This window comes from Vanessa atalanta, chromosome 15 (genome assembly GCF_905147765.1).
Source record: "Vanessa atalanta chromosome 15, ilVanAtal1.2, whole genome shotgun sequence".
Classification (NCBI taxonomy): Eukaryota; Metazoa; Arthropoda; class Insecta; order Lepidoptera; family Nymphalidae; genus Vanessa; species Vanessa atalanta.
In genome coordinates, this window is record NC_061885.1 from 1,889,678 (window position 1) to 2,176,328 (window position 286,651).

The window sequence follows — 286,651 nt, forward strand, 5'->3', positions numbered from 1 at the left end:
AAAAGCCTACTTGAATAAAGATATCATATTTTAATCAAAGATTGCGTTTAACCATCTTCGAGTTTTTTTATGCAAAATTTCTCTTTATAATATTAATCTCGTTCGGTGAACATCCCGAGGAAACCTGCACGCGTTGGTATTAAATTCTATAAGTATGTACTAACCCGCTTTCATGCGGCTTGTAGAATCAGCATCTATCCTTCCCGAACAATCAAGCCTTTGTCACAGCAATTCGATTTCATACCTTTACAGTCTTTCATTAAAATAACTCTGTAAATCCTTATATTTTTTCATCCGAAAGAGTTTTTGTCCTATAATTTGAGAGGTTATTCTATGCAATTACAATGTTTTCACTGCGAAACGATTGTAAACGGATTATAATTAAAGATATTACAATTAGCTATCAGGACATGACTACTACACATCGATTACGTAATTAGAGTTACTTAATCAAATCCTTAAGTGCGTATGCATCGTATAATTACATATTTATATTAATATCAAATAGTTGTAATCACTTAAATTTATAATACTAAATTAAATAATTTTCTTACTTAATATAATTTATTAAAGAATATATTATCGAATTTATATTATTACGATCGAATTATTTTTACATTTTTATTTTGTATCTGTGGTGGTTTTATAAATTCTTAATTTTTATTAGGTTATATAATTTCAATGAAAGATCAAACTGTTTTTACATCATCCGACACGATATCGTGTCGATATTGAACAAATATGGTAACTGTATTCAATATGCTTGAAAGAGTAGTTCTTTTAAATCATCAAGACACTACTTACGATATCGAAAGATTTCATTGTTGTTATTTATTATAATTCTTTATTTATATTGGACGATTTAAAGGGGAAATGGTTTTTTTTAAAGATAAGTGTACAAGGTAACATTCTTTAATCTCATTAATAACTTTTTAAGAAATAAGTTAAAGTTGCTTTGAAGTTATACACTTTTGGTTTCTTATTAATTATAGATTATAATCTTAAATAAATACATATTAATGGTCCAATAATATTGTATATTTACTGATTTATGATATTTTTACATGAATTTTGTAAAATATATACCACTATATAGTTACTTAAATGATTAATGTATGTTACATAGTATTGCTGATTGTTGTAAAACGACGTCAAACATATATATTTTATTACAGATAGTTGGGGAAAATACTATTTTCACTTACATATATATCTTATATAATACGAATACGATTAAATTTCCTCCAAAAACTTGGCACATACATCTAATATTACAAAGTATTATTTGGCATTAAAATACGATATAAATCGGGCGCCATGTCGTTTTTATTTACGTAATAACTGTTGTTTTTTGTAAACTCGCTGTGGGTAACAGATTATGAATTGTATTTTGTTTTGGATCTAATAAAACATTTTCTCTGCTATCTGATCTTATACATATTAAACAACACAGCACCAAAACTAACCTAAGATTACATAATAATCAATTAGATGTAAAAGCCCGCGGTCAATTGTCCGTTACACAAACACGGGCCCTTCACTTTCCACTCACAGGACGTGTAAATTCTCACAGTTTTTGAATTTCGAATCTTCTTTACCGAAAATCCATGTTAACATCTGCCTGGCTTTCATACTCGCTCGTACGACACCCCTCGATTTGTACCAATGTGCAGGAGATGACTCCCTGCCTCCGTCAGCCGAGTATTGCTGCCTCTTCAGTCGTATTTGATTAAGAATACCCACGAGTAACTCGTCGACGTTGTGGTTAATCCCGACAGACACTTCTATAAACTTCGCTTTATACGTGCACGCGAGACACTTGCCGTCTGTGAACAAATAAATCAAATGAACAAAAATCCCATCGAAAAAACTTCGAACCACTGGGAATAAATGTTGTCAACGTTAAATGGTAACTTTCTGCATGTAATACGACCATTATTAACTTTTAGAAGTTATTTTCATAGAAAACGAGTTTGTATTAAATTAAATTCTATAAATTTCCAGTGCATATATTTTAAGAAGTTTTAATTAAATTCATTTTTAATTTGACAAATATTACTCTATGACAATGATGAAATCTTATTTTAAAAGTAAAGAATAACGTATTATCTAAAACTTTAATTGCTGAACCTTAAAAATCAGTGAAATCGGAATGTGAGCTTGGTCATTAAGGTGCACAAGATTTTCTAAAAATAAACTAGATTTTTTTTTTGTGGAATCATTATAAGTAAGTAATATAAATGTAATATTTAAAAAGGTAAAAATAACGTGACGTAATTATCCATGGCAAGATTTTAAAACATTTAAATATAGAAAAAATATTATAAAGAATAAGCGTATACTTTAAGTGACTTTTTTCCGTAAGTATAAAAAGAGCACAAACTATTCTGCCAATGAAACAATTTATGGAGGAGTTGAAGATTTGTCTGTTGGAGATTTCTCGGTTCTAAACTTTGAAGTTTTTATTGATTACTCTTTACTTATTATTTTACTCTTACTGAATTAGATTACTCTTACTGAAGTAATGTACCCTTTTAATAATGACCATGTACAATGGTACATGGTCATTATTAAAAGGGTCATTATACCATTTTCAGTAGAATTTTTAAAATTAGATCCTTAGTAGCGGAGACTACCTATGTAGGTAATTTCCTTAACTAAAGATCTAAAATGTATGTACAACAATCAAACTAATTTTACAAAAACCTTCTGAAAACAGCCTTATATAACAGCCGTACTGTATGTATTACGCCAAATTTAATTTTTAATTTTTTTTCACTTATGTTACGTAGAATGGAAAACTTTTACAGGGCCCATTATAAACTTTTTCACAATAATTGGCGAACTGTCAAATAAGACGTTAACGCTAGTGATGTTCTGTATTATATCACTGTTTACTGATGTTCGAATTTTAGCATGAATTACGTGAAAATTATCGATAAAGTTAGTGAGATATAAAATATAAAAGGAATAAATACTATAAATAGATTTTTTTGATACCGAAAATAATAAATGATTGATTTGTTTTTTTAATTTTTCGTTCTTTCTCTGAGACTTCAATCCACACATATTTCATTACATAATTTTGTATGGGCAAAACTAACGCTGATTGTACTCTGAAGAGTCCAAGATGCTTATCCCGTCATAGTGGAGTGTATCTGTAATGGAAGTCGCTGGTGAAATTTGAAAAAGGAATCGATTTAGATGAGATAGAAAAATATAACGGCATTTTGTCTTTTCCGCAATTGGTGGAGGACATAGAATTATATAAACTTATTTTAGCTATAAAGTGTAGATAAGTCTGTAGATGTTCCTAAAGGTCAAACCCTCTTTCATCTATTATATTAAAAAATAAAACATATTAAGTAAACATTAGACACGTTACGACGTCAACTAAAAAAGGCAGTTTCCTAAAGTAACTTTGTTAGGAGATTGGGAACGATTTCGAGGTCAAGATGTCGTCAAATCAATTGACATAATAATAGGGATAACAAAGTTACGATTCGATCTAGAGAATTCCCTAAGGGCTTTTTTTTAGATAGAATATGTTATATAAAGTTGGAAATATTTTTGGGCAAGATTGTCAATTACAGTTTTCGTAGAGAGTGGATTTGTAATGTTATTTTAAGAAACATTACGCCCATTGTCGGTTTCCTTATTAATTTTACTTTATATTATATTGAAGGGTTTTTTTTGCAAGCATTTAAAATATATTTTTTAAGATTTTTATCGTTTCTTATAAGAAGATACATACAATTTCATTTAGCGTAAAATTAAAAAGTTTGCTCAACTCTTCGGCGCAAGGTGCGCCAAAGAAATTCTTCCTTCTAGTAAGACATTTTAATGTCTCAATCACTCTATTCCTTATCGTCTTGGTGGTTTAATAAATGAGTGAACTTATAAGGCTGCGGAACTCTGGAGTATTGGGTTTTAATCCCAAGTCAGGCTAGTAAAAGTTTTCTACTAAGAAGTTCTAGGTGGTAGTCTAGACTGCCGTCTCTTCGGATTATGAAAGTGAGAGATGCACTCTAGTGTAGCACATACTTGTGCTTGTGTATCTCCTGTGAAGCTATAGTTTACTTTATTCATACTAATACTCTTTTTGTAATATAATATAATCATTCAACATTAAATATGCACACATCAATAAAAACAAAAAGAAGATAATTGTTCTGAATAATACCTTGAGTGGAAACAGCTCTACTCCTCGCCAGGTCAATTTTGTTGCCAACGAGAAGCGCCGGTCGGGCCCTCAGCATGTCAAAATCAATAAGTCTCGCCAGTTCCTGTTCTGCTTTCTGGAACGATGCCTTGTCCACCACTGAGTAGATAACCACGAATGCATCTGGTGGCTCCGAACGATCGATTTCTTCCTACGAAAAAAAGGAAAAACATTTAAACCTTAAGAAAAATTTTCGCCATCCAAGATTAAATTAGAAACTCATTTAAGAACACGATCGTCAAATGTCATTTGATACGCAATATCGACGCAACGATTATAGCGTATTACCGTAAGTCGATTTACAGCATATCACGAGTGAGATATGACCTGAGTTCTTACAGAATGCGACTGCTGTGGAAATTTACTCTGACATGCTGTAAAAGCAATGACTCATATGACCAGTAATTGAGTGCGTGGGTTTAAATTGGAAAATGATTTAGACTTTTACAAATAACAAAAAGTGACGTACCAACCGTATGTTGATGTGTAAAATGATGTTTATTAAGGTCATAAAAATATTTATTCAGGGAATATTGATAATTTGTATGATACGTTCGTGTGTTTACTTTTGGGCCTGACTAAACATTGTTAAATTTACTACATAATAATTAAGGCTCGTAACATATTAAAACACTTACTAATAAATGAGGCATGTTATTTGATAAAATGATAAGGATGAGTTGATTTTCACGTTTAATGTCTCCATCTACAATTATAGATCATTAAAATATAATTATTCTTAGCTAAATACATGAAATTCAATGAAATGACAGTTCAACGGGCGGCCATGTTTAATGTTTACGGGTACGTTCAGAGAGCTGTGTAATGAATGATTATTGTTAGTTTTCACTACTGAAATAGAAAAAATAGAAGTTATATAATAATAAAGTTTTTAAAAATTGATAAGTAAAGCAAATGATAAGCCGTAGTTTTTTAGATTTATTCATTTCACCCGAGCAAAGCTGGGTTTTTATCTAGTATTGTAAATAATTTAGTTCGAAAAGAGACTCATCTCTCTCCGATTTTTCTAGTGATATTGCTCTTGATATGTTGCAAGGATTTTAAACGAATAACTCATTTTTATTGGGATAATATTTCTTTTATACACTTTTATCTAATATAATAGAGTCCGATCTTATGTTTATAAAACTAATTGGTTTTCTGTCCGCTTCGCTCGTCCAGCTCGTAGTTCGCTTTGAAAATAAATTAATCTTCTGAATTCAGTGTAGTGTAACGAACTTCTCTAAAGTCGTGCGCCGAATTTAACATAATGTAAAGAAATATTTATACCGAAAATCCCATAGAATATAACTGTTCTGTAAAGATTTAAATGCCGAGATGGCCCAGTGGTTAGAACGCGTGCATCTTAACCGATGATATCCGGTTCAAACCCAGGCAGGCACCACTGAATTTTCATGTGCTTAATTTGTGTTTATAATTCATCTCATGCTCGGCGGTGAAGGAAAACATCGTGAGGAAACCTGCATGTGTCTAATTTCAACGAAATTCTGCCACATGTGTATTCCACCAAACCGCATTGGAGCAGCCTGGTGGAATATGCTCCAAACCTTCTCCTCAAGGGAGATGAGGCCTTTATCTCAGCAGTGGAAAATTTACAGGCTGCTAATGCTAAATGCTAAAAAGATTTAAATTGTATTGGAAACTAAATACGATAGAGGACTATGTATGAAACTTTTGTATAAATAAAAAGAAGACGAAACGACCTCAAAGACAAAGATTTATTTCCTAAGTTTATTTAATTAGGAAACCTTACCGTTTAAAAGAAATTAAAAACAGTAACGGTTCGTTTTGATTTTTTTTACTCTAATGTTCTTTTAATTTTCTTTATTCACTTAGAGTTCTCATTTTCACTCGAGTGAAAATTTGCTTCGTTAATTACTATCCTTCGCTCGCGTATCCGCATGAAATACTGTGCTAATGAAAACCAATTTACCTTGACCCTTCTGGAAAATGCAGTCTTTAGATATTTAAAGGTTTCTCTGCTGTGGAAATTGACACAAACAATTATGCACTTTTTAACACAAGGCTTTAGGTTTAATTTACATGAAAGAGATTTTTTATACAATATTTTGTTAAATAAACTATTAATAAAAAAGGGATTTTATACTGTAAGATTGATTATATACAATGTCGATAATATTATAGTATTTGTTGAATTTCATACAAGTTATATAAATTTAAATGTATATGAATTATTTCGTGTATATGACGAAAACGTACAACTATATAATAACAATTAAGTTTTACAGGTTCTCCTGGAACCAGCGGCTGCTTTAGATGAAATTGAATCTAGTAAAAAAATAAATAAATTTAACAAAAAAGAGTTTTCACTAATAGATGGACTGATTCCCGAGGAAGATTTAGGTATGAGATTTATGAATATTATATTACAATTATTTGATAATGCAGTACCAGAAATTCCACGATTACTTTTATAGTGTCCCGTTAATATTAAAAAAAGTTTCTTAGTCTTATCACATACTTGTGTCAAAAGTTAAGTCTTTTCCAAATGGAAAAGAAATTTAAATAAATACAATTAAAAAGTAAGTTCTACGAAAACCCAACTCTATTAAATATAAATATAGTATAAATGAATTGACATTTGTCTGTGGGTAAACCAATTGATCGAACAAACATTCCGTGGATGTCTTCATTCTGTTCTAGCTTCTGCGTGAGCTAGTTTATTTAATAAGCAGGTATAAACTGCTTAAAAAAAGCGATATAATATTTAATAATATTTTAATACTAGCTTCTGATATTATGACATAGATATATAGTGGTCAAATAACAAGGCTCTGATATCTGCCAACAGATCTTCCGATCTGTTTGTATTGGTAGTTTGCAAACTACCAATACTCCGAACTATTTATTTGATAACTTACACGCAGGTACACTTACAAATACCAATTTCTAAGAGATTGTATTCGATTACCTCAACCTTGCCTTTATAAACTAATATGTATATAATAAAATTTGAAAATGATCCGAGGAAAGATAAATCTCATAATTGAGGTAACTTAGTACAAGAGTCCAAGCTCTCTTGAATATTTTAATAATGTATACCAATTTTTGGTGGCAGGGCTCTGTGCAAGCCCATCTGAGAAGGTACCACCCACTCATCAGATATTCTACCGCCAAACAGCAATACTTAGTATTGTTGTGTTCTGGTTTGAAGGGTGAGTGAGCCAGTGAACTACAGGCACAGGGGACATAACATCTTAGCTACCAAGGTTGGTGGTGCATTGGTGTAATGTAAGGAATGGTTATTATTTCTTACAGCGCCAATGTCTAAAAACAGTCTTCTCTTATATCCGGCCATTTTGGAAATTTGACCATGTGGTTTATTAACTGTCATGGTGAAGCATACTTTAAGCGCGAACTGTACTCTCTTGAAATTAAAGGGTATCAAAGATATTCGTGGAATATACACTATTTATCCTTTAGTATAGTAATAACTGTAACCTATGGACATTACGATAGAGAACTTTTAATATTAGTTTGGTGCCGTTGCATAATTTTTGAGGTCTTAAATTCTTCAGTAACATTATTGGCGTGCCAATCTCCTAAAATAAAATATGACGGGACCTCAAGACTAATCTTTATAAGAAATTTCAACCCCTATTTCAACCCTTAGGGGTAGAATATCCAGAAACGCTATAATACATATCTATCTATACTCAGTATCCCAAAAATAAAGATTAATGCTTATAATTTCAAAAATGACGGATTCCCAGACTAACCTAACCCATAAGAAATGTCCACCGCTAGGGGTAGAATATCCAGAAACGCTTAAATACGTATCTACACATTTTCAACCATTATCCTAAAAATCAAGTTTCGTGTTTCTAACTTATATATAACATATATTATATATCGGACTTGCATACAAATTGTCAACCCTTATTTCACCCCCTTAGGGGTAGAATATCCAGAAGCGCTTAATTACTATTTCATTTGATATGAGCCGAGATGGCCCAGTGGCTAGAACGCGTGCATCTTAACCGATGATTTCGGGTTCAAACCCAGGCAGGCACCACTGAAATTTCATGTGCTTAATTTGTGTTTATAATTCATCTCGTGCTCGGCGGTGAAGGAAAACATCGTGAGGAAACCTGCATGTGTCTAATTTCAACGAAATTCTGCCACATGTGTATTCCGTCAACCCGCATTGGAGCAGCGTGGTGGAATATGCTCCAAATCTTCTCCTCAAAGGGAGAGGAGGCCTTTATCCCAGCAGTGGGACATTTACGGGCTGCTAATGCTAATGCTAAACTATTTCATTAGGAAATAAAACTAGTGACAAATTTGTTACAACGCTTATTGGTACATAAATATATATTATATAAAATATTCTAATTTAGATACATAATTTTATATCGATTTAATTGTAATTAATTGCTATTATTTTAAAAAACAACTATATTTTTAATTAGAAATTGGATTCACTATTTACGTTATCACATATATAATTTATAACTTCACATAATGGCCTTCAGGAGCATTAACCATAAACGTATACCGATATCGCAAACCGTATGAAAAAGACTATTCGTATAATCCAGATATTAACGCGGATGAAATTGCGAGGTACAAATACTATTATAATAAAATACTCTATACAATTTTAACAAACGCATAATTCGACTATATGAAACGACCGATTGGACAATTGTAATTATAATTCGTATTTGTCCTTGTACCAATATTTTTTAACTAGACGCTTGTCATGAATACTGTATTTATCATTCAAAAAAATATTGAAAAATAATAGTTTATTGCATACTCTAGGGGTTGATTCTACTAAAAAGACGTCACTTTGTCCTTTAATCGACTCTCGAAACATAAATCGGTGCTGTTTATCTGTTATCCAATTCTACTAACACAAGGATCCAGTTGCGGTTCGATCGAAATTAGTACGGAATAGAATTAGGAATGTACCGTTATCATTTAGTAGGATTGCCTTCCGGGTCATAAACGGCGTGTATGGTTGAATGTATTACAATCAGCTCCGCACAAAATCAAAATCAAAATAGCTTTATCAAGTAGGCTTTTACAAGCACTTTTCAATCATTTAACAAACTATATTATGTGAAGCCACCACCAGTTCGGAATACAGAATTCACCGCGAAGAACCGGCAAGAAACTCAGTAGTTACTCTTTTTCAACATTTAAAAATACAAAGTCGTCATAGTATATACAATTATTTATGTAGTAATATATCCTGCCTGGAAGTCAAGTATTAGCTCCACGCTTTTATATATTATTATAATATTGATTAACAAACATCGAAATATACACGTTAGGTCTTATAATGTTATTAAGATAATCCTGTTTTACATATTTATCTTGGACACTTTATGTTATAAATATTTACTAGACGGTAGGTTTGTGTGCAAGCCCGCATCAAGCTCGCACACATACACAAGTATTCTAATACCAAACAGCAATACCTAGACAGTGTAACTACAGGCACAAGGAAGATAACATATTAGTTCATTACGTGTTAGGAATGGTCAAAGTTTCTTACATTGCCAATGTCTACGGGCGATGGTCACCACATCTTACCACCAAGTGGCCCATTTGTTGGTCCGCCTAACTATTTTATTATTATTTTGAGTATAATTTAAATTAGTTTTTTATACTATTTAACATTTCACTTTAAATAAGTTGCTATTATTGTGCTTACAATAAGTACATCGCTAATTTAGTGGATTCATTTACTTTGTTTTGTACTATAAGCGTCAGAGTTGTGAGGATTGATGTTTAAGATTTACATTATAATTACACACGACCGTCGACGTCCAGAGACGCGCTCCGAGTAAGTCAATCTAAATCCAGTATTTCGAGTATATCGCGTGAGAACAGGCAAGCGTATATAGCTCTCACCCGCTCACACAAAATAAAACGATATTACGATTACTTAAATAATGTTTTTACTGTTGATATAATAAATAAATCTTCATCCTATTGTCATTTTAACCCAAACAACTGGATATTAATTCAATATAGACGTTTCAATATCATTTTCAAATAGCTTTGTTTTTATTGGTCATTCCTCAGCTGTTTTGATTGAATCGACGATGCTTTGTATTGCTTTGATTATTTTCCACAGTTTTGAAGTGCAAGTACATTAGGAAAGGAAACGTAGAATAATACAAAATAATTCTATGATGCACTGAAGTGAGTGTATGGTCGTTTGTGTGTTAATGTACTTATTTAAACTGATAGTCTGAAGTCTCACAGCGTTTGCTAATGCGAATATACGGACTTCTTTATAAAAGGTGTTTAGCAGGTGCTTAGTTAACTCTGATTTCTCTTTCCGACGTATATGATTTGACATTCGAAAGAAGAGGATAGTTTTGCTTAACGATTCTATCACTTATATATATTCTATCACTTATAGGTTATAAATCTGTTCACTAATGAAGGCGCACCCCTCTTCGTTAAATTATTGGCGTGCAGTAACAAATATAATCTAATTTGTATTTTTTTTTGCTGTCTTTGTTCTCACGTGTTGTTAAGTAAAGTCATTTCTATTTAATTCAATATTGTAACATGAGGAATATCTAAAGTGTATTTATGAACATAATTTCGAAAAAAATTGTTTTGTTACTAACAGTATTTAAAACGGGATATTTACCATGTTTTTTATTACTATTTGGTGGAGCTCGAGCTCGATTCACGAGAACGTGAAATAACGTTTTAAAATAACCATCTTAATTTAAAATCTTATATAAAATTGTTTTGTTTTGATTATGTAGCACATAAACTTCTATACCATTGAAATCACCATGACAATTGGGACAGGTACGTCAATCGCGTCTTGCATTTGAAATAAATTTGATAAGTAAGTTTTAAGGTCATTTGGATGTTATAATGAGACAAAACATGACCTATCGCAATCGTTAACAATGGGAAATGGTCTGGACTATTGGAAGTTACCCAAGATTTAAACGACCAAATTCAAGAGGCGTGACGATACCATTGCATAGAAGGAAAATAATCGTAAATTTTATTAACCACTATGTTTTTTGTCGAATATAATGATCACTTTAAATAGTGGTAAAAAAGTTCTTCAAGTTTGGAACAGTCAAAATTGATTTTGATGATGACTAAAAATCGTATCGACTTTGTTTTTTTACCACATAGTTTTTTTAATGATATATCTCATAGTGATAGGTACCCCCTTTTCTCATACGCGGGCGGAAGTTTGCGGAAGTAAATCTAGTCACATAATAAAAAGCTCAATTTAAAATATTAATATTTCAACATCACGGAACATGCGTACGTGACTCGTAATCAATATCCTCATTTTCTTTTCCCGCTTGCCAAAAAAATTAGACCTGAATAAAAATTCAATATTAAAACAAATAAATTTAAAATTCATCAAACGATCGAGACCAGACGAACAATTTTATTGGTTCTTGTACTGTGTTCCAGCATCGTCGGCGTGGTCTTCATTGTTGAGGAATTTCATCTTATACCTGATGTCAGTATAGAGTCTATACCAAATACCAATGGTACTTAATAATATGTAAGTCAATATACGTTGACAGGATAAAGTATATTCGCTTGCCAATGTTGTCACCAGTATCATTTTTATTTAGCATTAGCAGCCTGTAAAAATTGCCACTACTGGGCTAAAGGCCTCCTCTCCCTTTGAGGAGAAGGTTTGGAGCATATTCCACCACGCTGCTCCAATGCGGGTTGGCTGAATACACATGTGGCAGAATTCCGTTGAAATTAGATACATGCAGGTTTCCTCACGATGTTTTCCTTCACCGCCGAGCACGAGATGAATTATAAACATAAATTAAGCACATGAAAATTCAGTGGTCCGAAATCATCGGTTAAGATGCACGCGTTCTAACCACTGGGCCATCTCGGCTCAGTATCATAGATAATCATTATATCAAGATACATCTTAATCAAGTAGACTGTACAAGGATTTATACATCGTCATTTTACAAGGTTTTCATTGTTAAGCTTCCACTAATTCCAAATGTAGTTTCTTTCGAGAAGAATATGTTATAGACCTGTTCACTATTTAGGCGGCCCCTTCACGTTAAAATTTAACGATTTAGTTTTGATTAACAAATATAATCTATATCCTGTACAAGATAGCTTGATCTTTTTGACAGATGTAATCTTTTCTAAAAAAATATTTAAAAAAATACATATAATACAAAAGTTCCTAAAGATTCACGCGTTATCCGAAAATTTTAAGACTTTTTCTATTATCGGTTCTTTTGGTTAGGTCTCTTTGGCTAGTGGTGGGGCTCTTTAGCTGGTATAACTCTTAGTAGAAAAATAAGTTAAAAAAAATTGAGGTATATTTTGCTCGTCGTTTCGCCGTCGTGGATGAATGGATCTGTATCCGATATTTAATTAGAGTACACAGTACCAATTCGATAAACATTTTTAAAATTTAGTACTGCAAAATATTATTTTATTAACATTAAGGCGACCCAATATTTCTTTACTTGCTGATCAAATGTCGCTTACTAGAAACACCTCAACTTATTTTGTTTGATTACAAAATACACTTCGGATCCGACCAAAATAAACTTTTTAAATAATAACGAAATAAATAAAATAAAGATAATAGCTATGTGTGTTGAAAGTAAGTAACAAGATATGTTGAAAGTTGTAGTATGTGAGTTTCAAAGAAGTATCTCATACAAGACAAAGGAGTGTGGCTTAACAAATCTCGGCGTTACTGGAGTTTGTTAATATAACAAGCATATTTGTTGAACTTTATGGTATAAAATATGTATATAAAGTAAACATAAAAAATACTATATATTTAAAAATGTAGATGTACTGATTTGTATATTCATTTAAATGACTTCGATATATGACTTAAAATAGCTATAAATGATATAGGAATATTTTTTTTAAATTATATTGACAACTAGCGACCTGCCCCGGCTTTGCACGGGTGCAATAATGATACTAATACTACAGAATGTTTTCAATTACAACGATACTATGTCCTTGCATTTTTAATCTGTAATATCTTCGAAAGTGTTTCTCTACTATATTGTACATGTATTATACATATAAACTTTCATCTTTTCTCTATTAGAAAAAATCGTAACAAAATCCGTTGCGTAGTTTTAAAGATCTAAGCATAGGGACAGACAGACAGCGGGAAGCGACTTTGTTTTATACTTTGTAGTGAAAAAAAAGTATTGCTATCAGTTACGTTGCTGGTTATAATTAATTATCAATCTTAATTTTAAATTTCAGTTCAAACTGGGGCAAGTAACACTGTGTTTTCATCTTATTTTATTTTTGATTATAATTCAACTTGAGCTCGGCGGTGAAGAGAACAACTTGATGAAATTAACATGTCCAGGGTGAAATTTTACGACATTTATAACAACTTTGAAGTAGCGTGGTGGTTTATATAAAATACATATCTAGTGGCCGGTATAATTCCAGCTAATTTAAAAAAAACCGCAATGTATTGTACACCTAAATCTTACTCGTGAATTACTCCGTCCATTTGTGAGTATTCAATTTCAGTTTGGTAGTTTCTGACATGTATATACAGACGCGGCGGAGGATTTTTTTTTTTTAAATATTGTATAAATTTTGGTTACCTTAGTGCTCGTGCAATTCACGAAGTAGAGTTCTGATTCTTCACCATTCAGCATTATCGATACTTTCTGTTCTGAACTGTCGATATCTGTAAAAAAATAAGTTGTATTAATATAAGTCACAAAAGTCTGAATTCTTGGAGGAAATCATGTAAACTATTTAATTTTGTTTGATGTTCATATATTAAAACGAACAAATTATTTAATTAAGGAATGTATTACATAAATATTAGCAAATCATAAACAAGCGACTTATCGTAGGTAATCGTTATAAATAACTTCAAGTGTTTGATGATGCTTGTCATCGATAGATGGCGTTAGTGGAGTTTCTTAGATTGGAAAAGGCGGCAAGAAGTTTGACGGCATCAAATTGGACTTTTGGCTACCCGTGGTAGCCCGTAGATGTAATAATTGATTTTGTCGGCCTTTAAATAAGAATGGATAAATAACAACCTTATTTATTGCTTAGACTTATGAAGTATACTTATTGGTTGGTTATAGTTAGTCTACCTATACAGCATTTAATATGGCTTCAGTTTGATATAGTGAGCATAACTTATTCCAATGGAAGTGGGAAAGAAGATAAACAAGCCTTAGATTTATATATTTCATGCGATATGGTAATAACTCAGCTATGTTGTGCATTACTAATTATAATTGATATATCGTTATTTATAAAACAACATTATTAGGCTTAACTACTTGTTTTCAGTTTAATTTTAATCCCGATAACAGTTTCGTCGAAGTTCAAAACGCTATTTTATCGCAAATCCATAGTAAATGTCATAGATTAATCAAGCTCTCGACCAATGATAGCGTGTCGATTTGCTGTCAAATGTTGTTTATTTAGATTTTTTCCTGTTATGGTTGTTAAAAGTGTAAAAAAACAGTATTTAGAAGAATAATAAGATTTATTAATAATTTAGAAGTTGTATTTTTCAAAAATTTGTCTGGAAAACCCATGCTGGGTTTCCATTGCATTCCATTTCATTAGCTCGTGAAATATGTATTTTTAATAACCTTCGACTGATCAAGCTTTTTTGTTTTCACGAAGTAATTTCTATTTTAGTAATAAGGCGACCTTTGAAGCATTTTTTCCTTATTTATAATATTATTTTTTCGTATTTGGGGTAATTTGGGGGTGGTTCTTATTACTTAGAGTATAATATACATATATTACACTGTTAGTAATAGGAAGCAGCCTAGAAAGATGTCAAGCTAAAATTCACGCGTCAAAATGAATTTTGAGGTGGGAGGCTGGGAGGTTCTGGAATTTCGTATGTCAGCACGTCGCTCGACTCTACTCATTTTGGTAGTCGGCACTAGGCGTGTTTTGATGATTATATTGTTATAAAACTTTTTGATCGTTTAATATTTCGGTAAAGGAATCCTTCTTATTTATTTTTATATTATGCATTACAAGACAACGATCTAAATTATAAAAGCAAGAAAATTTACAAAAGTTGTATAAGATGAAACAGGCAATTTTCTTTTGATTTATAAAAGTATGATAATGTAAAATACTGTTCTGTATGTGTGGCGCGGTGTTTTTTATTTCCGCTTGGAAGAAGATACCGAGCGGACGTGCGGACATTTGCGGTTGTTATGAATTATTAAAACATTGCCTTAAGAAATTAAATTAAAAAAATATATTTATAATAATAATATATATCTAAAAATATACTAGGAATTCATTAGCATAAATATTTTTTTTTTATATAGGCAGGCGGATGAGCAAATGGGCCACCTGGTGGTAAGTGGTAACCACCTCCCTGGCGCTGTAAGAAATATTAAACATTCTTTATATTGCTAATGTGTCATTAACCTTGGGATCTAAGATCTTATACCAGTAGTTGAATAAAATCATTAATTTACATACCTATACGGAAATGTGATATAATTCTAAATATTATTTCGAACCAACCAAGAGTCTTTACAAAAATAAGTTATTTCAGTATTATATAAATAGTACCAGTTATTAAAGTCCTCCGCTCGGCTCCTTTGCCGTCGTCCAATATTGTTAGGACGAAGTTCTAGAGTTCATTCGACCATATTACTTGTATTTTACGAGATGAGTTAAAAACAAAAAATGCTCCCTAGTACCTGGATTTGAACATTTCAAGCTACAGTCTTGGTTTGTACTTAGTCGAGTTCAAAATCAAAGAAAGTTAAACGTGGACGTTTAAATAGTTCCCATGTAGAACAAACAAAGTGCACTTGACTGGTAAATGTCTGGAGAGCCGAAACTAACACAACTCCGATTGAAACTTCTTGTCGTATCCATTGATGGGCGAAGGATATGTAAGTTTAAAAAAATGTATATTTATGTATATTTATTAATGTTATTTTTTGTGTGACTGCGTCGTTAGTCTAGTGACTGGGTTCAAACCCTAGGTCGGGTCGTGTGACAAAGTTCCACGTGACTAGGAAAGCACGGATATCCGTCGGTCCTTTGCACTTTTTCGCTACTGCTTTTATTTAAAAAAAAAAAACATCCTTCTGCAGCGGGTCTCCAAAACAAAACTCCTTGAGAATATTTTGCTAATGATTCCCCATAAGGGTTTATGATGCGCTTATCAAAAATAAATAATCTGTTTTTATGACACCCACAGGGTGAGATAAAGTGAGTATTTTGCTGCAAGATACATACCTAATTATATTATACTTTTTGTCGTTGATAACGTCATTCAAGCTCACGGACAACCGAGTGGTCCAAATCGGTTGTTAATGCTTTAAATAGTTCCATATAGAACAAACCGAACCGCAATGATTTTCTCAATTGTTTCACAGTTGGTCTATACTAAAATTACACCTACAAATACGATTACGATTAACTTATAAAACCCATATATGACAAAATGTAAATTAACCATTAAATATCGATAGTATTTGATGAAAAAAAACCGTCCGTTAATCTTCGTACCTAATAACAGGTTTTCCCTCAATTAGTCACTCCCTTATCGATCAGCGATTAATCAAAATGTTAGCGTGACTTCTAATTTATCAACACTAAGGTTTAAAGTAAATGCAATTATGTCCACTAGTGCTATAATTTTGCTAATTATTTTAAAACTCTTTGATGAAGTTCCATTATATAACTTTTTTAATACAAATCACTGGGTATTTAATTTGCTGGTGTGGTTACGCAACCAGGACATGAAGTTTGAGGTTGTTAGGTAGATGTTACACTATATTATATACTATATTAAAAATAAACATTTGATTATGACTTGGATTATTAATATAGAAAACGAATATGTATAAAATATTAACAATTATTTACACAGTGACCACTTATTATCCGTGAAATAACTCTTGGACGAATTTTATCAAGAGCTATTGAGATTTGTAACAAATAAAAGTCGGTATGACCCATGCAAAATTATTTATTATCTTAACTCTTAAACATTCATATACAACGAAAAGCAATTTACCTCTTACGCCTTTTTAAATTATTTAATGATATTGTTCTTACCAAAAGAAGTAATACTGTCAAGTTCGACTTAAAAAAAAAAACTAAATTGTCTTCCAAATTTAAAAACAAGTTTAGTATTATCAATTACGTTTGAAATTATGCTGTTGACAGTTAAAACTTGGACATTGTAATAGGCCTTTTTTTAAAACAGACCTGCTGTGTTTTATTCATCCACTGATATCATATTCCGACTAGACATCGGAATTCCGATTCAACGAGGAAACGCTATTACCATTTTTGTCAAAATTCCACTCGATCATAATTTGTATGTATGCAGGACTTTTTTACTTTGATTTCTTTGTACATATTTGGTAACAAACTTATAAATTTAATAATAATCCAATACATTTGTATGGAAATAAGACGATATAAAACAAACAACAATATAATATGTACGCAATGTAACAATAAGGCTGCCTACAAAGGCAATCTACCAACTTCTTAATTTAAAATATGATTTAGTCATTTCCTTATGTACAAGGAAAAGATAAAAGGAATGTTTCTAAATAAAAAACGTGATCTTAGTGACTTCGTGACCTCTCAGTAAAATACCCAGTAAAGACTGTAAATGTATAGCTGGGCTAAGGCCTGCTTTAGAGGAGTTTTGGGGCTAATTCCACCACGCTGCTCCAATATGGGTTGTTAGATAAACCTGTGGCAGATTTATATCCAACATATATACTAATTTTTCAACATATCGTGTTGCTTTTTTTTTTGATTGAGCACACGTTCTAATAACTACTGCGCCATCATAGCTTCAACATATATGAGTATGTATATATAATGATATTTGAAATTAAATCAGTTTATCACAACATAATCTAGTAGTACTTCTTTAGTTAGTGTTATGTTCCAGTTTAAAGCCGAGTGAGAGGGACATAACATTTTAGCACCTAAAGTTAGCGGCGCATTTGCGAAGTAGGGAATGTTAATATTTCTTACAGCACGAATGTATATGTGCTGTGGTGACCCCATTAAATAAATCTATAAATGTTAATTGTTAGTTACTAAGTGCTGATTATCACCAGAAGCAAATACGATACAATTATGAAGTATAACGATAAGAAAAAAAGATAAAAAAATGGCTAAAAATAAAACGAATACACTTAGTATCCACATTCCAAACCGGTGGCAGTTCTACAGGTAATTCTTATTTTATGACGATTCAAAAATGCTTGAGAAAAGAGCCAACTTGATTAACATTTGATTTCACTTGATTTGACATCTACGAAATTCTAAGAAACTTTTTCGTTCGGATAATCTTATAGGAATATTAAAAAAAAAATGTTAATAAAACTCTTTGTATATTCGTATTTGACTTTATTCAAAAGTCGAAAGATATTCACAGAAGTTTAACTTACGAATTATAATGTTGCCCTTATTAAATTCTATTTGAATACGACGTAATGAGCACGTGTGTTGGGTAACGAATACTCATGTAATTTCCCCAACCTCTTCTGATTGGGTTAATTCAATTTGTCCCTTTGAATATTAATTTTAATCTCTATGACATAAGTATCTATATGTACATACGTCTGTGTATATATGTCATCGTAAAATTGTTGACATACTCCTTTAAATTTAACGCTTAATTTTTAGTTAGTTAATTTCAGTTAAATTACAAGCACTAATCTAACGTAACAGATTACCAATTATCGAAATTTTGTATGTTTTATTGTTAGTTGAATTACTGTTCTCAGTCTTATGACAACTAAAAATCTTGCGAGATAGATTTGACGGTTTATACAATTTCACGGCTATAATACATATATTCAGATTTTTATAGACATTTTGTCTTTTGAAACAAAGAGTTTGTTGAACTATTAATTGTTGTATTTTGGAAAGAAGAAAGATTCAATTAAAGAATATTGTATTGATCAATCTTCATGTTTTCATTGTTGAGATACGCAATGGGAATTACAGACTAAATAAAATAAACACTAAGTACACTAAGTACTTGATATACTAATGAAAAGAAATGAAAAAAAATATATCCCGCTGAGTTTCTTTCGCCGGTTCTTCTCAGGTCCGAGGTGCTAAATTCCGAACCGGTGGTAGATTTTTGACAATCAATAAGCAAGTGTAAACACTTCTATATTGAATAAAGATTTTTGACTTTTTGACTTTGACTTTGACTTTACTATTACTAGACTTTGTAATAGTTAAGTAGTAAGCATTCCTTTTGCGGACGAGCATGTGGGCCACTTGATGGTAAGTGGTTACCACCGCTCATAGACAATGGCGCTATAAGAAATATAACCCACTTCTCACATCGCCAATGCGCCACCGACATTGGAAACTAAGATGTTATGTCCCTTGTCTCTGTAGTTACACTGGCTCAAACCGGAACAGAACAATACTGAGTTCTGTTGTTTAGCAATAAAATATTTGATGAGTGGGTGGTACCCAGACGGGCTTGCACGAAGCCCACAAGTCCTCCTACGATTTATCGATTATGGTGATACTTTTTTATCGTGTTTTTAAAGAGTTTTAACATAAACTTGTGCTTTGAAATCTTTGTATCGACTATTTGGTTCAAGATATTTAGGAACCGATATTTTAGAGTCATTGACCCGATATTAATAATCAAGAATGTCAAATGTGTCCATTTCGTATGTGTGCGTAAAGGCATTTGTGTTTGTTATACTTTTAAAAAAGTTTTATATGATCAATACTTTTAGACTGATTTTTTAAACAATATGTTTTTATACTGTGAAAGTAATTTACAATTACGTAATACACTACAGTAATTAACAAAATAGTATAGCAATATCAGTTGCAAATAAGTAAGAATTGTGTAACAAAATAAAAAAAAAAAAGATTTTCCAATCATGGGACAGAATACCGCGCCTAAAAATTGCTTGGCCGAATATTCCGTATTCCTTTTTTAAATACGAATATTTGGTTCGTGTCAAGTCTTGAATGAATATTGTGATTGCGTTTTTATATTTCAGCTGCCCGTTCCGACTTCTTACGAGTACAATTATAAAGATTTTATCTCCATGCCAGCCATGAATAAATAAAATAATTTTTAAATATCGAATGGTGCCGGAAAGATGACTAAGGATTAATTGAATATTAAAAAAAAAAGACAGTCGATGTCGCCGTATAGTAAAATAATTTCTTATTCACAAACCACACTCACACACGTCGGAATTTAATGTGTAAAAATAAGTGTATATCATCGATGTTTTATTACCTTTTATGTATTATAGTGATGAGACGTCCATTTAAAAGGCATTCAAACTGATAAATGAGTGTCAGTTGATTGTTTGGATGAAGAAATATTAAATAAATGGGCTATTATCGATATTGTTTGCAGAGGAATGCTACAAAAAAAATTGTATGACATTAAGAAGTTAATAAATATACAGTAAAGAAACACACACACACTGACACATTGACTGTTACACTGGCTATGTATGCCTTACCTATACAATTGACTTAATATATACTAAAACATATATTATAAAGTTTTGTTTGTTGTTTAGTCGGATTTCACGCAAAAAATATTTTTCCTATTGATGTGCAACTTTGATATGATTCGTTTGTAGTTTCTGGTTGGACATAGTACTTAGTAGGAAAGAAAACTGGTGATCTAAGTGCTTTAGAATCTGATATGATTCGTTTGCAGTTTCTGGTTGGACATAGTACTTAGTAGTAAAGAACTGGCAATCCAAGTTCATTAGAAGCGATCGCACTGAAAACTACAGAGAAACAGATATTTTTTTATGTGACAGATTTGTAAGTCTTCAAAATTTATAAAATATACATCTGCATGTATTGTTAAAGATAATAACAGTAAACGCTTTAACGTTTTAAACAGAAAGTCAAACAAATAACCTCAAAAGAAGTTTAGTTTAAATGGCGTAGAGTTGAGCCTGTTTTATGTATAGATTACGTTTTTTTTCTAACTGGCAACTTTATTCTTCAATCACAAAATAATCAATATATACAATTGATATTGTTTCTATAGTATTTTCTACAGTACTTAATGATATTATGGTGATATTGTTAGGAAGTAATAAATAAAATGGATGGATTTAATGAATGACATGTAAGTACGCTCAGTTTTCGTTACAAATTTAATAGAATAATAAAAATATAGAGAAAATCTTGCCCTAATTAATAAGTCGGTTCCGTCCCTTGGGAACTGTCCTGTCTGGTAAATTGCCTTGGACGACTTTAGTAAAATAGATTAATGATTTAGCTTTTCTTGCTTCAAATCATTTCTAGTAAAGAAAGACATTGACTTTCATGTTTTTTTTTATTCTCAATGGAAATTCTATGTTCTTTTTTTGAAATATTTAATAATAATTCAGATGTTGCTATTTTTTTATATCATTGTCAAATTCTCCTTGTAAAGGTCTCCGGAAGCGTTCCTATTTTAAACATTAATTTGAGTGATGATAAATTTCCCGTGAAAAGTGAAAACTTTTCAGTATTGTTGTATGATTCTGAAATGTTCCTCAAAGAGATATTGCGTTGGAAATATTAGTTTAGTCGTGTCGTACTTACGATACGTACGATATTGCTATCTTTTTTTTTAAATAAAACTGGGATTGCTTTTTCCTGTACACCTAACGAAGTTGCCTTCGAAGTTTTATACGGATAAAAAAGTTGGAGTTGAAGCAAATTCGAAATGCTTCATGTCCCAGATTTTCTAAATGTTTTTGATACTGCAATTCAAGTCTACAATTATGCCAATATTAGTTGTGCCTCTACACTGGCTCGCTCACTCTTCAAACTTGCTATTTGGCGGTCGAATATTTGATAAGAAAATCTTGGTTTAAAGAGTACTACTAGTATACAATTGAACAGATAGCCGTAATTCGGTCCATATATTGTTCACGATTTTGCCAAACCTACGACAGACATTTGAAGTGGGTTAAAGATCCATCACACCTTCCACAGCAAGCTTATTAATCGGCCTATTCATTACCCAATATCTCTCTTTAGTTTCGAATTAATTGGAATTACTTCCCTTTTCGAAAAATATTTGTAAGCAACTATTAGAATAATTTAAAATGTGTATAAGAATTCGGCTAATGGTACTTATAATTGGAATTTGTAAATGATATTTATGTAAAGGAATTTGTACAGTATAACTATTGTATAAGGTATTTGAGTGAGCCAGTGTAATCACAGGCACAAGGGACATAACATCTTAGTTCCCAAGTTTGGTGGCGCATAGGTGATGTAAGGAATGGTTAATATTTCTTAGAGCGCCTTTGTCTATGGGCGGTGGTGACCACTTAACATCAGGTGGCCCATATGCTCGTCCACCAACCAAGGCCATAAAAAAAAAAAAGAGATTGCCTTGTATCTGTATGAATGGAGACAAATATTTTCCAAAATTCCGATAATGTTTGTTTTACCTAGGGTTACTAACATTTTATAAAAATTACCAAGGTAAGTATAAAATGTAGAAAATAAACCAGGGATTTGATTCAAAAAAAAGGACAAGGGAAATTATCAAAATGTGTTTTTTAAAAATTAATATAGTTCATAAACACTGCCACACTGTATTTATCGCGGTGTTGTTTTTGATGCTTTTAGTATTTAAATATATGACGTACTGACCTTTGCCAAACTGGGTCTTTTGATGTATATCATAATCAAAATTACAGGCTTCGTGTTAGTAAAATAAAGTATAAATAAATAAAGCTCATGACCATCCCCGCAGCAACGGAAATATTGAAATTTATCGCTTAGAATATTTATACCAAAATTAATCCCCGAAGTGGAATTTATTTTTAAGTACCTAATATATCAAATTCTAAATTCTCTTCGAAATTTTAATTCCTTTTTCATAAATTAAGCAAGATTTAAAACCCATAGACAATTCGTAGCAGCTAAAAAAAAAAAGAATTTTCAGAATTTCAATGAAATGCGAAGCCACAGAATTATCTATATAATTCAAGCCTTAAACTACAGAAATGAATAGACAAAATTGACTCTTTTCTATAAAACTAAATACAACCTATTATAAACCTTAACGGTAACACAATAAGGATTGATACGCGTTTATAGAGGTTGCCAAAATTCAATCAACTTCTTTTACGTTCAGTGACATTTTACCGACGATCTAAATCTCCCGAGACAGCCTTATGATGAGGTCTAATCGAGTTTATTATACTTGTATCGTGGTCTTTTATACTCCGTCATTGATAAAACTTTTTGAATTGTTAGTGATACAAGCAAGTATATTATTTGTGTCATTTGTAAGTCAGTCGCTATTATCGACGACCTCCGTGGTCGAGTTGTGTGTACACCGGTTTTAATGTGCACGTCACTCCGAGGTCCCGGGTTCGATCCCGGCCGAGTCGAAGTAGAAAAAGTTCATTAATTTTCTATGTTGTCTTGGGTCTGGGTGTATGTGGTACTGTCGTTATTTCTGATTTTCCATAACACAAGCGTTTTAGCTACTTACATTGGTATTAGAGTAATGTATGTGATGTTGTCCAATATTTATTTATTATTTATTATAACTATATGATTTTGACAAAAAATTATCAGTATACTTAAATTAATTTATAAGACTTGTGACATTTGTGTTATGCTTAAAAATCCTACTCATGATATTGACGACCTCACGGCTGATTTTGGGTTAGATAGCCGTTTTCAAACTAAGCCTAGTCAATAATGCAGCCTTTTCAATCAAAGGGCTAAAGATAAACAAACCTTAGAAACTTATATATTTTTATTCTAATAAAACTTCAAAAGTATCCATAAAACATCGCCGATATTCAAAACACCATATTTTCACAAATAATGACTAAAAAATATTATTCAAGATCTTGACAGATATCTCAACAATTCAATGTCAAAGTCTATTTGTCGTAACGCCTGTGTTTGGAATAGACTAGTAATGTCTTAGTATGTCAAATATGTTTCATGCAGAATATCTTGACACATTTACACCCTAAACTAATATTATGAATGCAAAAGTAACTCTGTCTGTCTGTCTATCTGGTACTTCTTCACGGCCAAACTACTGAACCGAATTTGATGAAATTTGGTATGAACCAAGATTGAACTCCAAGATAGGACAGAGGTTGATCCAGACTGTTTATCCCTAATACCTGATGACTAAATAAAAGGCAAACGAATCCCCGGCTGACAATAAGTTGTACATAATTGTATCTTTTAATAAATCAAGATGTAAGTTTCTTATTATTATACTATGTAAGGTTTTAATAGATGTATTGTAATGTAATGTTTCGATTTTGCATTAACAATCTGTAAATTTCCCACTGCTGGGCTAAAGGCCTCCTCTCCCTTTGTGGAGAAGGTTTGGAGCATATTCCACCACGCTGCTCCAATGCGGGTTGGCGGAATACACATGTGGCAGAATTTCGTTGAAATTAGACACAGGCAGGTATCCTCACGATGTTTTCCTTCACCGCCGGGCACGAGATGAATTATAAACACAAATTAAGCACATGAAAATTCAGTGGTGCCTGCCTGGGTTTGAACCCGAAATCATCGGTTAAGATGCACGCGTTCTAACCACTGGGTCATCTCGACTCATGTCTGCCTGTGTATGCTTAGATCTTTAAAACTATGCAACGGATTTAATTGCAGTTTTTTTTAAGATTTATAAATATAATTACATGGATATGATATAGTAGAGAAACACTGATAATTTTAAATAAACACATTTTTTTCGATTACATCGGAAACGCTGCCTGAACCCTACGAGATAGATCAAAATAATATACTACAGTATTGTACGCCTTAAAAAGGTCTACAAAAAAGTCATTGATGTTATATTTCTATCTCTTAGGATTAGGTCTATCTTCTAGGATAACCCACAATAACCATTTTTATCATTTACTTTTTACGAGAAATAATGGCTTATTGACGAAGCGATTATAAGCAATAAAGGATTAATCCTTATTCAATAAAGTCCCTTAAATAGATTGTGCTTTTAATATAGATCAATATGGCCCTTTACAGCTTGTAATTTAAATGAATATTTTTGAAGATATTACAGATTTAAAACGCAAGGACATAGCGGTTTGTTGTCTAATGACGAAAACATCTGTGATATAAAGACATTCTGTACTATATTTAGTATTAGCATTGCATCCGTGCGAAGCCGGGGCGGGTCGCTAGTTAATCATAAAAAATATTATAAATACGAACATGAATTTGATTATTAGTTAGTTTATTTCGTTTTTCTGTCTTAACGCTTTTCAGAGGAACACAACGACCATACAAGCGAGCGTAGCCGTAGGCAGTAAGTAGTTTACTAAATGCCCGTGAGTCTGCCCGTGACCACGAACACTGCAAAGTGCTCGAAACGTCGGGATGTTAAAATAATTAATATACGCGATTAAATCCGTTAAAAACTAGTTTTATTTCAATAGTTTACTAAATGTTTAAAATTTAAGGATTTAAACCCATTTTTTTTTGTATTCTTTAAATTAATTAGCAATAAATTTAAAGGTGTGTTTCAAAGAAGCGTAGTCGAGTCGGAGAGCTTTCGAAGAATTCGAGAACTCAATCTGCGATTTTAATTAGTTGCCCTTTGTTATCAAGAGTAATTAAAAGTGGATGAGCCGCATCTCAGGCGATTCAATGGCCACTTATCCTGTATGATTGATTGGTTGATCGATCTAATATCGAAGGTTGATTTTAGCGCTTGTTAATATGAATCTTTTTAGTATATATTTTTTATGATATATAACCTTTTTTGACCTTACTGAAATTTTACAGTTATATGACAATTTTTTATTATACATTAAGATTTTGTATTATTGGTGGTTGTGGGTACCCTCTAATTTATTTACGTCATAGCCGACAGGGTAGATTTGTTTTATTGCAGCCTGAGTGAACTCACAACTATAGCCACTTGGACTATATTATATATAACGTAGACTTATTTTAAATATTGTTAAACCTGCTGTTATATCAAATTATGACAACCATGTCCTATAATGATATGTATACAGTTTTGTATTATAAATAAATTTGTCGTAAATCTTTATTTCCTTCTTGTTCGCGTTGAAGAACTATCTTCAAAGGATAAGTATACTTTTTATTATAGTTATCGTTAGTTCTCCTTTAGCGTTTAATTGTAAGTACAAGGTAAGTATTTACTTAATGAAGTTTTAACTTAAACTAAAGAAGAAATAAATAATTCTCCGCGATGACATAATTAAGATTATACGATTATCTATTATATAGTGCGATTATTTTTTATTAACAAGTATTAACCCTTAAACATGGATTTTATTTGGATTAAAAAAGAAACGTCAAACTTGACAGATAGGTTTAGAAGCTTTTATACAGAAAGTAATCTCTAATCTAAGAGCCGACGTCTAAACATATTTTTGTTTAAAAATGTTGCGTAAATCCATCGATTGATTTTGGCCCTAATTGCTTATCCGGATTAAATTTTCGATCTTTGATCTTAAATATAATTCACTCAGATTGATTGCGAATTTCATCCGTATTTATTGTTTATTTAATTATTGTATTTTTATCTTATTTTGATTGTTGGTTTAGATGATATAATTCACTTAAAGTTCTATTTAAAAAAAAATTAACATACACATATTTGTATATCTAGTTCAGACATAGAAGTCTTATTTGATTTTTTTAGATAATGATTTATATATTAATTGTTCAAAATATATATATACTATTTTCAAGTCAAAACGAAAGTCAAGTTACACATGTAATTAAAAACAATTCAATTATTATTTATCCTTCATGAATTTTAATAAATATTAACTTCTACATTTTTTTTTATTATCTTTATAATGTTTTATCGAGTAGGTAATGCGGCTTTTTAATCAAAGTTTACTTAACATGTGATTTTAATTTATGATTTGTTTGTTTGTTATTTGTGATACATAAAAAACTATTTTATTAATTTAATCCACGATCGTCTGAATTAAATGATTTCAAGTAAATTTCCAAATAACATTTTCATTGTAAAGATTTATTTAAACACTGATTTATGTATAGTGTCCAATTCGACATTGATTACGCTTTGCAATGTTCGGTTGCGTTACATACGTTCTTTTCCTGGTAATCTCTGTTATTCGCAATGACGTATTGATTTTTAAAAGTTCTGTTATGACGTTTGTTTTTTTTATTTTATTTTATTCTTTGACAGTTACAAAATGCATTGGTCGTATCGTATAGTGCCAGAAAATATATCAAAGTTCTTTTATAAACGTATCTATTTATATGTGTTTATACAAACATTTTCATTATATATATATGTAATTTATAAAATGAAAAGTATCGTAAACAATCGTTATGAGACTATGGTCAATCGATTTGGAATCGTCCGTAGATGGTTATAGATCTATTTTCACAATAATTTAACGTGAAGAGGCGCGACTTTGTGAGTAAATTGGCTGTTAATTTTTTGAATTCCGTTGATCATTACCCCTTTGTATTTAATGACCAGCGAAGCAGACGGGAATATAATTAATGAAAAAGAATAATTTTGTAGAGTTTATCTGAGTTTGTAGCTCATTTTCAGTGGAATTTACATTTCAACGATTACATTAGATTTACAATATTTTTTTTTTTTTTAAATTTAATGCGTATGTACTTTGAAGAACTTAACATACCTATATTGGTTTGATTTGTTCATATTCCATGACTTTGTAAGTACTCTTACTCCCACACAATAGTACAACACTCTCAGAATAAAGCGTTTTATGATAGAAATAATCTAAAAATATTTTGACCCCTACAGTAGTCGCACATGATCAGACATTTGAAATCTCTCTAATAAGCAACGTCAACTAACTCTAGAATCGCGCGCGCTCATTGGTCAAATCAAACAGCGCGCGCTTTCACGGCTTCCTGTTACACATTTCTGTCTCTTTTCACGAAATCACCGATGGATTGCAAAAAAGCGAGATAGAAGATGTTACCCAGTATATACTTTTAATTTATATTCAGATATATCCTTTATTCAAAAGTAAGAAATATTTGAATGTTCGCTTTGGATGCCCATGTATAGTACGTACGTTTCAATATAAAAGTTATCTAATAAGGTGATACAAAATGCCAACTATCTGACTTCGTTTATCTCGGCTAGATCCAGCGTTAATTTTATTGTGGCGGAGGAACGGAATAAAAGAAATATTCTTTTGTATTTTTCAAACGAACTGGAACAATTAACCGCTTTGTCTTGCTCTTTTTCCTCTGTGATTATTGTAATTAGAGAATATTTATATTGTATGTTACGTTATTTTTGCTTTACCTTTAAGTTTTTTAATTAAGAAAATATCTTGTAACGTACATATAAATTATTATTGAGCTAATTTATTTCACTTTGTTCAAGTGACTACTTTGTATTCGATCTCGTGGCGCCTACCGATGAGACGGAGAGGGTACCGCTGGTTTTTTAGTGGGTATTCCGGTGTGCCGCTAACATCTTGGGCACCGGCGAGTTCCACACGCGTTTTTAACGCGTTTTTCCAGCGAAAAAAAAAAGTGACTACTTTGTAATGGCCGTTAAAAAAAGGATTATATGTATGTAAAATATATAAATGTTATATTAGATATAAAAAATATGTATATGTTTCTTTCGTTGGTTTTTCTCGGTCAGAGATTTTTGACTGTCGATAATCAATCCAAACTGGAAACGACAAGATTAACTCTGAATACGAATATTATTATCATTCTTTAATTAAAAAAAAGTAACTACTTATAATTCGATCGTCATTATCTTGTATATTTTGTTTTCTTTTCATACGTGATTCTGCTCTAAGTTCGTTATGTTATATCTAAATTCATACATACATACATCAACAACCTGTAAATTTCCCACTGCTGGGCTAAGGCCTCCTCTCCCTTCGAGGAGAAGATATGGAGCATATTCCACCACGCTGCTGCAATGCGGGTTGGTATATCTAAATTCGTGTGCGGATTTTTCATTCTGTAATACAGGTCTATGTCTATAATAGACAGCAGCTCCACAGTTTCTCTTGACTGTCTGTTCCTAATCTTATATTTTAACATTATTTGTGGTCACCACCGCCCATAGACAAAGGCGCTGTAAGAAATATTAACCATTCCTTACATCACCTATGCGCCACCAACTTTGGGAACTAAGATGTTATGTCCCTTGTGCCTGTGATTACACTGGCTCACTCACCCTTCTAACCGGAACACAACAATACAGTGTACTGTTATTTGGTGGTAGAATATCTGATGAGTGGGTGGTACCTACCCAGACGGTCTTGCACAAAGTTCTTTTGACAGACGAAATAAATAAGGATAAATTTATTTATAAACGTCGATAGGAATGTTAAAAATCATAAGAAATAGTACTTTTTCTGACGTCACTAACTCACTTCCATTTTATAACGTGATCACACACCATTACGGTAGATTATAATTTCTTAAGTGATGGAATACGAGACCTAATGCATCACTCGGAAACAAGGCGCTTACGCTTTGTGGATTAATATCCAGAAACGTTAATTACTAACTAAACACATGTCAGTGTTATAAGTTAACTGCCGTTTGGACTAGTAGCTAGAGGCTGCGAATACGAAGACCCTGAGTAAAATTAGTTGATAAGTAATTTTAAGTAGCAGTCCGCTTTGGAAAGTGACAGTTTTAGCGAAAGCACGTCCATCCATTCTGAATAAATCTTTTTTTTTTTTTTAATTAAATATATTTATTCAACATAATAAACATATACAGGAATAACCGTGATGGTCCCGGATTAGAATAGGACCTCCCCAACTCTACCCGTGGGTGTCGTAAGAGGCGACTAAGGGTATTCAAGGCCCACTGCATATCACCTGCACTTAGGGCTACCCGCACGGTGGCGGGTAAACCACCACGACAGCATTCCCAAGGAAGGTGTCAGGAAGGAAGGAAGGTGTCAGGCAGGCGGCCGACCATAAAATCTTAAGCCAAAACCCTTAGCAGCATGGATACTAAAAACCATTCGAGTGATAGGGCTAGGGCGTACCCCACAGGCGACGCGCAGGGGCAGCACCCGGCTCCTGTGGGAAATGGACAAGGGTTGTCGCACCGGAACGGGCGGGTGCGACGTAAGAAGCGAGCTCGAAGTGTGAGAGAGTTAAAATTGAGGTGTGCAAGTTGGAATGTAGGAACGATGTCTGGAAGAGGAAGAGAGCTAGCAGATGTTTTAAAAAGGCGACGGATAAATGCAGCGTGCCTGCAAGAGACAAAGTGGAAGGGTGCAAGGGCTAGGGAAATCGGAGAAGGATATAAATTATTTTATTGTGGAAGTGATGGCAAGAGAAATGGTGTGGGTATAGTTTTAGATAGTAGGTTAAAAGAATGTGTGGTGGATATAAAAAGAGCGAATGATAGACTGATAGCGATTAAACTGATTGTGGACGGCATGACACTGAATCTAGTAAGTGTGTATGCGCCGCAGTCAGGCTGTGAGGAGAGCGTGAAAGAAAAGTTTTGGGAGGACTTTGATTGCCTGCTGATGAATATACAGGATAGCGAGGAAGTCTACGTGGGTGGTGATTTTAATGGCCATGTAGGAAGAGAGAATGATGGATATGAGAGAGTGCATGGTGGGTGGGGATTGGGAAACCGGAACGCTGACGGTGAGACACTTTTACAAGCTGCCTGTGCCTTCGACCTGGCTATAACAAACACGTGGTTTAAGAAAAAAGAGGAACACCTAATAACCTACAAGAGTGGCCACCACGCGACACAGATAGACTACTTCCTAGTGAGGCGGAGGAGTCTATGCTGTGTCAAAAACTGTAAAGTGCTGCCAGGCGAAGCATTAGTCGCCCAACATAGGCTTGTGGTGATGGATGTTAAATTAAGTGTCTCCCCCAGAAACAGCCAAATACGGCCCCCTCCAAAGACAAGATGGCGTATGTTAGAGAATGATGAATGTGCTAGTAGATTTAGGAACCATATAGTGGAGAAAATTATAGAAATGAATGAGATGGAAGAGAAATTGGTAGATGATTGTTGGAATGAGATGGCCAGGCACATAAGGAAGGTCGCAAAGGATGTGTTTGGAGAGTCGAAAGGAAAAGGTCTGATAGATAGGGATACATGGTGGTGGAATTTGGAAGTGCAAAATGTACTGAGAGAGAAGAAAGTGGCATTTAAAGAATGGCAGGTTGTAAAAAATGTGAATACAAGTTTAAAAGATGAAAAAAAGGAAGTTTACAAGGAATTTAAGAGGAGAGCAAAGAAGGCGGTAGCAGTGGCCAGAGCTAAGGCACAAGAAAAGTTGTACAACTCACTGGACAGCCCTAGAGGCCAGAAGGAACTCTACCGAATTACGAGAGAGAGAGAAAGACGATCGAGAGATATAACACATATCAAATGCATGAAAGATGAGGCTGGTAAGGTGTTATGTAGAGATGAGGAAATAAAAGAGCGATGGAAGATTTATTTTGAAAAGCTTATGAATGAAGAGAATGACTGGAATGGTATTCTCCAAGAGGCACAAGTAAATAAGGGATTAGTAAGAGAAATAAGCATGGATGAGATAATGACAGCAGTCAAAAGTATGAAAAATGGGAAGGCTTTGGGTCCAGATGACATACCAGTTGAAGTATGGAAGGTGTTAAAGACTGACGGATGTATGTGGTTGACTTTATTCTTCAATAAGTTGTTGCATGAAGAAACCATCCCTCAAGAATGGTGCAGTAGTTCGCTAGTGCCCATCTTCAAAAATAAAGGGGATATACAGGATTGCAACAACTATAGAGGGATAAAGCTCATGTCACATACTATGAAAATATGGGAGAAGGTAATAGAGAGAAGATTGCGAGAAGAGAGTGAAATTGCCCAAAATCAGTTTGGGTTTATGTCAGGTCGAGGGACAATGGACGCTATTTTTGCACTCCGCCAATTGTGCGAGAAGTACAGACGTGCTCACAAGAACCTGCACATGGTATTCATTGATCTCGAGAAAGCCTATGATAGGGTGCCTCGTGAAGTGTTATGGTGGGCATTGAAAGAGAAAGGTTTGCCTGGGAAGTATGTGGAGTTAGTCCGTGCTATGTACAGGGGATCCTGTACCTACGTCCGATCGTCTGCCGGCAACACTGACCAGTTCAGTGTGGCTGTAGGGTTGCACCAAGGGTCGGCTCTAAGTCCTTACCTCTTCCTGCTGATTATGGACGCTCTAACGGCGAACATACAGGAGGAGGCACCCTGGTGCATGCTTTTTGCCGACGACATTGTACTGGTTGGTGAAGATGGACCTGAGATCCAGAATAGATTGGAAGATTGGCAACAGAAACTGGAGAATGTTGGCTTGAAAATCAGTAGAACGAAGACTGAATACATGTTCTGCGATTTCGGCGGTCTCTCCGGTCCTGAAGCCATAGCGCTTGATGGCGTAGCCCTTCCAGTCGGCTCCGACTTCCGGTATCTCGGTTCACTCATTCAAGGCGATGGCGAAATAGATCGAACGGTAAAGCACAGGATTAACACAGGGTGGATGAAATGGCGGCAGGTTACGGGAACAATTTGTGACCCCCGTATTCCCCTTAGACTTAAGGGGAAGATCTATAAGACCATGATCAGACCTGCTATTCTATATGGATCAGAGTGTTGGGCTATAAAAGGGATGACTGAAAGACAATTGCATGTGGCGGAGATGAGAATGCTGAGAGCAATGTGTGGTGTTACGCGAATGGATAGAGTAAGGAATGAGTACATAAGAGGAAGTTTGAAAGTGGCACCGGTAACCGAGAAGCTATCTGGAAACCGGCTGTCTTGGTATGGGCATGTTATGCGGAGGAATGAGGACCATGTTGTGAGAAAGGTTTTGAGTATGGATGTGGATGGATATAGAGGTAGGGGACGACCCAAGAAACGATGGATGGATTGTGTGAAAGACGATATGGTTAGAAAGAATGTTACTTGTGAGATGACGTCTGACAGAGAAGTATGGAAGAAGAGGACATGCTGCGCCGACCCCAAGTAAAATTGGGATAAGGGCAGGAGGATGATGATGATGAAACATATACAGGAAAACTAATTAATAACCATTATATGTTTTGTCTAGTATGTCTTTCCCGTAAATTATTACGTATTATCAAAAGTAGATATGTTTCTATACAAATAAACTTTTTTTCTTATATTAAGCGGAATAATTTAAGTGATATATTACCTCTTTGCCTGTCGTAAGCGTTTATACATTCGCTCGTCTGAAACTGGCTGATGAGCGCAGTCTTGCCAACTCCAGGAGCGCCGACCATCGCAACACGATGGCATGCCACTGGACGGCGTTCTTGGGACTCTGGTGCGGATTGTGCGGGTGATGATGGTGCAAGGCTGCCGGAGCGTGATCGGCGTCGTCGGAACGAGTCACCTCGGTTCACTATGCCTGATGGAAAAACGAAACAAGGTTTAACATTTTATATTCAGTTAAGTAAATAAATATACCAGTGTCATGCCATACCAGTAAATTCTGGTATGGCAATTATTAATTTTTTAGATATTATGTTCACTTAACACGGGCGACCTCCGTGGTCAAGTAGTGTGTACACTGGTTTTCATGGGTACGCTACTCTGAGGTCCCGGGTTCGATTCCCGGCTGAGTCGATGTAAAAAAGGTTCATTAATTTTCTATGTTGTCTTGGGCCTGGGTATTTGTGGTACCGTCATTACTTCTGATTTTCCATAACACTTTAGCTATTTACATTGGGATCAGAGTAATGTATGTGATGTTGTCCAATATTTATTATTTAAATATTTATTTATTACTTAATCTATAGGTTTTATTAAAAAAAAACAGTATTAAGTTATTAAAATGTCCATAATGTATACATATTACGTATACCTACGTATGAATATAAAGTTTGTATGATGTAATAAAGCGCAGCTACTGATATTCTTGTAGAATTTTCTCGCTTAAATCTACATACCAAAACCGGTGGTAACTTAACATTAATTATATCTTGTTAATTGACTAAAATATGCTTGTAAAGGGATCATTAAATTTATTCAAATATAATTACTCAACTTTATTGATTTAAGTTAAACATAGCCTTGATAAAACTCATAGTTAGATTAACTGATTTGGATTTTATCTGAACACTCACGGATGGCCTATCAAAATCAAAATATACTTTATTCAAGTAGGGTTGTACAAGCACTTTTCAATCATTTAACAAATTTTATTAAGTGAAGCTACCACCGGTTCGGAATACAGATTCTAACGAAAAGAACCGGCAAGAAACTCAGTAGTTACTTTTTTTAACATTTAAAATACAAAGTTATGTTAGTTAAATACAAACATATATGTATATAATATACCCTGCCTGGAAGTCAACAAGTATAAACTCCACGCTTTATATCATCTTTATAATCTTGTATCGAATAATATGCTTTATTTACCAATATATTTTTTTAAAAGATTTTATATTATGAACCGGCAAAGTTAAAAAAATCTGCGGACTGCAATCAATTAGCGTCCATATTGAAGCCGTATTAGCGAATTTTCTGTTGATCAGCGTTTCAGAAACTGAAGCTTAACTCTTTAACCTAGTCGCTTATATTTTTCAAGTAATATACTATTTCTATTCCAGTCCAAGAGTCTTACGACGGAGATTATATCGCTAATTACGCTATTCATGTGATGCAAGTGTCCAAGGCTCCACTCGTGTAAAAAGTGAAACGAGTAATCAGGCAGATTACTTATATAACATATAAATATTCAGCGTCAGATATTTATATGTAAGTTGATTTAACACATTGATATTTAACACATGTCATAAAATAAAATAATAATTGTATATATACATATATATTGTATATTTATGTAATATGTATGCGGACCGGCAAGATGACCACCTGATATTAAGTGGTCACTTCCGCTCATAGACAGCGCTGTCAGAAATATTAACCATTCCTTGCATCGACAATGCACCACTAACCTTGATACTAAGATCTTGTGAAACCCTTGCCCTTGTGTCTTAAGCCAATAACACACAATAATTATTATTATTATTGGCGGCAGAATACCTGATGACAGGGTGGTACCTACCTAGACAAGCTTATAAAAATAGAGCCCTAAGATATGAAAACTTCAGAGATTATGAAATGTAATATGACTGTTATGCCGCATAACTTAAGACCCAAATAACAGAAATAATGCGTTTATGTCCTTATACACTTTGGTTTGTGCCGTTTGGATAGGTACCGATTAATTATGTTCTATCTGAATTTCTACAAACAGCAATACGTGTATTCCTATGTACTTTGAAGAGTGAGTCAGCCAGTGTAACTCCAGGCACTACGGGCATAGCGTTGTAGTTCCCAAGGTTGGAGGCAAATTAACGATCACGATTTTTGCAAATATTTTCTACAGTGTAAATCGTAACCATCGAGCATTTGCCAATCTATGTTAAATAAAAAAAAAAAAACAATTTTAGAGTAAATTGTAATATTTATTAGTTTAAAAATTCAAATAGAAGTCACAAATCTATATTTTAATGTAACCATCAGCACAGTATCGGAAACGAACAGTTTCGACATGTGATGTCAGATTCATTGTTGTGAAATGTTGATGACGTCAATCCCAAACGATTGCGCTCGCGCAGCTTGAGTATACAAACTTTCACGCGTCCGTTACTCATGTTTATATTCGTTGCATTCGAATTTTAAACATAAAATATTTTAATTATAATTAGTTTTAATGTACAGTATACCTACTACGTAATAGCAAGATTTTAATGTGAGCTCCGTTTCAAGATAATGTTCAAAGAAAATGCCGATGGTAAATATTATATTCGTAATTTAATACTAGCCAAGTGAGTTGAATTAAATATATGCGATGATTTTGGAGAACGATTCATAATTTCAATCCGGCAACACACCACGAATGAAGTCAGGTACATTTACGTACGTTCCGAGGCCCGGGAATGTATACGATTGTCTATCGGTGTCAAAGTGACATCTTCGATCATTATGGGATAATGTTGCCCTAATACAAGCTTACGCTTAAATCCAGGGGCTTTGTTTTACGAAAATTTCAAATAAAAATTGACTAAAACAAGTCACAAATAACTCGCATTTTAAGATTTATATTCGTAAGAGATTTTCTGTGATTTGCGCACATTATAAATTTGTCTCGAAGAGTAAATAATAGTTTCCGCATACTGAGTTACATATGACGTCATACATGAGACGCCATACTATGAGTCTGTATTAAAAATAAATGTATATAAGTATGTAATAATGGATAAGTGCTATTGGTAGATATTTGTTTTGATAATGACTCAATTAATGTACTAAAACTACTAATACTCAATCAAAATATACTTTTTACTTGCGTATCACACCATCGTTTCGGAGTGTAGATTCTACCGGTTGGTAAGAAAATCAGTAGTGTGTACTATGTTATTGTGAATATACATGCATAACATTGTTGTAAATATATTGTGACGCAACTCTAAGTGTTCCTACTTTGATCAAAACATCCCGAAAGGAGTCTAGTTCCAAGATTATAAAGAGATCTTTTGCATTTTGGATTATAAAGTAAAGCAACCTGTTAATGTTCTACTGAAATTTCCTACTTTTATTAAAGTGTTGGGAGAAAAAAATCGTATGAAAACCTACACGTGTCGAATGAAAATCTGAAATAAATGCTTAGTTAGTCGTAGGATATTTACGGACTGACTTAACTTACTTAAAGTTTACTTAAAATTACTTTTACTGGACAGTATTTTGATTATTTTATCAATATTCAATATACGAGTATATCGTTTATTGATTGACGATAGTCTACCACCCGCATATAAAAAAAAACATCAGACAGTACTTGGTGGTGGCTTTGTACAAGCCCACCTGGGTACCGACCACTCATCATATATCCTACCGCAAAACAGCATTACTTTGTATCGTTGTGGTTGGTTAACCAGTGTTTTGGTACCGTTGCAGTTCCCAGACACACCTAACAAATCCTCTAAACAAAAAAAAAATATAACACCCATACATATCAAAGCAATCTATTTACACAGAGAGCAATACGAATACGAACTTTCCAGACACTCCATCATTTAACTATTTAAAGAAACAGACGCGAGAGGATATCATGAGAATCGAATGACGTAACGCACGAATGGATTCCGTATTGAGATATTTACCGAAATTGCATTTATAAATATATAAATACATGTATCAAAAATACAAAGCTAGGCGTTATGAAACATAATAACAGTGTGATTATGTTTAACAAAGACATCTCCAGAATTGTATTTTATGAATGAAATATTTAAAATGTGCCTATATTTTTAGATTAAGTCAGATTGGAGTGAAGGTTACAAGATTGAGTTATAATTAAACTAATTTCAATCATATCAGTATACCAGAAGCAATAATTTTGAGAGAACATCGATTTACATAACGAACGCCATAAATGCTCTCAGGAATCACGTTATTTTTTCGACTTAATCTATAAATCATACCATTAGTTAATTTGCTCAAAGCATTCATGAACTATGTACCTTTAATGCTCATGAATCAGTCTATCTATTCGCGAAAATGGAACGATAATCCACATAGATATTGCTGAGATTAGCGGAAATATACAAACGATTAGTATCATTTTTTTGGAACGAGGTTCTTTTACGCGGTTTGCATTAGAGTGACGTGGCAGAAATAGTCACGTAAGTAAATGTATGTATGTATTATATTATACAGCAAAAACAACTTCCACTCAAACGTGAAGCCAACGAATCCTATCTTTTCTAAAATTTATCCGAATATTGAAGATGAATGTTTAATATAAAGTATTATTTAGAAGATTGTTAGAGATGGTCATTATTACAAATCCTTGAACCGAAAATTCTACATCAACAAAACTATAGAGGTTCACAATAATTTTATTGCAAATAAATTTCATTCCAAACAATACATGTATGATGAATTATTCTTCAAGTTCAAGAGGAAATAATTATTTATAATATTCCATTGCTATTCCTCGAAAATAGGTTACGAATGAATTAACTACAAAATTACTTACAACCTAATTGTGTTTCTTACAATGTAGGCTTAACAAAACACTGAACAATAATGTAACAATTATAATTGCAAACCGTTTGCTTACACACAAATGTGTAGCAGACTGTTTGCCCTGATGGGATCGAATATAGCACAAACACAAACCAAAGGCTAAAACAAGCGGTCCGAGGAATTGACGTCATACTTTTAATGCAGATTCACAAGTGTTTCACGAGCAAGTGCGATTTCAGAGGTGTGTCTGATGCCTTTGGATTTAAATATACTTCTCTCTGCTTTGTTGATCTAGTGGTTAACCGAAAACACTGTAGATACCGAGGTTCTCGGTTTAAGTCCGGGGTCGAACGTATAAAACGTTTATGGAATATATTGTTCAAAAATTCTCCATATTGACTTGAACTGTGCAAGCAGCATTAACATCTGAAAACACGTCAAATAGTTGGTCATATAACAGAACTCTCCACGGTGGTGTCGGATTCTAGTCACATGATGGTAAATGGTCAACACTGGCCATGGACACAAGCGCTGTAAGAGAAATTAACCATACCTTGCATCGACACTAAAATGTTATGTTCTTTGTGCCTGAACTTATACTGGCTCACTCACCATTTAAACTGGAATACATAAATACTGAGTATTGCTCTTGGTGGTAGAATATGCGATGAGTTGGAGGTACCTAGAGGAGATTGCACAAACCTACCACCGAGTAAAACCTGTACCTGTACTTGCACACGCATTTGAGAACAATATATCCTATGCAGTAGCCGTGACCAAAATCGTTAATAGTAATGTTCTTATGACGTCACACTTTTATTGTTGTTGACATTTTTTTCCTTTTTTAATGATTATTAAATTAAATTAGAATTGCTTTGTAAGCGTTTTACTATCACTCTATCGCAAGCTTTCGGGTAAATTAAAAGGGGACAATAGACAAATATTTATTCAATTAAGTTTACTGTGGCTGTGAACGTTGGATTAAACTTTCCGCCTTAATTAATCGAGTTAATTGGCTAGATCGACTAATTCCTGTAAGAAAATTTAAATCTTGTTTTTCAATTTCGTATTTGCAATTTTTAACGAGATAATTACCTAATAGAATAGACAGTGTAGATCCGAAGGTTTTAGAAGGTCACCACGTCAAAATCAGGCAACCATCACTGAATTTTTAACGGAACCATTGGAAGAAAACCTGCCAAGGCAAACCCGCAGTGTTAAAATTAACCAAAGCATACTTGTAATTGATCACTGGATCAGTGGATTGTCGTAGTAAAATAAATTCGAAATCATTATCCAAGAAGAAGAATTTGGTCCACCAACAAAGGAAATTTATTTTGGCATTAATGGCACTTCACTAATTCTTTTACTGCCGGGCAGTAATATATTTCATACAGCTCTGGGACATAAGATATTAGATCCTGTGGTTAGTGGCACATTGGCAGTGGAAGAGCAAGTTTATCCTTATATTTCCACTGAATAAGAACAGAGATGACCACATACTTTAGGAAGCCAATTCTTCATACGCATTTCCAAAAAGAAATATATATAAAATAAGGTATTATATAAATAAAATCTATCCTTCGTTCTCTAATCAATTAAAACATACAGCTTATAAGTATTTTAACGGAAAGACCGGACGATAAGCTCAGCAAAAGGTAGAGAGCATTATTTTTACTTTAAGTAATCCGTACGAATTAAAGTATTTTTTTTTATTTTTTCATTTCATCCACATGTAGGTAATATTATATTCAAATATATATTATGTTATAATACATATGCTATGTTAATTTTATATCTGTAAATATTCCAAGATCCTTATGAATTATTATTTACGTTAAAATATGTACATGTAGACAAAATACTGACAGTTTGGTTGAAACAAAACCGTCACCGTTTCAGGTACCGTCGCAAAGTGGCGGGAGAAGTTTCTTGGCAAATTTAAACTTTTTCTGATATATAATGTAAAATGAACTTGATGTGTTGGCATATTCTAGGCACGTACCAAACACCTGCAATGCGGGTGAACATTGAAAGATTTTTAAGCGGCGATTCAATTTTTAATGGAAGTAATAACATACCAAGAAAATTCAAGACTTTCTCTGAAAGCACGACTTATTGGATAAAATGAGAAAAAAAAACAAAGAGATGTTTGTTTGCAAATGTTTAATTAGATTATAAATGAAGATATGTTTCCTTGGATATTTCCAAGGACTCATATTTGTAACACAAATTTTTATATTAAAAGTTGTAAAAAGTCATCAAAGTTGACAAAATCCAGAATTTTGTTCGATGTCTCTTTTCAGATCTTAGAGTTTGCTTATTCGAAAGATTCATTTGGATGAACAAGATCTTCCTTGACTATTTATAAGTATATGTCTATGCCCCTCTATGAATACTCACTTAATGCTGGGTTTAGGCATCCTCTGATCTGCAGAAAAGGTATGGAGTTTCTTCAACTAACATCTGTACATTTCCTTCATGATGTTTTCCTTTGCTACTGCATGAAATGGATATTATATACAAATTATGCACAAAATAACTCCAGGTTTGGACGTGCAATGAGTTAAGAATCACGTGTCCCAACCTTAAATAAAATAATAAATATTTGGACATTTTGTTTCACCCAGTGCCATCATTGTATTCATATTCTTGATTAACAGATTTTTTCAACCTTTTAATTTGAGCAATATGTACAGTGAATAAACAAGAGCCTAATGTGCAATCAGGTTTGTTTGTCTGCTGTGCGTTTGGTTGCCGTTACACGTACAACATTGCGTGTTTGTGTCTCCATTTGTGTAGCAGAGAATATTAGATTGTTGAAACAATATTAGCTCTGCGGCAGTGAAATGGACAGGCAATCAAAATAGGTTCAAAACCAAAATGAAACATTTTATACTCTATTCAAGTAAGTAAGTGAAGCACTTTTAAATCATCATAATAAATTCAAGATAAATTAAATTCAAGTCGGTCCCTATCATAGATTCTGATTAGAAGAACCGACAAGAAAACTTCGCACTTACACTTTTTTATAAATCATATAATATAATATAATGTTATAATCATAAACTTTTTTATTAATTATATTTTTTACGAAAATAAACGGATATATACCAAAATTTTTATCGTTTAATTAATCTTGAACAAATATGTATTTTTAAGTATATGTAAAATTATCTTGAATTGCTTCTCAATTATTTCGAATGCAAAATTTTCTTATTCCCAAGGAATTAAACGTGTTGTCCTTGTCTTCGTGGTGGTCTTCACACTTTTCGTGTTTGGTGTATTTTTTGGCCCCGATGGTCTTGTGGCTAGAAGATATGTATTGGATTTTTTCCAGAGTTTTTTTTTTACATTTTTACATTTTTTTACATTTCACTTTAATTAGACCTGCATTGGTTGATCTTCTTTAAGATTGGCCTACGAAATCGGTTAGGACGACGGTTTTTGTTACATATTTTATTTCTTGGCAGCAGATCATTTAGATAACTTCACAAATTTTGAGATAACTTCATAGAAACCCTTTTTAAGATCAGCTTAAAAAAATACCAGTGATAAAGCGAAGCGAAGCGATTAGTTGTGATAGAAATTATTATAGTAAAAATTTTCCTAGATAACGTCACGACTTCGCACAGGTAATGTATAAATAAATTTAAAACGTATACGTTACGCGAGTGTTTTATTACTCTGACGTAGCGGCCATGAGCGATATATCTGATGGTTAAGACGCAGAATAATATAAATCACATAAAAATATTACTAATAAATCAAGCTGGCTACTGTATTTTCGTCTAAATAATCGGTTACAGAACACATTCGTATTTCAATGCGAGTAAAATGTTATCGCTTCAGTAATTTCAGTATCACGTTTGATTTAGTTTAAATGTTTAATTACTTCAAACAACAAATAACTCTCTGAATTTGTGGTATTATTTACTGGTCGTTTTGTGGTTGTGAAAATGTCCACATTAATGCTTATAATTAATTACATCAAATTTTCTTAAAAATTATTTGACTTAACTTTGACTTTATCTAATACGTATGTATATAAAAATGGATATTTTGTATGTGTTCTCTATTGGGTATATGTATATGATTACGACACGGAATTAGGTACGACATAATTTGACAGATAATTATGAAAATTGGAACATATTGTGTATATTTTATGGAGACGGTTTTTTTATACTTACCACTAAACAATTGTGTGTCAAGTGCCGCAGTAGCCAATCAACTTCTGTTCTGTTCAACTGATCACCGTGATAGCTTTTTTTTCAACGTCCACCGAGTTTAGTTAGTATTATATAATTTTCATATTTGTGTTTCAGTTTAAAGGATAAGTGGGGCAATTTAATGACAGCTATGAGATATATATAATTTCTGCCACGTGTGTATCTACTGACTCTTATTGGTGTAGCTTGGTGGAAAAAGCTCGAATTTTTTTAATTAGAGGAGAGAAGATCTTAGCCCAACTGCTACAGATATGCTGACATTCGATATAATCGTATTATATGAATATGATATGAATTATATATGACGATGAATATAAAAAGAAGAAACTACTGATCATGGATTTATTCATTCACTAAAGTTCTCTCTCCATTCCAAATTATTGACATGCATTGGTATGAGTGACGCGCGTGCTTACAGGAAGTCTTAGGATGCGTCAGATAACTAATGTAAAAAAAGACAGCAGAAAAGTAATTAGATTATATTTGTTAATCAACGCCAGTAATTTGACGTGATTTATTATTGAAAGGTAAATTAAAAATTATATATTTCAATTAAAAAGGACGTACATTCAACACACAGGTTCATAAGTGGACAGATCAATAACTTCTTCTCCTCAGAAGAAACTATATTTAGAATTGATTGTAGTCTTATATTAAAAGCAACTAATTGTACATGTTACTTGATTAAGGTGTATCTTGATATTACGATTATCTACGATACTGGTGACAATACAGGCAAGCCAATATATTTCAATTAAAAATTAATCATATAACCTATCAATGTGTGCTTACGTATTATAAGTACCATTAGTATTTGGTATAGACTCTATACTGACATCAGGTATAAGATAAAATTCCTCAATAATGAAGACTACGTTAACGATGCTGGAACATTGTACAAGTACCAATAAAATTGTTCGTCTGGTCTCGATCGTTTGATGAATTTTAAATTTATCCCTCTTAAAATTAAATTTAAATTCAGGTATAATGTTTTGGCAAGCGACGGGTAAAGAAAATGAGGAAATTGATTACGAGTCACGTACACATATTACGTGATGTTCAAATATTTTAAATGGAGTTTTTATAATCTGACTAGACTTACTTTGATTCCACAAAGTTCCACCCACTTATACCTACTACCACTCTGGATAAGATGCAAAATTTAAACAAATATTAAAAAAATATATTTTTCATTATTGTTACTTTAAAGCCAGCAAGCGGATTTAGTCTATGACCTGGGGCCACGATAAAGCTCTTCTCATAATTGTTACTCATTTTTTGTTAGATACTTTTAGATTTTGTTTTTCCAAAGGCACTTGAAGAACCTTTTCAACTTCTTACAAGTACTCCGAAACTCATTACTAGTTAACTACCTACTCTTAATTAACTATAAATAATTAACCATATAATAAATCTTTTTACTTTTAAGGTCTGTTTTTTTGTGCCTGGTCCACTAAGTTTTAATATACACCACAATTTAAAGTGATCATTATATTCGACAAAGAACATAGTCGTTAATAAAATGTACGATTATTTTCCCTCTATGCAATGGTATCGTCACGCCTTTTGAATTTGGTCGTTTAAATCTTGGGTAACTTCCAATAGTCCAGACCATTTCCCATTGTTAACGATTGCGATAGCTCATGTATTGTCTCATATTAATATCCAAATGACCTTAAAACTTGCTTATTTATTTCTATTGCAAGACACGACAGACGTACCTATCCCAATTGTCATGTTGATTTCAATGGTATAGAAGTTTATGTGCTACATCATCAAAATCAAACAATCTTAATTTAAATCATGCTCAAACAATGCACTTCAGATATTCATCACAGCATGAGATTAATTTTACAGCTTCTACCGATTTGGTATCTAGATTCTACCGAGAACTATCAGCAAGAAACTCCGTATTTTCTCTTTTCCACCTATTAAAATAGGTAAGTTCAGTAAAATTATTTTTTATCCTGCACGAAAGCCAGTGAAGAGTTACAAATAAGGGGATGTTATATAAAAACCTTCTCCTTGAAAAAAAAATATATCTTTGTATCAAAGTTGTAGGTAATGCAAACATATGAAGTTGAAGTTTAATAATTTCACTGTGATATATCGAGTAACAAGGTTCATATTTGTTTGTGTAAATAGGTGTTTTTTATCTTGATAAAATATTTGGCAATTAGTTCGAATCAGTTTCTACAATGTAATATTTTAATTTATAGTTATTATTTGTATATATGTCTCTATGTGTGTAGTCCTGTCTTAAGAAGCACAACATATTGTGCTTCTTAAGACATGGGCATCCAGTGTTCAGGTGATATTTCCTCTCTCTTCCAAAAAAGATTTCAATGTTCCAATTCCGATCGCTAGACCATCGGAACAACATCGTAGTTTTTTGCAATGCTTGCACCCTGGATCATGACGGGCCTATTTATATATATATGTTAATTTTTTATTTTGTGTTTTTTTTATTTTACAACCTTTTGTGTAAGTTTTCATTACCAGGTTAGCTAGTAGAAAATGAATTCACCTTTCTGCAGTTTTGCTTTAATTAATAAAATATATAGGTACATAAAAACCCTGTATGTGTTAGTACCGTCTACTCATCAGTCATTTCATTTCTAAACAAAAAAAATCAATCATTTGGTAAACAGTATTTCAAATTAATAGCAATGGACTTCCAGATTCTGAAACTTTAGTTTCATAAACCGATTTGGCTTAAATCTTAATGCTCATTGGTCATCTATACCGTCATTGGCGGCGTTCGACGAATGATCACTCAGGTTTAAACCGAATTAGTTTGACTTTGATCAGTGGTTCGGACTAGAGGTGAGACTGGTAATTACGAGCACAGCGGGAATGATATCTTAGTACTAATAATTAATTGGCGGCACTTAGATGTTTAAGTTGATATTTTACTAGATGAGGTTAGTATTATTTTGCACTTGCAAAATATTGTAATACATTGCAAAGCATAAAATATCATTTTTTTAAATATAATACTTATTCCTTTATGTTATGGTGCACATAAAAAATAATAAAAAAAAATCTTTTTATAATTTTTTTTTGTAAATATGCAACTCAGGACTGCATAACTCGACTCGACGACTAAATAAATTGTGAATAATTAAATAACAATAAATAAATAAAACTCTTATTAAAACGCCTTGTGGATTGACACAATATCAAAAAAATAAGTCTTAATATAATGTATTTTTTAAGTCTCACCTGTCACCCGGAAGCATAACGCTTTTTCTTACGCGACAATTTCTGTCAGTTCACTCTACTGTAAACCGCGTAAAAGTACATCGTTCGAAAAATAAAAAAGATTAAATTGTTAACGTTGCTTGGGAACAAAAATTTCAAAGACTACACTCGAAATTTCCGCTCATTTATCTAAATACTTGACGCTTAGAACTAGTCAACATCCCTCAGGGAAATGTACCTCGTGCTCGTAAGTTACATCTTAAGCTAGCAAGAATGTATAGTTGTTAACATGCTTTAGTGAAACGTTTAAGGCAATATTGTAACCTGCGTTAGTGATCCCTAGAGTGCTTGAATGAATAACGTAAACGCTCAAGTTAGCGTTAAGCGATGTAGGAGAAATTACAGAGGGCAAAGGTAACGTAAAAATTCGTTAACGTATCCCGTATGAGGATTATTAAATTCTAAGGATACGAGTGACCTATTTAACCCTTATTCTGACCATTTACGACATTTTTATTGTCATATTGTCGGGAATATTTTTGTAGGTATTTGTTGTTTTTTTTTCATTATATTATATTTTTAACCGACTCAAAAAGGCGGAGGTTATCAATCTAACAATAATTGTAACTACATTATATTATCGTAAATCGACTTTTAAGTATTCTAATACTTTTCATTTCATTTTACTTTTAGAGTTCTCCTAAGTAAAATCAAATAAAAAAATTAGATTAACGATAATATAATGTAGTTACAATTGTTGTTAGTTTTGGAGTCGGTGCCAGCCACAGGCACGCGTCGCGCCGGTGTGAGAAAGAAGAAGCGATACAAGTTACTCGAAATCGGTTAAAAATACTGCTATATTGAAAATAAAAAGTTGAGAGGAAGAAAGGAACCCGGATGGAACGAAGTTGTTATTATTATAAGAAATTATTATTATATTTTTTTATTATTTATTATGTACAAAAAACCTGTATACAGTCAACAAAAATAATCGTCAGGACACCACACTGTTCAATGCGAAATAGAAATGAAAATATCTGGCTTGCTTTCTATAAGAGAGAGAGAGACAGACAGAGAAACATGCGCACGCCGCACAGCTTACAATAGTTTACTATAGCAAAAAGTGCCGTTACAACTTTTCGTGAGAATTTTTTCCTTCTTACTTTCTTAGTTCCTTGTCACAACGCGCGATAAGGAACTTCGTTCCAATTGCTTGATATGTATAGTAGTTTTAAACGACCTTGTTCAAATCCATTTCACAATATTAATATTTTTAAGCTCTTGTCGACATACCGATAATTCCACTAAATTCTAAAACGAATGATATATTAATAACAATAGCAGTATAACGAATTTTCTTACTGCCATTTCGATTTCTAGATAATGTCAGTTCCCGATCAAAACAAAAGCCTACAGTCCTACGCTCAACACCTTTGATCTACTTCCGATAGCGGTTGACGTTTTCCGCCTCGTTCCATTTACTAAGCGTCCTTATCTCGGATGTAAAGTAACTCGACGCGAGTAATTTTAAAGTTTTTTGTATAGAAAATACTAAAAACAAAAGAGAAACTGTGATAAGAAAGTTTCGATGGGTGGATAAATATTTGTCACTCAGTGACATCAGAACGAATGACTGAATGAATCTGAATGAAATTTGGCACAGAGACACATTGTCTGGAATACGAGTAGCAAACAGGTTACTTATAAACTCGCAAAAATGTGTCTAACCCCTGCAACCGATAAGGTATTTATTGGTCTTTGTTGAGTAGAAGAATTACCATTTACCACACTACTCTACACTCCACAACAAGTTGGCATGTATCTACCTAACTTAAAGAAAACTATAAGATTAATATAAATAGATAAAAAAAAAACTTTGAAGAAAAGTTTCAAATGTAATAGTTCTAATCAAAATATGTATTGTTAATTCTGTTATTTTTCATACCATAAAACTAATTTAAATATAAATACGTTTATGTATGTTAATATGAAGACACTCGACTATGTTCTTTTCGCACTCTGTTCATTAAACTCTTTAATTTGATATCCTTATCATAGGCGATACTATGGAAATAATTAATCGCCATTTCGTGGCGTCCGGAACTACTTCAAATTTAACTTACAATTATTGATTACATACACTAGGACAGGTGAAACTAGCTAATAATTAGAATGAGCTCGTAAAATATACGTACCTAAAATATATCAATGTATTCTATTCACAAATAATATAAAAAGAACATTTTTTTTTATGGCATTGCTTGGCGGACGAGCATATGAACCACCTGATACTAAGTTGACGCTGCAAGAAATATTAACCATTCCTTTACATCACCTATGCGCCATCAATCTGGGGAACTAAGATGTTACGTCCCTTGTGCCTGTAGTTACACTGGCTCACTCACCCTTCAAATTGGAACACAACAATACTGAGTACTGCTGTTTGGCTGTAGAATATCTGATGAGTGGGTGGTACCTAATTATGATTTAATGTATTCCATGATATTCATAATTCGCTAAACCGATCACATCCGAATTAAGTGGCTTCAAAATCATCAATCTTTATTTATCTCTAATGCGAAAATTATCTTTACGCAAACGTAATAATTTGTAATGTCATTATAACTAAATACATTCGCAAAATTGACGACTGTTTTTTTTTAATTTGTCGATGCTCCATTGAATATTTTCTTATATCAGATGGTCCGTTAAAACCTTATCATACTAATATAATAAAGAAATAAGTACTGTTCGTTTGTTTTTAACTAAATATAAACACGTATAAATACTAGAAAACTAAAATTCAAGTGCGATAAAATTAAGAGAAATTTCATATAAGTCTTGTCATATTAAAACATTGAATAAACAAAACAAGTTTCATCAAAGTGCTCGTATCTAAGGAAATTTCAAACATATCTCAACAAAGGCGGTTGTTTCGCTGTAGCGCGTGACAGGTGGGAGGCTCCACTTAACTAGCTATCCTACGAGTTGACTGGAAATTTCGTAAAAGTTCATGAAAAATAAAACGGACTTGAAGATATAAAATTGGCGAAGTTCAGCAGCAGGCAGTGAAATAATTCAGTTATATAATCTGAATAATAATTTTATGGTACATAAAATTTATAAAAGGTAACAGCCGTTTTCTTCCTTCGCGGGGAAGAGTTGGAGCTGATCTCAACATATGTGTCAAGTAAAGTAACATTTTTTTACATTAGCAGCCTGTAAATTTCCCACTGCTGGGCTAAGGCCTCCTCTCCCTTTTAAGGACAATGTCTGCTTAAATGCGGGCTGTCAAGTAAAGTAATAGCCTGCAATAGCCCCACTTCTGGGCAAAAGCCTCCTCTCCTTTTTGAGGAGAAGATTTCGGACATACTCCACCAGGTTGCAAATACAAATCAAGCATATGAAAATTCAGTGATGTTTGCCCGGGTTTGAACTTTGATTACGATTCACATCCACCATTATGCCACTCCAATAAATATTTCCTTACGATGATTTTCTTTATCACCGAGCCCGAGAATTTCAATTACGAATTTATAAACAGTAATTAAGCACTTGAAAACTCAGTGGTTTCTCGGGCTCCCACAAGCCGTCCTTTCCGTCGGTTAAATTTCATTGTAATCTATCCGATAAACTTGTAATACACTGGCTCACTTACACTCCAATTCGGAACATTAAACTAAATATACTTGGCAGTAGAATAGTTGAATGAATTAAAGTGAATGACATACCTAAAAAAAAAACACCAAGCCAGTTGGATAATTTATAATAGCCTCCTTTTTTACGTTAAAAAATATAATATATGATATTAGTCCTATAACAAAATAGTCTCCCAAAATAACGCTAATAAAACATCAGCCTTCTGTCGGAAGGACTACGAAGGGTGTGATAAATGTACTAACTTAATAAGAGCTCGGGTCAGAGTTCGTTCGGTAAACGTTGACAAGTTACGTATTGTAAAAGATTTATTTTTCCATTTCGCGAATGAAATATACCTTACTCAGAATCAAGTACATTTTATTACAATTTTGATTGTTCTTTTTAAGAACAATTTACAAAACAATTTGTATAGATATTCTCACGAAGGCGCGCCTCCTTTACGTTATATTATTATTGGTGTGCATTTATATGTGTGAGTGCTTTTGTTTACTAGATATCTTAGTGTGCCTGAGTCTGCAGAGATATAGAAAATAATAGCAAAATTTTATGCTATTCAAATTTGATAATTAATCATTCGTAAACATTATTACACTATTGAAAATTACTTTAAATAAAGGTAACAAAAATATTTAGTCGTACTGTGGTATCCTTACTCACTAGCGCTCAATCTAAGATTCGATTTTCCTTCCCCTCAGACCGCGGATGCGTTTAGACGAGCATCCGTACACAGTTTATGTTTTTATTTAGAATATATACCTACATGTTATTGTAGAACGAAAACCTAATGACGTCAAGGAAGTGACGTCACCTTTGAGACGTACTAAAAGAAAGGGGCATCCATCTTGGGTTGTCATGGTGGTAACAAGTTTTTAACTGTCGGTTGCATTCTAGATGAATTTCATAATATTTTGTTGATATATAACTGAAACTTAGATAATCAGTGTCCGTCGATATTTATTTTAAATGTTTTAGTGAATGGTCGATTATAATTTAAATATTTTTTATAGCATATAAAAAGCGGAACAGGACTGTTACTCCTTAATACAGATTTTATGAACTAGATAGGATTACTTAAATAGATCAACAGTTCACCCAATTATACAAAACTACTTTTGTAACCTTATAAAATTTCAATCGCTCTGACATGAATAAAGTATTATTATTATTGTGTATCATTACAGGTTTCATCCGTAATGCGGACAAACTTATGTAATGCTCGAAGCAGACCTGTCGTATACAAATTCTCCCGGTGAGGGACCGCCCTTAAGCCAGAACCCGAATTTTATTGAGTCGCAACATTGAATATCACTTCATAAGAAATTATTATTGACGTTTTACATAAACCTCTTCTCAATCCTAATACCCTAGTGGATAAACTCGTGGTCTGAACCGATTTAATCTGCGAAATGTGAGTTTTTTTTTTGTATTTATTCTGTGGTTATAATTCGTGTTGAGCTGTGAAGGAAAACATTGTGAGCAGTTTGCACGTGATAAGATATAGTGCCACTGTTTTAGAATTACATTTATATATGTTGCTATAACATTAAAAAGTTTCTTTGTAATATCTATGTAAATATATAGGCAAAGGTTAACCAGTTCAGAGCCTTTTTCTCTTCAAAAAGTTTCTTAGTTTGTCCAACTATTTTCTTTTTTGTTTGGTAGTTATTGAAGGGTTTTAGTGTTATCTATCCAATTTTGAAAACAGAACGTTATTTTTTAATGTTAACGCTTAGAGGAGTTGATAGAATTAAAAATAATTTCTATTAAAACGCTAAAGATTTTGTATATTACACGGAGACCCTACGCTAAGCGACTATGTTGATTTGAATATTTTTTTTATATTAGATCGTCCATATGAAGCTCATTATACTCATATAATAAAGAAGTAAGTATTGTTTATTAGTTTTTTGCCTAAAAATATATTATAATTATAATTTTTTATAATACTAGCAATATTGTATACGGATGTAGTTGAAAAGGAAGTACTCAGTTCAAATTGTTTCGAAGAGCAGTGTTCGCTTAAAACGCCAAAACTGTAACCGATACACAAAAACATTCTAACAGAGGTTTGTGTCTATTTCAGAAATTTCCGCAAGAGTATATCATATAAAATGGGGCATAAGAACTATCCTTATGCCCCATTTATTATTGAACTATTTTAATCATGTTGATTATTAAATCTCATCAATGATAATATTTAATTTACTTAATCTTAAGCATAAAATTAGTAGCGATGAATTACATAAAAAATTTACTGTTTGCAATAATTTTATAAAAAAATCGAGATATTTGAATGAACGCGTTAAACAAAACATATTGTACGTCGTATTCTTGGCAATTAGACGGATTGACGGAAGCATATACTCGTAAGATAGTTTATAAAAAAAAATGCACGGGTTAAAATATTGAAGGGAATACTAGCTAGTATGTTACAAAGCTTCACGCTACGACCCTACGCAGTGAATGAATAACCATATCAGCGTATTTAATCAAAGCTATATCGGTCTGTTATATATATAAATACTCCAAACTTAATAAGGATGAAAACACTAGAATAAATATACACTATGGATAATGGATTTATATGTGATTTAATATATTGTGTACGTAATTATCAACACTCACCAAATGAAACCTACCTTTTTTTTCATTACTGATAAAAGCCTTATTAACAGAAAGTATTATATTAATTTATTGTAGACTAGTAATCGGACCCGATTTTACCACCAATTAAGTTTTTTAGTAATTTAATTGCGTTGTAGAAAGCACTTCGTGGTAGAGTTTTATGTAAGCTGGTTTGGGTAGAGACTTCCCGAGTCTTTAGATATTCGATAACCAAACAGTAATACTTAGTCTTGTTGTGGGTTTGAAGGGTGAGTGCACCTGTGTGTATAAACACTAAGACTCAAGTCTTAGGATGGTCGCAAGTTTAAACAACGATATTCTTCCAGATTCATTTATTAACACTATTTTCACCTTTATTTTACTCATTAATCCGTGTTTCACAATACATTCCGTGTTCCCCGAAATCTCCCTATAATTCTAATTATTTAAAAAGAATTAGCATTATAACAAAACACTGCCGCCGCGTTCGATTTCTTGACATTATTTTTCTTACCGGCCACTATCAGACATTCGGCCAGTATTAATCGTAAAAAATTAAAATATTACATTACAACATATTCTAAAAACAGTCAATCGACATATTATTAATAAAATTATAGTTATACAATGTGTAAAAAAATAACTCTAACACAAGGGACCCATTTCAGTCAAGGGTTATCCTGGTCTGTGATTGAAACTTTATTATTTTTTATGGAAGTCGGTAATTTGATAAAATCAAATATTGTTATGTTAATTTATAGGTAAAAAAGGTAAATTAAAAAAAAAAAAAAACGATATTACATTAAAGAAAATAAAAAATATGAATATCCAAGAAATGACATTAATAATGATATAGCAATGTAATTATATATATATATATAATAGAAATTTTATAATATTCACAATATCATACTATTTAAGATTTTATATTAACATGGTTATTTTTATTACTAACAGTATTTAAAACGAGATATTTACCATGTTTTTTATTTTTATTTGGTGGAGCTCGATATTTAGTAATCATACTATTGCTTACAAAACTGCCATTGATTTTTCTGACATCAAAACCTAGATAGTTCAACATCGATTCAACACGTCAAAGTATTAGTTATCATGTTGTCGCTAAGGAATATAAAGTATAAACACAATACGTATGACAGGCAGACATCTTGACGAATCAATGTCAATTGTGATACGAGCAGTAATGGTGTTAGAATATCAATACTGTAATATAATTCATAAGTCAGAAGTAAAACTTGTTTTTGTGCGACGATAGCAAAATATTTAGTTCCAATTTCAATGAAATATTTCTGAGACTTATATCTGCCACGTGTTCGTGTTTGAAATGATTCATTTTTAACTACTTTTGCATCCATCTCCAGCCAACATCATCTGATGGTAAGTGGTCACCACAGTCTATCATAGACTATAGACAGTGGCACAGTAAGAAATATTACCTAACCATCCCTTAAATCGCTAATGTGTCAACAACCTTGGGTACAAAGACGTTTTGTTCCATATGCCTGAAGTTACACTGGTGTTCACCTTACTCTTTAAACTGGAACACAATAATACGAAGTATTGCTATTTGGCGGTAGAATATACGATATGGGTGTGTGGGTAGGTAACCCAGATAGTCTTGCACAAAACCCTACCATCATAACTTGGTAAAATCAGATTTCAGAAGTGTTTCAAATTTTTTATTTCATCACGCGTTCTAAATTGTAAGATCTCATTTTTGAAGGAAAACGTTTTTGTGCGTGATGAGGCTAAAATTTCAAAGTCAGATTTGAGTGCAACTTTTCTACACATAACATTTTAAAATGAAATAATTCTGAAGCAAAGAGATTTCTGCCACGTGTACTGTGTTGCATGCGCTCTTTTTTATTTAAAAAACTTTTGTGTTACGGAATATCCTTAAAATTGCATTCGCGCGGTTTCCATATTTTTCAAAATACAACGAATGTTTACAAAACTGGGTAACTAATAAAAAATGCGCGTCCTTAAAGTTTTACTTTGAATTCTCATCCACTTCTCAATTATTGAATTATCCCTAACAAATTATTCGGTTTAATTTCTTCATTCCGGATACTAATCAAAGAAATCTTTGTAGATACATATATATACAGACATAATACATGTGACGAAAGAGAGCGTAAACGTTATAGCAAGACGGCATAAGAATTCGTTAAAGCGCTTTTGGCACGATATTCACGGATTGTTTGAGCCATATTCTGTCATCACTCGATATGATTGGCAATTTAAAATACGGTGTAACACTTCGCTTTATATAATACTGGCTTCTTTAAACATTTGACAATACTATTTATATGTGACTCATTGTACGTTGATGTAACTATACCATAAATTTGCACGCCAACAACAACTGTTCAAAGTTTTAACTTAATCGGATGAACGATGCGATAAAGCATAGAAAAGGAGCAAAACAAAGCCAAACCAATATTTTCCAAACCCGTGGCTTTGCTTCCCGCTGCTTCAAATTCAGTTTGTGATGAAAATGCTTCAAGAACTTGTATACAACTCTTTATACTCAGTACAAACCCCCTCAGAGGGTGAAAAAGTTACCTATGTCCTTTCTTGGGGTAAAATCGGCTTAGTTGGTTAGCTATAAACGCATTATTGACAGACGGACAGACAGAGTTACTTTCGCATAAAAAATATTAGTATAGATGTGAAAGTGAGTTCGTTTTTTTTTTACTTAACACACAACTTAAAATCACCATTCCCTTTTTGTCGTAAGAGAAAAGTAGCAGGTATCAAAATAATTATGTTTTTAGCTTTTGCAATTAATGTACCATTTGATATTAAAGTCATTGATTTAATGTATTCTTACTGTATTCATTCAATACCATATACGACATCGTCTTAAGTATATATCAAGTAGGTTTTAAATAATGTTCTTGAAATGAAGCTTAGACACAAATTCATAGCTTTGGCCGAACTCCAACTCCAACTCTAAATTTCATGCAAAACTGCAAGTATTATCTAAAATAAACTTACGTAATGTTCACACCGAATAATAATAATAAAAATAATATGTGATCCATTTATTACCTGAGTGTCTAGAGTTCTAATATACAGTACGTCATTATAAATGGCCGTCACAGAGCACATATAAACATCTCAACGGATTACGACAGCTAATATATTACTTATATGACATTAACAGAAATTTTATATGCTGAACAATTAACATTTAAACTCCTTAACTGTTTGTGTTAAATATGTTCGTATATATGGTAAATGATTTATGGAATATAATAAATGTCCCGGGTATCATAAAATATATGACAGCGTCTAAATTTGAAATGGGGTTTATTTTGAAAAACGTAAACATTAACCAATTACTATAAATGCCAGAGATTAGGTACGATAACGGTAGTAGAAATTTCCTAATATTATGTGCTATATGACGTCAAGAGAAATCTGATATGCTGTATAAATTTAACTCCTGACTAATTAATGTAAAATGAGTAGACACTAGATGACGTTATATTTTTTTACATCTTTTATTTCCTGCCTATTTTTACAACTTTTATAAATTAATATTATAAATTAGAACATATCGCGGCGTGTCCTTCTAACTTATTGTACAAGTGACATTAATAATATCTTAGTTCTTAAGTATGTTGGCGTATTGGAAATAGAAGGAATGGTTGATACTTCTCATAGCGTCTAAAGGCGGTAATGTTTACTGATCATTCGGTGTCACTATTTGGCAGTCTGCTAATTTTAAAATAAAAAAGAAACAAGTGAGGTACGTCCTCAGCTTAATTTCGACAATGAGTTGATGATTATCCTTAAAATATTGTCTTTATTATAAGCTTGAAAAGATTATGTCTATCAACCTTATGTTTAGTAGACGTCGAGAAGAAAGCCTGGCTGTAAAACACATTTATTATTAACATGGCGGCGACGACAAAGCCACTACTTATTCTGATTATGTATTAAATATTCAGATAAAAAAGTGTGTCCTAAACACGCGTATAAGTAATTTTGTTTGTTCATCAAACTTTTGTTTTAACAGTGAATTTTTTTCTCTGCTTTTACGAGTTTATTAATTTAATCTGCATGATTTACATTTTCACTTAAAAGAATATAAGAATATTTTAAATTAATCAATTTCCCGATGAACCGCATCCATCACGTATCACGTCGAGTTTAAATTTACAATATTCATTACACTATAAGATTTTTTGACAACAATTTTAGTAGCAAATTAAAGATTTATGTAATAATAAATCTTGATTTAATTTAGATGTTGATTTAATATTATTGAGCCAATGAGAAAACGATTAAACCAATTTAAATAAAAAAAATATATATATACTAGAAGATTAAGCGTTTCGGTGAAGGTTAACTACCTTCTAAATTAAGAGCTCTTTAAATATAGATTTAACATTTATTAGGCAACAGAGGAGTAGCATTACGATTAGCGCGTATCGATTACATTAAAACAAGTAATTAAAATATATATACTCAAAAAATAAGCCGAAGGTTCCCCAGTAACGATTACTGAGAAAAAAAGAATCATAGTCACTCAAATTAAGCCATTTCACTTGTATTCACACCTTAAGAAAAAGTTTCGAGGTAAGCGCTTTTATATTCCGCTCTGGTTATTTTAATGACCACACAAATAAAGTCGTTATTGAAACGATTTTCTTTCTATCTATTTTTCCTGGTACGAATAATATATCTTTATAGAATAGGGGGCGGACGATCAGGAGGCTCACCTGATGAAAAGTGACTACTGACCAAGGACAATGTAACACCAGGGCTTGCAGGTGCTTTTCCTCTTTTTGAGGAATTAGTACGGTCTTAAAGATTATTTAAATTATAATTTATTTATATTAATCAGTAATTATATAAACGAATAATATGGTTTTCATTGATTATTGATTTGCTTTTATGTAGAATACTAATTTAATTTATTTATTTTTAAGATAGATTTGAATTTCGAACAAATGGCTATCGTAAACATAGTTTGATCAAAAGATCTATATTTTTTTATTTACATACGGATTACAAATCATGACTGTGGAATCGCAGTTCCGTTCCTCGGGGCAAAAAATGAACCAGTCCTTCCATCTATTGTTTCATAGTACTCGAGAAATTTCATACTTGTATGCAAGTTTAATAATGAATTCTGATTCCAAGGTAAATTTCTCAAAGTGGAAATATATAACATGAGAAAATGTGTAATGTCTCTTATGACTCATTCTTCACACGGAAACTCGACGAAATTAGACTGGCTTTCATCGTGTATGACAATATAAAATGTCGTCGCTTCGCAGTCAAAAGACGGAGGTTTTTTTTTTTCATTTCATATTTAAGGCAAAAATTTTACATGACAAATAAGGAATCTTCGTGAAAAATGTAACCGTCTCGTTTAAAATAGACAATCGTAACAATATATTTTGAAATAGGTTATTTTGTAATAAAATAATTCGAAATCGCTACAGAATTTTTAAAATCAAATTAAAATATTTAAGTATTTTAAAATTTTAATTCCAATTTTTGATAAATGTTTTCGTAGTTGGTTTTTGTGTTTTTATTTTGTATTCAATTTAATTAGTCAGTACAATATTTCTGCTGAAACTTACTTGGTGGTAGGGGTTTGGGCGTGGGTAGGTACCACCCACTCATCATATGTTCTACTGCCAAGCAGCAATACTTTTTATTGTTGTGTTCCAATTTAAAGGGTAAGTAAGCCAGTGTATAAGGCACAAGGGACATAATAACTAACAAGGGAAATAACTTAGTTGCCAAGGTTGGTGGCGCGTTAGATATGTAAGTAATGATTGGCAGTGGTGACCTCTTACAGCCAGGCGGTCAATTTACTGCCCCTACCTAAATTATATATAAAAAAATTATAATAAAAAGAAAGTTTTGGTTAATGTAATTGTTACTTGTATATCATTATGATATATATGATGACTGATTATTCTAATAAAAAACATTAGAAGGCTGTTTTAATCAAATTAACATTGATAAATATACTTAAATAGTTATTAAAATATAAATAGTACTTGAGCTGGCTGTATTGTAATTACCTACCTAAATTATAATACAGCTCTAGTACATACATCGTAGGTCTATGGTTTAAATTAACCAGCACAATTAATCACAAATAAAATTAAACAAAGTTATATTTGTGTTAATATATCTCGCAGTTTATAAGATAAATTCTGTTTTTCTGTTTTGTTATTGGAATAACAGTAGGACTAAGAAATTCCCTGTCCGAAATGACACAAAAGTTAAATAACAATTGTGATTGAATATATACAGGGGAATAAATTCATAGTTCCCAAAGTTGGACGCGCAATCGGGTTTTTTAAGGAATGGTTAAATGGTTTACGCAGACAATGGTAGACGGCAGATGGCAGACGTGGTGGTAGTGTTTAATTTGACCATCAATAAGTAAGTGTAATGCTTGTATGTTGAATAAAGGAATTTTGAGTTTGAGTTTGAGTTTGAATGTCTGTTAGTGGTAGCAGTAAGTGGTGGCTAATAAAAGATGGACCATTTGCTCGTCCGCCTGTACACGTTATCAAGATATTCGTTTTTAATCTTAATTTATTGTTTACACAAGTCAGGTTTTTGTTTGTACCATAATTGTTACAAAAATTATTAACGATGCTAATTTTATGATATAAATAACTATTTTACTAACGACGCTGTTTGCCTTCGGGGAGTTATGTTATCAATTTTTATATTGTTTACTCAAAAGACGATTAATAATAATTAATTGTAAGAAAACCTTTGTCATATGATGCAGAATAAATTAGGATATCATTATTACACAACACTGTATTAAAATGAACAAAATATAATAAAATACTGGGTGCGTGGGATTTCGGGTGCAAGGTTCTGTATCCCTTACAATGCGTTTGCAAAATTTTAAAATGATTAGTTTAGTATCTAATACGTGAAAGCGTAATAAACACACAAATAAACAAAAACATATTCGAATTTAAAATCTAAGTTCAAATTAGTTTGTATCGACAGTGACACCAAATACGTGTACATATTTTTTAGTTTATATTATTTTATAGTAAGTCAGCATTCTTGCCACCATTCCACGTAGTCATTCATGATTTGTACAGTAACTATTTTTAATTCATATTTATATAGACTAGTTGCTGCCCGTAGGTCGTAATTCAAATATACTTAGGAAAAATGAGGCTCAACTGTACGATACCTTATCATTACTAAAGTAAAAAAAAATCAAATGTAATTGATTTTCATCTTTATGGTCATTTGCAGTATATACATAAACTATGAATGTTTCATATTAAATAACATGTAGTTAAACGTGTATGTGTTAAATGTCTCGTAGTGTGTGTAATTTATTTTAATACCTATATTTTATGTATTTCTAATGCATATTTTATAAAAAAAATATTAGATTTCCGCACTCCTTGTCTACACTTTAATAGTGTCAATTTTCATATACCTCATAATAAAGGGTACAAAGTTATAACTTAATGTTAATAATTATTATGTAAATAAAAATAAGAGTCATTATAAGTTCGAATACTTAAAACTGATTGGTTAAAATTATGTAAATTGTATAATATATTCTGTATTTTCTTTCTTTTTTTAATTTAATTTTCAACATCCACGGGCTCACAGTTGCCCGTGCCTTTTTTTACATTTTATTTTTAACATTTTATTCAGATCTTCGCTGGACTCCGAGCTTGTCGTCTTCTTGGAAGACGTGGCCCACACTGACCTTTTTTTTTCAATTTAAAATAACATTAGCATTAGCAACCTGTAAATTTTGGGCTAAAAGCCTCCCCTCCCTTTAAGGAGAAGGTTTGGAGCATATTCCACCAAGCTGCTCCAATGCGGGTTGGTGGAATACACATGTGGCAGAATTTCGTTGAAATTAGATACATGCAGGTTTCCTCACGATGTTTTCCTTCATGAATGATGAATTATAAACACAAATGAAGCACATGAAAATTCAGTGGTGCCTTCCTGGGTTTGAACCCGATATAATCGGTTAAGATGCACGCGTTTTAACCACTGGGCCATCTCATCTCACTGGCTCATCTGGGAAATTTACAGGCTGCTAATGCTAAATAATATATGATAATATATAAAAATACTGTATATAGTAGTTTTTTTTATCCTAATTACTGCAATCCAGCGGGCCCTGCTCCGTGCTCGATCAGAGAGAGAATATATTCTGTATTATCATTTTAATAACGCGTGTCCATCACTACTATGTCCTTTATAACTGTCATCGTATTATATAACTTCTTATCTCAGTAATACAAGACTATTGAGCACTGTAGTATGGCTCATTCTATAGCCAACCGTATACGAGTTTAACCAACCCAGATGTGTCTGCACGGGACACCGAGATAAATCGAATTGTTCAGAATTTAATCATTGGAAATAAATGAGAGACATAAATTAAATCACATATGTTACATTTACTGTGTTAATGGAATTGGAACGTTCGGATGTTTGTTGTGAGTCTTGTAGCGTCAGACGTTAGTTTGATTGATTTATAATATGTTATTGTACATTTTGGCGGTTAGTAAGGATAGAAGTAAGGACCATTAATTTATATTTCTTTGTAAATGGGCCACCTGATGGTAAGCGACCATGGCCCATCGTCATTTATTTCCATGAAATAAAGTTTTTTCCAGAGGTGTCCATAATATGTTTATTTAAGAAAATTTATTTTTTTGTAACAATATTGCATTTTAACTTATTGAAAGTAACACAACTATTAATTTAATTTTAATAAAATACATTAACCAATTTATAGTTAATAAAGTTAAAATTAAAAATTATATATATTTACTTAATACAAATTTTTAATAGTATTCATTGTATGATAATAATTAAAATATGTATATAAAACAAAATCAGACATGCTATTTGAATTTCGAAATTCGAATGCGGAATCTACACGCCTAGAAGCTCGTCTCTAGCTCGACGAAGCATTTAAATAGATCTAGATGAGGTCGCACTTAGACATCAAAAAAACTCTCAAACTATACCGAACGCTTGGCGGAAGAAGATAAATGTAATCCTTGAATTTAAAATAAAATTCATAACGTTTTTACAGTTATTTAATCTATTTCAATATAAATTAAACTTACTTCGAGAGAAACTCGATTATCCTCGCTCGTCGTGTTAATGTATGCGAAAGAAAACACAGACGGAGGGAACAATTTGCATTTTAATTAGAAAAATAGCTCGTTTTGAACAGATTTAGACGTAGATGTTTATTAAATATTTTATGTATTTTTAATATTTCTGTCATACAGCGTATGCCAGTGACTTTACGAGTAACTTTGCTTCGTTGCAATTTATTTTTAATCCAAATATACAAACTCTTTGGTAATCTCTGTAGTGGTTTTGGTAAGCAGTGTAATGTATGCAAACATATATACAAATATATGTATATATATAGATACGATTGACTTGAGCATAGTTAATACTTTCGAGACGTAGTCGCTCATTAAGAAAGTCTTTCGAGTGGGGAGGTAACATTGTATGAATTTTACCCGTACGAATCGATTTTAATCATGATACATTAACTTTATTGATACAAATAAATAATTATAGAGAACGCGATGTGAGTTCCCGTTTCAGTATATGTTAACACCTAATAAATCACTAAATGTATTGTCAACTATCGTTCCTTTAAAATTATACTTTAATAATAAGTTAAAATGATAAGTTAAAATGGAACATTTATGTAGACGAAGTTTTATTGAAATCTATACTAAACCGAATTAAATTAAGTACACTATGAATTTCGGAAACAAAAGTGTGTGCAAAATTTCAGCTTAGACGAGGTTGTTAAAAAAAACTGCAAGAGTTGGCACACATACTGTTTACATACATTTCAAAAAGAAAAGTCTATAACAAACTTTATTTGTAAGCAAAGTTATTTCATCTCAAGCCAGGCGAATCGATATAACGATGTGTTCATTCATCGCGGATAATGATAAATTTTTAATACGAATAAAATTTTAAAATAAACTATTACAAGAACCAAACGGAAACGACTGTTGATTGTGTTAAAATAAAAAGTGTAAAGTTTTAAAGATTTATTTAATAGTTTGAGACAAAATGGTCATTACAATCATTACATGTAAACAGCAGTAAATTAGAACAATTTATTTTGATAAGACGTGTGTTTACACGGTGTTACTTTGAAATATTTGTGCGTTTTCGCGGCGCACGCGCACGCACGCGTCACTCTTACCAATAGTGTAGGATAACAATTATTTCTTTTATATTTAGGATTTTAATAAATATCTTATTTTTATTTATTTATTTTTAATTTTAGTAAGGGACATAAGATCTGCACACGACTGGTCGTTGTAGCGATCTTTGGCGGAGGCCTATGTCCAGCAGTGGTCTAGGCCTTCGGCTGAGAGATGAGATGAAGTGACATCATTTAAGTATTTATTTACATAAGTATTTTTAACGTGAATTGTATAGTTAGAGGCCTTAATTGTATACAAGAAATAAATTACTGCAAAAAATCATTTCGCCTTTGAATCGTAATTCCAATTCTGTGAGCAGCAATTGAACCAGCCCTTCTATCGTCAATGGGAGCAATAGGACGAGTTTATACTTTTAATAAAAGTTTTTGAACTATTCCTTCAAGGTCCAAGTTTTTCTACTGCAAATGAAATAAGATATTAATAATTATTTCCCATATTTTAATAAGTAGTTACTTTCGTCCATAAAAATTAGCTCTTTTAGATAAAGAAACCATTCCTGACACCGTATGCTATAAAAATCCAGTGCTCAAATTATAATAAGTTTTATAATCTGAGTCCCACTGAAGCAGCGTGGCTGAACAAGCCGCTACTTTTTTTAAAAGGAGCGAGACTTTTGCTTTGCTTTGTTAAGGGGCTGCTACGTCTTCGAAAAACCTTAAAATTTTACTTTTTTTATACCGGAAATCATTTTAAAATAAAAGCCAACATTTTTGAATAATTAACAAGCAATTATGTTCCATTTTGTATAACATATAGTTATTGCCTCTGAAAACCTCTCTCGTTACGACACCGAATCATTAATATTAATGAGAGACTAACAGGGAGTACGAATGGCAGACTTCGTTTTCTCAAGAACAAACGGCAAATATTGGATGGAAATTAAATTAGCGTTGGTTTCCGTTATACACATTTAAACATATACGTCAACTCAAGTTTGTATTACATGACACATTTGTCAAATGTTAAGACGAGATGTAGGTATATTTTTAAACACTTCTAATTTGAATCTGATTAATCTCGGATCTCATCTCTTTTATAAGTCACACTGGCAGGATATATTGCGCTCAACTAGCATAGATGTACGTGCGAAACGGAAAAAAAAAATTGTGCATTTTTTCCTTCTTTTTGAAAATGGAACAGTTATTGTGCCCCACAACATTTTGTATTTTTTTTTTCTGAAATTCAACGCATTTGTAGGGCAAAGTATTCCCAGTAAATATATAATAAAATTTTATAAATATATATTAATAGCTTAATAATGTGAATAATTAATTTATTTTTGAATTTTCACAAATAATGGATGAACAGTCAATAAATAGTAAGTAGGTAATTGATGAATACTATTCGATATTAGATTTATTAAACTGTAATTAATAAAATATGTTTTGATCTGTAATATAATTAATTCGTGGTCACCACTTTCTAACTATAGATATTAAGACATTTTTGAAATAGGGTCAAGAATTACGTCGGCGGTGCGGTAGCGTGCGTTCGTTTATTTTCGGAAGCTTTCGGTTCAGTTCGGCTATTTTCGGACGCGTCTCCAGTTCGGGTTGGTCGGTTTAAAATTGGAAAACACTTAGTTTCGCCTTTGATGTGAAACAAATGTTGTACGTAATGACGTTACATCTCATAATAGAGTCAGAAATGGCATCGCCTTTATGTGTGATGAAATCTAAAATTTAGAAAATATTATATATGCTATATAAATTCTTATATATACTAGTAAAGGTGTGAAGGTGTTTCTTTGTGGTTGAACTTTGTTCCAGTCCGTTTGGGTAGGTACAACCCACTCATCAGATATTCTACTGCCAAACAGCAGAACTCAGTATTGTTGTGTTTTGAAGGGTGAGTGAGCAGTGTAACTACAGGCACAGGGGACATAACATCTTAGTTTCCAAGGTTGGTGGCGCATTGATGATGAAAGGAATGGTTAATATTTCATACAGCGCCTATATAATATTTCATAATTGTATATGGGCGATGGTGACCAGACCAATTTATATCATAAAAAAAAAACTGTAAATAAAACTAATTTAAGAGACCTAAAATATTGCTATCTCTTTTTTATTTATTGTATTAAATAGAATAGGAAGTACTTGAATCATATTGAATTGGTTTATTTCAAAATTATGAACTGGTAAATCACTGCCAATGTAAACTATACAGTATTTAAATTTAGTCAAATTCGCTATAAGCTTCTGAATAACATTTAATCAATTTAATAATTCCTATTAAAATATTACTAAAATGCAACATTTTAGTACAAGAGTTATGTAGGCTATGGGATACTTAAATATTATTATATAATAACATTTTCGTGTTCGACATTTCAAGCCTATTTTGATAATTTTATTAAATTTATTATTACGTATTTAAGAGTATAACGGTATTTTTTTTATTAGGGACAACTTACAAAACATACACCATTTTTAGGTTATACAATAAATTTAATTACATTTTTAACTGAGTGTTGTTTCAATTAAAACTTATCATGGCATGGAAAAGGACAGTTTTATCTATCAACCTAACACAACTTTTTTTCTGCTATGTTATACAAAAGGGGAAATAAACTATGAAAATAAACAATATTTAAAAATGAAAATTACAAAAGACAAGACAATTAAAAATTACCAACTAATTACTAAACAATTTAAAAATAAAAAAATAAGTGTAACTTTGATAATTTATATATGTAATAAATTGTATATAGCGAAATGAAACGAACAGTTTTTCCACAAAATTGATGTTAGACTTGCTATTAAGGCTGTATTAACTAGTAACATATAAACTTATTTATCAATAAACGTACCTAAACTTTTAAATCGTTAAGACTATTTATATATCGACGAATTTAAGCTGATTTGAAATCAATAATATTTTAGATCGATTTGTAGAAAAGGGTTAAAGCTTAGGCCAAACCTTTGGACTCTTTATGAACTTCCCAACCATGTCACGTGATCAGTCAAGTGTGATCCACGATTGGGTTCACACTTCATTTGGCTACGATCTGACCAACGAACTATGAAACTTGCAAATATTTGAACTATTCCGATATTTGTTAGAACGTTCATGTTTTGAATATGTTTTTACGTATGTATGTTCTATATTTATATTTTATTTTTATTTCACATTTTGGGCAATCAGTGTCGACTACTAAACATACATTCGATCTGTAAGAAATATTAAGTAATCCTTATAAAGCCAGAGCGACACCAACCTTGGTAACTTGGTAAGACGTTATGTCCCATGAATGTGGCTCTTTGAGGGTGGCTTAAAGCTTCTGGCTCTCCACTGTCCCTATATAATTGGGTTCCGCAACCGTATTTAGATTATCGGTTCACTTGTGGTCTCTATCTTCCAGCTTATTACCGGTTGTGTTGTGTTATTTATTTAATTTTGAATAATATTCGACAGATGAAAGAGATGTGATATATCGGGGGTCACTCGAATCGATTATCGAAATATCCGTATTGTAGTGCTAAACTGTAAGAACAATCTTGATACTTATCGCAGACACAGACAACGACATTTATATATATTTTAAGAAAGAATACTAGCAATGCCCAAAATAAATTATGGAATTACTAATATTCCTATTTATCCCTCCTTTTAAGTTTATCACTTGTGTTAGGAGTGGGAACGACAACAGCCCAAGGAGTCAGGATCGATCCTTCGACTTTTTACATCGCTAACCATCGCGTTATTGACGCTTAATATTGACGCTTGACGTATAATTATATATAATTAGTAAAAGATATGAAGCATTATTAGCATTAGCAGCCTGTAAATTTCCCACTGCTGGGCTAAAGGCCTCCTCTCCCTTTGAGGAGAAGGTTTGGAGCATATTCCACCACACTGCTCCAATGCGGGTTGGCGGAATACACGTGTGGTAGATTTTGTGTCATGGAGGTCACCTCACCTCATAATGTTTTCTTTCACCGCCGAGCACGAAATCGAAATTAATTACAAACATAAATCAAGCTCATATTCAGAGGTGTTTGCCCGATTTTGAATTTATGCTCCAAGCCACGTCCTCAAAAAGAGAGCGGCAATGCAATTGCTATTTGTATTTTCAATAGTAATTTCATTTAATTTTACAATTGTACTTATCTTTACGAACGAACACCACAAGCATTAGGTCGCGCAAGTTTGTTGAACCTTAAAATTGATGGGTTTCATTGGCTTCGTAGGGTTGGACTGTCACGCGAACGTTATTAACAGATATATTGCATAGATAGATACAACTCTTAGAGCGCTTGTAAAACAAACTTCCGGTTCCTTTCAACGGGATTCGTTCCTATCCTGTTTTATTCTGTCCTTATTTTTCCAAAGTAAACAATGATTTTTATTGAACATACTTACATTCATTTACTTTTCCTGATTTGTGATATAGATTAAATATTACTCTCGATATATGATCGACTAGCATTTGCCCGCGGCTTTGCTTGCGTGGAAGTTGAATTTATTAATAGATTAACTTAAAATATTACGTTAATTCCTCCTTGTTACACACCAATGTGGTTTACATTGGTGTGTATTTTACCCGTTCGGGTAGAATATCCGGAAACGCTTAAATAAGTATCTACTCATTTTATTACTATAACCCAAAAATATAGTTTCATGTTTCTAACTTAAAAAATGATGGTCTTCCATACAAACTTTCAAAAATTTTACCCCCTTAGGGATAGAATTTACAAAATCTGTTCCTTAGTGGATGTCTCTCAATAAAACGAAAACTCACCAAATTTCATGGCCCTAACATTAATAGTTAACGCTCGGCGAAGATGAATCAGTCAGTCAGGACATGTTAATTTATAAGTAAAGATAGATAGATAATAGATTAGGATTGTAGGGGATTGGAAGTGCTTTAATTAAGATTTATTTATCTATACATTTTATTTTTGTAAATTAATACAGTAACACCTGTTAATCTCTCCTTTCGAGGTTTGGAACTTCCACTACGCTCTTCCAATGCTAGTTGTTGGTTACACATGATGTAGATTTTTAATCCTTCATATGCTTTTTTCGCAACGTTTTTCCATATCGCTGAGGTCGAGACGAGTTATAAGCACTGATCAGGCAGGAAATTCATTGGTGTTTGTCCGAGCTTGAACTCGCAATCATTCGTAAGATTCACGTGTTCGAACCACTAAGCCATCTCGGTTGCTTATGAAATGACAAACGACTGAGCATTTTTTTTTTGGCGGAATACACATGTGGCAGAATTTCGTTGAAATTAGACACATGCAGGTTTCCTCACGATGTTTTCCTTCACCGCCGAGCACGAGATGAATTATTAACACGACTGAGATTCTTCACAATTTTTCCTGACGTAATCTACATTCCGCAACAGTAGTAAATTTAAGTTTAATCTTGTGAAATAATATTTTTATGATAGATGTAAGGGTGCCACCTGATGGTAAGGTGGCATCAATATTATAGAGATTGGAGCTGTAAGAAATATTAACAATTACTCACATCGCTAAAATACTAAGTACTTCTGTTTTTGGTATAATATTTTACAGAGATGGTACGCTTTCCCAAAACCTTACCACCGAGTTTCAAAAATGCTTATACTACACCTAGTACTTGTAATTGTAAGTTGTAGTGTAGTAAAAGTACATTTTCCCTAAAACCTTTTCATTATGCCTGTCAACATGTATGCTAAACTTCATGAAAAACGGTTGAGTAGTTAAGATGTGAAATCGTAATAAATAAACAAACTTACGTTCGTATTTAAACACTAGTTAGATTTGGATTTTGAACCAATTACAGTGTCTGTCCATTTCACCGCCGCAAAGCTGTTTAAACAATCTAATAGTTGCTACTGTACAAATGGAGACACAAACAAATTAACCGGTTCGTACAATACATATTGAGTCACTGTACATATTACTCAAGAGAAAATAAAATATTTATTTTACGGAACACGTGAATCTAAATCAATCGAAGTTCAAACCCGAGTTCAATAAGGTTTCTTGCGTTTACAATTTCTTCGTGTTTCGCGGTGGGTTGTTGTCAAATGTGCTTGGACATTAAATTCAAGCTTGTTACTTCAATAGTCAAAATGTTGGCTTAGCAGATGCAGTTAGATTAATATGGATATTGGATGCTATACGAGTAAGAGTAGTTTTTTTTATGATATGGGTGGATGGGCAAATATGCCACGTGATGGTATGTGGTCACTACTGCCTATAGACAATGTCAAATATTAATCATTCTTTACATCGCCAATGCGCGACCAATCTTGGGAACTAAGATGTAATGTCCTTGTGCTTTTAGTTACGCTGGCTCACTCACCCTTCGAGTTGGAACACAAAAATGCTGAAGACTGCTGTTGGTAGGTGGTAGTCGGTAGAATATCTGATGAGTGGTTGATTCCTACCCAGACGGGAGAAAAGACCACAAAGAAATGTTTATAACTTTGTAATCAGAATATTGGTCACATTTAACTTTTTATAGTACTTTTAAACTAAAGTCGAGAACACGAACTAATAAAAAATTTAATGCCACTGTGGAGCAGAGTATGTTGAGAAGAAAGAATCCAAGCTTTATATCACCACTCTGGTCTACAGCAAGATGTTGGGCATATATCAAGTTTTTTTTCATCCCCATGATTGCATGTGTTTATTTGAAACATTTAGTACAAGAGTAGTGCACTTTAATTTTAGTGAATAAATTTTATTCATAACACTACATATTAAATAATCTTCTGTTACCTTCGATCTTTGAACCATTCAGTTCAGCTTACCTGAAACAAACAATTATATAATTAGTAGAATTAGAGAATTTCACACTAACGCACCCATTACTGTGAAACACAAACTCTCGTAGAATAAAACATTTCCTGCACAATTGCAAGTGTCCATCGAGAATGGACATCCGATAAATGTGGAATCAGACGTTCTTTTATCATTCATTTTCCGCTTTCAGTCTGTAAGAAAATACGATGTGCTCACATTTTTACAGTTAAAATAAAGTGCCCTAAAAAGGTCCATGAACGAAATTTGAGGCTAGCTCGTTAAGCTGCTCGAAGCAAATATTAGCCTCTAACTTAATTTTCATGTAGTACCGATATCGTCAGTGATTTTTTGTGTAAATGTATTAATATTTTATTCAATAAAAAAAGTGTTTCGATTGTGTAATTTCTGTTACAGTGACAGTATAGTGTTTATATTATGATCGCAACCCTCGCAAGACGTAATTTACAAGTTTAAGTAACATATGTAAACATAAACAAAACCGGGCAAGTTTGAGTTAGACTAGAACAATGAGGGTACCGTACCGTACATACTATACTGAAAGATTTACTAGGTATTTTGAGACTTTAATTAATTAGTTGAAAAAAGTTATACTTTAAATTATATATTATATTTCCACTCAGACAAAGTCTTTTGTGATGTAACTAAAAATTTACTTATGCTATGAGACATTGCTTTTTGTCAAGTTCCACGATTTTAGGTCACCCCCCCGGAATCTATACGGGAGTTCCCTATAGGTTTTGATTCCCTTGCGTTTATTGCGTTGACTTCAAGATTTATATATTATATCTTTCACTTACTCCAAGGAAGATTTGAATATTTGATATCAATGTAAATTTAATACCATCACACCTTCTCGAGAAAAAAGTTTTGATGGACGGACAGATAGACAACGAAGTGATCTTATAAGGGTTCCTTTATCTTTTATATGTACGTTCCGTACATGTTCCGTTCCTTAAAATGAGACTAAATTGATACATGAATTCATTACGGAACCGATCCACGGTTATAAGCATTTGGCAAGGAAATTAATAATCACTCTAGTGAACGTTTTTTAAAGTAAGTGTGTGAGTGTTTGATATACCGACATATCATATTTGTTGTCATTATAGTTGGAATTTATTCATATATTTATAACATGAAAACACAAGCAAATAGGCCATATGATAGTTTTCACCTCCGCATATAGACACTGTCAACCACAGAAGCTAAACAATCTGTTGCGTTTATATGTCTATCTCATTCACACACATTCAACTCCTATCACACTAATAGAATGTATTATACTGATGAACTGGGCATACACGGGCGACAGTTAAGGGCGTTATCAGTAATAGGCGGTCTGGTGCGATATATGACTTCTTAAATTGGTGAGGGTTATAAATATAAAGCATCGAAAATAAGTATGTAGTACTTTATGTGTGTTAATATAAATAACGAGTGAAATTAAAAAGAAACAATATTGTTGTAATTAAGTTATTTTACGCGGCTTACAGTAAAATGTACTGGCAGAAATCGTCACGTTATATTTGACGACCTCCGTGGTCGAGTAGTGTGTACACCGGTTTTCATGGGTACGCCACTCCGAGGTCCCGCGAGAAAATGTTCACTAATTTTCTATGTTGTTTTGGTATTTGTGGTACCGTCGTTACTTCTGATTTTCCATAACACAAGTGCTTTAGCTACTTACATCAGAGTAATGTATGAGATGTTGTCAAATATTTATTTATTATTTCATACATATTGTATAACGAAAGCAACTTTGTTCCAACCGGGTATTCCATAACTAACTCTTTTTTTTATCAACTCGAATGATTAAAACCACAGCATGATTCAGTAACAATGGATGGGAAAAATAACGCGATTACAGCGGTTTTCATACACGTGAGCTCTGAGGTGCGAAGTGAATCGAATTAATGTGCTTATCTTTTCGAACAGTGAACGTTTATATCGCGTCGATGAATTAATCAGCCACGCCATCGATTTTAAATATATACACGAGAACGATGTTAAAAGCTGATCCAATTAAAGCACTTAAGTAATAATATTTCATATAATTATTAGAAGATCTTATATCCTTTTGTTGCTAATTATTCTTTTTTAAATAGATTAGTCATAGAATTACCTCAGGTCAATCATATTTTATCTATGATTTTATAATGTATATTATCTGTGAAGCGTAAATCTATTTGTGTAGAACGAAAAATGTGTTATATCTGCATAGCATGTTCGATCATGCATATGAAATTTAATATTTCGACACCGATAACAATTTATAGCTTATGTAGACTTATTATTTGTGGGTGTTCTCAGAATATTTTTAATAAATAAATGTGCGAATACACAGAAGGCATTATTTATGACCACGACGGTCCAGTGCTTAGTAAGCGGGCTGCATATACTCGATATATTGTACCATTTGTGTATTCCACTACACAATATTCATACGCGTTGGAAGAAGATCTGGCACATACGTGTCTGCTTTACCGTATTAGACATCGCAAGTAGACTGTACTCTTTGTATAATATGTATTTGTAACAAATTATTGATGAAATCAAAAAGATAAAACTGTCAAAATAAAGTCGAGGTCTTCTTAATTCAAGTTGGTTCATAAAATCACTTTTGAATCGTCGTTGTTATAATGTATATACGGTACAATTAGATTTGAATGTAGTTGATTCTACCGAGAAAAAGCGACAAAGATTTATATTACATAAATAAAATTATATAATATTTTATAGGCAGTAAGTATTCGTTGATTAATACAGGTTGTATTGAGATCAACGAATACTTACTCCATATAAATTTATCTATTACAAATAATTTTAAATGCGAAAGTGACTCTGTCTGTCTTTTGTTCTTTCACGACCAAACTACTCATCCGAATTCGATGAAATTTGTTATGAAGCAAGTTTGAACTCCCAGGAAGGATATATGCGACCAATCCCTAAATCGCTAGCGAAACCGCGATTGACAAGTGATCTATATAGTATTTTAATGAGTAATAAGTTGTTCATGTATTTCTGACATAATATTTAAATGTATTATTATATTATAGGGAAAGTTAAAAATAGCTGTAATATTTTATTATAGACTAATGCTATGGAGAATACACCCTAGTTTGTATTGGGAAACTAGGTTTATACTCGTATATAGTTGAACCTGCGGCTTTATCCGCGCGAAATGTATGAAACTTTACATATAACACGCTAACCGTCTTCCCCATTTTACCTTTAGAATTTAAAAAAATATGTAAACTATGTCCTTTCCTTGAACGCAATCTATCTCCACACGAAATTTCATTTAAATCGGTTCAGTGTTTTAAGCGTTTTGCATTAATAATTTTACATTACATTAGCAGCCTCTAAATTTCCCACTGCTGGGCTAAGGCCTCCTCTCCCTTTAAGGAGAAGGTTAGGGGCATAGCCGAGATGGCCCAGTGGTTAGAACGCGTGCATATTAACCGATGATTTCGGGTTCAAACCCAGACAGGCAAAACTGAATTTTCATGTGCTTAATTTGTGTTTATAATTCATCCACGCTGCTCCAATGCGGGTTGGTGGAATACACATGTGGCAGAATTTCGTTGAAATTAGACACATGCAGGTTTCCTCACGATGTTTTCCTTCACCGCCGAGCACGAGATGAATTATAAACACAAATTAAGCACATGAAAATTCAGTTTTGCCTGTCTGGGTTTGAACCCGAAATCATCGGTTAATATGCACGCGTTCTAACCACTGGGCCATCTCGGCTCTTATTTATAATATTAGTATAGATTTCCACTGTTTCTTTCAAAGAAATCTATATTATTGTAAACAAAAGAGAGTGTTTACTTTGTAAGACAATGTAATGTACAAAAAAAATTTGTTGATTTCTCATCATGAATAAAAACCTTTTACATATTCATCTCATATTTGGGTACGTCACATCTTTAACAGCCTTTTATCTCAATCGCCGGAAGATCGGTGTATTTATTCCGTAAGAACAAACTCGAAACTCACCGCAGAACACGATTGTCAAATGTCATAAATGATACAGAAACCAAAGTAGCGTTTCACCGTAAGTCGTGTTTCAACATTTCACGATTAATAAATTAAGTGAGTTCTCACAGAATAGTACTGCTGCTTATATAATTAAAAGATAAATCCGAATATGCGTCAATGTTAAGTAATTCTGAAATACAGAGAAAATTCTGTTAACATCAAACAAGAAGGATGGCTTATTATTTCGAAGTATAATAATGATCTTTTACAGCGATGATATTTTTGTTTAGTTATTCAAATAAGTGTATTCGTGGTTAGTTTATATTAAACTAGCTATCTGTATCTGCATCACACGGGCATAATAATGGTGTATACGACTTTTAAATTGAATCTTGATTTTTTTTTCTACTATAAATGGCTATAATAAAATCCTTCGACATTAAAAACGTATTTTTTTTACGTTATTTTTTTTCTGTTACGCTAGAGCTTCGAGTAAATTAACTCTTGTGTTAATTAACCGTCCGCCTCTCGATCATGTGGCTTCAACTGTCGAATCAAGATTTTTTCATTACGATATTTCAAGAAGATTGACCTGAATTATACATATACAGTACAGTCTACGGTTGAAGATTAATATCAAATTTAAAATGTCGTCAAATTTAATCCAATTAAATTTGACGACATTTTAAACAATTTTAACTGTCAAATAAAATTAGCAATATTTTTAAAGATATACACCTATTTATATATTTTCCTTTTAATTGAGCGTAAAGTTTCAAAGAGTGTATGCTATATTATTCCTATTGGTGAGGATTGAACCTGTGATCGTGTCCTCTCATCTGCCCCGATATGTAAAAAGTATGTATGTTAAACTAGTATTTTTTAAAGGAAATGACCCAATTTATGGAGTTAGTAATATTCCTATTTACCCTTAAGCTTTGTCTTTGTCAGGATCGAACCTGCAACTTTTTAAATCGCTAAGCGGCCCTTAAACCACTGCACTATTGACGCTTATATAAGAACAAATAGCGATCTGACCTTTGACCTAACATTTTGTTACAAAATTAAATATAAATACATTCTAATTACACAGAATTTTAAATTTAACTTTTGAATTATTTATTAATATTATGGCTCCGTTATATTCCTATCAATTATTAAATATACTATTCAAAAATCATCTTGATAAGAATTTTCGAAAAAATGGCATTTGTAACATCAAAGGCGTTGTTATCGGAACTTTGAAAGTGAAATTAAACTCTAGTGTTGTATTTTTAAGATACAGCAGAGCTATTGTATGAAATATCTAAGTCTATAGTTTGTTTATATCTACCAGACTTCGATTGGAATAGGCTATAGAACTATAATTTATGTGTAGATACATCCCTATAAAACTTTTATAATTTAACACGGTTCTAATAGATCAGTACGATGAAACTATTCAGTTTTGATTAACCTTTGAAATAGGTCATTATAACTATAAAGCTCTACAAGTGATAGTAATACAGATCGGTCGTTGAGCGGCGAGATGAAAGTAGACAGATGTCAGTTCCCGACAGAATCGAGCGAGGCTCATTAGGCCGAATAATTAACGAGCAAGGTGCCGCTTACGTGTTCGGAACATTCATATTCAACGACCGTAGTGTATAGAGAAAAGGGTTTTATGTTTAATGATGAATTTTATAGAAAGTTTAGGTTTTGTCAAATGCTTATAAAGATACAGTGGCACTGGAGGGTTAGATTTGATGTTTAGTAGTATTTTTAGTTAAGTATTATTTTGATTTATTAAGTAGTCGTTACCTGCGGCTTCGCTTGCGTTTTATGGGTTGTTCGTTAGGAATAGCTTGTGTCCTTGTTTGGAGTTGACTCTTGTTGACCAAATTTTGGTTTTTGTGTCTTAGCTATGAAAAAGCAATAGACAGACAGACAGAGTTACTTTCGCATTTATAATATTAGTATAGCCTGCTCTCCTTTTGGATAGTTTGTAGCATATTCCACCATCCTCACCCAATGTGGGTGGATACAGATACAATCTTAATTACGAATTTATTGTAGTTTGAAGTTCAATTAATATCTAATATTAAACTTGTTTTTTTTTTTTAAATAAATTTTTGTTGGTTTATCGTGGATATGATAACCCAACTGATTTTGAGAGAGGGAAAAGGTAGCACAATTTTGTTTGCGCACACATTTTACCAACAAAATGAATGCTGCGTGTATGGATAGTCTCTCCTGAGCCATTGTCGTTTAACTAGAGATAAAATCAAAGCCAAATCTTCTGTTTTTAAATATTGCCAGTGCCCTTGGTGTATTTCTATGTTTATGTGCCTTCATTTTTGTATTTCCCGTATATCTTCTACTTATCAGTACACGAGACATTATAAAAACTTAGCCATATTGCGTCGTGATACTCACACACGGCTCTGTCACATTTTTAGTATTTTTTTTTGCACTGCGTAACATAATTGAGAATAGTTGATATAAAAAACATACTACGTAAAACCATTATTAAATTTGAGTCCAAGCTAAAAGATGTTACATAGAATTTATCACTTTAAGAGGTTTTACTAATTTAAAGAGTTCGTGACATTAAGCCCGCACTTTGTGTTCGGTTCAATGAATCGATTTTAAGTAACGTGAGGCCTGTCACCAACGTATTCAGTGAAGAGCAGCGAGGGTTGCCATTCAACCAAATTTTCTTTGAATTGCAGACTTTTATGTTTTAATTTTCGAAAAGATATCAAAGAATAAATAAAGCACATTGCACTAGAACGCAGTACCATTCTAATATTCATTATTGGTATAAAATTAAATTAAAAATTATTTATTCCAATGAAAACAATTTTGATTAACTTAATGATTTAATTAATTAACGTGCTTAATTCGTAAGTTTATTTTATTTATTTATTTCATTCTCGAGTCTCCAACAAAAGATACACACTAAATACATATTCGTAATATTAAACAATATAAGGGTTACAAGTTGTGTGCTCCTTCAATTATAGGAGACCACAGCATGCACTAAATAATAATTTAAATACAATTAAGATAAAAAGTAAAAAAAAAAAAAAAACTTAGGAAAACGTACGTAGTAAAAAAAGTACGAAGAGTATTAGGTAAGGGAATTTAAAGGCTTATTTCTGCTAAAGCCGGTGTACTTTTTATGTATTTCGTTTTTAATAGAAAGCAGCCCTAAGTGAAATGAACGAACACTTGTTGATCAGTCAAGTTATACTTCCTTAAGATATTCTCATATTATTATATGAGAGTTTGTCGTGAGATTATTATCAGGAAAATTTAGCTAAGGAGGCATAATCGCGACGGATTAGCGTGATAGAAATTCGATGCCATGATTAAGATACTAACACCTATCAATATTGAAATCAAAATTATTATACTAGGAATAAGGGATTCCACACAATCCGGTTTCGGTCAAACAAAAAATTCCGCAGACATTTTTAACTTTGCCGTTTCATAGATTGAAGTCAATTGTAAAAAAAATACATTGGTAAAGAAGGCATATCATTCGATACAAGATTATATTGATGATAAAAAAGCGTGGAGTTAATGCTTGTTGACTTTCAGGCAGCATGTATTGTATATATGTATTTTTAGATGTTGAAAAAGAGTAACTACTGAGTTTCTAGCCGGTTCTTCTCGGTAGAATCTACATTCCGAACCGGTGAAAGTTTTACTTTAAATAGTTTGTTAAATGACGATTCGAAAGTGCTTGTAAAAGCCTACTTGAATTAAGTATATTTTGATTTTGAATAATACTAAGTATTGTTGTGTTTGGGTTTGAAGTGTGAGTGAGTGTAATTACACGCACAAGGAACTTACTATCTTAGTTCCCAATAGAATCAAGAATTACTGTAAAATAATTATTAAGCGTTTATTAACAATGTGAATATTCCGGTCTTAATAGTCGAAATGCCTTTATTAAAACTATAACACCTTGCCTCATTGTCTCCACTGGTGACAGTTTTGCCGACAGAATACGAATAGCATCAACAGGAAAATGCTAGTGGAATTCTTGCCATCAATCCACGCGGTCGTGATTTCAATAGTAACAATTTTTTAATTGTTATTTGTATATAATTAAGGCCTTAAAGTAAATAGTTTGGTTTAATAATTCGATAAAATTACATTCATCTATTTTTTCGACCTGGTGGTTATTTAAACTTTGACTATCAATAAGCAGATTTGATTATTCTATATTTGATAAAATATTTGAACTTAAATAAATAAATAAAAAGGTCTAGATTTATGTACATACATAGATAAAATGATGAGAAAAGAACTACGTTGAGCCAAAATAGAATACTGAAAACCGTTGACGAACTGTCGACTTTTTAGGCTATGTTTATTTAACATGTAGACGTTCGAGGCAAAACTTTCTGTGTTAAGAGTGAGTTTGGCGAATTTAATTTTAAAAATATAATAGATAGAGATAATATTTAACAAGAATAAGATTACGCAAAGTTTTGTTGTGTGTAATGTTTAATTATGGATAAATATTGTAAGATACTAAGTTCAATAAGATACTCACATAAAAAGTTTTTCTTTACAAAGTTATCGAAGTAAATAAAACTTTAATGGCCTCCGCATTAAGACATTCAATAAATTAATTAAGGGACTATAAAATTTACGTCGGCGGTTAAAAGCTTAGAGATTGTTTAAGTTGATTATGAAGATCTGTTCTCGGAATTTTAATGAAATATTAACGCCTACAGTTAAAGGACCATGTTATTATTTTCTCATATTTTGTCAATGTGAAGTATTATTAAATTATATATATGTTATTAATAAAATAACAAATAATAATTAATCATATTAAACTAATGTAATAAACTGCATTATAAAATGTATACATTAATAAAAATAAGTTTTATCTAATATTTAATTATATATATAAAAAAATTAGTATGTGTAAAACTTTTTAATACACTAAAAAAGTGTTGTTGCTAATTTTATCATTTAAAAGCGACTGTCTGACGCTCAACATGACGTAGCTTACGAAGTTATCGCCTACGAGAGACGTAGCAACTACGCCAGCGCTACGATGCTACGAACTATCACGCTGAATAACCTTTAAAGGCTTAATGTCATTGGACATGACACGTTATTGTGCCGCTGTGGAATATTGTTCCTTTAACGTAATATCATGCATGTTGGCTATTTTGTGACGTCAATTTATCTCTACATTCAACACTAGCACCTAGTTACCGTTCGCGAGAATTCTGATCATGATTTCTTGTAACATTTTCGTGAACGCAAAACATATAAAGTAAATTGTCATTTATATTTAAACTAAATATGTTGAACACATACGATATTAATAATATAATAAATAATTCATAACAATCTAGTTATTTTTTTAATTTGGTACAAGTCCGTTTCATTAATACAACCGCATATTTGTTTTTTTTTTATTTATTATATGTATTATAAATACGCAGAGCGTGAATACTTTTGACATATTTTAATACTTGCTTGTTTGATCGATTTCATAGTTAAAATGTAACAACCAAACGCCAATTTAATTGTACTCTACTCTACGATTATATGCGAATACTTTGGTATTTGGAAGTTGGTGTCTTTTAATAAAATTTGATATTAACGTATTGTTTTTTAAATGTTATAATAACAATAAAAATGAAACACATCGTCACAAGTAGTGATCGAGAGAATACTCACTGTTTTAATTATAAAAAAGGCATCGAACATAGACCTGTGATATAAGTAAAATGCTAATATCTTCTAGGTCATCTAGAGTTGGTTGACCTTTCGAACCTCACTTCCGCTAGCCTTTTAACTTCCTACATTGTAATGTAACTTGAAAGGAATTCCCTTTCGATTGATGCACATTTTATTGCCAAAATTCGGACTATTACTAAAAGCATTTGATATTAATTAATCCAATTTGGGACACTAATGGATAATAATTAATTTCAAAGTGCGTACGAAATGAGTACTCTTATCGCAGGCCATTTTAGTTTGTTAGTTATTATAGAGAAGCGGTTTATGGTTTTAACTATAATTTAAGAGGGTATAATTATAATGTATAGTCTAATATTAAAATGGTTAGTGTTTGATGTTTGCAGGTATCTAAAGGTAGGCAGTAATTTAAGCAGAAATGAAAACTAGCCTTAATTTATTGTCATCGTTTTGTAATTGCTTCATACAATATAAAGAGTGTTACACACGGTACATATTGTATAACACTTTACTTTTCGATAACCTCTATTTATATTGTTATCTATCTATCTATCTATACTAATATTATAAATTCGAAAATAACTATATGTTACCTCTTCACGCTTAAACCGTTTAACCTATTTAGATTAATATATATATATATATTATAAGCGTGCGTGCGTGTATGCGTGTGTATGTGTGTGCGTGTGTGTGTGTGTGTGTCATGCAAATAATGTAATAATATTGCAATAATTATATAATGCAATAAATTATATATACATTTATATATTATTAAGTGTGTAAATTATAATATGCGTTTTAATAGTGATTCTACCTCATCATAATTGAGGGTTAGTAAATATTTTTTTTAAGATTATAATAATAAAATAAATATTTTTATTATATTTTTATGATACTATTTTTAATTCTGTAAAACGGGGTTTAACTGTTTGTGTGCTATAGGAAGTTTTATAAATTTCGTGCGGGTAAAGCCGCAGCTTCAACTGGTGTTACATACTTTTGTGTATCTTGTTATGCATGTATTCATTTATTTTTTACATGTATTTATCGAGTAGGTTAAACATATAATTTGTTTATTTAATTAATTAGTTAATTAAATAAACAAAACGGTCGCTGTTTTATCCGTGATAAAACCGCCTGTTACACCTTACGAAACTGCTATAAATATTCATGTATATTAAAGCTTAAGTATACGCCATACAGAATATATCATAAAAATATACTATATGTAACTTTTTCATCCCTTTTAATCCCTTGAAAGACTTGTCATAATCGATAGGATGTTGGCGAACATTTCGGTACATGATTTAGTCATGTTTTATGTCGATAGCATAAAATTCGGATTAAAACGAATCGATTTAGTCAAGTGAATTCGTATTCAGGAAGTCATAAATATTCATGTCGAATTCCCGTATAACGACATTTTTTTGGTATATTTGCTTACTGATTTACAACTGTATTTTGTTCACTCCTTAAATTGAGCTAACTCAAACTATTATATTTTCATTTTAAAAATAACTAGAAAGGATCAAGAATATACCAGACAAACAGATTAAATATGTTTCAAGCGCTGGCAATGATCAAGGCAGTACTGCCATTGTGCCAGACATGAGCTTTAATATTAGCGATGGCAAAATTATCCCACACATGTACACACTACTCGACCACGGATGTGTACATCGGTTTTCATGGGTACGCCACTCCGACGTCCCGGGTTCGATTCCCAGATTCGATGTAGAAAGAGTTCATTAGTTTTCTATGTTGCCTCGTGACTTCTGATTTTCCATAACACAAGTGCTTTAGCTACTTACAATGGGATCAGAGTAATGTATGTGATGTTGTCCAATATTTATTTATTATTTATTACATCAAATCAAACCGAAATATTGATCGCCAGCTCCCTAACTATAATTGAACACTCATCGATATTGATTCTTATACAAACATACACAATACTTCAATGCAAAACGATAGATAATTACAAAATTTAGATTTCTTTGCGCTGACTTTCTTCACCGATTAGCACGAGATGAATTTAGTGGTGCTGGTCTAGATTCGCACTCGCTCTCCGGTCTTAGAACGATGTCGTTAAAGTTTAAATCAATAATATTAATTCGGGTCATGGATAAAGTGGGTTAAACTAATGTTTAAATTAATAAATCAATCTTTATTGAAGATGGTAAGTATATATTTGTAAGTATGCTACAAATACAGCAGATGGTAATATTTCTTGGTGTTCTGTTTGTTATATGGTTTTATTCTACCACTAAACAGCAATACTTAGTATTATTGTATTCCGATATGAAGAGTGATTGAGCCAGTGTTACTATAGACACAAGGAATACCTCATTTTCCAAGGTTGGTCACGCAATAGCGATCTATAGCACATTTCGTACAGGGCCAATATTTATTGGCGGTGGTGACCACTTACCATAATACCATCCATACTACCATCTATCTATATTACAAAAAAAATGATATGATGTAAATATAATTTATTTTATACCCTATATAACTCAGAAATGATGTTGCTTTCCATTAGTGAAAAAAACTTTGGATTGGATTCTTAGTTCCGGATATTATTCTCTATGTACGAACAAACAAAATTTACCTGTTTATGTAATTAATTTAGATGTAGGCAACATCCAGGTATTTTCTAAAACTGAAGTAACGTTGGTTCATTTATTAAAGAAAAAGTAGTGGAATTTGGTACACGTTTTTTATACTACTTATGTACTTACCTAAGAACTCGGGGCATTCCGAGAATCGCTTTGAGAAGGGCTCTACGTACTATAAAACAGCTCCGGTTAAACGTCAATATTAATAAAGTTTGCATAAATCAGAATATAATGGTTCTGTTGTACAAAATTACCAAACTGAAATACTAAAATGAAATTTAATAGTTTCTAAATTTAGTAATTGCAAGTTCGTAACGAGTTTTAACTAAATACGTTGTTAATTAATGTTATTTGATGGAAGCGACGTTTAAAGTTCGCATGGACGGTCTAAGGTCATATTATACGCTTGTTAATTTTGTTGAGAAATAATAGGAACACGCAATCCATAAATATATACATATATTTATGTACATATCACACAAGAAAATTAAATTCACGCTTGTGACGTTAATATTCATAATTTAAAGCGAGAGAAAGCGTTACAACTTATAATAATATGATATATTAGAACATTTTTGGAAACGAGTTACATCTACTGGTATAACATTTATGTACATATATATATATATTTTTTTTTTGGTTTGCCAGTGTCACTTGGGTTAACTTCAGACCCAAGTGACATAGCATCTAAGTTTGACCTTGTAAGGAATGGTTAATATTCATTACAGCGCCAATGTGTATGGACGGTGGTAACTACTTACCTAAGATGGCAGGTGGTGCAATTTGCCTTTCGCCTACCTATATTAAAAATATATGAAAAAAAAATACAAAACTCTTCATAGACCAAAAATACCTAGGAAATTTTCAGGCTGTTGTTGGCTATTATCTTTAATAACACTAGTAAACGACGGGCCACCATTTTAGATATGGGCTAACTTTCTCTAATAGATATCACACAGTGCTGATATTCGACGGGAGAATTGGTGAGTGAGTGCTACTTAACCAACAAACGGGACATGGTTTGGTTTAACGGTAAGCTGTTAAATGCTTATAACATAACAATATAGTAGAGTTTTATTTATAACCTCAAATTGAATTAGACTCTTATTCAATTATGAATACATTAAATTCATTAAAGATGAAATAACGCAAATTAGATCATTAATCAATGTATAATGAAACACTCACAAAACATTTATGAAATTAATCATTTATTAGTTCATTGTGTGTTAAAATAAAATAATTAGTTAAGGTCTAAATTTTTGAGATAGCCATACAAGATGAATACAGGCTTCGATACACGACTAAAAGTTTATTTGTTTATTTTTCTAATGTAGGCTGTTTTTTACTATATTTTATGGAAAACACATATAATAATTCTATGACAAATTCGAACTACAACTGCAACACGGTACATTCGAAACGTTTTTGTTGTTTACGATCAAACGCCACGTCACTCGACACGAAACGAGAGATTTGCACTGTAGATGACGGCTTTCAAGGGATGCACTTTGAATAGCTTTATTATTAATGAAGCAAAGGTAAGCAATTTCACAGAAATCTATACAGAAAATAAAATTGGAGCGTCTGTTCGTAATATTAAAATAACCGCTTTTGTAAAAATGTATGTAAAATAACATAAGTCTACCGAAAATAATACCATAAGTATTTAGAATTAACCATTATCGAAAGTTAAATGAACATACAATGACCTAATAACGTCATCGTACACGTCAAATTTAACAGTTATAAGTTACCATGCGGTCATAACTTGATTGGAGAATAATTGAAAGGGAGCCGAGATGGCCCAGTGGTTAGAACGCGTGCATCTTAACCGATGATTTCGGGTTCAAACCCAGGCAGGCACCACTGAAATTTCATGTGCTTAATTTGTGTTTATAATTCATCTCGTGCTCGGCGGTGAAGGAAAACATCGTGAGGAAACCTGCATGTGTCTAATTTCAACGAAATTCAGCCACATGTGTATTCCGCCAACCCGCATTGGAGCAGCGTGGTGGAATATGCTCCAAACCTTCTCCTCAAAGGGAGAGGAGGCCTTTATCCCAGCAGTGGGACATTTACGGGCTGCTTATGTTATGTTTTTTTTACCTATTAGACCAGATACTATTTGAACAAAGAACGCTGTATATAAAACTGTTTCGTACTACGTAAAATACATTTTTCAGTCCACTCAGATCAGAGCATTGTCGGTCCATTGAACAATGAAACTCGCTATTGTACAGAGAATCTGATTTGTATACGAATCATAGTCACTATAGGAGAATATTATTTACTTCTATATACATAAAGCATAATTTAGTGTGCGTCAAATCATCCATTAGATCGGTGTAATGGCTTTTAGAGGAATGGGAATGAGAAGTAAACTGAAATGGGTAATAAACCAGGCGGCATAGAGAACACCTGTGACTAAAATGAAATTCGTCTTCATTTCTAAAGATAACTTCAGTGAACATTATTAATAAGTTCTTATTAAATATAATTATTTCCATCGAACACTTCACTTCGATTTAAAAAAAATAATGAGGCCATCACAGGAAGCATTTATCAGATGCAGTTCAAATAAATTAATAAATGATTGAAAACCAATAAATAGATTACCCTTTTACCTTCTTCTCAAAAGGAGAGGAGGTTTTAGCCCAGCAGTGGGAAATTTACAGGCTGTTAAGGTATTGTAAAAAAATAAATAAATAACGTGTAAAATATATAATAAATGGTTGGTTTAATAAGAAATCCGGTTTAAATTGCGTCTCATTCGTAATTATGACGATTCGATATACATAAATGTATAGTTCGTTGGTAGAAAGTAGAAGGTTAAGTAAATGGAACGCTATACAATACAACAACGAATTCTTTGACTGGAATTTTGGTCAGCTATATACTAAATAACATCTAGCAATTTAAATAGCACACTCGCACTGTAGCGATTGGGAAAAAGAATACGTCTTTTTGAATTGCTCATATAATAAGAAAATATATAAACTATATAGTATCACTACGTACGTACTAGGAGTTAATAAAATAAAGGCAACAATATAAACAAAATTACCAATAATATTTTTTGTGCGCTTGTAGTAGAATTATGTAGCCCCCAGGCATACGAACTGCGTAATTTAAACCAGAGGGCACGCGCTTTGTATTTTTAATAAAATTTTATATAAATATTTAAAAATGAACGTAGATATTTGCTTTTGCTTGACTATTTTTCAGTGACGGGTTTATCCACGTGGAGCAGTGTAGGTTTTAGGTTAATACCTTTTCCGTAGGTAATTATGATATGTATGCAAAATTTCACGATCGGTTGAGAAGTTGCGAGGTTAAAGCGTAACAAACAAACTCACTTAAGCTTTTATAATATGAAGTTAGGATTGCAAAATACTTTGTTATTTAAAAGGAAGAAACGCTAAAACGCCTAAGTGATACTCTGGGGAAATGATGTTTATTAACTTGACGTTAAGCCTCATTTTACAATATCGAGTTTCGTTTCTTTCGACGTCGAGTTTCTGACTTCTTGTATGTGTTATCGAAAAATTGTGAATGTCGTTAAATTATTTATCATCTATCCCGCGAGATTGTAAATTGTTGAAAGGTGAACCGTGAGAACCGCTTACGCGCATCGCGTAATTTTTCGGCAGATAATAATTTATCGAAGTGAAGTTTTTTTTATGGCATTGGTTGGCGGACGAGTTGGCCCATATGGGCCACCTGATGGTAAGTGGTCACCATCGCCCATATAAACCATTGCTTACATCACCAATGCGCCACCAACCTTGGGAACTAAGATGTTATGTCCCTTGTGCGTATGATTACACTGGCTCACTCACCCTTCTAACCAGAACACAACAATACAGAGTACTGTTATTTGTCAGTAGAATATCTGATGAGTGGGTGGTACCTACCCAGACGGGCTTGCACAAAGCCCTACCACCAAGTTAAATTATATACCTCTAAACCTAACCGAAAATGTTATAAACTATCAACATTTATATACGTTTTATTGTAGTTGAATCGCCGTTCATAATCTTTCGACTGCTGACAATCGAGTGAGATTAACTAACGGTATTAACAATTTTAAGGTGACATATGCAATGAAATCGTTCACTTCCATTTTTTATGACATCTAAGGTCTGAATTGGCATATTTAAAAAAAAAACTGGAGCCGATACAAATGAGTTATAGCACGTGTATCTTAATCGAAGATTATATTTCAATCGGTAAAACATCACTGACTTATATACATCACGCGGAGACTTGCATGTGTTTAATTAAATGCTCCCACATGTATATCTACCAACCCGCATTGGATCATGGTGAATTATGCTACCAACCTTCTATTATACAGGAGAGACAGGTCCAACTCTAGGACATTTACAGGTTGTAACAATTTAGATTTATATTTTTTGACGTTTCAATTTTCTACTTCTAGTTATATAGCCCTTACTTACAATTTCTAACGCGCTATATCTCAGAAACAGTTGCTCTAAGAAAAAAAGTTTAAATAAATTTTTATATAAAATTTTATAAGCTTAAATTTTAGTCTGAGGTAATTTTGCGATAAAACTTACAGTTTTCCTGAAAATCGCGTTAAAAAAATTTTTCGGGATTTTCGACCTTTGACCTCAAATTAAAAAAATCCCGGTACCGGAATGATTCGGATCTTCTAAGTATTATATTTAATTATGTTTTTAACAAGTGAAAGCATTTTCAGCTTTTTGTAAATTTTGGTTTATTTGACCGGATTATAAGTCAATAAATTTTAATCAATTAGTCAAAACAATTTTGTATCTTCTAATTGCCTTAAACAAAATATAAACTGTTTGAAACAGTTTAACCGACGTCAGACCCGAATTGATTAGTGTCACCGAAACAAGTTGAATTACTGAATAATTCATTACAAGAATTGTTGAACTTGTTGAACGTTTACAAAGATTATACAATATTTTTACTAGTTAATCGTTCCGGCTTCGCACGGGTAGAATAAAGGTTTATGTAGAATTTTTATATGAAGGACAAACATTTTGAAAAGGTAACCACTGAGTGTTCTTTCCGAACCGGTGGTAGCTTTAAATTTCATTGAACAGCGTAACACGACGATTCAAAGGTGCTTTTATGAGCCTAGCGATCAGTGTTCTCTTCCTCCCAAAAAGATTTTAAAGAGACCTTCGCTTCACTGATTGTCTCAGACTTTACCAATAAAGTTTCATCACAATACAATTAATGGTTTAAAAACATATAGAGGGCAAACATACAAACATTAATTTTAGATATAAACTTAAAACCAGGGTTATATGATAAACGATTTGCGCATCTCTATATATAAAAATACATGTTCGTACAATTGCAAATAATTGTCTACTATTCTAACTATTCGGTTGCAATTTAAGTTAGCACACAGGTACATGTTTTGTACTATACACTTCGTTAGAACCCGCTATTCAATTCCATAATTCAATAGTAAAAATTATAATTTGGAGTTTATAAACTTATAATATTATTATTGCAAATTAAAAAATAAATCTTATGAAACCTTATTTCATACATAAAATATTTTTATCATACATAGTCATATTTTCAATAGTTACAGTAACTTTGTTTTTTACAATAAATCATCTTCAATTTAGTTCAGTAATTCTTGTCTGAAATCAAGCGAAAATATTTAACCGACGAAAATGTAAACAGACATAAATCCCGATATTTCGAAAGGTTCTTTTGAAAAGTTTTTGTTTTCTATTAAAAATGTGTACAAACTTTTTGTTAGACCTCCTTTGTAAGGGTTTCCTTTTATCGAAGAAATTTGTAATGTATAGCCGACGGCGAAGTGACTACGTGACGACTAAAACTTAATAAAGTTCAAATGGTGCATAGCCAAAAGCATTTAAAGATTTGTCAGTTTATGAATTAATGAAAATATCTACGTGAAGAGAATGTATTTATTTTCTTTTTAAAGTTGGTATATGAGTATAAAAACTTCTCCATAAAAAATACATATTGTTAGTAATTTTCGTGTAAAGTGGTATGTATGCCATACCTTTGCCAATTATATGTAAATAGATATTTATTAATAACATACTATAATCATTTTGTATATCCATACTGATTTTTACATAAGTGAAAACTACTTTTTAAAAATATTAGACAAATAACTATTTATAATAATTACATTTATTACTTTAAATGAATAATAACTAAAAACAAAAACCAATTAAAACGAAAAAAAATCCATGACTCCGAAATTGTGTGTCCAAAGCATCCAAACTTCGCGCCAAAAAGTAAACCCAAGCCGTTCTGACAGGCGATCGCGCGCTCTTTTTTTTTAATGTATTCCGCTACAAGGTATTAATGAATTAGGCGATAAAAATATATTTGTTTATAAAAGTCTACCTACACTCGAACTGAACCTATAATAAGTTAAATAAACAATTTTTATCAGATATATGGCGGTCGTTTTATCTTTTTATTTTCATCTCAGTAATGTGATATTCGAAAGAACGTAAGTTTTCTGTTAAGCTGTCTTTACAAGCGTTATACGACAATAATAATTAGTAAGGCATTTTGTATGTAAATGTGTTCAATATTTCATTAGTCAGTTAATTGAAAATGTCGATCGAAGATTACATAGTAATATTGTATATTATCCCCGAGGACGCAAAACGGTATTGGAGAAGTGTCATGGCGGCATAAAAGAGCGTCATGCCGATGCCACTTGCCACCCATTACCCCCTAAGACGCGCCAATAGAACGCTATCATTAAAAAAAAAACATTTTATGGAAATATATTAAAAATTGCGTTTTTAATCTAACATTTTCCTCAATCAAAGACGATATTAAAATATAAAAGTGGATTTAACGAATCGATTATCTCGATTTGTATACTAATTAGTGTCTAGCCTTAATTATGATATGTTATTAGCTCAGCTCGAATCTATGGTGTGTTTAGGTACTGTGTAATTACGCGGGTAGCCTATGTTAATTACGAGGTTCAACGTATAACATGCCAAAGGTTAGGAGATTAAACTTTTTAAAATATATTTTAATTTATCATAGGAATATAAACAGATCTATATTTGAGGAATATGATAAAATGACATTTATATACTTGGTGGTACCACATATTTTACCGTCAAACATCAATATTTTTTTTATTTTTTATTTATTTATTTATTATATATAAAAGTTTTTACAAAAACATAAGTTCTCGCCAAGCTGGTATGCTTAATGGTTGTGTTTCCGTTTGAAAAGTAATACTACAGACACACACAGCATATATACCAGCTTATTTTTTGGCATAAATATAATTTCATACATAGCCAATAATTGAGGGTAGTGGTGACTGTATTGACCATCAGCAGACATATCCCTGGGTTTTGTCAAAAAAAATGAATACCGTAAGATATTTTAATTATTCATCAATTAATGGCAAATCGGATATTACGAATTCGAAGCGTTGCGGTCAACATTCTCTCATTCTATTTTTGAAAATCTATTTTTTTTTTAAATTCTTATTTTGGTTTCTTAAAATGCTTATACTGATTATAAATTTTGATTATAAGCTAACATCATATTCTAAATAAACCCACTTCACATTAACATAAAACGTTAAAAGGGTGATATATGTACCTCATATTTTTCTAACACACTGAAACTGACGGTTACACGAAAAAAAGTCCGAACTGTTGAACTGTTTTTTATTTTGATAAAGGTTTAAGTACACCCGGTGCTTAAACCTTTATCATAATAAAAAGTTTTCCCGGGCTTGACAGGTGGAAATATGTTGATATTTGAAATTGTTAAAACGTATCGACATTATTTTGTTGTACAATTATTATTTTTTTTATGTCAAAAGGTGGAAAACGAGCAGGAGGCTCACCTGATGGAAAGTGACTACCACCGCCCATGGACATCTGCAACACCGGGGGGCTTGCAGGTGCTTTGCCGGCCTTTAAGAAATATGTACGCTCTTTTCTTGAAGGTTCCCAAGTATTTCGTGCATAATTTATTAAGACTGAGTCGAAAATCAATATAATATTGTTTGTAATACTGAACAAGCTCGAACTATTTTTAATTACATTTAATAAAGTTTAATGACTATTGCCTTCAATATATATTTACGTAAGGAAATGTACTTCAAGAACTTCAATGAGTGTATAAAATACGATAAGTAGAAGCTGCCGAATAAATCATTACCACAAGAAATCGTTGCTAAGACGTCAGCATTACATTTATCAACTTGTGATTTAATTAAACAATCAACGTTATATTATTACAATGATTTTAGATGAATTTGCTAGTTTACACTGATGCTATAATTATTTTGCCAGTATACACTGGCCAACTTAATCAAAAAAAGAGCGTAGTCCTTCCTTAAAGGCCGACAACGCATCTGCAAGCCCCCCGGTGTTGCAGATGTTCATAGGCGGTGGTAGTCACTTTACATCAGGTGAGCCTCCTGCTCATTTACCACCTATCATATAAAAAAATACCCCAATACCAGAATACAACAATATTGGTATCCACCAGAATATTAATACTTCTCGTGTTTATTCAATGATATTCACTATTTCTATCAAAACATAATTAACATTATTGTGGACATACATAATATTATGACGTCACCGCAAGTATTCCTGCTTTGTTAAAATAATATTGTCTACTAAATTAAACACAATGGAATGTTCTATCTACATATATATAAGATAAGCCACTGACTCGTCACGAGATCTCTAAACTGATGGTTTGAAATTTAGCTTATTTACTCCTTCTGTGACGTAGACGATCACTAAGAAAGGGTTTTTTGAACCTTTATTGTGTAAATATTTCAACTTTAAGGGAGAAAATAGGAGTAATACAGTTTTATAGGTTAGCTAATTTAAGTTCACAAGTTGTGATTATAAGTAATATGTTCTATATAGGCAGTTAGACTGTACATTTCACTCAATTCACACATTGCTCGACCTTAATAGACTTGGAACTGGTCCCACCACGTGCTCTAATGCGGGTCGGTGGGTACGCGTGCGGCAGATTGATGGTAGAGCTTTGTTCAGACCCGTTTGATTAGGCGCCATACACTCACATATTCACATATAGACACACAAATATATTATGGTTAATATTTCTTACAGTACCGATATCTGTGGCTTGTGGTGACCATTTACCACCAGGTGGACAAATTGAGAGTCTGCCTTTCTATTTAAAATAAGTTCATCTGACACATATACATAACCTAAAACCTAAATTTTTAACATAAATTAAATATATGATAATTCAGTATTGCATGCCCTGGCTTCAACCCTCAATTTAAGGTTAAGTTAATCATCTTCACCACGGGGCCATCTAGACTCGACATGCTCTATATACATGTTCGAGCATACGTCTATAGCTATTTAGAATTCCATTAGCCACATGAATGAGGTCGATTACAAAGTCCCGTGGACAGGGCAAGTTTTTTAAGTACCTACTACGCTATGGCTGTGCTATTAAGCTTAAAAAATTATCTTAAAACTCATGAAGCATTTTAATATATCATTTGTATCAAATTGAACCATAGGTAAACCCAATTAAAATAAGATTACAACGTATGATACTATTTAATTTTTATATAAGCATTATATACATATATATACGTATAATCAGTGTTTGAGGTGTTTAAGGACCAAAAGCTTTGAGTTCTTTCACGGCAAATTTTAAAGTGTACTTGATATTTATAACTGTAATTAAACTTTTTAACAAGCATTACTTTGTCTTAAATATATTAAAATGCTACGTTCAGTTTGCTCAAAATTACCCTCACTGGGATCAAGTCCCTCCCAAACTAAAATCCAGGATTTACTATTCTAGATCATGAATACTATATGTAATAGTCATTACCTTCCTCTTTTTTTCGTACCTCAAGGTTACGTTTTAGTAAGGTTATCTTTGAGTGTAATTTTGCATACAATCAAATATAGTTATATTATTATTAAATACAGTATTCAATAATTTCTCAATGTTTCACCTGGAATTTCCTGACGTACTTCACAATATTATCATGGCTATTTAATATACGTTATAAACATTCAGACACAATCAAATGTTAAGTCAAAGGGAGTATCATGCCTGTCATGTCTGTATAAATAATGAAGCGTAGCAGAATGTCTGTGTTTTGAACACACATTAAAAATATATTTAAATTGTTTAATATATTCTTATTTTCTAGATAAATAATTTACATATTTTTGTAGGTATAAGATTCACACTTCTCAGTTATGACCGTCATATAGACCTAGGATTGGTTGGAGAAGAAAATGTTTCTTATAATAAAACGTTTTACGACGATGACAAGAAATCGTGGTAGGAATAATTTCCTACGTGAAGTATGAGTTTATTTAATACACAACAGAACATGTACCTAGAAAGTGTTTTTTTTTTTATTATAAATAACGCAATAATTGGTTATTTAAATGACGACCTCCGTGGTCGAGTAGTGTGTACATCGGCTTTCATGGGTACGACCGAGTCAATGTAGAAAAAGTTCATCAATTTTCCATGTTGTCTTGGGTCTGGGTGTTTGTGGTACCGTTACTTCTGTATTTCCATAACACAAGTGCTTTAGCTACTTATACTGGAATCACAGAGAGATCAGAGAGAGATCAAATATTTATTAAAAAAAACCATACCTTATTTCACAACAAATATAAGCTTAACGGTATAAAAATTCTTTGTCCGCTTTGAGAATTGCTGGAAAGAACGTTTGAAATAATAATTTTACAAAACTAATACATTACCCACACACAAACAAAAGAAGTATGTGTGTATATGTGTATACAGACGCAGCAGACGTTGTCCTGTCTGTGTATAATAGTCAATAGTCTTGGCGAGTGCTTGATCGGCATTGAGCGAGTTACAACAAATGAATGGTGTAACGTGTGTATAATATCACGCACACATAAGAGTGCACATGGCTGTGTCGGCGAGACACGACGGCATAAGAGTGACACGCCGTCTGCCGTCACGTCATACGAGTCGGTCAGTCCCGTACCGATTCGCGTATAGTAAAATCTCATTTCGTAAATTTTATTTCCACCTCGCAATGTATAATAATCAGTTCGGGAGGCGTGTCCGTTTATAAATAGAACGATATTTCCGATGCGTTTGCGCTTGGTTTGAAGCCAAATTGCGCTAAAATGAAGTTTACACAACGCCATTATTTCAAGGTCGATATTTTTCATGTTTTAGTAAAAGTCGACGCTTTTATTTAATATATGTTACATATATTTTATATGCGTTGTTTTTTTGAAGAATCATATATATATATATAAAGTAACCGTATGTGCTAAAAATAATAATAAATGCGTCGTTTGAATGAAGTTGAAGATTGAAATAATGAAGCGTCCCAAAAAATTCAAATGTTCGCTAAATTCATCCTTTCCGCATAACATGGAAACAGACGATCTCCTTAAAATTTATATGTCTTTAGAATTCTAATCATTCAATGAAGCTTTTACAATTATACTGAGATATATATATACATATATTTATATGGTATTTAAATAATTATATATTTATCTCAAAAAATATTATTGTTTCTATTTGAGTTTCTTGCCGGTGCTTCTCGCTAGAATCTACATTCCGAACCGGTGGTAGAATTGGTGGTAAGAATTCAAAAATGCTTGTGAAAGCCTTCTTTTTGATTGGATATTGTAAATATTTATTGACAAACTTCAAATAAAACATGTGAATTTATTGTTGTATTTATAATAAATATATATATCATACAATACATAATCATACAAATCTTAAAATAATTCTTGCGATAAATTGCACTTCACGCCTGCAATCTGCGAAACTACAAAGCTACCTTTTCAAGAGAGATAATTTCTAGAGTCACTGTCAAAGTTTTCAATATGCGTTTGATTCATTTGTCAATTAATGTATGGTAATGATTTCTTATAAAAAATATTTGGAGAATGCTGAATTGTGTCGTGGAAATTCTTTTACAATTATATTGTGTGGCATAAAAATATAGCATTAGCATTAGCAGCCTGTAAATTTTCCCACTGTTGGGCTAAAGGCCTCCCTCTCCCTTTGAGGAGAAGGTTTGGAGCATATTCCACCACGCTGCTCCAATGCGGGTTGGCGGAATACACATGTGGCAGAATTTCGTTTAAATTAGACACATGCAGGTTTCCTCACGATGTTTTCCTTCACCGCCGAGCACGAGATGAATTATAAACACAAATTAAGCACATGAAAATTCAGTGGTGCCTGCCTGGGTTTGAACCCGAAATCATTGGTTAAGATGCACGCGTTCTAACCACTGGGCCATCTCGGCTCTACATCTACATTACATCTACATTAATATTGTAAAGAAGAAATATTAGATTTGAAATTTTCCAAATTTGAATAATTTTTAATGTATTTTTCGGAAAAAATGTCATAATTTTATTGTGTGAATAATTATAATATTATTTTACTGTCCAAACAATTTTTATGTTGTTTTCTTTAATTTTCTTACTAAGCGGATTTCGTATGTTTTTAATTTAGAATTTGTACCCGTTCGAATCCCGCGCTAAGAACTATAACTAATTAAATAAATTGTATACATACTTTAATTCTCAGTAAATAATGTTTTAAAAACAATAATAAAAGTCCTAGGTATACAGATATAAATATCAATTCGAATCATACCGGTATAAATTCCTTAAAAGAACTTGAAGCTTTTATTAAAAAGTCCAAGGCTAAGTATGAAAAGACGTTTTTTGGTCGTACAATTACAATTTAAGAAGCGTATTGTTTAAAGGCAAATGGAAATTGCTATATTTCTCGGGAAAAATTCATTCCCCTTCGTCGTGAATACTTACTTTATGAGGACGAAAGATTATTTCATGAAACATAAAATGCGTTAAGGTTTAGGCTATCTCTAAATTGTCTTTGAGGTGCTGAGATATTTTTGACAAATAAATTATTGTTTTGTGTCAAATACAACGTCTTTATTTATTCAAACAATACATTGATAATGACAAATATGAGAATTTAAAATTAATACATATATTTGTCATATAATACCGATAGATAGATAGATACAGAAATTAATTATAGACAATTTTATAAACTTACATATAGATTGATAGGGAGAGAGAGAGAAAGAGAGAGAGCGAGAGCGAGAGAGAGAGATAGATAACGTTAGATAAAATTTGTCAAATTTAATTTTATACATTAATAGATACTGTGTTTTAATTTTGTTGACATACTGCAAAATTATATTTTGTTAAAATTTAATGGATGATCGTCTATGTATTTGTATTTCGTGTATGTATTTATTTATGTTACTCTACGCTTATTTATTGGTTTTCTTTGATTATTAATTCCTTCAATAACCGTCAATTTATTAATATTATTCATAATACATAGCTATTTAAAGTTAAAGCTCTAAAATCACCAACCTCAGTCAATATACTAAATGTGTGCACAATCATTTAAAAAAAAACACAAATTGAAATTTTAAAAATCGAAAAAGTTATGCCGATGCTTAACTTGGAAGATAAAATATTCAAATTGAGGATTTGTGTAGATACTAGCACAAAGGAATCGATTTGCCAACCATTTATTTGTGATCCGGGTCAACCTGACACTGACGTGACTTAATGTATGAAGATGGCTCTTGAATGGAATATCGATCAAACATTCCTATTAAGTTATGCTAAAATAGTCTTTATAATATAAGTTGAAGGGTTAAATTAGTGTGATTGCGGCCAAGAAGCTTGCATCACTTAGTGAGTTCAACGTACACTTTCCGTAAATATTTCAATTTGTGTGTCATTTTATAATGTTGAACGAAGAAATTAATAAATTCATGTCTTTTTTTATATTAGTTGTTCGTGATAAAGTAAAGATTTAATTAGAACGTTGTTATGTTTTTCTTTTTTTCACAAATAAATATCTTAATAAAGAAAAAAAATATATTATCGTATCCGTCGAAATATACGAATGCCCTGAATAAACGAATGATTTAATTTATAACCCGGAATGATATAAGGATTCTACCGATACCGTACATTTAAATTTGTGCATTTAAAAGGTACGGTGAAATAAAAAAACTCGCATACATATACGAACCTTGAAAACATTACACCGTTTTAGGCAGTAGTGTAAAAAATAAATTATTTACTATAATATCAAAAAGATTAAGAGACTTCTATCTGTTCAAGTTGGATCGATAACCATATAACTTACCTAGCAACAAGTTTGGATAAACTTCCGAAACCGAGAACCGAATTATGTCATAATATTTGGTACAGATATTAAATAGTTTTATCTATATACGTAACCCAAAATTAATTTCAGCCACAAATTTATTTTAATTATTTGAATATTAATACCTCGCTGAACTTCATTTAATATCTTTGTGCATGTTAAAGTGAATCAAGTATTTATTGATTTGGTTTTCATAGAATCAATCGTTCATTGATACCTATACATTAATGAAAGATGATCACCATTTTTAATTTTGACAGTTACAAATACCCTTCGAAAGGCGATTTCGTATGGCGTTCGAGTTACATGAAACAATTAGCTGCGTGCGACAAATTAATTACTGCAAGTAAAGCGTTATATAGGTATTCGACGAGAGTGCTAGTGACCGGACATTTACCGCAATAAAGAGATTTATAACACGTCCAAACTTATTATACTGCACTAAAGAACAATAACATAAAATAATGGTCCATGGACAATCCGATGCAAGAAATATTAATATTTTCTTACATCAAACTAATGCAGATGACCACCGTGGTCGTGTATTGTGTACACCGGTTTTCATGGGTACGCCACTCCGAGGTCTCGGGTTCGATTCCCGGCCGAGTCGATGTAGAAAAGGTTCATTAGTTTTCTATGTTGTCTTGGGTCTGGGTGTATGTGGTATCGTCGTTACTTCTGATTTTCCATAACATAAGTGCTTTAGCTACTTACATTGGGACCAGAGTAATGTATGTGATGTTGTCCAATATTTATTTATTATTATTATTAATGCCACCAATCTTGGGTGTTAAGATGTTATGTCCCTTGTGCCTGCAGTTACCCTGGGTCACTCTTTTTTTCTTACAGATTTATTTTATTATATATATGGATAGATTTATGTTATATTAGGCAATAAACCGAGCAAATCGGCTACATCATCTTAAATGTCACTTCTGTTCCTTAATACACCGCTCTATACCGTCGGTGAGTCGCGTAGGTACCATATTATCTAAAATATGATATAGCTACTGACTTTCTCGTGCCTGTGATTACACTAGTTCACTGACCCTTCAAACTCCATCAAATCAATACAAAATATAACAGAGGCGTGCGGAGATATCATTTTCTAAATTGTCTATTTAATCAATGTAACGATTATTATTAATATATTAAAACTGATTATAAAAATTTCAATTTCGATGGCTGCATCCCAATTTTATTTTAATTTTATTTATATTTTATGGCCGAGAAGGCTCAGTGGTTAGAACGCGTGCATTTTAACCGATGATTTCGGGTTCAAACCCAGGCACCACTGAATTTTCATGTGCTTCATTTGTGCTTATAATTCATCTCGTGCTTGGCGGTGAAGCAAAACATCGTGACGAAACCTGCATGTGTCTAATTTCAACGAAATGCCACATGTGTATTCCACCAACCCGCACTGGAGCAGCGTGGTGGAATGCTCCAAATCCTTCTCCTCAAAGGGACAGGAGGCCTTAGACCGGCAGTGGGAAATTTACAGTTTGTTAATGTAATGTACACGTTATTATAGACGTATGAAGTGAATAGTGTGATATATACTACTAGTTACCGCCCGCAACTACGCTCGCCTTTAGGACAACTCCTAAGGTCTTCCGTTGTCAGGCACGAAAAAGCCTATGTCCTTTTTTGGAGTGCAAGCTTTTTTCATACGAAATTTCATGGTTTGGTCTTGAAAGAGCCACAAACAGACAGATATAATATTAGTGTAGTTTTTTATTAGTCTATTCATAATGAAGGCGCTTGTTATAAAATAGATGTGTTATGTGTGTGTCTGTTGGTTTGTTATACATATAAAACACACATATGCATTTTGTTCATGTTATCACTTATTTTCTTTGAATAAAATCTTATTCTATAGTTTTCATACATACATTCATTCATACATTCATGGTGAAAAACTTATAATTGCTCATTAGCGATATGAAAAGATTTCTTTGATCGTCATAAAATTAAAATCAACGAAGAAAATGGATGTTTTTAAAATTAACTCCGTATTGAGGTTAATGACCTCGTTTGAAATGAAATCAAACAAATGCGACCAAGTATAGAAACAAAATATTGAATCGGATACAGGTAACAAAAACCGAATCTGTTAAAACCCTTCAAATAAATCCTTATTACTCCTTCAAAATCCAGATACGTTAGAGTTGCCGATAACATTAATCGATAAATTGAATTTGACGAGAAGATGTTTTCAAAGAGGTTTTAATTATTCCAAATAATGAAAACCTTTTTCGATAACATCAGGAAATATAAAAGCTCAGGTATTTTAAATTGCGAATACAATTTTCCTTGTGGATTTAAAAAAGGATATAATTAAAATTATAGCTGATTTTAATTCTTCACTAACATAGCGTTTATTTAATATATAATACACTTTTACATAATTTACATAATAAAATCTTGATTGATTTTAAAATATTAAGTTGTCGTGATACCCCATGTGCCTTTCACAAATCGTTTAACGTCATAATATTATTTAAAAAAATAAACTTATGTACTGTCATTATTTTTATACGTCATAGCTGAGAACGCGCCGAAAAATAGTGGCCAGCTGTAAACCTTGATCACACTGGGCCTATAGGGCCCTGACCCACTGGGTCAAAATACATTGACGCGGTAACTGCGCGCTACCGTTGAGGACATGTCCGGGCAAGGAGGTATGCCTCGATGCCCGTATCCCGCTTGGCCTAGGACAAGCAGGAAGAACCAACACACAAAGCCTTGTTTAAGTACACGCAAATTAGTAAGGTAATATGACGTTTGACGCATGTATGTCAAGTGTAGCTTGTTTCTTTCGATATGTAAATAATCCAAGGTATTTTCTGATTTTGATAATTTTGTACAAAAAAACGAACGAACGAAGCTAATTTCGGTCATATTCGAGTGAATACAGTAAACGTGTATTATAAATAAATTGTCAAGTATTCTTAAACAATATTTCCTTACCCTGATGAGAGACTCAAGCTACATAATCTTTACCCCAGTCTTTTAATTAAACGGTCGCTTAAAAACAAATTAATAGTCGCTTATGCATATCGTCTTTTATTTAAAGATAATGTCTAATGGCTTTATTTGAACAATATTTTCTATTGACGAGTTCACATTCAGATGAGTGATACAATAAACTAATATAATATAATGTGAAAGTGAGTTTGTTTTTACGCTTAACTACTCAACCTATTATCATGAAATTGTACATGCTCGTTTTTAAGGGTACAGAAAAAGTTATACGGAACCTTTCCCTCCCAATCGCGATCGAAAACTAGTACTTGAAAAATACGTGTTACATTTAACGATTTTCACTGGTACACTATCCTCACACTCACGCTACAAATACCGAGATATATAATAGAAATGCAAATACCGCAACCCTCCGTGTGGTCTAAACAAATATTTGTCCCGGTTCAAGCTGACTATACAAATATTTGTAATAAATACGTGCCAAACTTAACGGCTCCCAGTGCGATGTTGTGGTTCCGGAAACAAAGAGCACGAGCGACGGGCAATGTTTATAAAAAAAGGTTAAGGTTTTATATGCACTAAAAAAACTGTATAAAGTTTTTCAAGCCTAATTAATGTTTGACGCTTCACATAGCATAAATAGGCGTTAGGCATATTTCACATGATATAAATATGTTCATTTACTAATAATGAATATAATTATAGCAGCATGGAATTAAAGCTTGTCACATCAACAATATTCTCAAAACTTCCTCTAATTTACGCTGCATCTTCTGTTATATGTCTTATGTATATTGGTTTAGTGCATTTATTTTTTTGTTAATTATTATACAAAATACATAGTTTATTAAAAGCCCTTACAAATTATGTTTTTTATTATTATACTCGTAGTCAGTTAATAAAGATAAAATAAATACCGATTTTTGGAAAAAATAGGGGAAAGCTGGAGTCTTGGGTGAACCTTCCTTTTATGGTTCTAAACAAAATCCCAAAACTACCCATTGATCCATGTGCCGCAAAGAAAGTTATCCAGGTCAAAGGTCGTAACAAACAGTTTTTCGCAATTATATCGTAAACGATCATAATTATGAAAAAAAATGTAGGTATTAAATTTGAAGCTCATAAAATTTCCAATAAAAAAGATTATATCACATTTTCTCGGGAAGCCAACCGTTTTCAAGAAAATTTAATTTCCCTAATTTTTCCGTAGTGCAATGTCTTTATTCGCTGGACTATTGGTGGTAGGGTTTTGTGCAAGCCTGTCGTGGTAGGTACCATCCACTCATCATATATTATCGCCAAATTAGCAATAGGATTGTGTTGTTTCGTTTTGAAGGATGTGTGAGCCTGTGCGACTACAGGCACAACGGACATAACATCTCAGGTCCCAAGGTTGGTGGCGCATTGGCGATGTAATGAATCGCTAATATTTCTGAGAACGCTCAGGTCTATTGGCACTGATGACTTTTTACTATCAGATAAACCGTTTGCCTACCTATGCTATTAAAACTGTCGCAAAGGAGTTTGAAATTCGGTACCGAATACAATCAATTGTATATTACATTTGAAAACATTAATTAAAAAAACGATCGAGTAATTTTTTTATTTCTTAAAACAGAAAGCAGAGAGCAGATTTTCCCAATTTTCTGAATATAATAATGTTATGTTATAAGCCAAAAAATATCTATGTTTCGATACAATAAGAAGCCTATATGATCTAAATTGTTCGAACCGTTCTCTTGTAAAGTGTCCTATTATAATATCAAGGGCGAGCAATATTTAAAGATCTTATATTTTCAAGTAAACGACGTTGGTCAACTTTATTTTATTGCCGTTCCGCAATAAAATTGACCATTACGTACCTGAGAGGAAAACGACATGACCGGAGTACATTATTCGAAACTAGTGGGTCTCCCGCGAAACTTCGCGTTTATTTAGGAATTTCGAAACATATGACAGGTTTTTTTTTTTTTCATTTCATTGTAAGCTGCAAGACACTCATCTACATTGGCACCAAAATGATGAAACCAAAATCAAATAGTATACATTTAGAATTGGGGTTTGTCGATAATTATTTACTTTAATATTGTATATACATACATATATATATATATATATATATATATCATAATCAGACTACGCGTAGAGGAAAACTTACTCGATTCAGAAACTGAGATGGATAAAATGATTATATCTTATCTGAAGATTGGGAGTTCAAACTTACAGTAAGTCAAGAACAAGTATGTTTGATGTATCTGAGATTTCATGTACATAATCTGTGTTTAAAATTCATCTTGCATACATTGATTAAGTAATTACAAGAAAACCAGCGTGAGTTGGATGAAATTCTGCCAAACCACCTTGTAGCAATGTGGTGGATTGATTCCCACTTTCTCATCGATAAGCCTTCTCTTTTAATTCCTTAAAAATTTTGAAAAAAAAAAGTCTAAAATATTAGCAGTGTTTTATTGTTTCTAAGAAGGCAGACAAGCAAACGGCTTTTCTGATGACAAGTGGTTAGAAATATCGAAATAATATTTTTTAAAGAGTATTATTATTTTTAAGCACAATTTTAAGATTATCCGATCCTAAATACAACAAGAACATGAAATTTCAGTGGTGGCTGGTTTTGAATCCGTAATCGGTTAAGTACGCGTTCTAATCACTAAGCCATCTCGGCTCTTTACCTGTATATAACATCTGATTCCAATGTCATGATATTAATTACATAGCTACTCTAAGGTTTTCAGGTAACTTAATATTATGAAATTTATATAAATAATTTATTCTGTAAAACTTGGAATTACTAAGATCGTATTACATTTTTTTATAGTTTATATTTATTATTTTTTAAATATCAGGCACCGTCGCTTGATTAATTAGTTAACTATATTTAAAAAAAACTTAAGTATGTCTGGTACAAGTCAGCACATTTAATGGTAATATAAATAACTATATTTAAACGGTAAAACTGTACGAAGCCAAGCTCGCTTATATACCTGATATAATATATACTTAATTTAAGACATAGGTAGGCGGACGGTAAAAAAGAACCACCTCATTATGGTAAGGTAAGGTAAGAGGTAAGTTGACATTGGCGCTTTAAAAGTTTAACCATTCCTTACATCGACAATACGCCACAAACTTAGGGAGCTAAAATATTATGTACTTGTAGTTACACAGGCTCACAAGCCCTTTAAATTTAAACACTGCAGTACTAAGTATTGCTGGTCGGCGAAAGAATAAATGATTAGTGGTACCTACCAAGGCGGGCTTGCACAAAGCCCTACCACCAAGTGAATACATATGAAGATACATAATATATAAATATATGGTAATTTATACTAATTGATTAACTTCTATGAAGTCTAAAGTTGGCTTATTTTCCAGTCGCTGGGTAGGTTCTGAATTACAAAAGGACGAGAAAAGTTTAAATTCGGTAGATTTGTACAGTTTAGTGTCATTAATATTCTGAGATTGGACTCTTTTTTGCGAGAAAATTTGTTTTTATCTATATAAGAGTAGACTAGGTTCTCCCGAGGGGAACCCGTGACGCTCACTGAGGAGACGGAGTTTGTATCGCTGGCTTTTTAATGCGTATTGCTAGCGCTAGGGTATACTAGACCTTCTAGGCACTGGCGTGTACTACACCTCCTCCGCTTTTTATGGGGGAAATGAGACCACTTTTCGAACAAGACAAAAGCAATTTTGCGTTCGAGATGTGCTCACTATACTTAAAACTCGAAAAACAATAAAAAGTTTATGTTTTTTTTAATTTTAATCAGTCTAATTAATAAATAGTCTTCTGAATCAGAAACCATGAACCAACGGAATTAACAAATATGACAATATTCTTCGAACGATAACATGAAACGTGTTCACATATTCTCGACCTTAATTAAAATAATTAGGCACCGGTGACGTACCTTCTACAATTTCCATAATAATTTTCGCAGTATTTTCGTACATCAAAAGCTACTAACTACTCATTATAAATTAATATATTTCCCTCATAAAATGACAAATATACTAAAATAATGTATTTTGCTACGAAATTTGACCAAAATAATTTTTAAACTCATTTTTATTTTATTGTTTCCTCTTCTTCGTCTTATTTTTCACTGACCATTCAAAAATAAATAGTAGCCAGTGTAAATAAACATTACGTATTCTCATATTAAATGCACTGTAACTCTAAACCCAACTACCGGCACAGAGGACATAACATCTTAGTTCCAAAAGTTGGTGGTGCGTTATCGATGTGAGGAATGATTAAGAATTACGGCACTAATGCCTTGAAGTAGTGACCACTTCCCATCAGGTAGTTCATTTTCCCATCCGTCTATGGATGCTATAAAATTTGATAAATTTAAATACAGTTTTACCTAGTCAAGTACTAGTAATTTTGAATTGGGAAGTGTTACCACGAACAGTGTATTAATCCAGCAAATGAGCAAACAATTTTTTTTCATACATATATAAGACGTGAATAAATGTGTTTGTATTTGATGTGTTCATGGATCGTTTGTCCGATTGAGTCAAAACTTTGTACAGTTGTTGGCACGTAAGTGAAGGTTTCGGTCATAATATAATCAAAGTGAAATAGATATCCCGTCATTCACACAGAATATCTTCTAAAAACTAGTTTAAAGAACTAGTTATCAGGTGTAATAATAGACTTCTACGTCGTTTTGTTTATCAATATTATCTTTTCTTGTGAAAATGATATGTAGTTGTGACAGTTCTTTGAATTCGAAGCGTATTTCGTTTATAATGTTGAGCGTGTTTAGATAAAATTCCCTTTGAACTTTTATTCAATAGATCCCTTTGTGATATTTTTTTTTTTTTAATTAATTTAAAACATTATGATAGCTTGTTTAAAAGAACATACATCTTGTTCTTTTTGCTTTTTAAAAGTAGCATGTTTCAATTATAACCAGTTATAATGTAGAATGACTGACACTGAATGACATCGTATAGTGTGACTTGTTTAACATATTAACCCCTTCTTAACTATTCTGATAAAAACTTCATCGAAAACTAGCTAACAATAAAACTGCTTTTTTAATTTTGGTTTGTATTCTAATTATAAATTATTCTCATGTCAAAATTAATGTAGACTGTAATTAAATAAATGTTACGTATAACATTTATTTTAGCACATTACATATCAAGATATTAAAAATTATATAAAAAATCAAGACAACAATAAAGCTATTCTGAAAGAATAAACTCGAAACTTGTCACCGAACACGATCGTGAAATGTCAGAAAATGATATTATATGACATTTACTATAATAATAGTTATAACATTCGACGGAACCGCGCATCAAAATAGAGCATCACAATGAGTTGGTTTTCAATATTTCACGACGTTTTACAGAATATAAAGGCAGAAATTTGACTCCAATACGATGTGTAAGAGTGTATACTATACTATGTATTTTTCAGCTTCATTGGATTGGATGGAAATAAAGATGTATTGGAGATTTCCACAAGTCGGACCGACATATTTTTTTTTGGGGTTTTCTATCTAAGAATTCTTAGTAACCGCCATAGTCTCAGTAGACTGGAATATGGAATTATACACACTCCCGTGACGTAAAGTACGTTGGTCCTGTAATTCCAAAACTCCATTCGGTCGTGTAATTATTTCTCTATAATTAATTCACACTTACTTAATAAAATTAAAATGGCTGACTGGTATACACACGTAATGTTGTCTTAGATTTTCGCGATTATTACACATTGAAATAAAACTAGTTTTTTAATCCCGTAAATCCCGTAAAACACCGTTTAGACCGTGTGTATACCATTGAAATAAAACTAGTTTTCTAACGGATTTAATCGCGTATATTAATTATTTTATTTTATTTTAACATCCCGACGTTTCGAGCACTTTGCAGTCTGCCCGTGACCACGAACACTATAGTTTTATTTCAATGGTATACACACGGTCTAAACGGTGTTTTACGGGATACAATATCACACAGGTATGCGTAAGGGAACGTAGATGAACACTCAGAAATGACTTTTTCATAATTAATATCCTAAGGGGGTTAAATGGGAGATGTAAGCTTATATTTCCATTGAAGCTTCTGACATTGGAAATATCGGTAAATAAAAAAGACAAATAGTGCATTGTGTAAGTTGAAAAATTCATCACCTAAAAGCGCGTGAGTTTGCTCGAAACTTTGTATGGAAGTTCGTCATTTTTTAAACTTAAAATTATGGTGATTGCTCTGTTTATGCATAAGAGACAGCTGCTACAGCAATTTTGAAAATTTTACAATATGGATTGGGGATCACAATATTTGTATTATGTAAATCAGTTCTTAAGCTATTTTTAAGTAAAATACAGTCGTTCCAACGCTTCTGAAAATACATATCACACGGTTATTAATATATTAATACTACTGGTATTTGCTTATTGAGAAAATTTTAATAATTACTCAACATAAGGTTGCTTTAAACGTTTGAATATCGTGGAGTTAGTATTTGTTGATATTCAGGCAGAATATAAATAAAGAAAAATTTATTGTCATATGTATTTAAATTTTCCACTCGGGTCTTATCGGTAGACTGTAGTGTGACTGACAATAAGGTACGTAAATAAGCGAACTACTGGGCTAAGGTCTCCTTTTGAGGAGAAAGTTTGGAGCTAATTTCAACATGCAGCTTCATAGCGGTTTGGTGGATAAACGTGTTCTATGAGTTTTATTGAAATTAGACTAAGTTTCATCACAATATTTTCCTTCAACGCCGAGGATATTAAAATCTTGCGTTCTAACCACTGGGTTATCTCGACTCATAATTTTGAATAAAGTATACTTTTATATTGATGCTTATATCAAATTCATCCTAAATCTGTTCATCGGTTCAGCTGATAAATCGCAAAGGACAGACAAAGTTCACATTTATGACATTTAAATATGAATTGTGTCTGATTTTATATTATATTAGCTTGAAGTAAGCTATGAAATATCTTCGCAACTTGAATTCAGTTTTGATAAAGACCGTTTGTAATATCAATGTTCAGAAAAGATGAGATTCGATTCGTCGGTGGTATTTGCGTGAAGGGAATCACACAATTGAATTCAACTCGTATGATACGAATACATCAAATATCAGACGCAGATTGTTCACAAAATACGTTGCAGGCGAAATTAAGGCAGTCAATGTCAATTCAAACTGTGTGACTTGAATGTTACGTTGGTAAATTAAATTGGCACACAAAATTTCGTCTCAAAGAAGCTGTAAGTGGGTAGCGGTAGAATAAGGGAGCGAGGATCTACCACCAAGTATTTCATTTAAATAGATGCTCCACGCGATCATAAAATCTTGAAACTTTGTTCGTGGTTAGACATTTTAATTTGGATCGTTTTAATATTAATCTCATTATTGTGTTTAACGAGTGCTTAATACAATTAAATAATGTCAATGGTTTTGCATAAAAAAAACAATTCTTATTATTATTATCTTTCATAATTATTAACTATTCAATTGTATATATTCGCTTTTTAAGCCCAGCTGGGTAACAACCACACAGACATCAGATATTCTACTGCAAAACAGCACACATTAACAGCCTGTAATAAAAAGAAGGTTATGGAGCATATTCCACCACGCTGCTCCAATGCAGGTCGGTGGATACACATGCGGCAGAATTTCGTTGAAATCAGACTTTTGATTTTTCAAAAATGATAAGTTATATTGTAGATAAGTTTATCTAAACTTATATCTCAAGATTCCCTTTCCACAGAGAACAAGTTTATTTATTGCTCAAACAAACTTTGAAGTGCTTGTCAAACTTCAGATCCAAAGTCATAAATATTTTATTTTTAATTATTGTAACATTTGAGTTACAAAAACGTAAAATAATGTTGTATACAAAAAGTACTTGGCTGAAGTTGGAAGTAATTTATATCACGGAACCGTTTGACGATGTTTTTAAATATCATAAACATTTTATCACTAACTTTTAGTAGTGTTTAAGAAGAGAGTAAATATTTTAAGGCATTTACCTTTCGTTGTCGTCGGGATCTTTTTATTAGAGTGTGTATACTTACAGTTGTATTACAATATGTTTTCAACAATATTTTGTATATTCATGATAATATACACCATTGTATAGACACGAGGAGGAAAGGTAAACTAATAACACCTCGTTTTCGGCTTTGCGAAGTTAATATATCCTTCCTGGGGCACGGTATTCGTTTCTATAATAAGATTCCACGATTATTTTTAACTGAAATGAAATAATTTAAAGCTCTTGTCAAAAAGACATTGATTAATGAGGCATTTTACTCAATACAAGATTTTATCAAAGATAGAAAAGCGTGGACTTATTATTTATTTATTTCTATACATATTTATTTAATTGTACTTTAATTGTATTATATATGACGGGCCACTGTGTTTTGAGAGTGTCAAGAAACGAAAAAAAAGTGATAATGACATTTTTGACAGTAACATTGGATATAGTGCGGTTTGACGTTTCTTCACTCTGACGCAACTTCAGGCTCTTTTGTGTAATGCATTTCGCGTAAACAAGACGTGTCTGGTGGAGCGTCGTCACTTTATTATAATATCGAAAGTACTGATTGTATTACTGTTATATTGTAAAACCTTCCAACACGTAGTTTTAATTCTCCTCGCCCGCCTACCCACGATCGCTTGGCAGCCACAGATGGATACAGAAAACAATGATAATGACAATGTGTCGTTATATATATTTAATTGTACACTTTACGGACATACTCCGTAATTAAAATGGTGGAGGAGTAACTACTGAATTTCTTGCTGGATTTATTCGAACCAGCTTTAAATTTAATTCAATACTGTAACATAGCGATTCAAAAGTGATTTTATGAACCTACTTGAATTAACAACATTTTAATTTTGCTTGTTTTATCGTATTTTATATCAAAGGTTGTATAATAATTTGGTTTTTATATTTAATTTATATTTTATAGAAATATTGTTATTTTCTTAAGATAAAAGATGATTCAAAATGATTAGTTTTTGAACACACATAATATTTGGCTACGTTGGCTTTATAAATATAATAATAGTATTCCTACTTTTAAATAAAAAAAATCTCTCAAATCGGTTATCACTGAGAATTGAAACGATACATTCGAATACAGTAGATCTATTCTAAAAGGAACTCGGAACTCACCGAAGAAGACGAGCGTGAAATTTCAGGACGTGATATACACAATGAATATTATAATAAATCAAATGATAGAATACACGTATCTGAAAAATCTAAATGGCGTATCATCGTACGTCACTTTACATAATTTCACGAGTGAGATACGAAGTGAATTGTCAAGATTAAAAATAATCCCTAGGGTTGTACGTCTATGCTAAGTATCAACGAAACAAAAGCTATGAAACTAATATATCATACGAAAAGTTATATGGCCATACTACAATTATATTTAGTTTTTATCATTAAATTATATTATTAACATATCACATATCAACATATCAACTATACTACTTGAGCTGTCAAATATTTATATTTATATTATGTAAGATACATTTTATGTTCTATGTATGTCTATGTTTTATGTGCGATTTTAAAAAAGACTTCATTCGTACCACCGAGACGGCTCAAATTTCAAGGTGGAGTCCTGCACTCGCCCCTCGGTGACGCTGTAAAGGCCAGTGAGGTAAAACAATTAGACGGACAGAAATAAATCTCTCTTTCATTCAATGAAATTCGATCCTTAAACCGTTTTTCACGTAATTCAATAGATCAAAGGATCCAAAATATTTCATGTTTGTATAAAATAGTATTTTACTGTAATTTTTTTTTTAAATAAATATTATAGTTGAATTTAATATATTTAATATTATTATTCATAATGTTTTGTTTTCAGGAACGTTTAAAGATAATTATTTTAACATGGCTTTACATTAACATCTCTTTGATGTCAAAAACAGATTATATTTTAATAAATATTTGAAATGAATGTCAGATTTGAAATATGTAAGAACATAAGATGTCTAAGGATTAAACCGAAAAGTCAAAATGACTTAAATTTGACGTTTATCGTATAAATCTGTGCTACTCGTACTAAAATAAAGTTGAAGGCTAATCCTGTTTTTTTTTTTGTTTGAACGCGCTAATCTAATGATTTGAAAAATTCTTAAGGAAAGTTAGAATGTTCATTCATTCAACGCACCTGCAACCCCCTTGTTGTTGCAGATGTCCATGGGCGGTGGTAATCACTTTCTATCAGGTGAGCCTCCTGCTCGTTTGCCCCCTATAATATATATTAAAAAAAAAACTTTGCTCACAGGACCTGAGCAATAACGTTTAACACGAGGGAAACTGCACGAAGCAGCTAGTTCAACAGTATTGAAAATAGAATAAGCGTGGGTTTACGATACAAATGTAGGTAGGTAAAATATTAGCTTGCTATTATAGAAATGTTTAAAAATAAACTCGTAGTTCACGATATATTAAAAAAAAAACCTTTATAGTATTTTATATTAAAAGTGTCGTAGATTTTATTTCTAATCGCCTTATGGATTATGCTACATTTAACTAAAACATTCTCACTTAACTTGAGATACATTTAATTTAATTATGGTTCATGACGATTCAAAAACTATTGTATAAAATACTGAAATAAAGGATATTTTGATTTGGTCTGATTTGAATAATGTAAATTAAAATAACAAAAAACATTTAATAAATGCATTTAATACACAAAGCAACGTAACAAAATGGCGGCGTTCATTCGCAGTAATAGCCTTTATTGGCGGTAACGCAGCAATCCGATATCTGTCACAGACACAAAATGTCGATCGCGTTACAGATAAAATATTTAATCATATATTACACATCGCTTTATTTGGAAGAATGATGATTACACGAGCTGGGGAGGTGATTGATTACTTTGCAATATAATCAATATATTTGTATTGTAGTATTTTTACGATCGATTATATGACAGACACGTATTTCTTTTTTCATACTATCTATAGTTTATATAATAATAAAAAAAAATGTTCGTAATCGATAAACTCTGACAACTAAATCAATTTTAACAATTTTAATTTAAAATTTTACTAACAAGGAATAACATGGGCTTTATCAGTAATAATAAGATTTCAATGTGAAATTACGTTATTTAAAATAAGAAAAAGTACTACCGAACTGATAAATCTAAGCACACATACGAGCACATACGAGCACATACATACGTATGTGGCTTTACAGTCAGAAACTGAATTCCATGCAGGCGAAGTGAGGATATTTTATAATATAAAAAAATTTATTTAACATATCAAATTACGCAAACACATTCAACAAGAACATAGTTCCATTTTTAAATAGTCTATCTACGATAAATAAATAAGAATGCAATCAATAATGTGTGAATAAAATGAACTGTCAGTTGAGAACAAATTTTTCTAAAGAATAATAGGGTGTTGCTAGAACATCGTAAAGGGTTATTACTTTCATAACCGTTTGTGTGTACGTGCCCTTATCTCAGTATATTGAGTAAACGTGACAAAGCAAAATGAATTATGCATTAAAGAAAACAAACGAAAAATATTACAGAATAGTAATTTCGCAAAAATACATTTTTATTTTATTCAAAGGTATTGTTGACTTGCAAATCAGCTGATGGTAATTGGTATTGCATTTGGAATTGATACTGTATTGCTCATAGATATTGGCACTGTAGGCGAATTATTACATTTATTTAGTTTATTTTATTTATTACACTTTACATAAACATAATATAATATTTTATTTAATATTTATTTATGTATTAATATTATAAACATCTTACACATTTCACCAATACATACATACACATTATAATTTATATTAAATAATAAAATATATATAAATAATTAATTCACAAGCATACTCGGGCGAAACCCGTAGTATACGGCGTTCGGATATCATTCTCCGACTACCGACTACTGCGGAACAAGTAGTCACATACTTAGTCGGCTTTAACGTTCGATGCGATTTGCTTTGTTTTCTCATTACTTTATATTTCCTGAGTTCCTAAGTTTTGTGTTGTGCTATATTTCTATGTGTGACTGTCTATATTCTATTCTGTCTATCTTCTATTGACCTTTTGAACTTTCTTGTGTGTTTTGTGAACTGTGACTAATATACGTGTACTGGACTGTTAGCGTGAGTACTTTTATTTCTTCTGTATACGTGTTTACACACATCTACCACAAACTGGTGACCCCGCCGTTCACGCTTATTTAGAAGATGAGTAGCGACAGTGATTCACACGCTTCGCAAGTGAATACGCGTCCACGCCGCGTTAAGAAGATGGAGCGCGTTGAGTTGGAAAGCACGGATGCTCCTACCCTCACACTTGCTTCTGCACAATTCAGGACACCACCTTTCTGGCCAGAGAAGCCTGCAATATGGTTTGCACAGGTGGAAAGTCAATTTAAATTATTATCGATCACGGATGACGCAACAAAATTTTACCACATTTTGGCGAACTTAGATAGAAGTTACGCTGCCGAAGTCGAAGATATAATAATTGGTCCCCCGGATTATAAGCGTCTTAAAACCGAACTAATTAAACGGTTATCGGTGTCTCGAGAAAATAATGTTAAACAGCTGCTGACACACGAGCAGCTCGGCAATCGCAAACCTTCGCAATTTCTTCGGCACCTTCAACATTTGGCTGGACCCAATATCCCCGAAGATTTCATTCGAACAATTTGGACAAGTCGTTTGCCAACGGAGATGCAACCAATTATCGCATCTCAACCAACGCTAACACTCGATGCTATAGCAGAGCTTGCGGACAGAATACATGACATCGCGGCACCCACCCGCCAAGTAGCGGCAACATCTTCTTCAACGCCTATTGAACTGTTGACGAAACAAGTTGCTGAGTTGACCAGACAGGTCAGCGCTCTCACAGCTAAGGTCAATCAGCGATCACGATCCAGAGAACGCGGCCGTGGTAACGGAAGACGACGTAGTCGATCCCAATCACGTAGGTCTGACTCGTGTCATCGTCGGTACCCTCTTTGCTGGTACCACAGTAAATACGGCGTCAAAGCTAGTAACTGCATCAAGCCCTGCGACTTCACATCGGGAAACGCTTCAAGCAATCGGTAATGGCGACTAACGATTGCGGGAGTTCGACGGGTCGCCTCTTCATCACAGATCACGGTACCAAAAAACAATTTTTAGTAGATACTGGTAGTGATATTTGTGTATATCCAGTTAGTGCAATTAGTGAACGTCGTTATAAGACATCATTCCAACTGAGCGCCGCTAACGGCTCAGCTATAGATACTTATGGTTATATAAATTTAACTTTAAATATTGGTTTACGTCGTAATCTTCCATGGCGATTTATTGTAGCTGACGTAACCAAAGCCATAATCGGAGTCGATTTTCTGTCTCATTACCGACTCGTTGTTGATATTAGTAATCGCAAATTAATAGATAGTTTGACTAATATTAGCACTGTAGCTTCTATAGATAAATCGCATAATCTTGTAACGAGCGTTAAAGTAACGACTGGCGGTGATAGTCTTTATCATAATATTTTATCGGAATTTCCAGATATAATCCGTCCCGCCGGTACTCCGGGTGTAGTCAAACACCACACTAAACACCACATTCGCACTACACCAGGTCCACCAGTGTCCTGTTCTCCTAGGAGGCTAGCCCCCGAGAAATCAAAAATCGCTAAACACGAGTTTGAAGCGATGTTGGCGAACGGCACCGCTCGTCCTTCCGACAGTCCTTGGGCGTCGCCACTCCACTTCGTATCCAAGAAGGACAACGGTTGGCGTCCCTGTGGCGATTACAGGCTACTGAATGCCAGGACCATACCTGATAAGTACCCCATACGCCACATACACGATTTTTCTCACAACTTGTCTGGTTGTAAGTATTTTTCAGTCATCGATTTAGTGAAAGCTTATAACCAGATCCCAGTTGCCGAGGAAGATATACCCAAGACCGCAATTACAACTCCATTCGGTCTATACGAATTTCCCTTCATGACGTTTGGGTTAAGGAATGCCGGTCAGACCTTTCAAAGGTTCGTAGACGAACTGACGCGTGGACTTGACTTTTGCTATCCTTACCTTGATGACTTTCTAGTCTTTTCCAGGACCCAGGAAGAGCACAAGGACCACTTGCGTCAACTTTTTACCCGTATGCAAGATTACGGCGTACTGGTGAATACCGCCAAATGTGTCTTCGGTGCCTCTGAGGTAACATTTCTTGGTTATCATATTTCAGAAAATGGTACCAAGCCCCTGGATAGCAAGGTCAAGGCCATTTCGGAATTTCCTGTCCCGAAAACCGTCAGGGAGCTTCGTCGTTTCTTGGGCATGATTAATTATTATAGACGTTTTGTGCCTAATGCCGCCAAAATTCAAGCTCCTCTGAACGCCTTACTGACCGGATCCGTTAAAGCTTCCCACCCGGTCGTCATAGAGGGAGATTCTCTCAAAGCTTTTGAGAGCTGCAAAGACAGCCTTTGCCAAGCAGCGCTCTTGGCACATCCAAACCCTGATGCAAAGTTAGGACTGGTCACTGACGCCTCTGATACGGCGATAGGTGGCGTCCTCCAGCAATTTCAGGACGGTGCTTGGCAGCCTCTAGCATTTTTCTCACGCAAGTTGAGCCCATCACAGACCAAATACTCTCCCTATGATCGCGAGCTCCTTGCAATATACCAGAGTATTAGGTACTTCCGACACATGCTAGAGGCTAACCACTTTACTGTCTATACTGACCACAAGCCTCTCTGCTACGCTTTCCATGAAAGGAAAAGTAGCTGCAGTCCCCGTCAGTATAGACACTTGGACTTCATCTCGCAGTTCACGACCGACATACGACACATCGCGGGCAAATATAACGTCGTGGCCGACACTCTTTCTCGAGTCGACGAATTGCAGATGCCGGTCGATTTAGAAGTCCTTGCCAAGTACCAAGCCACAGACCCCGATCTGGCTGACACCCTTAAAGGCGACACATCACTTCGTCTTATAAAAATGTCAATACCCGGTAGTCGTACTGAATTGTACTGCGACGTCAGTACACCGACTCCTAGGCCTTTTGTCCCCATTAACCTCCGTCGGCAAATTTTTGATAGTCTGCACTCCCTTAGCCATCCCGGTTCTACAGCTTCAACTAAGCTCGTTGCACAACGCTTCGTATGGCCACTCATGCGCAAGAACTGCCGTCAATGGTCTAAGGCATGTTTGACCTGCCAGCGTACGAAGGTAAGCCGTCACGTGACCTCACCGTTGGGTACACATGCTTTACCTTCAGCGCGATTCAAACATGTCCATATAGACCTGATCGGACCATTACCTCCAGCCAGTGGTTATCGGTACTGTTTGACAGCCGTCGATCGCTTCACGCGATGGCCGGAAGCTGTACCCATAGCCGATATCACTGCTGAAACCGTGGCTAAAGCTTTAGTGTCCTGCTGGTTCTCCCGATTTGGTTGCCCTACTGACATAGTCACCGATCGCGGAAGACAGTTCGAATCAGCCCTGTTCGAACAATTGGCTAAATCCATTGGATTTCAGCATCGCAGGACAACCGCTTACCACCCTCAGTGCAACGGCTTAGTTGAACGCTTTCACCGGCAGCTAAAAGCAGCTATCATTTGTCACGGAGATAGCAATTGGGTTGAGTCACTTCCCCTAGTTCTTCTCGGCATAAGAAGTTCCTTCAAAGAAGACCTCCAGGCTTCATCGGCGGAACTGGTATATGGCGAGCCACTGCGCTTACCTGGCGAATTTTTCGGCCATAATGTCGCAGGCTACACTACCGACATTACCGATTTTTCCGCTCGTATGAAGTCCTTTGCCGAGAAGCTACGTCCAGTCCCAGCACAGCATCACTCCACACGTAAGACCTTCATTTTTAAAGACCTTACCACATGCAGCCACGTATTCCTTAGGGAAGACGCGCTGCGTGGTTCACTGCAACCCGCATACACAGGTCCACATAAGGTTATAAGCAGAGGTGCTAAAACTTTTAAAATAGATTTTAAAGGTAAAGTCGTGACGGTATCGATTGACCGCCTTAAGCCGGCCTATATACTGTCCGACGATTTGTCACAGGACATACCACCGCCCGACCTCGAACTACCAATTCAGCCACGACACCATAGTCCCCCCATAAAAACTACTCGCTCTGGGAGGAAAGTTCACTTTCCAGATTATTATCGTCCGTAGACACGGCCTCTGGAGGGGAGTAATGTAGGCGAATTATTACATTTATTTAGTTTATTTTATTTATTACACTTTACATAAACATAATATAATATTTTATTTAATATTTATTTATGTATTAATATTATAAACATCTTACACATTTCACCAATACATACATACACATTATAATTTATATTAAATAATAAAATATATATAAATAATTAATTCACAAGCATACTCGGGCGAAACCCGTAGTATACGGCGTTCGGATATCATTCTCCGACTACCGACTACTGCGGAACAAGTAGTCACATACTTAGTCGGCTTTAACGTTCGATGCGATTTGCTTTGTTTTCTCATTACTTTATATTTCCTGAGTTCCTAAGTTTTGTGTTGTGCTATATTTCTATGTGTGACTGTCTATATTCTATTCTGTCTATCTTCTATTGACCTTTTGAACTTTCTTGTGTGTTTTGTGAACTGTGACTAATATACGTGTACTGGACTGTTAGCGTGAGTACTTTTATTTCTTCTGTATACGTGTTTACACACATCTACCACAGCACTATGAGAAATTTTAACGATCGCTTATATCACCAACGTGCAACCAATGTTGGGAACTAAAAGCTATATCCCTTGTGCCTGTTACATTGGCTCACTTACCTTTCAAACCAGAACATAGCGATACTCAGGTATTGCGTTTTGGAATATTTTGTGATCTAAAGAGACGTGCACAAAATCCTACTACCAAAAAAAAATGGCACGCTTATAATATTGATTCAAAATAGTTAACCGCCATCTTATATATTTGTTGGTTTTTATTATAATATTAAAATCTAGTCACACATTTATCGAAAAAGGAATTATTAAATATTCAAATATAAATTAAGTACATCTTAATTATGAACGTATTTTAAAAAGGAATAATCCTCATTATAATACTTCCGATTTTAAGCCACTTTTCTTAACTCAAGTGCAAAATAATAATCTACTTAGTACCCTTACATTTGTAAGTCAGAAATAAAACAGATGACGTTCGTATGCAGCGTGTACACGGGTAGCTGCGGATGATAGCTCATACATCTTGTTATGATCGCATACCCTGCAACGAATAGGTGATTTTATGCTTCAGTTATTTGTCATCTTCATAAATGCTGAAAATACGTTTTTTTCCGGATATTGGTCTGATTGGAATATTCAATTAGAAAAACATTTGGTTGTTACAATGTACGAACGAATAATAAAGGGATATTTTTTATGTACACGAACGCTTAAATATCTATACATAAGATGCATGACCATACCAAGGAGCCCACTTGGTTTTGGGCACTATATGTCCTATTCATTCTTGCCTTAAATGTTCTATGATATAGAAAATCATATGGCTTAATTAAATGTAATTCAAGTATTAATATTTTTAATTGATTTTCATTTTAGGACAATGTCTATACGAAAAAGTCATTTTAATCAGGGGCTCATTCCCCAGTCTGCCTTTCAGTTTGTATCCTAAATTAATAAAAACCCAAGAAAAGTATTTCAAATCATATAATATATATATCAATGTATGCTAAGAACTTGAGGATACACGTCTTGATCGCAGAAGATACTTGACCCTATTCCAAAATAAATTCTCCGATTTATATTTAGGAACAACGAATTCAAGATTGAATCAGGAAGTGCCGATTGTGGTGGCAATAACATTAGCACAGCGGTCAATCGCTTTTTGAGATATTTACGAAAATCTTATTCGAGTGATACTAAAAATTGAAAGAGTGTCTAATTTAAAACTGCTGTCTCTTTTTAGCGTGTTAATTTATCGTGTGTAATAAAGCGACAGGTGACTTGCAATTTTACATACAATTTTCGTGTCGATTTTGTTCATTTTATTTGATTTATTTTAATTATAAACGTCAAGAACAGCGATTGAACTTTTATCAACCTTTTATACCGTGAAATTTTAATATCTAAATAAATTACATTTATGAGTTTAGTTTATATTTAAAAATGTACAAAAATATAGTCTTGAGTATACATACATATTACTATATCTATTGTGGAGATGGGCCATGTTTTTGTTTTGTGCTGTGTGCTTATGTAATATATTGTGAACCCTTAAAAATTAGAGTAAATTATGTTTAATGACTCATCTCACACTAGTGGTGTGTAGGAATAAACTTCATAATTACTCGTTAATGGGATTGAAGGCTTTTGCGTAAGAATCGAACTTTTGGAGTATGTTACTTAACACTATATTGGATTAATTGCCTCGTTCGTTTAATGGCAAGAATAAAAATTTACAGGCTTGCGATCGAACCTATAAGGTTATTGGGTTTCTCTGTTAAGGATTCTCTAAAGTAGCTCGGGGTTTCGAACTTGGAAGTTAACACTCTCGCTTACCGAAGTTCAAGCAAAACTGGAGTTCCCGCGCTTGAACTCATTCCGGTCATCGGATTATAAGTGATCAACTATTTGCGAACATTCGTGCTTTCAAATATCTCTTGCGTAGTATCTGTTGATCTAGATCAATAATGACCAGACGTTATTTTTTTTTAATATTTATCTGAACACTACTAAACCGTGTTGTATACTAAGTAATTCCATATCGTAGTTTCACCCGCTCTACGTCTTGTCTATTGACGTGACAAGTGAAATATAAAATTACATAGGTCATTAGTATAATTACATAAAATAAACTTCTGAAACTTAATAAGAATACTTAATGCTATTACCAAATAATATTTTTCAACCTTTAAAGTGTTCAGATTTACATAAACATATGTGATTAATTAATGTTAATTGTTTCGTTTATATTTATCGCCAAGTGTCAGTGCATGCTGAGACTACCTGTAATAATTAGAGCATCATCATCCTCCTGCCCTTATCTCAATTTACTTGGGGTCGACGCAGCATGTCTTCTTTTCCATACTTCCCTATCTGACGTTATCTCACAAGTAACATTCTTTCCAGCCATATCATCTTCCACACAATCCATCCATCTTTTCATTGGTCGTCCCCCTTCCTCTATATCCGTGTAATCTCTGTTTCAATTTGCATTCCAACGTTTGGAACTGACGCGTATTCGGTTATTGAGATGCGAATATCGACAACACAACTAGTCGGCTGTCTGTTTGTTTGTATTGAATGTTTCCTATGTAATATGGATCGTTGTTTATTTCTCTTTGATGGACAAGTTTATTGTTTCAAATGTAAGTGAAGTTTGACAATGTTGACGTCACTCAGTGAAATGAAACAATTTGAAGACTTTTTACTTGGTGGAAGGGATTTAAAGTCCGCCTGGGTAAGTAATATTCAACAAATATTCTATCGTCAAACAGCGATCATTATTATTGTTGTGTTCTATTTTGAACGGTTAGAGAAACAGTGGAACTAAGATGTTCCAAGCACAAGGGACATAACATCTGAGTTCCTAAGGTTGATGTCGCATTGGCGATGGAAGGAATGTTTATTTTTTCTTACAACACTAATGTCTATGTTCGGTATTGATCATTTACTAATAGTAAATGATCAATACCATGCTTAGTGGCAGGACTTTGTCCAATAATTTGGACAAAGTCCTGCCACTAAGCAAAAGCGTGATGGAATAAGCTACAATCCTTTTCCTTAACAGAAAATAACAAATACTTTAACCTCCAGGGAGGATTTCATAGAATGTGGTTTTACTGTAAGCAAACACAAGCAAAACTATCTGGATATGATTTTAGATTTCAGAATTCAATTAGGTATGAAATCTTAAAACTAATTAAAAGCAGACTAACAAGAGTTAATAGACACGGCGATAGTAATTACAGCTTCGTTAGATGTAATTACAAGAGCCTGTCTCTATTAGTCTTCACTTAGCTGCGAATGACAACGTTTACAGCCAGGTATTTTTTTTTTAAACAATAAAATATGCCTTATCTGTGGAGATGGAGCTCAAGTATAGTCACATTTACCTTATCTATCTAGTAACGTAACTATGATAAGCTAGACTTGGCTAGGCAGTCCAATGCTCCATTGCTTCCAAGCTCCTAAGGTAAGGTAGCCAAAAAGTAAAAGCTGTGTATATCAATACTAAAATTATAAACAAGTAAAATATGTTTGTTTGTGTGTAGGGGCTTATCTCCGAAAATATAGATCCAAATAAAAAATATCATGGGAGTGTGGTGCAACAAGGCTCCTGAGGTGAGGGGCCAAAGGGCTATGACTTATGTTTATCTATACTAATATTATAAGCAAGTAAAATTTGTTTGTTTGTATGTAAGGGATAATTTCGGGAACTAATGATCGTATTAAAAAAATATTTTTACAGGAAGAAAGCTATATTATTCCTAAAACTATTTAAAAGTAAAATAAGTTCATGTCTAATAGCTATTCGTCAGTTATTTCGATGCGTTTTCGCGCACTGACGCGTAAAGATACATTTTTTTTATGCGCATTAAAACAGCGGTCCAATTTTTTTCCGAATGCAATGCCGCACTGGGGCCTTTGTCCGTCTGGCACCACTTTCTGTATCTGTTAGTTTTGTTCGCAATATAAAGTGTTCCTTATTTACTTATTTATCTAGTAGCTTGATTTTCAATTAAAACTATTGTTACGAGACTAGCCCTAGCCTCCAATACGGTGCTACGTCATAGGATATCATAATTAATAATATCATTAATAATGTCACATTATTATTATTACATATTATTACAATTATTATTGTAATTAATTGATCAATAATTTGTACAACTTTAGTTGATATTATTTTATAACATTTAAAACTGGCATGTAAAACTATTTCTTATTTTAAAAGTGATTGAGCTGTCATAAGGAAAACAATTGGATGATTGGGGCATTGTAAAAATATAGAGAGCGATTGAAACATCATGGTACAACATAATTTTATTTTGCCATCCCGAACTACTGAAATTACACTATATACTATACCCGATAAAACAACATATAAATAAATATAAATAAAATGGAGATTATGTAATGAATACGTATAATTTGAACATATTTTTAATTTGGAATATATATAGTATAATAATTTTGAATACATTTATCAATCCTATAGTAAAATTTACGTTTTACGAAAACGTAAACCGGAATAAATTTAAATAATTTAGATTTTATGTCATTTTCGATCAATTAGCAGAAGCAAAAGCTACTTTTCAGTGATTATCATAAAATATAATATTTATTTAAATTGTATATTTCAACCTTATATTCAAACAATAATAGAAAAATATTTTGACAGTCGGAAATAGGTATGAAATGTTTGGCATGTGAGTTCCAATCGCACTTGCCTCAAGTTTTATGATCTGAACTCGCAAATTTGGCAGACTTGACAATTCCAGAGACGTGCCAAATACCCACCATTCGTATGATCTATTACAAAAGGTGACTACTTACTATTACTAAGAAAATCATATTATTCATTACATGATTTTTCATGTCTTGATTGCATATGTGTTGTATGTGCGTTGTATTGTATATTTGAATCATTAAAATGTATATTATACTTATATACTAATATAATAAATACAAAAATCTTCACACTTAAACCTCTGAACCGATATATCTGAAATTTGATTTGGCTATAGTCCCGGGGACGTATATGGGCTACTTTTTTTTTTTAAATAACGCCTCGAGGGGGAAAATAGAAAAAAGTATGTTCGCGTGGATAAGGCCACAGGCTTTCTTTTTCTTCAGGCAGCAGTTATAATTATGTAGCAATATTTCGGCAATTTGCAATTTCGCGAGATAAATTACAATCTAAAAGTATTTTCAATTCTACGGTGATGTATATAAGATTGTTTACCTAATTTACAAAATGAATAATCAACTTGACAATGAATATGTCATGTTCAATGTCATGTATTGTGCAATAATCTTTATTTAATAACTAGTTTACGACAATAATTACGATTATATATTAAAGATAATAATGATCACCGAAGAAAAAAAAATAGGAAATGATGACGTATTTTTTTTTTTTTTAATTTATTCTAGAAAGACAAATGATAAAATTGATGTATTTAGTTACCATCTTAATAAAATCACCATTTTTTAAAGACTATAACTGAGTTTAAACCTCAGGTCAAGCCAATAAAAGGGTCAGGATTAAGGGGTTTTCCGTAGAAAAATTCTCATTTGCAGACGAATTTGGTATGTACATCCATCATAAATCCTGCGTAAGAACTCTTTCGGGCCGTGTAGCATTTGTCATTTCATCGGATTATGAGAATAAGGTGATACGCCTGTGTCCGCGCACTAGTGCATTGAAGTATATCCTGCGTAGTGGGATGGTCTTCCTTAAGATACGACTTCCGGCGGCTACGCCATGACCAAAATCGGTCAGGACAAGATCATAGCTGGCTGACATAAACTAAAAATATGTAACCATCACAGGATGGTCGTAGATGTAAACACTAAGTTTATGGATATTGAAAAATAACAGCCAGACAGCCCTGCAGTATACGCTGTTATAAACTTAGACAACTGTTCAATATATTTTGGTTAATTTAATAGTATTTATTATTATACTTTGAGGTAATAAATAAATTTAACCGTTTTCATTCTACAAAAAAAAGTTTTTTATCAAAGGCGCGCTCCTCCACGTCAAATTATCGGCGTGCGTTAAATTCTCATTTCTATTTCTTTCGATCCCATAAAAAAAATATTTTTTTTTTTTAATTTTCACCATTTGCGTTGGATTTTTTCTTTAAATTGAAATGAAATCAAACGGAAATTAGGGTAATTTTCCAAATAAAAAGGAATTTTTCAAATCGGTCCATAAATTACGAAGTTCTCAGATAACACAAATAAAAAATTACAACCGAGAGAAAACAAAAACCTTCTCTTTTTGAAGTCGTTAAAAATGGATATTTTGATTGCAGAAATATATATTCACGACGTTTCTTGTCTTTCGTAGTTGGTATAAACGAGATAGCTTTATCGGTCTGTTAATTATTCATCGATTGAACAAACGATAGTGAGAAATGGAAATAATGTCGTTAGCAAAATGGTTAGCCCGTAAATGTGGTTTTTTACTGTTTCAATCTAAAATCGCTGTCAATGAATTAAATAAATCAATAGGTAATTGGTGAAATAATGACGTCAGCGACGATTCTGATGACAGACAGAATGTTGGTGATTAGAATGAAATACTAGCTGCTCGTTCGGACTTAATACGAGTGAATTATATACATTTGGAAGTGATAACTTTTTATGGGAGGGTAAACCGTTTCGTTACGTAACGCGTTACGGCGCCAGTCTGTCTGGCTTCCCTTTCTGTTACGCTTACGACCGCGACTAGTTTAAGTCATCACTTCTGTCGGGCGTCCCAAGCCTCACACGTATTCTTTAAATTCTTGAACTTTATCTCTTATTCAAGTACACCCGAAAAATTTGTCAACATTGATTCAGCCATTAAGGAAGCGTTCGGTTACATGTATGTACAAGAATTATATTAATAAAGGTATTAATATTTGTTTAAATGCAAGCTAATGAGTGGTTTTTGTAACGATTATTTAATAAACGATTAATTTGATTGTTATCTTAAATTGGATCTGAGGTTTAACCCAAATTATAATTTAGTAAATAATATGTACATACATAATACACAAGCATCGTTGTAAATAAAATAGTGAACTGACGATATTGATCTTTTCCGATACAAATAAGCAGTAAATTATCATCTGAGCGCCATAACTACCTAGCCAGGGGAGTGATTGGGCGTTCATCGTACAGGCAGGTGGCCATAATGTCTACTTTATTATTTCTAAGCAATTTCATACTGAGCTGATCACACTAAATAGGATAAGCGCAAGCAAATGATGGTGATGGCTGGTGGTTTAGTCATTGCTTGATCATGATTACCTGATGATTACATGATTACCTGATGAAGATATTCCAATTTATTTTGATTTCAGTTTAGTACGTAATTTCAAATATTGAGCGCAAGGTGTTTGGCTTTCTAAATGTAAACATTCTCAGCGTTAAGCTGGTTCTGCCAGACGTGTATTTTGGTTAATTTTGGTACGTTTACTATTTAGCTTTGGAAGTCATCGCGTGAATTCGAATTAAGGTTTTTTGAAGTCATCCTAATAACTAATAATATTTAATAAAAATAAACTTTATCCTAATAAATAAAGGTTTTTTTTTAAGCTTATCTTAAAATATAAACAAAAACTATAAATAAATTACATAAAACGTATACCAAAATACGCTACGTGTTTGAGATATTTAAGTGTATAATATAATTTTACAAGTCACCAGTTTTGTCCAACTTACACTATTGACTCGACAAGCGTGAATTTCACATTCTCGTATAGTAATATATCTCATTCAAGAATTCATTGTTTGTTTGTTATTTTCATTAGAAACTCTGTCAAGAGTTATGTCAGAGATATGTGTTAATCGCTTCATGAGAACTTTTGATGCAAAGTAACACTATTTATTTTTGTGTAATACGCGGACGGGCCAATGGTCCACCTTAAAGTAAGTGGTCACCACCGCCCCTAGACATTACACCAAGGCGCCACCAACCTTGGGAGCTAAGATGTTATGTCCCTTGTGCGTGTTGATACACTTAATTTAGGTGGTGTGAGCACAAGACTAATTAAACGTATGAAGACTATCTAAAATGGCCAACCTATAAATACCTATAAATTACAGGTAGCCAAATAAACAACAATCAATCAGTCAATATAATTTATTAGGTACTTACATCATACAGGTGATTACAAGTTGGCTTAAAAATTATACACAATGTGTACCAACATTGGTAAACAAATGTACTTTTCAGTTATATTAAAACGTTATCTTACGTAATTAAAAAGAGCCTAATACTTAAAGCTACAACTACAAACGAAGATATCGAAATATGAATATTAATTTTAGTCGGATTATAATTTTGCGGATTCCGAATAACTAAGTAATAAGAGTATTCAAGTAAATTGTATTAGGTAGGCAAGTTCATTAGGGTTGTCGAACAACATTTTATTCGTCTATAGCCGAAAGCTACAACAGTTTAAGAGAAAAGGCTTGTGGTATATTCTAAGCACGTATTGGACACGTAGAGGGTAGGCTGTACGAGGGTCCGAAACGTGCCTATCAATCTATAGTTTTGTTTGACAGTCCCAGTATTACCTAAATAATAATTTTATATGGTAATATTGTCTGAAGTTTGCGACAATCTTTGAATGTAAGATGTAGGTCTAACAAAACTTATGTTTCCGATTTTAGTTCGTCTTATTTACAGTAGTAACAGTTGTTGTCTGATAATTATTTCAAATAACTTGATAAAACATTTTCTGATGGCATAATTTTTTTTTTAATTTATTAAATACTATCAATTAGGCAAAGGTAAGAGCTGAAACGGCCTAGAAGTTAGAACACGTTAAACTTGACCGAACATTGTAGGCTTAATTCAAATCCAGACAAACATTAGTGATTAATATGTATTCATAATTAAATTTATAATATAATATATTCTTCCTGGAAGTTAATAAGCATATATAGTATAATAGCCTCTACGTATATAATCATGGTGGTCGGGCTTTGTGCAAGCCCGTCTGGGTAGGTACCACCCACTCATCAGATATTCTACCGCCAAATAACAGTACTCACAGTATTGTTGTGTTCCGGTTAGAATGGTGAGTGAGCCTACAGTGTAATCACAGGCACAAGGACATAACATCTTAGTTCCCGAGGTTGGTGGCGCATAGGTGATGTAAGGAATGGTTAATATTTCTTACAGCGCCTTTGTCTAAGGGCGGTGGTGACCACTTACCATCAGGTGGCCCATATGCTCGTTCGCCAAGTAATGCCATAAAAAAAAAAACTTGTGTCAGCTAAAAATATCTGTGTAATCCCTAAGTCTCCAGGCAGGCCGTATTGACTTGAGAGAGTAGAAAAGTAGGAATTACGAATTTAGTTCCTTTGTTGATACAATGTTTCTGTATGCAGTAATAACAACAAATTAAAACAATTCAATGATTTAACGTGCAAGAATTAACCGATACCTAAGCCGCAAATTTATACAATTGAGAAACAATAGGTATAAAAGCTTGGTCAGAATGTAGCCTACAGTCGTTACGAAAACTTGGTGCCCGGCCAATATTGAAATAGGTTAACTTATTGCGAGAATATTTGAAATTAAACTATTTTAATTTAATTAAGAAACGTTTAAAAAACCTGCAATGCACAACGGTAATATAATATTACAATTTGAGGTTAAAATAATTATTTTTGAAAGACACTTTTTTTAATATTAATTTAATATAGTGATGTCATTCATTACTGTAATTCTGTACCCCATTACTATTTATAATATGTGTTACAAATACAGTTAAACATTTATTGTTTATGTTTATGTTGTTAGTAATAACATAACATCAACGAAAAAAAAAGTTGAGAGGTGTCAAGGGATGGAACGAAGTTCTTATTATTATAAGAAATTATTATTATTATTTTTTATTATTCATTATGTACAAAAAACCTGTATACAGTCAACAAAAATAATCGTTGCGACACCACACTGTTCAATGCGAAATAAAAATAAAAATATCTGGCTTGCTTTCTATAAGAGAGAGAGAGAGAGAGAGAGACAGACAGAGAAACATGCGCACGCCGCACAGCTTACTATAGCAAAAAGTGTCGTTGCAACTTTTCGTGAGATTTTTTTCCGTCTAGCCCCCTTTCACAACGCGCGATAAGGAACTTCGTTCCAAAAATAATAGATATTTTTAAAATGTTTTATGTAGGTATACCACAGGCATTTGCTTTGCCTTTGTATGATATGATAGGGTCGCATGCGGCTTCGCTCGCATTTTAGGGGTTAGTCATCAGGTGTTAGTCATAAAAAGCCGATATCCTTTTTCGGAGCTAAGTTTGTTTCAATACAAATTTCGTCAAATTCAGTTCTGTGATTTGGCCGTGAAAGATCAACGGATAGACAGAATTAATTGTACATTTATAATAATAGTATAGAATTACTATTCTTTATATCGTCAATCTAACACCAATCTTGCGACATAAGATGATATATCCCTTATTACTGGGTAACTCATTACTTATATATTACTTCATATCGGAACTCAAGAATCCTTAGTATTGGTGTTATATAATGGATGGTAATCTACCATTAAGGAACTTTGACATATCTTGGGTTTGCTTTATTGCAATTAATTTTTTTTTATTAAAATTGTTATTGTGTTTATGTGTGTACTGTTACAAATAATATTTTAAAGGCGGTGTTGTAAACTTTTCTAAAGAATTTTTTGAGACAACAATAAATTACATACAAAGTTTCGTCACACGTATGTCTGTTGCATTGTCTCCAGAGTTCAAGTTTTATCTTGTACACTTTAAACTTTTACGATGTATTCTATGCAGTTCATACTTCTTTAAGTTTGAGTCCCGATTATACATTTTTAATTAGTTTTTGATAGACTTAACGTGGTGCAATTGCAATGATCGACTAAAGTAATGAAAAAACAAGTTTTTTATATACATTTACGTTTAACAGACCTTACATAACCACCATATGATATATAACCTTTATGCCTATCAAATAAAAAAAAAGTTAAAGACTAAAAATACGAATATAGTTTTTTTTCTTTTTTCCTTATTGGGAATAAGTGGGTTAAGGTATGGTTAAGAATTAATTCTATAGTTTTACAATATTGCGATTACAGTTACGCACTTCGTATTAATTTTGGCCAATTCATTCCATTTATTCGATGTTAATATTAGAATCGATTAACTTCTGTTCAATGGTTAACTCCCTCGATATTCACTTCCAATTACTTTCAACTAAAAGCATTTCGGATTAAAGTTGTCGATAATGTTCAGACGCAATATCGTTTTGTTTTGTCAAGCGTAATAAATCAGTAATCAATGAGCCATGCTTCGACCTTCTCACTCACTTCCCTATCTGATAAGCTTGAAAGTATACGTTCGATAGTGTAATATTAACAATTTAGAACTGTCAATAGATATGAGCTACGACAACGGACTATAATTTAAAACTTTAATCGTAATCATTATTAATCAACTATCGATAAACGCTACGTCATTCGATTTTTATTCGATACGAAAAACGAACGACAGGATGCTGCAATAAATTCGAATTTCGAATTGGAATTTGTGGACGTGACATATGAAGTGACCGTTACAGGTAAAGAATGCTGGTTAAATGTATTGTCATTTTATGACATTTCGACTTTGAATTCGTAGACGAGTTACGATTTTGTTCTAAAGGTAAGTTTTATACTAAGTTATAGTGAGTCGAGTGGTTTATAATATGTCCATTTATAGCTCATTAGTGTAGATATTTTTGTTTATTTTAAAGTAGATATTTTTGTTTTAAATATTTAAGGCGTAGAAATTATAAATCTGAAAAAGCCTAAACAAACTCAACCTTATGATTTACTGGTTTCACAGCTGGTAAAATTTCATCCATCGTCGAGATAATTACAATGTTTTCATCAACAGACCTAATTATAACCACAGGTTATCCACATGAAAAGTCAGCGATACTTATCCCGTTTTAACACATAAGATTCACGTAAAACCATAACTATTACCTATATCAAAGAAAAAAGGTCTTAACTCCCAAGGTTGGTGGCTCATTGGCGATGTAAAGAATAGTTAATATTTTTTAAAAGACCAATGTCTATGCCCCTTTGCCCGTGCTGCCTGCCAATGTTATAAAAATATATATTAACGGATACATACATCACCAACACTTGATATCTAGTTCGATCTACAAACAGCATTTTAATGTAGAACTGCCACGTTACTCAACATCCGTACACTCGGTCACTTCCCGGAATCGTCAAGAAATCGAAAACGTCGGTAAAGTTTCCGCTATGGCAACACTTGATATTCGAACAAAATAAAGAATTCGAAATACAAAATAAATTCGAACTCAAAATAAGTGAACATAACAATTAGTGTAGGAGATTTTCAATTACTTTGAAGAATAGTTTATAAAATTATTGCTTGCATATTTAATTGGACATTTGTTTTTTTTTTTTAATTTTATTTTATATTTTAGTGGCAAAGAAGAATAAAAGTATGCATAGTATTTAGAACCGTTATTTTGTTCTGTACCTCTAGTATTCCACTGTGACTCCATCTTAGAATTTAGTCTTGAAATTTAAAAGGAATTACAGTAACATAGGTAAGTACTCTGCCGTTACGCAAACAAGTCAGTCTTACCCCTACGCGCTAATAGAACCTTCACATTAAAAAAAACTAACATTATATACGTATATAACTACTAGTACTAGTTTAGTAAGAAATATAATATTGAAAATATATACATATAAATTTTCATTAGATTTTCGTGATGATTACGCAAACCATAAAATTCCACGAATTGGATGAAAATCTGCCAAATGTGTATCTAATTGCATTGGCGCAGCGTGGTGGAATATGTTTTAATTAATCTTCTCCTTTTCAGAAACAGCTTCGCCTACCAGTGAGATATTTTCGGGATGTTACATTTAATTACATAATATAATATGAACTGTTATTTTTCCCGATCTTTATTCGGAACATAATCGGAAGCATCACAATTTATGGCACAGATGTTTCGAATACTAGCGGACTTGTGGTGATTACTGGAAACTAATTTTGAAGCTTTTGTTATAACACAATAAGTGTTGTGCGCTCGTATACTTATTAGTTTAGGAACCTCAGAAATATAATAGCGACTATCTATAAAACAGTTTAACAATTACGTTTAACTAGAGAATATTGTGCGTTCAAACTCAGGCACCACAATTTATATGTGCTTAATATGTGATTTTATTTCATCTTATGCTTGGCGATGAAAGACAACATCGTGAGGAAACTTTCATGTGTCTTATTTCGATGAATTACGGCCTCAGTTCCAAGCCTTCTCTTAAATGGGAGAGGACGTTTTAGTCCAGAAATGGTACATTTATAGGCTGTCATTATACTTTACTAAATGTCAGATGAACTATTTTGTCAAGAAATGTCAAAAAGTTTTAAAGTGTGTCTTCTTATATTAATAACAAACACAAACTTTTTATTTACACACACAATATAGCGTTAATAAAATCCGAAAACAAAACAAAAGAGTAACACTGCTTGAATCCAAAAAAATCCAACTCAGTATTGTTGTGTTCTGGTTTGAAGGGTGAGTGAGCCAGTGTAACTGCAGGCACAAGGGACGTTACACCTTAGTTCCCAAGGTTGGTGGCGCATTAGTGATATAAAGAATGGTTAATATTTCTTACAACGCCAATGGGCGGTGGTGACCACTTACCATCAGGTAAGTTTAGCTCGCCCGCCTACCGATATCATATATTTAAAAAAATCCTTTAAAATTACCAAACCAATCTAAAACTCAACTATTTGAATAAAAGTGTTAGTAAATACTAACAGATATTCACGGCTCACTTAGTTGTGAAAATGCACTTAAAGCTATAAATTCCGTTAATAAAAAGATTTCTATGTACGGCAACGACTCAATAAGTTTCAGCTCTGTGAATATTTATACGAAGTTGAAGTCGAGCGTTTGTTTATAAAAATAAGGATCAATTCAGTTGTGTTATAGTGTAGTTCGTGTGTACACCGGATTTCATGGGTACGCCACTCCGAGGTCCCAGGTTCGATTCGTGGCCGAGTCGATGAAGAAAAAGTTCATTAGTTTTCTATGTTGTCTTGGGTCTGGGTGTTCGTGGTACCGTCGTTACTTCTGATTTTCCATAACAAAAGTGCTTTAGCTACTTACATTGGGATCAGAGTAATGTATGTGATGTTGTCCAATATATTTATATAAAGATATGTATAGATATGTTATAAAATAAATTGAATATCCTGACAAACAAGACAGGAAATATCATCCTCATGATCATAGTTGCTAATTAATTTATTCATAAACATATATTTATATATATAGCTCGCAACCTGACCCGGCTTCGCACGCATAAAATAATGGTCTACAATCTACATTCAACACTTTGTATCGTAATTCATATTGGTTTCCGAGGAGCACGCCAATAAAGCTTCCAGTCAACACGAACTTTCCCGATATCTTCAACAATTCTCGTCATATTTCAGACAATCTATATAAGCATTATATATATAGGCATCTATTATATATATATAGCTAACCTTATTATGTATTTATTTTATAATTGTGAATATTTGTTAGTATAAACATGTTTTAATCTTCTTATTTTCTGTTTTAAATTGCAACGGCTGAACAACAGTATTCCTGTAGCATATAGGACATTAACTTTTTATATGATTTCGAGTTCCACACGAATACAGTCGCGGGCATAAGTTAGTACTTTAAATTAAAGCTTACTGACTGATTTTTCGGCTCTAAGTATGATATGACATTTCGTATTTAGACTTTTGGGGTTTTTTAGAATTGATGTTGTTATACAGATTATAGTCTTTTACAAGAAACTTGAAACAATAAATAATATTATAAATGTTAATATTTTTGTATACCATATAAAGACAAGAATGCGTTATCAATTTTATTACATGCATAAATTTAAGCAAGTTTCGAACTATTAAAACAAGTACGTGAGCAAACATAGACAGTCACAGAGAACTAATATACAAACTTAGCTTCATCTCTCGTCATTAAAATTATTCGCTTTGGCTGGACACAGACAGCCTGCATAGGAATGTAATTCCAGCAAGACTCGTTAAGACGTCGCGTCATTTCTTATAACTATGGATTCAATGGGTTCAACCATTCTTGTTAATAATTATACTTCTATTTGTTTTTTTTTAATATTAGTTACAGCCTGTAAATACCCACTGCGGGGCTAATGCCTTTTCTCCCTTTGAGGAGAAGGTTTGGAGCTTATTCCACTACGCGGCTCCAATTCAGGTTACGGATACACAGATATCGGTAGAATTTCATTGGAATTAAACACATGTCGATTCCCTCGTGATGTTTACCTTCTTCGCCGACTACGGGATGAATTATAGACATGAATTAGGCGTATCAAAACTCTGTGATACCTGCCTGAATTTGAACCCGCAATCATCGGTTAGAACGCGTGCATCTTACGCGTTTTAACCGCTGGGTCATATCGGCTCCGAAGTGAATTAATCTAATATTATGTTGGCCGAAATTCGAACCCAAGTCTCAGTAAAATAATTTCCGGCAATTATTATGACATTAACAGTGAAACTTTTCCATTCTCCATTTCCGTGTGCTACTTGAGAAAATATTTCCTCGTTCAATTTTATGATGTTTCATTTTCAATTCGGCTTTTTTGTTTCTTTCAGCATTTTCAGGTAAAGGAATGCTGTTTGTTAATTTTAATTTCATAAAACACAATTAACGCATCCAGTCTAAATATAAATCTTTAGACCAATTCTGAATGCCATTCAATTTTATGACACGTATATGAATCTATACTAATATTATTAATGCAAAAGTAACTCTGTCTGTCTGTCCGTCTGTTCCTCTTTCAGGGCCAAACCACTGAGCCGAATGATGAAATTTGGTATGACGCAAGTTTGAACTCCAAGGAAGGTATAGGCTATTTTTCATACCTTAAACCTGACGACCAACCCCTAAATCGCAAGCAAAGGTCGAGCGACTAGTACTACACGAGAATATGAAATTCAAGCTTGTCACGACAATAGTCTAAATTTATAGGGAGTGATACTGCGAAGCGCATCTAATTATTTAATAGTATTATATACTAAAACCTTCACCAAAACTCAAATATCTTTTGATGAAAGTTTTATGTATAGTTTAGGTTTAGTAGTTTTTTAAATTAGGCATTATAAAATCAAAATCAAAATATACTTTATTCAAGTAGGCTTTTACAAGCACTTTTGAATCGTCATTTAACAAACTATATTAAATAAAGCTATCACCGGTTTGGAATGTAGATTCTACCGAGAAGAACCGGCAAGAAACTCAGTAGCTTTTTCAACATCTAAAAATACAGTAATGTTAGTTAAATACAATGATATATGTCTATTGTATATCCTGCCTGGAAGTCAACAAGCATTAACTCCACGCTTTTTATCATCTATATAATCTTGATCCGAATAATATGACTTCTTTACCAATGTATTTTTGACAATTGATTTGAATTTATGAAACGGCAAAGAAACATATCCTCGTTTTATAGTATAGATTGTACACTAAAACTATCGCTTTGTAAAAACATATTCGTATTCGGATTTCAGCTGCGATTCGCGTGTCGTGTTTTCGTGATAATGACAGAAGCAACTTTGTCGAAACGTCGGGTTAAATAAAAAAGGTATGGTCGTGGTTATAGCCCCATATAATATTACGGCGTATGAAATGTTTTAATTTTCTACATTAAAGTTAGTAGATATGTATGTATAACAGTTAATGTCATAAGTGTACTGAATTTATGGACATTATTTTTTTTTTCTCATCATCATCAATCATATACAATTTTATAGATTAAGTTTTGTGAAATTATTAAATAAAGCATAACCAAGTGAAAAAATAATTGAGAACTTCCTTTATTTCGAAGGCGGTTAAGAATAATAAAATGTTATTATATTGACGTATTTTGATTGTGTTCTGTCAAAAACATATTTAACTAACATATCGCAGACTTCGTCTCGAGTGCGTTTGATCCCCATATGTCGTTATTAAATACAAAAGAGATGGAAGAAGCAAATTGCTTTATAAATGAGAAACATCAGGTGTTCTTTATCAGAAATATATTCGCGAATTTACAAATGGCTTTTACACGTTTTACGTTTTCGTATAAATAACACAACCGTGTTTTCAATCAACGACTCCGTAATACCCTTTGATTCTGTTCTCTGAAATGCTTCAAAATTTATAATTGCTTGAGCTGTTTCGGGACTCGGTCTCATTGATTGAGACTAGACGACATTCATTTGTTTACACTTGGAGATATTATAATGTCCGGTGATGATACCTTTCATACTTTATTAAATCTAAAGCTATGTTGTTAAAAAATATATATTTCGATTCTTTAATTTCTATAAGTCAAAACTTTGTATTCTATTTTTTTTTTTTAACCCTCATCTATGCTACTATATTTTTTTTCTCGCTCAAGAAATAGTCTTACGCGTTTTTCCCCATTCAGTAAGCGGATGGGGGTATGGTACTCGCCGGTGCCTAGAACACATGGAGTGCCCGAGCACACCGGAACCCATTACAAAAACATTGGTACACATTGTCTTATCACGCGTCACGGGATCGCTTGAGCATGCTACCGTGATACCTCACCTGGCCACAGGCCTTGTTGATCTAGTGGCTAACATATAAGGCAAATTCTGGATTTAAATCCCGAGTTGGATAAATAGCAAAAGCTTGTCTATTAACAAATTCTCAGCAGCAGCCCGAAGTCTGAAAGTTAGTTATGATTACCTTCCTATGCCTCTGCAGCACGTAAAACCATTAGTTATTGGTGATTATGAGAGAATAAAGAGTGAGAACGTATTTGAAAGGACGAATTATAGTGCACAGTTCATTTAGTGGAACTGGGCAGTGGCTGGGCTTCTCCCACGAGTGGCTACTGTGACCTAGATCGTTCAGACAGAGATTTACCATCACGGGTACGAATTTAAAACTACATATACAATACATAGATCTTTGAAAATAAGTAAAAAGCAATTGATCATTGTAAATTATTTATACTTACGTATGTACGCATTATCCTCTTTCGCTTTTATATCCAAGTGCAGTTTCTTTAGTACGATTAGTAGAAACAAAATACGAAAACAAAATTAATGCTAAAAGGCAAATGTATCTCAGTGGAAGATATTAAATAGTTAGTAAAATACTTAGCGCGAGACAAATTAGATTTATACGAAGTCTGAATTAATTGACGTATCTGACTGAACAATGTAAATTAGACTTGATCCCGTTGATTCCCTTTCTCACCCCCTTTTATACGTCACAAACTCATCAAATCGCATCAGCTCACATCGGTCTCCATAAATTTCGCAAGACCTTTAACAAATTTCGTTTCCCTTCAATCTTAGAAATTAGATTCTGATCCGAACCCGGATGAACGGTATTCCGCTCCACCGCCCCACCATATTTAGCGATCACGCTTCGGTATAAGTAAACGATTTTTATAAAGATCTATGAATCATGTTATCATTAACGAGCGTTTAGCAGAACATTTCGCTTATAACATTCTTTTGATCTTATTTTTAGGTTTTTATCTAAACAATTAGTATATTGAAATTTATAAGGTTAACTAAATTTACGTAAAATAGGTTGAAGGTAATCGCTGAGAAACGGTCTTGAATCTGCAATACCTATTTATTTCCTTTATTATTGACCATATATAATTGTATTTAACTAACATTACTGTATTTTTAGACGTTGAAAAAGAGTAACTACTGAGTTTCTTGCCGGTTCTTCTCGGTAGAATCTACATTCCGAACCAGTGGTAGCTTTACTTTAAATAGTTTGTTAAATGACGATTCGAAAGTGCTTGTAAAAGCCTACTTGAATAAAGTATATTTTTATTTTGATTTTAATTATTTAATACTTTTATAAAAAAAGGAACAGATATATTTAGAATGATCGAACGTTTTGTTGTAGGCCCGTAAACAACACTAAGTGTCCTCAAATATGTTTCATTGTTTAAAGCTTGTTAAGACCCGAGCAACGGCGCTGCATCGACACAGGTAATCTTCGAACAACATACGTTGTTTATACTTTTTATTACAGTTAATGATTAAAGGAGCCGAGATGGCCGAGTGGTTATAGCGTGAATCTTAACAGGTGATTACGGGTTCAATTTCGGGAAATCATCACTGATTGTTTATGTGATTAATGTATTTATTAATTCATCTCGTGCTCGACGGTGAAGGAAAACATCTTAAGGAAACCCGCAATTGACAGCAGTTTGTCTTCGATGATTGTCACTTTATTTTTTTTTCATCATTATCAAGAAATATCTATAGCAATTAAATTAAACAAAGGCACGGTCGCTTAGTCTGAGATTAAAGATTGCGCATAGACATAGTACTCCCAAAAAGTACAAACCACTCCGTATAACAAGCGATCTTAAAATATAAAAGGGATGATCTCTTTCAACAAAGAATAAGGTAAAAAGATTTGAGACAAATAAATCAGATACACAATCATATAAAAATATAAGGACGTACAATGATACACAATCAAAACGTTTATCTTACTGTGTAAGAAGACGATGACGATTTATTCCATAAAACTGTTCCATTGCGGATTTATAGATAATATAAAAAAATGCAGGAACACGAGACCGATCATTGAATATTCAAATAAATAAGCTGTGAGATGTCAAAAGAATATGTAAGTATTTTACTACAGCGAATGCGGGTTTATGCTACGTTTAATTAATCCTATCCAGTGGTGGCTTAGGTATGGGCTTTGAGAAGCCGTCCAAGCCGCTCACTTTTAGAATTTCTGCAAAAGCAGCTGTAATTCTAAATCCTAGTCCGCAGAACATAGTGGCTCTTGAAATCCAAGTTCAAGGGAGTATGAATTTATTGAGACGATGATTAAACTCTTTGTATTTCATCGAAGTTTATTTTATACGAAATTTCCACGAAAATCCTATAATCGTAGTTTTCAAAAGAATTTGTCCCTTTAAATCTCAAGTTTTCGGGGCGAAGTTTCTATTAAAAGTAGGTCATTAAATTTACGGCTTTGATCAACGAAAACCGCAGCAATTCTATTGTCACTCGTCGATAAACACTTGAAATGACGAAACAAACAATTAACAGAATTTGTTTTCTCATTAAGGAGTTTTAAGTTTAATCCCGTTCGCTGGTTATTTCCTTAATATTAGTGTAATCAGAGTGATTAAATTATTTAACCGGGACATTAATTGTAATAGATAAATTAGGAAAAATATTTAAATTACTTACGAAAATCTAAATAAAACTTTTTATGAACTTTTTTTTTATTTAGATATCGACACAGCTGAACGGAATTTAAGAAAATTTATAAAGCTAGTGAATAAAATTTAAGAAACAAACAAATTATGACAATTTCATAAATAATAATGTAAAATTTTATAACACTCATTACGGTTTTTGTACAAAATTTTATATCATTAGAACTTTCATAGCTTTTTGGCCTACTTAGGCTGATTAAGATATTATCATTATCATAAAAAAACTGCCCACATCTGTTCCTTGCCTCGCCTCTTAAAAAAGGTTGTAATTTAAAGAACAATTTCCATAAAATCATAAATTATATCATGATTAAAAATAGATCAATCTATTTCATTAGATGATGGAAGAAAAATACTTTATCAACGAGTATATATTTTTTTTATAATCTACATTAATTAATGAAAGAACTTTTTTGTCTTGTGAAATAAACAGCCAAACCAATACATTAAATTAATACCAGAAGATGCATCGTATGTATATCTAGATGTAGAAATTGATTAACTCTGCGATGAACATCTAATAGTCGTAAAAATATGCTCTCAATTGAACATAAGATACTAAACACATCAGAACTAAAAATAATCGTCATAGGTACTTATCTACGGCAATTTATGTTAACCAAGTGACTGCTAGTGATGACAACTATAACAAAGATATTACATAAGATATTTCACAGTCACTAAGTAGCACAGGTGAGGCTGTAACTTTACAGAGCATCCCGCATCTCGGCCGTTTCCGTTTCACTTGGTGAAGGTGTGGTTGATGTTTTCCTTTATGTCTACCATTAAACTTGCTAACTAATCTAATAATAAAACGTTGCAATCGCGGGATCAATAGAAGATGAGAAACACCTAAACTAATAAATAAAGAAAGGGTAAGAGAAAAGAGAAGAGAGCAAACGGCATGAAGCTCTCATCGCCCGTGTGCTTATGCGTATGTACACACACGCTAACACTAGCGTGTGTGAGTGTGTGTGTGCTGTTATTTGCTATTGTTATAAGATAAGAGAATAAATTTAATATATTTATTTCATTAACAAAGTACGTTTTTATTCATTTATACTAATAATAATAAGTCTGTCTGTCCGTTGCTCTTTCAGGGAAAAATCTAGGAGTAAATATAGGGTACTTTTTATGCCCTAATACTAGAAGAATAGCTTCTAAAACGCGAACGAAGCCGCGGACGATATTTCTTTTTATTTGACCGAAGTTAAATGATTCAAAATTACATATTATATCCCCGATTTGTCTGTTTGTAATTTGAAGCTACTGTTGTAACACAATTTTAAAATTTTTCTTTCTAGTCTCTCAATAAAACCCGACAAGGTTGATAAATCGGCTTATACAAAGAGGTTCAAAGGTTTAATAAACAGTCTCTCGAAATTAAATACTCGAACACAAATTTTGTTGTTCATTGAAAATCAAGTGGTAGTTTGAACCGGTAGTTTTGTTTTCATTGTACTTTTATAACTATGAATATGGAATTTTTTTAACAGATATAACAATAAAACCTTTTTCATATCAATGTAGGCTTTTATCGTTCATCTGTAGAGTCACTATAGTTTAATTAAATTGGTGGGTCGCCCGCGAAACATCGCATTTATTCGTAGTTGTTTTAGGAATTTTTGGATCACAGGTTTTGTTTTGATTTAATTTCACTGTAAACTGTCAATCATCTCCATTTGGCGCCAAAATGTTGGAACCTTGTTTAAATTAAATTTTTAATTGACAAATAATATACATTACTTCAGTTAAAATTGGTTATTGGAGTTTGTCGATAAAAAAATATTTTAATTTTGTTTACGTTTTTAATTTTTTTTACACAGCCGTAGCATCGCTCTCTAACCGGCCAGTTACTTATTTCCGCTCTCTAAAATTAATTACTCGTTTATTGTAACAATTTAGTAAACTGCAATCAAGAACCCTCTTTAATTTTCACATCTACGGCTGGAGCTCTTCAAAAAAGACAATACCCGGTTCTTTATGTGCAGCTATCGTTCCATAATCACTGGGACAAAAATCGGCTTACGCTATTAATATATAAGAAGGTAAATTGTGGCTAAAACTACATTTATTTCGGAGGTGCGTAATAAAACAATAACGCTTTGGAGCTTATCTTGACACGCAGGTCCAATGCGGATTGATAAACCTGAAAAAATCTTCATCTGACGCATGCAGGTTTCGTCACGATTTTTGTCTTAATTAATACAAATTAGGCACTTTAAAACTAATCGATACTTAACCGTGCTTGAATCTGCAATCTTCGCTTAAGTCTCACATGGTGATAGGGCTTTGTGCAACATCTAGGTACACCTTACACAATAACGTATTCTACTTCTAAGTGGGAATAATTCATATTGTTGAGTTCTGTGTTCAAGGTTGGAGGCGCATTTGTGATATGAGTAATTAATATTTTTTCTTACATTACCAATGTTAATGCGCAATGGTGACCACGTACTATAAGGTGAGCTATTTCCTAAGCCGTCTACTCTTTTGATATAAATACTCTTTCTTACAAAAGTAAGGCTGACTCAACTTTTGGAAAAAAAATGAGAAAATGCTTATCTTGTTTTTTTCTCTGGTCTAGTTCTTAATTTTATTTTTGAGTAAATTATTGTAAATATTTCAATTTAAAAACACAAAGAGTAAGATTTGCTCAGTTATTAGTTATAGCTTACGATAACTTCAAAGTTAAGGTCTTAGAAGTCGTAAAAGATTAACTCTAGCTAAGTTTTTCTTAAGATTTATGATAATATTGAGCACTAACCGTCGCGGCTTCGACCTGAAGTTTGAACTTTTTTTATGCATTTATATACCGGGTTCGTTAATCTATTTGATAATCTCATTATTCATTAAGGCCTCTTTTTATTATATTTCGTTATTTTTATTTGTAATTTTGGATATTGAACCATCTTCGGTTTTGTACTATTTTATAAACCTACTGAATATTTTTTTTTTCTTTTAGTATTTTTCATAATCGTTTCGGAATATAAATTTTAATGCAGAATCGTCGAGATGTATGGATTTGACTAGAATAAATAGTTTTTAATTAAAATTTGATTACTCTACATGAGCAACAAATACTAATTGGACGATTTTAATTATTAAATTGACTAAGCCCTCACCTCCTTTTCGTACATTTATCGTGGTGGACGCTGCTCTGGCGGTCTGGTGATTTTTATCCGACCCATGCAAGTTCTCTGATTTTTCTTACTCCAAGAACATCATAATCAGTTGTTCTATCCTGAGTTTGAACTTGCAATCATCGGTCAAGTATCACGTGACATTGGCAATATTTTTTTATTTTTTTTTAATATAACCTTAATATGCTTATCAATGGACAAATGAAAGAGTATCGTCAGCCTATATATCGAATATGGCTCACTAAGTAGTGTGTAATGTTTTTTTAAATTGTCAATATATTTTCTAGTCTTAAATACGTATTTTATCTTTATTTATCTACTTAACCATTTATAAAGCAAACGATTCAAATATTTAAATATCCGCAGGGATGCCTTATCGTTCTTTTTCATTACTCTGAAAGATAAAATGGCTTTTCATTCCACGAGCGCCGATTCTTTTTTTAACAAAACGCTATTACCGGTTCTAGGCAAACGTTTTGGCTATTGTGAATTTATTTATAACTGTTTTTTTTTTATGGCAACTATTTTTCCCTCGTGATTTCGTTCATTGGATGTTTGATTACTGCTTTGGATAAATGTTTGGATCAAAGACAAGTTGAAATGAATACCATTTTTTTTGTGAGGCAATATTTTTGAATATCAATATTTGTGGTATTATACACGACAAATTTATACAGATATTAATTTTAAATACCGGTGACTTTAAATCCTTATTTAATTATGCTGTGATTATAGTCCAAGCTGATCTGGTTAAGTATCATATCAAATGAAAATATACTTTTATTTAAGTGGGATTTTACCAGTTCGAAATGTAGACTCGGAAGAACCGGCAAAAAAATCAGTATTTACTCTTTACCAACATATAAAATACAATTATATACTTATGTATATAATATAAGATACCTATATTAAAAAAAGCCTAAAAGTATAAGCTCCGCGCTTTTTTATCATTTATTTAATTTTGTATTGAATAATATCCTTTATTTATTAGCCTTCTGGAAGTCTGTTTGTGCTAAACGATGTCTATTAATAATAATAATAACATAATATTTAATAACTAGATAAAGTATGGTGTGTTATACGATATTTAATAAAAAAAAGCATATCATTATTCATTATTAAGATGTTCGGTTAAGGTAGAGTAGATAAGACTTACCTCATCTACAAGAGCCTACAATTTTTTTTTTATGAAGCGTATTAATTAGTACACACAATAATGGTTGCCATTAGACAAGTTGTATAATTCTTTCTGATATTTTTAATGATGTTTACAAACTCTGCCGACTCTCAAGGAAGAGACAAGCGTTTGATGATATTTATAAAATGACTACATAATAATTTGTATACGCCTTAAGTCTTTATGAACTAAGACACTGATAAAGTATGAAAAATCGTATTTGATATTTCTAAAGCCCTGATAGAACAATAATCTTAAACAAAAACGATTCATAAATACTCGTAAGCGCCGCGTTGAATAAAGTATATTTAGATTCGATTCATTGAAAAGTTAATTAGCAACAGTTATAAATCAAAATATATCGCGATTTAATTGAATATGTTTATCTATTGTATGTACTGCTTTTGTTTGAACAAACAGAATGTTCTTTATAATTTCGACGAAATCGTAGAATAGGCGAATGTCTATCAGATATTGACGATTGAAATCTTATTGCGATAAATTTCAATATCCAATTAATATTTATTGTATCATAATTTCCCGAAGATTTGTCTTAATTTATTTTCGCTTCTTTAAAACTTATTTGTATACGAAACAGCGGCTTAATGTTAATTGTTATTTTAATAAGTACTTTCCTCTACCTACCCTCATTATCGTACATTAAGCATTGCATTTTATACATTGAGCATTAATAATTTGAACAAAAAATCCTATATCAATAATCAGTAACTCTTCGGAAGATTTCTTGTTTTCGTGGTATTTATTTACTTGATTGTGCATTTCGAAAGACATACACTCTGTATTTAAAGTGGTAGAAAAGTACTACTAAGTTTGTTGCCGGTTTTTCTTAGTAGAAACTACTTTTTGAACCAGTAGCGTTACATTTAATCCAATATTATGAAATGTTGATTCAAAATCTTTAACTGCTTTTGTGAGTCTACTTGAATAAAAAATAAATATTTTGATTTGATTTCAATTCAATCTGAACAGAATTTCTTCTTTAAATATTATCTTATTAAAAAAAGTTTTACACACGTCAAACAACTTTTAAACGTTTTGTTTAGTTTCTAAATGTATTACATACCTTTGTATGTATGTATATACTATAAACGAGTTGTTACCCTTAAATCGAAAAGTATTTATAGAGATTGGATGTTTAATGAAACGATGTGCGCCAATTACATATAAAAGTTAATTTAATTACAGATAAAACATTTATATAATTGCTTTTAGAATCTGGCATTAAAGGCATCATCATAAACTTTTACGTTTCCAATATACCAGTTATTTTTACCTCAAAAGTAAACACGTGTGTTCATGTATTGCTTGATTTATAGTGGCCTCGTAAACGCTGCTCCAGCGTGATTCACGACAGCAAGACTTTTAATGATCATTTTTAGCACGAATGGTAATACAGACGTCTGCTTTATTCTCTTTCATAACAGAATATTCTTTCATGAAAACAAGAAGGGAGCACTGAATATATAAAATCAGAGGCGGACGACTGCCAAGTTTTGTATTTCGAATTGAAAAACTCTCACGTTTAAATATAGGAGAGGTTAATGAACGTCGTAGCACTGACCTCCTTTCTGTGTGATGTTGAAGGTACGTAGTCTATAAGAGTCTTCGTCGGGCTCCTCTTCGGGCTGCTGATGTGTGGTCCGTGGCACGTCGAGGAAGGCATTCGAGCGTCGAGGCTGGCTGTGCTGCCCAGCGGGAGGACGTCGACGAGCGGACGCCTGTCTTCTGACTTGAGGAGGAGTTTCCGCTTCGGCTAAACGCGGCTCGGAACTATATCTAGCTCGCGTTTCCCGATCCAACTGTTGCTGTTGTTGTTGCCGCCTGTGTCTCACAGATCGACCACCCGTAATCCTGGCAGATTGGGAACGCGTGGCCGGCCTGCGCCGAGGCGCCGGAGTCGTCTCCATCGGCGCGGCGAGGGCTTCCATACTCGCGGAGGCGGGCGCGCATATCGATTGCGAGCGCTTCGTACGTCCGTCCGTAGCCATGGTCGCGACGATACTGACTGCTCACGGCCCCCTCCCGCTTGGGCGGTACTTGTTGCATCGGGATTATAAGATTAGAGCACTTTTAAATGTCACTAATTCCAACTAGCTTTTGTTTTGGGCGGGCGGAAGTTTAACTCATACAATTGCTTACATTATATCGTCGGTTTATTTGCATGAAATAATTTATTATATTTACACAATTTAAAGTGTTTTCAGTTATTTTTTATTAAGAGTTTCATAAGATTACATACATAGTTTAAAAATTATAATACGTGTAATTTGAGATGAGTATATTTTTGTATCAGTTCCTTTAATATACTATATTAAACTGAATACGTACGTCCTATTTCGTTTAGGTGAAATATTATATCCTGACCATGATTATTATTTAAGATATATATGAAGTTTTTGTTCATATTGCGAAATCTTTTGAGGTGTTTATTTATTAGTAAAAGATTTTTATTACTTTATTTGCTTTTGTTTGTAACATAATTAGTACCTTCTTCTATTGAAACTTATTGAAACTTCTGCTATACCCGTAGGATTAATTGATAGTTTTAATAAATCTTTGTAAGTTCCTAAAGACGGAACTTTGTATTCGTATCAGAATGAATCAGAGAATTTCGTTCTGATTAATATTCCAGGGTTGGTGATTCGAGAGTGTACTTTGAACTATTTCAAAGTTCGAAAATCACCATTTCTTCAGAGCTATTTGTGAAATAACCATTTAATGCCATTCCTAAAACAAACATACTTTGAATTTCAAGACTTATAGTCTATTTGACGACAAAATACAATATATTAAATGAAAAAGTTTGTGGGTAAGATATATATTATACGATTTGAAATACTTTCGGCGTACATAGTTGGTACATCGGTACATAATTTTTTTTGTACGATCGTACATATATACGACATTGTTATTGAAATAGCTTATACAATACAAATTTCTAAATGAACCTTTGTAGAATATGTATTATTAGTAAGATTGATATTTGTACGATAGTGAGTTTCAATTAGATTGTAACTTTTATGTCCGACAGTGACAAATGCGATAAGTTTTTTTTTTTTTAATAAAATGTAAGTATTTTAACTATGCAAAGACGTACTTACATTTATTAGAAAGTAAAAATATCGATAGTTGACACAGTTAAAATTTTTATTTATTTATAAATCTTCAAAATATTTAAGATTAAATTTTCTAAAAGGTTTAAAAAGCAAAGTGTTCTGAGAAAATTCATATGATCATACTCGACATTCTTCGTAGATACTGGATCGTATATTGCGCGTGGAGTTTATAATAAAACTGAATGATATACCAATTCAGCATAGAGTGCTGAATTACAGGTATTTCTCACAGAAATAAACCGAATTACCAAGCGTTAAAGTTAAACAAGCTGATGAACGCGTGAGCGTCGCTCGTCGTCATTTTGTGGGTTGATAAAGTAGCCTATGTTAAAGCCTATGCTCTCATTGGGATTCAAGTCTGCTTCATACAAATTTTTTTATCACATTCGTAAAAGTTTTTTTTTATGTCATTGGTTGGCGGACGAGCATATGGGCCACCTGATGGTAAGTGGTCACCGCCGCCCATAGACAAAGGCGCTGTAAGAAATATTAATCATTCTTTACATCACCTATGCGCCACCAACCTTGGGAACTAAGATGTTATGTCCCTTGTGCCTATGATTACACTGGCTCACTCACCCTTCTAACCGGAAAACAACAATACAGTGTACTGTTATTTGGCGGTAGAATATCTGATGAGTGGGTGATACCTACCCAGACGGGCATGCATAAAGCCCTACCACCAAGTAAAGTGCAGTACAGTGGTTTTTCCCTGAAATAGTAACTAACCTAGAGTAAGACTAGTATTTATTATCGCATTTATAATATTCGTATAGACTAGCTGCCCGTTCCGACTATGTTGAAATAAAGGATATTATATTTTTTAACCAATGAGATATAAACATTCGCCAACGACAATATTTTGTATCCTGTAATATAGAAAAATAAGAGGTTTATTTTGTTCGTTTTCTTTGCGTCTTCATTTATTCGATGAAGTTAAAACTTTGAACAGTTGTGCTGATGTTCAATTCTTTAAAGAAGCTAATATTATGTAAAGCGAAGTTTTACAACGTCATTTAAATTGCCAATCATATCGAGTGATGACAGAATATGGCTCAAACAATCCGTGAATATCGTGCCAAAAGAGTTTTAACGATTTCTTATGCCGTCTTACTTTATGGTACCTTTCGACACATGCATTGATTATGTATGTACATATATCTACATAGATTTATTTTACTCCTATCCGGAATGAAAAAAAGAAACCAAATACTTTTCAAATATGCGATGAATTTTTTTTAAATAGTTGCCTTCATCATGGAGTCCGAGAAAAACCAATTTCAAGGAAATTTCGTAACATACAACTTTTCAAATAAAAAGAGAGCGTGCAACTCAGTACACGTGACAGAAATCTCCTTGTTTCAGAATCGTTTCATTTTAAATCGTTATATCTTGGAAAGCTGCACACAAATCTGGCCTCGAAATCACGTTCTTAGCTTGAGACACATGATGAAATACTAAATAAACTTTCCACAGTTACTTATAGAAAAGTTGTAATCAGATTTGAATTTCAACTACTATCAATAAATTAAAGCAGTTTCCCATAAAAATGAGAAAATAGGTTTCAGAAACGTGATAAACGAACGTTGCACTCACGTGACCTTGAAGTCTCATTAAGTCTCTCAGAGAGATGATTGCGCCCACAAGGTAATTTCTCTTCAAAAATGAACATTTGCAATTTAAAAAACGCCGATGATATAATTCCGCATAAACTCAAAACAAGTCCCGTGTTTGTGTTAATGGATATATGTATCTCGTAATATTTTTAGTATAAAATGCATGTTATTTAATTGAAATTTATATTATATTTATAAAACCTTTAAAATTAACATGTTATTTTTTTGGTATGTATTAATACATTAGATAACATTACAGTTGTTTTTTTTATATTATATAATATAAATATTCTTTGGAAATTACCCATTTTTGTAAAGACAATTTCATTTTTTTTGAGAATAAAAAATTAAATATTAATAACTATTATATTATTTTACATTAAACATATTATGTCGTTAGGTTTATTTCTAATCGTAGCACAGGATGTGTCATATATTTCATTCAAAATATTCTCATGTAATTTTAGATTCATTTTTATAATTCTAATGGATCACCAGGATGTCCTCAGCCATAAATAATTTCACCCGAAGCTGTCATTATAATTACCGACTCTGATGACTTGAAAAATTTGACCCATTAAACATATTCATGTTTTTTGAATACAAGTGGTACTTATGGTGTAGTCGTTTTACTCGTAGATGCATGAAATTATCGTTCAGTTTTAGCCAATTTGTCCTAGTGACTAGAACAAGTGATTTTAGGCAAAATCATGCCAAAAAACATGCAGACATATTAAAATAACATAGATAAGATATTACAAAAACATGGATTGGATTATAAAAAAAAAAATGAATAGATCAAACCTGATGTTTTCATGTATCAGCCATATCATATCTCATGATTACAAACAAAAATTTGGTAGAGTTAACTGTCAGATCGATTCCATGCTCATAAAAAAAAATAACTTTAATACGAGGGTCAATAGTTATAGAGTTACCCAACGAATTTACAATTCGTACCACAACATCGAGAACACGTGAACGTTCGCGAAACTATCAGTACAAACTAATAAACTTAAACTTTTAAATAAAATTTTATTACGTTGATATTTAATTTAACTAAAATGAAATAACAATGTAATGAAATTGAATACATTTTAAATTAGGCCAATGTTTATTTTTCGACGTAAATACAATGTATTGTATATAAAATTGTACATGTAGGCGTACAAGAGTGAATTATTTGCACTTCATTCACACAGGGATTCCTGGGGAAGTACCCGTTACAAAGACGGAGATTCCCCCAGCGTATTGGACGTGTTCAGCGAAGTTACAAGAATATTGGAACGACGTAAAAAGTCTAGATGGCTGTAGAGTGTAGTGTTTTGATCTTGATGAAATTATGTAGGTACTAAGCACATTTTTAAAGTCTTATGTAGGATTTGATCAGGGGAATGCGGATGCATTTGGGAGCCCCCCAAGACTGGAGGACCGGGGCGAGCCTTCCCTTCCGGCCCCCTGTTAGTCCGCCTCTGCTCTAACGACTTGATTTAGGCAGAATATGCATTAAATTTTATACTATAATTAATTATTTTTAAAATTATGATGTTAATATAAACAATTATTCTTTTGGAAGTAAAGTTTTATTACAATTTTGTGTAAATACACTCAAAAATATATGAAGCAATTTGACAATAAAACGCTATTGAATAGCTTTCTATATCTAAAGCTATTCAATAGCGTTTTATTGTCAAAACGCAATTGTCTGACCCATGGAATGATCTGTCACCTGGTAACATTTCAACATAGTTTTCAAATGTCTACTAAATCGCACGTGACATTGGCGAAATAATCTGTACCCTCTCGGCACAAATAAAAGCCACAGAAAATAGTTTTCAAAATTTCCGAGTTTCAAAAGTTGTTACTTTATTACTAGCTTTTTCATTCATTTAGGTTACGCTAGGTTCGAAATGTGACCACACACGAAATCAAATATAATTATTATTTTTTTTATATATTATTTTGATATGTTCCTCCCCATTTTTTAGTGGTTTCCTTTAGCTACCTCCTCCAATTCCGTTTTTTTTTATTCGAAAGTATTAGGTAGATAATATACATGCATTATCAAATTTGTTTATATAATATGCATCAGTTCGACAAAAAAAAAATATTTGACGCCCTACCATGCGTTTGATTCACAAAACTCATACATGTAAGTATACATCTTTAGTATAAAACATTAATAATTTACGTTCACACTGCTAATGACGACATACGTCATTTCAAAGATAAAAATTAATGAAGATTCTTTTGACATTTGGGGCTTATTGTTATAACAACAAGGTATCGACCTTTGAAGCCTACATTTTGTATTCATGTATCTTTTACTTTTGTTACTAACGAATGTCGGTCAAATTTCGGCCAATGAGCGACTATTGGTATAGACAATGTTTTGCATAATTTCCGAGGTCCAGTTGAGGTCTGATCTAGAGTCTAGTTGAAAACCAAAATACAAATTTTCATTTAATGTTGTCTTAGATTTTCGCGATTATTACACATTTTTGCAGCACTTTGCACAGCACTGGCAGACTGCCCGTGACCACGAACACTGCAAAGTGCTCGAAACGTCGGGATGTTAAAATAATTAATATACGCGATTAAATCCGTTAAAAACTAGTTTTATTTTAAATTTTCATTTTCTATTTTATTCTTTACTGAGGCAGTAAACAAACTTACCTTTGTTTCTTCGGGAAAATAACATAGGTGTACATACATATAACAATCGAAATACGATGTATCCTAGCAGTCAATCGTTTTTTCAATTGCTATTTGAGATACGTAGGCGCTTAGTAATATATTCATCGAATAAAAAATCCTTCGTGTTAAGAAACAAACAGTTCATCCTATTAATCTTATTATATACAAAAATGAGTGTCTTTATGTCGGCCTATATGTTCCTAAGCCATCGTGTAAGCTTGGAATCAATACTTGTTAACTTCCAGGCAGGATATTTAACTAACATGACTGTATTTTTAGAAGTTGAAAAAGAGTAACTACTGAGTATCTTGTCGGTTCTTCTGGGTAGAATCTACATTCCGAACCGATTTTTTTTTAATAATTGTCTTCCATCTTACCTGATGAGACGTTTAGATGAAGACGAAGGTGGTACACGCCCATCCAAAAGAAACCTGTTCACTTTACTCTTAGAGGCTCCAGAGTTCAACTTATCATGAAAGATAGACCCAAAGTCGTTCCAAATCTTGGCGACTCTCATCAAAAACGAACTGTCAAACTTTTGCCTGCACCTAGTAGTCCGATAAAGGAATGGAGATGGCTCGATCAGTTCTAAAAGAGCCTTAGAGCACTCTCTGAAGTATATCCTATAAAAAACCGATAAGCTGGCAACTCGACGACGGTGCTCAAGGGCGTGTAATCTGCTATTTGAGAGCTTTTCGTTGTTAATTAACCTACGGGCTCTTCGGTCAACTGAGTCCAAAGCTTCGAGATGATATTTGGCTGCACCGTTTAAGAGATGACTGCAGTACTCCGTGCGGGATCGAACTTGGGCAGTGTAAAGATTAAGCAACTGTTCAGAGCTGAAGTACCGACATTTGAAAGAATTGATAACTTCTTGGACGCCGCTTATGCCATAGACTCAATTTGTTGGCGAAAGTTGAGGTTAGAGGTGATGGTAATACCTAGATGGTTAGCAATCGGTAAGGATACACTTTCGAAAGTGGGTGTTAAATCGAATGATAGCATTAGCATTAGCAGCCTGTAAATTTTCCCACTGCTGGGTTAAACGGCTGGGTTAAAGGCCTCCTCTCCCTTTGAGGAGAAGGCTTGGAGCATATTCCACCACGCTGCTCCAATGCGGGTTGGCGGAATACACATGTGGCAGAATTTCGTTGAAATTAGACACATGCAGGTTTCCTCACGATGTTTTCCTTCACCGCCGAGCACGAGATGAATTATAAACACAAAATTAAGCACATGAAAATTCAGTGGTACCTGCCTGGGTTTGAGCTCGAAATCATCGGTTAAGATGCACGCGTTCTAACCACTGGGCCATCTCGGCTCGAATGGTAATATGATGAATAAAGTATATTTTGATTTAATTTAATTTTATTTAATCATTCTTTCTCAATTCAGATGTTGCTTGATGTCTCAGAACCCTTTAGTTTCAGATGCTTTCGGAGATTTTGACAGAGAATTCGTGACAATGACATGTCAAAACGACCATAACGATGCACTATCGATCATTTTGTGTTACAAGCGTAAAAAAATTACTATATTATATAAAAACATTTTATTTATTTTATTTATTCTTTATTGTACATCATAAATACAAAATACTAAATACAAAATTTAAAATTTTATATTTAATGTGTACAATGGGCGGCCTTATGGCTAATTAGCCATCTCTTCCAGACAACGCAAACGAAGAGAGATTAAATACAAATGTTTACATACTAATACTTATACTTAATACAAATATAAAAAATGATAAATATTACTATTATATACTAAAAAATACCTATATATATAATATGCTAGAGAAAAACAGTACATGGAAATTAAGTGAAGTCGTCTAAATTATTATTTAGATAGTAATTTTTTAAATATATTGATAGATTCTGATTTTTTCTTTTTTCATAGAGAAACGGTTATTTGATATTAGTTAGCCTGCTATGTTTATTTTATAAATTTGAGTAGCCTTTTATGATACGTTTGACGTATTTACGTTTTAAGCGCTTCAAAGAATTTCCTGCGACATTTTTTTTTTAGTTAGATCGAATGACGGTAACTGGTTGTCGTTAGGAGGACTCATAAGGAGTTTGTCATTATTCCATTCACTATTGAATTCAAAGCCTACAGGTATCAATATAAAAGTTTGGGGCTTATTATTAAATATAAAAAAATACTAATTCCTTTTCAATCTCTAAATTAAAAAAAATCAACTTAACATAAATATATCAAATAGGCTTACTTCCTGAAAAAAAAAATCAAGTATTATATATATATATATACATAGATAACATATATAATATAATAATACTACATTTTCAATAATAGAAATAATAGTTTTAGTGTGAACCGATAAAAAGTAATGAAAAACTTTAAACTATTAACCTTTAATAATTATATATTAGAATGATCTAATTTTTTTTAATAATTAATTATTATTAATTTATCTGCGGAATCATAAAAACAAATATGTCCCGATCCTCAACATAAAGGATGTATTGAGTAATCGCAGTCGAACTCGGGGTTTATATTTACAATTTACACTGTTTCTATAAATATAATCAACGACATTGTGGATTAACATAACATTAATATGAATTTATTGACACGCTGTCTTCAATTACTATTTTGTTAAAAATACCTGACTATCTGGAACTTCAAGATAACTAATCACGTGAAGTCCGTTCTTTACTAAAGCAATCGAACAATTCGATTGCAATTGCAGTATTTCGATATATCGGATCCGATCGAATCGAGTTATCGGATCAATCGTTAGTATTCGATACTCATTTGATTTGACTTTATACTTCGATTGGCAAACGATTTCGGAGCCCGCGCAAAGACAGATTTATTCCACAATATCTACAGTATGTAAATATTCGACTCAAAAATCACATCGATACTGCAGACCTCATTATAATTATATGAATAAAGTTTTGGAACGAATGGCTCAACAATAGATAGCGGACGAACTTAACCCGTATTTCAATAAGAATAGTGATGCTTATTTTAAGGCCAGATATCAAATCAAATCAAAATATACTTTATTCGATTAGGTGTCATTTAACAAACTATATTAAGTGAAGCTACCACTGGTTCAGAATGTAGATTCTACCGACAAGAACCGGCAAGAATCTCAGTAGTTACTCTTTTTCAACATTAAATTAGATATAAGCTTAGAGCCGAGATGGCCCAGAGCTTAGAACGCGTGCATCTTAACCGATGATTGCAGGTTCAAACCCAGGCAAGCACCACTGAATTTTCAAGTGCTTAATTTGTGTTTATAATTCATCTCGTGCTCGGCGGTGAAGGAAAATATCGTGAGGAAACCTGCATGTTTTAATCAACGTAATTCTAAACAGCGTGGTGGAATAAGCTCCAAACTTTACAGGCTGTTACCGTACTGTAAAATATCGGATGATTGGGTGCTATCCAGACGGGCTTGCACCAAACACAACGCAGACACGACCATATAAAAGTATCGTCGGTCAAGTGTCTAGTGTTTTTCGACAACCCGAGTGAATAAGGATGATAGTTTGATAAATTCGTTTCACCACTTTATCAGTGATATCGGGTGAATTTTAATGTCACAAGAATGCAAAATAATGATATTCACTTAATGTAAATATGTTGCTTATACTGTTTTCTTACAAAATTCACAAACAAACATCAAATGTCAGTTCTAAAACCAGCGATTTCATAAGTAAGGAACTTATAATATATTCATTAGTAATACTCGGTCTATGCACTAAAACGCCAATTATGATTCCACCAATCAGTAATTTGTATTGCAACAAACAATTTTGACGTTTCAAATCGTTCAATCTCAGTAATCCAGCTGTAAAGCCTATTGCTAAAATCTATTCCAAATTCAAATTAACTATCCCTCTATGATCTTTAGGAAAATTAAGCGTTTTTTTAATCATACAATATACTTATGTATTATTATTGGTTCTTTATAATTAATAAATTAGTAGGTAGACGGGCAAAAGACACCGGACGGTAAGTGGTCACCACCGCTCATAGATTCTTGCGCTGATAGAAATTAAAACCATTCCTTACATCGCCGTGGCAAATAAGATGTTCTGTAGTTCAAGATCTGTAGTTACACAGGCTAACTCACCCTTCAAATCGAAACAAAACAATACTAAGCACAAAGACCTGCCACCGACTATTAAATCGTTTTTATCAAATATCTTTTAGGTATGTAACATTTATAGTTTTCACGGTCGATCTAGACTTTATACTCTTTTTAAAACGATTCGGTCGTTTAAAAATAACACGCAAAATCATTTCTAAAATCAAAACCCGTCTTTGGACCAGAAATTAATAAATCAACTATTAATTAAACGAATAATACTTAAGGTTTCGTGGTAGATTTTTTGGAATTTTCTAAATATATCATTATTATTTGTTGGGATTACTCAGTGGATATAAATAACTTTCAACGTTGCAAAATCGATAATTTCAGTTCACTTTATGTGTTAAATATTAATCTTGTTCTCGTTGGTGATGGAAAACATCGTGAAGAAATTAATGTCGGAATCTACCACAGGTATATCAACTGGAATAGTGTACGTCAGAGGAAGAAATACCCAACAGTGGAATAAGCTAAGAAATTTAATTTTACTAGTTACTTAAAGAAATGTAAAGTTACGCTCTGTAATACCCTACTACTTCCTATCTTTTTCTCTATTGAGCAGTAGGTTTGGAGATTATTCCATCACACTACTCCAATGTGGGTTTGGGATACATGTGACTTCGGATAAGATAGTATATCCATTTGAGTATTCATATTTAATATATAAATCAATAGAAATAGTTTGTGAGCAATGAACTTTACATTTAAAAAAAATAAAAATCAATTAATATCTTAAATGTATTTTATTTGAAAAAAACACATATAAAGTTGAGGAAAATATTTGTCATTCTATCAACTTTGTGTGTGTGAAAATAATATCATAAACAGCAACCGGTAAAACCAGCGGACATCATTCTGAAGTTTCCATAGACTTAAGAGTCTCATTAAAAAAACAATTCAAATAATAGTAATTAGCCGTGCAATGATTAATCAAACGACTCACCAGAATTGAAAAAAATACATAAATATATTCTCATTATAATGTTAAGTGAATATGTTTTATATAAAAAAAATAATTAGTTAATTATATCGTATGGATTAATAATCTAATGTGAAAACTAATATAAAACCTGTTGAAATATAAGTGCGATTACAGATTAATTGAAGTACATAAAAAAAAGAGAAATACAATGTCAGTTCTAAATCTATCAACAGCCTTGTTTTTCCTCAGATGCCCACGCGCCGGCCAAGCGTCTCGAGTCAATCCCATTGTGTACAGTCTGCGACGAACTGTGTTGACGACTGGACGTCGCGATGGCGAAGATAACTTTATTCGTTGTTTTGTCAGCGTTATACATCATAAAGGCTCGCGCATATACAGTACCACCTGCTAAACTAGAGGCAATTTATCCTAAAGGACTCAAAGTTTCAGTCCCAGGTATGTATTTAATAATTTTATTTTAAATTTAAAAACAATAACATTGCTAGAGTACCTACGTAATTGTTTTTATGAATATTTTCAAGATGTTATTCATACATATTACTCAGTTATAGTAAAATAAAATCACATTATTAAAATATTTTATTAACCACTTCTTGTTAAACTTGTTTTGACGGTATTTGTCTTGATAAATATAATTTTTTGTTAGTTTCTTTTCGACGTGTTTGTATTATAAAATTAGATATTAAAAAGGAACGAATTTGATACATATATATTTCCTGGAATTTTAATTGCCTCTATAATGTTATTACTGCGTCACTAATATTTATATTAAAAAAATATATATTCAAAAAAAGAATTCGAAACACGTCGCAGAACACGACGTGATACAAGTGAATAGCTGACATTTACATTCATAATAACAGTCAATGGAACACGCACCAAAATGATTTTGACGTTTTCAACATTTCACGTTTGTGTTTGTGAAAGAAGTTGATATATTTGGTTTTCTTTACGGTTGTTTTGAATAAATTAGAACAAAAATGCATCTGGATCCTATAACGTAATTCCGTAGCTATACCGGTTAGAACTATTTCTCTTCAGAATTATTTCTATTAAGTATAGTCAAATAAAAATATATTATATTTAATAAAATTAGCATATCATAGTACGTGCTAATATGTTTCTTAAGCTTTTATTATTTTTTTTTATCTTACTTATTCCCAGAAGCATAAATGACCATTATACTTCATTACTGTAAACAATTTAATATCTTATAATAAATAAAAACCAATTTCAACAATAATTATTAAAGTTTTTAAATGTTATATTATGCGCATACAATGATATAATATATATATATGACGTCGACTGCGATAGAATAGCGGCACGACCCTCATCGGTAGGGGCTTCTGGTACAGGGTTCATGGCGTAGGTCTCATGCAATTAACTACAACGATACAGTATGACAATTCTTGTATTTTATGTAGATAATAAGCAACCACAAATTATAAAGTACCTACTTTATATATTATAATTATCAGAGTTGCGTGAACCAACGGTCCCGCTTGGAAGGTCCGAAATGTATCGCACTTTAAAATAAAATATAGCTTCCGACTCGCCGCTTTCAAAAGCTTTCAAAAAAGTGACTCTTTTGTCCATTCAAACAATTCCGAACACGTGACTCATTACGTCACGGCGTTCACACCCTACAGATACAACGAACTCAACTGAATTACTAATTATTCGTAATCGATGACATATATATCATATTACATATGTTTATCCAGGATAACATATTTCATTTTTTTTTTCTTAAAAAAACAACTAAGAAATATACATCATTTATATTCATTATGATGATGATGAGTTCCAAACACGACAGCCAAAGGAAACTAATCAACCACACAGGAAATTTCTAAATACACAAGTGCGTGTGCAAAAGCAAATTTGAGCTTAGGCGCAGAAACAACTACCTAAAGTGCTCTTAGAGGAGAGGCCCTTTTTTACAAAATTAGGAAGGCAGGACAAATGTGTCACCTGATGTCAAGTCGCCTATATAATGTTGGCATTCTAAGTGGGTGCCATTATTAAATATATATCTTACATATGCTACTCGGTGGATAATATTATTATAATAATATTTTACCTATATTCAGTATGTTCAAATACATTAACACTTGCTTAATATTTTGTCAATTCATTATCAATGACATTTGATGACTCGATCAAATTTTATACCGGAACAAATAATATTGTACGTTGGTTTTTTTGGTTTGGTGTACGGAGGAAAACCTATATATCAACAACTATTCAAAAGAATTCACAACTTTGCGCAATCATTTATGCTATTCCATTAATTGGTCATCTTGGTTTGAACAGAATATCTTTAAAAAAATATTCTCATTTTCCACACCTCAACGGTCAAAATCAAACTTGCAGCTTTTATACCACATCGTTAACTCATTGAGGTTTTAATGAAGCCTACTAAATAGATTCATAATAATACAGTCTCAGTTAAGGCAGAAACGGGTATAAAAAAACTATTTTATGCTAGAGCAAAATTACGAGAACTTTAACCGCGCTACCGGTTAAAAGTAGTTTTAACCGGTATAGAGTTTGGTGTTTTTTTTTAAATTAAAAATGGTTGTGTAAACGTCCAAATGGGTCTGTTGTTGTTAGCACCATCGTCACCATACATAATGCACTGCCAGCTTCATGATAAAATATGTATATTTGTTTTACGTGAACCCCAAAAATGTTCTTATTATTTCTATGATTTTTTTTGTTTCACTTATTCGAGGTTAAAATAATTTGTGAGCTATTACGATGCTAAATTGTTAATTTATAAGTGTTTAATTCACGTGATATGGTAATTAGTAAGAAAATAATTTTATGAGTATTTTAGATTATATTTGACCATCTATACATAGTGAATTAAATCACGTGATTATTGCCATATTTAAAAATTAGATTTTTATAAAACATTTGGTTGCTCAAAAAACAAAACTTTGCCATTACAGTTTGCATCATTACAATCTAACAAATATCACTCGAATTATAAGAAAATATACATAAATTTATATAATAGGTTTTTAATATCATATAAATATTTAAAAAATATAAAGTCAAAAATACATTTGTTTGTTTTAGGATGGACAAAGGCTGTATATACATAAGAGTATAATGCTTAGATTTATAACCGTGCAAAGTCTGGGCTACTTTAAAACGTAATCACATCAAACAATAGAATATCACAAATACTTTTAACATAAAACGTAATTCATAAATATATATAAAAATTAGAATAGGCCTTAGAGTTGATCCCTGTAGTACTCTCATTTTTTCACAGCAGAGTACATTTTTGTGTTCAACGAATACTCGTTGAGTTCCTTGACAATTTAAACCATCAAGATCAACAATCTATTTTTAATATCAGGATGGCAGTTTATTAAATCCTCTTTTGTTTTGTTTAAAAATTGTGCAAATTCTAGTTGGTTTTGGTAACATTGTTTTAACAATATAATTGGGGTTTCATTCTATAAGCAGTCATATCCAGGAAATATTGCATTCTTGCCAATTTGTTTCATACAATTATTTAAACGGATTTAACAATGTCAAACTGCTAACTTTGTTCCATCGTTCGTTGATATTAAAATTAACCTTGTCAAATAAGAATTCAATAGTGCTTGTAAGAGTCTACTTCAATAAAATATATTTTAATTATTTCATACACTCGGTATAAGCTTAGGTTAAATTAAAGGGAAAACGTTTTTTTTTTTTTTTACAATAAATATTTAACTTGAAATCACTATGACGTTTTTTGTTTTAGTTTTTACAAGAATTGACCTACAAATCAGTGAATTTTATCCATATTATTCCAATTTGTATATAAATTTAGATATAAGGATATAAATAGTCTTTAGTACTTAAGTTGGCAACCTAAAATACCTTCGTTTAATAAACGTATTTATTAACAAAACTTGTATTTAAAAAAAAAAACAAAACTGGCGCATTGTTTAATAAAAAAGAACGTCAATTTACCCGTGTGTGTGTTAATATAAAAAAAAACACGCGAACTGGAAAGCTTCAATAAAATCCATGTCACGAACCGTTGGGACCATATTATCTAATCTAGTATTGTTCATTGAAATTAATTTGCCTGAAATAACCTACTTAAATTGATCGTTTTTTTTTTAATTATATAATCATAATGTTTTAGGTTTATGAGCTCTAGCTTCCTCCTAGCACCACAATACGATCCTCTAGAATTTTGATGTTAGTCATGACATCATTGTTGAACACTGAGGTGCAAAGGGCGTAACATAACATATAAAATAATAATTGCGGAAGGAATTAAAAAAGTAATATTTTAAGCTACATCAATATCAATAATCGTAAGCCATTGGTGAAAAAAAAAATAAGATTTTGACATAATTAGGATCTAAGTACAGCAGTAAATTTAACAGTAAAAAAGAGTATCAGTGTCTAAATGGGTACACTAAATGGAAATTACTGAACACCTTTTGATAGAATCACAAAAAAAAAATCTTTCAATAGGTAAATGTTCCATAAAATTAACGTGGAATACAATTTTAATTAGTTTATATTAGGTAGAAAAGGACTGTAAGACATATCAACAATTCTTTCAATACACCACCAACTTTGAGAACCAAGGTGTTATGTCCTTCGTGCCTGTACACTATAGCTCACTCACAAATTAATTATATTCATCATTACCCAAAACTAACAAATATTAATTGTGAAATATGCGATGAGTAACCTACCAAGACAAGCTTACACAAAGACTTACCAACAAGTACAGATGACAAGATTTCTGTTGTTCTAATAAAATGATTCATGTCACATGACTTGATAAAATCATACATTTAAAACGATTCAAGAAAAATCTGTATTAATTTTTTTAATATATATTTTAAATAAAATATTACCTTTGGAAATAATAGACTTAGGATGGTCGCAAGTTTAAACAACGATATTCTTCCAGATTCATTTATTAACACTATTTTCACATTTATTTTACCCACTAATCCGTGTTTCACAATACATTCCGTATTCTCCGAATCTCACTATAATTCTAATTATTTTAAAAATAATTGTAATTATAACAAAACACTGCCGCCGCGTTCGATTTCTTGACATTATTTTTCTTACCGGCCAGTATCAGACATTCGGCCATTATTAATCGTGAAAAATTAAAATATTACATTAAAACATATTTTAAAAATAGTCAATCGACATATTATTAATTAAATTATAGTTATACAATGTGTAAAAAAATAACTCTAACAATAGTGACCAAACAAAAAAATCATATAAGAGTTTTTATATGCTATAGAAAGGAACTCCGAAAAGGTTTATAATTTGACAGATTATAAAAGAAATAGCTGTAACTTAGCAACCATAGGTTGATGACATAGCTTTTTTATCATCTGTAACGTTCGTTAACCCGCGAGTTAATGTTCTTATGCTCATAAACTGGTTCTTATATAAAAACATGGATATGATTATTATATGTAATTGCTGGATACAAAACTAAATATACATAGTTATATAGAGAAAAAATCTTCACGATACTTAATTTAATTTATTCAAAACCTATTAAGTCATATATACAATGAACTGTAGTTATTATTGTAAGGAAATGATAATTTTATCTAAATTTATCGTCGGATTATATGATATCATTTAGAATAATTCCCGGTTTGAAAATTGTCTTTAATATATTGCAATTTTGAACACTATTGGCGATGAACTGGCTGGCTTAATTGCTGACGTGGTATGAGGATGCTGCTTTGAGTTTTATAGTTCTTATTTGTTACTATTTTTGTTTTTAAATATTTTAAATAATAGCAGGATCTAAGTATCTGAATATTTTTTTTTATGGTATAGGTATGCGGACGGGCACATGGACCACCTGATGGTAAGTTGGTCACCACTGTCATCATAGACCTTACGCCACCAACCTTTAGAGCTAAGATGTGAGTTGAGCTCACTCACCCTACTATCGAGAACATAGTATTGCTAAGTATTACTGCTTGGCGGTATAATATATGATGATTGGGTGGTATCAACTAAGTCGGGCTTGCACAAAGCCCTAACACAAAGTAAATAATAAGTTCTTCCAAGTATATTTCAATATAAGTCCAGAATCTAGTGTATTTTTCCATCACGCAGTGTACATGTACATATACACATGTACATGTGTACATTCTGGTCACGATATAAACAGGTTTCTGATTAATTATATTTGAAAATAAAATATGCAAAGTTCGGTTATTCTTACCCTGATTTGAACCCACAATTTTATTAGTTTTATTGTAATTTATTTCACAAATTTGAATAACAAGTGACGTCACGACTATTTTTGTTAAATCTCAACTAAAAAAATTTACAGATGATGGCTTTTCACTGTTCGCCTTCCACGGGAACCTGAACCAAGAAATGGAAGGGTTAGAAGCAGGTCAATGGGCACGTGATATCACTAAGCCCAAGAATGGAACATGGATCTTCAGAGATCGTAATGCAGAACTAAAAATTGGAGACAAGATTTACTTCTGGACTTATGTGATCAAAAACGGCCTGGGTTACAGACAGGATAACGGAGAATGGACAGTGACTGGTAAGTGAATAGTAACAGCTTGTAAAAATCCCACAACTGCGGTTCGTTCTTCTTTGAAGAAGTTTTGGGATTTATTCCCACATGTTACACATGTCGCTGGTGGTACATATCTAGCAAATTTTTAATATTGGCTCTTGAATATTACGTGTGCCAGCTTAAGTACAATTTTAATAATAATTTAGGTTAAAGAATTTTCTTACTTATAAAGAACCTTACAGCTCACTTGTACAATGGGCAATACATATAACTTATATATAAAGTTGGTTTCAATGGCAGAATCTGTGGCAGAGCACGCCCATAATGACCCCAAAAACAGGGTACATAAATATGTCTCCTTAATTAATATTTTGGCAACAATAATTTAATTCAAGTAAACATTCATAATTTAAATAATCTGAGGGATTTTTTTCTTTCCTTATGTTACTTAACTAAATTCTTATAAAGATCTAATGTTACCTCTATATCCATCACGAGCATTTGCGTTAGTGCTTTTGTCGTCTTGAGGTGACAAATAAACGGACTGAGCCACTTTTGTATTTGTTACATTCGCTTTTTTTTTTAATGATACAGAGACAATTGTAGAATTAAAACTATATTTCCTTATAATAAATAAAATGGAATATGCTTTTATTTAAAATCTGTTATATTTGTTGATAAAAAAATATTTTGTGGTTTCTTAATTTCTTTGAAACCACAATAGAATTAATCTACGTATGTCGATTTATCGCGCCCAAAAAGTCCCGTTTACATAATGAGGAACGTTTTAAAGATAAGATAATGTAATTTGAAACTTATATAATTACTCAAATATGACTCAGTGTTTTAATAAGAGTAACAAAATAGTAAACAAAATAAAAATTCACGATACGATATATACAAGATTCATAGTCAAACAAAACAAAACAAATCATTACACATAATTCGAATTTATGTGATATGTTGGTAATAATTTACTACCATAAAAATAATTAACATAGAGGTCATAACATATGCGTACAGATTAGAATAGGTAGGTTAGAATAGATACTACAGAAAATTTAATTATAATAAAATATGATAAGAAATAATGACGGAGTAAAATAGTAGAAATGCTTTGGAAATGCTTTGGAGCAACAGAGATAATAGAAATAATCGTATCTGGACGAATACTGAACTACCCCTCTTGAGTAATTGAAGGTATTATCTCCGAATAGGTATTCAATTATGGACACGAGTAACTTTTATGATTCATTCACACTCAAGTGTTATGACAATATATGTGGTATATACACTTGGTACCTTGGTTGGTATTTAAAATGTAGTATATATATATAAATATATATATATATATTAACCAAATTAACCAAATATTTCCAGAATTTGTCACTGATGATGGGAGTCCGTCGCCAGCACCACCTCCCAGACCTGGACCTGGACCTGGTCCTGGACCCACTCCTGCTCCTAGCCCTGGGCCAAGTCGTCCAAAATGTGACCTTTCTGAAACTGTTGTGCAAGGCCTTAGCGAAGTCTGTCAAGGAGCACTTCTCTTTTCCGAAGATTTTAACCAACAAAATATTAAAGAATTAAGCAATTGGGATCCAGAGGTCTTGTTCCCTCAAGAACCGGTTAGTAAAAACATGTTTTGCAATGCTTAAACTTGCTTAAGAGACCACTTAAACAAGTTTAACATTTTTAGTGTTATTATTCTATAATATTGGTGGTGACTATCGTGTATGAGTAACCTTTTACCATCTGTAATAACCTATAATAAATCAGCAATTGTGTCGTACTCATAAAAACGGAATCAAATACATAATTTCTTATTTCCATGTTAGAAAGAATTTCAGAATTGTTTTTTATTGCCAAATTATAAAGGTAAAACATATTTATACATAAATTCCTTTTGAGATTCTCGATATATATATATATATATATCGTCTACGTTTAAAAATGACAAGTAACTAAGCAAATGCATCATTAACTAAATTCATCATTTAATTTGCCAGATTGGCTGATTTGCTCATTAGGGTCGTAACGCAGTCTTACTATACCTCAATAAACAGGATATCTGAAGTGATATCTGAGGTATGAGCTTCAGACCTTCTATTATAGAGAGACATAAAATATAGCATCGATAGATGACAGGCTTTTTAAAATTAAATACTAAAATTCTTGGCACAAGCACAATTTCAGATCGTTTTAGTTTTTTGTACATCAGTTGCCTTTCTTGCGTTGTTCTTAATTTATCCTAGGTGGATTTCTGGATTCCTAGGCTACTCTGGATTGTATTAGGCCCGACTCTCCGTATTGGAGATCATGTCTGTTATGAATCACCATTATAAGAAGTCCAAAATCGATTTGCTATGTATGCTTTTTCATCAGTTTCCCTAACTTTGCCGCATCACTATCTTCAATGTTACATTAAAGACTTAGTTTGTATCTTCATCCTAGAAGATCTCTTGAAGTCCTCTGTACTATATATGGAAATTGTAAACATGTTGAGAAATACGTAGAGGATATCGCAATGTTCTAAGCAGCTTGTAGAAATTGCGGCTTAATATTCATCATTAGTCCTTCAGTAACAAATACCTATAACAGAAAGCCAATGATGATTTCGACACCAAGATTCTTGGTTAATATTACTCCGCTGCATAATTGTATTAATCGCTATTGAAATTCATATTCATTAATCAATTTAAATTGAAATATTTACGATCAAGTGATCGCAACTTACTTTCTCTAAATATTTATCTTAGAGAAAAAATACATTTTCTATACAATCAAATAACTTTAAGCGGGATCTCTCGTGATACTATTTAATTCAAACAAATGTTCTATCATGTCTTTATAGATATGTGTCCGGTTAATGATTCTATTATAATACATTTGACTCTAAACTAACTTCCAATAAACATATATCTCATACTTTGATAATTATTTAGATAGTTAGGTATTCGTGCAACGCTCGTGATTTTAAAAATCGCAAAAAACAAACTTTAACTTTATTTCATTCGCTATTCGTAGCAAATATGAAATTGACGCATGTTTGCAATCCGAACGAAAATACCATTCTCTGCTACTGAAGGTATAAAAAATCTCCGATACTTACACTAACGTATCTGGGGTTGTTGTCCCTATTTCTGCCCCAGTAAATTCTTGGTAGATTGCTCGGGTTTTCATTGGATTCAATAAGTAAAATATTATCTGGCATAATAGTATTCCTGTCGTGACCTTCATGAAAATGTGCGTCGACTACGCCACTATTTTTGGTCTCCCATCTTTTATCGTATCTTGTGCAGGATCTTCCATACCATGCATATACGTACTTCTACATTTAAGAAAATATTTATGAAATCGCCTCACTGTTTCGTATTTGCAAACAAATGGAACAGAGTCTGAAGTCAGTGCTAATAATTCAGCAAAAATATTTTTTGCACAATAGGTAGGTAATGGTCACCAACGCCCTTAGGTACATTGGTATTTTAAGAAATATCACCCATTTCCTACAACTCCAATTTGCCAACAATTTTAGGAACTAGCTTTTACGTCCCTTTTGCCTAGTTACACTGAGTCAGTCACCCTTAAAAACGGAACATAACAGCACTATGTATAATCAGTGAAATGCTTGAACCGTTTATTTACTTAAACATATTCCAACAATTTATTCTATTTTTAAACATCTAAAACATAATTGCTATTTTATAATATCAATAGCAATTAAACATTAGAGTTGTTTATTTTCCTTATGTTATCAAGAAAGTACGCTTGCAAATGGTTTCCTGATCGACTTATCACTTTTGCCTTATCTTAATAAGTAAAGGGTCGACACATAGGATCATACAAGTTATTTAGTTTAGATTATTCCACCAACCTGCTCCAATGCCGGTTGGCGTATTCATATGTAGCAGGATTTCATTGACATTAGACACATGTAGGTTTCCTCACGATGTTTTCCTTCACCGCCGAGTACGAGATGAATCATAAACACAAATTAGGCACTTTAATTCAGTAGTGCTTGCCAGAGTTTGATCCTACACTTATGTGTACGCGTTCTAACCACTGGGTTACCTTGGCTCTTAAAGTTTACATACAGAAAATTTTGTAAATAATATTTATTTATTTTTATTTCAGGACTATCCGTTTAACGCTTATGTAAGTGACAATACTTTAAGTTTAGAGCACGGAAGCTTAAAAATTAAACCCGTACTTACCGAATCGCAGTTTCATGAAGGATTCTTGAACGAAAACTGGGATTTGACTAACACGTAAGCACTTACATATACTAATTGTAAAAGCTTTCAAATATATAACGCACGTAAGAGTTTATAGCTTTGGCATCAAGAAAGATCTTGAGGAACAGTGTATACTCTCTTAACTATCCATTTAAAATAGGTCTTAAATTTGTAAATTCAAATTCTGGAATCTCATATATATTTGTGCCGTGTGTTTATATGTGTGCGTTTGTATACATGTTACCCAAATTTAATTGACTGAATTCTACAAAAATATTTTTCTTACTGTTATGATTTAGCGGCTTTACTACGTGTGTTAATAAAATTCCATATTCTACCAAAATTCCTAACCATAAACCTTAGTATCAACATTTTCTGTATCTTGTCATGGCATATTCGTAATACGCAAAGTAAAAAATTTCAGGTGCACGGGAAAAGTAAGCACAAAGGAATGCTATCAAACAGCTTCAGGGGCTCAAATTCTACCTCCAGTTATAACTGGAAAGATCAACACTCGAAACCACTTCAACTTCAAATTTGGTAAAATCGAAATCCGCGCCAAATTACCCGCCGGTAGCTGGTTAATACCAGGTAATTAGCTAAAAATAATATTCTATTCTATATATCGCGAATCAGGTGGAACGATGACCTGAAGATGCCGGGACCCGGCTGTATCTGAAAGGTGCACAACCGGAACCTTTCACCTTGTTTTGAACCTTGGCAGAAGTCTATGTCCGGCTCTTGATAGATAGTTTAACTTTTTGATGACATGAATTAAAATTATAAGTTATTACCGAGATGGCCCTGTGGTTAGAACGTGTGCATCTTAACCGATGATTTTGGATTCAAACCCAGGCAGGCACCACTGAATTTTCATGTGCTTAATTTGTGTTTATAATTCATCTCGTGCTCGGCGGTGAAGGAAAACATCGTGAGGAAACCTGCATGTGTCTAAATTCAACGAAATTCTGCCACATGTGTATTCCGCCAACCCGCATTGGAGCAGCGTGGTGGAATATGCTCCAAACCTTCTCCTCAAAGGGAGAGGAGGCCTTAGCCCAGCAGTGAGAAATTAACAGGCTGCTAATGTAATGTAAAAAGTCAATTATAATTTTGTCGGGAAAAAAGGAGAGTCGCTTAGTGTTCAAAACCCTCTTTATAGTACATATGTTTGGACGTGTGATAAGTAAAATAAAATACTATAGGGTCAGAAAAACAATTACATAATAAAACAGACAAACTAATTGTTTTTCTAATTACATACATTTTATTGCTCTTGGCGTGATGTTTGGAATGCAGGTCACTTATCTATCTTTTAATTAACATGTACTGTTTGTACTCTGTCAGAGCGCTTCAATTACACAAGCGTCGAATTTCGTCTCTATTAACTTTCTAATTTACAAATCATCTTCCAATTTTTTAATTCGTTTTTGATAATTGGTTTTTGTTTTAGATTGAAAGATAAATAGTACGAAACGCTTTAGGTTCAAATATATCATCAAATTTAAAACTACAAATGTAGCGATTATCTTTTCAGAACTGAACCTGGAGCCACGTGATAATGTGTATGGGAATCAACGCTATGAATCTGGTCTTATTAGAGTCGCATATGCCAAGGGTAATCCAGCATTTGCCAAGAAGTTAAGCGCTGGACCAATTTTATCTGACACTGATCCTTACAGAACGTTTCTTTTAAAGGAAGCCCTTGGTATTAACAGCTGGAACAAAGACTTTCATACTTACACTTTAATTTGGAAACCAAGTAAGTAATAGATACCTAATTTTACATTAATAGGTTAGAGATAAGACTGCAGATTCCGAGGTCTTGGGATCAAGCCCATTGACGGACTGATCAAAAAACTATTCGTTTGATTTGTCTAGAAAAAAACTACTACTTCCAAACAATTTCGAACAATTCTACTATTTTATTTAAAAAAAAAATACTTTCTATTCATTTTTTTTTACAATTAAGTCAGAGTTGCATTAAAAAACCGCTCGATATATATTTTAACGCACATACAATATATTAATTCGAAATTTCAATTTCTTCGACCCTGACGAAACAAAATCTTATCTATTTTATCTATACATATAATAAAATCGTAATTGATCGAAATTGACACATTTAAGATCATCAAAAATATGATTTTTAAAATTTTTGTCAGTTTTTCTCAGAAAAAGCTAAACCGATTTAGATGTGATATTTGAGAAAAAATAATACTGGAGGTATCTATTAACATAATAGATTTTTAGAATTTTTGTCTTTTTATCTGTTCGTTTTTACTGCTAATCTCGGAATGGGCTTAACCGATTTGTATGCGGTTTACACCGATTTACTGTAGTAACATTGCGGTAACATAAGCGTTGTTTTATTGTTTTATTAAAATCGGGATATTATGGAACCAGGACTGATGCGGTTGAAAGTAGATTTAAAAAACCGATAAGCAAATATTACTCAAAATAAAAATAGTAATATCAATCAGTAATCACTAATCGTATCTTAATTTTCCAGACGGTATCGAACTTTTTGTGGATGGTAAAAAATATGGCGAAGTGAATCCAGGGGAAGGTTTCTACTCTAGTGGTAGAGACTATGCTGTACCACATGCATCTATTTGGCTAAAAGGAACCGTAATGGCACCTCTCGATCAATTGGTAAATTTTATATACTTCTAAATCAATATTATTTTGGCTTATGGTTAAATGTAAAATTAATTTTTGACTGCAGGCCGTGAGGCATAGGATTCAAATACCAGATCGAGCCAGTAAAAAGTTGCGGAGTTTTTCTCAAACAAAGTTCGCAAATTTCGTTAAGTAGTCGTAAATTTGGTAATATTTGCATTCTCAATCCTCGAAAAGTACGTGAAATCGTTGTTCCTACCCATTGGCTCTGATTTTGAGAGTGAAGTAAATAAGAAAAGAGTGCACGTCTTTTGCAACATTATATACTCTACTGCTAGTCTAGTTTTAGTTTACATTGAGAATCAATGGCCTTTTTTTTCTCGCTGGGAAAACGCGTTACGCGCTTCCCCTACGTGATGGAAAGTGGGGGGGGGTGTGGTATGGTGTGTGGATCACGGAGCGGGGAAGAATCAATGGCCTAAATCTATCACATTAATAATTTTATTCGATTAATCAGTCTATTTTTCTGCAAAAATATTGTTATAAAAAATAGAAAGCGTTATAATTTACAATTCCAAATGACTTAACTCTAGATAATATCGTATCCGTTAAGATAATTATAAAGCAAGTGGATTATGTTGAATACGAATCTTTTACTCTACATTCATTGTCCTAGAGATTAGAATACGTGATCGTGAATTAAAAGCTCATCAAGTGATTGCTTAAATTATCTTTATAATAATTATTAATTTCCTGTATAGAGGGGGTGAAGTTAAATGTCAGATGGAATCCTTTATGTATCACTAATCCTGTATAATTCATCGTGTATATATTTCCACAAACGGGAGGGGAGGATTTTTCAATGGAATTTTACTCGCCTTACTGTTTATTTATACCATGTATTATTTTCAGTTCTACATATCCCTTGGCGTGCGTGTTGGAGGTATACACGACTTCCCCGACAGTCCTGACAAACCCTGGAAGAATCGTAACAGCAAAGCCCTCTTTAAGTTCTGGGAGAGTAAAGATTCCTGGTTCCCAACTTGGTTCGCGCCTGAAATGATGGTGGACTCCGTCAAAGTTTTTGCTTTGTAATTTGTAAATATAATAGACATTAATTGTAATACACTGTTTAATTATTTATGTTTCTCTATATCGAATTCAAGTTGATATCGGCGTTTCAATAAGGGAGATAATATAAGTATCTCGGTTGACATAAGATGTTTAAGGAACCTGGACCAATCGTCTAAACGAAACTGACACAATAAATAACAATGGCTAATATCTGCGCTTTTCGCTAACAATGATTTTAAATAAATACTTTCTTGAGTAAAACCTTAGTTCCTCAGATACGTTTACATTCTGGTCACTGGCTTCAAATTGAACGTTTCGCTGATTTAGTCGTCGATAATTGTAGGTTTCATATCCAGCGTATTCTGGACAGTGTCCGTCTACACACTAATGTGATGGCACATCTGGGTCACAGTTATTGTTATATCAAGGGAACCTAACATCTCGTACACTCCAACTTGGTAAATTGAATAGTAAATGTAAATTATCATGATTTCATTGTGAACTAATGATCACAGAATCAGAAGTATTAAAAAAAAAAAACAAACGATAATTACCAGAGCTGCCTTTTATCCTATAATAACCCAAACTTCAAAATTCATTAATAAGATAAAAAAATGCAATAAATAAGAAATTTATATATAAATATATATCTATTTTTATAACATGTTTGCAGATTAAAAAAAAAAACTGGAAACCCTAAAACCAGAATATTTATTTAGTTGATCTCAGAATGTTTCATTTCATTAAATGAAACACTGCCGGTTCGTTATGTATGATAACTACTATCAGTATGAAACAATAGGGCGGTCATCCTATCCTCAAGTCAATCCTAACCTCAGTCCTCCTAAACGGGTCTTTTGAGATAGACGTAACGCATCATGGGATGGCAAATGTTTTCGTTAATTATTTTCACGTCTCTGTGCTTCGGGTTTGTGATGAGTAATCTACCACCTTTAACAATTGAAGCAATCAGTCCAAGAGGGATAAAAATTAAAATGCCAGGTAGGCAACATTTTTGTCAAACTTGTCTTCATTTTCCTTTTTACTCTTCTTGACATGAAAAACTACGTAATAATTATGTGGCTTCATTAACAATTTTCTTAAATAAATACAGAATATTATATTCGGCTTATCAACAAAATATGTCGTGTAAAATTGCGAAGTTAGGTACATATATTTAGTATTATTATTAGGTATAATTATTGAGATATTTTTTTTTAAATAAAGCTCTTACTATAAAAATATCAATTGTAAGATATTTGAAAATAAACAACCTAAATTTTTTTTGAATAATATTCAATAAAATTATTCATAAATTTTAGTAGACCATGTTAATACATGGTCTTATCATCTAAATATAAACATTAAAAGATAGATAAGAAGATAGATAGAAGATAAATAAGATATGCAGATAGCCTTCACAGCACCAATAGATATAGCTAGGTCGGTTCTATTCCAAATTGTAGCCATCGACAGATGTGTAAATTTTTAGTTTAAGTAGTTACAATTTATTTAAATCCTATTAAAATTTTAGATGATGGTTTTTCATTATTTACGATGACTGCTAGTCTCAGACGGGGCCTTCACACGACGCAGTGGAAAATAACAATACCATCGGCGAAAAATGGATATTGGACTTCTGTAGATCGAAATATCGATTTACGCTTAGGAGACGTTGTATATTGCAATATAATAGCTTACAAACAAAATATTCAATTCCAAGAAAATAAAATATGGACTGTTCGTGGCAAGTATCCAAGGATATAGTATATATAATTTACAATTTTTCCTCAATCTCTTACGTCATAGATATAATTAAAATACCAATAATTGTAAATTAAAATATCAGTTTTTATCAAAATTACAAATTGAGCCGAAACAAAAAAGGATTTTACAACTTTTTTACATAAAATCGGTAGTACGTGATGGCCAAATGGAACACCTGATCACCACGGCCCATAAAAATTTTGCACCTTAAGATCCCTGGTGGGTTGGAACAATTCACGTCTTACATCGCCAATGCGCCACTAAGACATTATGTCCTTTGTGTCTATAGTTACACAGGCTCACTTATCCTTCAAATCGCAACAATACTAAGTGTTGTTTGGCGCACCTACGCAGACATACATTACATTTTACATTAGCAGCCTGTAAACTCCCCCTGCTAGGCTGAGGCCTCCTCTCCCTCAAAGGAGAAAGTTTGGAGCATATTCCACCACGCTCCAATGCGGGTCGATGGAATACACATGTGGCAGAATTTCGTTGAAATTAGACACATGCAGGTTTCCTCACGATATACGACAGGCTTGCACAAAGCCCTAGTAAACTGATTTTATATGAACTTTGAAGAATCTGTAAAGTATTAACATTCACAATGTTCCTTATTAATTTACTGTTATCAATAGCTCTACTACATTTTTCCTCGTTACTGTTAATTATTAACTTTTTGTGTAGAATTGGTGCCGGATTCAGAATATATAAATTGTGTAATCTCCGAAACACGTACGCCATGTTCCAATCAAATTTGTAAAAACACTTTGATCTACAGCGACGAATTCAATAACGATAAGTTGATGTGGAAAAAGGAGGTCATGTTTCCACAGGGGCCTGTAAGTCTTATATTTAATTACAAAATAAGATATTTATTATTAATAAAATAATTAATTAAATACGCACATCTTATTAATTAAACTTTTAAAAAATATAAAATATGGACGTCAATTACAGCGTGGAAACCGTTTCTCCTCATGCTACAGTCTCAGTAGTGATGTTCCTTAGGGTAGTGTTCTCTGTGATCTTTTATTTTCTATCCTCATCAACATTCTTCCTTTGATTGATGTGATGATTTGCAAATCTATTTTACTAGCCAGTTTAGTAGATGCTATATCTAGATTAATCGGAACCTCAATATTATTACTGACTAGGACAAGTAATTTAGATTATCCAAAATGTTAGCAAGTCAACAAGAGTCTAGCTATAAAGGCCCTTTGAACGCCTCTCGTTTCTCTCTCAATATTGTTAGTCTTAAGTTTTTATTTTTATCTCGTTTTTATTTTGTGTGTGCAATAAATGTGTGTGTTATTATTATTACGAGATGACCCACATAGATTGTCAATTTTCTCAAGTGACAAATAATATTTTTTAGCTATAATAATATTAAGTTGCCATTCGTCTTTAATGTATATTGTTATTCTTATACATTAATATTCAAAATACTATCTCCTATACCATTGAATGTAACACAAATCAACTTAGTTTTCATACCTGTTGATGATCAATTGAAAGATATATCTTTACACATATATATATATATATATATATATATATATATATATATATATATATATATATATATATATATATATATATCATATACACTTATGTAGAAGTTATGATTGTACTTAATCGATCGCCACAGTTTTTCTATAAATTCAATTTATTATTTCAACTGTAATCATTACCAAAGATCAAAAAACAAATCGCGGCGAAACATAGAAGTTTCAGAATAAATTGTTATTCATGACGAAAGTGGAACGATATAGTTTATCTAGTCGTTTGTCCTTCGATTTCAAAGAATCTCAGGACTTTCGTCCAGCTGTGGAATGTTTTACATTCTATTACTTCTGGATCTTTATTTTATTCTAAATATTAACTTTTTTATTTAAAAGGACTATCCGTTTAACGCCTACGAAACTAAAGCGATACGTGTTGAAAATGGAACACTAATTATAAAACCCGAAATTTCTATATACGCCAGAAGAGAAAATGCCGAGTACAGTCAGTGGGACCTGGGCAGTTCGTAAGTACACGTTCTAATCTATTTACGCAAATTTTTTTTATTAAATTATTACTATAATATGTTAATAAAATAAGTTTGATAGATAACTAAGCTTATTTAATTAAAGTATATTTAGTCCTAGTGATTTGAAATGTCTTAAAGCCAATTTTAAATATCGTGAATGTGATGAATGCCCCACAGGATCGATATGTCACTTTTCACTATTATCTCTTAGTCCTTAATATTTTTAGCGAATAAAAGGCAGTAACTGCTATAAATATCGATTACAAAAATCATTATCAAAGATCATTATTAAGTTATTGTTGCGAACGGGGCTTTGACTAGTGGTGAGGTACTCTTTAGCTGGTATAAATTTTTTTAGAAATATTAGTTAATTTTTTTAAATTCTAATTTGAATTACGCATTCCATCGTTCCATCGACTGTTATATATGTTATATTTTCTGTTTCTCATCACTAGCAAAGAGATCAAGCTAACTTGAACAGAGTTTAACGTCTCAAATATGTTTTCTTATATATAAAATATTTCTAATACTGTCTAATCTTAACGCAAACATAATCTTTATTGTTTATTATAATTCAGTTTCTCTAAAGTTTTTAACATTTTCACAACCCTATCAAAAAAATAACAAATCTTACAATCGAAACAAATGTTAACCGTTCACCAAATTGATACAAGCGATGACAGATTCCATACTAATAAACTGTTCAGCTCGTTTATTTACCAAAGTTTAGATCAAGTTTTTGACCGACGAGAACCTATATCACCAGTAAAACTGTGTCTAGTAGTTCTCTAGTGATTTAGTCATAATTAAGGTGACTTGAAGGTTATTGTCGGTCAGGGTTTATTCTGTGCAGGCTGAGACAAATATATATATATATTTGTAAAATGAAAAAAAATATCCAAACAAGAATTACGCCAACGTGGGGTTTACTATTGCGTGCGGCAATCGTCTTAAAAAATGGCATTTACGCGATTATGTGTCAGCAGTAATAATAACAAAATAATATTATTTATATAAATTTAAATTGAATATGTATATATCCTTTTATTTAAGAACTTTCCTGTTTGTTCCACTTATTAGTACAATGTTGTCGCGGTGTTGGCACACGAAACGTAGATAACATTTACGGATAACATTTAAGGATACGCGTATCAAAATAGCGTATGATCGTAAATCGGTTTACAAAATTATACGTATAAAATAACAAGAGAGTTCTTACAGAAAAACACTGCTGGTATTTAAGGGAGCCGAGTAGAGTATGGTGACGATGTTGATGATGTCGTCCTGACCTATTTCGCCCTCGGCGCCCAGTCTCAAGAAAGACCAGCTAACGAGGCAGGAAATAGAATAATATAATAAATAAGTGTGTGACCAAACACAGATGCACTATCAAATTCTTCACTCTTATAAACCGATGGAACGGCTTCATGTGTTTTCCCTGGGGTTTTAGTCCACTAACTCCGCATCCGCATCCATATCTAGCCTCTAGACCAACGAGGTCACGAGTATGGTATTGATATGATTAAAATATTTTCAGGTGCACAGGTGAACTTGGCACTAGAGAGTGTATTCAAACGTCGTCTGGCGCTCAAATCCTCCCACCAATTACAAGTGGGAAAATATCCACAAAAGGTTTATTTAGTTTTAAATTTGGCCGAATTGATGTGCGCGCTAAGCTACCAGTTGGAGATTGGTTGATACCGGGTAAAATATTTTAATTGATATATAAATAGTTATTTATAACTGCTGCAGTTATTATTTCTATTTAGCTAATATATGTTTTTTTCAACTACGGTCTAAGATAAACTAATTTAATGACTACAATATTTATGATATTTATTACAATGAAATATTATAATTTTTAATTTCATTAACGGATTAAAGTCTTCTGGATCTAGGTTAAAAATGGGTGTTCGACAAGGATCGATTTTGGGTCCCTTTCTAATTCTTGATTATAAAAATGATCTTCCTTTCTATATTAAAGGTATTTGTGATATAGTGTTGTTTGCTGACGATACTGATTTTTATATTTTTAAGGTAGACAGGAAAAAAACTGACTATGACGATGAGATCGGTGCATTATCACAGATGCACGATTGGTTTACAGTAAATAATTTAGTTTTGAATACTCAAAAAACAAAATGTGTAGTTTATACCCTACCCAATCTTGGAAAGCAAAATTATAATATATCTTTAAATGGTGGCCGTCTTGATGTAGCCGATACTACGGTTTTTTTGGGAATAGCATTGGATTCCAAACTTCAGTGGAGTCCTCATTTATCGTCCCTGACAGGAAGACTCAGCTCTGCAGCATGCGGGGTTAGAAAAGTTAGACAACTAACTGATATTGATACCGCTCGTCTAGTATATTTTGGTTATTTTCACAATATTGTCATATGGCATATTACTTTGGGGTAATCTTGGAGCTAGAGACTCTCTTCGGGATGTTTTTAACAAAGTAGGAACACTCACTGTTGTATCACAATATATTTACAACAATATTATGTATACTCACAGTAGCATTGATCACTTTGATAAGATCAGTGATGATCATTGTATGTGCACAAGAAGTAAGGATAAGCTTAGAACGCCAAGTTTCCGCAACTCGCAACTCCGCAAAGTCTATAAATCATTCGTAGGGCAAGGTATCCGCTTCCATAATAAAATTCCGCAGACATTTTTAATTTTGTCGATTCATAAATTCAAGTCAATTGTAAAAAAATACATTGGTAAAGAGGGCATATTATCCGATACAAGATTGTATTGATGATAAAAAGCGTGGAGTTAATGCTTGTTGATTTCCAGACTGGAGACATAACATACATATATAATTGTATTTAACTAACATGACTGTATTTTTAGATGTTGAAAAAGAGTAACTACTGAGTTTCTTGCCGGTTCTCCTCGGTAGAATCTACATTTCGAACCGGTGGTAGCTTTACTTTAAATAGTTTGTTAAATGACGAATCAAAAGTGCTTGTAACAGCCTACTTGAATAAAGTATATTTTGATTTGATTTGATTTGAATACCTTAATCATTTTTAGAAATCAATCTGGAACCTTTAAATCATGAGTACGGAAAAGATCACTATGCGTCAGGGCTACTGCGAATTGCCTATGTTAAAGGAAACCAGGAATTTTCTAAAGAACTCTATGGGGGACCAATTGTATTCGATAGTGAGCCTTTGAGATCGATATTTTTGACAAAACACTACAGTTCTGTTCATTGGAATAATGATTTTCATGTTTACTCATTAATTTGGAAGCCTGGTAAGATATATGCTTAAATTAGCGTTAAGCCCAGCCAGTCTGGGTACCACCTCACATTTTCAACCACCCGTAGCATGCTCGTTACTAAGTTCTGACTCTTGCATTTGTTAAATAACAAAATTGTTTTTTATATATGCTATGGTTATTTAATCGAAAATTAATTATTTCCTAATTTATCATACAGATGGTTTTCAACTATTAGTGGATGATTTACCTTATGGCACATTTATTAAAAGTACTGATCTTGATGAATACCTCATTTCCGAATTGCCGCCGCAATCAGAGAGCTGGGCAAGAGGAACCCCTATAGCACCTTTGGATCAATTGGTAAGCTCTTAATATATTCTGAACGTTCTAACTCAACGAATAACATCGTAAGTGTTGCATTCACCTTACAATGTAATCTTCGTTGAAAAATATATTTTTAATAAGTAATATTATAATTTTATGTCCACAAATTATATCTATTATATCCCGTTCAATAAGAAATGTACAAAAAAAATGCATATAACACAATAGAAAGTCTATACTATTTTGCAATGGTGACCTGCTCGTGGCTTGCTCAGTAGTTCACTTTGTGTGTAGTAAGTTACTGCCTATAAATGTTCCATGGCTGGGAAAGGAATCCTTATTCCGTTACCTTTTTGAGGAGATGGTGGTGTGTAGGCACCAACTAAATAACATATTTTAGTGTCAAAACCTCTCAAATCGAAAGGTGAGTTAACCAATGATATTATAGAAACTAGGGACATGGCAACGGCTTTGTATGATGCAGTTAACATTTCTTACAATACTGCATACCCTTATGTGACCATCTAACCCGTCTGTGTTTCTATATATAATAATGCAAAAAAATCTTTTTCTTTTCTATCAGTTCTACATATCACTCGGAGTACGTGTCGGTGGAATCAACGACTTCACTGATAGCCCACTCAAGCCCTGGAAGAATAGTAACAGCAAAGCTATGTACAAATTTTGGCAATCTACACTCTCGTGGCGCCCAACATGGACTTCGCCAGAATTGGTCGTGGACTACGTCCGTGTATACTCTTTGTGAATTTTAATTATATGTGTTTAAATTGTGTAAAATTATTTTGTTTATTTTCCTTGACTAATAACTACAGTGGAGACAAAACTACTACTGAGTTGAATAATTTAACAGAAATCAAACGTGTTTATCATTAAAAAAATATCTTGTAAACTCGATTAGCTGACTTTGATATAATTGGCACAGCGTTAAATTTGATTAATATTTTTCTGGTTTTAGAGAACAAGGCAAAACATAGAGCTTTCTTTCTTAGTCAAATATTTTATGTTACAAATACCTTTTAGAACTTAATATATCATGTAGAATTACTAAGGGTTATAATTTATAAATAATATATGTTCCTTTCAATTCCCTAACCTCGGAGAGCATATAAGACCTTTGTTTCGTTGCTGCATCTTGAACTTTGACGTCCTAAATATTCCTCAGCTTTGTCAGTTATCCTCTTATGAGCTGTAATGCTTATTCATATATTATAACATATTTAGTTTATTCATTAAAAATAGGTAGGCAGACTGGCAATTAGGTCAGGTAGCCAGGAAATAACTGGGTGTTGGTAAGTGGTCACCACTAACTATTGAGACATAGGACACCTTTCAGACCAGAACGGTACCAAATATAGCTGTTTGGCTATATATAATCGCTCTTATAAGATGAGCGAAAAAAACAGTTTAAGCTCAAGCCTTTAAGTCTTTAAGGTCATCGAATGGGATTCAACATTTTTTTTTATGTCATTGGATGGCGGACGAGCATATGGGCCACCCGATGATAAGTGGTCACCACCACCCATAGACAAAGGCGCTGTAAGAAACATTAACCATTCCTTACATCACCTATGCGCCACCAACCTTGGGAACTAAGATGTTATGTCCCTTGTGCCTGTGATTACACTGGCTCACTCATCTTTCCAACCGGAACACAACAATACAGTGTGCTGTTATTTGGTGGTAGAATATCTGATGAGTGGGTGGTACCTACCCAGACGGGTTTGCACAAAGCCCTACCACCAAGTAAATGTAAATTAAATTATAAATATAATTTAAACATAAGTATTTTCTCTTTACTTCGCAATGTTATTTAAATAGTTTTCAAATACTCCAAGGCCTCTGACAAAGAGACGACGATGTTGATGACCTGAAGATTGATTTTGACCGCGACGGTTTATCTCAAGGAAGACTGTCCGTCATTATCATACACAGGAAAATATATAAAGATATTTTTAAATTAAATTATAGTGTATCAGATCATAAAATTCAACCGACCTGCCAACAAGAAACCGATTGAAGTATAAGCCTATATATTGTTAATTATAATTAATGGCAACAATAAAATGCCATTGGCGTTACACATATTTTTCAAGAAATATTTTGTCGTCACGGCGTGTAAACTATTTTTACGTCTGCGGTATACCAATAGATATACCATGCTTCACATAGCATATTGTATAAATCACATATAACGATTATCTAAATGAAATTCAGTAATCACTCAATTAATTAATTTATCAGAGATGTTAAATACATAATAATAGACTTGACCAATGGATTATTTTTAAATAATGATAAGAAATGAAAGTCTGCTCAGGGGCAGCACAAGTTAATATGGTGCTTTTGTTTTCACTATAATGTTTCAAAATATAACGTAACTTAAGCTTAACCAATGATTTCGGGTTCGAGCCCAGGCAAGCACCACTGAATTTTTATGTGCTTAATTTGTATTTATAATTCATCTCGTGCTCGTGGCGGTGAAGGAAAACATCGCGATGAAACCTGCGTCTAATTTCAACGAAATGTCACATGTGTATCCACCAAACCGCATTGGAGCAGCGTGTTGGAATATTCTCTAAACCTTCTCCTCAAAGGGAGAGAAGGCCTTAGCCCAGCAGTGGAAAATTTACAGGCTGTTAATGTAATGTAATGTAAAGACCAAAAACATTAAATTTTGACTTTTAAGTGGTGTTTAAATAAAGTTGTTTCCATCTCCCATAGATACTGGCCCTTTAAACATTCCTTACGTTGCCAATGCGCCCACCGACTTTGGGATTTGAGTTGCTATGTCCCTTGTACCTGTAACTACACTAGCTCTCTCACCCTTGAAACCGGAACCCAATGAACTACAAATACTAAAAACAGCTGTTTGCCGTTATAATGTGTGATAAGTGTTTGTGACATACGGGCTTACACAAAGGTCTACTAACAATTGATAAAATTAATCCTTACAATTGTTGTTTAGTTTTTAAGTTTAGCTAGTATAAGTCAGTAAAAGCTCAAATCTATCAGCCTTCTCGGTTCATGCATGTTTCTCCGCTATTTTTTCTGCATAGTGATTGGGTAAACTTGTTATTTTGATGTCTCATGTAAAATGCTTTTTTCAAATAAAATATTAGGAATAAATCGCCAGCCATCAGTACTTTTCTCGCTCTCATATTTCAGAGAATGTGACCGCGTGACAAAAACTGAAAACAATAATGAACTTAAACCAAGTTTGTAAATGATTATTTCGTGAAACTTACACTAAATCATATTTATAAGTTTCATAATAAAGCCAAGTCAGATAGAAAGAATTATTTAAACTGACGTCCGTATGAAATATTTCACTATAATTTGACATATCCAGTCTAACTATAATTAAGCAATAGTTCTTAATATAAATTACGTATTCTACAGAAACAACGTACATAAACAGCGGTATAGCAATCGGAATTTTAGTCTATTATCGTTAAGAGTCCGCGTCAGACATCGTATAGTGTTCTTAGCTTAAGAATCGTCTTACCTTTTCACGCTTCGATGAAAACTTAGTGTAGAACAGGGATAGAAAGTGTTTTTTTTTATTATGTCTATATTTTTCTTGGTTAGTTTGTTAGGATGTTTCGGTGTACATTTAACGCAGTGCTACGAAGTGCCACCGGCGAAATTGGAAGCAATTTTTCCTAAGGGCTTGCGAGTCTCCATTCCAGGTAATCTATTTTATAACATAATATAGTTTTTTTTTATTTAATTATTAAAATGTGAAATACAATTAAAGTTCAGCGATTTCAATATATTTAATCTTGATTATGTAATTGTTTATGTTTTGCTTTCCTCATAATCATTCCTTATTTAAATCGTCAAATGAAAATACTTTTTTTTTTGGTTTATTATTAACGAAATGGACTCAGATCATAGTATTTGACAAAAATTAGTAGCGGTAGTTTGCGCTATTTTCACTTGGTATATTCGGTTCATGTTTTAAAACAGTTAAGCGGTGAGGCTATTGAGTTAACTGATGATTCACCACACATAGATATTGGTAAGAAGTAGGTAAGAAAAATTAACCATTCCTTTCATCGCCCCTGTACCAACCTTGGGAACTAAGATCTTCTGTAAAACAGCAATATTGTGTATTGCTATTTTGCGAATATCTGATGAGTCCGGACGTGCTTACACAGAGACAAATTCGTCTTTTTTTTAGGTAGGTAAACTCAGTACATTAGGATTCAGCCAAATATGCAGCTTCGTTTTCGGCTGGTGAATATTCTAATCGAAAATTAAGTCTATTCCTGTTTGAGATATATAAATATCTCATTTAAATATTAATAATTTAATTGCATCGACTATCTTTATAAACATAGGCTTCATAGGCTTTAAAGCTTCGTTAATCTAATATTCGGCCGAGTGTACGATCTTTATTACAGATTTGGAAGAATATTCGTAGGCACATGGATATAACCAACTAGTTACTCAATTTGGCATATTTAAAAAGTAAAAGGTTTGAGTAATTTTATTTTCTCATTTATACATCAGAAAACTCAAGTTGCGAAATGAGTGGAAGAATGTTTCAATAAAATTGAACAATTAAATTCATTTGTATTATACACTCTATAAGAGATTATTTAAACAACATATGTCCGGAGCATGTCTTAAACTTTATATTATAAAGAGATTATAAACAAAACAATTTATTTGAGAGATAATATTCAAGTATAAGTTTAATAACTTAGCTGTCCATAAAGATAAAATTGAAGTTTAATAATCTAATAAATAATAATTGAAATTTATCTCCAAATTTATAATAAAACCTGTTCCGATGATTCGGAATGTAGATTCGACCTGTGCTACCTGCTTGTAATGACTAATAATGACTATAATAATGACTCTCAAATGTACTCTTAAACAAACATATGTTAAAATAAAGTCACACCCAGACCTCTTAAGATTCAACTCTGTGACGACATTGTGTATATTAATATTATTTTTACATATAAGAACATCAGAACACAATAAGTGACACGAAGTGCAATTACATAAAATAATAATATTGTCTAATAAAACGTCTCCGAAACGCAATGTAATACAAGTTTTATTTATATTGGAATAATAGTTTTTTTATTACAAAATAAACCTCCTCAGTTTTATTAATATAATGTTATTTAAACGTTCATTACGTTAATTATATATCGACAGAGCCTAACGCGTTTTTAACGTTTTAAATAGAAGATAATTATTAATTGAATATACTGCGGTTAAAATGTATTAATTACTAATAGATTAGTTAACACGTTGATGGACAGTACTCTCTCACATGTTATGGTTGCTGAGACAGTACTATTTTTCATACATTGCCCATAGGCGTAGCGTCACAGCGCAACTATTAGAATAACACATGATATGACAGAACGGATATAGACGTGAACGTCATAAGGCGTTCTGTCACATAGGTTATGTATTTTTGTAGATATATGACAGTACGTTCTGAGGCGTAAACGTCTATATCCGTAGTGTCATATTTTATATGCCCTAAGTATATGCTTTGTGCACTTACGCCCTCAGGCGTCTATGTCTATGTGATAGTAAAAAATAAAAGAAAGCTTTCATCAGTCAAAATTAAGTTTTATTTATTACAAATATCAAAACAATCACAGTTATTGCAATGGCATACAATTTTTATAAACTAAATGTATATAAATCTTCTCAAAAATCAACATAATTATATTTAAATCAGTCTTACATTTTGTACGTAAGGAACGTGATATCACAATCAGTTTCATAATCTAAAAATCAGTGTAATTATTCATTATTGTCAATACTATTATGGTAAGATTCGAAACATGGTGGACACAAGGGGGGTTTATCGGGGCATCCTTTACAGCGATAGCTCGTTTCCTTTCGAATATTTTTTTTAGTACAAACTTTGCACTTTAGGAAAGCAAACTTTTTTGCTGTACCAGGTCTAGATAAAATTTGTTCTGGCCAATGACCAGTTGTGATATTTTCAGTACCAGAAATATTGACTGCCTGTGGAGCAGATGATGTGCTTGGTCGGAATCGTCTGTTATCATAAATGCTGCTTTGATTGACCATGTCTTTTCCTTTGATATTTCGATCATGAATCCCAATCATCACCTTGATCAGTTCCTCTCGATAGTTAATATAATGATACGAAGAGGCGTTGTTTTTCTTATATTTTTTATATAGAAAGTAAGCATTCCATACCGCAATATCTAGCAAGTGAAACAATACCTTTTTGTACCATCTTATAGTTTTTCGGGGGCACGAGTAATAAGATATCATTTGATCGGACCTATCAATGCCAGACATGTACCTGTTATAAAGTTCCACTTCTGCGGGTTTCTGTCTTCTCTTGCCAAATCTGTTACTCACTTCCACAATCGAAGGATGTTGGCCAGTGGTAATCATCATTACTGGACGTTTATCTTTCCACTTTGAAACGTAAACTTTATTCTTACGTGCCCATACGTGCTCACCTCTCTTCAGCTTTTTCTTTACAATATATACAGGATTTTCTCTACGATTTGCCCGCAAGGTTCCAGTGCAGTGGGTCTTCAAATCAATCAGTTTCTGTGATAAATTCACAGAATTATAGTAGTTATCCATAAAAAGATGATGACCATGTAGCAAATACGGACGCATTAATCGCAATACGAGTTTTTCTGTCTTAGACCCATTTTCACCCAAGTTTTGCTCAGGTGCTTCTTTACCTGAATACATTTTCATATTTAGCACATAGCCATCAGACGTGGTAAGTTCATAAAATTTGATGCCATAGCGAGCCTTTTTCGACTTGATGTATTGACGAAAGTGCAAACGACCTCGAAACAGTAGAAGCGACTCATCCAATGATAGTTCTTTTCCAGCATTGTAAATTTTACGAAAGTTTAGAGACATCATATCAATAAATTTTACAACCTTATTTTCTCCTTTGGCTTCCAATTCCGATGCATAAAGGCAGCGTAGGATTTGCTCATATCTTCGTCCTGACATTATGTAACTAAATATGGGGTGATAATATAGTGGATCGGATAATGAAAAAAGTTTTCTTTGTTTAGGACATTTTATATGACCTTTGAGTAGGCTAAGTCCAAGAAATTTCATAATCTCTTCAGAAGTGACTTCACGGTATGCCATTTTGCGGCTATGTCTGGTGTGAGGTCTATTACTATTGCATAAAGCATTCCCATAACTATTAGTACAGTTTACCAGGTATTCTATATAATTTTGCGGAAATGCAAGGTAGAAAAAATCAAGAACTCCGTTCATGTCATCAACATTTACGGTTATACCACATTGAGAGCTATCAAAATTGAAATCTGGTATTTCGGCAATTGTGTGAGACCATGATTCATTTGCAAGAGGTATGTCTGATACCCTAGGACTCGTATTGTTAGGGTTCGGTTGATCAGAGGTGACTTGATCCACATTAGTGTTCTCTTCGTCATTTACAAACACACCAGGTACCAATGGAGCAGGTTCTTGGTTTACAGAGATCTCAGAACTTTGTATAATGTGATTACTAAGTTCATCAGGGTCATCTGTATCACTAGATGAATAGGATGTAGACTCACCAGAGGATACTGCAGCTGTTCTATGTTGTTTGTGTCTCATTTGTGATGCCTGAGCTTCACCCTCGGAACTCGAAGATACTTCACCAGATGGTTGAAAATCGGCATCGGATCCGAATTCTCCATCATCTTCAAAGGGGTCATGACTAGATTCAGAAGTCAAAGCAGCGTCAAATAGGTCCTGAATCCGCTTTTGTTCTTTTTCATATGAATCGCGGGAAGCCATCTGCAAAAATATTAGTTTACAATGTATTACAACTAAATGGTATTGAAAACATACATTAGCAACATAAATAAGTTATTTGCATATACAAATATACTAGTTTTAGTATTTTATATTCATAAAACAATAAAATTACGTTAAAAACAAACAATGCTTACGTTCGGAAAAAATAATTGCGCGCGAAATCACGTAACGACCTGTCGGCGCACCGCCGTGGCGCAGTACTAAACAAAATGTATGAAAACACAACGGCTATGGGCGTAGTGTGTGTGAGGGCGGTGCCGAAAAAATGTGGATGTGTGTGTGCAGGTACTTTCTTTGAACAGATTTTTAAACTTTGTGTGGTGACAGTACAAACTCTAAAATATATCTTCGGTGACAGTACAACATGCCCTTCCTTATGAATGCCTGTAAAATTTCACGTCTTATGACGTACTGTGTTTAAACTAGTCAAAAGATCGACGTCGAAGGGCGTACTGTCGTATTACTTCTGACTGGCTTGACGCCTACAGGCAGTACTGTCCGTCAACGTGTTAATTATGTATTATATTTAAGCGATGGAGAACTCATAAAAATACAAAATATACGTCATATTAATATTAGTTATATTATGAATTATGAATATTGTTTTCCGCCTATACGCACTCGAAATGCGAAACTATCGAGCATTTTTTATGAATAATTCGGTATGATAATGATATGATAAGTAAGATAATGTATTTCTGATAAAATACATCTATTAGAAATGGTATTTATGTACCTTAAACGCTAGTTAAAAAAACATCTAGATTTCTTACGAAATATTCTAAAGAGATCTTTTATCAATGAAGTCAAGAAATAAATATTACTTATAAAAAGGTTTTTTAAAAAAATAAACAAAATATTTAAACAATAATAAACATATATACTAATATTATAAAGAGGTAATATTTCTTTGTTTGTATGTTGGAGGTAATCTCCGGAACTAATAATACGAATCTAAAATATTTTTAAGAATTTTATTATTCACTGGTAGAAAGTTAAATTATTTACGAGTGTTAGGGGGTACAGATTATATTTATATCATAACTTTCCCCTTTATTAATAAATGGCACCCTACGAAATAAAGATGTATTACATCTACATTTATGACTACTGTATAAAAAAGTCGTTCTATTTTTAAACATTAAGATTCCTTACTAAATGAAAAGGCTACTTGTCATCAGATGGTGCATTTTCCCACGATACTTAAAGTTATAAATTTGAAAACTATTTCCATGTGGTGCTCAGCTCATTCTCCTCAAGAGAAAAGGCCTTTGCCCGGCACTGGCACATTTACAGGCTTTTTACATTTTTCTAGCTGATTTTGAAAAAAGAAAAGTAGTAAATTTTTATTTTTTTTTATGTTTGATACTAATTATTTTTAATTTAGTATGGTATGCCCGTTTGGTTCATATAAAGTTTGAAAATACGCATGAAGATTATTTTTTATGGTCATGAATTTCATTTATAATTTATTTTCTATTAAGATTTTTGAAAAATTTATGTAATTTAATCCTTGAAAGACCCTTACAAGATTTTAGTTTTGTTAAATTAGACTTCGGTTATAATGATATTCAAAAACAAATCTAAATAGTCCGATATGTATTGTGTTAAAATATTTATCATAACGATTTAAATTTAGAATTAAGGCAGAACATAGGCCATTGTTTCGTTCGAGGTCAGACAAAATAAAAGTTAAAATTATCCTGTTGGGTATTTTTTGTATTGGTCATGTAACAAACAGCGCACTATCAAAATAGATGCGGTCTGCTAAAATAGCCGGTAAGTTCGGCTATGCACGTACACGTGTAGCGCCCAGACCGCAGAACGTAATTCCAACCGCAGGAAGGGTTAAGACAAATAAACAACTTTGACATCGAATTCACGTGATATCATTAAAATACCATGGATATTCAGCTTTAGCTTGCCCACTGAGTAAGCCCGCATAACCTAAACTTAAAATTAATAATTTTATATACTTTGATTTTATCTCTTAATTACTTGTTCTTATCAAAGTTACTCCACGTTTTAATGTTACAGTGGAAACTTTGTTGGCTTATTTGAGACTCATTTTGGTATCAAATATTTGTGTATGTTTCCATTATGTCTGCTGTGGTGGATAGGATTAAAACAAATTATATTATTTATTTTATATCTATTATACATATCTCATAATCATCCTCCTGCCTTATCCAAATTTTATTTGGGTCATTCTTCCATACTTGTCTGTCTGACGTCATCTCACGAGTAACATTATTTCCAGCCATATCGTACCTCCTCCTAACTCTATATTCATCCACGTCCACGCTATAATGTTGTCTTAGATTTTCGCGATTATTACACAGATCGTGACCACGAATCGCGATTAAATCCGTTAACGTAGTTTTATTTCAACAGTTTTATTTCAACACGTCCACGCTTACCATCAGACCATCCTCAGAATATCGTCCTCATTTCCGCAGCCGGTTTTCACATACCCTCTCGGTCACCGGTGCCACTTTCAAATTTCCTCTCATTTACACATTCCTAACTCCTTACTTACTCCTTACCTTACCTATACTTATCAAGTATAGTTTTTCATTGCCAAATTAGGATGCACACGATACACTTCTAAAATAGTCTATCTATTTGATTAATCAAGATCAGATCAATGGAATGTGTTCTTCAAAAAGTCGTTAATAAAACTAAGACAATGCAATCCTTTAATTAATTATTTGTTTGTCGACATTTCGAATTATTCTACTTATTTAAAAACACTTGACATTTTACTTAAACTGTAAATAGTTTTAACGAAAACGGTTCACCTTTAGTTTAGTTTCGTTATTTTACCATTTTTTTGCATCTTTTGATGAAGTAATCTCAACTCAAACTCAAACTCAAATTCCTTTATTCAATATAGAAGTATTACACTTTCTTATTGATGATCAAATTAAACACTACCACCGGTTCGGAAAAGGAAACACCCTGACCTGAGAAGAACCGGCGAAAGAAACTCAGCGGGTCTTTTTTTACGTCAAATTAATTATATACATAATTGTATTTGAAGAGAAACAGCCAGGAGGCGATCGTTTCATTCCCAAGGTGTGCTATCAAACATAAACTCACTAACTCACACATTTACAAATTAACTTAAAATATTACGTAAATTCAAGACCTCTTTGTATACCACATTGGTGTGTAATTCAGCCCTTAGAGTAGAATATCTGGAAACGATTAAATACGTATCAACTCAAATTTAATCGGTATCCCAAAAATAAAATTTCTAGCTTCTCACTTTAAAAATGACGGACTTCCAGTATAACCTGTATGCGAAATGTCAACCCCTATTTCTCCCTTAGGCGTAAAAATGACGAACCTCGAGACTAATCTATATAAGAAATGTCAACCCCTATTAAACCCCTGAGAGGTAGAATATCTAAAAACACTTAAATACATATTTAATCATTTTTATTCAGTAGCCCAAAAATAAAGTTTCATGCTTCTAACTTCAAAAATGACAGACTTCCAGACTAACCTGTATAAGAAATGTCAACCCCTATTTCTCCCCTTAGGCGTAAAATATCCAGAAATGTTAAAATACGTATCAACTCATTGTTAATCGGTATCGCAAAAATAAAATTTCTAGCTTCTTACTTCAAAAATGACAGACTTCCAGACTAACCTGTATACGAAATGTTAACACCAATTTTTCCCTTTAGACATAAAATATCAAGAAACGCTTAAACATGCTTCTAACTTCATGCTTCTAACTTCAAAAATGACGGATTTCCAGACTAACCTTTATAAGAAATGTCAACCCCTATTAAACCCCTTGGAGGTAGAATATCTAGAAGGACTTAAATACGTATTTAATCATTTTTAATCAGTAGCCCAAAAATAAAGTCTCATATTTATTACTTAAAAAAAAAGACGGACTTCCATAAAAACTTTCCTCCCTTATTTCACCCTCTCAGAGGTAAAATATCGAAAAACGCTTAACTACGTAATTACTCATTTTTAATCAGTATCCCAAAAATAAAGTTTCATGTTACTTACTTAATAAATTACGGACTTCCATACAAACGTTCAACCCTTATTTCAACCACTTTAGGGGTCAAATTTCCAAAATTCGAGTGTCATGATATGTTAGTTTATAAGTATACAAACTAAAATATAAGTTTTATGCTTCTAGTCCTAAAAATGACAATACTTTCAACAAGTTACAACCTTTCATCCCCCTTTTCAACCCCTTACAGCACTTTTTCCAAATAAAAAGTAGCCTATGTCCTTTCTTCGTCCTTCGGTCGAGTAGTTTTGACGTGAAAGCGAGACAGACAGACAGACAGAGTGCGAAAGTATCGCATTTATAATATTAAATAATATGGTTTATAAACTTATTTATTAAATTTGCAATGTTAAAACATTTAAGATGATGGATTCACCCTCTTCGCTTTCCATGGAAAGCTCAACGAAGAAATGGAGGGGTTGGAGGCTGGAGAATGGTCAAGAGATATAACTAAAGCTAAAAACGGAACATGGACCTTCAGAGACAGGGACGTGCAGTTGAAAATTGGTGATAATATTTACTTTTGGACGTATGTCATCAAGGAAGGCAAGGGATATAGACAGGACAACGGCGAATGGACTGTTACAGGTTTGATTTATAAATATATAGACTAAAAATAGCAGTACTATAAATATATTCAACGTAAAATCGAACATGTTACGTACAATGACTATGACCATTAATGTAAATAATTTGTTGTAAGTGATATTCGTAAAAACGATTATTATAAAATTATAGGTTACGTCAACGAAGCTGGCGAACCTGTAACCACAGAGGGTAAATATACATCAGGTAGAATTTCAGATTCAATTATATATCCATGTGAATTGTCAGAATCTGAAGTGTCTGTACCCGGCTTTGTTTGCAAAGGACAGTTGTTATTTGAAGACAATTTCAATTCTGGTATCGATAATGGAAAAATATGGACACCTGAAGTTAAATTCCCTGGCGAACCAGTAAGTAGAACCAATTATATATATTAGTTATAACTTTATTGTTTACATTCATAATCTTTTTTTAAAATACCTCAATGAAATGGCACCTAGTGGTAAGTGGTCGACACCAACCATAGACATTAACAATGTAAAGAATATAAAATTGGGAATAAGAGGTTAAGCCCCTTGTCCCTGTAAGTTAACTTCTTCACTAACCATTTCAACCAGACATACGAAGTATTGCTGTTTGACAGATAAGCGTGCACTAATATGCTTTCTATCTAAATCCTATCTTTGAAGTCTATCTGTAAGATTAATTAGGATACGTTATAGAACTTCAAAATGCATTTTTTCTTATAGGATTATCCATTCAATTATTATTTAAACAATAACAATATTGAAGTCAGTGAAGGTATATTGAGCATCAAACCAAAAATACTTGATTCGAGATTTGGAGATATGAGTCAGTCTTTAGACCTAACTCACGGGTAAGATGTTCTTTTTTTATATTTCTAAAAGTACAGCCGGTAATGGTTTCACTGCTGGGCTAAAGCGTTCTTCTCGAAAAGGTTTTTTTTCCACCCACCTTGGTGGAAATTAATGGGATTTGATACGTTTGGCATATTTTCATTCGACACAGACAGCTACCGCACCAAAAAATAATTACAAACACAAATTATTTTTCTTGTCACACATTTTAAGACCAGTGGACTACCTCGGCAGAAATCTAGTATGAGCTCCTTTATCATATGTTCCTTTCTTCCTCCTTCCTCCTTCATATTATGTTCGAGTCTTTTGTACCTTACGAAGATTTCTAATTAGTACAAACTTTATATTTTACAATTTAAGATTTAATTAACAATTACAGCTCATATTTATTACGAGTACAAAAGTTGCGAGGCATAAGTTTTCTTTGATTTGGACTTCACAAAATCGCTGTTATCTCGGACTTACGCTTATTCTGATTATGTTCATCTAATATTTAATTCAGTTTTACGTTCACTCTTGTATCATTCATATTTTAAACTCAGCTAATATATTTTATAGCGAACAAAAAAACAAATACATAGATCGTGATCTTTAGTGGTTACTATACGTTTTAACCACTCGTTAAGTTTTTTCGTCCCCAAGATCAAACAATTGTTATATCCATACATTGCTTAGTGAGTTTCTACGCTAAGTCATTTTGCCAATGACATGTATCCGTATTTTTAAATTGGCAATTAATGATGTCATAAACCCTGACGTCATTTGTCAAAACATTCAAGTGAATTCATAGCTTGTTCATATTTAATTAACATGTATGTGTATATATATGTCCATATTTAAATATTAATATACATATATTTACATCTTTATGTGTTGACATTATTATTAATATATCTTTATACGAATAAAAATATAATTAAGAGCTGACACAAGTAAATAAAAGTAAATTTTTGAAATGTGTGCAAATTACGTCTACTTAGAATGGTGGCAAGATTGCTAGCTACATCTCCCAGTTGATTCAAATATCGATCCCCTGTGCCAATAATGAACTAGCTCCCTTGTCTTCTGACCAGATGGTGCACATAAGACCAAATGTTATATGTTTTAATACTAATAATTATTTTATTGAAGTTTTATACACTAACAGTCAATATTGAAAGTGTTCCAATTTCAAATTATTGATGACGACTATTTGCGTCGTTTTTACGGCTCTCGCCTTTATGGCCTTGAGGTTCCAGCTTGAAACATTGCTTCCTTTTAATTATATATTTATCAAAAGTCGTTCGACATATTTTGTGGAGGCTCTGTTCGTTATATGCCATACGCACAAAAATCGCAACGTTAACAATCTTGGGTAATACAGACTTAGATAATACAAGAATAATTACTAATATTTTTTAATTTTTCTCAAAGATCTACCAGGGACTTTTTTATCATTCTACTCTTACAATTTTCAGATGCACAGGAATTATTGGGACAAGTGAATGTGCACGTGAAGCATTTGGTCCACAGATCGTTCCTAATATTACAACCGCGAAGATAACATCGAAGAAATCTTTTAATTTTAAATACGGGCGTATTGAAGTTAGAGCAAAAATGCCCCAGGGCAACTGGCTGATACCAGGTAAGAATTTTTTATATTTTTTTAAATAACATTTTATTACTTATCCTATTTGTCGAATTAAACTTGAAGTTGTGGTGTATCGTGTATTATGTGTTCCATAATGTCTTTTTAGAGATTTTTATTGGTCGATGACTACAACCAACATTGTTCATACTACTAAAATATTAGAAGTATGAACAATGTTGGTTGTAGTCATGATCCGAGATGGCCCAGTGGTTAGAACGCGTGCATCTTAACCGATGATTTCGGGTTCAAACCCAGGCAGGCACCACTGAATTTTCATGTGCTTAATTTGTGTTTATAATTCATCTCGTGCTCGGCGGTGAAGGAAAACATCGTGAGGAAACCTGCATGTGTCTAATTTCAACGAAATTCTGCCACATGTGTATTCCGCCAACCCGTATTGGAGCAGCGTGGTGGAATATGCTCCAAATCTTCTCCTCAAAGGGAGAGGAGGCCTTTAGCCCAGCAGTGGGAAATTTACAGGCTGTTAATGCGAATGCTTAGAAAATGAACAATGTTGGTTGTAGCTATAATATGTAAAAAGTTCATGAATAATATCGGTCATTCCGATTTCCTGATTTATCGAAACAGTTCATAAAAAGGAATGATCCATAAATTACAGAAATCCAGTTGGAGCCTAAGGAGAATGTTTACGGTCTCCATAATTACGCTTCAGGCTTACTCCGTATTGCAGCCGTCAAGGGTAATCCTGAGTATTCGAAGAAGCTATACGGAGGACCTATCATAGCTGGCAGTGAACCATACAGGTACTACATCCCTGTATTTATTTCCATAGAATATAATTAATCTTAGAATATTGACTAAGCTTGAATTATGATGCTAACTGGAAATAAACTCATTTAAAATAATAAAAAGTATATAGAGAAGCTCGTAAAAATATATTTTCTTAAGATTTGTTTGATTAAAAAAAACTGGATCAGGTGCTATGAATGCTACGATTATTATTTAATATTATATAACTCAATATTAATTTTAAGGTCTAAGCATTTAAAGGAAAAAATCGGATTTCAACAATGGAGCAAGAGTTTTCATAATTACATCTTAGAGTGGAGAAAAGGTAAAAAAATAAAATGGTATATTATAACAATATTACATGTAAGGCTATAGACTAGCAACTTATTTAAATGTATATTCAAATATCCGTTACCCCGAATTAATTAAGATATTACCAATATTCCTATTTACCCTTCCTTTTAAGATTATCACTTGTGTTACGAGTGGGGACGACAACAGCCCAAGGGGTTAGGATCGATCCTGTGACTTTTACATCGCTAGGAGGCCCGTTAACCATTAAGCTTTCAAGACACATAACACTGCAATATATTATTTTTTTATGGGCTCGGTTGGCGGACGGTAAGTGGTCACCACTGCCCATAGACAAAGGCACTGTAAGAAATATTAACCATACCTTAAATCACCTATGCGCCACCAACCTTGGTAACTAAGATGCTATGTCCCTTGTGCCTGTGATTACACTGGCTCACTCACCCTTTTAACCGGAAAACAAAAATACAGAGTACTGTTATTTGGCGGTAGAATATCTGATAAGTGGGTGGTACCTACCCAGACGGGCTTGCACAAAGCCCTACCACCAAGTATAGTTTTAATTGTTTTATGTTAACTACCAAAATACGTTGACCAGCGTTTGTAAAGACACCAATTTACCAATCGAACAAACATGTATACAATGCACCGTGGACCGTCATGGTCATAGAGGTAATGGAGAACGGCCTATAGCAGTGCCATCTAGTGGCGAGACAACAAAGCATATATCTTAAAAACATTCTCTATGAAATCTCATAGTTGAAGCTCCGAGGTACGTCAGAAATGACGTCATTCACAAAGACACCAGGACGCCCACCGTGGAGGAGTTCATCCGCCATCTCGCACGCACTATGTTCGCAAGAGCGGACAACAGTGCGTGCAGACACCTCCACGGTATTATATTGCCCCTCTACACGCAAGACCACCTGACGGGCGTCCTCAACCTCGTGAGCTCCTGCTATCGCCGACCACCTGCCCCAACGCAGGCATCGACGAAGACGATTTGGAGCAACAATAGGACGACGCAACCACCGGATATGACAACCACTCGGATATGACACCCACTCGGACTAGAAACACACCGACATTGGACATACCACTGGGTCTATAGGACCCTGACCCATCGGGTCAGAATTTCATGACGCGGTATCTGCGTGCTACCGCTGAGGACATGCCCGGGTTAGGAGGCAAGCTTCGATGCCCGTACCCAGCTCGGCCCATGGCCAAGCAGGAAGACCCTCACACACACTCTCTATGAAAGCTCAGAAAGAAAGGACGCGGTAACTACCGGGGAGGAACAGCCCGGGTAAGGAGGGCAACCTCGAGGCCCGTACCCAGCTCGACCTTGGCCAATCAGGATGACCATCACTACTCTCTATGAAACAAACGTATATGTCAGTATTATTCATTATGCAATCTATAACCTAGGATTTAAAGAATCATTGAGGTATACATTTATAGAAATCAAGATATTGACTACTGCTTCTAAATTAATGAGTATATGATTGATAGCACACCTTGGGAATTCACCTCCTGGCTATTCCTATTCCTATTAAATAGGAATAGCCAGGAGGCCGATGAGTTTCTGTCACCGGTTCTTCACAGGTCAGGGTATTTTCTTCTCTGACCGGTATTAGTGTTTAATTTGACAAGCAATAAGTAAGTGCAATGCTTCTATACTAAATTAAAACAAAAAATCATGGTAAACAGCCTTTAATCTGTAACTGACATACTGACATTCATTACAATAAATACGTATGACGTTTTTACTGGATGTAGGACTTTGTGCCAGCTCGTCTAGGTAGATACGACACACTCATCACATACAATGGAACCAAATAACACGACTTAGAATTTTTGGGTTCTGGTTTGGAGAATGAGTGAGCCAGTATATCTGCATAAGGTACGCCACATCTTAGTCCCCAAGGTTCGTGGCACATTGGCAATGTGGTGGTTAATATTTGAAGTATATGAGCGGTGACGACCACTTACCACCAGGTAGCCCATTTGCCGTCATATTTCAGTCATTGCAGAATTTATCCATCCCGCAAAATGGATGGCAGAAATGTTTTTTTCAGCGAGGATCGTTTTTTATTAGAATATACATAATTGTAATTGCGAGTTTTTTTGATGATTAATGATCTGGTAATATAACTTCAACTTACTTTGATTTAAGATATAAATTAGATTTATTATTCAAGTTTCAATTGATTTTAGCATTTATAAATAAATTCATATATGCTAAAATCACTAAAAACGTGTTAGATAGGTAATTGACCCTACTTCCTACACTGTACAAATTCCTTACTTAAATCTTGGCAAGCACTATTTAATTTTATTACGAGATTTGTTTTTGAATTGCCAAATAAACATCACAGAGGCGTATTATCATTAAACTTAAAAGAACCGCCAGAAAATGAGCTGGTTATGATGATATAATAATGAGCTACTAAACACAAACACACACCTTTCCTCAAAAAACCCATCTGATAAAGACATAACTATTATTATTGTTTTAGATGGTATCTCTCTTTATGTTGATGGAGAAAAGTACGGTGAAATTAATCCACAAGAAATCTTTTTGTCTGATGCAAAAGAAAACGGAACAGACGGTACTTCGAAGTGGACAAAAGGATCGATCATGGCACCCTTTGATGAAATGGTTTGCTATATTATTATCCTTCGTTTGTTTAAAAATGGTTAACGCTTATAGTTGATTAATACTACTAATAGTTATTATAAATCGAAGCTAACAATAACAGCTGGTAAATTCACAATTTTGCACTAATATTATTTTCTTAATTCCAATGTGATATAATTTTGCTATGCATTTCTTCATAAAATTTGATTAACAGGCTTATCTTATCGTCAAAAATAGAATTGCGAATATAAAGAAATCTCACTCTCCTAATATATGTGGGTCAATGTAAAAGATAACTTAAAAAAAATGATTGAAGAGCTGATTTTAATATTGTTTCAAGAATTTATGGTGGAAATAATCGAAAATTGTATTTTTGTTTCAGTTTTATATTTCATTAGGACTATCCGTGGGTGGTATAAATGAATTCCCAGATGAACCAAACAAGCCTTGGTCTAATAAATCTTCGAAAGCCATGCTTATGTTCTGGAATGACTACCCTAAGTGGATTTCAACCTGGTTCGAAAATGATATCGCACTTAAAGTTGACTACGTTAGAGTTTATGCCTTATAAATAATATTGAAAACAATAGTTTTTAGATATTACACATATTCAGTCTTCAAAAAGCGACATATTTTGGATAATAACCAAGACCCATAACCATAGCAAGGTCTTCTTAAATTAGTTTGGTCGAACACTACAGTCTAAGAGCTCAAACAGCTGCCACCCGAATTTCATATTCAAAATCGTTTAAAATGAATTTGATTGATTTTCAATTCTGTTAGTAATAACGTTTCTTAAAGTTTAATATTAAATATCAGCTATAAAGGTTATATCGACTTATTTGTAATCATATTATTATTATGAGATAAATATAATTTTAATTTCCGATTAATAAAAATATTATTTTATCAATAAAATATTTTTAATTATATTCGTTTTATTTTTTTTATGCGTGTAAGATGCATAATTGTGATATTTCTCTGTTGAGAAATAACTTTTGAAAAAATCTGTTAAAAATTCTGATTTTTTGGGATCGAAATCGCATTAAGAAATGATAATATCTCATGGTACCCAAATACATGACCACAAAGCTTGTCTTGAAAAAAAAAATCTACAATCTAAAAAATCTATATAGATTAGTTTAGATAAACAAAACTATGACAAGTATGGTTCCGTGTAAGCAAATACGTAGAGAGTTTTCAGGAAAACTACACAAAATAATTACTAAAAAGTCATCAAACTAAGTACACTCAATAAATACTGTTACAAATAAAATAAGATATTAATTGAAATTGATTTTGTATCATGTAAGTAATTACGTGTCTACTGATTGATTTTGTCTGCATACTCTACCCTTTCAGACAATCTAGTAAACTAAAATGCTAATGCAATAAAGGATAGAATATATGAAATATTGTTCAAATTATAAAGAGCTCATTTAAAATATAGCACTTTATATTAAATAGATTTATACCAACATATAACAAACTTGAATAGTATCGTTATCACAATAAAAAAATCCTTGACATTAAGGTTATCATCACGTCATCTGTGTACCTAAACAAGAATAGATTCCATATTTAAAATAACAGAACCTAATAATTATTGGTGCTTAGTTAATTCATAGCAAATGAATATTTGCAATTATCCAATATGATATTTTTGAGTTTATTCGTATCTTGTGGTTTTGGGCTCGTGAGTAGTATTGACATAATAAATATAGCCAACGTTTGGGGTACGGATCCGTTGGGTATTTATGTTTCGTGGCATAGTATATATTATTCATCAAAACATGACGTCTCTGGATATAAGGTATTGAAACATTTATCTAAATACTATTTAATCAATCACAAGATATTAGCCATTAATTAAATCATTAAATTCTTTCCGAATTCTGACTCTGTTATAGAGATGATTCTGATAATTTAGGTCAAGTTATGGACAGTCAAAATGAGTACTGAAAAGAAATACGGTTTGGTTAACGCTGAACAATACCCTGGTTTGATTCAAAACGATATTACCCTTGAGGTAAGCTGATTTATTCTATCATATCATCACATAAAACAACAATTAAGAGATCCTTTGAAGGAAATATTTTCCTCAAATAAACATTCAATCATTGCACTATTTTCATGTACAACTTTGTCTACTAAGTTTAATACTAGTAACTAGAGAACACACTGCACTGCATGTTTTTTTTTTTTTGTTTTGCATTATAAGTTTTATCGAGAAATACGTAATAAAAAACCTCCACACTTTGTACATCGAAATGTTCATACGTAGCTTGTTCTGCAAAATACGAACACAGTTAAACCCACAGTTTATCGAATACTCAACGAACTTGTCAAACAAACTGAATAAACTTTCACATAGAGTTGGCAGTAGCAAATAGTTCGTAGCGTCACGGGCTGCTTTTAAACCTGAAAATGTTGAATTTAAACCTACTGTAAAAATGTGCGATGTTTTACGTTAATTATAGGTACTAAAGCATGACATTTTAATTCGAATGGTTGTTAACGCTTTAACAGTGAAAGGAATAGTTATGCTTACAGTGCCATGTCTAATAGTAGGGGTGTAATAAGATAAACAATAATGTTCCTCTCCATGAGTATCTATTTATCTCTACTTAAGACCTAAATTAATTATATTGATACATTACAAATAATCGGTTTGAGGAGTTAAAAAAGAAGGCATGATCATTTTCATCAACGTTTTTATTCTACAATCATGCGAAATGTAGTAATGCTGGACATAGACATCCCTTCTGTTTTTTTTTTCTTAATTTCTGCATTCGATACACTATCAACCAAAACGATCTTATCAAGTAAATTTCAGTTGCTCTGTGCTCTGCTCTTTTATACATTTTAGTGAGTGCTCATAAGTAAAGATTGACTAGACAAATAAGTATTCTTGTATAAACATAAGAATTACTAACATTAAGTGCTTAAATATATATAAATATGAATTAAAAATAGTTACTGTATAAATCTTGACCGCCTGGAATGGTGGCAAGAATGCTAGCAGCATTTCCCCGTTGAATCGCAATTCCGATCCTCTGGGCAAAAACGAACCAGCCCTCCTGTCAGCAGTGCAGGCAATAAGGCGAGGTGTTATACTTTTAATGAAGCTTTTTGCACCACTACTCCAAGGGCCAAGTGTTTCGACAGCAAATGGGACAAAAAAAGTAATTTGACTTAGACGAATATTTAGATCGTTTTTTTGCTTCATCTTTTTCTGCAGCGGCACCGGCTTTTAATATTATTTCTCGGATATGAGTCGGGGCCAACGTGTCAACGCACGTAGGGTCCCATACAAGGGCCCCTCCTCATTTTTAGGGAACCAATGTCAGTCCCTTAGGTCTCTTACCATCATCACAACTAATTCCACGAGGCTCGAGGTAAGAGCAGGAACGTCGATTGTAGCAAGATCCCTTTTTATTGTGTCATTAAGAGAACCGTGGCGAAAAAGCCTACCTGAACTCCTTGGACAAGAGAGACCATGTAAACCGAAAAAGACCATCACGTGGGCATCTGTGCTTAAAGCACAGTGGTGTGCCCAATTGGATGAACTTGGTCTGAGGAATTGTCTTGTTGGTACACTTGTTACTATATAGATCACTTTAAAAACAATTTTAAATAATACCTTCTGAAATTAACAGCTCATAGAATATCAATTTAAATGACAAAAAATGAACAAAGTATTGGTTATCTATAGTAAAAAATAATTTAGAAATTTGGCATAATTCTTATTGAATTCGTGTTTCTTCATCCTAAATGACATTATTTAAATTACATGTGCAAATCCAAATACTGGTCCAAGTCAAAATTTCTTATATCATAAATTATATTCTTATATTATATGTATTGACACCAATCTGATTACCAAGTTTAGATGTGTTTTATGAAGGTTTTATTCAAAGGATATTACCCAAACCGGCTTCATATACTGGATAACATGGGTTTATTTAGTCTGAAGCTTTTGCTTGCCAAATCATTAAGATTTTAATACATATAGGCTTGATGATGACTCAAAAGCCGTTAAAATATTATCTTTAAGTCCCCATGATTAACATATCCTTTTTTATTTTAGAAATACCAGGTGAATACTACACTTAGCAGCATCCCGAGAGAGATAATAGTCAATGGGAATTTTCAATCGCAGGTTCTTATCACTGACGTAGAATATAACGTTATATATGAACTTCGACTTCTAGCATTTAAGGATAATATCGAAGGACCTATGTCTGAGCCTAGAAGGATCAAAATCGTTAAAGGAGATGGATACCACGCAGTTATCCAGAAACTTCCAACTGGATGTTTGTTTTCAGTGCCTAATGTGTTACGTCACAATGGCGATGACTATCCATTTGTTCAGGACTCTTATATATAATATCCAAAATATTTTTTAATCTAAGCATTGTTATTAAATCTTCATAAATACACTTTTCCTGAAACTTTGCTTTTTATGTAATAGGTATCAAATAATCCGTCTAATATTAATTGGTCACCACCGCCTATAGACATTAGCACTGTCAGAAATAATAACCATTCCTTGGGAGCTAAGATGTTATGTCCCTTGTGCCTTACGCTGCCTCACTCACCTTTCAAATCAGAACACAACAATTCCAACAATTGCTATTTGGCGGTAGAATATCTGATGAATGAATGGTACCCACCTAGCCGGGCTTGCACACAGCCCTACTACCAAGAAAAATAGATTCTAAGATTTCACCACACACTCAAAGTCTTTCTTTTATATAGAACCTTTCTCTTTAAAGGCAGTTTGCTTATAAAATGCTTTGACACCAGATATAAACATGCTCAATCTGACACGTTTATAAAAGACTCATTTACATACTTACAAATCGTTTAAATAGTCATTTTTTTTTTGTTTATAGAGCTATAAACATTTAGAATACTTATATGTACACGCCTTTTTACTTCTTTATAGTTTACTGACATGTTTATGTAATTGTATTATGTGATCTTCTCTGCCTAAAGACTTACCTTTATCTTACCTTTAGCATTTTATTATTGATGGTGAAGTCAAGGGATCAATTTAGAAAAAGCTCTGTGAATTTGTTAATTATAAACATATTACTTTACTAATAATATATATGTATGTAATTGTATATAGATAGAAATTTAAATAGCAAAACTATAATTCATTAGCATCATATTATTAAACTTCCTTAAACAACAAAAATCAATTTAATATACCTAACACCTATAGCAAAAACACTACATATAAAATTCTCAGTAACATTGTAAATATACACATGACAAAAATATATATTCTACATTCACGCACACATAAACATCTTATTATAATTTGATAAGCTCACGATACTATTGAGGCAAATCAACGTCATCGCACAACTCATAACCTCATGAACAAACAAAGACTTAAAATGAATAATGTGCGTAAGGCCATAGTTTTTATTGTTTTAATTCTACAAGAAATATACACACAAAACGAAACGGACTACGTGATTCCAGAAATAACTATCCAAGCATTGAAACCTAAAGGTTTTCGAGCATTTATACCAGGTAAATTATTTCATATAAACTTTAATATTATCTAGGTATTTGAGAAGATATAGAGTAGTTATATAGAATTAATATAGTTTTTTTTTTGTATCTAAGTTGTTTATATTCTTTGGTCTTCAAAGTGAAACAACCTCTAAGAATAATTGTGATAAATGATCTGCCATAATATTTCCTAAGAGACGTAATGACGTCATCATAAATTTAATATGGTAACATTTGTCTTTCGTGTTTGTCGGATTTATTATCTACGATTACTTAATAATTATTCGACTGGTTACATAACCAAATAAAATATACATACATATGTATATTTTTTTTCTGAACTGTGGCTTTCATCTTTTAGCTTGCTTATATAGCTGAAGCTCCCAAGGTCTGCCTTAAGATCCGTCTTAAGGTTAAAACGTTAACATTGAGCCAAATTAATTTTATTGATAGAAAAATAATGTTATTTCAAATAAATCTTGCAGGAGATCCAAGAATAAATTTACTTCATATTGAAGCGAATTTTTACGATTCTCTACAATACGTTGGTGGTGTTAGAGAATTTGTGACCACAGAGACAAATGGCAGATGGATGTATGAAGATCGTGTGTCACAATTAAAAGTCGGAACCGTCGTGGTGTACTACGTGTTTGTAGCTTTACGTAGGGGGGAACTGGATTATTCTAATCAGTTTTTGGCTTACGCCGTTAACGGCTATGCAACTGGTGGTAAACAGCACAAAATTACCGGTACGTTAATTTTATGATTGTTGCACCTTATTGGAGATAAATTGAAAAAAAAACATTGGCTCTGAGAAATGTCTATAGAACCTCATTCATTCTAAATATATTTCCTTTACTGTATTTGTAGAATTACAAGATCCAGATGACTACAGTGCCCCATCAACCGTACAAAGTGAGTGTCGTCCAACGGTTACTCGTATCCACGGTGGAGCAGCTTGCGCTGGCCAGACGATATTTGAAGATGACTTTGATGTTCTTCGAGAAGACCTGTGGCAAATAGATCAATATATTCCAAAAGATCATCCGGTTAGCAGTCCTCTTTTATGTTTTTTACTTGAAAATATTCAGCACAAATGGACCACTTTACCGATCGTATTAAATAAATTTGACACATAAATCACCCAGTACTCTGACTTGAATGAGTTTTGAGAACTAATTATAAAAAAAAGAATTCACGTTCACATATATTAAAAAAGAAGGAATGGAATAATTTATTCAGAGAGTCGATGTTTAGATAAAGTGTTCAACGTAATTACTGTACAAATTATGACTGTGGATACTAGAGGCAAGGGTGCTAGGAATATTGCCCCAATATACTTGTTGGTAGGGCTTTGTGCAAGTAGCTACCATCAACTCATTACATTACATTAGCAGCCTGTAAATTTCCCACTGCTGGGCTAAGGCCTCCTCTCCCGTCGAGGAAAAGGTTTGGAGCATATTCCACAACGCTTCAATGCGGGTTGGTGGAATACACATGTGGCAGAATTTTGTTGATATTAGACACATGTTGGTTTCCTCAGGATGTTTTCCTTCACCGCCGAGCATGATTTATGAACACAAATTAAGCACAGTTGTGCTTAATTTGTGTTCATATGATAATTCAGTGGTGCCTGCCGAAACACAACAATACTAAGTATATAACAATAGTTACGGGGTCATGACATCTTACTTCCCAAGTTTGGATGCAGGGCAGTGCATTTCTAACAGTAATTATCAGATTAAATATATTGTTTTTTTTTCAGGAACATCCATTTATATCTTATCAAAAGCTGCCCTCAGATTCCGTACTAAAAGTTGAGAATGGAACACTTAAAATTCAACCAATACTTCAGCAAGATTTACCCGGTTTCACAAATAATTCTTTGTTTTCTAAAGTATTGGATCTACAAGATGAGTAAGTTATAAATAAATGAACAAAAATACGTAAATAAATGTTAATAGAAATCGTCTATACTAATATTATAAATGCGAAATTAACTCTGTCTGAACTGAATTTGCTAAAATTTGGCATAAAGCCAGCTTGAACTCCAAGGGAGGACATATGCTTTTTATACCTAACTCCTTATGGCCAGCTTCTAAAACGAGAGCGGAGCCGCGGGTGACGACTAGTTCCTTATAATTTATGAAACAAAGTCAAACATTTTTTTAAATTATTTAACTTGTCGGTTAACACGGGTAGGATAAAGATCTATGTAAAATGTTAATATCTTGTGTAACTCTCGCGGTGTACTCCAGTAAAGCTTCTTTTCGAGATGATTTTTTTACCAATTAACGTTATATAAGTTTACAATAAATCTTCATGAATTATACATCTGCACCCTCCTCTTGAATCACTCCGTCCATTGGTGAAAACCATACAAAAATCCGTTTGGTAGTTTTTGAGTTTATGACGTTCAAGCAGAGAGAAAGACGCTGCGCGGCAGGGGGTATGTATTATCTGCAGTGGTAATGCTGTAACATACAGGAGAATTAGTTAATAAAAAACCATCAAGGCAAAGTGGTGTTTGATAAAAACAACGTTTAAAATAGTTTATAAATATATGACGAAATTTTATTTATATATGTAATATAATATCAACTTTCAGATGTACCGGCAGTGTCTGCATTACAAAAGGGACTGGCCTGGAGATTCTACCACCCGTCGTTAGCGGTAGGCTAAGCTCGAAATTCTCCTTCACTTACGGCATTGTGGAAATACGCGCCAAGATGCCAATTGGAGACTGGCTTTACCCAGGTTTATAGTAAGCAAGAATTTTATCGCGTAAGTTAAGTATGATTAAGTACATTTTTTTTTTCTACTTACACTTCACTTACAATAACAAAACAAAAATACTTCCCCAAGTAAAACTATCGTTCGTTTCTTCGGAGAGTGTGTACAGTGAACTGCCTGACCTATGGCCCCTTACGTAACCACCATAAGCGCCATTCACACAAAGCGTTTTGCTTCCTCATTCCTGATGCGCACAGCAAAGGTGCTATAAATCTTTCGAACATCTGCGATAAATGAGCATTTTTTCCGGGTATTTTAAGGCAAGAGTGAATATTGCTTACACAAACGCGTGCCATCTCGATTGCATCAGTAGTGTATTGTGGTTATATTCATGCATAGGCCATAAAAGGTATGATTAATTAACATTTGGTATAAAGAATAAAACTCGACCTAGCCGGTATTAATTTAAAATATAATAAATTAAAGACTTGAGATTATAACTCCGATTGATAATTTAACAAAAACCAGATTTCTGTCTGTATTTATTAAAGTTAAAATTCATAAATACAAAAAACGTACATGGAAAGCGTACATGCAATGGCATGTCAGGCGTCAGCAATGCGCTATTGTGCGACACCGATTGCTGCTGTCCCTGCGGTATCATTAATGTTGTAGCTTCACTAGTAATCGTTTTTTCGTGATTTTTTATGCTACGGACGGGCATAAGGGCCACATGATGGTTAGTGGTCACCACCGCCCATAAATAATACCGCTGCAAGAAATATAAACCATTCCTTACATCGCCAATGCGTCACCGACCTTGGAAACTAAGATGTTACTGTAGTTACACTGGCTCACTCACCCTTTAAATTGCTGTTTACCGGTATAATATCTACCGTTATGCCACTCATATTGTACCATAATATAATATCAGCTTTTTGACATTTAAACTAATCAAGGTCACCCATAATTTTATCAATAAAGACCGTTGATCTTCCACTTTCAATTAGATACATTTTTTGATAGTTAACGTAAGGGGTTCATCGACATATTTTTGCCTTAACTGATGTTGAATATATTCAGAACTCTTCCTGGAATCATTAACGAAAAAATATGGCAGCACGAATTATGCCTCTGGCGTTTTGAAGATTGCTACAGTTTTTGGGAATAAGCAATTAAACGAACCTCTATACACGAATAAAGTAAGTTTGGTTAATATTTTAAGTCATTTATTTTATGATTTTATACGAGTTTCACTTCGAAAGTGCCTTCACGTCGATATTTGTTTGGATACATAAAACCAGCTATGTCTCTAAAAGGAGAAGACGTAATTCATTATTCTTATACTGATAGATAAATTGATTTACAAAAAATGTTTAGATACACAATTTGTGTAAATTTCATAAGAAGCCAATATCTACGGGCAGTGGTGATCACTTACCATCTGGTGGCCCAACTGTCTGTGCGCACGCTAAGGCCATAAAAATAAAATAATAAATGTCCGTCTCGGGACGCATGACAGTTTACCCTCCCATAAGAAGTTATGACTTCAAAAATAAAAGAAAAGAATATCCACTAAATATTCCACTGCTGGGCTATTGGTGGTGACCAGCCTTATTTTCTTTTGAGGAGATGGTTGGTGGATACTGTGTCAGATTTTTATCTGACAGACACAGGCTTGCTCACCATGCTTTTCTTCGCCCATAAGCACGACATAAATACTCCGCATTGGTAAATATTTTATTTATATGTTATTTCTTTCCCAGTTTTTAAGAGGAATAGCTTTAACTAATGCTGTTTGTAAGCCTGTTCGTGATGATACCAAGGAATATATTAACGGTACTTGGAGTGATGATTTCCATGTTTTCTCTGTCAAGTGGACACCGAGTAAGTATATTTTGATTAAATTGTTCACCTCACCTCACCTCACATCACGAGACAATAGTTATACTTCTATATATGTAATGGGGACGTTGGTATATGTTTTTGAAGTTGATAAAATTTTACATAATTTAACGATATCTAATAGAATTGGCACGTATATCTATGCATATTTTCTAGACAATTGGGCGTATACTTGGTTGTACCACTGTCTCATCATAATATATCGCCAAAATCAAAACTTAGTATTGTTGTGTTTCGTTTTTAAGGTTGAATGAGCCAGTATAATAACAGGGACAAGGGATATAACATCTTAGTTTCCAAGATTGGTGGCGCATTGGTTTATTGTAAGGAATGGCTAATATTTCTTACAGAATCTTTTTTTATGGGCAGTGGTGACCATTTATATTCGAACAATGAATGGTATATATTTTAATATGTAAGATTTGATGAAACAACTACTTGATATCCAAGGAAATAAACGATCTTAAGTTATAAATATTAACAACGGATAAGTGCTTACTATAATATTCTTCATACAAAAAGAAAGCAACGAAGTTATTCATAAACAGGTCACATGATATATTGATAAAAGTAGAAAAATATAATAAGAAATAAATGTTACAGGTTCGATAGAACTATCTGTTGATGGACAAATATGGAGTCGTGTCCGACCAGGGAAATATGGACTGCGGTCTTGGATGCCAATTTACTGTCGGGATAAATGGCTCAAACTACTTAATGGCGGTGGCAAGATGGCGCCCTTCGATCATTATGTACTTTTAAAACAATAGTATCTTCATTCGATACGTTGACTTAGATGAATAGCCTTACTGTTAATATTCAATTGGAATTGAAATAAATACAAAAAAGTATTTATTATTATTTAATTAGAAAATATTTGGTTCACAATACTTTTACCCCTGTGAACTGCTAATACGGCATACGTGCTCTTAAATTTACTATAATTTTTTTATTTTCTTAGCATTTTGCCTCACTTTTCTCTCCGTAAAACCTTCTACAAAGTATTAGAAAACTTAAAATAAATAAAAGATGAATGAAATCGGTAAAGTCGTTCTAAAGTTATGGCGCGACCAAGGGAAATGGGTTTCATTTTTATGTATATATTTCTTTGGTTGTAAAAAATAACCGAATCTTACTTTTTTTATTCGTAACGCTACAGAAATGTGAAATTAGAATTTTTGCTAGGTAAGATATTTTTAATAAAGTATATGAGAATGTAAAAGAAAACATGTCCATGCTCGAATAGACCATTTTACTTTGAAGTGGTAAAGAAATTAAAGAAAATCAGCATTTTGTTTTGGAACCCATTTTGGAAGCTCAATGGTACCTACATTGGTTATTATAATATGACGGCAATTGTTTAATTTTTCGTGCATGACTAGTCATGACCGTGGGAAAGACGTCAGGAAACCATTCATTTATTAGTCTTTCCCATATTAATAATTATTTTAAGTAAAAATAAAAAAGGACTCCGTAAATATCATGACAAAGTAATTTAATCCAGCATAGGCATAGGCAGCTGATTTATTGTTTTAACAATTATTAGAAAAGGTTATGTTTTCTGTATGTACTAAAATATTTGAATTGAAAAGTAATTACATAATTTTGTTGCAGTTTTATTTGAGTCTCGGTTTATCCGTCGGTGGAACAGAATTCCCGGACTCATTGAAAACAAGTGACGGCAGACCCAAGCCGTGGATTAATCTGCATCGAAAAGCAACATTGAATTTCTGGAAGGATGAATCCAACTGGCACCCTACTTGGACCCAACCTTTGTTAATTGATTATGTAAAAATTAAAGCGTTATGATTTAATAGTCAATTTAGTTGCTAAAACTATTTCAGTTTTCACTTTTAAATAGTAATTTTACATTTATTATAATATGTATTGTAGGACTTATTGAGATATAAATACTATGTAAAGATTTAGAAATATACAATGTCCGTCCCAACTTCGTATGGGTGGAATAAGATTTGGTTTTTGTTAAAAAATATTTCCAGGAACCCAATCATAGTGCCACCATTCATACTAAGCCCCTAATCACCTAATTAAACACACACTAAAAAAGCATCTAAATCGGTCCAGCCGTTAGGTAGTGTTCAGTGACGTACAGAAGAATTATATACATAAAGAATAAATTAATTAAAAAGAAAAAAATAAACCGTTTGTATTATATTCCTTTATTAAACTAATTTCTTAATACGTTAAACAATAACTTAATAACTAATAGTGAATAAATTATATTACTGATATTGATATTAGCAAGTTTATAGATCGACTAGATGATATTGATACTTACGTTCAAATGATTCATAATAATATTAACACCATTCAAAAGTCTTTTAAAAGCAGTTAGCAGCAAGTTAATCTTAGAATTTTGCTTCGTTCGTTGTTTTGGCACAATGGTCATTTTATACAAATCGACTTGTAATGTCTTTGCAGACGAATATGTTAAATTATTTTTTATGTTATATGTGCTGACTAAAACATTGTAATATATATGACGGCGACTGCGATAGATCAGCGGCACGCCCGTCATCGGTATGAGCTTCTGGTACAGGGTTCATGGCGTAAGTCTCAGGCGATTAACCACGACGATACAATATGACAATTCTTGTACTTTATGTAGGTAATCAGCAATCACAAATTACTATCCGAGTTGCGTAAACCAACGATCGTTTGGAAGGCCCGAACTGTATCGCTCTTTATAATAATAATTAGCTTCCGACTCATTGTTCTCCAAAGATTTCAAAATGTGACAGTTGTCCCTTCAAAATGATTCCGATCACGTGACTCATTATGTCACGGCGTTCACACCTCATAAATACAACAAAATCATCTAAGTTAATAATTCTTCATAATCGACGACATATATATACGTCATTGTATATATTGGCATATTTTAATGAGAGTTACGGTTAACTAAATTAAATAGCTCGAACTTTAACGTAGTCGATGATTAAGGCAGGTTGTCTCCACGTGGAATACCAGGAGGACATGTCCTGCCAGAAACGAAGACTGGCTTTCCGGCCACTGTTCCGCCAGGGTTTTGGTCTTCCCGCTGATGTGAGATCGTCCCTAAATTCAGTGATACCTCCAGCTGCCACGCCCAGGGTTATAAAGAACTGTAAAGATTTTAAATACCTTAGAATTCGGAACATCATTATAATATAAAAACCTTAATATTCAATTTTTCGAAAAATGTTAAAAAGTTAAGAGAAATTTCTTAGAATATGACTATTAATCAGACTTATAACTTTTTCTTCAGAAAAACTTCGCGAAATAAATCATCATAAATGAGTTTATCTAAATAAATGTTGATTCAATATTTGAGAAAACTTAGATCACTCAGTACTATCTCGCTGAATCTAGCTGAACCTACGGCTTTACCCGCGCTTTGTTATACTTTACCTATATTACATAAACCGTCACCCACATTTTAAACCCTCGAGGGTCGAATTAAAAAAAGTCAATGTTCTCCCCAGAACACAAACTATCACCATACAGAATTTCATCTAAATAGGTTCAGCGGTTCAAGTGTGACGAGGTAACAGAGTTTCGCATTTATAAGTAAAGATTATTCATATAATAATTGGAACATTTTTTTAATGAAAATCACATATCTTAACATAAAATCTCTATAATTTGAAAGCACTTACGTGATCATCGAATGGCGCCATATTGGTACCCCTTGAGAGTAAAGTCCGTGGTAGATCACAGGTACGAGCGAAACGGCCTTGAAGTCCACTAGCAGCTGGTTCTATCCTTGCCCACTCTTCGCCGTCCACAGACAATATTATCCTTTCTGGAAAATAATCAGAATATTATACAGAAATACCCAAACACATTAATTGGTCATATTTGGGACTTGATCAGGAACAGTAACATAGAGAAGGCTAAATATTTGGTAAGGCTTACTTATAGCATGCATAATTTAATGCATATTGTATTTTATTTTAAAAAGTACCCACTGGGCCACCTGATGGTAATTTATATCAATAATGGACATAATAAACACAATTAATTAATTATTATTGTTTTTTTGTCAACGGACATCGATATATTAATAATAATTTTACATTACTGACATATCTTGTTTTTATTTCATTTTATTTTACCTGGTTCCCATCTCGCTGAATAAACATGGAAGTCATCGCCCCAGGGTTTATTGGAAAATTTTTCACTGAGCAAAGTATTGCGACATTGGGTGTCCAGCATCGGTCCACCATAGAGGAGCTGCAACAAGTAGAAGTACATACATCCACATTCATAAGATAAAGATTCAATGTATGAGGCCAAAGAATAAAACACATCAAAATATACTTTGTGTAAGAAAACTCCTACAAGCACTTATGAATCTTCGTTTTACAAGGCTTATTTTAATATAAAGCTACTACCAGTCTAGAATGTTAGTTTCACTGAGTAAAACCAGCTAGAAACGAAGTAATTACTCCATCGAATTATGACAACCATGTCCTGTAATGATATGTATTCAGTTTTGTATTATAAATAAATAAATAACATTTCATCAATTACAAAAATAATTACATGTACCTAATAATTACAATTACATTTATGTATCCCGCATCAACGAATGCTTTTTATAAGGTAGGATGGCGTGGCTACATGATGGTAAATGTTCACCACCGCCCATAGCCATTGTATGAATTACTAATCTTTCCTTACGCGCCAATACATCAGCTTTGGGAACCAAATTGTTACGTCTCTTGTGTGCATTGTTGGTTCACTCGATCTTCAAACCAGAACATATTAATACTAGGTGTTGCTGTTTGGAGATTGGTACCTACGCGAACAGATTTGTACAGAACCCTACTAGCAACTCACAAAGCCCTATCAAGTATAGTTTATTTATTTATTTAATTTACGAGTCTCCAACAAAAGATACACACTAAATATATATTATTAAAATTAAACAATATAAGGGTACAAGTTGTGTGCTCCTTCAATTATAAAAGACCACAGTATGCACTAAACTTAAGCAATTAAGATAAGAAGTGAAAGAAAGTATACAAAACACAAAGCAGTAAAAATCAAATATAAATTAGTAACTTAAAATTAAGAATGAGCTTATTAATTAAACATTATTTTCGTGTTAGGTTAAAAGTTTAGTTAGACACACTCTGAATTTGGACAAACAGAATTTCAAATTAATTTTACCTTATTTCCGATTTCGTTATTAACTAAGGACAGCTGCGGGTTGCCTCGTACGCCAGCTATCCTAAGAACGCCTGACGCGTAATTCGGTACACCGTACTTTTTCATCAGCGATTCCAGTAAGATATCTGTCAATTATATAGCAATTAGTATTAATAATCTTAAAAATGGAATGGAAAACATCCAACAATAGCTGTTGTGTACCTATTAAATTATTTGAAGAGTACGTTAAACTCCCTACGGACTGCTTACGTATTAAATTATTAAAATTAACTAAATAATAATAATAGTATATTACATAAATTGTTTTTTTATAACTGTTGTTCCATTTATAAAATACACAAACAATGTAAATTACGTATGTATCAAAGATTGTTTTATTAAAGAATTCAAAGAAACTATTTCGATTTGCATTATGTCACACTTATGAACGGATTTTTTTGTCTCGATGTGAGCCTGTACTTTTTCTTATTTTGTCCTCTTTTAATATTATTATGGGTCTTGTCTTAAATCTTTAGGACACATTCACAACAAACCTTAAAATCGATACTTAGAAGAAAAATAAATAATTCTCACCCGGATAAAGCCAATCCCCTTGAGGTACTTTGGCTCTCACTTCCACAACGCCGTATGTGAAAGAAAATGATTTAGAAGTAAGACGACCACTAACTATCGGTGGTAAGATACTAGCACCCCAAGCTTCAACGAGACACTTTGACGACGTGGTTGTACATCTGGGAACAAATCAAATAATACAACATTATAACAATTTTGTAGACGAGTTGAGGTATGTGAGGTCAACTACACGATTTGATACTACTGAGTTTCTTGCCGGTTCTTCTCGATAGAATCTGCATTCCGAACCGGTGGTAGCTTCACTTATAGTTTGTTAAATGACGATTGAAAAGTGCTTGTGATAGTCTACTTGAAAAAGTTTATTTGGATTTTGATTTTTTTATAAAAGATTCCAATTTTCCTTTTGTTAACACGATGCTAATTAGTCAAAAGGCATTGTACGAAATAACTGAGAATTTGTTTTTTAGCAATTTTATCAAAGATTCTGTTTTTTAAATAACAATGCTGGCTTAAGATAAATTATTTATTTTTTTATATTAAAGAAGCCTTACTGTTGTAGACATATACACAGATCGCAAAGAATGTAACGAAAACATATATGTATATCACATATCCTCAATAAAATTAAATAAAAAATATTCGAAAACATACCCACTAAACAAATCCAAAGTATCAGTAAACAAAGACGAATTAGAAAATCCTGGCAGATCTTGTAGAAGCTTTGGCTGAATATACAAATAACCCCCATTTGTTGAGACTATCGCTGCATTTGGTGGACGCTGGTAGGAAACAAAGGGGTAGTCCTGAAATAAAACTTGACGTCAATTGTGAAAATTCAACATATAAAATGAATGAAGCAAAGTATTCTTAAGTAAGTCTTGCGAATGGGAGCTTCATTTCAACAGCCAGTATTGCAATTTTGATAATTGTTGGTTAATAGGTTTCTAACTAGTAAGGCATAATAGAGGTATCGGCATCAAGCTATTTGGTCAGTTAAATGAATGGCAAAGCAAATGCTAATATATTCTTATGCTATATGGTGGGACTTTGTACAAGCCCGTCTGGACTTACCACTCACCCATCATATTACATTCTACTGAAAAGCAGCAAGACCTTGTATTGTTCCGGATTGAAGTGTGAGTCAATTTAACTAAAGTTAAAGCTACATAACTACTTTGTTTCCAAGGTTGGTGACTATGTACCATCAGGTAGACCATTCGCCAGTTCGCCTAACTATTTCATTAAAACAAGTATTTCTATAAGAAATCACTTCATATATCACCCGTGAATAGACAAAAACCGACTACGGTGATACGTGAACTAACTAACTAACTATACTATAGCTTTGTGAAATTTCACCAACGTGTTCTGTGGATTCAAATTGACAGAAACCTGTGAAACAAGTAACCTATTGATTTTATTTTTTATGTTTTATTTTGTTATTATTATTAAAATTGTATATGTAATTACTTCTGTGACAATGGCATGAACAACCAATGATCCCTTGCTAACTTTGCTCCCTGCTTGCTATTATCAAAATGCATATTACTACTACGAAATAAAACTCATAGTAAAATAATACTATAGATTTCTCACTCACTGGTTCGTCTGGTATATATTGTTCAACTTGCCACAAGTCTTCTCGAAGAGTATCAAAATTGTCTTCAAACAGGACCTGACCAGCACACGCTTTTCCATTCTTTACCACAGTCGACGTTGGTGAGCATTCTGCTACAGAACTACTTGAAAGATTTTCTAATCCTGCAAATGAAAATTCGTTCAAGGCTGTTGGACAATTGGTTTCAATATAAATAACAGTTTATTAACATTTTATTACCCTTAACGGTGAAGGACAAATTGTCCTTAATATAGCCTTTTCTATTGTAAACGACGTACACATAGTAATAAATGATGTCTCCAACATTAAGCTGTTTGTTGAGGTCTTCGTAAGACCATCTGCCATTAGTAGGATTAGTTATTTCAGCAGAAATCGTACCGACATCGTTTTCACCTATTTTGTTATTTATATTCCCTTGGAATACAAACAAACTAAGTTTTGGGTTTGCTGCAATAAATATAATTTAATGAGAATTAAAGATATATTTTGTGCATCTTAGGATTTACTTGGTTCTTATTGTGTTCTGGTTCGAAGGATGAGTGAGCCAGTGTAACTAGATACAGAAAAGACATAACGTTTAAATTCCCAAGGTCGGTGGCGCATTGGTTAAAACTTCATACGGTAACAATGTATATGAGCAAAGCGCATCATCGCGATGGCCCAGTGGTTAGAACACGTGCATCTTAACCGATGATTACGGGATCAAACTCAGGCAAACACTGAATTTTCATGCGCTTAATTTGTTTTTATAATTCATCTCGTACTCGTCGGTGAAGGAAAACATCGTGAGGAAACCTCCATGTGTCTTACATGTATCCACCAACCCGCATTGAAGCAACGTGTTTGCTCCAAACCTCGCTCCCCAAAGGGAGAGGCGGCCTTAGCCCAGCAGTGCGAAATTTACAGGCTCCTAATGTATTACAACTTATATTATTTTGAAATAGCCTTTAACAATGATTTTCTTTTAATAAAATAGGTGATAACTCAACTTACAAAATATCTTTAAATTTTAGATTCTTTAACTGTATCAAAGAGGAAAGTTTAATTTGCATGAAAAAAATGTTAATATTCGGAATAAAAAGTCTTCAGTCATTTATTTTTACTGAAAAAAAAATTTTTTTTTTAAGCATTGTGAATAGTTTATCACAGCACAGTCATGTATGTGTAAAAGGCTAACGACTTTGTCAAAGTTAAATGTATAATTTTTAACACTACCAGTCCTAATAAAACCATTTGTTTATAGTATTAATCTATTTATTCACTCATTTAAAAATCAATTGGTGACTTTTAATTTTCCAGAATAAAAAGTTTACAATATTTCTATACCGAGAGTGATAAGTTCTACTTATGATGTATAAGTATCAAGAATCTTTAAGTTATTAATACCAAAAAACCTCAATAAGTAGTCTCATGCAAAAATATTGCTAGATTCTAGTATTAGTGCGTTTAAACAAACAACCTTTTTAGCTTCATATATTAGTATAGATAATATTTGTTTTACATCTCAAGACACTAATAAAATATCAGACGTTAAAAATTAAATTTGGACAAACGATATCGGGTGGATTTGCTAGTATATAAATAATAAACTCTTAAAGTATAATAAAATATTGATTTATGCGTATTTTTAGAAAATAATAATCTGTTTTACATTTAATAATAAATATAATAATAATACGAAAAATAAATACAAGAATAAAACCTATTATCAAGTCTAGAGTTACTAAAAGGAATTTCATTAACAGATTAAAAATAATTTTAGACTCTACATTCGTAATCATGTACACGATAATTTAAAAAAAAAACACGCACGGAGATCCCGTTATAGTTTTAACTTGCGTTTATTTTTATTAAATACATAAATATAACTTACATGGTATTGATATTCTGATTCCTTTCGGTTGTAAAGCTTGTATCGTTACATCTGGTATTGAATATTCCTGACCGCATACTGTTCTTGAGTTAATATACACTAACAGATACACAAAGACACGTCCGAACCTGGACAGTTCCATTTTATTACTGATAGTAATAAAATAATGGCATGACAGTATTTCGTACTCTAAGCGGTATAACGGGTTAAACTTGATGTCTTTAGGCGATGCATACTCTAAATCAAAATCTTTATTTAAATTTATCAATTACATATATTATAATAATCATGTATTTCAATACTGTTGCTTTTTAGGTGTTCTACATTATCTCTTAAAATAATAAATGTATATAATAAATTTAAAATAATTATCGACTTTTTTTTTTTATTGCTTTTTTTTTGTATTTATTAATTTGCAATGAAAACTTATATTTGCTTTTAAAAAATAAATTTAATCGTTGTATTCATGATTACCATTTGTTATTAACATTTATAATTTCTAAATATTAAGTTGACTAATTCTAAAACAATCAATTTAATTTTTAAGGAAACTAATATATTTCAATTTCATTAACAATTTATCGCAGCTACGTCATAATGGCGTCATAAAATTTATCGGATACGTCATAAGACGATGTATAATCACTTGCGATTATTTCGTTTCATGTATAAATCAATACACATTAAAAAGCAATATACCTACATTACATCTCGACGAAAAACACCAATAAGCAAAGGTAAACTCCCTTCCATTATTTCTTAAGAACACGACTCATCGCTTTGTGCAAAAGGTCAGCAACACGGAACGAACTCGTTTCTTGATAAAGGGGGATTCCCTTTTTTATTGTGAATAGTTGTACTGCTTTTAAACTTTACAAAAAAAAAAAAACGATACGAGCTGTATTCTAGCTTTATAACCATGACTTATAACACAAAGATTATGTCGTTAGCATTATTAATAAAAATATATTGACTCGTTAGTCAAGTCGGCTTCTAAAGCTACAGGTCGGGAAATCCCGAGCTCAGGTCGGGTCAATTAAAAAATGTAATCGTTGTTTTCGTCAAATAAGACTTAGTAGCATTGCTAATGAATTTACTGTTAAAATTATCTTATCGTGATAATATAAAAAATATATATATTTTATAATTATATATAATGACGCAAACTAAGTATAAAGAAATCTAAGTTGGATAAGAGAAATGGATTGGATTAACAAAAGCTGATGACAGATGAGGACAGATGACTGGTTGTAAAATACATGTTGAAAGGGGAATTGTAAGTTTTTATAATTACTTGTTTTATGTCACTAAGAAATTAAAGTCTCTGTAGCGGCTTCGAGTTTTAGGGATTGGTCGTCACATGCTAAACTTGCTTCATATCAGATTTGACCAAGTTCGGTTTAGTGGTTTGAACGTGAAAGAGCAACAGACAGATAGACAGAGTTACTTCCGCATTTATAATGTTAGCATAGGTATATGTAGAACTATCTCTACCTCTACCTTAAAAGAGGCCTTGTTCCAATGGATAACGTTTGCTGACTACGAAGACCATATTTTAAAAGCGTAGTTTTTTTATTTAAGCAGAAATGTGAACAAGAATATACTATATTTTATTAGCAAACATTTGATGTTTTACGCGGGGTTATCGCGAAATAATAACATAACAACCGGACACAGATAACTTTAAGCATTAACCATTGTGATCCTTATTTATGCTAGTCTAAGGAACAGTTTACTTTGCAGCAGAAGATACTTTAAGATCACTCCGAATATTACCTACATAGCTGTGACTTAACAAAGCTCAGTTTGTAAAGGAATAAACATTTCTTAATATACAATGTTTGTAAAAAATAATAATTTCATTTGTTTTTTCACAATAACTTTATTAGGGTCAAGTGTTTATTCAGAACTTGAAGCACCTAAACTTTTGGATGTCACTGCGACGAAAGAAGGAGGGTTATATGTTGTGTGGGAATCTATTGACTATAATGTATCTGATCCAATACTGGGATACAAGGCAAGTATCAAATAACTTCAATCCTTAGTATCGTTCTATTCTAGTGTAACTACAGGCACAAGGGACATAACTTCCAAGTTTCCAAGGTTGATGGCGCATTGGCGATGTATGGAATGGTTAATATTTTTTACAACTCCATGTCTATGGCTGGTGGTGACCGCTTGCCAGGTGAACCATTTGTCAATTATATCACAAAAGAAACCTATCTAGTTGACTCAGATATACGATGTTTTATATAGATTTGTTAATAAAAAAACCGTTAGGTATTTAAGTGTTGAGTTTGGATAATTGTGCTCTACTCTAAACTATACAATAAGCTATTATCAATTAAAATAATATAACAATTTACATTTATAGTTTACTATGATGGTATGTTTATTGTTATTATAGTAAATTAAAGATTTAGGTTAAAGAGCATACATTATTTATTTTTCACTAATTAAACTGAACTGCTAGTACATTATTTTTACATATAGTAAACGCTTACTTATCGTTTGTTACGGTGAGCAACAAACTAATTTTTATTTTTTTAAGTATAGCAATACCCCATTATAAGGAATTCCTTATAGTCATATTTACGCCTACAATTTTAAAGCTTGTATCAGGAGTGGGACTACAATAGGGCTCAAGGTCGATCCTGCGATTTTTTACATGGCTAGGCGGCCCTTATGCCATTGCGCTTTTGACATTTCAAATATTATGAGTATTTCTCTTTCTATATATTATATTCTCTTCACCCTTCATGAGGATCATTATCGTCTCATGTATATTTTCCATACTTAAGTACGTTCATTTTTGCAGATTAATATTTGGGAGGTGAAAGAAAAAACGGAAAAAATGTTTAAGCTGATTAACGCTGATCAAGCACCAGGTTTCGTAAAAGAACATCGGTCCAGTAAGGTTAAAATCAGTTGTTTTAAAATTACTCCTATATTATATAGCTGATAGCTGTTTAAAATTCAATGAAACTCTATTGAATTTTGAACACAGATATCGTAGGATGGACTAAGCCGATTTAGAACATATTTTTGCCTTAGAACTTAGAATTTGAAAGAAAGTTTATAGAACAGGAAGGAGGTAGAGCAGTAACTTTTAACGTTTGTGATAGATGCGCTTTATAATAAATACAGGATAAGCTGAGAGAAGATAAGACTAAATGGGATTCATTGATTTTCAAATTAATATTTCTATATTCAATGGTCAGTGAAGAAAAATTAAAATTAAGTACTTATCGAGAATCAAAGTCAAATCTATTACAGTTCATAAAAAAAAGAACCCAAAAAATGACCAAAGGGTAACTTTGTCGAATATATTAGTTTCATTACAATTTTAAATAAGTATATCACAAATTAGCCAATGGGTAAAGATATCTTTTAATTCGGATAATATCAAGATGATGAGCTGAGATGATCTGATAATATAATGATCAGCAATGACTTCCACTGTGGAAGTTCCACAACCTTCGAATATTTAAAACATCCTACTTTCCTTTTCACCTTTGTTTCAGGATTTCAGTAGAGAAAGCATACCAGAAAATAAACCTCGGATATTTAGAGCTGATCCAGATTCAACTACTTTGGAGATAGATTATATTAAACCTGATGTTTTGAACGAGATAAGAATTCAAGCTTACAAACAAAAGGAAAACGGCGCGTACTCTGAACCTTGGAGGTTGAAAGTTTTCAAAGAGTTCGGACATAACGCGATCGGGCAAAGACATATGGACGAGTGTATACTAACAGTCACCACCCAAACTCGGGCAATGGGTGGACCTTTACCTCACATATACAATAGTCACTTATAGTAGACAAAACATCAAATATTTTATCCGTCTAAATGTGTTGTGATATTTTTCTTTATAAGCGAAGCTAAACATTTTCGTTTTGGATTACTTACAGTACTAATTTTACTTGTTTATTAATGATTTGTTAGAGAAGGATTTATTTATGAAAAAGTGGTTTTATGTGATTTTCGTCGTTTCTTTTCTTTAGCCTTATGGAAAATATGACAACGCATGTAGTATACCACAATAGGGCCAAAAATAAAATATTATTATTTTTGTGTTTGTAAATGCTTAAATTTAATTTCTTAAGTAATAAATAAAACAAATGTTTGTAAATTCATTTTATTTATTAAAATATAAATAACATAAAATGAGGTAATAAGTTTAATTTGTGAGCTATTTGATAAACATTTACTTATATTTCAGTCATAAAAGTTGTAGAATTGATTACAAAGCCACAACTTTAACATAGTCGACAACCAATCCAGGCTGGGTCCAAGTTGGTAACCAGTTTTCTTTATCTTGCCAAAAACTAAGGCTGGCCTTTCGTCCCCTATTATTCCAGGGTTTCGGCTTACCACCTGATTTGACTCCATCCGGAAATTCCATAGTGCCTCCAACAGCGACACCTAAAGCTATCTGAAACTGTAAAAAAAGACTCAATCACGCGGCGCTATTTAGAAAAATATGAAATTATAACCTTGTTTACTTATACAAAAGTGAGAAATATTGTATTATCTATGAGGAACATAAGAATTGGTAAAAAATAGTAAAATTGTCTATGTCTAAACCTTTGTCTTTGATTATCTATCATATTTGCCAATACGCCAAGTTAAGAAGGCAAGAAGTCTATGTCAGAGTTTAGTCTATGCCGGAGGACTGTTATAGTCATTAGTATATATTGTAAATAACTGTTTCCCGCGGCTTTACTCGCGTGGAAATTGATTATATTACAGAATAATTTAAAATATTACGTTAATTTAAGACCTCATTTGTGATTCAACTTTCGTGGGCTGGATACACCAGACTGCTTACAGAGCTGACTCTCAAACAGGCTATTTAGAACTGTTTATGCGAAACCAGTCTTCTCTTATATCTTTATTAATTGTCATGGTGAGCATACTTTAAGCGCGAACTATACTCTCTTGAAATTAAAGGGGTATTCTGATGGTATCAAAGAAATTCGTGGAATATACACTATTTATCTTTTAGTACATCCAGTGATAACTGTAACCTATGACATTACGATAGAGGACATTAAATATTATTCTGGTATCGTTGTATAATTTTTGAGGTCTTAAATTCCTTAGTAACATTATTGGCGCGCCAATCTCCCAACATAAAAAATGATGGGCTTTAAGACTAACCTATATACGAAATTTCAACCACTATTTCAACCCTTAGGCGTAGATTATGAAACGCTTAAATATGCTACTACTACTAATGAGTAGATATGCTACTCATTTCTCATCAGTATGCCAAAAATAAAGATTAATGCTTATAACAAAAATGACTGCTTACAACAACAATACACTAACATACTGTATTTTAAACTAAGTGAAGATATTTTTGTTAAAGGAAAATAAGACTTAAATACTAAATTATGAAAATATAAATCAAATTGTACATTAACTAGTCAAAGTTTTACTCAAAACTAGTTCATACATAACAAAAGACAAGAATTCAATTGCATTCTATTTTAATCAATGACAGGCGTTAGGGTTTTGTGCAAACCCGTCTGGTTTAACATCCACTCATGATATATTCAACTACAAAACTTTGAAGGTTGAGTGAGCCAGTATAACTATCGGTTAAAGGGTCATAATATCTTAATTCAGGTGGGTATCGACGTTATAAAGGATATTTTAGTGGCAATGTCTATGGGCGGAGTTGACCACCTACCATTAGGTGGCCCGTTTGCCCATTTTCCAATTTATTTAAAATAAATAACATAGCCAATTAGTATTGGACTTACGTGATGATCAAAAGGTGCCATGACGGACGCGTTTCGGAACAATTCGTACCACTCCCCACGACAAGACTGAGGCAACCACGCGCGCAGCCCCGCAGGCCCCGGCAGGTACGTGGCAAAATTAACACCGTCCACGTACAAGGATATCTTTTCTAAAATTAATATAACAAAACATTTAAATACTTAAGACACACATGGATATTGATTTACACAACACTTTCAGGGAGAGTAGTACACTACAGTATATTCCAACTACTAGACAGAGACAGGACAAAAATCAAAATAAACGACATTTGAGATCGATTTGCGCGATAATCATTGGTGAAAAGCGATTAGCGTTACGAATAAGAAGAAGCTGAAACTGACTTGGAATTTAAATCAAAATGGATATATGTACTTAAGTGGAATAGTGTTAAGACATATCAATAATCAAGAACTGTTAGTGACGCTCAATATAGCTGTGTTATTGACAAATCGCATGAAATACGTAAATCTAAGGATTGTGTATATCCAATCCTTCTTCGACTGGAATACACTATAGATACAACAATTAATTTATTATTATGACATTTACATGTATTTATTGTCACGGAATGTGTTAAAATTAAACTAAATATAAAAGCCAATATATTGACTTAAAGGCATAAATCAAACTACAAGACATAAAGACTTAAAATTTTGGAGGACATCTTTGCTTCGTAATGTAGAAGAGATCAGAAATCAGTCAAAGTTTGATCTTATATTCTGGGCTTGTTCGTCATTTCATCATATTTACACCCACCGAGTTCAATAAATATTTAAGTTTGAAGAGAGTACCAGTGCAATTATAAGCCTTGAATACATAATCTATTAGTGCCTAAGTCTACGGGTTATGACGAAAACTTGCCATTAGATGGCTTTACCCATTTGACTTCAGGAGAATTTGGGAATAGAGCACAGAAAATATCTTGCGCTGATAACTAGTCTAAATTTAATCCATACATGACCCAAAATAAAGAATACCTGGTGTCCACTCAAGAGCGTATTCGTGAAAGTCATCGCTCCAATATCCTTCTGAGATTTTTTTATAGTAAAACTCTAAGGAATCACGACACTTAGCGTTTATTACCGGACCTCCACTAATTTCCTGAAAAAAGATTTGAATACCGTCAATCAATTCAAAGTTAACAATTCCACCTAGATTGTTCTATTAAATAGTTATTAGTAAATGAATTGAGAAAACTAACTTGGATACTATGATGTCGGCTGTTCGTGTCTACATTACCACGGGACAGCACAACTTTTAGAAGACCCGATGCGTAATTTAGGCTGCCGTATTTTTTCGTCGAAGATTCCAGAAGTACTTCTAAAATTGTTTGATTGTTAGTAATAAAAACTTATTTCTGAAACAGTTTTTCAATGGAAATTCATTGTTGGTTGTGACATAACAGGTCATTAGTGATGAACGAATATTAGAATGCCAGGAGAAAAATATGAAAAACGTCATATGGAAGAACAACTCGTTGGGGAAGTTATATCATGTGATATTAAAATTAGCACCATACGTAGTGTCAAAAGAGATAGTAGAACTAAAAGTTTGACCACATTATAGTAGGTATACTTTTTACATCGTGATTATCTACACTAGAAGAAAAGATAAATTTATTTCCGGATAATAGCAAATATGGTCTTCGTATCATAAATATTACAAGCATCAATTTGTGTAGCAACAATATACCGTGGATTGAACGAATATGTTACACTAAATTGTGTATTTATATTATATTATTATTATTATATATTGTTTATTGCAAAGAAATTAGCACTTGCTATTTTTTCTCGGTACATTATTTATTTCTCTCTGAACTTTAACTTATTAAACGTTTTATCAGAGTTTCAAGTATAATGTACAAAGTATAACGTTATTTCATGTAATATTTGTACGTTTATGGGGAAGAGCGAAGTCTTGGCAGGCCCGTCTTAATTTAGGTGTGGAAAACGCTGGAGGTGCGACTTGCTAATGTTGGTCACCTAAGGTAATGCGCCTTAGGGGTTCTCATAAAAAATATTTCTTGAAATCGCCAGAACCAAGCCTATACATGTACACTCTTTGTGCTTAATACGGTGCTATTTTCATTCACCTGGATAAATCCAATCACCCCTGGGCAGTTTGGCACGAATATAAATAGTTCCGTAGGTAAAAGCAAACCGGGCACTCGTCAATCGTCCACTAACTATAGGCGGTAGAATGTTAACACCAGTTGCTTTCATCACGCACGTATCTGCGGTACATCTGAAGAAAAAAAATTACACAAGCACATGTAGGTATATAACTTTCTTACAAACAACCACTTATGTAACAGTAGTGACTAACACAGTAGTAACGAATAAATACTTGCATGTAATCGATTGATTCTAGTATCGTATTGTTGCTTTAAAGTTCGAAATGTGAGTTAGGCACAAGAGACATAACCTCTTAACTCCCAAGGTTGGCGGCCCATTTGGCAATGTAATATTTCTTACAGTGCCATTGTCTATGGGCGGTGGTTACCACTTACAATCACGTAGTATGTTTGTCCGTCGGCAAAAACAAGCAAATAATAAAAGAGAAGATAAACAAAACTAATGTATAAAAATACGAGAGATTTCGACCAATTCGTTCATCGAGGTTTTGGTGAAATTAAAGTCCTTTAAAATTACGTGAAGCGTTATAAACGTGAACGTCTCTTTATTAATAAGTAATGTAACGAACCCGCTTAATAGATCCAAGGCGCCAGTCTGTATAGACTCGTTGTTTTGCTTTAATATGTCCTCCTGAAGTTTGGGTACAATGTTCAAAAAACCATTTTCAATGAAAATATTGGAATTTGAATCTGAAGACAGCGGCCTTTGATAAGACACAAACGGATGTTCCTGTGTATATTAAAATGTAATATATATTTCAAGCTCAATATTTGGTGCTTTTGAGATGATTGCCTTTATAATTAATAATAATTAATAAACGGGGAAAGCAATGAAAATGTGGATAGAAAAAAATATTGTTACATTATAATTTAAAATATCAGTAACAAACTAAAGAATCGTAGTAATATAGCATTGATAGAACAGGTTATTTGGCGTCAGTCTTTTACAAAAAAAAAAAAGTTTTAAATGGCCATCTTTATGCCGACTGTAGTCATAGTTTAAACTATTTTTGAGGTGGCCAGGAAACGAAAAAATACCTTACACTGATATCTTTGACTTGGGTGAGAAAAATAAAATTTCTTAGTAACCGATTCCGCCCACTCGAACATTCTCAATGAAGACTGGCCAAATGGGCAGGTGATGTTTTAGTGTACTAGTGAATATACACTCGTACACTATGACAGACGTATACACGAACTATTAGGTTGTCCAGCATAGACCCTACTCATGCGTAGTTTTCTAGTATACTGATATATATACTATATCTATAAGTATGTATGTCAGGAAGCCTAAAGTAGAATATACGCTGACATCTCATCAAAAGCATTAAAATGATTCCTTAATTTTGGATCCTGAATGGATCAAGAAGGCTTTCTTCACGTTAAAGGATTAAATTATCGGCGTGCATTACTATCAGTGAGTGACGTTTACAAGATAGGCCATCTTGTGTGTGCGTGAGATGACTTAGAGTAAACAAAGCAAAAATTACAATTTAAATAAAATTGGTTAAACTTATTAATTATTTTATCATAAAGAAACCTTTTTGAGTTTAACGTTAGAAATATTCTTAAAAGAAAGTAATCTATTGCTACCGGATAGTTCAGTATCAACGACTTCACGTCCTCTGCCAAACGGACTGCGATTGAAGATTTCTTAAAAAACCTAATAACCTTTAATTGAAGCCATATAATTATGCTTACCACTAGACCAACAAGACAAAAGATATAACGACCAAAAATCTATTTTACATAATCAAATCAGAATTTGTAGCAATTACAATTTGTTATTATTGCCTTACTGAACTTAAGTACCATTTTAATCACATTTTTGGATAAATTAAGTTTAAATAAGGAACGCAAGACATTTACATAACTGAAGCGTGGTGTGTTAGAAATGTGAATATTTAAATTTTATATTGCCACACTGGACGCCACAGTGGATGCAGAATAGTTAGTGTATTAAATATTTTTTGTTATATGAAGATTTTGCGATGTATTTTTCTGATGAATGATGCGGTTAATCGAACTTGCGTGTTCAGTTTTGACCCACAACCTTCGTTAAGTAAATAAACTCCGTTAAATTAGAGAAATAAAGCTATGGATACTAACAGGGTGATTAAACGGTATATACTGTTCAATCTGCCAAAGGTCTTCACGAAAGTTGTCGAAATTATCTTCGAAAATTACTTCTTGGGCACAGGCGTACCCACCTCTGACCTTGGTGGCGGTTTTCGGACAATGAGCCCCAGGAGTAGCTGGGTCTTCTAATACTAAAATTTTAAAACTAAGATATGATTTCATGCCAAAAGAAATATCGCTTAGGGAAGAGACCTCCAAAGAAACAGCCAATAAATCAGCATAGTAATCTATCATGATAATTTATAATCTACTATAACTTTCATTCGTATTAAATTTTCTGTTTTGTTTGTAAAAACTATAAGCATACACATTGGATCTCAAAAATGTCCAAATAAAATGAAATTAACAAACCTTTAACAGTAAAAATTCCCATCGGCGAATAATATCCAGCGAGTTGAAGCAAGGCGTCTTTGTTCGTACCATTCGTTTTGATAAATGGGTTTCCGATAGAGACGAAGGATCGATGTACAATGGTTTGACCAACTTCCAAAGCAATATTGTGATCTTCAAATATCCACCCATCTCGGTTCTTTTGTTTCTGCCCAAAACCCCAAAAATCCCTTTTGTTCAAGAACACAGTTGTATTTTGTGTATCATTTTGAATGTATCCCTCAAATAAAAACAATTTAATTCGCGGGTCACCTGTTCAATACACGAAAATCTCGATGTAATCTTATATTTATTATAAACGAGTTTATAACAAAAACATGTACAAACGCTCAAGTACAAGCGAACTCACGAATCGTCTGCTTATCTAAAATATTTAATATGAATAGCATTGGCATTTGTAAATCATAATATTAACATTTATAGACACTAACACATAACTGCATACAGACAGAACGTATGTATTAAAATTCAATGATATTTTATTTTTTTCTCTATTTACAGAATAAACGAAATTCGATTTAAAGAACAAAATTTCGAACCTGGTAGGAATACGCGTAGTCCTTTAGGTTTCAAAGCTTGTATTGATCTTGTAGGAGTTTCATATTGCCAATCGTCGAATCCGCCGTGGACACTGAGAATGAAGACGAACAGGAACGCGATCACCTTGGAGGTCATCTTGTGACTCGTGTAAGATGAGAAACACTACTCGTTCATTGAATTACCCCCACTATTCAACTCTGCTTTATCTTGACCTGAGTACAATAATTAAGATACTAAATAATATATCTTAGATATAAAAATATATCTTAAATTGTAACCAATATGTAATAAGTCTCATATATAGTAAATATATATCTCGGATTTTTTTTCTGACAACTTCAACATCAGCATCTTAGACACCTGACCTCATGAACGCGAAGTAGTCAATTAGTGAAAACCGTAAAAAATATTTTTGTAGTTTTTGAGTTTATCGCGGCGGGAGGACTTTATTTTATAATATTTTGTGATGGTGATTCTATTCCGATATCAGTCTAAAGCTATCGATAACTTTTACAAGCTATTCATTCATTATATATATTTTTATGGCTATATCATGAATTCCACTGACTATTTTCTCAATGACTACATTGATACAAAGATACTCCATACTCCACATACCTACGTAATGTGATTATGTTTCTTTTCTGACTGGTGCGGCTTAATGCAGGTTTTTTCTAGTAGACTAGTTTATGCATAAACGCAGGTTCTCCCTCATAGTTCAATGGGAATCATGTTTGTTCCCATTACTAATCTTTAAAGAGGAATTGTATAAGAAAAAAAAACTTAAAATGAACAAATTAGAATAAAATTAGGAAACGATAAAGTCGTTCACAGTAAATTAAAAAATAAAACATTAAACGCAATTAAATAACCTGTTTTTATGGCCGTGCGAATAGATATATCAACACTTATTTATAATAACATTTGACTGTATTTTTATGTATCGCCTAATCGATTGCAAACGCATACGAGCTTTATAGAGAATCAGTTATTTTTAATATTCAATTTTTGGAATTGTTTTTTTTTTTTTAATGAATAAAATAATAATATAAAAACAATTTTAAATAAATCAAAAATATTAATGTTCATACTTCTCAGAAAGTCGGTTCAATTATTATTTATAATACTTGTAAAAAGTACATTTTAGAAATGTCACAGAGATTTTTTAAATTACCTGACTTTTCCCTACAAAAAAAAGGCTCGATACGACTCGAGCGAGTTCTGGGCACTGGCGCATCTATTATCACAATATTTTATTTCGTATATCCCTCTTACATCTAAGTCAATAATAATTATTGCTTCCGGTATGCGGACATTGAAAGCTGGTGGACGTCACATTAAATGCAATATTTTCGTCAGCGAGTCTGGTTTGTCAGATTGTCTGGTATTTATGTCGCACCCAAGTTTAATAAGCCGTTTTTAATAATATAAAAAATAAAGTAAAATATTGGAAAAAAAATATTTTAAATAAACTTCTCGTCCATTTAGGTACAAATACTATTTTTCATAGTGAGCAATTCGGCTCTACAAGTGATGCGGGAATAGCACTTCTCAAACATATTTACAATACATTTGAAAAATGACAGAATGCTATTGGAGTATTCTGTAATTTGTCTAAAGCATTTGATCGTGTAGAGCACGAGACGATACTTTATAAGCACAAATACTACGATATTTCAGGTAAACGCTCTTGATCTCATTGCTTCATACTTAAGTCAAAGAGTCCAACAAGTTTTCATTAATGGAAGTTTTTTGGCCCTACATTTGAAATGGGTGCTCTACAAGAATCAATGTTGGGTCCTTTCCTACTTCTAGTATATATAAATGATCTTCCTTTCTATGTTAAAGGTATTTGAAATTTCAAAAGGGTTCAAAAGGGTAATTGCCCTAGGTATACGTATATTCGAAATTATGATCTTAGTAAGAAGGGTTATAGATTGGTAATAAAACTTTAAATAAAACAAGTTTCGATATAAATAGCTAACAAGTATATTTTCTCGCAGTGTTCCCTATTGAATCTTTATTAATAGATATGAAAACACATTGTATGAAGATTTAAAAAGAGTTACGTACCGTGTAACAATTTCCATCGAACACAATTCATTTTATTTGCTAAACACTTCATTAATACTGAAAAATAATATGTGGGTAGAATTAAAAAGCGTACTGTTTTATTAAAAAAAAATGATAATAGACAACTAACTCGCTGCTTATGTAAAACAAATGCTTGATTTGTTGGTATTCTATGCGTTCGCGTATACTTCATCCAGCTGTTGTTGACACTTCGTCTTGATGTAATGTGTGGTTCAGGTTTTTGACGTAGTACCATCACTTTGTTGTATTTGAGTGTGTGTGTGTGTCAAAATTGTCATGCATGAGAAGAGAAATAAAAAATTAATATGACGGTAAAAAAATTTGGTACGAGCAAATTTAAATAAAATTTAAATTAGATTTACAAATTATACGATTACGATAGATTAATTTACGATTTAAAATACAATATTAAGAATATTATATTTAGATTATTACACTTTATTTTACAGCGAGCGCTTCTCAGTACTTCCTGTTAGACAAGTCAGAGAAACCCCAAGCACCGAGAACGAAAACATATATACATACACAAAAATATACCCGTTTTGTTAATACTCAAGATTAATTGATGGAAATTATTACATGATTAGTAAATATTATAAAAGACGTACCAAGTACGTGTGTAAAATTCACGAACATTTTTTTTTTGTTAAATATAATCTACATTACAGATAATATATTAATGTATAGAGAGTCAAACGCTACATCTTACCAATAGTACCATATGTATTTAAATATATTATACTTAAGAATTCTCAGAAGTTATTGTTGAGAAAGTATTTTAGTAAAGGCTATAATTTTTAAACTTATTTTTTATATGCGAAAAAGGCTTGAACAATGAAGAGTTTTAGTTATTTTGAAGTGGATATAATAAATAATTACATTACACACTTACAGACTATATAAAAACTGTTTCACTGTTTAAAACTTTTTTATTATTATTTTTTTTATTTTTGGCGTGCTCGTATGTCAAATAATGCGAATGCCGAATTTAATCAGCCCAAACTTAATATGAGACTTTTATCATGTTTTGAAATAATTTAGACGTTTTTAAATAATCAAATATAAATTTCTTTAACAAAGATGTTTCCTCGTCAATCATTGTAAAATATTTTTAAGATTGAATTACGAAATGAAACAAAAATGTAATAACAACTCTATGGAATGTTTTGAAGTGGTTAATACTTAATTGAGGGTATTTATTCATTTATTAATTCTAAACATTTCTTAAATAAGAAATCATTATACATACACATATAGTTGTGCCTACGGTACTGTGTACTGTTGACATAACACATGTTTACAAAGAGGACAAGGGTGCACCTTTATAATTAAATATATGTTCTATACCATTGATGTGTGATTCATTATTTCTACGATATGAATTCATCACAATTATCATCATCACATCTCAGACATAAAGTGTTTCTTTCAGAACTGATGCTTAATTTCTGAAAGTTAATAAGCAGGTTTAATGCTTCCATATTGAATACAGATTATATACATTGACTATGTCACAGTCAAAAGTCTTTCCTAATCAAAACTATAATTTACTATTAAATTTATTAAAAGTACAGTTAAGTGAAGACATAGGTTTTTATTTGTGATTACCTTGCAATGAGTAAGGATTATTGCATGCAAAAGCGTGGCGTAACACATTGCGTATAGGTAGTATTGCACTCAGCCAAGACTCCCACACACCCTTCCTCATCGCATGGCATTGAATCACTCAAAGCATAAATTCATTATTCAGCAACAAAGTGCAAAACCATAGATCATCAATTCTACAACTCCATCAAAAGTACTTTTAACCATGCTACCAATCAAAAGTAATTTCACCACTATACAATATTTATTATTGTAACATATATAAATATTATATTTTTACATATAGATATATATTAAATATAAATAAAGTAAGTAATATTTATAAGATTTAATGAAAATATTTCTATTGGGATATTCGAATACATATTAGTTTTAATACACTGTACACCCGCAAATAAGGTGCATAGTGTAAGTGTAAGAAGGAAAGCTTCTTTTGAATAGAGGAATTGGAAGATTTGCTAGCGGTAAGATATTTACAAATTGTAATGGATAATCACAATATAATATAAACAATTGATATTTAGTACAATTAATTTCTCAATCTGAAGATATTAGTGGCTAGTATTTTTTCAACTTGACTTTTCATGTCTAGTTGGAAAATTGATTATGCATTATCGTCTTCAGTTTCCTCGCAAATACTAAAGTATCTAATACATTTAAAACATTAAAACAATAAAAGCTTTTAGAATATTTTATGTACATTAATTTCAAGAACAAATATGTTCAATGTCCATTGCAAGAAACGATCCGAAATCTCTCTTCCGCTCATTGGTCAATGCGCGTGACCTTCATTGGCCAAATCATTTTTTAGGATTGTCTTACACGCATCGACCAATGAGATGCGAGTATTTTAGTCCCCATTAGTTCGACTCGTGGAATGGAGTTTTATTTTCTGAATATCGATTACTTATCTAATGGTATACAATACCGTTATGACTTAGAACGGTAAATTAAGCATATCCTACAATACATTTAAATCACCACCAAAACCAAAGATTCTACTTTTTTTCAAGATAAATAAGAGCACTGATGTTGATGTTTACGAGATAATTATTGTATGATATTATGACGTCATAATATATAGAAATTGCAAAAAAAATGACTACATTTTTTTTTTTTAATTATACCAGAAGCAAGGACAATACTGCATATTATAGATCTAAATTTATATTCACACAAACTCAAGAAATACAACAATTAATCTTAATGTAATCTCTAAAATCACTAACGAGACGGAAATATAATATGAAAATTCAAATCAGTTTTGTTTCATCAAAATAAAACGCCACAACTATTTGAAAACAAAAGACATTACTATCACAGCCCGCACAACTTGATACAACCTTACAATGCCAGTATAAAACCTAAACTGCCGTCTTACATTCTTTCAACATCAAGTATCAAGAAATCTCATTTACTTTTTTATAAGTTCACTATAATTTATCCCTAGTTAGGCTAGATCATAGAAAACATAATTTCCTACTAAAAAGTTCCTAATAATATTTTTTTTATTATATGACATTCACGAAGAAAATTCTATTCAAGATAACCAATGCTCGTTCTTCGAAACTAAAATTACCATGTGTAGTTTCAATGTGTGTAATTGTGTATCAAGATCTTAGCGCTACACAATATCAATGGTAATTAATTTAAGTTTTGGAAATACTTTATAATCCTATATATAATAGGTAAGGAAATGTAGCTTACCTCAGACGTTAATATAAATCACGGATATATTCTTAGAGACAGCAGAATAGATTATATTAATCATCCGTTGAATTAGGAAAATTTGAATTCTAAATTTAAATTTATATTCAAAATATTTTATTTATAATCACTATGTTTTCTAGAATAATTTATTTCAATTTTATTTTATTTCAATAGACAGTATTAAAATTCTATCATTCTTTACCACTTCCATGGTACAAAAACATTTATTCCAATCATTGATTATATGTTATTGAATTATGGAGTTTAATTCCAACCTTTTAGGCTATTTTATTTTAATAAGAATTTAATCTTACATTTATAAAAATGACCCTTAATGTAGAAAGAAACGAGTTGATCGAGTACCTTTAATACCTACAACTAAGATTCCCACATATTTCTAAAACTAATAAAATTAAAATACACAGACATAAAAACAATAAACAAATACTATTGAAAAGTGTCTATGGTTGGAAATAAAAAATAAAAGAAATTAAAAATTCTTGTACTTTATAAATAAACAAAAAATAAAAAAAGTAAAGTTGTAAAAGTTATAGAAAAAATATTGAATTACACTATTCGTTAAGATCTGTACTAATTATTAAATTGACAATACAACTGAATCTTATAAGATGTTTGACATTCTTTGAATGAAATTAGACACAAAGTTTTTAATCTCTACGAAACTAGCCATGTTAGATCTAGTTTAGATCTAAAAGAAATAACACAATCGAAATAAATAATTCACAAAATCGTAATCTAACTTTAATATAACAACATCAATATCAGTAAGCGTAACTAATAAAAATAAAGTTACATTCCAAGATTCCGCTTAGTCTACTACGCTACAAAAGTATATAAAAAAAAAAATTTGCTACTAAACAAAAATACTGCGACACGGACCGGTTAATGTCAAAAAGGAATATTGATTTTCCCGTCGGATATCGCGAAGGGCGCGCCGCAGCGGCAGCCGGCGCTGAACGCGCACGCACTCACTTCGGGGACACCGCGCCCCGTTTTGTCACAGAAACACACTCGCACTTCGTCACTCGCGCCGTGGGCGTCCACGTGCGCGCACCCGCAGCGCCGCGCGGGCGCCACACGGGCGCCGCCCCCCGGCGCGCCGCAGCGACTCGGGCGGCCGCGGGCGCCTACTGAGTCTTCCTCTCGGACTCGTGTCATACAAAATCCAGGGCGTCGTGTGGCTTCGTCGAGAACTTTCCGAACGATCGCTTCTTCAACGTTCGCTCGATGAGTTTCTTGACTTCGCTTACGATAAAAACGCTCGATGTAAGGCAGACTAGGAATATGAGATCTGAAAAGAAAGAATATTCGTTAAAATTATATATATTTTTTTATTTATTTATATTTTCAATTATACAATTTAATTTTGATGGTTTAATCAATGTATTGTTATAATACTGTTTTGTAACGACGTATAATACAAAAAATAAAAAATTCCTATAGAAATTTAAGGAATGCCATTCGCATCTTCATTATTCAATGACATCATCCATAAGTATTTGATTACAATAATATTCCTTGAGTAAAGGCTGCATAATTTCATTATTTTAATCGATATCAACAAACAGACTGTGTCCTTAACTACTCTTACGAGCGTAAAGTTGTACATCTCTATCGACGACGACCACCGAACACCCCCCGCCCCCCTCTCCCCATTACTGATACCACTTTTTTTCATGCTTGAACGTATCGGTACCGCATTTAGCCAACATAGTTAGCACGTATTACATTACAATAAAGTTCAAATTAAAAAAAAAAAAACAATTATTAAATAATTTATAACAATATCATACCGTGTCCAGTGAGCGCCTCAGTTTGAAACACCCTCTGTAATGGTGGGAAGTAGATTACCAACATCTGTCCCACTAGACTTAGAGTCACTGCTATCAAAAACATTCTGAAAAAATAATTAAAACATTATTTTAAACACAAAGTGTCTAATCTATGGCAGATTACTGAATAAATAATATTAATTAATGAAACCTTTTTTTAATATAACCTTTTCGTACCTATTTAAGGTACGAAAAGGTCATATTAAAAAAAGGTTAGGTCATAATAATATTATAATTGTTATCGGACGATTTGCTTTTATTTAGCTATTATTATTTTAAATAATTCGTGTTTATATTTAGTTGATTATAAATATTATTAGTAGATTAAAAATATTAAATGTACATTTATTGTAATAAAGCCACGTCTATTGTTTTGGTATATAAAGAGACTATATTTCAGCTCTGCTCTGCTACCATTAAATTTAAAGCTTACGTTAAAAATAAAAACAAATAAGGCATATTAATATTATTCCATTCGTTAAATTTCTTGCAGGGTATTGCGATTCATTGTTATACCCTGTATTAAATTAATGAAAAGATAAAACTATCCAGAGTAAATGCATATGGCCGGTCTATTCCAAATAACAGATGAGCTAATCGTTAATTTTTAATTTAATGAATCCAGTAAAAAGACGATTTCATAATAATAAAAAAATAATTGAAAAAACAGTATAGGTATTTTTAATTTGAGTTTATGGGATTAATTGTTAAAGCAAAAACTATTTTCCAACGTAATTAGTTCCACGTGAACGTTAGAACAACATCACCCAGTCTAAGTTAAATAATAAAATACTAAAATACTGACTTGTTAGAAAAGAAACCGATTTGGAAGATTGATTTGGTTTGCGAGCGACACGACAACGCGTTGAACATGTCGAACAGGACGAAACAGGTGAAGGTCATCGTCGTATCACGTGGCGTTATCTTGTTGTCTGACATCTGAAAAGTTGACAATTAATGCCCGGTTAGACCGTATTCGAGAAAGGATTGGTATCATGTAAGTTTCATGAGTCTAATTGACGGTTATTTTTTTTTTTAATTGAAAGTCTAGTATTTTTCATCCCAATTTTGCATCTTCTCCTTCTACTTTACAATATATTTTATACCGAATTTCATGGATGTTGTTAAGTTATGTTGAATTTTAAAGTTATGGTATATGAGGGAGAATAGCTGGTTGTTCTGGACGATGTAACGCAGTTTTTGCAAGAGATGAAATATATATATATTTTTTTTTAATAAATGGTTTTCATTTTCTTCTTCCTCGTTCTCTTTAATACATTATTTTTAACCTTTTATAGTTTAATTTTGTAAATCTCCCCCCCCCAAACAAACGAACCCCATAAAAGACAGAGCCAGCAAGATGAGATGCACGGTCCGTGCAGGGGCACGGGTCGACTCCTCCTAAATTAGGAGAAGCCGCCACGTCGGGTCATCGATCCCAGAGTGCACGGGCGGGGAGTCACCTCGCGGTTGAAGACCCAGAGCGTGCCGGCGATGATGACGGCGGCGGACAGCAGCACGGACAGCAGCAGCGCGCGCGAGATGATGCGGCGCGCCGTGTCGCGCGGCCGGCGCCGCAGCACCGAGCGGTCCACGGGCTCCACGCCCAGCGACTGCGCCGGCGGGCCTGCGGGCGCGGCGGCCGGTTATACGGCGGCTATTGCTACTAGTTTCCTAAGCGATGAGAGCTCACGACTTCACTCCAAATGAGTAGCTTCGTATACATTTTGTGTTTATATCGTACGCGACTGGAAAAATCGTAAGCTGGACCACCGACTTACGTACTTTTCTAGGCATGAATTAATAATCTTGCCACCTTCCAACTCCAGGTCACTAGCTAGTAGACCTTGCGATCTCTACGATCTAACGTCTAGATCGAGGAGGCAGTCGTAGTGCTCCTTAATGGTTATATCGGTAATGAAATTATACATAAACAAAGAATCGCCCGGGGTCTGACCATCCATGATGATATTGATCCACAGTATCTGCATGGCGTTGAGCGGGTTGGGCACGCCCAGCAGCGTGGCGAGCGCCACCAGCGACAGGGCCGCGATGGACGTCGACAGCTGGAAGCGGACGAAGTTGCGGATGTTGTAGAAGATACACTTGCCCTCCTCGATGGCGGATCTGTGGGAGGCATTTGAATTACACACAGAATGGATGGATGGAGGCACAAGTGATTAAGCATCTTCGGTCTTGAAATTGACTGATATATATTTTTTTTTCGAATTTCGAACCAATTTCGAACCAAGGAATCCACTTATCCGAATCTAAATAAATTTCATCGCCCCACTTTAATCACGTATCTCGATGGAATCAAATAATTATATCATTTGTCTTGCCTAGAAATTTTGTAGACAAGACAAGTTAAGTACGTACATGATGGTGGCGAAGTCATCGTCAACGAGGATCATGTCAGCCGCTTCCTTGCACACGTCAGTACCGTTCCGACCCATAGCGATTCCTATATCCGCTCTCTTTAACGCCACGCCGTCGTTAACACCGTCACCTTTTAATAAAACAAAATTCAATATATTCTGCAGTTTTTTAAACTCTGATCAGACAAATTTACTAATCCAACAAAATACTGAAAGCTCATTGGGGGCTTATTGCATCACCGGTTGACATAGACCAATCACAATTCAGGAAGAAAAGGTTCAGAAAGTGGACGTTCATCGACTCACCTGTCATTCCAACTATATTGCCAAGTCTTTGTAGCGACTTGACAATTGCCAGTTTATGTTTCGGCGACACCCTGTAGAATACTGTAACCTGTGTGTATAAATCAAAACATAAATTAGATTTAGTATTAGTTAGATAAAAAATAAAGACAAAAATGGTGTTAAGAAGAACTAATATTCCAATTTTCTCTTACAATTAAACTAATAAAATGACTGAGGACGACAATAATAACGATTCATTCCGGCACGAGTTACCGATCAGTACAAATAAAATATAAAAGATTTTTTTTAAGACAATTCCTTTTGGTGACATTTTATCTTATTTCTATGAGTCCTAGGTCACTTGAAATGAATAAAATTAAATTTCTTTGTCAAAATTACCAACCGAATCAATGATAGCGTCCAGTTCGTCGTCAGACATGCTGTCCATCTGGTCCCCGGAGAGAGATTGTGAGTGCAACACGTCGAGTCCAACCATTTGAGCTGAAACATGTAATTTAAATGTCTATTTACTCTATTATTGAAAATAATAATTGTTTTCGGTATTATGAATGTTTTCCCCGTCAAAGTAAAGTTTGCCGCCGCTCAGTCGAACCGCTTCCCCCGTGTATTCCCCCGTGTATAGGGACGCGCCACTCACCGACGGCGAGCGCGGTGGGGCGCGCGTCGCCGGTGACCATCTTGACGTGCACCTGCGCGCGGCGCAGCGCGGCGATGGCGTCGCGCGCCGACTCGCGCGGCGGGTCGCACACGCCGCACACGCCCGTGTACGTCAGCGCGTCCAGGCTGCGCCCGCGGCACAGCGCGATTATGCGCAGCCCTGGGGGCAGCGCGAAACCACCGTCGGCCGTTATATGTATGTCTTATATAAAGCTTTTTTTGTTATATACGTAAGCAAGGTTAACGGCTACATGACACTGTTGATACTGTTAAAAATATAAACCAAAAATATAATTTTATTGTGTCCCTCGCTCCTCAAACAAAAGTAAATCAATAAAAGGTGTTACTATTTGTTGGCACTCTCATTTTTACTATTCCGTTTCTTTTAAAATTTTACTTTTTCCTTATAGTTGTGGTAGTTTTTTTTAACGACGTTTTTTTCTCATGTTTGTTGGAAGATTTGATAGTCAAGGCATGACATTTGAATGCGCATGTTTGAGCACACGCAGTAAAATTAAACATATTAATTATCATAGATATTTAGATTCCCAGTTGACGAATTAATGAATCTCACCCATCCTCCCGATGTTGTAGGCCTCGTTCAGGAAGTCAGCCTGCTTCTCCTTGGTGATGGGAACGCAGTTTCCCGCGCTGTCGATGTAGTTGGTACAGAGCGGCAGCAACTTCTCTATGGCACCTTTCACGAACACTTCCTCAACTACCCTTCCGTCGTGGTACTTTGGCGCACATTTCACTACCATCATCTTAGTCTCTGAACTAATGAACAAAATGTAATTTCATTAATTGATGTACTTAAGGCATGCAGGGTATGGGAAGGGAAGGGATATAAGGAAAGCTTATCATGCTATAAACAGCTGAAGAAACTGATTTCTTTTTCCAAGGTACTAACTGTTCAATAATACTACTTTTGATTTTTTATTTTATTCTTTAATATATCTGTAATATTAATTATATAATTTTATGATTTTACCATGTTATTTAAATATTACAAATACTTTAGGTTTAAAACTTAACTTAAATTTAACTTTTGATATGGAAGAGTGATCTTGAAAGAAGTCGTCTTCTAATGGTTAAATTAAACTGCATATTTTTAAAGAAATAATCAAACGTATTATATCAACACACTTCCATACATTTCACACACATATGTAATAATAAATACATTCATAGTTATGTTCGTAGGGACACGTAGTGAGTTTACCAATGACAAACCACGTCTTGTCAAAGTTAAAAATCAATTATGGTTTTTTGACATACGTATATCTGAAATCAGATACATATAGGTATATCTGATTCCAGATATACCTATACCCACAAACCCGCATAATAATACCGGAAATACGCTGCAAACGTCATCTTCAAGCGGAGAGGTTTGGGCCCAGCAGTGGTACACTAAGAGTCATTTACTAATATATAAAATGAATATAACCTCACCTGAAAGGTATTTCATTGAGTCTAGTGTACTGTTCCCTGAAGTCGTGCATGTTGTTCTTCATGGCGCAAGCCAGTAGAGCGCCCTCTGTCGGTTGGCCGTACAGGACGTCGTCGCGAATAGTCGCATTGTTGCATAAAACTCCAACCTGGGGAGTTTGAAAGTTAGGCAAAATAGGATGGAAATTGTTAACTGTATCAGATACAGAGAAATCCAATCCATTCCAGATCATTCCATCGCCCTAATAACATCTCTGTAATTCTTATAGCAAATCTTATAGGCTTGAGATAGTTCCAATACTATGCAATACAAACAAAATAAATAATGTCGTTTACGATCAACAGCCACTCATACAATTACTCACCTCAAGCATGCTGGTGACCCCCATCCTAGCCACGTCGAGGTCCCTGCCCTTGTAAGCTCTGAGCTGTATCTCCCCTCTAGCGCTGTACCCCGCCCCCGTCACCTCCGCGATATGTCCGCCCGATGTCGATAGTGTTGTCACCGTCATTTCGTTCTTTGTTAAAGTGCCTAAAGTTAAACAATATATATGTATATATAATCATTCTAAAGGTTGACTGTATTTTATATTTCGTTTATCGTAAATATTTATTTCTAAAAAAAAAAAAACAATTCAAGCAACATTTTATTATTATAATTTTCACAAAGTATTATATTAATATGATATTATTTATTATTGTATCTTAGGGATAATTTGTAAGCAAAATAATCACAATAAGTTAATAATATAGGTATTATGATCGATTTGTAACGTGCAACTTACGTCACATATTCTGACGTCATTGCTGTGACAAAAATGATATTAAAGAACTTACCAGTTTTATCACTGCATATAACGTTGACGCAGCCGAGCGTCTCAACAGTGGGTAACTTCTTAACTATGGCATTTCTCTTCGCCATTCGCATCACGCCCAACGCTAACGTCACCGTTACAACGATCGGTAGGCCTGCGAGAATATAAACGTTATTTTAAACTATCTTCCATAGCCGAATTTATTTATTTTAAGTGAATATACATTTTATTTATATTGTACTGTATTAAGAACGATGTAACAAAAACCCTAATGGATTTATCCGTACATCGGTATTCGTTGTCAATACTTATAGACTAAACAATAATTTTAGCTATACAATAATTTTAGCATTAGCATTAGCAGCCTGTAAATTTCCCACTGCTGGGCTAAAGGCCTCATCTCCTTTTGAGGAAAAGGTTTGGAGCATATTCCACCACGCTGCTCCAATGCGGGTTGGTGGAATACACATGTGGCAGAATTTCGTTGAAATTAGACACATGCAGGTTTCCTCACGATGTTTTCCTTCACCGCCGAGGACGAGATGAATTATAAACACAAATTAAGCACATGAAAATTCAGTGGTGCCTGCCTGGGCTTGAACCCGATATCATCGGTTAAGATGCACGCGTTCTAACCACTGGGCCATCTTGGCTCTCTATACAATAATAACAAAGTAAAATATAAAAGAAACAAAAAGCAGGTACATAACAAATAAATAATGTCATAATTAGTTCCATTTATTGTATTAATTAGTAAGCACATATAATAGACGGAGAATAGGCAGAGGATACCTGGAGCATTAAGTGTTACTAGACCATATTAATCTAAACTGAACTATTAATGAAAACCCGACTTCGATCGGGAGAAATAAATAAAGCTAAATGCTGTTTATCATTTACTTTTCATATATATTTTTTATAAAAGTTGTGAATATAAATTATATTTATTTTCTACGTAGGTGGTAAAAACTAACAATAATCGTTATTTGCACAGCTTTCTGAACGCACCCGTAAATGTCAAACATGGCCGCCCGTTGAACTCTCAAGTAATTAAATTTAATGGATTAAATATCGAAATATCTCGACTATACGATTATTTGCGGTTATATATTGTAGACTAACTATAATTATTTTTTAACTATCTATAATTGTGGATCTTTCGGGTTTATCGTAGACCTGCACGAAATTATAAATATAGAGAGATAAACGACCATCAAACAACACTGGATAGGCGTAACACCAAGAAATATGAACTCAATCAACTTGTAGCTTCAAGACTTGCAGCAATTATTTTTTATGTAACTAAATGTAGTGATTAATTATTACTAAAACACTAATAAAGTTAAATAATTAATCGTTTTGAATATACATATATAAGATATTACATGGATCTCAATACAATACAAAAGGTCGGAGTACTAATCCGGACGCGTAACAAGGAACTTTTCATTTGCTGAATTTGTATCTATAAGCTATCTTACGGTAATTTATATAACGAAGAGACAACAATTTATGTCTTTAATGTGATATACTTTAACGTGAAGATGAACAGCATTGGCAAAAAATTTACTTTTATGAACCGGAGGACAATTCTACTAACAAATTAGATTGACATTGACATTTAGATTCTATTCCGATATTCCTCACAAAAATTAACCTCAGCTTAATCGTGAAGACCGATTCCTACTTATTTATATCAGTTACAATAAGATGATCTAATTTGGACGAACGTGGATCGTCAGTACAAAATTAAGCTCAAGTCAAAAAAAAAATTGATAAATAACGCATATTAGTCAATACAAGAATAAATTAACGATAAAAAATCGTGGACTTGGTGTTTGTTGATTCAGTTGATGAAGCAGGATATACCTACATATATATAAATTTAATTGTACCTTATTTTCATACTCTGTAATTGGACTGGTGGAAAGAAAAGTATATACTTTACAAACCGGGGGTAGCTTAATATTTAATTCAATACTGTATAATGACGAATCAAAAGTACTTATGAGCCTTCTTGAGTAAAGAATATTTTGATTTTGATTTAAAGTAGAATTCGATAACGTCTGAACGACAACGATTACTTATTCGATAGCGATTAAGAGATAATTTGTTCCAAGAATTGGCGCCCAGTATGGATTTAAGGTTGTCAATGTCAAAAATTCAACAATAATAAACGTATAAAGTTCGTGATCTACTTCTCACTCACCTTCTGGTATCGCAGCGACAGCCAAACTCACGCCGATGGTGAACATCTCCTGGATCGCCTTCCCTTGCAGCCAGCCAGCTACCATTATGAAACCGATTATGCAGAACGAGTACATAGAGAGTTGAGTCCCGAGTGTATCCATGGATCGCTGTAGAGGGGTCTTGGGCGACTCTTCAGCTTGCATCATTCGGAACATGTCACCGAATTCTGAACGCTCACCGGTGCTCACCACTATACCCTGTAGATGGGTTGAATTTTAATTGTAAAACAACACTAAAGATTTTTACAACTTGATATTATGATAGAGTTATTCCGAAATACTAAAAAATCTTAATACAAATTTACCTTTGCATTTCCACACCTGACTAGAGTACCCATAAACGCGACATTGTCCTTATTGACTCTGCCCGCGGTCGCTTTGTTGGGCAACACGCTCTTAATAGCCGGTTCTGTTTCCCCCGTGAAGGAGGACTCATCTATCGCGAGATCTGTAGATTCGTAAAGTCTCAAATCGGCGGGCACCCTATCGCCTACATTCAGGTGTATTATGTCGCCAGGCACGAGGTTTCGAGCGAGGAAATGTTCAACGCTGCCTTCTCGAAGACTGAAAATGTTAAAGTATATGTAGAACGTATCGGAGTTATTCTTATTACAACAGCTATCTGCCAGTGAAAGTCCCGTCAAAATCGGTCCAGCCGTTCCAGTGATAAGTCAGAACAAACAGACAGTCAGACAAAAATTGTAAAAAATGTTATTTTGGTATATGTACCGTATAAACATACATATGCATTTAGTACTTATTATTACTGTACACTTATAACTTATAGAAGGGTTTATAACTTTTGGAAAGATCTCTTAAAATTAAATAAAGATTTTTGTAAACCATATAAAATACAAAACTAGTTACCGAGATTACGTCTAAAATAGTAATTTTACAATTATCTTACCAGTTGCATGATGGTGGTACCAGTTTATTCAGCTCTTCGAGCGATTTCTCCGAACGATATTCTTGCACAAAGGCGACTGTCACCACAATCATGATGGCCACGGTTATTGAGATCGCGTCGTCGAACTGTCGCATACAGATACTCACGACTGCGGAACCTGTTGACAAGCACTTGATTTTTACGCGACTATTGAGAAATATGGTTAACATAGGTATTATATATCTGTATATAATATACATATAATATTAGGTGAGACAATAATCATACAGATTCGTACCCCGTTGAACTATAATGGTATACGCATATAACAAATTTGAAAAAATATTAAATTAATCAAAAATTCTTAATCTTTTAAGAATACTTTTTTGAAAAATACACTTGGATTTAGGCTCGGGTACGTTCCATAACAGGACTGATTGAACAATAATTGTGAATAACAACAATGTAAATTAGTTTTTTTGAAAAGAGCAGTCACGCGAGTTTCTTGCCGTTTCTTCTCGTTGGAGTCTGGTTTCCGAAACGACAAACTCTACTGTTTAAATATTGACGATTCAAAAATGCTTTATTATACAATATAAAGTTTACTTGAATAAAATACATTTGATTTGATTTGATTTGGCTTCAGGAATAAATTATATCTGTTACGGCGTTTCTGGAAATTCATCACCTAAGATATAAAAGTCTTTAATGTTGAAGAATGTTTATATTAATTACGTTATACATAAAATGAAAAAACCGATTTCGCAAATAGTTCCTCATTTCTACAGATCATTAGTGACATTCCAAGGTCACGGCCAAAGTTCTTACGCTATATATTACCAAATGTACATATGTACATTTTGTTTTTATTACTGCTATCGTGTGTGTTTCAAGCATGGTATTAACACGATTTGTTTTTAAACTAGAAGTGATTTTAGATTCGTCGAGAAACAAGTTAGATTTTCTTATCAAACCATGTTATCAGATTATTTCCAATCTCTCGTAAATATCGGCAATTACTTATTTTTATGCTGTAAATGATTTATACGGATTATAAAAATCCCTTTGCAGAGTTATTTTTCTAATATTAGTATTTTTACTTTGATTATATAAAATATCCGAGTTGGTACAATTATTAGAGCAAGGATTGATAGTTCAAATCCATGTAAGCACTATGGTCATATGCCTTATTTGTTTATAAATCATCTTGTGCTCGCGGGTGAAAGCAAACACCTACCAAACAGCATTGAAGCAGAGTTAAAGAATAAGCCCTTAACATTTTCTTAAAGAGAAGAGAAGGCATTCAGCCCATCAGTGGGACATATAAAGGCCTGACCTTACGATACGTTCATAGACTGAATAAACTATTATTATGAATGTGATTTGAGGTCTGTTAATGAAAAGTAATAACTACGAATTTATAATAATAAAGAAAAAATGTTTATGCATGTGTTGTAAAGCAAAGATATTGTAATGGTCATCATTGATTGGACACAATGAATTAATGAATGTGTCGTTTGTTAAACGCACACAATTACTGGGATACTATTATAATAACAAGACAAGCGTTGTACACTTAACTGCATATATAAATAGGACTTTCAAATGTATCTTTTTTATTCCTTTTTTAAATCTACAGACTATAGATTTTTTAAGGAGACTACTCCTGTTGGTTTATAAAGATAGATCGTTAATAGTTGCCCGTCACTCATCGTACGGGTAAAACAAGGATTATACCCCGTATTATTTCTACCAATGGGATGGGAGCATTCATCAACCGATCAATTCAGCTGTGCTGTGATAATGTACCGCACATAATTATATCCGAACTGAAACTATAAACTAAATTTACACTAATGTTTAATATTACGGATTAGTTTTTGCATGTTGGAAAATTGCGAAAAATACGCCAAAAGATATCGATAGGCGAACGGTCAACAGGTGGCTGTTGGTAAGTGACCACGACAGTCTTTAGACATCAGCGCTGTGTAAAATTTTAATTATTTCTTAAATAACCAATAACTTGGGGAACTAAGACGTTATGTTCCTTGTGCCTGTAGTTACACTGGCTCTCTCACTATTCAAACCTGAACACAAAAATACCAAGTAGTAATAATATTTAGTGGTAGATTATATGATGAGCGGTCGGTTCCTACCCAAGCGGGCTTTTGTATGGCATAGTTTGGGGGACGAGGATATGGGTCACCTGATGGTAAGTGGTCACCACCGCCCATAGACAAAGGCGCTATAAGAAATATTAACCATTCCTTACATCGCCTATGCGCCACCAACCTTGGGAACTAAGATGTTATGTCCTTTGTGCCTGTAGTTACACTGGCTCACTCACTATTCAAACCGGAACACAACAATACTGAGTACTGCTGTTTGGCGGTAGAATGGGTGGGTGGTACCTACCCAGACATACCTACAAAGCATATCATATTAATATAATGTTAACAATTAAAATTAGCATATCGTTCAATTTATCGTTGATAAAATCAAAATCAAAACATACAGAATCACTTAGTAAATTATCAACATGAACGAAATATCAATTTCGAAAGATAACGTAAGCGTTTCGGTTAAACTATTATCTAATACGTCATTTTATTAAACGAAAAAGTAAAACAAGGTGAATTAATAAGATTAGATAACTTTACAATTAAAGTTTTTATATACCGAACAAAATTAGATGTCATTCAATGTTGCTAACGGCTTTCGATCGTCAGTATTTTTTTAGGTAGTCTATGAAACTTTTAGAAATTGCATACCTATTATTAAAAATACATTATGACGTTAAGTTCGTGAACAGTTTGAGTGCTTTAAATTTTTCAGGAAGTCGCCGAATGTTACATTTTATAAGAATGGAAGAAGGTTTATTTGGGGCAACGTAATAACTAGGGATAATGCTTAAAAAATGAAATTTTGCACAGAAAGTAGGTCACTAGGAGAGATTTTTTCAAGAATCATCACATAAATGGGCGGAAGTTTGAATGGAAATTTGGCATTTCTGATTTTAGAATTATGGAAATCGGTGTTTAGGCTTTTGTTGAACAGTTAGTTAAAATAGTTTAATGTAAAGGATGAATAATATTTTTTGAAAATTCACACCCTAAAAGAACGAAACCAAGGAAGAAAGTTTGCATGGAATATCATTTTCATTTAGAAACATGGATTTCGGTATTTCAGTTTCTATTTATGAGGAAAATTTATCTATTAAAGCTTTTCTGAGAATTCATCACTTAAGAGGAAAAATTGAGAATGAAAGTTCCTATCGAAGTTTGTTATTCATCAATGTTTGAAATAAGGGAATTTTTATTTAGGCTTCTGTAAAAGTAAAAGAAAACTTTAAGGTTAGAAATAGAGAAATCGGTGTTTAAGCTACTATTTAAGCTTCTGTTTAAAAATAAATGACCTACGTTACAACTTTACGATGAGTTATCTCATTAGGTACACGACTAGTCTAAGCACAAAAAATGTGGCCTTAAATGTCAAAGCTATTTAACTAAATAAATTGAAAATAAAATAAAATTAACCAACGCTTAACAGCTATACGCTAAAGCCATAATATATTTCTATTACTAAAAGTGATTATTAGTAATATTTGCCATTTAAGCCACGCCACGGATTTAAAAAATAAACTACCTATCAATTTTGGTTGTGGAGTCTAGTAAATAAAACAAACATTTTTTTACGAACGCATTTTGACAAAATTATTCAAACGTTATTTTGTAAAGACGCAGCTTTACGATAAACAACAAAACTTGAATTATATTTTTATGATAAAAACTCCTCGAAAAACACGTAAAAAACTTTTTGAAGATCCAGTAATATAATGTAAATATGGTCTTAATTGGCCTGCATTACGGCGCACATACTACGGTATACTCACGGCTATTACATTCAGATATCTCAAGGTCACATTCAGCTACTAAATTGCCTTAATGTACACCTACTATTACTAGTACAGTAAGTCATATATTTTGATGATTCTTTATAAGGAACAAAAAATAAGATACAAGAAATATTGTTTAAGGAATAATCATACACGTAATTTGCTTTGCGGTGTTATCTCTAAGGAAATTTCGCACGAGATATCTCCGCGGTTCTTCCCCGGCTTTGATCAGATGATTTTCAGTTAAGTTTAACTTAATATTCTATCAACTCGACTGTGATTTCGACATTTTGATAATTCCTCAATAACTCTATTACTTCCGGAAATAATGTGTGAGTATCAAATAAGTAAAACCCGTAATTACTACATATGTACTCGTTATGTATATTTCGCAGGCAACTGGTTACATTAGTCATTAAATGTAGCCACTTTACTAAACGAGACCGTTAAACTAGCGGTCTCAATGACATAATCTAATTCATCTTCCACTCATAGATTATTCCTAATCACTACTGAAAATAAGGATGTTTATCGCCAATTTCTAATAAAACACTAGGGGTTAGACAATACATCATAGTGTTAAAAAGAGTCATTATTTTCACCCAATTCCGAAGAAAACAAAGGTGCCGTTTAAAAAAATGGGCTTGTCGTTTCATTGAATGCCTAATTTAACCAGTTGGCTGCAACGTAATACATCAGGAGACATCTTGTCCACACATTGAACATGCCCTTGATACAGTCAATCGATATTGGAAATTACTTCACCACGTCGATGTCACGGCACATTTAAAACGCTGATATAATTTAAAACTATATATTTATAGAAATTCCATTAAAAACAATATTTATTTACGTATAAATATATATGTATAATTATTAGGTATTGGAGAATATGCGATTGAGTAGAGACCGTAAAATTTATGTATAAAACAATAATAAACAAACATACTGTCTACTAAAGTTATGCAAACGAAACACCCGATAGTTTCTTTGTACTGATCAAAGTTAGGACAAATAATGCTCATACGACACCAACCATTGAAAGAGACGGACGATCTAATGATAGAATAGATCTATTGATCTAGAAGCTTCTAATGACACCTCATTACTCAAATTATGATAGTTAGTTAGGAACAAAAACAGATGAACATACATTAGTAGTCTGCTGAAATGAAGATATTTAAGAAAAAAAAATCCTATAAAAAAACTATTATTGAAAGAAATTATTAAATCTATTTGAAATAACTTGAAAAACCTTTTTTAATTTACTAAAAAAAAAAAAAGCAGTGTTCGATATTTCATCCCTTGTGCTGTCATCATATCCTCATCCTTAAAACCGAAACACAGCGATACATTAGCAAAGTATTCTCGTTTGGTGATAGAATCTGATAAATGTGCGGTACCTACTGGTATATTAGTACAAAGCCGTACTTAATTTATTAAATAAAAGTAATATATAATTCAGATTAATTTCTCAAATTAGATAGTTACATGCTAGATACAAAGAGCATGTATGTATATATGAGAGCTTTAATAATGCAAATGCATTATATTAATTGACTACGCTTTTAACAAATGAATATTGTCCACAGATAAAAAAGCATTATTACATGACGTGTATTGTCAATATTATCGGTAATTATAAAGATATAGGTGATTTTTTAAGTGAGTTCGGACTTAATATTTTCAAATGAGATACGAATCCGATTTTGATGAAAATGAAAACGATATCATTTTTTGAATTTTGAAACAAACAATTTATAGAATTATACGTTATGTAAATTAATTAACTTGTTATACACTGTATCCCAACTTCAATACATTTAGTAGACAAAGACAAAAATACTTCGAGAACTTTGCCTTTGCCCTCAATAAGGGGTCGAACAAAGAAGCTCTATTGAGTTCACTGTCGACTCAATTTATTTCCTCCTTAACATTCTTTTAAATTTGGAGACGGAAAACTCGCTCCGGGCTAAAGTCGTGTAAAGCAACTTTACTCTTGTGAACGTTTGTACATAGTTTCGCTTATATAAAACCGAAGTAACCTCCCCTGATTGTGGTACACTATTCTTTATTATCATCAATATCTATTTGTTGTAAAAAACTATCAAATCATCAAATATTTCGATTGAACCGAAGGACGCCAAATGAGTTCAATTTACGCACACACATTTTTGGTGCTTATAAGGCAAATATGTGTGTGCGTATATGTATGTATGTATAACAAGTAAACTTTATTAATTCGTTTTGCTATACTCAGATTATAACACAAAAGTAAGATAGAGGGAATATTGAAGTAAAACACATATTCCCGATAGTAAAGTGTAATAAGTCAATAATCAATAATAAAAGTGACAAGTGACAAAACTTTTGACGTCTTTTTTTAAGTCGTTAACAAAAAGAGGTGTCCTTTCGTAGTACCTGCAATTTCTATATACCGGAAAAAAATTTAGCCAGAGAAAATTAATCCGTTCCCAATATAAAACGGTCCAGTCTTGAATTTCATGGGAAAGAGTATATATATAAAGGTCCGTTCATTTTCAACGAAAGTTTAAAAGAAATACGTTCACACGACTCCCAGTACATGCTTATGTATTTGCACTTCGACTTTTTTTATTATTTCAGAGAATTGGCGAACATAAAACACATTGGCGTCAAGTAACAGTTGCTGGACCGTATCTTGACATAAAAAACTTCGCACTAAACAGGTTTCGAGGCATACCTATCTTAGATCTTAAGCTGCGTTCACAGTGATGAATAATGCGTTGTGCGTTCTATTCGGCGTGAAATTAAATGCTCGAAAAATTCTTATCACATTCGACGCATGACTCCGATCTTATTTGGAGACACGCCAAATGCATTAACTATCTTTCGTTACAATTCAGAACAACAAATGCTCCAACATAATTTAAATTATTTTATTTTATTACTATCCGTTTTGCTCGTTAATCTCATTTACTTAAGTTTGTCATTGGGTATTTTTTAAGCACTGCAATTACATTCTTAAAGCGCTGCAAGGATTTGTAACACTTATATAAGTCTTTCTTTGGTACGCTTTTCCTGGTAGTTTGGGTTCTTTAAATGTACTTCTTTTACTTTCTACTTAAAGTTATCACATCGAGCAATATAAAACATGACATTTAAAAAAGAAAAAAAAAATTAAAACAAGAGTTTAGTAGTTAGCTTTTTTAATACAATGTTGCACCAATAATAAGGTAGCGAGTTTGATAACGTATTTAATATATTTTTTTTACGTTTGTGTGGACGACCCTTAAGTGTGGACAACCAAGTGCTCAATTGTCAGCATTCGATGTACCTATTTTTACGTTTCGTAATGTTTTGTCTTATAAATTATTTAAAATACATGTGTGTGTCTGTGTGTGTGTGCTTTCCTTTACGAGAACAACGAAAATTAACTGCACATTAAACTATATATTAATAGGACAGACAAAACAGTTCAGTACGTTTTTGTCCTCCGTAGAACAATCGATTATTTTTTTTTTATTTAATATACTTTCACGGGCTTTAAGAGCCGAGATGGCCGTCGTTAGAACGCGTGAATCTTAACCGATTATTGCAGGTTCAAACCCAGGCAAGGACTACTGAATTTTCATGTGCTTAATTTGTGTTTATAATTCATCTCGTGCTCGGCGGTGAAGGAAAACATCGTGAGGTAACCTGCATGTGTCTAATTTCAACGAAATTTTGCCACAAGTGTACCCACCAACCCGCATTGGAGCATTATGGTAGGAATATACTCCAAACCTTCTCCTCAAAAGAAGAAGAGGCCTTAGCCCAGCAGTGGGCAATTTACAGGCTGTTAATATTGTATGTTGTTGGGCTTTAATGTTATCAATATATAGTAATATCTTAAATGTGAACTGTCTGTCTGTGTGTGTGTGTGTCTATGTGAAATTTACAGCCTACTTTTTATACCCAACACCTGACTCAGAACCCCTAAATGCGAACCGGGGTTGACAATCAGTTCGATATATACATATATGTTTTCCATAATTCAATTTATAAATGGTATAAAATAAGTACGCACTATACTAACTGCGTAGTAATAAGTAGGTATTACAGGTGTTCGCAGATTTGCTCTTTTTTCAAGGCGCTCGCTGAAAACGAGCGTTGGCAATTAAGTATTATTTACAATGTTGGGGGCCAACAATATTTGCTTATTGGTCAACGTTTTAAAACGTCAAACGATTTTGTACAACAATTTAGGCCCAACGTTATTTGGAATTTATTTTGTACTATTAAATTTTTTTTTTCTATTTTTTTTTTATTAATATCAAATTATTGGTTTATGTGTTACTCTGTTACACAACGTGTTATTTATAGTAACCAATCTGTCTACATCTACTTTCATTTGTTTCTTATTCGACCAATCATCGTAATCTGTATTTAAATCACTGATCAGATGTTATATATAAATTCTTATCAAACTTCAGGTAGCGAACAAATTGGCATAACTTGGAATTTACGGTTTTCTGAAATATGAATATTTTATTTTTGTTCATGTACCTACTTTGGCAACAACTTGCTTATATAATATTATTAAAATATACTTACTATATTTAACATTTAATTAAATATTATACCATTGATAATTTCAGTCTTATCGATAGAAATATACATGTAAAAATAATCTGGTCTAAAACATATCATCAGCCATTTACCTCTTACCAAATCATATCTTGATTCAGTATAACGATATTCAATAAAGATTAATATTTTTAAGACGTTAAGACAAAAGAGTTACGTTTACAAAAGTAATATCTCTCAAAAAATATAAGCAACTAGTTGTCGCACGCGGCTTCGCTCCTGTTTTAGGGATTGGTCGTCAAGTGTCACGCCTAAAAAAACTCTATGTCTCTCCTTAGATTTCAAGCTTGCTTTCATAGCAAATTTCATCAAATTCGGTTCAGTGGTGTGGCCGTGAAAGAGACAGAGTTATTTTCGCAATTATAATATTAGTAAAGATTAACCGCGAACTTAAAATTACTATACCTACCAAGCAATAGCAGAATAAGTGGATTTTGAAATTGCTCGATGTACTTCTTCCACAGCGGCTCCTGTTCCTTCACTTGGAACTCGTTGGGCCCGACGAAATTCATACGATCGTTCGCTTCCCGCCATGATAAGCCACGTCGTACATCCACTTGCAAACGCTCAGCCACCTGAGAAACAATATAATAATAGAATACGCAAAATAAAATATTAAAACGAGACTATGTATTCAAATAAACTAATCGCTGCGGATGCTGACGTTAACGAAATAATATTAACGTCTTATTACGTAAACACTAACAGAAATCGAGATTTGCTGACATGAACACGTTGGAAATATTTTAAGGAAGTAAGAACACGTGAGATATATTTGCCAGTATTACGACCAATAAAGAACCGCTTCGCGGTAACCGATTCCAGTAGAAATTCAAGAAATCAAGAAAATTCTAGTAGTAATGGTAAGGAATGATTGATATTTCTTATAGCGCCACCTATGGTTATTCCAACCATAAGAGGAGAAAAGCCAAATAATAACATTTGGCATTGATTAGACACGGCATATACGGTCGAGAGCGTATAATTATGGATTTGCGAAAAAAATCCTTATTGAACGTCGACGAAATCGCTTGGAGGTAAAATTAAAGTGGATATAAGTAATTTAGTGGAATATTCAAGAAATGTTAATAGTGCACATTATAGCTGAGGTATTAGCATATCGCGTGGCGTACGTAAATCAAAGGTTGTTTACCTTTATTCCTTCTTCAATTGGAATATACTATACAAATATGACATAAAATAAATCATCCCCGAGACGTATTGACGTCGTAAGGGATGATGCTGCATTGCACGTGCTAATAATAAATGTCTTTTGGGAGTTGGAGATCGCTTACAGTCAAGTGGCCTGTTTCCCAAACCAGAATCCTAATAAAATAAAAAATGTAATAACTAATTTTCTTCATGATTTTCATCGTATCATTAGAGAATTGATGTATCAAATGGCTTGGTTACTCCAACATCGATGACAAAGAAAAACATATATATTTTTTAATCTATTTATACCGCGATCGATACATCCAAGGCTTTTCAACCAGTTCCTCGTTAAGCGATTAAGCATACAATATGACGTGGTGGAGTTTCATCTACTTTACGACATAAGATAAGATCGGTGATAGCTATCGATCGAGTGCATTTTGTAATAAAGCCGACATTATTGACACGATAAAAATAAAATTAGCATAAATAATATACTTTACGCAGTTAGACAAATACTTATTGGCAACTACAATGACACGACAGACTCAAAGATACACAGATATTACAAATCACGCGAACGGAGTTGCGGGCACCAGCTAGTCATAAATATTTTGGGTCAATCAATGTGATACAAAATATCAATCCGACACGTTAATTTTGATATTATTTTAAGAAATCATTATTGTCACCAAACAAATATTTATAGACAAAAATTTTTGTCGACGAAAAAAAAAATAGACAACTTTGTGTGTGTACGTTGACGATAAAACTTTCTGTAAAATACATATTTTGTCTACGAAAATGACAATGTTGTATAACTTCTTTGCAAGTATAGAAATTGTCAACTTGAAATCGAAACAAAGCAAGTAGAACATATATATTTTCCTATACTATATATTATTGGAGGCATAGCACAACCTTGACATGATATGGAGGCTAGTCATTCTGGTGTGCAATAAAGATTTCATTTTATTCTATTCTACATAAAATATATTATCGTTTTAATACTATTATTAAAATAAATTCTACCACTAAATAAATTTCACTTCGCTTTGAAATTATAATTAATAGAATAAAAATCTTTTTTAAAACATACTTTTATTTGAAAATTGAACGATGCTATATATTTAGTATACCAGATTATATTCTCGTCCAACTCAAAAAGGACGTGCTTTCAGCGTAGCCAGTTGAGTGAAATTGGTTTTAAATACATTTGCAAGAATTGATCGATACATACCAGCAGGTGAAGTTAAATAAAGGCATGTTAAAAACACGTAGAATGTTCCAAGGCGTCGTATTAAGAACATCACTTACAAGTTTCGCTTCTCGTATATTTTTACTTTAGTAACATTCCAATACACATACAATATCTTATTGGAATATTATATCATGATTTAAATTTTATTTAACATATACAGTACATTTTCCAATTTGCAAAGTCTTTAAACAGATATTAAAATTAGTAATGATCTTTGTTTTTGTTTTGCAATATAAACCCGCATTTTTTTATGGAATAGTTGGCAAACGAGCAGGAGGCTCATCATCATCATTATCATCATCATCGTCATCGTCATCGTCATCGTCATCGTCATCGTCATCGTCATCGTCATCGTCATCGTCATCGTCATCGTCATCGTCATCGTCATCGTCATCGTCATCGTCATCGTCATCGTCATCGTCATCGTCATCGTCATCGTCATCGTCATCATCATCATCATCAGCCCGCATTCGTCCACTGCTGGACATAGGCCTCTCCAAATGCACGCCACTGTGGTCTTTCTTCGGCAACTCGCATCCAGCTCAAAGGAGGAAATTTGCAATACTGAGTGGCTTGCAGGTTGTCGGTATTTGAGGACTATACTAGGTAAAAGCTAAAAGATTTGTGAAATATGGATTATATGGGACTTCACCTCTTCCATCTTCAACTTCTTCGATGTGACATTTAATCAACAGACAAGATAAACTAAACCTCAAATTATATGATTTCGAGAATAAACAAACACGTTACTAACATACTAAATGCTTCGAATACAGGGATGTTTTGAATGGACTTTTGCTTTATTTGTTGGTTTCCCAACACCATACGCGTGGTGGATTTAATGCTCGATAGTATTTATAGATGCACTTAACAAGAAAATCTCTTAATCTATTCTTATGACACCCATGGGTTGAAATGGAGTGACTTGATGGGATCTTCACACGGAACATCTTCTTAAATCATGAGGTATTATAATTAGCATGCCTTTGTTTACCATTCAAGGAAAAGTAACTACGGACTTGCTTGGTGATTTTTCTCGGTAACCAGTGGATAACTTTATATCAAATAAATTTAAAATCTCGAGTGCTTGTAATATACTTGAATTTTTTTTTTACTTTAAATACAGTTTAGATAATTATACGTCATTAAAATGATAATTATTATGCATAATTAAAATGACTTTAAGACCGATTAAAAGATAAGCATTTTTATATTTCTATATATGTATAACACCTCGTTATTAAAATTATGACTCATACCTAGTACCAATTAAAAGCTACGTATTTTTATGCATTACTTCAAAAACACTCGGATAACGGCACCGAGATACCTAAATGTTAACAATCATATTTAAATTAACTACCTATGATACTTATGTTACAGTAGCAGGTGCTTCTCGGTAGAATCTACATTCCGAACCGGTAGCAAAAAATAAATAAAAAAAGTATCGTAAAATGACGATTCAAAGTGCTTGCAAGAGCCTACTCGGCTAAAGTATAGATTGGTCTTTAGTATTAAATAGTATAACTATCAGTAAAACACATAGGTAACTAGAAAAAATATGGTAGGCGAAAATTAAATCTTAGTGGGTATAAGTAGTTAACCGGAATAGTAAATATTGGACAACATCACATACATTACTCTGATCCCAATGTAAGTAGCTAAAGCACTTGTGTTATGGATATCAGAAGTGACGACGGTACTACAAACATTTCTACATCGACTCGATCGGGGATCGTACCCGGGACCTCGGAGAGGCGTACCCATGAAAACCGGTGTACACACTACTCGACCACGGAGGTCGTTAGTACCTAAAGAGTTTTTTTATAAGCAATTTGAATTTCACGATGTAATTAACTTTGATGATAAATTTTATTAGAAATCGCCCAGCTGTTTAAGCGGGATAGATTTACAATCTCTGCTCTGCTGTGATCCAATTAAAAGGGTGAAACTAGTGCAATTATTATAATAGATAGTGATAGATATATAATAGCATTAGCATTAGCATTAGCAGCCTGTAAATTTTCCCACTGCTGGGCTAAAGGCCTCCTCTCCCTTTGATGAGAATGTTTGGAATGAGAAGCATATTCCACCATGCTGCTCCAATGCGAGTTGGCGGAATAAACATGTGGCAGAATTTCGTTGAAATTAGACAAATGCAGGTTTCCTCACGATGTTTTCCTTCACCGCCGAGCACGAGATGAATTATAAACACAAATTAAGCACATGAAAATTCAGTGGTGCCTGCCTGGGTTTGAACCCGAAATCATCGGTTAAGATGCACGCGTTCTAACTACTGGGCCATCTCGGCTTTTTTAATAGATAGATATATAATATATGTGCTAGATAGGAGGTGCTATATGAGCGGAATGAAGGGGAAAGCGTATATAGGATAGGTGTAAGGTACCAAAGTATTTTTTTTTATGATACAGATAGGCGGACGGGATATTGCCCACCTGATGGTAAGTGGTCACCAAAAGTAAAAAGTAAAAATTCAATATAGAAACGATACACTTGATTATTAATAGTCAAAAATCTAACACTGATTCGGAGACAAAGAACTCGAATCGAAGAACCGGCGAAAATACGGTTTTTTTTTTTAAATAAATTTTTTTACAATTTTTGTTTTCATAGATATTTTCGTTAATTTGAAACAGCCTGGAAGCGATCTTCTCATTCCCAAGTCGAGCAATCGATTATTTAATTAATAATTAATATAATATAATAAATGATGGAATATATTTGAACGTTTTCTGAGATCCTGTCGTAAAAATAATAAGTATAAATTGTCCCATAAAAGAGTAGGTAACTAAACCTGTGTAATCGGGTATTTGAAGTAACAAGTTTATGCTTGTTCCTTTTATTAAAAGTATGTTCTTCAAAATTTCTGGAAGAATCGATTATAAAAAAATTCAAAAATACGTACATTGATATCAATGTCAAACCTTGGGAACTAAGATGTCATGTACCTGTAGTTATATTGTCTCAACTACCCTTTAAACCGGGATACAACAACACTGAGTATTACTGTATGGCGGTAGAATATGTTATGAGTGGGCGGTACCTTCCCGGTCGGGCTTGCACAGGGCCCTACCACCAAGTAGACTTTACCATCAGATAGCCCATTTCAACGTCTACCGTCTAACTAAAAAGCAATTAAAAAGCTAACCAAACCGATAAACTTTACATATATCACATGAATACCATGGAAATAAAAAAGTCGAATAACAAGTTTTTAAAACACGCCATTTAAAAACCTAGCTCCGTTAAATTTATCTAAACACTAAAAACAACATAACGAATTACGATTTCTCCATTTTCCTGTCCTGGATCTTGCTCCGATGTCTTAGTCATAATTGAGACTACGAAGGTTACAGCTTATAGTATTTCTGAAAGGAATATAAATGGAATGGCCACCACGAGCCTATTCCAATCGGAGGAGGAGTAAAGATAAACGAAAATACGATTTAAATATTGCACGCGATTTACTTATGGCTCAGCTATATTATATACAATTAAAAAAGATCGCAATTAACATGTCTTTATTTATAATACAACACTTTTCCACTTAACTATTAAATTAAATTTTAAGATAAAAACTTCACCGACCATTGAAAACGTAATTTCTCACGAATCCATAATGTAAACCATAGATTATTACTATTCAAGAACTCGACCGATCGCATCTATTCAATGTCATTATCCTATGATTGGAACAGACTATACTCAAAACCTTGACATTGCTTTTATTTTTATCATTTAATTTATGTATTAAGAAATATTTTTCTTAATTATAAATTAAATAAATATAATTCACTTATGGTATTGTCTAGCCGAGTCCCGACGCTAATACATAACTTGGAGATCTATCTGTTCGGTCACGAAGGCGCGCGCCTTCACGTTAATTTGTCGGCATGCATTAGTATGAGTAATGCTAGTAATTATAAGATTACTTAGTGTGCGTGAGACGATTAATGTAAGAATAAGGACAGCGAAAAAAAAAAAATTAGATTATATTTGTTAAAGCACGGCGATCATTCGCACACCTTCGTGAGCGAACTGGTATATACGTGAAAGTACTTCTTTAAGATTTAATGAGATCTCGACGTCAGAGTTTCTATTGTTTAAAAAGGTCTTGTTTACGATCTGAATTCAACGTTTAGACTTTTAATTATTTAGTATCTCATTTTAATCTTTTATTCTCAATCCAAGTCATAATAATGAGACGTTTTATTAATGTAACGGAAGCCAAAGCCGTATCGTGTCTTTGTTGAGTGGAATATTTTTATAAAAGAGTATTTCAATGAAAATGCATATTGTACATAGTCATCAGGTCAACGAGTATCTTGTGTATTATTTTCAGAATCAGGGGTTGGGAATTCGACATTACGATTAGATACTTTGTAAAATAAATACGTATTATTTTTTCACTTTTCATCTCAATTGTATTTAAATATTTTTTGCTTAAGTGTGCATGATATTGTCTCCTATAAAATTGAAGGAGCACACATATTGTTTAATGTTAAAAAGATGTATTTAATGTGTATCTTTTGTTGGAGACTCATAAATTATATAAATAAATAACGATTCAACAGAACCTGTTAGTGCCCATTTAAATCATGTCGCTCATTCAAATTCATACAGAGAATTGTTTTTATGAGTTAGATCTATTAATCAATCAAACTTGTTATCTGTGTATTAGGTTTCTTGTTTATATTATTAAATATTAAAACAACAAACTGTACATTTGCATAATTCTTAGTTTAAGATAATGTTAAATAAAATTACAAAACTATTTATTATATCATCAATTAATTATCTCGTTTTAATTTTAAGTTTTGAACCATAGATAATCTTATGATTGAAATCAATTAGTTTTGCCTGAATAATAATATCTGACATGCGCGGTTTGCATCGATTTTCAGGAGTGTTTAGACATGTTTCAATTAGCACTGCAGTATGTATCAGACCGTTTCTGTCCCGCTGGGTGTTGTTTTATACTAAGACAAGTTCGACTACGTTAATATTTAGTAGCTGTGTACAATGTCTGGTCTTTTACTTATAAACGGAAGCCTAAACACCGATTTACATTTTTAGCTTTTGAATATGTGCGCTCGTTGCCGTGAACTTTTCTAAGATAAATTGTAGACTATGTTATTTACTCTCCGGTTCATAAAATATATAAATATATGCAATTCTCGTCTATCCATCGCGATGTGAAAGAACGCACCAACACGCTTTTACACCTATATATATATTATTAGATTAGATATTATTTTTAGAGAAAACAGATTCTGTCCGTAATTAAATGCCACCCAGAATCATGAACGTATGTACGTTTATAGTTTTGTGTGCATGTGTTTATGTACCACGCATATAACAGCACAAAACGACTTGACATCAATTAACAGTACATAAATAAAGACCTCAATTGAAAAAAGGTTTTCGACCGCTAGATTGTTTGAACTTGACAATCACATGAGGAATTTCTGTAAACTCGCGTTCTCACTTTTCGATTTTAGTCGAACTGGTAAAACGAAATTTCGATTGGACCGCCTGCGAAAACATTCCATCACATTGAAGCTACAGTAATTGAATTTGATTATCCTTTATTGTTTTTTTTATTGTTATTATTAAAGTTAATACTGTGGGACAAGTATAAATCTTCAATCTTATTAGTATAGTATTAGTATAGTATGAAGGTCCTTGTTTAAGGCATTTTTCACTATTGCAATGAGCTCCATAACTGCTGACGGGCTTCGAAACTAATCCATACCGCAGTTGGCAAATATCTTAAGTATCCTGATTCTAATACTAATTTATTCAGTGTATCATCATTCCCTATTCCTTTGGTGCTGGCTATTTTTGTAACATTGCTATCCTATTTGAGTTTAGCGGACATTTACAACCAACTACCGGCCCGACCACAATCTTCCGTGAGAATGCTTTGAGGGCCACCCGACCTGTGTGGCTGTATTCAGCTCCGTCGGATTTACAAAGTATTTTTTATATAATATAAAATATAAATAATTAACCAATGCCTCATAATTTATGTTTTGCGAAACGAATGCGTATCGGCTTGCATGGTTAATAAAATGGAATGTATAATTATTGCAGAACAGTAATACAATAATACCGATATGCGTTGGATTCCAGAGACGAGGTCACGGTCAATGATCTTATTTTTTACGACAGAATCTATTGAGATGTGGCTTCAAAATATAAAATATAAAAAAACAAACAGTCATAACATTTGTTATTGTATAAGAAATTAATACTAAAGCATTTTATTACAAATGAATATAATATATACGACGAAAAATATAGTAAAAATAATGACCTTCTCGATAGTTCTTTACAGTTCAGATCCGAGCATACATCGTGAAACTTGTATGTTTCAGATGAAATTCTACCATTTGTGTTAGAGTTAGAATCCATACAAGATAACCATTCACATAAGTTTAATGGACGCAGTACAGAACACTACCAACTATAAAATTAGAGACTGTTACTGAGAATTTCTTTACCGAAAAATCAATAACTGTTTACTGAGCCAACCAGGGTATGAACCCAACTTCTAGACAAACGAGCCACTTAGCGAATAAAATTGACAAATATGCAACATACTGGCAATATAAACACGTATTTACATATGTACGATACCGGTAAGTGTATTATAGTTGTAAATATTAGCAGTAGATTTTTAAGTACGAGAACAGGTTCTGATTAATCACAGAAAGTCAAGTATGCAAAACATATAATTTTAATTGAAAAAAAAATAAAAAACAAATAAATATCGAATAGTATTGTTTATAAAACGAATATTATAAAATTAAGATATACTTTATCGTGTAATACTAATACTATGATTTGTATTGAATGAATAGTGAACGCAAGCTCCTTGTCAAATCCCGCACGTACCATAGGACTGCAAGATATAAATGTACCCGCTACGTAGCAACGTGGAGGATTAATATCAAATTAGTTTTCCAAATGAAATAATAGACCTAAAGCCAATGGAATTTAAGACGAATTTACAAGCTGAAAAGATAAATGGTCTCGACCGCCCGCGTAAATAAATAATAATAATGTAATCAAATTGACTCCATTCAAACTAATTTACATGGGGTTTTTTTTATCTTTATTTAAAGAGCTTTGTCAAACACGAATTTGTCGCTCCATTCAATTTTTTATTACACTTATACAAAAAAATTATTACGCACATTAGATATCATACACGTACACGTCGTCTTATGTTAATCTCAACAATTTTGTACAATAATGTAGCTGTTTCAGAACGCAAATAGGGTAAATGTAACAATACTGAAACTTCAAAAGTTCAAAATCCTAAAAATAGTTTTCATATCTGACTGTCTTCATTCTAGATGTATTTCATTATAACAATAATATGCAATGTGGAATATACATACATACTACTTAACATTCCAAGACATTCCAGACAGTAATTTTTTTAATTAATAAAATTTTCAGTAATTTTTGAAATAAAGTAGTCTTCAAATCGCAGAGAAAAATTAATATCTAAGAAAAATAAATGATTACTTACCGCCTCCCAACTTAGGATAGAACTTTCGACGGCACTGATCCACATATCGCCGGCGCCCGCGCTCACGTCCCCCGCGCCGCGCCGCCCGGCTTCTTCCGTATTCGAATGCTAAAACAAACAAAAAACGTCTACACCCATACTACATTGAATTACACTTAAAATCAGTTACCTAGTGCTTCAATCCGCGATTCACAGATCGTAGCAAAATAAGCATTATTATTAGCCTCAAGGTTATTTTATATGGAACACCAGATTCAGTTAAACTAAATGTGAGGAAAATATAAAGATTATTCTAACCATACTTTGGTACAGTTCAAATATTTAGGAATTCTTCATTCAAGAAATGTATGTTTACATGTGTGTTTTCTAATTTCATAAAACCTTAGCAAGTATTTTCGACAAGAATTTAATAAAGTAAAATTTAATTGTTTCCTTCTTGTATAGTCTCCGGGAGCCTCGAGAAGTTGATTATTTTTAAAATGTGTTTTATAACAAGAGATGAGCCAATGTAAAATATTATTAAGTTCCTATGAAACAAGTCATTCGTAATCAGGTACTCTATTGTTTCAGATATCAATACAATATTTAAAAATTATCAATAGGAATTGTCCTAAGGTATTTTAGTGCAATTTATAAGTAGATAACAAAGTGCATTGTATAATAAAAATAACAGCAAAGTGTGCCAAATTGTTTAAACATTTGTGATTAGCTTGTTGAGCCCAGGTTTATAAAATAAATACAAATCTATGTTATAATGAAACATCTTCATATTAAACTGACATATTAGTAATTCAAATCTTGCTAGTCAAGTTTAAACAAACATTTTTCTAGGGACTTAATAGGGTTTAGATATATTTTAATTGCATTATATTGCATAATTGATCATTATCAGATATAGAAGTATTTTTATACAGTTGTTAGTTCAGTTATAACAGAGTAAGCATAATACATTAATAAATGTTACCAATCTAAAAAAAAATTATACAAAAGAAAAAATCTAATCTTGTCTTTACAAAATTTACTTCATTTCAAATTATTACCATAATAAAATGATGTCAAGTACTTTTAAGCAATTATAATATAAACGAGGATACTAACAGATCTAAATATATGTGTCCCATTTACACCTATGACAAGTCCTAAATTAAGAACAGAGACGAAATAATTAGCTGACTAATACAACTATTTCAATAACAGAAGGTACTTCATATGACCTGTTAGTTGTGGTAATATATAAATAAGTTATACATGTGTATTTATTTACTTTATTAATTTTCCCATCCTCTACGCAACTAGTTGTTGAACCTAAATGAAATAAGTTTTTTTTTATCTTGACTGTACTGCAATTTCGTTGATATTTATATGATAATTATTTAATATAATAGGTAAATATCATCTTAAACTTTTTTTTAAAATCAAAATGTTTTGTTTTAATTTTATTTGATATTTCTGAAATTACAATGCAAGGTAATAAACAAAGTAAAATTTCTCCCAAAAAACACCACAGAGTTTCTTACGCAGATCGCAAGTGTTTATTTCCCTACTAATAATTACAAAAGTGTAATGCTTATTTGTTGAATAAAGACTAAAGATATTTGAAATTGAATTTGAATAATTATTAATGAAGGGTTTATTAATCAGTTGTGCTATTTTTATTTTTTTGTAATTTAAAACCGGGATTAAAAAAATTAACCCTATTATCTTTCCACAAATGGAGGGTCTTTGCCATGTGGAAGAATTTATTACATTATAAAAAAAAACAAAGCTGAATATGTATTTGATGTAAAAAAATCCATAATAGATTTTAAGAACAGTTATTGTATATTGTTTGAATTAAATTATTATATATCTGGAGGTTTCTATTGAAATACCAACACCGTTTTATTATCAACAGATAAATAAAATAATAATTTGAAATTCATGAACTTGTCTTTCTTGTAGAAATTGTATTATTCATAGCGATCGTCGTTAAAGTAACTCACGTGCAGTGAAAGTGAATAGAATGATGGCATGAAAAATGTTAAAACAGGCATCGAAAATAAAATCGTATTTTCTATGCAGTGTGTAACAATGTACTATGTAAATTTTAGTGCACTAAGTTGAGAAAAATCTAGGTCGGTAAAACCGTAGTAGACGACGTTAAGCCGCAATCATATCCAATATACGGCCGGTGAATTAAAGTCATTTATAAAACATTGTATCGTTACTGTATACCATGGAATTACAGCTCCTTCACATATGCCAGCAGTGACTAATACTAAGCATTAATGAATCAATAACATCTGGATGGTACACAAACAAAATCAATAATTTGAACAACTAAATATCACTAACCAGGCTGGCGGTATCCTGACTGTCTAGTGAATACTTGTCAGTTTCTTTAGTCTGGTGGTCAGAGAAATTCTCATATTTACGCGTGGGACTGCTTTTCATCTTTCACAAAATGCCTAGGAGCTTTAAGCGTCGAAAGACATTGTCTCACTTAAAAAGACAACACAAAGCTCGTACGATCGCGAAGACACTAATGACAATTTGACAAGCATGAAACAACTACAAAACGTGAAATGACGTATCCATATGACAACGAAAGAAAGAGAAATGTCAAAACGTTCGGTAATATACACTGGTTTATCGTAGTCTTTAATATCAAGTTTGTAAGATAAAGATACATCATGCAGTAATGAAACTGATCTTGCTGCGACAGCAATAATTAACAGGACTTAAAATTATATTGTATACTTAAAATTTATTTATGATATATAAATAATAATTATGAGTTTATAAAACTAAATTTAAAAAACGAGACATTTTTTTACTAAAAAGTAAAATAATACCAGCTATAAGAAAGTAGGAAGTAGGAACCCTTTTTACTCAGGCGCAGAAACAATAACAAACACTTTGTTTTTGTTGAGGCCTATGGCCTTTGATTTGAGAGTTAAGTGCCTTTGAGGTTATTATTGAACGGCGCTTATATATTACAATGTAATATAATTTTTCTTTTTCCTTATAGACTACTAATCTAATACCAAATTATTATTTACATTTAAAGTGCAATATATTTATGAAACTGACTAATTATTCGAAAACAATAAAAAACAACTTACTTTTGTAGGCCTTGTATCGGTATCCCATAATTGAAGTTTTGTGTATTCAGTTCCATCGTTTTTATTACGACGAAACATCTGCGTGCATTAAGTATATGTATTCTTTACCGCGAAACTAACATTCAATTGTTTATCACCATTTTCTGTAATAGTCCACGTATATGTGTCACGGCTTTTGTGCGACACGAATTAACATAAAATTATTTTAACTGACTAGATAAGTCAGTTTAATACTCAACAATTTTAAAATGACTAAATACAATATTTACATCTACTTTAAAATGGGAATCATGACTGAAACGTGTTATTCTTTATCGAGACATGCCGATACGCTTATCTTCGTCACGAATTACGCAATAAGCTGATTAACGAACTGTCATTATTTTACATTACTGATATAATTTGGATTTCGAAAAAAGATAAAGGAATTAAAAAATATATCAGTAAAATCATTAATAACTATATTAATCATCATACAATGGAAAAATGCTCTCATCAAATATTATTTAGGATAAGAAAAAATAAATGGCAAAAAAAAAGCAAAAGATTATCTAACATGATTTTATTTAAATATTCCTATTAAATTAATTTTTACACAACAGGTTGTTCAAGCTTTCAGGCCTTCTTGTAAGCCGTAACCAGGCCCTGTTGGTTCTTCAGTTAAAGATGTTAGCCCACCAAGAGGTTCTGCTGCATATCTTCCACTCCTAAATAAAAAAAGAATATAGATAAAAATTTAGTGAAGAAAACATTTAATAGCAATATCTACCAGTATGATTTTGTCACAGGAGTCGTATAGTTTGCCTATCTTTTCTATTTCAGAAAGAATTGTACAGTAAATTTTAGTTAATATATTGCACTTGAGTGGAGAACAATACTGCGAGAAAGCCAAAATCGAATTAAATTCTAAAAATATGTATAAATATATGAAGTGTTCAGGTTAAACTGAATTTATCTATTCAGCAGAAAAGTATTTTATTTATAGGACTTTATATTTCAATGATTTTACAAATTTACAAAAAGACATTGTGTTTTTTACCTCGGTCCAGGTTTTGGCTTTTCATCCCTCTTTAGCTTCTCAATTATTTCTTTAGTATCCTCAACGCTTAAGTCTTCCTAAAAAGAAAAATATATTAATAAAGCATACAACATTATAGGAATTTAATATGAAAACTTGTGAAGATTCAAGATCAACATAATGCTATTTACACAATATTAATATAATAATAAAATATTACATATCTGTACTCTAGTTTTATTATTAGTACATTTATCCTGTTATAATATTAAAATTGACACCTAGGTTCATTTATAGAGTATAAACTTTAGGGTATATATCCTAGTTCAGTTCTTATAACTGAACTAGGATATATACCCTTTGATTGATGAAACTAGTGATTCACGCTACTTTGATTACTGACATTGATATTTTCTCTGTAGTAACAATCATGCAATATTATATACATACATACCTAATTATATTTACTATGAGATTACATTTTAAAATTAAAATAGCGAAAACATAATGTACCTATATGTCTTATTTATGATAGCAAATCCATATTAAATCGTTTGTAAGAAGTTCTTTATAATAATCTAACAGCACACATGAGCTAATAATAATAAATAATATAATTGCAAGTTGGCCGTGACAAGAGAAAATTTCAAATACTGTAATAATATGTTGTTATTCTATGCTAGAAAAAAGTTATATCAGAAACTTTGTATGCGCTGTCAAATACCGAATAACTTATATCAGGATCAATCTTATTGAAAAATCATTATTTGCATATCATTCTTCTTAAAACCAAATACAATTATTGTAAATTATTTTATGATTCGCTTGTTTTCTTCATTTAAAAGAATTTTTATAAATACATAAGACCAGTTAATATGTTGAGTTCTTACAGGGGGTAGAGCAGAGCTACAAAAACATGTACAATGATATAAAATAAATAATATGACACTTACATAATAATCGTCATTAACTTGTACCATGGGTGCGTTAACACATGCACCTAAACATTCCACCTGTAACAACAATATATATCTTTAAATATTAGTTAACTGTTGAAAACGTTTGAGTAAATATCATTGAATAGAATATAATAAGAATATAATTAAAAAGAAAATTTCATGTCAATGTCAAAAAAGAATCGGTCTTAATTTTATTGTAATAAAAAATATTATTTATGGATCCATTTTCTTTCTTAAATTGACATCAAATTGATTAAAATTATCAATTTATTCGGAATAAAAATATTTGCAACTAACGAATTCAACCGCTACTTCGTGCGCGTTTGAATTTAACAAAAAAGTTATTGTTGTAGCCTAAGGTACTCCTTATTACATCAGCTGTCTGCCAGTGCTAGTCCCGTCAAAATCGGTCCAGCCGGAACAAAGAGACGGACAGACAAAAATTGAAAAAAAATATATTTTGGTATATGTACCATGTTAATTTAACATTACAAACAGGCACTCCAATTTTATTACATGTATAGATTTCGTAATTTACTGATTACGCTTTTTGTTCTCAGGAATCGTGGCGAGTGAGGCGTTGCTAAGCAATGGCAGAGGGCAGCCAAGCAGCCGTCTCAACGAAGAGCTGCATACCGTTATGAGGTACTAGTGCTACTCCAACGCCATTACAGTGCCCTTATGTGTTTATTAGTTTGTACAATACAATGTTATATTCTAATCATGATAGGACAATCATTACTTTCCAGAATAACTACTTAACATATCCCTAATGTGTAATGAAAGGCTTTTCAGAAGCCAAAAATTCATAAAACTCACTATTATAGCCTTCCATTGGGAAATTCAATTGGTAATTTTTCTAATTTACCTACTAATGCAAACAGTGGCACGGATTCGATTAATTTTGAAAATCTATTAACAAAATGACACCAATAAAAATCCATTAATAAAAAGAATTCCTAGGGGAATGAGAATATCTCTAGCTAGATTTTTATCCATTGTAGTTCAAAAATGTCTTTCTAATAGTAATTTGGCATGGCACCCTTTGCCAAATCCAGCATCTGTTCTTCCAGTTCCGTCTATCCAGAACATTTTTTTACAGGTTGAAGATGGACACCTATGCTGCCCTTATGTCATTCTCTAGCGGGTCTGCTAGTGGCATTGATGGTATAACAACACAACATCTTATCATCATATTTTTTATTTTATTTTTAAAAAATGCTTAGATAACCTTGAGTAACCTTGCTTAACAAAGTCTTCTCTGATCTGTCTGAAATTAACCCTAACATTTGGGAAAGTATTTTTTGGCAAAGATACGATTAATTCTAATGAAGGCGTTCAGCAAGGAGATCCACTGGATCCTCCTTTTTTTAGTTTGGGTATCCATAACTGCATTTCAAATTTAGAATCTAAATTAAAAGTTTGGTACGTAGATAATGGAACTATAGGAGGGAAAGTGGATGACGTCATTGAAGATTTGATTAAAATTAATATTTAATATAGAACAATTTGATAAAGTTGGTTTAAATTGAATTTTTCTAAATGTGAAATTGTTTTCACAGACAATTTATGTCCAAAAGATAGTAGTTTGGCAATGGAAATACTTAATTAAATTGCACCTAGCATAAAAATCCATCAAAAAGATACACTTTGCTTTCTTGGTGCACCACTGTTTGATGAAGGCATAGAGCCTATTCTTAATGATACAATTAATTATCTGTTTATTTAATTGCTTGCTTTTGATGATGGCCAGGGCAGCATTTTAACATTAACAAAACTGACTAACAAGACTGTGCAGAAGAATTAGAATGACTACTTACAAAATATATCAGTTGTCACTCTGATTTGGAAGAATTTACACTGCAATACCTTAGACACTTAATTCGCCCTGTCACTAAAACTCTCCAAGAATGTGTCAGATTATCATTACATTAATAGTATCTGACTTTGAATTGATTATATAATGTAATACATATACATGTATTACATTGTAATACATAATAGATATAGGTATATATTTGGAATAAAATAAATAAGCTAATAGTAATAATTTGTATGCATTGATATTTATCTCCTCAACTTCATACTCAGACCTGATGAAATATTTCTTTTAACTAACCTCAGATACTGAGAATTTTCCACAAGGGCTGTTTCCCCCAACCTCACAGCCCGTTGCTTCTTTGATAGCATTAAGTACTGCATCAGAACCCCGTAACCAGCAAGGTGTTGTTGTGCACACTTGAACATGGTACTTGCCAATGGGTCTCCTGGAAACAAAAAAAATAAAATTTTATTAGAAACTTTTTTTTTTGAGTAAATCAATGTTAACTATTTTCCAAGGTTTTAGCCTATACATAATGCAATATTTTGTTGATATAAATGCAGATTTTGTAGTTTATAACTTTATATGGTGGAAAGACTTTGTGCATGCCCATCTGGTTAGTACTCACTCATCAGATATTCTATTCTGAGCATGAAATGTCAGTATATCTCGGGGGCAATATTCAGGGTAATGGTTTGTGTGCTATAGTTTTATAAATATCCTCATACATAAAGCTGCAGGTACAGCTAGTGTATGAAAGATATGAAATATATATCAACATACACTAATTTGTTAGAGGTAGCATATGACATAAAATATATTTATTCAAAACTATTAGTAATTTTACCTTAAGTCATCTAGATAACAATAGAACTCACCTAATAAACATGGTATAGAAGGTAGCCACTTCATATACCCTCATCCGAGGAAGGTTTAATAGTTCAGCTACCTTATGCATAGCAGATATTGGGAGCCAGCCACCATTTTGACGCTGGGCCAAGTCTAGTAATGGGATCATAGCCCCTCGCTTGTGACCTTCAGGATATATAGCTAAGAGAGCCTCAGCACGCTGAAAGAATATTTTTTTTTTATTTAGCAATTTTTTTATTTATTAAAAGTATGTGCATTTTTCTTGTCAGGAATGGTAAAACTTAATATTTCAGACATTTCTATTGTGTTCCTAATTTAAATTTGTAATTTAAGAAGAAAACTTAAATCATATTCTAAACAAAAGACTGTCAAATTTACCTTCTTATTTTCGGGTGTAAATTCAAAGGGAATACTTGGATTATCTTCAGGGGTGTCTCGGTGCACAAATAAGCTATCATGTTGTAAGTTTGCTGTTGTCTGGAGCGCTCTGGACGATGCTCGCCACTGAAAATCCACAAATAGTGGATAAATATTTTTGATTTTAGAACTGTCACATTGATATTATGTAATTTTAATTATTAACAATACGGGGCATTCTAAAAACACTAATTATCAAAAACACCTACCAAACCTTGAACTCCAGACCTGAGGCTGGATAACATGATTATTGTTTTACTGTAATTATTTGTATTGCGAAACACTGTTCGCGAACAACCCCACGAAATTAATTTACGATCAGTCTGTCGAGGAAAACGTTCAGAAACTTGTTATTACGCGCAGACTATGTTAGATGAATACAGATAAAATTAAACTAGTAAAGTGAATTATTTTCGAGCGCATCTTTTTACATATTTTGTACGTAATATATATATTTATTAATAAGTAGTATATTTAAGTTATTGCATATACTTAAGGTATGTTATAATTTATTAAGTTTCTGAAGCTAATTTAGAGGTAAAACGGTAACACCTGTTATTATTTAAAAGCAAAAATTTTATTTCACAATAAAAGTGATAAAGTATGGCAGGAGTTTCAAAAACTAAAATAAATTATCATGTTATTAACTTACAATATTTGCATATTTTATATTTTAGCATATCTTACTTTTCATTGTACGTTTTTTTTATGTAGGTACGACATTCTTTAGGCGTACCACGATTAGTATTAAAATCTAATAAAAAAATTCCAATATAACTTATAAATGAATAAAAAAACCTAAATGTAATTAAAAATGCTGCCTAATCTAAGAAAAAAATCAAGGAGAGCCTACATATTTTTTTACTAATTTCCTTTATTATATCGATTAAAGTTAATTATTAGTATTGACAACTGTTACTTTAATTTTCATCATAATGTAGGGTTCAATTAGTTCAATTATTTGGCATTAATTGTCATTATATACATATACAAAATGAGGCAAAGAAATATTTTTGTCATAATTACCTTAATAAGTAAATCGACAAATAATATAGACTACAACTTACAAAATAAGATTTAATTAGTAATAAGAATGTTACGAATTGATGAATATAAAATAAAACTTATTTAGAATGATAGCGATGATATAAAAGTACTTCTGTAATTTATTTTTGACATAAAATGTGCTCGCTTTCGCCAGAGCTAATAAGTTCAATATTTTTTTCATAAAACCTGGCACGCGCGCAAATACCAATAAAATCTTTCTTTTTAAAAATCGAACCATAACGTCTCTTAATAAAACGCTATTGGCTTTCGCTTCTAAACGTTAACTCGGTGCCCATAAAAGGTATTTCTGCCTGCACATGCCTATGCCTAGTTCAATGAAAAAGGTAGAATAAAACTAGAATGAATAGTAGACAGAATTGGCAAAACAACGATGTGGTTGTTATGGCAACTGCCGCACTTGGTTGCATGCAATATTATTAGAAATATATTTAGGTAACTATATTCTATATTTAAAACGGGTTGATTCTGTTGTTTGCTTTTTATTTGATAAAAAAGGAACATAAAAACATAATCAGTTGTATGAAATAAAAAAAAGTAATATTAATATCCGTTATACTTAAACTACATAAAATTACCTAAACGTTTTGTTTACCTACTCCAAAATGAAATATCCATAGTATCTATTTTCAAAGAATGATTACATCTAATGGGTATGTTAATTTATATCATAAACGAAACTCAATTAATTTGTAAACTACTTAACAAATATAACCAACACGCGAAAGTAGGTTTGTTTATTAGTTTGTTACCTTTTAAAGTCTTACTCTATACTCAACCGAACATCATGAAATTTTGCATACACGTTGTCAAGGGTACAGAAAATGACGTAGGTCGCCTAACATCTGACAAGGGTCCTTATTCGCAAACGCGACCAAAACTACTGTCGTCGCTGCGGGTTCGCTTGCGTTTTAGGGATTGATCGTCTCGTGTTAGGCATAAAAAGTAGTCCATGTCCTTCCTTGGAGTTTAAGCCTGTTTTATCAAATTAATTTAATCCGATACATTGGTTTGGCCGTGAAAGAGAAACAGACGGACAGGCAGAGTTACTTTCGCCTTATAATTAGTATTGATTAACTGTAATACAATGAAATGTTAAATAACAAAGTAACTTATGCCACGATTTGCTAACATCAATCGTTTCAAGTTGAATGAAACCACACATGTAACATGCCTTACACTGTACCATAAGACAATATTGATTGTAATGAATTAAAATTAATCTGTTTTTGCACAAAATGAGTCATGGTTAAATTTTCATTATTTTTCTTTTCAAGCCCGGTGACTGTATATACAGAGGTAGATCTTAATATAGCGCTACATAGTTTTAGTTTTTTTTTTATCAAAGTACCTTCTATTCGATGTTAAATCATCGCGAGGAAACCTACATGTGTTGAGTTAAATTTTACCACAATGCATCTGCAACCACGTAGTGTGGTCGGTAAAATAATCTAGGAGTAGAATATTTATCGGTCCTCAATTGTAGTATGTCATATGGCTACTATTTGTATTCTACAAGTATTCCTGAATTTAGTAAATCTTTGAATACATAACAAAGCAGTTGGTATACTACAAAAACAAACGAAAAGACCACTAAATAAAAGTCAAAAATCTTATTTACTTTAGAAGCGTTACAAGTGCAAATGGGCCACGTGATAGTAAGTGGTCACCACTGCCCATAGAGTTTGTTTGGCCTTTCCAAAAGTGTAAAAATGCTAATCAACAGAGACACGTAGACACAGGTATTATCAGACCATTGTCTATATGATATTTACTATCGTCAAATTAAATGCACTTCAATAAAAAAAATAAGATCATGTCTGATAGACACTTTATTAAAATGTAATTATATACCTACTGATAAGCATTATCAACTTTGCTGCAGGGTATAAAGTCAATTTACTTTTGTTAACATTGAAAATAATTGCGAGTACGTTGCTCTAGTCTAAAAGTACGTGTTGCATTACTTAAGGAAAATTTTAATCGATCCATTCGCGGCTAAAATTTCTCGCAGACCAATCACCAAAGGCAATTGGTCACGGCCAAGCAGTCGCTCTATTCGTTCAGAAATTAGATAACGGAACATCGGTGGCACCATTGATAAGGAATTAAATTCCCAAAGTAGGCGCCGCCTCTGAACGACAATGCAGTCGAAATTGGGTTTTTTAGAAAGCATATTGTTACTTTGAATACAAATAACTCGATATCTGATAACAGATGTTTGAAAATTAAGTACTTTTAAACGCAATTAAACGATTAATATAAATAAAACAAGGACAAGTGCCACAATTTAGAAAAAAAAAACCCAGATTATTTTATCGATTTTTATTCTTGTGTTTAACAAGCTTTTTATTTTTATGTGACTAGCTACGCTTAAGTTTACTGAAGCCGTATTGTGCGACCATTAAAACCGCTATTTCTGATAGATCTTGAATATTTTTTACAGTCTCGGAAGCCATACGCTACCCTACTGCACGCTTTATATTGAATTCTTTTACACCATTCTAGCACAATGGAAACCAACAAAAATATTTCTATTTAATTTACAGTGATACGAATAATATGGTGACACGGAAATACCTACACTAGTTGCCACAGATAATGTTTACGTATTTTTTAATTTTATTCAAAGACCGATCACAAGGTCGTTACAAAAAAAGTAATAGGTAATTCTTCGTAAATATCCCACACCTGGGCTAAGCCTCCTCTCACCTTGATATTTGAAGGTCATTCCACGACCCTGCTCCAATGAGTGTTGGTAGATATCCATGTGGCAGAATTTCATTGAAGACGCATGCAGGTTTCCTCATGATGTTAGCCTTCACCGCCAAGCACGAGATGAATATTATAAACACAAATTATGCGCATGAAAATTCACTGGTCCTTGTTAGGGTTTGAACCCGCAATCATCGATAATATGCATGCGTCATACACCACTGGGCCATATTGGCTCTCAAAAGCAAAGATCAAAGAATTGTCGAAATAAACTATTAAGTTAAATAATTTCAATAGTGAACATTTAGTTACAAAAAGACTCACATCACTATTGTAGATATCAGAAATATATATTTCTTCGTTATAACTTTCACATTCTTATGTGTGAAAATTATGTATTATTACGACAATGACCTCACCCCCGTTATCACTCATGCTATAGAATATTTAGTAGTTGCTGTATTTCCTACCGATTTGATTTATATTCCACCTAGTGTGGAAAATACTATTGGCACTAGCTATAGATTTCATTTAAAGGTTTTTTTTTTTTAAATATAAAATAGGTAAGCAAATGCAAATAGGCTACCTGATCGTAAGTGGTAACTACCACTCAAAAAAAAAAGCATTATTATTATATATAAATTTATTTATATATTTATAATATTAACCATTCTTTACATTGCCAATACTTCAGCAATCTTTGGATCTAACGTGTGCTTGTTACACTGGCTCACACATCCGGAACCGGAAAACAACAACGTAGAATATCTAATGAGTATCCACTCATCTATACTATCATCAGGCGGCCTACATGAAGCCACCAATTCAAATTGCATTTATTAGGACCTACTTAATTACAGCATATTTTGAGTCAATTTGATTGAATTGAAACGTAATGGTCACCTTGCTAGGAATTGTACGACTAAGTACTATTTTTGTATTACCTCTTTACTAATTATTAAGAACAAATTAGTAACGGAACTGACTGTTTATAAATACGGATAAGCCCGTGAGTTGTATCTGTGTGTGTATGATTGGTGCTTGTGTGTGTCTTCCATGGTAACAAATGTTTTGAATAACACTATAATAATAATTCCGATGTTTTATAGATGGATAAATATTAAATATATAGCTTGGCGTCTAGCGTTAGGTATAATATTTTAATTTAAAAAATCCGGTTCTCTTGTGTGACTAGGTACTTCAACGCTTTCCTTGACCAATGTAGCATATGAAACAAAAAAAAAAAAAAAACAAAATGCAATCTTTTTTTTTCAATTAAACAAAATTACATAATATCGGCGATTTTTAAATAGATAATATAACTATAACATTTAAAATTGTTTGTAATTGATTTTACTTTTAAAATATAAACTTTATAAAATGCTTAATGTCATGTTTAATTTTTTTTTTGTGAGTATTTAGTTAAACACATTATAACACGCAAGTGGGACTCACGCCCTTTGATATGGACTTTTTATTTGTTAATACATCTCTGTTAATTACATGTATTGTGGGAGAATGACAACTTGTTAGTTACGGCTACCAAGACACTCCTGTGACAGACAGATTGACAAACTTCGTAGGCGGAGAAATAGGGTTATACTCTTTGATACGGACTCTTTAAAATTTATAGTATTAATAAGAACTAACCTAATTGTATTTAATTGAAATACCTATGATAATTTAAGTGTCGGAAAAGAGCAACTATCTACTAAGTTTCTTGTCAGTTTATCTTTGTAGAATCTATAGACTGAACTAGCGGTAACTTTAAATTTAATTTAATTTTGTAAAAGATAAAATAGAGAATATCTTGCATAAAATATATTTTGATTGGATTTAAGTATATGAATATATTATAAATTTTAGGCTATGATGTGTAGCTTATTCTATGAAATTTAATTTTGCTCAATTTATCGAGTTTTGCGCAAGCTCGTTGAGTAAGTATCAAATTTAAGTATTCTACCGCCAAACAGCGATACTCAGTACCTATTGGAGGGTTACTTGGCCAGTGTAACTGCAGGGACAAGGGATATAAAACTTGGCTTCCAATGTTGGTGGCGCATTGGCAATGTAAGGAATGGTAAATATTTCTCACGTCGCCAATGTCTAGGGGTAGTGGTCATCACTTACCAATAACCACCTTCATATATCATAAAAAACAAACACCATATTAGCAGTACTTACAAGTACCTACTATAAACATACACTTATATCTAGTATATAGTATGAATGAGCCGAAAATACCAATTGAATACACAATTATATTTGGATTTCAACCGAGTATTTAAGTTTGATCGATGCCTTTTATCCACTGGGCCTTCTCGGTTCAAAAAAAGATACATAATTAAATTTACATAAATCAATGCACACTATCTGACGTAATCCTAGGGTCGTTTTGACCTTTAGCTTTTTATGAGCTTTGAGAATTATGCTAAGCATTCGACCTACAGACGTTCTTAGAAACGGTTAGGTATTTTTATTCGCGCTTCGCCAAAATCAAACCTTGTGTGTTTTGAGATATCGCATATTTCGGATTTATGATTGAAGTTTAAAATTAATCGCTACATGCAGTACCGTGAATTATGTTTTAACATAACGCTCGCTTCAAAAGAAAACTAAACTTTTCGGAACTTCTTGTTAGTTTTATAATCAAGTTATTTTATTCAGACACTTATACTGTTTCCATCAACCAATTGTTTTTTTTTAAACCATTTATGGAGAATAAATCCGCTACCTCAAACGTTGCCTGGAAGGGATAAGTTAACTTATTGGGATGTAAAGTAAGGATTAAATATAAAGTAAAATAAATCCGCTTTTTTACACGTATTTATTTATTTTTATATACATAAGACTATTTTTCTGTATTATAGCTTATCAAATATCCGCATCGAAATTGCTATTATTAAAAGTGTCAAAACCTTTGGGAACGACAATGTTCCATAAGCCTACGCCGAGGTGTTAAATCCTTCCTAGCTTATACATAAGTTAGCCGCTACATCAAAGACGTAAAACGATGGATACAATAGGTATGTGATATTTAAAAAGGTAATAAAACGTATATACCGGTTTTTAGCTAAACTAGCTATCCGACCCAGCTTCGCACGTGTAGAATTAGGGTCTACATAAGACCTTTATATCGTAACACATTTAATATTGGTTTACATGGTGCAAGCCACAAAATCAAAAAAAAATATCGTCATATTGAAGCCGTTTTAATCAGTTCTGAAGATCGTGTTCAGATATACAGACGAGCGGGACACTTTCTTGTATAATATTTAGTAGTAACAACCCTAATGTTTTAATTCAAACAAAGGTATCCCTTTTCTGTTTAAACATTAGCTTATATAATGTTTATTTGGTTGAAGATTTCGTAAGCCCAAGTTGGAATTTTATTTTAAATTAGCAGTATTCAATTGTTCTATAATTTACATTGACTTGGATAGTCCTACGATACTTCTGTGTTCTTTGCAGAAATTTATTTTTATTTAAAATAGGTAGACAGTAAAATGTCCGGCAACCGTACAAAGTCCATCCAGTGACAACTCACCGTAAGAAATATTAACAATCCCATATACGGTCATTATCCGGTTCATCATTTACACCGATCACAATAATACAAAGTATTGCTTTTTGACACTAGAATTTGTGCTAAATAGTTGGTACTCACCCAGACGAGCTAGCACAAAGTTGTACCACGAAATGAACTTCATTTGTTTACTTGTAAAAATTCAATATAATTTACGAACAATGGAAAACTTCGAATACGTTCTCAATCTGGCTAAACACATGGTTTGAAATATCCATCTTTAGCAGAGGGCATCAATCATCTTGACAAAGGCACGATTGTTAAAGTGTCTGTTTAAATATGTTATAATAATTAAACTCTGTTGTATCAAAAGGTTATATATGACACAGAATTTGAGAAAATAAGGTAAACGTTTTTTTTGACTTGTGATTAATATTTTTATGAATACATATGTCTGAATAAGAGATTTATATAAATTCAAAATATACTTTATTCAAGTAGGCTTTTACAAGGACTATTGACTCGTCATTTTACAGGTTCTACCGCGAAGCACCGGCAAAACCTCAGTTACTCTTTTTCAACATTTAAAATACAAAGTAGATAAATACAATTATATATGTATATAATATATCCTGCCTGGATGTCAACACGTATTAGCTTTACGCTTTTTGTCATCTAACTAAGATATATGTATATAAATAATAAGAGATATATAGCTAGAAAACATAAATATTAATCAATAGATTGCGGGTTGGAATCCGGTATATGGCATTCAATTCGCGCTCGGCACTGAAGGAATCCCGGTTGTGACGAATGGAACACCGTGATGGAATAAGTTCCAAACCAAAGAAAGTTAAGTGGAAAGGAAGTCTTTATCCAGCAGCACATATACTCGTACTAGCTGTTACCATACTTTTCTTGTTTTTAATAATATTTTTATTTTATTTTCGATGGCAACGACTTGACGGCACCTGACGACAATTACGTTCTCCCATAGACAGTTGACTATACTAAATATAAATCACTTTTTCCACCGTTAATGCGTGGTCAACCATGGTTGACCACGCATGAGATTTGACAGCCCTGCATCTGTATGCCAGTACCTATTACAACGTTTCAGCTTGACGGTAGAATAACTGGTAAGTTGATGGTACTCACACAGGCTTGCACAATGCCCTACCACTGGTAAAATTTCATTATGTTTTATAACAATTTATTTAAAAGTATATTAACAAAGATATATTGTTACCATAACAACGTTAACAAGCTTTCTGATCTCAATACATTTAAACATTCTAAAAAACATACAACGTGTTGCATTACAAAACTAATGTAAAATTAACGTTCCTGTCGAAAATCACATGTTACTTACTTCACACGCGATAAGAACATTTAGACAGATGGACGGACGAGCAATTTTAAATAAGTAGTTTCAAATTATAGGTCCCTCTCGAGTAATTGATTTTTATTGCGCGTCTCGTTAAGTGGTAGCGAGTGAAGAAAGAAATCATGTCTTGAAAGGAACCAAAGTTCTATTTCTAAAGTTCCAAAAACATTTCATAGATGGCGCTCATTGTTTTTTATTTAGTTCTGGATCGCGACTGCTTGATTTTCGTCCGCGACGATTCATATCTCTGATTAGACATTGTAATGTATACATCCAGCCCGGTGACTCTGTAGAGGCCACTCTGGCCAACAGCTACTGTCAATTCGAAAAAAAAGCAGTGTATATATCTACTTACCTAGCAAAAGGGTCATCATCATGAAGGCGGAAGAATTCAGTTACAGTTCGATAACATTATTTATGAGAGTGCGTACGCGCCGTCCTGACGATTCCTTGACTTAAATTTCTTAAATGTCTACTTATAGTAATAAAATATAATCTATTTATAAAAAATAACTTATAATTTGAAGATTAAGATTGAAATTCATGTTTCGAAATAAAGTTATTTAAAACGCTGAGATCATTAGGTACATAAACACTTAATTTTAACCCACAGTATTACCTATAAACTATACAAAAAATTAAGATGTTTTATAAATTCGTCGTTCAAAACTTTTCAATGTGGCGGTCGATTGGAATCGGTCTCGTAATATAATGTAAACACGTAATGTAAAAGTTGGTAGTGCAGCCCTGACGCTCAGACGCTAACGGTGACCAACAAATGAGACCATTACACGGTGGCTTTCTTGGCATACTTGTACGCAAAAAGTTTTGTACTCATCGTTAAATTGTTATTACATTCGTCTCGAGGTGAAATTAATGCAAATAATTTTATAAAATGTATTCTATTGTTGATGCCAAGTTAACTTAAATTATTATACAGAACAAAATCTAACGGAGTCTTTGAGTATGAATCAAACAAAATCCTATAACCTGATTATTATCATTATTAAATGTAAGGATTTATCTTTTTATACTCTACAGTATCTTCACATCTAATTTAATATATTAAAATTACGATAAGACTATGCTAACAAAAACCTGCCTGAATCAGTTGCATATTTATGTTTTTTTTTTTTTTATAAAAATTATTTTTATAAATGAAAAAGGTTTCATTGAATAAAATGTTTTTTTTATTTTATAATACAAAACTGTATACATATCATTACAGGACATGGTGGTTTTCATTTGATATTACAGCACGTTTAACAATATTTAAAATAAGTCTACGTTATTTATGATACAGTCCAAGTGGCTTATATATAAAATATACGTACTTTAGTACTTATTGTTTCTCCAAGATTAAATGCCTTTAATATATATTTTATTTCATCGATACGATACGAAGTGATCTTTTACTTTTTAAAGATGGCAACTTTATTCGACTTACGACCAAACTTATAAAGGTTGTTTAATTGAACAGTAATTTTTCTCTTTTTGTCATCAATGATTACACATTCGAAAGATTATGACACAATATTGTTTAATAATCGCTACAGCAAATACATAACAATCAGGAAAGTGTTTTTAAAAACTCAACTAAAAACATCAAAACAATACTGTAATTTTAATATTCCGTGTACTGTATATTCCAACGAAACTATGAAAACTTTAAAACGTTCCCGAATTGTCATTTTACAAGATGAAACGTAAAGTTATCACCGGTTCGGAATGTATATTCCACCTAGAACAACCTGTAAAAAATAAAGAATTACATATTTTATATATTAAAATCATATGGAGGGTTTTTGTGCAAAGCCTGGGTAGGTATCACCCATTCATTATATGTTCTACCGCCCAGCAGTAATATTTAGTATTGTTGTGGTCAGGTTTGATGGCTGAGTGAGCTATTCTTACTCCGGGTACAGGGGACCTAACCACTTAGTTGTCGAGGTTAGGGGCATTGGCTGTTTAAGTGATTGTAAATTCGTACAGTGCTAACGTTCATACACTGGTTAACCATCAATTATTCTATATACCAATTTGTCCAGCTCATTAAAAAAAAACTTGTTAATTTAAGTGATGATCGAAAAAAGATTGTTTTTTTTTTTATTTATAAAATTTATTGAAGAAATAATCAATCCATGATTCAATTTAAAACCACGTACGTGTCGAACTATCTACAAAGTGTTTCAAAGAGATAAAAAAAAAGATAATAAGAACCATTATTGCCTAGACTTTCTAGCCGCTATGTCCGACCATCCGAAACTAGGAAGGAATTAAATTGGATTTAATAAGGAGATATTGCTGAAAAGTTTTACCGCTAGCCTCATTTACTTAATATTATTTAAATAGCGTTTCTAGCGGTAATGATGGTGGCTCGTGGTGTTAATATTTTTATACTTAATAATTTCGTCTCTGATATTTGTGGTTTTATTAAAGAAATAAAATATATTTAAAGTACATTTTTATTTAAGAAATTGCATTTTAAACTGAGTAATGAATTAATGACAAATGTCGTTACGAGGAGTTTTGCTAATTATTTTTAACAAATCATATAAAATGCCGCTTCCAGCGAGACAATCGTGTATGTACGGGTCATCATTCGTAACATAACTTGATTGCGTAATGTTTAAAAAACGTAAACAACATACTCGCCAAAGCTCACGAGACGTAGTAATTGTTAAACAACAAAAACTCGAATAAGCCCGCCGCATGAATGGGACGGTCCAAACGGCCGGGAAAACGATAAAAACGACGTTCCATATTCGAGAAATGATTAAAAAAGGAACGCCGTGAAGAAAACGAACGAGAGCAAGTTCGCGGCACGTACAGCGTCTCGTTTAAAAAGAGAACTATCCTACCGAAGCGTGAATGAAAAACGCGCCCGCTACGTCCGCGTAACCGTAATCTTGTGATTATTATTTTTATTTTTGACTCGGTTCGAGTTTTTTTTATTATTATTTCGTCTTATTATTTCTGTTATTTTATTCGTTTAACGTACGTCGTATGTAGGTCAGGTTGGCTTTTTTGGTTTTTCACGGCAAGGTCGTGGTGTTTGCTCGTTTTGTGATCGTCGTAAGGCAATTATGGTGTTGAATCCATGGTGTAATCGATCGGTTTATGGATGAGTGATAACAATATTAATTCTCACCACTCTTAACATTTACAACTTTATTATAATTAATGACTAAGAGTATTTAACATTTTAAATAAATTTATTAAATAATCTATGTATATTATTATATAGGAAGGTATAAGGTTGCTCTTGGTATTTTTAATTCGAGTCGGGTCGTAGCTAAATTGTTAGGTTTGCATTCGTTGATATAACATATCTTAACGAAGATCTCACGATGTTTCGCAAGAATCAAAGTTAAGTATGTAATCGAAAACTCTTAAACAGATAAATCTCTGTTTTTAGTAACTTTTAACTTATTAAGTGTGCTTTAATTAAATTTTATACTCCAAGATAACTGCTTTAAAAGAAGGAGATTTAACATATTTTGTTTATAACATTATATCTTTCCAAATTTAATTCAAAATTGGTTTTTCACGATGTTGAATCAAAAATACCTCTATGGAATAACATTGACATACCCCATGTTATTAAAAATTAGTATTACTTTACTTACTATAAATAAAACAATGAAACATTAAATATATTCAGTAAATCGTACTTAAACATAGCTACAGTTATACCTACTTAGTTTCCAAGTTTGGTGGCGCATTAACGATCTAAAGGATGGTAAGTAAATGTTTCTTACACTGACAAGGTCTTTACACTATGGTGTAACGTACCATCAGGTGGCCCATTTACCGCTCTGATTTTAAATAAATAAATAACGTGCTGTACGCTCGTACCTTGTACGTTTATTATTAAAAAACAAAACAAACTTTACTTTTATTGTTTGAATACTCTTCCAATCAGGATCGCTTTTCATTTCAATAAGATCATAATTGACACGAATTGGCCGAATGGTAAAGATAATCGACTGTTAAAACAAAATTCAGCTTCATATTAGATATTTTAAAACGTTTCAACTCATACCACTAACTAATGACGAGTGCGATATAAATTCCTAATATAAGGCGAATATCTTCGCCCAATTGTGGGATATTTACCAACTGTTATTGATTTCAACTAGGTTGCAACCTCGACTCCCCAAAAAGTGAGAAAGGGGCAGATGTTACTACCTATGTCCTATTTCTACAACTGAAAACGTGTATGCAATTAAAAATTTCATGAAAATTGATTGACTAGTAAGGACGTGAAAGCGTAGTAAAGAAATAAATTAACTTTCGAATTTTTAATACTAGTTAGGAATCGGAAACAGAAAACCTTATCTAAATCTTAACTCTTTAGGTTTCGATGCCTTCTGTGCATGGCATATCTAGACTAATGTGAAAATAATAATCTATGTCTGGGTCGGTGAACTCAATATAATAATTCATACACTTCGTTCATTGAATGATTCAAATGTTTTTTGTTAGTTGGTTTTAAATACAGTACCATTTTTAAGTTATTAAATGTACTATTAATATCATAAAAATCTGTACTTTTTGCATCAAAAATGTTACGTGTTGTATTTTCATCGTGCCTGATATTTTACTTCAACAGTTTGTCTTGTTAGAAATATACAAAACTTAAGTAATTTTAACAATATCAATGTTTAGTTTTAGCTCCACGCTCCAATTAATCTAGTGTGTCAGGCTGTTGGAAATTTTATTATGAGACGTACAAATCTTATGTCTTAGCGCATCTGAGTTGCCACTTATCCAGAGAGTTCATTGGCATTTCAGTTTATGCTCTCAATTAAAAAAGCCTCCTCCTTACCACTTACCTTTATATTGCTATTTCTTCGTCTTGATAAAGGTATTTTTTGAAGAATATGGAATATTCTATTACTCTTATTTTAGTTGCCAATATTAAGACTGGCGGGCGAAATTAGTCGAGTAAATCAGTGCAATTACTGACACCATTGACAATTACTAATATCTGTGGATGAAGATGATTATTGAATTTTCCATCAAACGTCCAATTATTTTGTATATAAATTCAGCGATATTAAGTTATTTTAAAAAATCCATCTTCATTCTTGATTCAGGCCGATTTTTTTTATTTAAAGTAATTCAAGAGAACTGTTTTTATTTCTGTACTTATATTTTCTATTTAGACCAACATTTCATTCGTACACATTTGAGGTTAGGATAGAAAATTCTAGAAGCATTAAGCTCACATTTGTAAACATTTGCGCAATCAAATGGTTAGAAAAAAAAATAAGATGGAATTTTTGTGGGACTCAATTAGAATGTAAATGACATTAAATATTATATGAATTATTATTATCTGTATACAACAGAAGAGTATCTGTCACTTTGAATATTAATTACTCTCTTTATAATCTGGCATAATGAATATTGACAGATGCTTGTTTTGGCGGGAAAATTGATTCTCGGATTTATTATATTTTTTCATTGCGTATTAAGTAAAACATTATTTATAATAATTATGTAACTATACGAAAGCCTAATAAACATCTTTTTATTTCTGAGTCAAGACTAAGTTCTTTTATTTCGTAGAGATATTTTTTAATATGATATTTTGAATATATGATATCAGTCATATTTTTGTTAATAGAACACCCATTCAAATAGTTATTTATTATAGACGTGGAGGCAATTAAACTTCTGTTGCGATGGATCTATTGTTAAACTAGTATGAATAAACTAATTTAGACGCGCCGGTTCGATGGGCTACTGAACTGATTTCATTTTTTTTTTTAATTTAATGATCAATTGAGCTAATTATTCACTAAAAGAAACTATGTACCTACAGATAACATATATGCATTAAATAAAAATATACTTTACATTTTTAAATACATATGTTTTAAAAGTGATAAATCTTTGTTAAGTATTATATTTACTACGAAAGATAAGATATATTATGTCGAAAAAGTTTAAAAATATAAATAAAAATTAAAATAATTGTGATTAAAACTTTATGTCCGAAAAGTTAATTAAAATTCTTCACAAAAAAAAAACATATATTTTAAAAGATTATTTAAGCTGTACAAAGATTGACAGATCATTTGTATTTCTTGTTAAAAAATTATAAATGTAACCGTTTGTAAAATATCTCATTTACGTTTTCATACATAACTATAATATCGAACTCGACTCGCCACTGGCTTCTTAACGCATTTAGTCATCGTTCCAAGTAAAAAGTAAAAATAACTTGACCAGACTCTGCATCTCAGTCTCAAGGCCAAATCCTGACTCCTGACGAACGAAACAGATATATAAAATTAACCTACGCGAGAAAAGGACGGGTGAAACGGTGTCTTCGTCCTTTGAAAAGGGAAAGTGGTAGTTAAAGCGCTGGTGAGAGTGAGATGAAAAAATGTCCAAAGGGCAGACAAGGATAGACGATGCGATTTAAAGGTTGCGGGACAGGGACGAATAATAGGAACCGGTTAATTTTGAAGGGCTCGCGGTCCACGCTGAAGCTGCGCTAAGACTGTATGTTATTTATGATTATGTATTGAGTTATGACGATCAGTGTAACAAAGAAAAAAAATCGTTTTTTTTTGTATATCAGATAATTTTATTGGTTGAGTGCAGTTGGTTATATGGTCACCTGACGGGTGAAGGCTTTCTTGTAAATATAGTTCTTTTTTTAATTTAGTTTCGTTTATATTGCCTTTAGCTAATTTATGTAAAGTACAAATGCTCTAATTATTAGCTTATAAAAAAATATATGTTTTTTTAAAAAATTATGATATATATAATCATAGTCATAATCCCAAAGGCTCAAACCGTTTGCGCCTGTTTGTATTACCATCGAATTAATAGTTTTTCAAACAAATCAAATTTATCGTTTTTCAAACACCTTCACTTTTCGGGAACACTTAGCGTCGGCTTTTATAAATAAAAACTCATAAAAGTGTAGATACGTGACAAACAAGAAATAAAAATGTAAAAAAAAAAAACGTTTTACTTCTCCGTACTTTGGATGTCGTTTTAAATACCGAAGGATATTATTCTTTTTTTAATATTGTCATGTAAAATCATTGAATATGTTATAAATGTATCACAAAAATATTTTAACTGTTCTATTTTCAAAAATTTTTAGCCCTAAATTTTGTTTTTTTTTTTTATGAAAAGCACAACTGCCTGTTTTGAAAATACATATAACTATGTATATTTATATGTAAATAATTGAAAATATTCCAATTTTTGCTCTCAATTAATCTTAAAAATTGTGTAGGAGTGGGTAAGACATTAATTTACGAAGTCAGGATTGAACCTACGACTTTAACGCGACTAAGCGGTCTGTAAATCGTTGAATGTCAGTTGAGACTTCTAATTTCTTAATTAGTCGTAATTCAGTCTTAATTAGTCGTAGTTAAGTCGTTGTGATTGGTTATTCATTTAAAATTTGTCACAGATTTAAGTAAATCAACTTGCAAAAATGATTTTTCTGGACTGTTTTAGTAGTTTCAATGTAAATAATATTTTAATTGTATTTAATGAGCGTATCCATATCATTTAATTGTCTGATAAGAGTAACTACTGAGTTTCGTGTCGGTTCTTCTCAGTAGAATATACATTTCAAGCCGATACATTTTATTTTGATTTCGTTTTTATAAGAGCTTTTGAAATAATATTACAAAACTTCAACAAAACCTTCATTATTTCATAATTTGAAAAACAAACAGACAAAAACAGATTTTTACCGAATAATAAAATTTGTAATGAGAAAAAAATAAGTTTTTATTTTTAATTAAAATTTCGTAAAATAGCTTTCGTTGTGATTACACAACCATCCTTATTGTATCCTGATTCTAGCAGAGTGCAGAACAGAACTACAGCGGCTGATTCGTGGGATCGGGTCAACCGAGCTCAAGGTCAGGGGAACGAGACTTAAAAGCTATGGAGATGACATACCATTATTTTATTTACTAACCAGAAAACCTTAGAATATTCTCGATCAAATATATAATTTTATCAACATGAATATAACAATAAAAATGTTTTTCTTTTTTTATTTATTAAATTCTATTATTTTGGGTTGACATTTATAAATTACTAAAATCAACTATGAACAATTTTAATCATATTTTTTATATAGAGCTCTAAACGTCCTTTTTAATGAGATGAGATGCTCAGGTGTCGGATGTTTAGGAGTTACTGCATATAGTATAAATTGAAAGCGAAATTTGAAGTAACGCTTACTATAAACGACAGCAAGCGGAACGATTATGGTACTCCATCAAATTAATTCTATTCGTTAACATCAAATGGACATCGTGCATCATATAACCATTTTAACAACTTCGTTGCACTTCATCCTGTAATTAAAGGAATTTAAATGTTATTATAACTTCACCCACATCGTTCACTTTTCAAACGGATGTTATAATATCAACTTAAAAACGTAGTTTGACAAAAAGTAATGAGACCAGCAATTAGAGTTATATCTCGCCGGAGAAAGAGGTAGAGGGTGATTTTCCGACAAAAGATTTTAAAGTATCACCCATTAATTAAAATGCTACAAAGACACTCTATCTTGCACCGTGTCTCTGTTCGCAAGTCAACATTTACCAATAAGTATTTGCGTCCACACACACATACACGGTCCTCTCGCGGTTGTGCACTTGTGTTGGTGTGTCGTACACACTGCACAAGAATGCAACGCGTTGTTGACACAGCCAACTTCGATATTCCTTTATTTATTGCTATAAAAACCCTTCGACTGACGTAAGTTTAATTATAAATTCTATAAATATTATGTAAAAGGTTCATTTTCGTTTGAGTTAAAAAAATCTTAGGTCTTTACAAAGTTATCGATGAAAACGATCAGATAAACTAATTTTGATTTTTATGTGCTTATTTTAAGGCAGCGTTTTGTTTGTGATTTTGAATGTTGTTAAGATTAAACGAGCTTACTAGTGTTTGGTATATTTAAATAAGGATTTATGCGTTGTGTCTGGCATTTTGGCGAGATTCGTGGATAAAGAATCGTAGAGGATTAAAAACGCGAGATCTGGCCATAGATTTCGGACCCACAATGGAGTTCGGAACCAATGAGTTATCACAGCCTTGAATTTCGCCTTCTTCCAAGATTTGTAACATTACATAAAGATTGATATTCTTGAAAAAGTAAAAAAGAAAAATTCTATCGAATTTACTTTCTTTGATTAAGTTATATACTAAGTTAAGTTCGTTATACTAAGTGTATATATGATTAGCTGAATCAGAGGCTTTACCCGCGCAAAATTTATAAAGATTTACCTAAAGCACGCAAACCGTCACCCCCATTTTACACTCTCGAGAGGGAAATTAAAAAAGTAGCTTCTTTCCCGGAAATCAAACTATCTCCGTACCAAATTTCATCTAAATCGATTTAAGCGTGAAGATTTAACAGAGTTACTTTCGCATTTATAATATTAGTATAGATTGAAGACTTGCTAATCAGCTAACCCAATGGTTTGATTCGGGTAACACTTTTTATTAAAATAATTAAAAAAGAAAAGAACTAAAATAAAGCTAATAGAAATAAATCATATAGCATCTGTGGTCAACATTTGACTTATTTTTGTTATAATATGCGAAATTCAATTTTTTGCACGTTTTCGCAATACGCCTATTGTTAAAAATTAATTCCTATATTACGAATATTATATACTAGTACAATATTGTCGAGGTCCACGTATTAATATATGTACATATTCGAGTTATTAATATTGTATTATTATCAACTTTAAGTACTTATATCCGATCAACCATCTAACTGAATTATCTGAATGATTTTTTTTTTACCAAACTTTTTTTTTTTTTTACTTGGTGGTAGGGCTTTGTGCAAGCCCGTCTGGGTAGGTACCACCCACTCATCAGATATTCTACTGCCAAATAACAGTACACTGTATTGTTGTGTTCCGGTTAGAAGGGTGAGTGAGCCAGTGTAATCACAGGCATAAGGGACATAACATCTTAGTTCCCAAGGTTGGTGGCGCATATGTGATGTAAGGATTGGTTAATATTTCTTACAGCGCCTTTGTCTATGGGCGGTGATGACCACTTACTATCAGGTGGCCCATATGCTCGTCCGCCAATCAATGCCATAAAAAAAAAGTCACATTATTACGAAAGCCCTTATCATACGAGATGGATTTAATTTATTTAATACGTATCCTTAATGTAATTAAAATTTCTAAACTTAATAAAAATTAACACAATTTTTTTTATAAAGCTACACAAACTATAAATCTTATTGTATAATTAAATATCATCCTATTTCTATCTATGAACCGAATCAGAACAAATAAAGATCTTTAGTATGATAAAAACGCCACACTCCTAGCCCTGGTTCAAATCGTTGAAATCGAAAGTATCTAATGCAGCAACCAAGAAATACTTTCATTAAATCTTTTCCCACCGCACCTCGGACCTCTGAACCTGTTTCGATAGCACCAAAAAAAAACATTATATTAATTTGGGATCCCCACAAAAAACGAAGATAGCCAAACGAGTAAAAAACCTAATGGCCACGAAAAAAAGGATTGATTCTAAGAAGTAAAAAAAGGAACCACGAAGAAAGGGTTCGGCAGCTACAGGTGGCTACTATTCCGTAGTTTTCGTTTCATATATAAGTACGCGTATGATTTTCTGTTTTTTTTTTCGGAAGCTCATCAACTACCTTTGGGTAATTGAACAAAATGACAGTTCGTTTTGCTTATAACGTCTAAATATTGTGACGTCATTGTTTTATTATGGTGTACATGTAGAGTTACTACTGCACTAACAAATACATTTTACCATTTTAACAATACAATAAAAAGTTTGTCTAATTATTACGATAAATTAGTTTCTCGTTTCGATCGAGGCACATTAAATCAAGTTTATAAAAACTGGGTGAGAACTATAGAATATATTTTCAGAATTCACCCTTGGCGTAATTAAAGGTTCCAATTATTCTATGGTTTTTTTAATTCGAAACTCACTCATATCGCCGTAAAACGAAGTATATCGGCGAAGTAGTGTGCAGAAGCTAATGTCATCATAGTTTACGAGTTAGGATACAGTTATTATACAGGATTGTCAAGAAGTTTTATATAAAGGAATGCGTTCCAACCGTTTATTTATAGAAAACTGGTGTACCGTTCGATGTGAGACGACTTTTTATGTTTTCGTACCGATTGTAGTACAACGTATACTTGAAGTTTTATTTTTAACTTTGGTTCACAATTTGTAACTACTCGTATATAATTAATATAAATTCCATGTAAAGCAGCCTTCGGGAGTGACGTAATTAAAATAAATGGTTACTCTTTAATGTATATGGACATATTAAAATAAATGATTAAATAAAATATGAATATGATTTAGGAAAATATTAAAAAAAAATGAGCGAACCTTCATATATTTTTGGCGGTTTAGTTACGAGTAGTAACATCAATCTCTTTCTGCACCGTGCGCTAACGAGATTTTAGATATTACATCCCTTGTACCGTTACCCTAGCTCACTCACCATTCATACCAAAATACACCAATACAAAGATTTCGATTTCGAGTTCATTAATTTAGCCACTCTGGCTAAATTAATGAACTTACCTGTGAATAATCCTAACACTGGTAAGAGTTTGTCTTTGAAGTAAGTCTTCTTATTTCAAAAATCAAAAAATACTTTATTCGAGTTGGCTCTTACCAGCACTTTTGAACCTTCGATCGTTTTCAAATAAACAGAGTACAGAGAGAAAGTTATTTTAGTCATTCTTTTTCTTTTCCTTGTAGGCGTTAATCATCAGGT

The 286,651-nt window shown here is 32.6% G+C and overlaps 11 protein-coding genes across 13 annotated transcripts; 6 read left to right on the top strand and 5 right to left on the bottom strand.

Moving 5' to 3' along the window:
• Positions 1-927: 927 nt before the first annotated feature.
• On the bottom strand, positions 928-142,050 carry LOC125069382 (GTP-binding protein REM 1). The gene is made up of 5 exons (XM_047678860.1): positions 141,626-142,050; positions 33,447-33,662; positions 13,852-13,937; positions 4,184-4,373; positions 928-1,826 (listed from the first exon to the last, which is right to left on the bottom strand). Exons 1-5 carry the CDS (start codon positions 141,990-141,992, stop codon positions 1,549-1,551), a joined length of 1,137 nt encoding a protein of 378 aa, XP_047534816.1. The 5' UTR covers positions 141,993-142,050; the 3' UTR covers positions 928-1,548.
• Positions 142,051-152,801: 10,751 nt separating this feature from the next.
• On the top strand, positions 152,802-167,105 carry LOC125069138 (beta-1,3-glucan-binding protein-like). The gene is made up of 8 exons (XM_047678520.1): positions 152,802-153,003; positions 158,924-159,148; positions 160,505-160,752; positions 163,259-163,392; positions 163,784-163,950; positions 164,897-165,121; positions 165,872-166,014; positions 166,894-167,105. The coding sequence occupies exons 1-8, from the start codon at positions 152,880-152,882 to the stop codon at positions 167,074-167,076; spliced, it is 1,449 nt and encodes a 482-aa protein (XP_047534476.1). The 5' UTR covers positions 152,802-152,879; the 3' UTR covers positions 167,077-167,105.
• Positions 167,106-167,761: 656 nt separating this feature from the next.
• On the top strand, positions 167,762-175,238 carry LOC125069139 (beta-1,3-glucan-binding protein 2-like). Its single transcript, XM_047678521.1, has 8 exons — positions 167,762-168,057; positions 168,590-168,802; positions 169,510-169,664; positions 170,724-170,854; positions 172,395-172,561; positions 173,903-174,127; positions 174,312-174,454; positions 175,002-175,238. The coding sequence occupies exons 1-8, from the start codon at positions 167,934-167,936 to the stop codon at positions 175,182-175,184; spliced, it is 1,341 nt and encodes a 446-aa protein (XP_047534477.1). The 5' UTR covers positions 167,762-167,933; the 3' UTR covers positions 175,185-175,238.
• Positions 175,239-177,875: 2,637 nt separating this feature from the next.
• LOC125069116 (beta-1,3-glucan-binding protein-like) lies at positions 177,876-193,960 on the top strand. The gene is made up of 9 exons (XM_047678490.1): positions 177,876-178,128; positions 186,663-186,887; positions 187,038-187,255; positions 187,595-187,722; positions 189,181-189,347; positions 189,973-190,117; positions 190,349-190,428; positions 192,935-193,077; positions 193,439-193,960. Exons 1-9 carry the CDS (start codon positions 178,005-178,007, stop codon positions 193,625-193,627), a joined length of 1,419 nt encoding a protein of 472 aa, XP_047534446.1. The 5' UTR covers positions 177,876-178,004; the 3' UTR covers positions 193,628-193,960.
• A 663-nt stretch (positions 193,961-194,623) lies between these two features.
• Positions 194,624-197,501, top strand: LOC125069117. The gene is made up of 3 exons (XM_047678491.1): positions 194,624-194,869; positions 194,987-195,085; positions 197,147-197,501. Exons 1-3 carry the CDS (start codon positions 194,711-194,713, stop codon positions 197,444-197,446), a joined length of 558 nt encoding a protein of 185 aa, XP_047534447.1. The 5' UTR covers positions 194,624-194,710; the 3' UTR covers positions 197,447-197,501.
• A 153-nt stretch (positions 197,502-197,654) lies between these two features.
• On the top strand, positions 197,655-205,196 carry LOC125069114 (beta-1,3-glucan-binding protein-like). Of its 3 annotated transcripts, none has more exons than XM_047678487.1 (9): positions 197,655-198,606; positions 199,074-199,337; positions 199,459-199,637; positions 200,354-200,505; positions 201,197-201,345; positions 202,405-202,523; positions 203,088-203,208; positions 203,830-203,978; positions 204,841-205,196. In XM_047678487.1, the coding sequence occupies exons 1-9, from the start codon at positions 198,447-198,449 to the stop codon at positions 205,033-205,035; spliced, it is 1,488 nt and encodes a 495-aa protein (XP_047534443.1). In that variant the 5' UTR covers positions 197,655-198,446; the 3' UTR covers positions 205,036-205,196. The 3 variants fall into 3 exon arrangements, with proteins under 3 accessions (XP_047534443.1, XP_047534445.1, XP_047534444.1); XM_047678488.1 differs by lacking the exon at positions 197,655-198,606 and adding an exon at positions 198,934-198,976; XM_047678489.1 differs by lacking the exon at positions 203,830-203,978 and having other exon boundaries at positions 204,841-205,040.
• Positions 205,197-206,142: 946 nt separating this feature from the next.
• On the bottom strand, positions 206,143-212,630 carry LOC125069135 (beta-1,3-glucan-binding protein-like). The gene is made up of 9 exons (XM_047678517.1): positions 212,469-212,630; positions 210,815-211,042; positions 210,578-210,738; positions 209,629-209,780; positions 208,978-209,135; positions 208,405-208,529; positions 207,345-207,462; positions 206,886-207,031; positions 206,143-206,351 (listed from the first exon to the last, which is right to left on the bottom strand). Exons 1-9 carry the CDS (start codon positions 212,608-212,610, stop codon positions 206,154-206,156), a joined length of 1,428 nt encoding a protein of 475 aa, XP_047534473.1. The 5' UTR covers positions 212,611-212,630; the 3' UTR covers positions 206,143-206,153.
• Positions 212,631-214,229: 1,599 nt separating this feature from the next.
• On the top strand, positions 214,230-216,546 carry LOC125069137. The gene is made up of 3 exons (XM_047678519.1): positions 214,230-214,485; positions 215,287-215,385; positions 215,993-216,546. Exons 1-3 carry the CDS (start codon positions 214,306-214,308, stop codon positions 216,287-216,289), a joined length of 576 nt encoding a protein of 191 aa, XP_047534475.1. The 5' UTR covers positions 214,230-214,305; the 3' UTR covers positions 216,290-216,546.
• Positions 216,547-216,602: 56 nt separating this feature from the next.
• LOC125069136 (beta-1,3-glucan-binding protein-like) lies at positions 216,603-223,606 on the bottom strand. Its single transcript, XM_047678518.1, has 9 exons — positions 223,471-223,606; positions 222,893-223,183; positions 222,512-222,672; positions 220,972-221,132; positions 220,361-220,512; positions 219,467-219,585; positions 219,243-219,366; positions 218,244-218,392; positions 216,603-216,913 (listed from the first exon to the last, which is right to left on the bottom strand). Exons 1-9 carry the CDS (start codon positions 223,604-223,606, stop codon positions 216,716-216,718), a joined length of 1,491 nt encoding a protein of 496 aa, XP_047534474.1. The 3' UTR covers positions 216,603-216,715.
• A 2,268-nt stretch (positions 223,607-225,874) lies between these two features.
• On the bottom strand, positions 225,875-260,473 carry LOC125069129 (calcium-transporting ATPase type 2C member 1). Its single transcript, XM_047678508.1, has 19 exons — positions 260,294-260,473; positions 257,960-258,067; positions 248,389-248,554; positions 239,498-239,654; positions 238,896-239,154; positions 238,551-238,788; positions 236,364-236,495; positions 235,892-236,058; positions 235,530-235,675; positions 234,649-234,851; positions 234,055-234,234; positions 233,800-233,897; positions 233,418-233,505; positions 233,113-233,242; positions 232,691-232,860; positions 232,197-232,360; positions 231,539-231,672; positions 230,695-230,798; positions 225,875-230,192 (listed from the first exon to the last, which is right to left on the bottom strand). The coding sequence occupies exons 1-19, from the start codon at positions 260,390-260,392 to the stop codon at positions 230,056-230,058; spliced, it is 2,880 nt and encodes a 959-aa protein (XP_047534464.1). The 5' UTR covers positions 260,393-260,473; the 3' UTR covers positions 225,875-230,055.
• Positions 260,474-261,609: 1,136 nt separating this feature from the next.
• LOC125069180 (NADH dehydrogenase [ubiquinone] flavoprotein 2, mitochondrial) lies at positions 261,610-266,504 on the bottom strand. The gene is made up of 7 exons (XM_047678580.1): positions 266,359-266,504; positions 266,111-266,236; positions 265,741-265,931; positions 265,160-265,307; positions 263,035-263,094; positions 262,103-262,179; positions 261,610-261,770 (listed from the first exon to the last, which is right to left on the bottom strand). Exons 1-7 carry the CDS (start codon positions 266,392-266,394, stop codon positions 261,671-261,673), a joined length of 738 nt encoding a protein of 245 aa, XP_047534536.1. The 5' UTR covers positions 266,395-266,504; the 3' UTR covers positions 261,610-261,670.
• Between the last annotated feature and the right edge of the window lie 20,147 nt (positions 266,505-286,651).

Bases quoted from the DNA above. Each gene is read 5' to 3' on its own strand.
- LOC125069139 (XM_047678521.1), top strand. From the start codon at position 167,934: ATGGGATGGCAAATGTTTTCGTTAATTATTTTCACGTCTCTGTGCTTC. The intron at 168,803-169,509 runs GCAAGTATCCAA...CTTTTTGTGTAG, and splicing joins TAAAATATGGACTGTTCGTG to AATTGGTGCCGGATTCAGAA. The intron at 169,665-170,723 runs GTAAGTCTTATA...TTTATTTAAAAG, and splicing joins TCATGTTTCCACAGGGGCCT to GACTATCCGTTTAACGCCTA.
- LOC125069114 (XM_047678487.1), top strand. From the start codon at position 198,447: ATGAACAAACAAAGACTTAAAATGAATAATGTGCGTAAGGCCATAGTT. The intron at 199,638-200,353 runs GTTAGCAGTCCT...TTTTTTTTTCAG, and splicing joins ATATTCCAAAAGATCATCCG to GAACATCCATTTATATCTTA. The intron at 200,506-201,196 runs GTAAGTTATAAA...ATCAACTTTCAG, and splicing joins GTATTGGATCTACAAGATGA to ATGTACCGGCAGTGTCTGCA.
- LOC125069129 (XM_047678508.1), bottom strand. From the start codon at position 260,392: ATGAAAAGCAGTCCCACGCGTAAATATGAGAATTTCTCTGACCACCAG. The intron at 233,898-234,054 runs GTGAGTGGCGCG...TACATGTTTCAG, and splicing joins CCCCACCGCGCTCGCCGTCG to CTCAAATGGTTGGACTCGAC. The intron at 231,673-232,196 runs GTGACTCCCCGC...TCAACTTTTCAG, and splicing joins TCTGGGTCTTCAACCGCGAG to ATGTCAGACAACAAGATAAC.
- LOC125069136 (XM_047678518.1), bottom strand. From the start codon at position 223,606: ATGACCTCCAAGGTGATCGCGTTCCTGTTCGTCTTCATTCTCAGTGTC. The intron at 220,513-220,971 runs GTTCGTTACATT...TTTTTTCTTCAG, and splicing joins GCCTTGGATCTATTAAGCGG to ATGTACCGCAGATACGTGCG. The intron at 216,914-218,243 runs GTAAGTCCAATA...CTTTTTTTACAG, and splicing joins TGGCACCTTTTGATCATCAC to TTTCAGATAGCTTTAGGTGT.
- LOC125069138 (XM_047678520.1), top strand. From the start codon at position 152,880: ATGGCGAAGATAACTTTATTCGTTGTTTTGTCAGCGTTATACATCATA. The intron at 163,393-163,783 runs GTAAGCACTTAC...AAAAAATTTCAG, and splicing joins AACTGGGATTTGACTAACAC to GTGCACGGGAAAAGTAAGCA. The intron at 163,951-164,896 runs GTAATTAGCTAA...TTATCTTTTCAG, and splicing joins CGGTAGCTGGTTAATACCAG to AACTGAACCTGGAGCCACGT.
- LOC125069382 (XM_047678860.1), bottom strand. From the start codon at position 141,992: ATGGAAGCCCTCGCCGCGCCGATGGAGACGACTCCGGCGCCTCGGCGC. The intron at 13,938-33,446 runs GTAATATATCAC...ATTTTTTTACAG, and splicing joins CGCTTACGACAGGCAAAGAG to ATATCGACAGTTCAGAACAG. The intron at 4,374-13,851 runs GTAACCAAAATT...TTTTTTTCGTAG, and splicing joins TGAATTGCACGAGCACTAAG to GAAGAAATCGATCGTTCGGA.
- LOC125069180 (XM_047678580.1), bottom strand. From the start codon at position 266,394: ATGTTATCCAGCCTCAGGTCTGGAGTTCAAGGTTTG. The intron at 266,237-266,358 runs GTAGGTGTTTTT...GTGGATTTTCAG, and splicing joins GGTCTGGAGTTCAAGGTTTG to TGGCGAGCATCGTCCAGAGC. The intron at 265,932-266,110 runs GTAAATTTGACA...ATATTCTTTCAG, and splicing joins TTACACCCGAAAATAAGAAG to CGTGCTGAGGCTCTCTTAGC.
- LOC125069137 (XM_047678519.1), top strand. From the start codon at position 214,306: ATGTTTGTAAAAAATAATAATTTCATTTGTTTTTTCACAATAACTTTA. The intron at 214,486-215,286 runs GCAAGTATCAAA...TCATTTTTGCAG, and splicing joins ATCCAATACTGGGATACAAG to ATTAATATTTGGGAGGTGAA. The intron at 215,386-215,992 runs GTTAAAATCAGT...CCTTTGTTTCAG, and splicing joins AAGAACATCGGTCCAGTAAG to GATTTCAGTAGAGAAAGCAT.
- LOC125069135 (XM_047678517.1), bottom strand. From the start codon at position 212,610: ATGGAACTGTCCAGGTTCGGACGTGTCTTTGTGTATCTGTTAGTGTAT. The intron at 207,463-208,404 runs GTAAAATTAATT...TACTTGTTGCAG, and splicing joins ATAACGAAATCGGAAATAAG to CTCCTCTATGGTGGACCGAT. The intron at 206,352-206,885 runs GTAAGTGCTTTC...AAATCTTTACAG, and splicing joins TGGCGCCATTCGATGATCAC to TTCTTTATAACCCTGGGCGT.
- LOC125069116 (XM_047678490.1), top strand. From the start codon at position 178,005: ATGTCTATATTTTTCTTGGTTAGTTTGTTAGGATGTTTCGGTGTACAT. The intron at 187,256-187,594 runs GTAAGTAGAACC...TTTTTCTTATAG, and splicing joins TTAAATTCCCTGGCGAACCA to GATTATCCATTCAATTATTA. The intron at 193,078-193,438 runs GTTTGCTATATT...TTTTTGTTTCAG, and splicing joins TGGCACCCTTTGATGAAATG to TTTTATATTTCATTAGGACT.
- LOC125069117 (XM_047678491.1), top strand. From the start codon at position 194,711: ATGATATTTTTGAGTTTATTCGTATCTTGTGGTTTTGGGCTCGTGAGT. The intron at 194,870-194,986 runs GTATTGAAACAT...CTGATAATTTAG, and splicing joins ATGACGTCTCTGGATATAAG to GTCAAGTTATGGACAGTCAA. The intron at 195,086-197,146 runs GTAAGCTGATTT...TTTTTATTTTAG, and splicing joins AAAACGATATTACCCTTGAG to AAATACCAGGTGAATACTAC.